The sequence below is a fragment of the Monodelphis domestica genome, chromosome 8 (assembly GCF_027887165.1).
Source record: "Monodelphis domestica isolate mMonDom1 chromosome 8, mMonDom1.pri, whole genome shotgun sequence".
Classification (NCBI taxonomy): Eukaryota; Metazoa; Chordata; class Mammalia; order Didelphimorphia; family Didelphidae; genus Monodelphis; species Monodelphis domestica.
This window is the reverse complement of record NC_077234.1, coordinates 236,179,788-236,397,337: the sequence shown is the minus strand read 5'-3', so window position 1 is coordinate 236,397,337 and position 217,550 is coordinate 236,179,788. Positions and strand designations below refer to the sequence as shown.

At 37.8% G+C, this 217,550-nt stretch overlaps 3 protein-coding genes across 5 annotated transcripts; all 3 read left to right on the top strand.

The window, feature by feature from the left end:
* The first annotated feature begins 1,511 nt into the window (after window positions 1-1,511).
* Window positions 1,512-102,686, top strand: PIR (pirin). The gene is made up of 10 exons (XM_001380933.4): window positions 1,512-2,245; window positions 4,238-4,379; window positions 6,925-7,017; window positions 41,055-41,138; window positions 42,586-42,792; window positions 72,628-72,712; window positions 84,669-84,713; window positions 91,567-91,649; window positions 95,169-95,235; window positions 102,360-102,686. Exons 2-10 carry the CDS (start codon window positions 4,284-4,286, stop codon window positions 102,473-102,475), a joined length of 876 nt encoding a protein of 291 aa, XP_001380970.1. The 5' UTR covers window positions 1,512-2,245; window positions 4,238-4,283; the 3' UTR covers window positions 102,476-102,686.
* Window positions 102,687-102,785: 99 nt separating this feature from the next.
* On the top strand, window positions 102,786-162,324 carry VEGFD (vascular endothelial growth factor D). The gene is made up of 7 exons (XM_007500885.3): window positions 102,786-103,633; window positions 136,382-136,589; window positions 139,826-140,016; window positions 142,466-142,614; window positions 158,174-158,274; window positions 160,461-160,656; window positions 161,683-162,324. The coding sequence occupies exons 1-7, from the start codon at window positions 103,544-103,546 to the stop codon at window positions 161,807-161,809; spliced, it is 1,062 nt and encodes a 353-aa protein (XP_007500947.2). The 5' UTR covers window positions 102,786-103,543; the 3' UTR covers window positions 161,810-162,324.
* A 17,495-nt stretch (window positions 162,325-179,819) lies between these two features.
* Window positions 179,820-216,887, top strand: PIGA (phosphatidylinositol glycan anchor biosynthesis class A). Of its 3 annotated transcripts, none has more exons than XM_007500887.3 (6): window positions 179,820-179,971; window positions 182,562-183,342; window positions 188,437-188,569; window positions 189,146-189,278; window positions 189,438-189,644; window positions 216,637-216,887. In XM_007500887.3, the coding sequence occupies exons 2-6, from the start codon at window positions 182,604-182,606 to the stop codon at window positions 216,655-216,657; spliced, it is 1,233 nt and encodes a 410-aa protein (XP_007500949.1). In that variant the 5' UTR covers window positions 179,820-179,971; window positions 182,562-182,603; the 3' UTR covers window positions 216,658-216,887. The 3 variants fall into 3 exon arrangements, with proteins under 3 accessions (XP_007500949.1, XP_007500948.1, XP_001380983.2); XM_007500886.3 differs by lacking the exon at window positions 216,637-216,887 and adding an exon at window positions 197,450-200,607; XM_001380946.4 differs by lacking the exon at window positions 216,637-216,887 and adding an exon at window positions 197,450-200,607 and having other exon boundaries at window positions 179,847-180,021.
* The last annotated feature ends 663 nt before the right edge of the window (window positions 216,888-217,550 follow it).

Here is a 217,550-nt window from a genome sequence, read left to right as displayed (position 1 = left end):
TCCATCACGAGCTAATAGTCTTACATTTCCTTGGAAACAGTTAATGAGACAGAAAGAGCCCTGGAATCCTAGAGCCAGAAAACCGGAGGTCTTTGTATACCCAGGCCTTGATTCAATGCCTGGCACATAGTAAATGCTTAATCAATACATGTTGACTGATTACAGAAAAATCTGAGCCTCAGTTTCCTCATCTGAAAAACAAGTATAATCATGCTCCACCAATCTCTATAGTGTTGTGAGAGATATTTGTTTTAGCTTTAAGATTTCATTTTAAACACCAAAATTTTCAAAGTGATTTTCAACTATGGGACCAGAAATATGTTATTGTTTAAGGACTCACCTAGTCAGTCAGCCTGTGTTGTTTATGGAGGCTGGGTCGTACAGTGGATAGAGTGCCTGGGCTGAAGTCAGGAAAGAGCCGAGTTCATATTTCACCCTCAGGTACTTACTAGCTGTGTGACCTGGAGCAAGCCACCTAATTTCTGCTTGCCTCAGTTTCCTCACCTATAAAATGGGGATAATAACAGTACTTACCTTGCAAGGTTGTTTTGAAGACAAAATCAGTTAATACTTGTAAAGCATTTGGCACATAGACAGTATATAAATGCTAACTCCCTTTCTGGTCCTTCCCCAATTAGGTGTGTGGCTCCTCCTTTCCTGATGGTTAGTTACCAAGCCCTGAATGTCAATCTTAAAAGATACACAAATGTGAGTGAATAACAGTGATGTTGCACTTTACAAAATTATTGCATTTAAATTTCACAAGGACCTGGTGAAGTCCTAAGATATCTCCATTTTTATATATTAGGAAACTGATTCCACCTTATCATTTTATAATACTAATGATAATGCAAGAGAATCCAGCAAGGCAGCTGTTTAGCAATCTTTACTAGGTAAAAGGAGTTTAACACCTATCATTATTATTATTATTCACATACTCCTCATTTTATTCTCCAAATCACCTGACATTGTAAATATTGCTCTGTCAAAAGATGGAAAGTCTTAGGCTCAAAGCTGGATTATCTGATGCTTATTAGCACAGTTCACTTAGTCAATCCATTTTTTAAAAGTGCCTACTATGTGCCAGATATTGTGCTAAACACGAGGGATACATAAGGAAACAAAAGACATTTCCTGCCATCATGGAGCTTATACTCTAATGGGGGAGACAACATACAAATAAATATATACAAAGCAAATTATATACAAGAAAATAGCAAATAATTACTAGAGGGAAAGTACTAGAATTAAGAAGGGCTGGAGGAGGTTTCCTGTAGAAGACTGGATTTTACTTGAGATTTATTTAAATTCTATGAAGCTCAGACAAGCTAATTCTCCCAGACTGATTTAGGTAGCAGGTTGCTTAAGTGGAGGGGGTTCCCATATAGGGAATCTCCGAGCTGATCAAATTACAGGACTTCTGAATCGCAATGAAGTTATGTGACATCATCCACAGAATTCTGCCCCGGAAAGGGGTCTTGATCCCTTTTATTTTACAGAAGCGTCAGTGGCAAACCCCCTGAAGTGATGCCCAGAGCATCTTCTCTGTGACCCGGAAGATCTCTAGCCTTCTCTACTCAATTGGCCTCAGTCTGCCTTAAACTGCGTAGGGCGGAGATTCTCTGCGGCACTTGAGTGAACCCAGAATCTCCGCCCATATCTGGCCACAGCCCAGTCCACAAGCTCAAAGGTCCCCAGAGACGTGCCCGGGCGCTCTCCTTCTCTAGGGCGCGGGAGAGGCTGGGCCGGGAGGCGGTTGAGAAGGAGTGCTGGGAGTGGCGGCACAGCCCGGAGCCTGGGGGAGCTCCCAATGGTGCCGGGGGTGGAGTCGCAGCCAGGAGCCTTCGTAAGCTTCTTAAATCGAAAAACAGTAGCGACAGGAGGAGGAATAACCGGAATAAAGTACAAAGCACAGAAACACGCAGCCTTCCTGCTCACGAACCCTTGGGCCACACCGAGGGGCCCTTCGAAACATGCCAGCTTTCCATCTTCCTTTTCCTAATCGCAGGCACCCCACCCCTCAGTTGTTTGCTGGGCCTCCAGATTGTAGGGCAGCCTAACTGCTGAGTCACAGTGAGCTAGGGAATCTGGGTTCCCCCGCTATATAGCCCCGAGAACAGCTCCCGATCTCCCGCAGTAAGCGTTTCTCAGGCGTGCGGGGAACTCCGCTGTGCACTCTGAACCCGACCCTCCAGGCACCTTCCTGCAGCGACCCCCTACAGGTCCCACATCCCAGCGGGCCCGCGTAAGTATACAGTCGCTGTCTAGGTATCAGGAACCAGAAGGAAGTCACTGAGCATCCCGACAGGCCGGCCTGGCTTTGGATGCTCCTTGGCCAAGAGGTTTCATCCTTTTCTCGATTCCTTTGAAAAGCCTTAGCGAGAGTATTGTGTCTACACAAGCGGGAGGGGGAGGACCGAAGGGAGGATTTGCCGTGGGAAGGCAGTGGTAATGTGTGGAAATACTTTCTAAACCCCCTGCACTTACAGAATTTGGAACTGAAACGGAGCCCCGGGATGATCTAGATATGCGTGTATACAGTTACCTTCTCTTATGGCCAAAGGCTCGGCTAGGAAACACATCTTGGGCTCAGCAGTACCACTTCTAAGTCTGTATCCCAAAGACATCAAAGGGAAAGCGAGGGAGAAAACCCCACATTTAAAGCAACTCCTTTTGTAGAAGGAAAGAATTGGCAGGTGAGGGGATGCCCATCCACTGGGGAAGGGCCGAACAAGTGGTGCCGGTGGGTTCTGAGGGGTATCAGAAAGAGCAAGCAGGGCGGTTTGAGGAAAACCTGGAAAACTTCCATGAACTGAAGCAAAGTGAAATGCGCAGAACCTGGAGAACACTGGACAGTGACAGCAATCTTGTGTGCGGAGCAGCTATAGATGATTTGGCTACTGGACACAAGACAAGCATCCACGGCAGTTCTGAAGGACTTGGGGTGAAAAGGGCCATCCACCCCCAGAGAAGGGAATGATAGTGTCCGGATGCAGCTCAAAGCACACTTTTAAAACGTTCTTCTTTTTCTTTTTGTTTGGTTTTGCTCTGTGTTTTCTTTCACAGCGTGACTAACATGGAAATATGCTTTGTATAGATTGCATTTGGGTGTATAACTTAGATCAAATGGCTTTCCATCTCCTACAGGGATGAGGGAAAGGAAGGAGGGAGAGAATTTGGAAATCAAAATTTTAACAAACAAATGGGCAAAATTGCTTGTGCATGCATTTGGGGGTAAACATTATAAAGAAAGGGGCGGCTAGGTAGCCCAGTGGATAGAGATCCAGGCTTGGAGATGGGAGGTCCTGGGTTCAAATGTGACTTCAGATACTTCCCAGCTGTGACCTGGGCAGATGACTTTACTCCCATTGCCTAATCCTTACCCTTCATCTGCCTTGGAATCAGTAGACAATATTGATTCTAAAACAGAAGGTAAGAGTTTTAAAATTTAATATGTACATATATATGTATGTATAATGGGGGGCAGCTAGATGACTCAGTGGATAGAGAACCAGGCTTTTTTTTTTTTAATGCTTCCTAGATGTGTGACCAGAGCAAGTCACTAAACCTCAGATGCCTCATCCTTATTGCTCTTCTGTCTTGGAACCAATACACAGTATCGATTCTAAGACAGAAGGTAAGGGTTTAAAAATTTATATTATATATATATATAATTTATATGTATTTTATATAATATATATTGTATATGTATTTCATATCATATATAATATGATATTATGTATTATATATATATATATATATATATATGGAGGTCAGCTAGATGGCTCAGTGGATAGAGAGCCAGGCCTGGAGCCTGGAGGTCCTGGGTTCAAATCTGGTTTCAGACACTTCCTGACTGTGTGACTCTGGGCAAGTCACAAGTTGCCTGGCCCTTACTGCTCTTCTGCCTTGGAACCAATACATAGTGGTGATTCTAAGATGGAAGGTGAGGGTTTAAATATGTGCGTGTGTGTGTGTAAGTGACCTTTCTAGTTTCCCAGGGGAGGACGAGCTCTTAGATGCCCTCGCAGAACGCAGTAGCATTTATTTTCACTTGCCCACAAGGGTTAAGGTTTTCTTCACCTTTAGGAAGGAGGTGGACAGACTGGTCCAAGTTCCTTCCAGCTCTAACTTTTTCTGGTTCTGACGAGTTTAGTTGGTTTTAAGAGGAATAGACACGCGCTCCCGGATGACGGCGTTTCTCCTTTTCTTTCTTCTTCCCCTCTTCCCATCAAAGGAGAAAAGGGGGAAAGGCTTGGCGTTAAAAGTCTCTTCAAACAACAATGGGAAAATCCAAAAAAGTCACGCTCACTGTTCTCAGCCAGGAGCAAGCAGAAGGTGTGGGTGCCCGAGTTCGAAGAAGCATCGGCAGACCCGAGGTACGGTGGATGGTTATTGCATTTTGATCCCTGAGCAATTGAGGAAGGATCAGTGTGGAAATGAAGTAAAGGTGGACCTTTGCTGTGTGCTGTGTGATTTGGAACGGCGGCAAGCCACTCCACACTTGGAAGAGGTGTACAATAATGCTTAGGGATGAAAGTCCGAACTTAGGTGGGGGAAAGAACCATTTTTAGATAGAAAAGCATAGAACAGAAAGTCTGTGTTAAGAAAAAGGTTAGTCAGTCAGTCAATAAACATTTATTATATATACCAATTACCTGCTAGACACTGTGCTAAGCATTTGGGATTAAAAGGCAAAAGACGGTCCCTGCTGTCAAAGGACTTACACATTCTAGCAGCTGTGTACAAACATAACACTGGGAATTAGATGCTGTAACTATCCCCATTTTACAGATGAGGAAACTGAAGCAAAAAAGGTGAAGTAACTTACCTACAGTCTCATAATTTATGAGTTTCTGAGGCCAGATTTTTGTGTAAAGATATTTTATTTTACCAATTATAATCTTTCACGTAAGTTTTCTGAAGGCATAATATCCAAATTGTCTCCCTCCCTCCCTAAATATTGGTTCCAAGGCAGTAAGGGCTAGGAAATTGGGGTTAAATGACTTGCCCAGAGTCACACAACTAGGACATGTATGTATTTTTTCATTTTTTTTTACCTTTACCTTCCATCTTAAAATCAATACTGTGTATTGGTTCTAAGGTAGAAGGGTGGTAAGGTCTAGGCAATAGGGGTTAAGTGACTTGACCAGGGTCACATAGCTAGGAAGTATCTGAGGCCCTAGACCTGGCACTCAATCCCCTGAGCCACCCAATTGCCCCAAGACTATTTCAAAAGTATTTGTTGCGTCCCTGCTATGTACAATAAGGAAGCAAGGTGGATAGAATACTAAACCCAGAGTCAGGAAGACTCATCTTCCTAAATTCAAATCTGGCCTCAGATACTTCCTAGCTGTGTGACCTTTGTCAAGTCACTTAACTCTGTTTGCCTCAGTTTCCTCATCTATAAAATGAGCTGGAGAAGGAATGGCAAACCGTTCCAGTATCTTTGTCTAGAAAACTCCAAATTGGGCCATGAAGACTTGAACATGACTAAAAAAAGACTCAACAATGACACAATGTGCAAACTCCATGTGAGGCACTCTGGGAGTACACATAAAGGGACATGACATGCCCTTTTTAGTTTACTTTCTCTTGGCTTGTTTCTTGATTTTAGCAAACTACCAAGCTATTGTTTCTTCATTCTGGAATGTCAGTGTCCTGAGGAAAAGTAGCTGTTGGCTAAATTGTGGTTCCCACCTTCCTCAGAGATCAGTTAACCAATCAATAAACATTTATTAAAACCCAATTTTGGGGCTCCGACATGTCTCAGTGGTTAGAGAGCCAAACCCAGAGATGGGAAGCCCTGGCTTCAAATATGGCCTTAGATACTTCCTATGATCCAGGGTGAGTCACTTCACCTCCATTGCCTCGTCCTTTCTGCTTATCTGCCTTGGAACTAATATTTAGTATTGATGGAAGGTAAGGGTTAAAAAAAAAGCCGTGGAAATGATGCTTTAGGGCAGAAAGCACTTGGGCATGGAATATGGATGCTGAGCCCCCTCACAAAGTCATCCCTCTTTTCCTTCCTCTCCCATCCAGGATGGGTTCTTTAGCCACCACAGAGTGGACTTGGTTTCCACTCTGATGACTGCCTTTGAGGGTATTGCCTGCAGTCCATGCACATGCAGATGTCATTGATTTCGTGGCCAATAGGAAGGATGTGCTGAATTTATGGTTAATGGAGGGGGAATGAATGAATGAATGACGTAGTTCTTTCCAAACAGAGAATTTGCTCTGATCTTGGGGGGAGTGAAGTAGGAAGTATTTCTAGTCTTTTCTGTTCCACTTAGTAATAATAATAATAAATAGCATTCGTATCTCACCTATCATGTGCCAAGGAATCTGATAAATATTTTACAAATATTTCATTTGGTCCTCAACGGCAACCCTAGAAGGTAAGCGCTACTATTATCCCCATTTTACAATTCAGGAAACTGAGGCAGACAGGAGAGTAAGAAAGTTGCCCAAAGTCACATAAGTAATCCAAGGTCAGATTTAAAGTCCAGACTCAGCACTCTAGCCACTGCAATGTCTTCCTTTCAATAAACGTCAGATCTTAATGGTAAATATAATTTATCTTTATTCAAATTTGGCTGTTTGGTAGCCTAACTACAGTCAGGGAATACTAATTCCCTCTCTATGTTTATCTCATCTTTCCAAGCATTTTATACATGCAATTAGGAGTGCAAGACTGATCCTTTGATCAGATAAGGGTAGTTTATTGGCCATAATGACCCAAGGAGAGCAAGGTACCAGACATAGAGATCCCCCCCGCTTTTTCAGTGATATACCTAAACCAAGTGTGAGAGACAGTGATGAATGGTTCTTTCTCTTTTACTGTATTTTGTGTATTTGGTCTTTACTGATCAGAATGAATGAAACCTTCTGAAGGTCTCTCTAACCAATTCATATTTTTTTTAGTTAAAAAATCTGGATCCATTTTTGCTCTTCGATGAATTTAGAGTGGCTAGACCAGCAGGATTTCCTGATCACCCACACCGAGGATTTGAAACAGTGAGTACAATGGCTCTTCAGTAGGAGGGCATGCCTTAAATCTGCCTGTTCAGATAAACTACAATGATCACTTCCATATAAAAAATACATTTTTTAAAGAAGAAGAAGAAGAGATCCCAAATTAGCCGGCACCTGACTGCTTTCAGACGAGTGTCTTTACGTAACACTAAATCAATTTGCAGTAAATAGTATTCAGATATAAGATATTTATGGTGTGCTGGGCACTTCTGAATTTGTATAACTGGAAATATTTGTGTTTGTATATTTACTTTAAAATAGGAATTACTTTCTTCAAAACAATGAAAATAACTTACTAGAATAAAATCAATCAACAAAAGGGAGAAAATGAGACATTAAAATGTGATTAAAATCACTTTACATGGAAGCACTTAAATAATTGTCTATATTATTATATTTAAAAGAATATTTTAAAATAAAAATTTCACATCTAAAACAACCTTCTATTCCTCAGAAAGAATGTGTGGGAGGATGAAGTAGCAAAATAGAATATATATTGTGCTCACCCGGATGAATTTTTTAATTCAGATACAGAATTTGGAAGTATTACTTAACAAAGAACTTTAAAATAAAATTAGACAATGAGAAAAAAATGGTTGGTCGATATGGCAGGGCCAACAACTCTTTAAATACTGTGTTTCATAAGGTCTAGTCTCTGTAGTTTCGTGGCCAAGATCTTCTTCTTTATGTGTGTACCAATATCATTTTACTTCTCAAAATCTTTTTAATTGCTAGGGCTCTCGTCCTCACTCGGAGGGATTGAAATGAATTTAAGATTGTTTGCAAACGACAACTAGAAACCCATTCATAGATATTTTTAGCAGTAAGGCTTTGTTTGGGTACTTGTGTATTGCTAGTGTTTGTGAGCATTTCACACGTAGAATCCCAAGAGTGAACGGTCATACGCACCTCTCTGACGCCTGACTTTGACTAACCCTCACTTAAGAGGCTGTTCTCTTGGCATATTTTATATAATATCGCTTATATTATAGACTTACTCTATATGCTTATATAATTTAAATATTGTATAAGTGTAGCATAATATGATGTAATATACCATAACAACATAAATTATATATGTGTCTTCATGTGTGTCTGTGTATATATGGATGTGTATGTGGAGAGAGAAAGAGAGGGAGAGAGTGGATGGAGGTGGCTCTGGATTTGCCCAGGTGGCATTTCTTTGTGCTTCTGTGATTTTGCTTTGCTCATAGAGTGCAGCGCCTCTGTTGATTGATATAGGTTTGCCATGGCTCAGAGTCAATAGGAAAGTTATTCAGAGACACCTTGAGAGTATCCTTACACTGACCACTTCCTTTGTGCTAATTCCTCTTAAAAGCGTCTCTTGGGTAAGTGTGCATTGGGCATTGAGGCTTGGCAGTTCAGGTCTAGAGAAAACCTGTGCCTGGTCCTGGATCTTGCCAGGTTATCTTCAGGAAGTTCCTGAGACAATTTAAATGAAAACCCTTTTATTTTACAAAGTCACTGAATCCCAAACACTTATTGTTCAATTCAATTATTTGATAATGTAATTTTCTTTTATATTAGATTTGTAAATTAGTTAATGACTTAGTATTAATAAAATAATTGAATTAATTAAAGCATTATGCCTATGCGAAATATAATATTTGCCTTACTACTAAATGGCAAAATCAAAATTAGAACCCAGGTCTACCAACTTTAAATCTAACAGTCTTTCTCTCCAGACCAGAGGAGCCAAAATAGTTCTAACCTTATTAAGGGTTCATGCAATCACCATCTCTATGATACTATGTAGAAATATATTCTCTCTGAGTTACTACAAAGAAGAGAGAACTAGTGAAAACTGTGCAAGCCTTGACTTGACATTTCAAACCATAATTACTTTTCTCTGAGGTAGATAAACTTCCAAAGCAACTTATTTGGGGACAATAAAGATTTCCCCCCAATATAATACCAGGAGGATTAAATGAGGAAAACCTCTGAATCATTTTGACTTTAGAATTATTCTTCTATGTGAATGATTATTATTTGGCTAGTGCACATTTCTTCTTCTTCTCTCTTAAACCATGAGCTGCTTCTGGATGGACTGTGCCAGTCTACTTCTAAATGCCCTCCTGCCCTATTATGTTCCAGAACAAATTGTCTCCCTCACCATCTCTTCCCCCAAGTTTTGCCCCCCCAGACACCCTGTTGAAACATAAGCAAGAAGCAATCTTTGTTTTTTGCATGGCTGTTCTCATCCCTTAGCTCAGTTAAGCATAAATACAAGAAGTGCTTAATTATTTTTTTTATTAATTAGCACACTGGTTTGGGTCCTTTTTTAAACAATTAAATAATGTATGTCTCTTTGGTATTGGCTATCCTTTGATTTGGAAATCCAAAATCTGAACCGTATATGGTGCCTATTAGTACACACAAATAAACATATACATATATGTGTCTAAATAAATATTTAAAGGGATACTTGTTATGAATAACACGTAGCTCAACACATTCACATTTTCCCTGTAGCATTTCATCATTAAGAAGCCTATTGGTCTAAAAGCATTTTTAAGCACTTACTATGTGCTAGGCTCTGTATTCATTGGTCACGTTTGGAAGGTGGAAAGTAATGGGAGTGGGAATAGGAAGGCGACCAAACTGAAAACACAGGTATAGAAAGATTAGGACCTCTTATTGTAGTGCCCAGTTGGGACATTTACATCTTGCTGAAACTTTAAACTTGAAATGGTGGTAATGTGTGTCTTCCTTGCGTGAGTCGGCATTGCATGCAAAGTTTGCTGGGATTAAATAAATAAATATGGTTGTCGTTTTCCTACCAGACGCACCCTGGGGAACAGACTAACTTTGTTCTGAACAAAATGGAAAACAAAACAAAACATGTTGAAGCTTGTACTAAGAAGCTGAAAAACAGTGCAGTAACAAGGAGGTAGAGAGTAAAGTCAGGAGTAATCTCATTTAAGACAGATCCTCGCTCGCTCCTTTCTCTATGATACCATTTTGAATAACACGAGAATTTTTACCTCAAAAGTGCCTTTCAGATGCAAACGTCTTTTTTCCCCATGTAAGGACCAACATTCATTTCTTTGTGGCTCTTGGAGCGTTGCTGCTTATGGACCCATCCCTTTCCTAAACTTCCATCTCTCTAAAATATCTATGGTCATTGGTAGAGCTTGGCCAAAAAAGGGAGAGAGCTGTCAGATTTTCAAAACTTTCTTTGTTCCTAAAACTTTTGTAATCTTGGTAAAGAGGTCCAGCTATTGGACAGGACCAGAAACAGCGTGAATTTATTCCATGCTTTATCACTTCTGCCTCTTGGAAACAGTTCTGCTCAGACGGAGAGCTCAACCAGTTACCAGAAATGCTGGATACATTTTTTTCTCTGTACATCCTGACATCCAGCTGTGCCAACTAAGTCAGGAAATGGCCAACTCCACAGGGATGCAGGCTGTGGAACTCTCCCTGGTGTCGTCTCTATTCTCAGACATTTATTTAATAATTAAAGTGAGTCAGCACTACTTTTCGAATCCAGCAGGTGAAGAATACAAGTTACTAGCCAATAGTTAATATCCAAGGAAAGAGGGTATGTTAAATGACTTCTCTTTTGTGATTGTGTCATGGCCAGTTTGGGGGAGGCAGAGGGTTTCTTTCCCCCTCAACCCCTCCAGGGTCTTCGCCTCTTCTCTATCCTTTTTAGTTTTGACTAGGGCTATTAGAATTTGTTAGCACAGTCATCCCTAACCAGCAATGTGAGTGCCCTGGCAAACAGCAGGAAACAGGTCCTCGAGTCAACACTAAAGACATATTTAGTTGAATAAAGGGATGAGAGGTCCCAAACCAGCAATACCCCCATTCTCTTTTTCCCACTAATTGTTTTGCTAACTTGTTGTGGAACTCAGTTGTTTCTTTTGAGCAGCTAAAGGAAGCCGGTGCTCTGTCACCTAATGGTGTAGGAAGTAGACATCGTGTGACAATGGCTTGTTCTTTCTTCATTCCCTCCATCTGAAATCCCAAGTCTGCTCTTTTCTGGCCCCCAACAAGTTCTCTCTACAGGAAGGAGTCTGCTTTATTGGGCCATACCTACATCCGTGTAGGGCAGCTGGGTGGCAGGCACAGTGGCTCTAGAGGGCTAGCTGGATTCAGCAGGACTTATCATCCTACTAGCTGTGTAACCTGTGGCAAATTCTTAACTCTGTTTGCCTCAGTTCCTCACCTATAAAACGAGCTGGAGAAGGAAATGGCAAACCAACCCAGTATCGTTGCCAAGAAGACCCCAAACGGGGTCACAAAGACTCAGACTCAGCTGAGAACCACTGAACAACAGCCACCCCCATCTGTTGTTCTAGCCTGGAGTTGACTTTTTAAATTCAGGTCCAAGAACCTACAAGTTTGTGGACAGATTTCAGGGGGATCCATCAACTTGAATGAGAAAAAACCCACAATATCCTACTTCTTAATAGACGAACTGAAATTTAGGAGTTCCTTCTATTGTGAATTAAAAAGAAGAGGTCCATCATTTCACCAGCCTGCCAACAGGGTCCATTATACAAGAAAAGCTAAGACTCCCTGCTTAAGGCATTTTGTACCCCAAATCTATTTCGATCCTTATATCCTACATAAGCAAGCCAACAAATCCATATTAATGGGGATGTTAAGATGTTAAGGCAGTAAGGAGAATAATTTTAAATAAAAGAAATTCTTCAAAGAAGAGTAGGGTGGTCCTAGAGAACTGAGAAGGCAGCTTAGCTTTAGGAAAAATGTACTTGATTTGGAGTCAAAATGTATTTGATTTGGAGCTGAGTTCAAGTTTGACATCTACTATTTATAACTTCTTGACCTTGAATACCTATCTCACTATTTCTGTATCTCAATTACCTTAGTTGTAAAATTAACTTGTTTGTTATGTTAGGCAGCAAGGTGTTGCCATTTTCCAAGTTCAAATTTGGCTTCAGATACTTACCTATATAACCCCCGGTAAGTCACATACTCTCTGTCTGTCTCAATTTCCTCCTTTGTAAATAAAGATAATAATAGCATCTACCTCATAGGGTTGTGAGGTTAGACCAGAGAAGGGTCCTGATCCAATAATCTGAAGTCCCTGAAATTGTTTTTGTTTTAAAATATTTTTATAACTGTATTTAAATATAGTTGGTTTCCTCTAGAATCCTATTTTTAAACCTCTGCATCTTGCTTAATGTCATAAAAATAGTTGCTAGGTTCTCTTGGGAAAATTAGTTACTGCTTGGAAAATTCAAAGAGACTCATTCTGACTCCTCAGGCCACTGAGAATGGATTTAGGGGTTTTATTAGTAAGGTGTTAATGATGGTCTGCTGGCCTCCACGTTATTATTTCTGGGAAATGTCAGCTCCCAACATTACATTTTTGCCTCTGGACAAACAAACAAATGAACACAAGAAGAAAACACACAGAGGCTTTGGAGACTTGGATTTTAATATTAGGACATTCAAAACATGCCATTTCCATGGGGTACCTGTTCCCTCAAAGGGAAAGCCAACAGACATGGGCCCCTGAAGTCTCTTAGCCCTGCTTTCACACAAAACAAGCACTCGTGCATGCCTTTAGGGGCTGTCAGGTGTCTCTGAATTATGTCTTGATCTAAAAAAAGAAGTGATGAATGTACTCTCTTACACCCAATCATGAGGGCCCATTTCAAAGGACAGCTGGGTTATAGTTCATTTGAATCAGCAGAGGGCACTGTAAAGCAGGGATAAATTCAAGAGTCAGTCAGGCAATAATTGATGCATAAAAAGAACATTTTACATTCAAGGTTCTGTCGAGTCAAAGAAGCTGAGCCAGCTTTACCTCCAACTACCCGCCATCTCCCATCTATCTAATATAACAATATAATATTGTAAACTAATGTGGGAGTTGATCCAGATAAATCAAGGCAGATACAAACAGTGGAAAGAACATTGACTTTGGAGACAGAACACTAAGGTTTGCATCCTGCCTCTTAGAGGTGGTTGAGTGAGTCTATGGAGAGAACACTAGGTCTGGACTCAGAAAACCGAGTTCAAATCCATCCTCAGACACTTAACTAGCTCTGTAATCCTGGGTAAATTGCTTCATCTATATCTGCCCCAGTTTTCTCATCTGTAAAATAATATTTATTTGTAAATAGTAATATCAATTTTTAAATAGGATTATTTGCATTTATCTGTAAAATAATATTTATATCACAGGGTTATTATGAAGATCAAATGAATTATCTATAAAAGAGCTTTGCAAAACTTAAAATGCTACAAAAATACCCACCATCATCATCATTATTATATTTACCTATAGGACCATGGGTAATTTACTTCATTTCCCTGTTCTCAGTTTACTCTTATGAAAGATGACTAGATGGCTCCTAGGACTATTATAACTGTTTTATAATTCTGGGATTCTAAATGGCTTCCTAACATTGGATCTGTGATCCTAACACTGTATACTCTCTCTCTCTCTCTCTCTCTCTCTCTCTCTCTCTCTCTCTCTCTCTCTCTCTCTCTCTCTCTCTGTGTCTCTCTCTGTCTCTCTCTCCATCTCTCTGTCTCTCTCTCCCTCCCTCCCCCTTTCTCTCCCTCTCTCTCTTCCTCCCCCCATACACACACACACACACACACACACACATATGTGTCTAAACACAACTGATGAAAAACTAATGACTTGTAAAACTTAATATTGGTTGGATGTAAATACTGAAATAATTTGTGGACCAGGAAGGAAAAAAATCCTGGTGTTTGTTGGGAAGTTTGAAGTGAGTGGGTCCAGATGGAAGTAATTTTGGAAAGCCCTACATAGGAAGAAAATCTGGAGAAGAGATTATAACCTCCAGGCTATTCCTAAGTATACCCATCATGGAAGTAACTTACGGTAAAGTTTAAGAGGGAGAAACAAGTTGGAAAGATAGAAATGAGGGTAGTTGGACAAAGAAGTCATTTAAATTGTAGACCCTTTAGCTCTTGGTCAAGGAGTTTATCTTGAAATGAGAGAAAATTAAGAGACAGTTAACACTTCAAACATGTAGGTGAGGCAGTGTGGTGAAACAACAAGAACACTTTGAGTATTGAATTAGAGAATGCGGATTTGAATCCCAATTCTACTACTTGTGTAATGTAAGATATTTGTTAATTAAGAGTTCAGTAGGAAATATAGTTAAGTAACATAACATTTTATAGATGCATAAGAGAGTTAAGTTGGGTTTCTTTAAATGGAATTTTAGAGATGGATTTTCCCAGAGTGCCTTGAGAGATAGTTGTTACCCAACTGATTTTGCACTCTTTGGGGCTGATCCTGTCATGATAGGAGGTTTCAAGAGCTACTTGGCTAGATTGGGAAATTCTCAGTTGCTTTTCTACATCAAAACTTCATCTAGCAGACCATAACAGCGAAGAAGATTATTTGGTGAAAATTCATTGCAAGCCCAGCTGGTTTGCTGTGAGTCTGGAGGAAGGCTGTGGAGATTTTGAGCTGTTTTTCCCAACTATACAGTTAAGAAGAGAAACCAATTTGCTCTTTTGTGTATAAGTTAAGACTTTAGATAGGATAAGGTAGATTTAAGTATTTGGGGATAAGATAGATAGGAAGAGAGTGTAGCCCCAACTCTGTTGAGGACTGAAGAGATCCTGTGGGTGAGACTGATTGAGTGGTTAGATAAGAATTTATTAGATTGGGGATCAACATATTATAAGAATTTCTTTTCTACTTATTTCTTTTTTCTATCATTTTCTTTCTTTGTTTGTTTTTTTACTTACAATAAATATATTTTTTATATAACTGGCCAAGCCAGAATCCTTAAGACTGCTCTGAGAGCCATTTTTCTCAAGTCACAAAATTCACAGCCTATCTACCTAGGACAAATTAATAGTGATACCACACTATATAAATAATCTAGTTAGTATTGGTAAATCAGTAACCTTGGATGAATCACCTTTTTCTAAAATAAGATTAGATTAGATGATTATCACATTGTACACAGAGAATGATACATTATGGCACAATCAAATGTAATAGACTTTTCTACTAGCAGCAATGCTAGTAGTATCATTATTTTTTTTAATAAAAATCCTTACCCTCTGTCTTGGAATCAATACTGTGTATTGGTTTCAAGGCAGAAGAGTGATAAGAGCTAGGCAATGGGGGTTAAATGACTTGCCCAGGGTCACACAGCTGGGAAGTGTCTGAGGTCAGATTTGAACCCAGGATCTCCCATCTCTAGGCTTCATTCTCAATCCACTGAGCTACCAAGCTATCCAGCTACCCCCTCTAGTGGAATTTATGAGAAAGAATGCTATCCACATTCAGAAAAAGAACTGTGGAAACAGAAATGCAGAAGAAAAACATATAATCAATCACGTGGTTCAATGTGAATATGATTGGGGTTTTGATGTTAAAAGATCACTCTACTACAAATATGAATAGCATGGAAATGGGTTTTGAACAATTGGTACATGTATAACCCAATGGAATTGCTTGTCAGTTCCATGAGGAGGTAGGAAAGGTAGAGGGGAAATCCTGAATCATGTAACCATGGAAAAATTTTCTAAATTAAAAAAAAGGAGAAAAAAAAGATTAGATGATCTCCAATGACCCTTCCAACTCTGACTCCTATAATCCTTTTGTTTTTTGTTTTTTGTTTTATTTTGGTCTGGACCTGTTTGCTTATTTCATTGGTGTAAGGAGAAACATATGAGTTATTCCCTCTATCAGAACTGGTTGGCATTGTCTCTACAACTTATGATTTTAAAGAGGACCATGGAACAACAACCTCAATGGTTATGTTGTTTTTCTCAGGGTCCCATAAATAGTGTGTCAGAGGAGAGACTTCAACCTGTGTCTCCTTAACTTGGGGGCCAGCTCTCTATCTCCCCACACTGCTTTTTAGTGATAGAACAATGCGGCTTAAGACTTTTCCAGCTTCTGGCTATTCTTACAGCTCCACAATGGAGCTGAAGGGACTAGGTCATGTGTGATGGCTAAAGGACAATATTATTGTTAAGAGCAGCTGCAACAACAGGATAATGATGGTACTCATGAAAGGACCTAAATTAGGTTTTACAGACATGCTACAATATTCATGCCAAGAGAGGATATTCTTCTCATTTCCATTTTTTGTTCCTTCCTATCAATCAATCTCTTTGTCCTCCTCACCTACAACATGTGAGGCCCATTTAGGTCCTTTCATGGGTACCACCATTATCCTGTTGTTGCAGCTGCTCTTAACAATAAGAGTAGCTGATATTTTTTTAATAGAGTTTTAAGGTTTGCAAAACACTTTCCATTCATTATCTCATTTATTCTTTTAGCCATTGCACTTGACCTATTCCTTTGTTTCCCTGGTGGGTTCCCACTTGGCAGATCGCAGTGGCTAATAGTCATTCAGCACCTGCAGCTAAAGCTGCTTCCATATCGAAGTATCTGTGCCAGCATTTGTAAATGTTTGTGAATGTTGCCCAGCTTGAGAATTGTCACTAGGAATGAGCAAGGCATACGGTCAGTTATAAAAAATATTTCTTTATATATATATGTATATATATATTTATATATATGTATGTGAATATATATATATGAGAGAGACAGACAGACAGACAGAGAGAGAGAGAGGGAGAGGGAGGGAGGGAGGGAGAGAGCGAGAAAGAAGGAGGGAGGGAGAGAGAAAGAGAGAGAGAGAGAGAGAGAGAGAGAGAGAGAGAGAGAGAGAGAGAGAGAGAGAGAGAGAGAGAGAGAGAGAGAGAGAGAGAACTTTAATATTTTTTAAATAAATGTACATATTGGTTTATACTGCCAAGGAACCCATTAATACACTTTACCACCCAAGCATATCCAACCTCAGCTCTCCAATCCCCATTTTTCTCAACATTGCCAGGCTTTGTACCCCATCTGCAAACACTTAGCTAGACTTACTGTGTATATTTTGGGAGATTTTGCAGTTAGAGGCTCTGAAGCTTCAGGAAAGAATGATGTGCTGTACAGTGCTAAGTAATGAATGAAGAGACCCTGAGAAGGTCAGGGGTGGTAGATATCCTGCTGGACATTTGCCATACAGAGAAAGGATGACAGGCAACAGACTCTCTCCAAGACGTAGAGACTGGAGCCCACAGCAATATTAATAGTTGACAAAGTGGCTAGATACTCAGCTAGATGAGCCAATGATCTGGTATTCTGGACAGAAAAAGAAATGATGTCACTTTTGATGACTGTTAGGTCTGGACTCTCAATCTATTGGGTGAGGAAGGATCTAGTAGACTAGAAAGGAGACAACCCCATATTTTAGCATTTTAGATGGTGAGAAGTGTATTTGACTCATTTTAGGACCCACATGGGGACGTGACAGTTTTGACTAACTGTCTCATTTCAGTAGTTCCTAACATTCCTAACAATTGACTCCCCCTAAATCTCTGTCAAGGAGTTAAACTTGGTTATAAACAGAAATTATTAATAACTGAGAAGCTATATTGTTGAAGTTCACAAAAGGAAAATCTAGGAAAATCAACTTGGACCAAGAATGGGAGTCAATCATTAAAGAATTCTTGGATGTTATTGAATATAAGAGAATATTTTCAATTCATCCTAAAATGAATCAAGAAAGAACAGCTTGAGATAGTGGATAGAGAGTGGGTCTTAGAGCTCTAAGCTCTTAGAGCTTAGAGTTCTGCTTTGGACATACATTGGCTTTGTCACCATGGACAAGTCATTTGATTTGTCAGCCCTCTGGGCTAATTCTGAAGTTACAGAAAAGGTATTGGATTTTCATTGGTGGAAGAATTTTCTAATATCAATGAGATCACAGATCTATTCCACCTTCTCCCATAACTTGAATCAAGACTTAATTAACAAATTATTATGTGATAAAAGCAGCTTCTCCCAAATATTAAGTAAAGGGAACCATCCCAGATGGCTATAGATGTGCTCTCTGAGGCAGTGATTCTCATATGGATATTTATTCCAGTGATACATATACCAACCATGTCTACCCATCCTACATCTGATGTTTATCCATATCCTCCCATAAATTCATCACACAGGATCCACCCATTGTGCAGGGTGGAGGCTCTCCACTTTCTTTTGATGTTGCAAGGTTGTCACTGGAACATGGGTCCTGCCCATCCATTATCTCTGATTCTCATGTTGTTGTAAGCCCATCTACTTTTTAGCTTATCCATTTCTTTGATGACAGGAATCCTTTACTCAAATTAGTGATTCACCCAGTGGAAATGAATCTTAATGGGATTAGGAAATTAAGAAATAGATTAGCTGTATTTTGTTAGAAGATGTAATTCTATTTAGTAAGAGATGAGGAATTTCAAGTCATACTTGCATGCAACTCTGGTTGTTTCTCCAGACTCTTCCTTGTCAGGTAACTTGACTAAACCCCAGTTCCATGCCCAAGAGGAATTAACTAGGGAGCAACTGAGATGAGTTGGTAGTCTTCATCCAAATTAGGGTTTAAGCCCTTAGGAAAAAATCTTTCCTGGGAAGTTTGGAAGGCTATCAGGACTCACATGAGATAATTGGGGACTTGAGGAAATCATGTATGTGACCTCGTTAGATTCAGGTCAAGTTAGATAGGATATCTCTCTCTCTCTCTCTCTCTCTCTCTCTCTCTCTCTCTCTCTCTCTCTCTCTCTCTCTCTCTCTCTCTCTTTCTCTCTCTCTCTCTCTCTCTCTCTCTCTCTCTCCACCCCCTCTCTCTTTCACTTTCTTTTGGGTGATTGTGACCTAAACATTTATATAATATGTAATAGCTGTTGAAGGCTAGAGACCATTTCTGATACTTTCAGAAAACACCTGTTTCTGATTCCATTTGTTCCTAATTGATCAGATATACTAGTTCTTGAGTTTAAGCATGGTGGTTCATTTTAAATTTCATTCAGCATTCCTCCAAATGTTTGCCATTATTCTCTAGGTCATCTGGATTCTGTCAAATCTCTGGAGCACTTAAAAGAAAAAATTTTAAAACATCTTTAGACCTTCAGATTTTTATTTATACGTCAAGGTTCAAAGTTGACGTATGAAGCAGTTTTATTAAAAACCAATTCATTTCCTTTGATATAGAAGTTAAAAAGATTTACTTGCCTTGTACTAGCTCTAAGGATTATCAGATTTTAAAAGTAATAGCAGGCTTCAGCCATCATCTAGGCCAGTTGCCTCCTTTCACAGGTGACGAAGAAATCAAGACCTAAAAAAGTCATATATCTTTCCCAAGATCACACAGCTGAGCAGAGCTAGAATTAGCTTCAATTCCCTGACCCAGGGACTTCCTGCTGTACCTTAATGTAAGCACAGTTCTTTCTATGTCACTTCTTCACTTTTAAATCTTCTCCATTACCAAGGAAACCAATTATGCTGAAGTATAATTATTATTCATTATATGAATGAAGAAAATGAAGTCCAGAAAGTATAAGTGACTTATTCAAGGTCATGAGTAGTAACAGATTTAGGATTGAAGTACAGGTTCTTGAAATCCTAATCCAAGGCTCTTTTTTTTTTTGTAAACTTTTTTTAAAATATTTTTTCCAATTTAGTGCCATACCCATTGAACTACCAAAATACTTCTTCACTGATTTAGAAAAAACCATAACAAAATTCATTTGGAACACAAAAGATCAAGGATATCCAGGGAAATAATGAAAAAAAAAACACATATGATGAGGGCCTTGCAGTCCCTGACCTTAAACTATATTACAAAGCAGCAGTCATCAAAACAATTTGGTACTGGCTAAGAAACAGAAAGGAGATCAGTGGAATAGACTGGGGGAAAGCGACCTCAGCAAGACAGTATACGATAAACCCACAGATCCCAGCTTTTGGGACAAAAATCCACTATTCGATAAAAACTGCTGGGAAAATTGGAAGACGGTGTGGAAGAGACTAGGAATAGATCAACACCTCACACCCTACACCAAGATAAATTCAAAATGGGTGAGTGACTTAAACATAAAGAAGGAAACCATAAGTAAATTGGGTAAACACAGAATAGTATACATGTCAGACCTTTGGGAGGGGAAAGGCTTTAAAACCAAGCAAGACATAGAAAGAATCACAAAATGTAAAATAAATAATTTTGACTACATCAAATTAAAAAGCTTTTGCACAAACAAAACCAATATAACTAAAATCAGAAGGGAAACAACAAACTGGGAAAAAATCTTCATAGAAACCTCTAACAAAGGTTTAATTACTCAAATTTATAAAGAGCTAAATCAATTGTACAAAAAATCAAGCCATTCTCCAATTGATAAATGGGCAAGGGACATGGATAGGCAGTTCAGATAAAGAAATCAAAACTATTAATAAGCACATGAAGAAGTGCTCTAAATCTCTTATAATCAGAGAGATGCAAATCAAAACAACTCTGAGGTATCACCTCACACCTAGAAGATTGGCTAACATAACAGCAAAGGAAAGTAATGAATGCTGGAGGGGATGTGGCAAAGTAGGGACATTAATTCATTGCTGGTGGAGTTGTGAACTGATCCAACCATTCTGGAGGGCAATTTGGAACTATGCCCAAATGGTGATAAAAGAATATCTACCCTTTGACCCAGCCATAGCACTGCTGGGTTTGTACCCCAAAGAGATAATGGACACAAAGACTTGTACAAGAATATTCGTAGCTGCGCTCTTTGTGGTGGCCCAAAACTGGAAAACGAGGGGATGCCCATCAATTGGGGAATGGCTGAACAAACTGTGGTATATGTTGGTGATGGAGTACTATTGTGCTAAAAGGAATAATAAAGTGGAGGAATTCCATGGAAACTGGAACAACCTCCAGGAAGTGATACAGAGCAAGAGGAGCAGAACCAGGAGAACATTGTACACGGAGACTAATACACTGTGGTATAATCGAACATAATGGACTTCTCCATTAGTGGCGGTGTAATGTCCCTGAACAATTTGCAGGGATCTAGGAGAAAAAATCACTATTCATAAGCAGAGGACAAACTGTGGGAGTAGAAACACTGAGGAAAAGCAACTGCCTGAATACAGAGGTTGAGGGGACATGACAGAGGAGAGACTCTAAATGAACACTCTAATGCAAATGTTATCAACATAGCAATGGGTTCAAATCAAGAAAACATGTAATGCCCAGTGGATTTACGCGTCGGCTATGGGGGGGTTAAGGGGGAGGAAAAGAAAATGATCTATGTCTTTAATGAATAATGCTTGGAAATAATCAAATAAAATATTTTAAAAAATATTTTTCCAGATTACATGTCAATACAATTTTAATAATTCTTTCCTGACATTTTTGAAATTCATGTTCTCTCCCTCATTCCTACCCATCCCTGAGACAGCAGGTAATAATATGGATTGTACACGTGTTAGCGTGCAATACATATTTCTAGGATTGTCATGTTGTGAAGAAGACATATATTGCCTATACTTGAGAAAAATTTGGTTATCCCCTGCCATAGAAGTAACTGGTGGAGGCTGAATGCATATTGAAGCAAAATTTTCTTCACTTTATTTCTTTCACAAATCCAGGGTTCTCGATCATCTCTCCTGACATTCATCCCATCCACACACTGGAACTTAAAATTAAATTTTCACACAAATGCTCTGTCTTCTCAGATTTGCCCAAAATGACACAGTGAACTTGAAGGTTTGTGAATTTGATAAAAAAAAAAAAGAATTACAATTAGAAAGACCACTGAGGGATAGCTAGGTGGCACAGGGAATTGAGAGCAAGTCTTAGAGACAGGAGGTCTGGTCTCAGATACCTCCTGGGTGACCCTGGGCAAGTCACTTCACCCCCATTGCCTAGCCTTTACCACTCTTCTGCCTTAGAACTAATGCACAGAATTGATTCTAAGACTGAAGGTAAGGGTTTAAAAAATAAAGATCATGAGTTATATGGAAAAGATCATAGGTTAAAATATATATATATTTTTATATATATACATGTGCAGGTGGAGGGAGGATAGGGTAAGAAGGAATGGGCAGCCTTAAACTATTACCTAAGGGTAAACAGTAAATTGCAATTTACTTTCAAGTTGAACTATAGGTCATATACCATTATAGCTCATTCATATTTTCAAAGCAAAAGTATCTGAAATAAAATAATCCAAACTAATGGACTATTATTTGAAGCAGGGTTCAGTTTTGGTAGTATTTTGTCATAACAAAAGAATTTGGGTTGTCTCTTAAAATAGCAAAAGATGGCTTTCGGTATCTGCTGTGTTCCCAGATTGAAAAAGGAGTTTGAGTAGAAAGATAATGGGAAGTGAGAGGAATAATTCATATTTTCCCTGTTCATTACCTCATGGTAGCTCTAATAATCTTAAAATTATTTTTAATGATGTTATATTTAAGATTGTTCCATTGAAATCCATTTTTTATGAACAAAAGAAGTTAGCCACTGCTGACTTGATTCATCTTTTCATTTTATTTATTTTATTTATTTAGTCAATTTAGAACATTATTCCTTGGTTATAAGAATCATAATCTTTCCCTCCCACCCCTTCCCCACTCTTCCCACAGCCGACACACAATTTCATTGGGTATTACATGTGTCCTTGATCAGAACCTATTAACATGTTGTTGATGTTTGCACTAGGATGTTCATTTAGAGTCTCCATCCCCAATCATATATCCCCTCGACCCATGTATTCAAGCAGTTGTTTTACTTCTGCTTTTTTACTCCCACAGTTTTTCCTCTGGATGTGGATTAGTATTCTTTCTCATAGATCCCTCCGGGTTGTTCAGGATCACTGCATTGCCACTAATGGAGAAGTCTATTACATTCAATTGTACCGCAATGTATCTGTCTCTGTGTACAATGTTTTCCTGGTTCTGCTCTTCTCGCTCTGCATCAGTTCCTGGAGGTTGTTCCACTCCCCATGGAATTCCTCCAGTTTATTATTTCTTTGAGCACAATAGTATTCCATCACCAACATATACCACAATTTGTTCAGCCATTCCCCAATCAAAGGGAATCCCCTCATTTTCCAGTTTTTTGCCACCACAAAGAGCTCAGCTATGGATATTCTTGTACATTTATTTTTCTTTATTATCTCTTTGGGGTACAAACCCAGCAGTGCTATGGCTAGATCAAAGGGCAGACAGTCATTTAGCGCCCTTTGGGCACAATTCCAAATTGCCCTCCAGAATGGTTGGATCAATTCACAACTCCACCAGCAATGAATTAATGTCCTGACTTTGCCACATCTCCTCCAACATTTATTACTTTCCTTTGCTGTCATGTTAGCCAATCTTCTAGGTGTGAGGTGATACCTCAGAGTTGTTCTGATTTACATTTCTCTGATTATAAGAGATGTAGAACACTTTTTCATGTGCTTATTAATAGTTTTGATTTCTTTATCTGAAAATTGCCTATTCATGTCCTTTGCCCATTTATCAATTGGGGAATGGCTTGATTTTTTGTACAATTGATTTAGCACTTTATAAATTTGAATAATTAGACCTTTGTCAGAGGTTTTTGTTATGAAGATTGTTTCCCAATTTGTTGCTTCCCTTCTAATTTTGGTTGCATTGGTTTTGTTTGTACAAAATCTTTTTAATTTGATGTAATCAAAATTATTTATTTTACATTTTGTGATTTTTTTCTAACTCTTGCTTGGTCTTAAAGTCTTTCCTTTCTCAAAGATCTGACATGTACACTATTCTGTGTTCACCTAATTTACTTATATTTCCTTCTTTATATTTAAGTCATTCATCCATTCTGAGTTTATCTTGGTATAGGATGTGAGATGTTGATTCAGACCTAATCTCTCGCATATTGTCTTCCAATTTTTCCAGCAGTTTTTTTTTTTTTATCAAATAATGGATTTTGGTCTCCAAAGCTGGGATCTTTGTGTTCATAGACTGTCTTGCTGAGGTCACTTACCCCAAGTCTATTCCACTGATCCTCCTTTCTGTCTCTTAGCCAGTACATGTTGTTTTGATGACCACTGTTTTATAGAATAGTTTGAGATCTGGGACTGCAAGGCCACCTTCCTTTGCATTTTTTTCATTATTTCCCTGGATATCCTGGATCTTTTGTTCTTCCAAATGAACTTAGTTATGGTTTTTTCTAATTCAGTAAAAAAGTTTTTTTGGTAGTTCAATGGGTATGGCACTAAATAAGTAAATTAATTTGGGTAGGATTGTCCTACCATTGTGCCACTTAGCTATTCTACTTTTCCTCATATGAATATAGCTTTTTCATATATTATACTAACTATAGTTATCTCTTCTACATCACAACTTTCTCCATCACAATTTCCATATATCATAGTTTGGCATAAACAATTAAATGGAAGTCTTGGGGGAGTTATACAGAAAACAGAGACAACAAAGGCCAGCAAGACAACACAGAAAAATTTTTTAGAAACTCAGAAATGCATACTTAACTGAAAACTTACAATAAGATACTATAAATACCCCATAAAGAAAAAGAAAAAAATTCAGACTGCTTCTCTACTACAAAGGGAAGGCCAAAAAATTTTATGTGGATTTTCCAGATTGCCAGAGCATTATGCCCTTAATTCCCCTGATGTATATAACTATATTATATTACTCACTGCTCCCAGTTGAGCTCCATTCATCTGTACAATTCTTTTGGAATAAAATCTGCCTGTACATATCCAGACTTATATTCTACTCATGAATCTAATTTGCCTTCCTTCAATAGGATTTAATTTCATCCTGTGATTTTGTGTGTAAATATCTAAAATAATGAGTTAATATTGTTAATTCCTTTCTGGGATTTTTTTCCCCATATTTCTGGATACTTTTGCTTACAGAGCTATTTTTAAGGGGCAAGTAGTAGTAAGAGTAATAAGAGCTAACACTTACACAGTGCTTTGATACTGGTAACTGCTTTACAATGAGAGAGATAAAGTGGATTAATCCAAGATCTAGCAAGTGTTCTAGAGAGGATCTGAGCCCAGATTTTCTTGAGCTCAGAGTTTAAGGGAAGGTAGGTGGTGCAGTGAACTCAAGCAGTAGACCTAGAGTCAGGAAGACTCCAGTATCCATCCTGCCTCAGATGACTGCTGGCTGTGTGCCCGTTCCAAGCCAATTAACTTCTATCTTTTCAGCTTCCTCATCTGTAAAATGGGGATTATAACAATAGCACCCAAATCTGAGAATTGTATGTATATAAAATGAGATAATATTTTAAAGTGTTGTATAAATGCTAGTTATTATTATTATGAGTCAACTAGGTGGCATAGTGGATAGAATATCAGACCTGAAGTCAGAAAGACTCCTCTTCCTGAATTCAAATCTGGCCTCAGATATTTACTAGCTGTGTGACCCTGGGCAAGTCACTTAACCCTGTTTGCTTCTGTTTCTTCATCAGTAAAATGAGTGGTGGAAGGAGATAAGTCTATTTGCTTCAGTTTCCTCATCTGTAAAATGAGCTGGTAAAGGAAATAGCAAATCACTCTTTGTATCTTTACCAAGAAAATCCCAAATGGAGTCATGAAAAGTTGGACACAACTTGAAACATTGAACAACAACAAATTATTATTCACAACTCCAAGTGTAGTACTCTTATCCATTACATCACCTTGCTGCCCCATAATAAGATGATAACATGAATCTACAATACAATCACTAAGCACTATGGATCTAAGTCCATAGGATCATAAATTTAGAGCTGTAAGGGATCTCCGAATCATCTAGTTCCAACCCCTCATTTCAGAGATGAGAAGACTAAAGCCTAAAAAAGTTTGAATGATTTGCCCAAGGTCACACAGGTCATGAGTGCCAGAGCAGGAATTTGAACCCAGAGCCTCTGACTCCATTCAACATTCTTTCCATTGTTTCACAAATGCTATTATTGTTGTTGTTCAGTTGTTTTTAGTAGTGTCCAAATCTAGAGTGATTTGCCATTTTCTTCTCCAGTTCATTTTATAGATGAGGAAACTGAGGCCAAAAGAGTTATGCAACTTTCTCAGGGTCACACAACTAATAAGTGTCTAAGGCTAGATTTGACTCAAGAAGAAAAGACTTTATGGCCCCAGGTCTGGCACTCTATCCATTGTGCCACCTAGCTGCCCATTGTTTTTATGGAACCTTTTAAATGTTTGTGGCTGATTTTTCTGGGTCCACAAATTGGTCTGGCGCTTTTTTATTAGGAAAATAATTAAGAATCTTTCTTGTGCCTTAAAGCACAAGAGAATTTAAAACCCACAATAATGACAATGCTATGGACATTAGATAACAGATGATGGGACTTCTCCATCACTTCAATCTTCTACTTCCAATCAAATTTCCACCCTTCTGTGTTTTTTCCATGTTTGAAAGGATAAGTAAATTCTCTCACAGGTTTTGCAGTGATTTGTTTTCTGAAAACAAGCGCAGTGTGTTTGTTTATGTGTGGGCATGTGCATACATGTGCTGACATTTTCTTTTCTTTGTTTTGAAAGATTTCTTATTTTGTGTGTTTTGTTCCATACCATGAACTGAAGCCAACATGTGCATTGCATTTTTTTCTTCCTGGACTAACACGAGACCACCATCATTGCTGGTGTCATGCCCTGTAGAAAAACACTTGGGGCTATCTTCAACCAACATTTAATAAACAGACCAAGAATTATTATCTTGCCCATTGTTTTTATGTTATGGAACATATCCATAAGTGTAAAAGCTCACATTCCCATAGCATTTTATAATTTAGAAAAGACTTTGCTTTTGTAACAGCCTTGTGAGGACAATAGTACTTGCATTTTTGTTTTCATTCGACAGACAGTTCATAGATTGTGCGGCTTTCTTGTGGCCACACTTGAGAAGCAAGGCATAATAAATCCAGTGGTCCTAACTTCAAGCCGAGTGCTTTTTATACTTTTGGCCTCTCAGTAGAACAAAAGAATCACCCCAAAGTTCTGTATCATATACTTGTTGAAAACAAACTAAATTTTGAGAAGGAGCCCCTTCTATCTTCTGCTTTCTAAATCCGTAATTCAACACAGGTCTCTTTCAAAACATTGACTTCTTGAAAAAACATTTTTGTGAATATTTGCGTTTAGGATGTAAGGGATTGAAAACAGAGATGATTAGAGGTAAGGGTTCCCCCCTTTCAGATTTTGATTGGCCAATGTAAAGGAAATATAAGAGGTACTTGTTATGTATCCTTTGTGAGGTGTGAAAAAGTTCCTCAGTCAACTTGAAATGATAGAGTGACTAATCATTGGAGTTAGAACCAACTGTGGAAGAACTCAAATTTTTTTAAGTTCATTTATTTAATTAATTAATTTTGAATGTTTTTCCATGGTTACATGATTCATGTTCTTTCCCTCCCCTCCTTCAGCCCCCCCTTCCATAGCCAACAAGCAGTTCCACTGGGTTTTACATTTGTTATTGATCAAGGCCTATTTCTATATTATTGATGTTTGCACTAGGTGATCATTTAGAGTCTACGTCCCCAATCATATCCCCATCAAATCATGTGATCAAGCAGTTGTTTTTCTTCTGTGTTTCTACTCCCACAGTTCTTCCTCTGGATGTGGATAGCATTCCTTCTCATAAGTCCCTCAGAATTGTCCTGGATCACTGCATTGCTGCTAGTAGAGAAGCCCATTAAGTTTGATTATGCCACAGTGTATCCGTCTCTGTGTATAATGTTCTCCTGGAATAACTCCTTTTGAAGGAAATTAGTCTTTGCCTCTTCCCTTGTACCTCTTCCAGAGTACAATCAGGTGGGGAGGGATTTCTTGTCTCTCCTACTAGCAACAGTATCTTATACTCTTATACTTTTATAATGATGTAACTTGTCTTGTTGGAAACACAGCCATCAGGAAAAAGTATACTCAGAGAGTCTTGCTGTGGAGTTGAGTTGAGCTTCAGTGATAGCAAAGTCAGTTACTCAATCAATAAACATGAAATGCCTACTATGTGCCAAGCAAGAACTTTGCTGGAGATATAATTGAAGCAGAACAACCTGCCAATCAGAGATTCTTTACCTGGAGGAGGGCAGGGAGTATTTCAAGGACACAAAGAGGAGAGAAAAGTTATTGGTACCCACCAGTGTGGAAGGTGTTAGTTGCCTTTTAGTTGACCATTTGCCCTCCCTTCTGGTGTGCCTCCTTACTCTTATGATTTGTATGTATTCCTTCTCTTGCCACTGATACTACATATATTTGTGGGAGAGTGTGCTTCAGGTTAATGGGGACGATATTTGCAGCCATCTTTTTTTACTGTCCTTATTTCAATAATGCCTTTGCTTTGAGCTAATTGCATCACTTGGCTATTAAAGGTAAAGGCAACAATGGGAGATTGCTAGCTATGGTGTGAGGAGTGGGAACCTATGGAATACCTTGAACCTGTTTACACTCAGAGAAAGCAACATAGGAATGTAAATTGAGGAAGTGGGATTCACTTGAGGCTGCTACACTACTTTTCCAAATGCTACAAGTAAAAAAAATTATAGGGGGGGAAAGGGTAGAGAGAATAATGGTGCAGAGAAGCCATTCTATAAAGGCTTTGACATGCTATTTTAGCCACTGTTATCAACTGGCCACTGAAGGATTTCTGCCCCACCATCTCTCTGTGCCACTGTCGGAGTGACTTCTCCTCGGAATAAAAAACAAACATATGTTAGAGCTGAGTCTTGAGGATATTCAACTTCATTTTACTACAAAATATAAGAAGAAAAGAGCTGAATTTCAATATGACACAAACTTCAATCTGGGATGAATCTTTGGGGTAGTGTCTATGTGGTAGGAGGGACATCTGACTGCACAAATTGTGCTAGAGCACCCTGTTCTAGAGTTAATGCTGTACCCAGTGTGTATTCCATGTTTTTTCACAGATGGCTCTTCCACACCTCTTCAATAATGGCCTTGATCATCACCTATTCCGGATACTTTAGAGAGGATTTCTACACTGAGTGGAAGATTAGAATAGCTGAAGGCTGAGGTTCTTTTCAACTTGACAGTTTTTAGAGTATACGTGGTCATTTCCCCTACCATTTTTTCTGTTATCTGCTGCGATACATGATTTTGGTGGCCTTCCCTCTTTGAAATTTACTGATGAGGTAGCTTGTAAAGAGCTTTCTGGAAACAAAGTTCTTAGTTCACTATTTTACCCATTATTATGTTCCAACTTGACCTCTTGTGCCTTTAAAAATGTAGAGAGAGAGAGAAGAATCATGGGTTCTCCTTTTTGTCTAATTTTGTTTGTTTCATTTGTCCATCTTTAATGCCTTTAAATAAGAGAGCAAGTAAATGACTTTGTGGTATCAGGTCATTAAAAAATTCATTAAGATAACATTAAAAAAACAAATTCTTTTGGAAGCCCATTTAAATCTTCCTCTTGAAGATTAAATGTCATATTTCAGTACTTTAAAAGATTCATGATTTCTTTATTTGGGGACTCTTTCCAGTAACTAGATTACATCCTGTCAGTGCATTATTAGATGGTCTTCATGAATTGCTATCATTTCAAATATTACAGTGCCATAATCATTCTATTTGAAATGTGCAGGAATCAAACAATATTTCCAAGTCTATGTTCTTCTTGAAGCAAATGAGGAAATCCAGGTTGGACTTTGGTCAAATGTGAAAACCATAAAGAGACCAGATTAGTTCTACTTCCCCCATTTCTTATGTTGCAGTTTATTAAGTCTGGAGGGTAATCTTGGAGACTCTCTGTCTGAAATAGGAAATCCTAAGTAAATAAATATGAGTTGTGGGATGTTTTGTCCTATTGAACATTCCACAGTTGCTGAGAGGGAAGAAGAGAATAATGTTGAACATATGAAATCAACAATTGCATTTTCATTAACTGAAGTTTAAAGTATACAAGTAGCCTAAATATATTTTTAATATTATTTTGGCTTCATTTCCCTGGTGACTTTTAATATGACTTTTTATCTCATTATCTTAAAATTGACTGTTTTTTTCAAAGTTTTGACTCATCCATTTGATGGAAAAGTCTGTATGACTAAATTTCTTGTCACTTAAGTGTTGCCTGCCTCAGTTTCCTCAACTATAAAATTGATATACCTATCTCACAGGGTTGTTAATAAGAGAAAATGATCATATCTGTAAAGTACTTAGCATGGGTGTTTTATAAATGCCACCTATCATCTTCATTGTGTCTCTGATAATCAATAGTTATTTAAATTTAAATGTCAAGTAAGATTGGTAATGCACACTTTGTCATGTTTTGTTAAACCTGAAAGATGACTCCTAGAGGATCCTCTCCCCTTCTGCCTACAGACCTTCATTAGTTCCTTCTTGGACTTTTACAATATCCTCTTAATTTGTCTCCTGGTTTCCAGGCTATCCTTGTTCCAGTCCACCCTCCACACAGTCTGTTGTTACATATTTGCTGTTATTTTACACAGGGTCATAAAAGATAATGGAGTTTTAAGCTACAATTTTTTCCCTAGATATGTGGGAGAACTGGATTCCTCTATGACAATGATGGCAAACCTATGCCACATGTGCCAAAGATGGCACTCAGAACGCCCTTCCTCCCAGAATTTGTTACTAGGAAGGTGGTAGAGCTGCTCTCCTCCCCCTCTCCACTGCCCCTAAGAACATTTTTTCACACCCCTGCCCCTCTGCCCAGCAGCCCAATGGGAGCACACAGGACCTAAGATGGGAGGCTCACAGGCAGCAGAGTGGAGGGAAACAGAGCCCTCGGGCCACTCCCCTCCCCCTCTCAGCATGCCTCACTGTACCTGTTCCTCCTTCCAGTATCCCAATGGGAATACTTTCTCTCTCCCCTGTATGGAGTAAGGGAGAGGTCTAACTGGCACTGGGGGGAGGGGGGATGCCACGTGTTCTCTGGGGGGCAGGAAGTGGGACATGGCATGAGGTCTCTAAAAGTTTCTCCATCACTGCTCTATGAGCTATCACACAACCATCTTAACTAGATAATTGTGATACTCATTCCTTTGTTTTTTAAAAACAAACCCTTACTTTCTCTCTTTAGACTCAGTACTATCAGTTCCAAGCAGAAGAGTGGTGAGGACTAGGCAATTGGGACTAAGTGATTTGCCCAGGGTCACACAGCTATGGAGTGTCTGAGGTCAGATCTGAACCCAGGACTTCCCATCCCCAGGTCTGGTTCTCTATCCCCTGAGTTGCCTCACTTCCCTGATATTCACTTCTTGCTACTTATTTAATTGTTCCTTATTTGACATAATTGGGCTTTGAGTGAAAAACATGTCTTATTTTAATGCTTCAAGTGATGTTTGCTTGGGGCCTACGAATTCCACCATACAGCTAAACTAGCTTGCCTATGAATGGGCAAACAGAATTTTTATGTGAAAAATCTGAGAAAAATAAGCCTAAAATATTGGGCTTAAAAATATATTAGGATAGCTATGGTGAGACAAACTGACTCCACATCTAAACTTCAGCAGAAGTTTCCATTATGACAGTGTCTTGGAGCTGCTTGTGGTTTCAAAACAGATGTTTAAAACAGTCTTTCAAACCTGCTTAGGCTGACGGGTGCCTTTTTGCTTCCTTGCAGACGAATTTTGTAAACTAGCACAAAATGAACAAAGTGGATTTGTCCAACCTGATTACAGTTGTACAAAGCAGACCTCCAGTGTTTTCAGCTTTCAGGTCAGACGTTTAGGGGGAATGACATTATACCAACCTCTTCGAGGTCAGTTGAAAATCAAGACTTCCAATAAGAACACAGAAGAATAGACTCAAAGCACTTGGTGATGTCATGGATTTGAAGGGTCTCTACAGCAGTACAAATGGTGACCCATTCTTATTGCCCATTCGGTGAGACTCTTTTATCCGTGTCCTCCCATGAGTTTGTCACAAGGGGTCTGCCCATGTGCTAGGAGTTTACTCGCTTTCTCTTGATATTATGAGAATACCTGTGGAACACATGGGTCCACCTTATCTTGCCTTTGTCCATATGACAAATCCATCTGCTGATACCATGTCCTGATTGCATCCATAGAATAACCACCTCAGCCTTCTCTCTGTTGTCAGGTATCTCATCCCCCCCAAAATGTCCAGTCCTTTCTCCATTTCTCCTTTTTCTCCCACTGTCACAAAATAACAAAAAGTAAACCCAACACGCAAACAAAAATTCCCTTTTGTTGTCCTTAGCTTCCTTTAGCAAGCCTCAGTTCCTGAGATTTATCACCCGAACACTATTTTATAGGACCATGCCATACTTTTATATTCACCCTCTCTTACCTGGCCTTGCTTTCATATTCTGTGCAAATTTTAAAAATCTTTGCTGGCTAATATATTTCCTGTGCATACCTTTAAGGAAAAAAAAATCCCCCTTTTTTCCTAATTGAAATTGTTGACTTTGAGTCTTCAGAATTTTATTGTAGGATTTTTTTAAACCCTTACCTTCAGAAGAGTGGTAAGGACTAGGCAATGGAGGTTAAGTGACTTTACCAGGATCACACAGGGGAAAGTGTCTGAGGCCAGATTTGAACCTAGGATCTCCTGTCTCTAGGCCTGACTCTCAATCCATTGAGCCACCCAGTTGCCTCCTGTAGGATATTTTTTGAACAAATGCTTCTATTGTATTTAGTGGATTGGGGTTTTGTTTTTACAAGTCTTCATAATTACTACCAGTACTTTTTAGTGTCTTTCTGGAAGTATCATTTGTGCCCACAGAGTCACCAGCAGTGGACAGTAGCCATCTTTTCTAAGTCTTGGGAAGCTCTCTGTTATATCTCAGATGCATGCCCTTGAAAGACAACAGGGTTTTTTGCTTGCTTGTTTGGTCACAAAATGGCTACTTCCCTACCTCTGAAGAGGGAGTCACCAGTGTAATAGATAGATACTTGAGGGTGTATATTGATTGTATATTAGATAACTAATGGATCATGGTTTGTCTACCCTCCTCCCTATTCCTCCTGTTTCCTCCCTCTTCAGAAGCCTTTCAGCTTCCCCTCCTCCTTCTTCTCCCTCAGATCACTCAGTGTGGGCTATGAGATTTCAGAGGAAATACTCTTTTCTCTTCTTTTCTCAAGTAAGGGTTTATTTGGGGAAGACAGGACAAGGATGGAGGATAAGGTAAGAGGGATAGGGTTTCCCTATTCTCTAAAATGAGGGTTAGGAGGATATTGAGGGTGTGGCAATTCTATAACAATTGTGACACAGAGTCAGTCAGAGAGATATGAGGACAACTGTCTTTCTTCTTCTTCCCCTGCCAATTAGCCAGACCAGTCCCAGAGATACAAAATAGCTTCTTCTCCACCTCTGTCAGAAGCCAAAAGCCCCCTTCAGCCCAGTTCAGCCATTGGCTTGACTCCAACTGTCTCCCAGTCACATTCCAATGAAATCTTCATTTTGACTGACAGCTTCTGTTCTCAACTTTCTGTCTTGCATGCATGCCTCCTCCACATCCCTCCCTTTTTTGTCTTCAAAATTGCAACTTGCAATTTTTAATGATACTTACCTTTTGGATGTTTCTAGCTATCTATTCTTAACTCTACTATCTTAAAATTCCTTTACCCTCCCAAAATAACAAATCCTAAACTTATCTTAGCTATTCTTGTCTACCTAGTTCTATGCTAAGTTTGGGTATAGGAAAATGGTTTAAGTAATAGGGATTGTACAAGAACATGGTTTTGACATAACAAAAATACATGTAACAATTTCAAACAATTTCAACACTTTCGATAACATTTTGAATATGCAACTGTCTTATCTCCTAATGTCTATAAATTCAACTAAGTAAAATTTCCTAGTACTAACAATTGCTAACCTACAATTATAATGCAAACTAAGGTCTATACTTAAATAGTTCTGTCTGTCTCTATTTCCCTAAGACTTGAAGAAAATCTCTAAAGTGTGTTTATAGTTAGTTATTAGAATATTAATAAATTACTCTAATATAGTTAGTTTATTAGTACATTAGTAATTACATGTGTACATAAGTTGTACCTATATAGATTTACATGTGTATATCCATATACATTGTTCTAGATTTCTGTGCAAACCATGCAGACAAGAAATATCTTTGTTTGAATTTTCCACAGAAATTTATATCAGTGTGACTTTTGTGTTGCAACTATGTTGTATATTTACCCATTCCATGAGATATCTTCCTATTCTATGTAGAATGTGTATGCATATATGTGATGTTAACATGTATGATGCATTCTTACATATTCTCATGATCACAAGTCCAAAAATTCAAAGTCCTTCCATGTTCTTTTATGTTGATTGTATAACTCTGTGTGTCCTTCGTCTCTTGTCCTGTGGTCAGTCATCTACTGCCACTCTTGATTGTAGTCCTGTGTTCTTCACTTCAGGAACAACTTAAACAATCAGGAACATGCATGCATGTAAGGTTTTTACATGTGTATGTATGTAAGATTGAAATTCTCATGTGCAGGGAAGTAAGCTGAGTTCTTCATGAATGCTTGTCAGAATTCATCAATTATTCTTCGTGTGTGGAAGTAAGCATTACATGTGTTTATCTTTATGAGCGGAAATAAGCATACATGTGTGAAGTAAACTTTACTTGTATTTATCTTCATGGGTGGGTATAAGCAGTATAGTATAGTGAATAAGTTCTTAGAATTTTGTTATGAATATTGATTTGAAGTTTGCTATCTATTTGATATTTGAATTTTTCACAAGGAGATTTATTATATGTTTACTTTAACTGCGTCTTGGAGATAGAATTTGGATTTAATGAATTTCATTAGGATATCTTTCTATTCTGTTACTATGGCTGGAAGATAATTTGTAGAGAATATGTAGAGATTTTTCTTTGGCTGCTAATCTTTTAAATGTATATTTCTTTTCTGTTTTACTGGCTTTTGCAGTGCATTCCTTTGTTTTCATTCAGGACTGTTATTGATTTCTTCTAGGGCTATTCATGTTGCTGCTCATGAATAGGACTTTTTTTTTTCTTCTTTTCATCAGATATCATTTGTATGTATCTTCATTGATGACATGATCATATTGTTGTGTCTAGTGAGGTATCTGAAACTATGAGGTAATATCTTCATGGTATACCCTCCCTCTCTTCCTTCCCCCGGTAGAGATTGTTTAAGGATGAAGTTTGAGAAATGTGGACAACCTGTTCAGTTCTCATCTATAAGTTGATGTTAAAGTCTATCTCTTTTATTAATCGCTGCCTTTCTCTTGATTATTGAATGTGCTATCACTCTCAAATTCATTTTCCTGCACCAATTTTTCATTGTTTCTCATCTTTTCCCTCCTAATTTTAATATCTTCTTTTTCACTATTTCTTCTATCTCCGTGTACCAAACAATATACATTAAAGGCCTGACTTCATAATTCTTTCCTAACCATGTCTACATATTTAGGTTTGGCTCCAGTTTTAATGGCGTTTTGCAGCTCTACTAAATCAGATGCTTGCTTTGTGGATTTTAGCTTACAATGAAAAAAGCAAGTTGGAATTCTGCTTTTTGTATCGATTTTGTGTGGGCTTGTTGTCATTGACTTCATATTTCTTCTTCAGAAAACAATCTTTTGTCAAGTGCCCTCTCTTGTGGCAGAAAAAGCATTGCCTAGTCTCTCTCTGCACTGGTTTTGGTTTATATACTGTAGGTTTTGTGTATGTCCTAACAGTGTTTAGTTTCTTTATTTCCTCTATCTCCTTTTCTCTTAGATTTTCTCTGTTATCTCTAATTTATCTTTTAAGTCTTGCATTTGTTTATGCTGTTCTGAATAATTATCATGGAGGTAACTAGCAGTTTCACATAGTTCTATCAGGCTTACAGTGTCATATTTAGGGAAATAGTGTTAATTTTTTTTTCAAGTGAGGTGTGCAACCCTTCAAAAACTGTCTTCTCACATGACTAGAAGACCCCTCACTATTAGCCTCTAGACCCAATATTGATTCTGCCATTTCTGAGAGATGGTCAATGAATGTGACTGGATGTTCCCCTTTGTTTTGCATGAGTTTATCAAATCTAGCCCATGCATTAGGCTTTGAGCAACATTGCTTAATAGCCTGGAGCAAATCTTCCTTACATTTCCTTAAGGAGGACATGCTAGTGGGGTTTGCAAAATCTAGATCTTCCCTTTGCTCCTCAGTTGGCCGACTAGTTAGGTTGTTATCAGTCCTGGTCTTCTCAAGGAATTGCTTTTGCTCATGGGGACTAAATAGTTCAGAGAGAAGAAACTCTACATGTTCAAAGTCTGGGTCAAAGATCCCAAAAGCACATTTTAGTTCTTTCTGCATCTTAAAAGGTTGTTCTATGAAATTTGGAAAATGTCTTTTCAGGGATTCAAGTTCTTGTGATGTAAACTGTCTGTGCACTTTAGATTGTAGTACACCAGCTATATTTGAAAGCTTGGTGACTTCCTTTAGTGGACAAATTTTTTCCAGTTCACTATCAGACTTGTTGTCCTTGTCACCTTCATTTCCCTTAGCACTGACCTTTGATTTCTTTGCCTTTCTTTCTTTTTCTTTGGGTATACTATCTGCCTGACTATTGTTCTTGTCTTTATACTTATCTAGCCCTTTTTCCTTGATCAATTTCTCAAATAAGTTCTTAATGATGTTTTCCAGGTTATTATCTAGTACTAGTATCTGTTCTGCCTTTTGGGGGATCACAAATCTAAAGATATTTTTCAAATAGGTAAGAGTCTGTAAAGCTGCCATAGAGATGATGTACACTTGAGTCAAAATCTGCCAGAGTATGGTTTCAGTTTGAAATGGTCACTGCAGTATAAAAATGGTTGTGTTGCCAATATAATCCAGAGAATCAAATATCATATGGGTCACTTTGCTATAGAGTATATTGTAGACCCAGAATCCAGTAATGGCTGCCAGTACCACAGCTCCACAGATAATTTGCTTAAACATTTTTTCAAAGGGATTGTGTAGTTCAGTCATTTTAGGGGTGCCGATCTGTAATAGATATTTAGGGGTATATTTGATGGATTCTCTAGATAACTAATGGATCAAGTTTGCATACAATCCCTATTCCTCCATTTTACTCCCTCTTCAGAAGCCTTTCAGCTTCCACTCCTCCTTCTCCATCAGATCACTCAGTATGAGCTATGAGATTTCAGAGGAAATACTCTTTCTTTTCTCAAGTAAGGGTTTATTTGGGGAAGACAGGACAAGGATGGAGAATAAGGCAAGAGGGGTAGGATTTCCCTATTCCCTATTCTCTACAGGGAGTCTTGCTTAGGAGGATATTGAAGGAAATGGCAATCAGTCACTATTGTGACACAGCGTCTGTCAGAGAGATATGAGGACCACTGTCTTTTCTTCTTCCTTCTGCCTTTCAAATCAGCCAGCCAGCCACCACCATCAGCCCGAAGCCAAAAGCCCAGAGCCCAGTTCAGCCATCGGCTTGACTCCAACTGTCTCCCAGTCACATTCCAATGGAATCTTCATTTTGACTGACAGCTTTTGTCCTCAACTTTCTATCTTGCATGCATGCCTCCTCCACACCAGCTACAACTACTCTTCTCTTCTTCCTTTGACCATTACTTTCATCTGATGATGGTCTCTCATCTGATGGCCTCTGTGGTTACATTATATTCTTTGAAGGATAAACAGTTTTTTTCCTTCTTGAGTGTGTGTGTGTATATATATATATATATATATATATATATATATATATATATATATATATAATATGCATATATATATAATTGCTTCCTCTTCAGAAAGAGCCCCCAATTTGCATTCAAATTTCAATTTTACATTTTCTTTTTCCTTCCTTTTCTCTACTGTTTACCTTTCTTCATTAAGATCACATCAAAGGTCCCAGCCTCTCCTACATTTCATCTCTTCGCATATTTTCCTCCATTAGAGCTTTGCACCTGTTTCCCTTATAGACTCATGATTTTTCCTATCATTCTGGCTATTGCAAAGACATTCTTCAGGTTCTTTCATTTCTTTTCTCCTTCAACAAGACTAGAATGCACTTGGTACACAAATAACAGTCATTCAGTTGTGGCAGAATTTCAAACATCTTTCATGTGAAGTAAGTCCTGCATAATTCTTCTTGCTCTCCATATTGGTTGAAGCATTTAGCCTTGTTTCTTTTGATTACTTCTGGGTGTTTGTGCCTTAACTCAGTTTAATTTAAAACTTTTGCATCCAGGGGGCAGCTGGGTGGCTCAGTGGATTGAGAGCCAGGCCCAGAGACAGGAGGTCCTGGGTTCAAATCTGTCTTCAGACACTTCCCAGCTGTGTGATCCTGGGCAAGTCACTTGATCCCCATTGCCTAGTCCTTACCACTCTTCTGCCTTGGAACCAACACCCAGTATTGATTCCAAGATGGAAGGTAAGGGTTAAAAAAATAAATAAATAAACCTTTTACATCAAATTTCCTCTCTCAATAACTTGGCAAATCCACTTACCTTTCTTCAGCCAATTAATCAATCATTAGGCATTTATTAAATGCATACTATATTCTAAGTACTATACTAAATGCTAGGTATACAGAGGAGGAAATTAATTTCTTTCCTCAGGAATTTACATCTCCACAGTCATAATCACTTTCCCAATAGCCTTTCACCAATCTCTAATCTGTTTCACTAATTTGCCACAGGTATCTATATCAATTAGTGTTTCCCATTCACAGTTCCTTTTCTGTTTCTTATTTACCTTGCTATGCCAGCTATCTTCTCTAGGGTCTTCCTTTGGATTCTATCCCCTAATTCACCTAGATTTTTCCATGATTTTTCTTAATCCTTTTATACGCTTCTTAAATATCCTCAATCCTGTTCTCTTCCCAACCAGGAATTAAATCTTGACCAGTATATAAGCCTATTGATAATATTCCTTCAAAATTTTCTCCATTTTCTTTCTAATTTTTCACAGATATATATTCAACTCTGCCTTACTTCACTTATGTAACCTCAATCTCTCCAAGTTACTCCCATGATTTCTTTCTTTTTCTATTCATCACAGTTCCTTCTCTCTTCTTGAGCTCTTTTTCACCTGACTTTCTCCCTCAAAAAGCCGGAAGTAGAAATTCTTTTCTCCTGTGCCTCTTTGAAGTACTTTATTTATTATGTGTAATGGCCTTCTTATAACAAAAATGCATTTCTCCATTTACCTTTGTGTGACACTCATTTTCACTTGTTTACAGACTTGTAGTGCAGGCCAGTTAATAATGTTAGAATATTTGTATTAAGAAGATGGCGTTTTTGTTTCTAGGAAAAGTTTGGGATCATTAATAAGATATGTAACGTTCTCAAGATAATCATCCCACTCTCTTCCTCCTCTTTAATTCTGATTTCAGATAATATGTTTATACGGTCTGTCTCAAACATGTATATGCTGATGGAGACGCTCTACAGCTGAGATGTCAAACATGTGCTCCATAGTGTTCCCAAATATAGTCCTGCCAGATTAAAATGTAAATGGGAAATGCTTAACAAATTAAAAAAAAATTATTCTTTATTTTTTAGTTCCAGATTCTCTCCCACTTCCCAGTTCCTTTTATTTAAATGGGAGCTGTGGGATGGCTTTTGGGAGAGAGGGAAGCTGGATTAATAGTGGGATAGATTTTTGCAATGGCAAAACAAAAATATCAATAAAATATTATTTTTAAAAAGGATGGCCTTATTGCATATAGTTAGCTAGTTTTGCTAATGATTTTATTTCAATGGGAAAGTAGCTATCTAGGTAAAATATTTTATTAATCAACTTTATCATTATATATATATATATTTGTTCTAATTTGGCTGCCTTTTCTTTTTTTATTCTCTATAAAGAGCCTTTGCTGGTTCAATATCATTCCTTTATAAATAAACCTCAAGCCATATATTTTCAAGCTGGTTTTATACACCACTGAGGTGATATTGCTCATAATCTTTCATCTTCCCTCTCTGGAAATTTTCAAAAATTCATTTATATTTGAAATGGGTGCCTTCGGTTTTCTTCTCTTTGCATTTAACCATATAAGTCAAGTTTTCCCTAACTAAACCATTTTAGGGTATTTTTGTTGCTTTTTTATGGCAGTTGACTTACGTAGGTTAAGGTTCTATATAAAAGTATTATTATTAGAGTTGATAGCCTTCCCACGGTCAGTTCTCGTTACAAATATTCAAATCTATGAATTTATCAGTTTGTGAAGTTTGTCTGATAATGCATATCAAATCCTGTCTATTCCATGCCACTCTAACTCCCACATGTTCTCTCATAAGTTTGCCACAGGGGGTCCACCCAACATGCTACGCGCCTTCTCAGTATTGGAAGGGTGTCAGTGGAGCCCTCTGCTTATCCATCTTTCCTCCCTCTTGCCACAAGACTAGCCCATTTTCTTCTCTTGACACACATTTCCTGATAACATTTCCTCCTGCTCTTCTTCAGTGTTTCTTGTTGATTATGTGTTTTAGACTGTTCACGCATGACTGGCCTCTCTGTTTCCCTTTTGTGTTTCCAAAGAACTTCTCCTTAATTTTTTTAGAGACAATACTGTTCTACAACTTCCTACCATAAAGCACCACTAGTAAAAAGTTATTATTAAAAAGTTGGACCTTTGCTAACCCTATTTGGGTTTTTCTTTGCAAAGATACTGGAGTGGCTTGCTGTTTCTTTCTCCAGCTCATTTTTACAGATAAGGAAACTGAGGATACCAGGGTTGGCCAAGGTCACGCAGCTTGTAAGTGTCTAAGGCTAGCTTAGAACTCAGAAAGTAGAGTCTCTGATTCCAGGCCCAACACTCTATCCATTGAGCCACCTAAGTGCCTCTTTAATATCATCCTTTCCTTCCTGTATTTACATTGTACTGTATGTCAGTCCTTCAGGGTGTTATAATTGTTAAGTTGCCTCTAGAATGACTCTCTTCTATGCTGCTTGGTCCAATTCATCTGCTTTCCCCATCGTTGTTCTCTTCAGTCTCATCTCTGTATCTTCTATAAGCATATCTAGGACTAATGGAAACCATTCTATCATCTATTTCATTGTGTTCTGAAGCATGGCGGTTACATGTTGCCACTCCGCTTTTTGTGTCTTTGGTGGTCAGTTCTGTCACATTTCCAGGGACCAACTTCTCCATTAGAAAGAAGTTTTAAAACTGCACATGTATTTAAACTGCTTAAACACCATCAGTGATGAGTAGAGTAAACCATAGTGCATGTTGTTGGCTGGTTCGGGCTGCTTCTCACAGGTCTTTTCCTCCCCTCCACAGGTGACTTACTTGCTAGAAGGAGGCAGTGCAGCCCATGAGGATTTCTGTGGAAACAGTGGCAAAATGGACCCTGGCGATTTGCAGGTATGGCAAAAGGAAAAGAATTCTTGCCAGTTTCATGCTGACCTGCTGAATAATCTGCAGCTTTAAGGGCTATATTCAATAAAACAAAGTTCTTAGTGCTGCTCAGGAAAATATTATATCTAGAAATTTCAACCACAACTGCATCGATGAAGTTGATATGGTACTACGTCCATACGGTGTTTTAGGGAATTCTTTGAATGCTTTATTTGAATGACATAAAGGTTTTGATTTTTTAAAAAACACCTGAAATTTTGAGTCAGCTAGGTGGCTCAGTGAATTGAGAGCCAGGAAATCCTGGGTTCAAATGTGGCCTCAGACATTTCTTATCTGTGTGACTCTGGGCAAATCACTTAAACCCGGTTGCATAACCCATACCACTCTCCTGCCTTAGAACCAGTATTTAGTGATGATTCTAAGATGGAAGGTATGGATTTTTTTAAAAGCGTGATATTTTAAAGATGAGCACATAGACCATTGCCTTCCATCTCACCACCACTACCCCTGCTCCTGTATCCCAAGAGAAAACATTATGGCCAAACTCTAGTACTTCTCCCAATGAGACAATTTTTATTCTAAAGTCTAGAGAAGAAACTATGATTGTAGAATACATCAATAGAAGTAATCTGTCCAGATCAAGAGATATAATAGTCCCAATAAACTCAGTATTGGTCAGCATACTCCTGGAATATTGTGTTTGGTTCTGGGCACTCCATTTTAATGGGGGCATGTCAGAGGATGTACAAAAGAAAGTGGCCAGGCTGGTTAAACTCATAGGACCATAGACTCATAGATTTGGAAATGGAAGGAGCTTTGCATGCCATCTAGTCTACTGCCTCCCCTTCATTTTATAACTGAAGAAATTGAGGTCCAAGCAAAATAAGTGACTTACCTAAGGCTCCATAGTTGAAAAGTAGCAGAGCCTGTATTTATATTCTGGTCTCTTCCAAGATGAGGTCCAGCACTCTTCCTACCACACCATGGGCACCATGTCACATGAAGAATAGTTGAAGTGCAGAAGAAGAAAAGGCTTAGGAAGGACATGATTGGCTTATTCAAAGAGTTGCAGGACTATCAGCTAAAAGGCAAAAAGATTAAATCTATTTTGTTTTGTCTCAGAAGGGGAACAAATGTTCAGGTAGAGAGTGGATGAATATCTATCAGATATAGACAGAATCCTGGCATTATGGAGGAGGCTGGATTTGATGACCTCCTAGAGCCCAAAAGTCATGAGTTTATGATTCTGTCGCCTAATGTGTTTCAATTCTTTGTGATTTTATTAATGTTATATATGAGATTTTTTGTCTGTTTCAACTAAAGCAATCAAATGATTTAATTTTTTTAATTGAATTTTAAATCCCTTTCTATTTTTTTCATTGTGTGATCAAGTGACATTCTAGGTGTTTTGGCCATTTTTTTCACACTGTTTCCTCTTTAATTTTGTTTATAGTGGATGACTGCTGGCCGTGGGATCCTGCATGCAGAAATGCCTTGCTCTGAGGAAATCGTTCATGGTCTACAACTCTGGGTCAATTTGAGGAGTTCAGAAAAGATGGTGGAACCCCACTATCAAAATCTGAAGGGTAAAGACATCCCCAAACCTCACAAGAATGGGGTGACAATAGCTGTTATCTCAGGAGAAGCCCTGGGAGTCAAGGTAAAGTGTATTTTTGAAATGTGAAGTAGATTTTGTGTTTTCAAGGCTATTTCTGCCGATACTCTGTTAATCATATGAGAGTTGCTTTAATTCAGTGGTGAAAACAGAAATAAAAAGATAACAATAGGACACGAGGAATGTTACATGAAATGCCAAAAGATTGAGAGCAAGCTTCACTGGGAAAACATCTGGTTATAGTCTGTTCATTATGAATAGACCTGAAGAAAAATCATATAGGATGAGAAAACATGAATGGGTTGTGATCTCCACTGGTGAGGAATATTAATATTGATGGGATCAAGAATTCACATAAGTAGATACACACACAGAGATCTTTAAATTACACTTCATCCATGCCCAGAAACAAATCTCATATTTATTCGTGGCAAATTGCTGTTTCCATGATAAAGGTTTTATTTATTAGAAATGTAAGAAACTGAGTCAAATTAGTAATAATAAAAGCTATTCTTTGGAGGAAGAATTCAAAACTATTAATAGCCACATTTAAAAATGCTTTAAGTCACTAATAACTAGAGAAATACAAATTAAAACAACTCTGAAATTCTCTCTTAATCCCATCAGATTGGCTAACTTGACAAATTAAGGGAAATGGAAAATGCTTGAGAGGCCTTGGGGAAACAAATACATTGCCACAGAGTTGATGGCGTTGTCTAACCATTCTGGAAAGCAATTTTAAACTATCAGAATTTTTGAGCTGAATTTTTTACTAGTTTAAAAGCTATTAAACTTTGTATTTCTTTGGCTTAATGACACTCCGACTAATACTATTCTCCAAAGACATCAAAGGAAAAAGGAAAAGGATGCATGTGTGCAAAAATATGTATAGCAGCATTTTTTTTGTGTGGTGGCAAAGAATTGGAAAGTGAGAGAACCCCCTTCAGTTGTAGAATGGCTAAACAAGTTCTGGCATATGAATGTGATGAATACTAGTGCTATAAAAATGAAGGATGATTCCAGAATAATCTGAGATGGCCTGTAGGAACTGATACAAAGTGGAATGAGAACAACTTTTGCAATAGCATTGATACTTTAAATATAATCAACTTTGAAAGACTTTGCAACTTTGGTCAGTACAGTGACCAACCACAATTACAAAAAACTCATCATAAAATTTTTTATCCACCTTCAGATAAGGAGCTGATGGACTCAGTGAAAATTGAATCATGTTTTCTTTTCTTAATTTTCTTTATTTCTTTTGGAGATGGTAAATGCAATAATTTTTAATTGACTTTAAATATTTGTAATAAACTTTTTTGCCTACTTAATGGGAAAGAGAGAATTTGTAATGAAAATAAAATGAAATTTCATTAAAAAAAACAAATTCAAGACATTGAGACAGTGGAATACCACTACCAATAAAGAAATAAAGATGAGATCCCTACAGAAGGCAGCTGGGGTGGGTGTCAGCAGGATGCAACATATAACCACTGAGGAACTCTGAAGAGTAATAGAAGTAAAGGAAGTCATCAGGGAATTGCCTGATGCCAAGAAGATGGGCTAAATCTCATGGCTAGTGAAAGGGATGCCAGGTGCCTAACCAGAGGGTTACATTGGTACTCTTGACTTGTTGGAAGAATCTGAGATAGGTCTCCAGCATGTTGAGGTGACTCCCCGTGCTAAATTTTGAGGAGGATATGGATGGGAATATATAGAATGAGAAGACATAGATTGGTTGATTGGGATTTGCATCCCTGGAGGGAATTCCTAAATTGATAAACTCATATATATTTGACTGGGATATTATTTAGTGACCATAATTCTAATGGCTAGAGATCTCCTAAAGCTTTTTTTTCCAACTTTAGGTGGCAGATCAAATAGTTTAAAGTTAATTCATTTACTGCATTCTATTCATGGTTGAGCAGTTAGATGGCTCAGTGGATAGAGTGCTGGGCCTTTAATCAGGAAGACCCGAGTTCAGATCTATCCTTGGGCACTTTTATTAGCTATGTGACTCTAGGAAAATCACTTAACCCTCTTTGCCTCAGTTTTTTTCATCTGGAAAATGAGCTGGAGAAGGAAATGGCAAACCCCTCCAGGATTTTTGTCCAAAAAAACCTGAGTGGAGTCATAAAGAGTAAGGAATGATGGAAATACCACTGAATAAAGTCATAGTTGACGCTGTCCCTAAATCTCCATTTCTATGTGACCCTTACAGTTGAGACTGAAGCCTACTATTGAGATCTATTCTTGTCCGTGTACTCTCTGTTGAAATAGTACCTAGCCCTACTGTCTCTTAGTAGATGGTTCTTATAATCTCCAGCAACCGAAAAAGTCAGTCACCTAGTGACCAACTTTCCACTATAGACTTGTTCAACCTATGTTCCATGAGCTTTAAAAATAATTAATAACTAGATTTCAGTATACTTGGTTTCCTTTGCAAGGCTGTATGTTTTAGTTTTCCGCACTTAAAGAGATTAATCCTATGAGATAGATTAGGCTTCAACAGATTGCAAGAGAGGTCTATGACTCTGAAAAAGTTAAGAATTCCTACTCTGCTGAAAATTCCCTGTGTACCAGTTAAGTTGATCTTTCAATAGCATTCAAAGGGCGGCAGGACTCATTAGATCTCACACTCTACTAAGAGAATCTTTGAGAACTCGGCGTTATTCCCTACGCTACCAGGAGGTACTGGAGTAAGACTTCGGTAGAACTTTGTAACTCAAATTTAGAGTGACGTGTTCTTCCTCTAAAGGGCGGTCTTCATCTCCAAAGGAGTTTAGCAAAGGACTCAAATACAAATTGCTTTAGATCCTGTAAAGCCTGTGTTCAGATTTATCTTGTAAGTTCATCGACTACCCTGTGTGGGTTTATGAAGCCAGACTCATTTTTAAATCACTGCAATGACATTTGCCTGCCATTCTGAGAGTAATGGCAGCCTTTAGAATGCCCATGAGCACCTTCTTACGGGCTTTTTCCTGTACAAAATGGCTGTGCTTAAATTTTCCAATGTTGCTCGCCATCCAAGAAACTTATGGGGAGACACATTTTGTTAAACAATGGCAAAGGATATTAATAGTATCCCTACTGCCTTTAGTCTGGCAAGTGCTGCGGGTTTATGACTCTTTTAGGGGAAATATCTTTAAAGGTTAACTATAATACAATCCTACAGCAATTGCAAAGGAGACTTACCCTGCAAATACGAGAAATTTGAGAATGAAGATCTCTTCACTTGGAGGGAATTAGGGAAGGCTTCCTAGACCTTGAAGAAATTTCAAGAGGGCAATAAGGAAGGAAAGAGCAAAGGCATGAATGGAAATGGCAGAGAACAGGGAGAGAATAAGGGTGTAGTCTACTTTGACTATATACAGCGTATGAGGTAAGACTGGACAGGTAGGCTGTACCCAAATTATGGAGAGCCCTTGGTGCCAAAACAAGGACTTTCTTGACAGGAAATAGATTTCTAAATGGTAATATGACCATTTTAATACATTAGGGAGATCGCAACTAAAAAGCTATGAAACATAGACTGGAAAGATGATTTACCAGAGGCAGGAAGATGAGTTAGGAGACATTTAGAGCAATCCATGTAAGAAGCAAAGAGAATCCAAATTAGGACAGCTGCCCTAGATTTGAGAGATGCAGATCAAGTCAATAAGCATCTTAATGAATGGAGGGCTGGAGAAACAAACACAAGCCCTTGAAGAGCTTGCTTTTTTATTCTTTACCTTCTGTAGATACAGGGTGTCAGTTCCAAAGCAGAAGAGCAGTAAGGGCTAGGCAACTGGAGTTAAGTAACTTGCCCAAGGTCACACAGCTAGGAAGTATCTGAGGCCAGGTTCAAACCTAGAACGTCTTCTCTCTGGATCTGGCACTCTCTCCACTGAACCACCCTAGCTTCCCCCAAAACCTTACATTCTAAGGGGGGAATATTGCATATAATGGGAAGAGGGAAAACTACCTACTTGAGATGTGTAGTAGAGAAATTCCAGAGAATCAAAGAGTAGAGTGAAAGGGTTCTGTGCCATGATAGACATGGCTTAGAGAGTCTGGAGTGCATCCTGGAGAGGAATGAATATGTGGCTGGCCTGTGTATGTTCCTTACAGTGGGGATTCTGGGAGGAACCAGACAATCAGAGGAGGAGGCCATAGGGACAAAGGGTATTTCCAGTGTGAAGAGTCCAGGGTGAATTCTTCCAGAGTGAAGAGGTTTCTGTTGCAAGGTGAGGGAAGTTGAGTCAGTCAGGAGTAGAACTGATTCCATGCATGAGGGTAATGGAGAAAGGAAGAGTAAAACCTTACTCTAAGGTGATGAACCTGTGACTCTCTCCGAGGACAGACTTGGGCAGGGGGTGGGTGGGGCAGAGCTGAAAGTTGCACTGGATGGGCAAGCACTGGTTATGATCTCGCACTGGGAAACTCCCAAATCAATGAGATCACAGATGGTTTGTTTAAGCATACTCTTGGTTAACTAGGAAATCAGTATAGATTAGGACCCCATCATAATCCTGATGACCAGATCTTCTCCAGAACCCATTTTAGCATCACTGGGAGGCTGGTGACATAGAAACCAAAGAAATATAGGTATGAAAGAACAGGTTTTGATGACATCAACATGTGACATGTTGAGTTTGGGGAACCAATCAAACCTCTGTGTGGAAATAGCTATCAAACATTTGAGTACTTAGAAGTGGAGGTCTGGGGAATTGTTGGGTCCTAATAATTTGATGGGCTACTTGCTGATTAGGACAACTTCTCTGATATAATGGGACTCAATTTCTAAGAAATCCTAAACTTTTCTAGCATAGAGTTTTATACATTGGAAATCAACACTCTTCTCTCCTCATTACAGTTCTCAATCTTGTCCCTATATGAATATAGGACTCAGGAAAGGTATGAGTCTTAAGAAATGAACTCATTCCTTTCCATTGGACTTGTTAAGAAGCATTTCTTAACTTAGGGGGAAGGGCAGAAGGGAATAAACATTTATTAAATGCCTTGAATGTATCAAGCATTGGGCTAAGGGTGTTATAAATATGATACCATTTGATACTCACAACTTGGAGAAATAGGTGCTATTATTATCCCATTTTACAGTTGAGGAAACAGGGGCAGGCAGAGGTTCATTGATTCGTCTAAGGTCCCATGATTAGTGTCTGAGGCCATATTTTAACTCAAGTTCTTCTGAGTCTAGACCTATTAAATTATTAATGTGTAATATATATATATATAATAAATTATAATTTATAAATTAAATTAAGCCACCTATGGTATTGGTCCAGATATGCCCAACAGGAACAGCAGTTTGTTGCCTCTGAGCTTTTTGTCTGCGAGCTCAGGAATGGGAAGTATTCTCCTGATAGCCGTGAATCGGAGTGTTGGTGCAGTTCTGACATGGGAAGCTGTATGCAGCAGACACCAGCTGTGATTGAAAACACGTCAATGCCAAACAGAGCTCGCCATCCAGAAATGGCTCTTATCTTTTGAAGCTCTATCTCTGTCGTTTCTTACTGGAAGGCAGGGATTTCTGAAGGGCTTGAACGTCCCTATCAGAAAGAGAAGATTGTCAGGTCTTTGAAATGTATGCTTTCACACTTAGACTTTCTTTTCTGCGGGCATCTTTGTGAATGGCAAATAGAACCCGGATGTCATCTTTAAGGAACTCAAGATGTTTGAACTATTAAGTGTTTTAATCTTGTGGGTCCTTCTGATAGCATCTCCCCCCACCCCATTCTCAGTTAGTTTCTGTGCAAACCTAAACTATGTAACAGATGCAACTAGCGCCATTTTACTGGTCCGAAATGTGGGATGTACAGCATCTTTGCAGAATGTTTAGAGCAAAAAGGAGGAGTGTGCTCTGCTGGCATCTTCACCAAGGAAAGTTACCCTGCTTCAAAGGAATTTCCACTGAATTTCACTTTTGAAGAGTTAACCGCCCGAGAGAACAGTGAAGCTTTATTCGGTCTCTTTAAGGACGTTTTAGTAGAGTCTGTTGTGGCTTTAAGTCACGCTGTCCCACTGACTCATTTGTCTGTAGTTTTTCAGGTGCACTCAGCACCTTGAAACAATTGCATCTGTCCCAGGAAACCCTTTAGGGAACTGACTAGCTGTATTTTTGGTCCACGCTTGACATCTCCGGATCATTACATGTAGGACTGATTTTATACATGTGGTGTTAACGGATGCCTGCGTGCTGATTGGATGGATGCCAAAAAGGGTTCACCTGCTTTCAAATATTTTCCCATTCTGGTATGTTGCTGTGCTGAAAATTCCAATCGTTAGTCACCTCTGTTCCTCATACAATATACCCTATCTCCTGAATTTGAACATTTTCATTAGTTAACCCTATGCCTAGAGCACTTTCCCTGCTCATCTGTGCTTTCTATTTTCTCTGGCTCGTAACCGTTTACTTCTCCAGCTCATTTGATAGATGAGGAAACCGAGACAAATGGGGTTAAGTAACTTGCCCAGGGTCACACAGCCAGGAAGTATCTGCAACCAGATTTGAACTCAGGTCTTTCTTACTCCAAATCCATAGTTCTATTGGCTATGCCACTCAGCTACCAAAATGCAATAGAACACAGATAATGTTAATATGTGGCATGGGGATACTTATATATGGTTTAGTGGCTCCCATTTCTATTTGAGTTTGCCACCACTGGGCTAGAGCATGTGACACTTGATAGCTTGTCTCTTTTTTATATTATCTATGTCTAATCCATCCTTAAAGGTCCAGTTTCAGTCTAAAATCCCTTTTACCACTGACTACCGCCACCTTTCTCCCACACTTCTCCTAACTACTGACAGGACACATTCTTTGTTGCTGTACCAAGTGCTACTTGATAATCTTCCTTCTTCCTTGATCTAGATTCTTGAAATCAGAAGTTGTGTTTTCTCTTTTTTATCCTTGGTGCCTCGCCCAGAACTTCACACTAAATCCCAACAAAGCAACAAATAAAACAGAGGCGCACAACACATCTGCACTTAGAGAGCACTCCGCAGTTTGCAAAGCACTTGCCTCAGACCTCATTCCAGCTTCACAACAACCCTGGGAAATAGGTTATTCAGGAGTTATAGCTCCCATCATATGGAGAAGTAAGTGGACCCAAGAAAGCGATTGCCCAGGGTGATACAGTTAACAAGTGGGCGAGTCGGGAGCTAAACTTAGTATTCTGACTGAGGTGGTTGGGAGTACTCTGTTAGCGGTGAAGTGGAATGGGAACTGGCTACATGGGATATGATTAAGGACACAATATCTAGGGGTGTTGGACACAAATGGAATGAAGAGGAACAATGATTAATAGAAGCACTCTGAGACCAAACGACCTCCTTAAGAAATTTACCAAGGGCTACTTCTGGATATGGGGTAACTAGAGGCACAGTAGATCAAATGCTAAACCTGGAGTCAGGAAAGTTTATCACGAGTTCAAATCTGACCTCAGATACTAGTTGTGTGATGCGGGGCAGGTCACTTTAACCTCTGATTGTCTGTATCCTCTGGAGAAGGCAGTGACAAAGCACTCCAGTATCTTTGCCAAGAAAACCCCAAATTGGATCACAAAGAGTTGGACATGCCTAGTGTTATGTTTGTAAAGGGGACGATAGGATGGATGAAGGAGCAGGGATGGAGGCAAGGATGAAGGGATGCTAGGGTTGATGTAATAAAGGAGACAGAACCATTGGGGTTGCGAGATGGTCTGTGTAATTCTCCCTTTCCCTCACACTTCAAACACACACGAGAGGTACCCCTGAGCTGATGTTGTGGCAAGGATGAACAGGGGCTGTCTCAGTAAGTAGGTTTCTGGGGGATAATGGAGTTCCCTTGTCCTCAGGACTTGGCTGGTGCCCGAGCCCCCAGAAGCCCCACTTGTCAGGCAGGCTGAACGTCCCCGTTTGTTCTTTTGCTGTTTAGCCAAGGCTAAATGGCCAGCTACCCCAACACCCTCTCTTTCCCCTTCTAACTCTCTTCCTCAACTTCTGTAACAATTTAGATCTGACTGCGGGTTTCTTCAGAACAAAAGTTGTTTAATCGTTCACGTAACAAGGCGGAGGGGAGTAGGTCAGTGGGAATAAGAAATCCTATAGGTGTCGCTTCCTTCTTCAGCCGAGCCAAATGGCTCAGGCTTCAGCATCTCTTTTTCTCCTTCCTCTCTAGTCATTACACTAGCCTACTCTAAACAGGTCACTAGTATCCTTCTTGGAAAGGTAATGGGATGGGATGGGTCTTCAGGGTGACCAGCACCCTTCAGCAGCAACTGTTCTTTTGCTTCCTTTAATTGATGATCTAAAGATGTCAGGGATCTTCTGTCTTCAGTCAAGGGAAAATGGAGGCAAGGCTCTAGCATCACAGGTGGGGGTCTCAAGCTCTGGTCCTTGGCTCCTATCTTTCAAGAGTTCACAGGGCAAAGACCCCTTCCCCAGCTCTCAATCCCACAAGTCCTTTCTGCTCCTCCAACTGCCACTCCCCCTCCTGCCAACATTCTAAAAATGGCTCCTCAGTCTTAGTTTTCCTTCCCACACTAGAAAACAACTGAACAACAAGTTCTAGATATGTCTTTGATAAAGTCCTATACTAATTGTAAAGAAATTGAGGTGAGGAAGATATTAGAGAGGATGTAGCATGAAGTGGGCTAGCCTCCCTGGTATGCTGGGAGTTATAAAGTAGTATAGTATCTTTCAGGGGTTGTGGTCACTTCCCTAGCCTCTTGATGCTATCTTCCCTCCCCCCTTAAATAACCCTTACCTTCTGATTTAGAATATATGCTAAGCATCTGTTCTGAGGCAAAAGAGTGAGAAGGGCTGGGCAATGGAAGTTAAGTGACTTACCCAGGGTCACACAGCTAGAACGTGCCCAAGGTCTCATTTCAACCCAGGACCTCCCATCCTCCAGGCTTGGCTCTCAATTCACTGAGCCCCCTAGCTGCCCCATCCTCAATGCTATCCTGATCTAAGTTTCATACACAGCAAGCTGATCCTCTGGAGACTGCCCATCAGGGACCACAGAAAGTGAGCTAGCAATCACTGTCGATTCACAATCCAAAATTTGTAAGGCATTTCTTAATTAGAAGTGTAAAAAAAAACTGCGTCCATGTGGATGTGACTCATTTTCTCCGTCTTGTTTATTTTAACTTGGAGCACCGAAGGGAAACTAACACGGCCACTTCAAATAACCTGGTTCAGAGCCGCGCTATTACCGGCACGCCTAGCTAACACTTCATTTAGAAGTAGGAATTTTCAAATAAACAGTCATGCGAGACCCGAGGAGCCCTGGTGTACAAGAAGTTGCTCTTGCCTGAGGCAACCCTCTCATCTCAGGAATGACATTCTCCTGCGCAGAGAAAAGGGTGCCAGATGTTTTTATGCCTTCAAGATGTAGCCAGTGACCTGTTCGCCTAGGAAGCACATTCCAACATCAAGCAGAGCCTCCTCTGCAAGAACACAAGATTTATGTGGAGGCAGCACCTTGTAGGTACACCCATATGTCAGAAGGCAGAGCCTGTGTCACTCGGAGCTTCGTGGCCCCAGGCATCCTGACTGCAGGTAAAGGAGACTTAGAGTGGGAGTGTAATTAAAATCATAGCTGGCAGCTGGGTGACTCAGTGGGTTAAGAGTTCAAATTCTGTCCCAGGTTCAGATCTGGCCTCAGACACTCCCTGGCTGTGTGACCCTGGGCAAGTCACTTAACTCACCCTACCCGGCTCTTACTGTCCTTCTGCCTGGGAACCAATACACAGTGCTGATTCTAAGACTGAAGGAAGTGTTTAAAATAGTAGTAGTAATACATGAAGTAGATATCACTGTTGGTGGACACATGATGGACTATTGGAGTGGCAGTTGGGTCTCTTATACTATGAAAATTCATGTCCTGCTTTATGTTTCTGTGTATTTATGTGTGTATATATGTGTGTGCTGATCAGACCTGTGATTTATTTAGTGTAAGAGTTCCCATCAACTTCCTTTACCAGAATTCTCCAACTACTTGAATCAATTACTTGTAACATACAGGTTCACATGCACACATATATAGGTGTGAGGATATACTTGCACTTACATGTGTGCATGTACACGTGTGCATGTTCACATATGTGCACACATGTGCAGTGTGTACATACATGTGTGTGCACACCCATCCACACGTGCATGCATGTGTGTGTGCTGTCCAGAAGTCATTTTCACTGTGGAGGGTAGCTGGGATGGCGAGCACTTCTCCTCCTCCTTCAGACCCCTGCAGGGAGAAGGTGGACTTGATTGTCCCTCGCCGCATTTGTCTCTGGACTTTTCAGTGTATGACCTTCCCTTGAGATCTGCACTTCTGCTCCTTCTTCCTTCTCTCCCCACGCAACAGAATGAGGAGAAGACGAGAGGCTCGTAGGGCAGAGCGGCTTATCTGCCTGGAGGAAACGCGGTTCACTCATGAGCGCTTAGACAAGGGCAAAGTTTCCAGTTTTCGGTAGTTTCCTTCCTCTGAGAAATTAGAAAGCTGGAAAATGCACATTCTCAGGAAGATTCCAAAGATGAGAGGCCCCCGGCAATCCGCTGATTTCCCAGCCAATCCAGCCCTCTCCCAGCCAGGCATCCGCTGCAGTTACTGCTCTGTCCCCCTTGTGGTAGTGCCTGCAACAAAGATGTTAATTGTGAACATAGTACAGATCATCTTGGCTCTAGTTAGAATCAGAGTTATAAACCACCAGCTAGCAAATGGCGATCAGTACTGACTCTTTATAGGCGACGAGAAAGCCAGAAGGGAAGACACAGGCCAATCCCCAGTGCTCCAGGGGCTTCTCCAGACACACGTGGTCCTGTTCTGGGCCGCTCCGTGATCCAAACAAGTCACAGGACGACCAAGACCAGAACTCTAGCAGTTGCAAGGCTGAGAGCTGAACCCCAGGAAAGCATTCTCCATCTGTTGCTGCAGCCAGGGCTAGTCTAGCAGTTCTGATCCTGCGCTAGATTTTATTCCGCTGAAGGAAAAAGAAATATAACTCCCAGGGTCATTAGTGAATTAAGATAGCCAGTCCAAGCTTTAACAGAATGATTATGATAAATGTATTTCTGTGTGTCTACCCACACATGTACATATATGTATATGTGTGTGTGTAAGAGTTTGTGTGTGTGAGAGAGAAGGAGGGAGAGAAAGAGAGGGGAAGAGGAAGGAAAAAAAGAGAGAGAGGGAGGGAGGGAGAGACAGACAGACAGACAGAGACAGAGAGAGAGAGAGGGAGAGAGATGGATGGATAGGGAGACAGACAGACAGATTTATAGATAGATAGATAGATAGATAGATAGATAGATAGATAGATAGATAGATAGATAGATAGATAGATGGATGGATGGATAGATGGATAGATAGATGGATAGATAGATAGATAGATAGATAGATAGATAGATAGATAGATAGATAGATAGATAGATAGATGGATAGATAGATGGATAGATGGATGGATGGATGGATGGATGGATGGATGGATGGATGGATGGATGGATGGATGGATAGATGGATGGACAGGCAGTCACACAGACAAGATAGATGATAGATAGATAGATAGATAGATAGATAGATAGATAGATAGATAGATAGATAGATAGATAGATAGATGGATGGATGTATAGACAGACAGACAGACAGACAGACAGATAGATATATAGATAGATAGATAGATAGATAGATAGATAGATAGATAGATAGACAGACAGACAGATATATCTTGATGGATCATGTGCCTTTGAGAAAAGCAGTTACTAACAACTATTAATAATAGTGACAATAACAATAACAACAGATGATCTTTAAGTAGCTAGAGTTTTCAAAACACTTCATATAGATCATCTCATTTAAGCCTCAGTGAGTACAGGTATTATTATCTTCAGTTTACAGGTGAAGTAGATATCAGAGTATAAGTGACTTGTCAAGGTGACACACATAGTCTGTGAACTCCTTGAAAATAGGGACTGTTGGGGCAGCTGGGTAGCTCAGTGGATTGAGAGCCAGACCTAAAGTCTGGAGGTCCTAGGTTCAAATTTGACTTCAGACACTTCATAGCTGTGTGACCCTGGCCAAGTCCCTTAATCACCATTGCCTAGCCCTTACCATTCTCTCTTAGAACCAATACACAGTGTTGATTCTAAGGTGGAAGGTAAGGGCTTTTTTAAAAGAAAGAAAGAAAATAGGGACTGTCTTTTGCCTTTCTTGGTATTACCAGAGCTTAGCACAGTGCCTGGCACATGTTGTTCAATTGTTCAGTAGTTTTTGACACATCGTGACTCTGAACCACAGTGTCCATGGGGTTATCCTGGAAAAGGTACTCGAGCGATTTTTTTTAATGCTTACCTTTTATCTGTTTTAATTCTAAGACAGAAAAACAACAAGGCTTAGACAATTAGGATTAAATGACTTGTCTAGGGTCATACAACTAGGAAGTGTCTGAATCGAGATTTGAACTGAAATCCTCCTGACAAGTCCCGGTGCTTTATCCACTGTGTTGTCGCAGATACTGGAGTGATTTGTCATTTCCTTCTCCCATGGATTAAAGCAAACAGAAGTTTGCTTTGACTTGCCCAGGGTCACACAGCTAGTAAATGTCTGAAGCCAATTTTGAATTTAGGCTTTCCTGAGTCCAACATCCTATCCACCAAGCCACATAATAGGTGCTTAATCAATGTTCCTGACTCACCGATGTGCACAGCTAATGCATTTAAGAGATGATACTTAAAACCCAATTTTCTCATGATTCTAGGTTTAAGGATTCTTTATAATACCACTCTGGGACTTTATCATTTTCCTGTTACCTTGTTTGAACCTTTTACATGGATTTGTGTCTCCTCTGTTGACTTCATTTGTAGCTTTGTTCACATAACATCCTCATTACCATATTCTTTGTCCAGATTCCCTGCACTCTAATATCACAGCTCAACAGAACCAATCTTTGTTTATCTCTCCTTGCCCTTCCCCTTCCCCCCAATCCCCACTTCCAAAAAGCATTTCTCTCTATATTTGCCATGAAATACTTTTAGTGCTTGGGCGTAACTATTCAGCGTTGGTTTATGAATTTTCCCAGAGTTCCCAGATACTAATTTAAGGCCATCTGTGTGCATATATATATATGAAATATATGTGTGCCTGCATATAAATATGCACCATATACATGAGCACAACATGTATGGATGTGTACACACACATTATATAATATACTATGTCACAAAAGAGAAGATTTCGGCTAGGATTCCTTGTGAATACCATTCAATATTTTCCCTGGGTAAATCAGACAAAGCCAAAACAAACAAATTAAATCAGGTTAAAAAACAGGTAGAAGTCAAATTCAGGGTTTTGAACCCACTGCCCTGTGATATCCAAGTGAGTTATTGAAGACCAGTGAAGAAGGAAATGGGTATTGGGGGGGGGGGAAATCCCAGGGAGTAAGAAGCAGAAAAAAATCCTTAAAAAATCAGCAACAGTTTTAAGTAACTGCCCTAGCACCTCACATATAACATTTACTGATTAAGGGCTTCTTCGGGGATGGAATGATAATTAGGTGGTATAAATGGATTGACTGCTTTTTTGTCTTTTATCATCAGCATGGTGGCCTCTTGGAGCCAAACTCCTTGCCTTATTTATCTTGGCCCCTTTAGCCTTTCCTCTATCGGTTTTTATCCTCTATCTCACATCTCTGCTTTTCCTTCTGTTTTGGTTTTGACCTCCATTTCTTCTTTTCCAAGAACAGCATAGCAGAGTGAATAGATCTTGTGGGCGTTATTTGTTTTCCAAGATCTGAGACCCCAAGATGTGGGTAGTAAATTGCATGATGTTAATGATTTCAAGTACATGAGTGTTCCTTATTCATGGAGAGCTAAAACAGAGTAAGGCTAAATGCCTTTTGGGGAATCCTAGATAAACGTTTATAAACAATGAATGGTAGCAAAGGGCCTTTATTTATTATCTCAAAACTCAGAACAGTTATATGCCAGGATCACTTAAAGCAACCATGATGATTTAGCTTGAAGAGGATATTAAAGGGGAACTTTATCATTTTTGTTGTTTTGTTGTTAAGTCATTTGTGACTATATTTGGCGTTTTCTTGGCAAAGATACTGGGGTGGTTTGGCATGTTCTTCTTCAGCTCATTTTTACAAGAGAGGAAACTGAGGCAAACAGGCTTAAGTGACTTGTGCTTACTAGCACACAGCTAGTAATTGGGACCATATTTGAACTCAGGAAGATGACTCTTCCTGACTCCAGGCCTGGGATTCTATTCATTGTGTCACTTAACTGCCCAGCTCTGCTATATGGAGAGAGATTTTCAAGTGTTGTTCCTTCCTGGAGAGCTAGAGGAAGGAAGAAACTATGGGTTCATCTGAACTACTTTCAGTTGAGGAAGGAAAGATAAGGAACCTCTGCTAAATCAGCATATGAATTCATTTCCATACCTTTAGGAGATTAAGATTTATTCTGTGAAGATAGAAATATCATTCAGGAAGAGTCATGGGTCTTATTGATAATTTTTACTTTAATTTTTATTATTTTTATGAGGTGAGAATCTTTGGGTGCTCTGAAGTTACAGGAAGGAGTACTTCCATGAACTGAGGGGGAGAAGCTTTGATTTCAGGTTGACAGTCTTGACATACATAGTTATAATTTTCTCCTTGATAATTTTTGATTCTTTATATCTTATCTGGAAGAAGCTAAGATATTTGAAAGTATCACCTTTATTCACTAGTTTAAGGTGATCTCAAGACCTTCCATCTCTGTCTGATCCAGATCTCATGGCCATTTCCTCAATCTTCATCCTTTTTGACATTTCTCTAGCTTTTGACATGATTGATCTCTCTTTTCTCCTAGATACATTTTCCCCTCTAGATTTTCATGATGCTGTTCTATCCTGGTTCTCTTCCTATGGGTCTGATTGGTCCTTCTCGGTATTCTTTGCTGAATCTTCCTCCAGGTGGTGACCACTCACTGTAGTTATATTCCAGGGTTCATCCTGGGGCCTCATCTCTTCCTTCTGTGCTATTTCAGTGATCTCATTAACTCGCATGGATTCCTTATCTCTTTGTAGATGATTCTCAGAACCACTTATCCACCCTGACCCTCTTCCTGGCCTCCAGTCTCACATCATCATCTGTCTATTGAGCATCTCAAAGTAGATGTCCTACAGAAATTCAAACTCAACATGGCCAAGATGGAAACCATTTTTTCCTCCCCAACATTTACAGTGTTTCTGTTAGAACACTGTAATCCTCTGAATCATCCAGAATGGTAACTTTAGTGTCATCCTCAGCTCCTTTCCCTCACAGTCACCCCAAATATCCAACATATTGCCAGATCTTGTTTTCACCTTCACATGTTCCCTTCTTTCCATTCACGTAGCCTGCTGTTGCAGGCCCTGGTACACCCAATGCCTGTTCTACCACAATAGCCTTCTAATTGATCTCCTTGCCTGAAATCTCTCCCCACTCCATCTGTCCTCCCCTTAGCTATCTAAGAGATCTTTCTAAAGCATCAGCTTAACCATGTCACCTTTTCCTAAACTTCAATGACTTCCTGTTTTCAAGAACAAATAGAAAAATCCTCTTTTTGCCTTTTAAAGTGCTTTATAACTTTACCCTTTTCTACTTTTCCAGTATTCTTACAGAAAGATCCAGCAACACTGGCCTTCTGCCTGTTTCTTGCACATGACCTTTCATTTCCTGACTCTGACTTTTTAAAATTAGTTAATTAATTAATTTGTTTATTACATTTTATTGGATACCTTCCATTCCTGGAATGAGCTCCCTTATTATTTTTTTTTTAAATACGCTTACCTTCTCTATTAGAATTGATACAAAGAATTAGTACCAAGGCAGAAGAGTGGTAAGGGTTAGATAATTGGGGTTAAGTGACTTGCTTAGGGTCACACAGATAGGAAGTGTCTGAGATAAGATTTAAATCCAGAACCTTCCATCTCCAGACCTGGTTTTCTATCTACTGAGCCACCTAACTACCCCTTCCTTAATCTGGTTTCCTTAGCTTCTTTCAAGTCTCTCTTCAAATCCTACCTTATACAACAGATTCTTCCCAATTCTACCCATCTGCTCTCTGAGGTTGTCTCCAATTTACGCTGAGTATATCTTGTGTGAACATAGTTGTTTCCATGTTGTCTCTTCCATGTCAGCTTCTTGAGGGAATGGGACATATTTGTTTCTTTCTGTGTATTCTCAGATCATAGCACAATGCCTAGCACATGATAAGTGCTTAATAAATTCTTGTTGACTGACAAAAACAATGACGTAAACAAGAGCCACATTGTAGAGGATTTCAAATACAAAATTGGGATGAGGAACTTATATTTTATTTAAAGGCAGAAGGAAGCCATTGAAGGCTTTTTAGCTGGGAAGATAACATGGGGTTTTTTTTTTTGTTGTTGTTGTTCTAGAAATATCAATTAGGTAGTTTATAGATGATATGTTAGACAAAGGACAGACTGGAAGTAATGAGACCAATGAAGACACCATTGGAGTAATCCAGGTGAGAAGTAATAAACTAGGATGGAGGAAAATGGATAGATGCAAGAAACGTTGTGAAGGTAGAGTTAATTTAGCAAAGAAAAGTCTAAGATCACTGTATTTAACCAAGAAAGGTCCAACATAAAAGACCAGAAGAATGGTGGTGCCATAGATAGAAATGGAAACATTTGGGAAAAGAATGAGTTTTCAGGGGAAATGAGAGCTAAATTTTGTACATGTTGACTTTGAGATGTACTTATAGGACATCCAGGTGGAGATGACCAATAGGCAGTTGATAATGCAAGAATTAATTTCAAGGAATACTAGATTGGGATTATGCTTCTTCAGGAATTAGCAACGGAGGGATGATAATTAGACCTGTTCAAACTGAGATCAACAAGGGAGAGAGAGTAAAGAAAGAATAGGGAAGTTAATATAGAGCCTTAGCAGATACCCTTACCCAGACAGGAGGAGGATTTGCAAAGGAGACTAAGAAGGAATTGTCAGACAGGTAGGAGGAGGACCAAGAGAGTCATGTCACAGAAGCCATCCAGGAAGAGGCAGAGGTTGACAATGTCGGAAGCTACAAAAAGGTCAAGAACGGTGAGGACTGAGAAATAACTTAGGGGTTCTGGGAATGCACCAAACTCCCATTATATCTTGATAGCATTTGATCTAGATCTATGTTTCTGTGAGCCTACTTGCCCCCAACATAACTACAAGTGTTCTGTGTATTTCCTTAGGTTTTAAAGCCTTAATTCCCGAACTCATAGGCTAATTTCTCCTGCTCTACAGGCGGTCCTGTAGTACACCCCCATAATGATTTTACTTTATCCTAAACTGAAATTCAGAGCTCAGATATAATCGTCAGGCTCCATCTTCTTAGCTGATTTTCTTTTATTCATTGTTAGAAGAGCTTTGAAAACTTAATAAAGAAGCATTGTATCAAACCAAATTTTATTTTATCTTGCATATGAAGATTAATATTTGTGCAGATGGTTTTTCCTGTGGGATTTTATCTTTACTAAATAATTTCCCCCACAATAACTACATTCATTTTCTCACAAGAATCTCTTTAAAGATTACAATAAATATGATCAGATGGAGCTAATGGAGATTTAAAATGATCCAGTTGGCAATTAGGTATATTTAAGGCAATAGAATAACAAATTAACTGATTTAGACTTAGACTAATTATGAAATTGTGAGTTAATGGATGGTCAGAAGGCTTAATGGCATGTTTTAGACCTTTCATGATTTATTATACAGCTGCTGCCCTTTGTGTGGTTGCAGACGTATTATTTTGTATAGAGGAGGGGCACTTGCCATTTCTTTGGCAGAAACATTCCCCAAACATATGTAGTCCATCTTCAGCAAAGACACTAACTCGGTGAGCGAAGTAATTAAATTAGTTCCACAATGAGCTTTTTTCTCATTCTGTTTGTGGGCTGGTAGTCCAGATTCACTTGTTTTCAATTCTCTCCCTGTTTCTTAATCCCTCTTAAAAATAACAGCAAACATTTATATAAAACTTCAGGGTTACAAAGTATTTTTTAAATATTGTTTCATTCAGTCCTGCCCCACATCTCAATGAATTGGACACTAGAGCTGTCGTTATTGGCATTTTATGGGAAAGAAAAGCGAGTTACACAAGTTAAATGACTCAGTCATGGAAGGAAGGAAATAAGCATTTATTAAACTCTTTCTCTATGCTAAATATTGTACTGAACAGTCTATAGATATTGTCATCTATGATACTCACAACTCCTGTGAAGTCAGTGTTATTATTATCCCTATTTTACAGTTGAGGAAACTGAGGCAGCAGAGGTTTCATAACTTGTCTAATAAGTGTCTGAGGCTGACTTTGAACTCAAAGTCTTCTTGACTCTAAGCCCAGCTCCTTAGCCACTGTACCACCTTGATGCCTGATAGTCAGATATCTGGTGAAATGTGAGTTAGGGTGATATTTGAGCCTATTTTTATTTTGTCACTAAAGCCATTCCCTTATGCTTACTGCTTAGCATATGCCCCACCCCCCTTCCTCTAATTGTTCTGCCCCCCCAAAAAAGTTTAAAAATAGAAATAATACATGATAAGTGGTTGGCTTGGTGGCATAATGAATAGAGTACCAAGTCTAAAGTAAGAAAGTCTTGTCTTCCTGAGTTCAAATCCAGCCTCAGATATTGACTAGCTTTGGGATCCTCAGCAAGTCACTTAACCCTGTTTGACTCAGTTTATTCAAATGTAAAAAGAACTGGAGAAGAAAATGGCAAATAGCTCCAGTCCTCTGCCAAGAAAATCCCAAATGGGGTCTCAAAGAGTCAGACACTGCTGAAACGACTGAACAAGCAAATGATAATTACTTAATAAACAGCCCTATGTGAAATGTATACCACAAAGATGGAGCAAACACAGTCTAAGATATCAGAAAGTCTGTAAGGTTTAACATTTCCAATTTTTACATGCTTTGTCAGGTTAAATAGACATTTAAAGTGTTGTCTGTCATTTTCTAGCTTTTCTCACATATTAAATCACTATCACTCTGCCAAAGAGTTGCCTGCCTTCTCTTCGAAACTGAAGTCTAAGATGTACCCTTCCCACACTATATTTGGCACCAAGGATGAAAACTAATCTCTTCTCCTTCTTATCATGTTTATTTTAAATATTCAAAGTTTTAGCAGTTCATGGGACATTATTAGAAAGGGGAAGGAACAGTGTCTGTCCATGGTAAAGGATACTTGACAATTTCATAAAGGGAAGTAGGAATAATCACTTAGAAAAATTTTTTAAATTTAAACTTTAAAATATCAATAAAGTTATGCAGTTGGGTGGCTAGGTGGATAGAGAGCCAGGCCTAGCAATTAGAGGTCCTAGGTTCAAATCTGGCCTAAGATACTTCCTGCCTCTGTGATCCTGGGCAAGTCACTTGACCCCCATTGCCTAGCCCTTACTCTATGTTGGAATCAATACAATATTAATTCTAAGACAGAAGATAAGAATTTTTTTAAATCAATAAAGTGGGGTAGTGGGGTAGCTAAGTGGTTTGAAAGCCAGGCCTGGAAATAGGAGGTCGAGGGTTCAAATCTGGCCTCAGACACTTTCTGGCTATGCGACTCTAGGCAAGACACTTGACCCTTATTGTCTAGCCCTTATTGTTCCTTGCCTTGTAACCAATACTTAGTATTTATTCTAAGACAGAAGGTAAGGGTTTAAAAAAATTAGTGAAGCAGGGCAGCTGTTTGGCTCAGTGGATAAAGAGCCAGGCCTAGATATGAGAGGTCCTGAGTTCAAATCTGGCCAGAGATACTTCCTGGCTATGTGACTCTGGGCAAATCATTTAACCCCAATTGTCTAGCTCTTACCACTCTTACCCTTGGGACCAATACTTACTATCACCTCTAAGATAGAAGATGAAGGTTTTTTTAATCAGTGAAGTATCTAGAATTGAGATTTATTCATTTTGGGGAAAAGGGACCTCTTTACTTCATTTCCCCCAAACTTTGTGATCATTAAAATGGACAATAGTGGCTGGTGTATGCCCCAAGACTCTGACAGTAAAGCCCTTGAGTAGAGCAGAGGAACATACTAGACAACCCTGCCTCCCCACAATAATTCTAGCAAACTGTGGAAAGGATGAAGCTGCAGATGATATCAGGGACTGGTGTGTAAGTGTGAGAGAGAAGACTTTAAGAGTAGCCGGTAGAACCGGATTTACTGTTTGAGAAACTCTGAGCTAAGAAAGAGCCAGAAAAAGCTAATCTGAGGGGCTAGAATCCATTCTAAAATAGTGTCTCCTGACCTTATAGGACTCTTGAGTCATCCTTGGGTGCTCTTTAGGACCTTTGCTTTTACTGAGGCTTTCAGAAAGGCAACTCCATATCAACTGTGTTGACGTCTTCTAAGAGATGTTAGAAAGACATCCTGGTTAGAGGTATTGGGGTCGGAGGATGAGATAGCTCTTGTTTTATCTCACGTGTGCCTGTTCTTTCTGTAATTTGCTCTAATCCATCTCGTCCATCTCTGGACTTCTTTAGCTTCCTTAAAATTCCACCTTCTCCAAGAAGGCTTTTCCAGCCCCCCTCGATGCTAACGCCTCCCCTCTTTTAATGATCTCCTTTTCATCCGATGTCTATCTTATTGTATGTCGTTTCACCTGTTATACTGTGAACGCCTTGAAAGGAGGGACTGTCTTTCGCCTTTCATTGTATCCCAACACTTAGCACTGTGCCTGCCTGACACATAGGAGGCTCTAAATACATGTTCATTGCTGCCTAAGGGAGATCGTTGGGGAATATACTCAGAAATGGAAAGGTATATCATAATGGAACCTGAGTAGAATTTATTTTTACTGAGATTTAGTTTTTCCTAAGAAGATGCTAAATATCACTTTTGTCTTAGAAAAAGAATCAAAAATTTCATAATGAGGCAGCTAGGTGGCTCAGAGGATAGATAGTCAGATCTAGAGCCAGGAGGTCCTGAGTTCAAATCTGGATCCAGACACTTCCTAGCCATGGGAAAACAGGGCAAATCACAACCTACAGTTGCCGAACTCTTAGCACTCTTCTGCCTTGGACAGATACTGAAAAGACATGAGGTAAGAATTTTTTTTTTAAATTATGTGCAACATCGTTTTTTTTTTGGTCCTTTTTTCATTGTTGTTGCATTACACCTTAGCTGAGTCACCCAATAATAAAAGTCATAAAGTTGACATTCTCAATGAATCCAAAGAACTAATTTCATATTTCTTATGGCTTACACAAGGAATTCTTTAATCTCTCCCCACCTGACCTCCACTTCCCAACCCCAAGGATCTAGGATCTGCTTCAGACATTATTTCCCAAATCTCACAGGACTTTCTTTGAGGTCTGGTATCTGACAGCATAGTTACCTACCATAAGTCACTAAGCAATGGGTCATGGCATTTGTGAATGCGAGGGTGGGTCCTAAAAAGGACAAAATCAAAATGGACCCATAACAATCCTGACAAGCTTTCTGAAAGCCTGTGAAGCTCTGCTGCAAGCTGCTCTTACAGTTTTGACATGCGAAGCTGGCTTCAAGTCGCTTAATGCCCAGGAAGTGTAGTTATTATTATAAGAACGCAAACATTCGGAATGTTAAGAAGGGGGTCCTTATCCATCGAAAGAGAAGAAGAAACAATGGCAAAGAGAAGGAATTTTCCTTTGCTGCGCTCATAACCAAGCTCCCTATTCCATTCCTCGGGGTCAGCCTCCAGGCTGCAGGGTTTCCATGTGGTAGTGATTTCTGTTCTTAATTAGGATCACATTTACAAATAAAACTGGAGGAAGGAAGCAAGCATGTCAAAGGTATCAAATGAAAGCCTGGGCAAGTAGGAAATCTTTTTTGGAGGAAATAAGGTGCAGGTAATTGTCAATTCAGAACTAATCCGTTTTACAGCCTCCATTGGATGTGGTCCTCATTTTGTCATAGAACACCACTGGGCCTGAGAGCCATTACAATTTGAATCTCAAGACTTGTAGAGAAAGTGATAAGGTTTTTCCCCCATCTGGAGGCACCCCTGTTGGCTAAAAGGCAGACAGAATTTCCTCTCAAACTCTTTTGTGAAGTAATTCATTGCTCTGCTACTAAAGGGCTCAACTTCATGAAACCTGAGACATCCTGAGAAGCTAGAAATGAGAGGAAGGGGATTGAATGAAATAGGAAGGTCAGGAAAGATGACTGATGTATTGAGGAAGCAGAAAGATGAGTTGGGGGGACAGGGCTGGAATAAATGGAAAGTCAAGGAGACTGCTTCTTTGCCCCTTGTGGTCCCAAATGCATCACTCTGTTCTTCTTGTTTCTGTACAACTCGAGCCTAAAAAGTCAAAGGGAAATTTTTAAAATCAAAGGCCATGAGAAGGGCTCTGACTTCGCCTTATCTCTAGCTTTCCTCCAAAATAATAGAATCCCCAGAGTGCCAGAAAGGGAAGAGACCTCAGAGGCCATTTCATCCAATCCATTCTCTTACACTATCCATATCCCGTTATACGGATCTAGTGACTGTCAGGGCTTTTTTTTTTTTCCGGAGGCTTCTAGTTAGAGGGACCCACTGCCTCCAAAGGCAACCCATTTCTGTTCTTGAATAAACATAATGTTAAAAAGTTTTCCCTTGCATTTACCCTAAATTCATCTCTGTGCAATCTCTACCTATTAGTTTTTCCCTTTGTAGACAGACAGAAACCATCTGACCCTCCTTCCTCATAATAACCTTTTAAATATTGGATGAGAGCCACCATATGCTTCCCAAAGCTTGCTCTTCTCCAATTTAAGCATTTCGGTCTCTGCTTGTTAATTCTCACCTGGCATAATCTTTTGGCCTTTTGCCATCCCGATAGCTTTTCTTTGAACTCTTTCCAGTTGATCGATGGCTACGCTACAGCACTGTACCTAGAATGCCTTTTTTCTTCTTCAGTTCAAGAACAGCAACTGACATTTACACAGTACATTAAGTTTGCAAGATTCTTTACCTAGGTAATCAGTCCTCCCAACAACCTTGTAAGGGAGATGCTATTATTATCACCATTTTACAGACAAAGAAAGTGAGATTTCAGAGGTTTGCCTGTCATCCCACAGGAAGGATCGGAGGCATGATTCTAATTCAAATCTTCTTGTCAGTGTTCTATTTATTATGTGCCTGTTATTTCTACCTATATGACCTGGTGAACATCATTTAACTTTTCTAGCCTCACTTTCTGCATATTTAAATTGAGAAAATTAGAAATGTGAATCTAATTATGATTCTAATTTCAAGATTTATGTACTAGCTAGGTTCTGGTAGAGCTGCAATGATGGAAAATTAGTTCTTTCCCTTCCTTCCCTTGCCTTGCTTTCCCTTCTCTTCCTTCCCCTTTTTTTCATTCTTTCTTCTCCCTATTTCTATCCCCTCTTATCTTATCATCAACCCCCCACTGGAAAAATTAATAAATAAAACAAAGTCCTTGTAGCAAATATGCATAATTAAGCAAAATATATTCCTCCCTTACATATGTCCACAGATATATATCTTATTCTTCATCTTGAGTACATCACCTCTCTGTTAGAAGATGAGTGCTCTGACATCATAGTTGGTCATTGCTTTGATCAGAGTTTCCTAAATCTTTCAAAGTTGTTTTCCTTTTATAATGTTGTTAATATTGTACAAATTATTCTCCAGATTCTGTTCATTTCACCCAGTGTCAGCTTAGGTACAGGTCTCCTCTGTTTTTTTTTTTTTGAAACTATTCATTTTATCATTTCTTACAATGCAATAATTTTCCACTTCACTTATGAATTTATATGTCATCATTTAGCTATTCCTCAATAGATGAGCACCTTCTTGGTTTTTAATTCTTTGCTACTGCAAAATTATAGTGCTCTATTATGCTATACCATGAGAATTAAATAGCACCATGTTAAAAATTGAACAAAAAAAGACTGGACTATTACAGTAGATTTCTGATTGGTTGTCCTCTACTCCAAGCTTTGCCCCCTCTTCAGTTCACCCTCCACTGTGAGAATTTATACTAACACTAGAACTTGCTGTTCTGTACCTACAAAGATTGTTATAAAGGCAGCATGTTTAAAATACTGTTTCATGGGTGCAATCAAATGTAATGGACTTCTCTACTAGCAGCAATGCAATGATCCAAGACATTTCTGAGGGACTTAAGAGAAAGAATGCTATTCACATCCAGAGAAAGAACTGTGGGAGCGGAAACACAGAAGAAAAACAATTCCTTGATCACATGGTTAGATGTAGACTCTAAATGATCACTCTATTGCAAATATTAATAATATGGAAATGAGTCTTGATCAATGACACATGTCAAATCTAGTTGAATTGCTCATTGGCTATGGGAGGGGGAGAGAGAAGGTGAGGGGAAAGAACATGAATCATGTAACCATGGAAAAATAAAAATTAATTAATTAAAAATAAAATAAAATATTGTTACATGTAAAATCTATATCAGATGGCTTGCCATCTTGGGGCATGGGTGAGGGCAGCAAGGTAGGAAGGGAGGGAAGGTCAGAAGAAGGAAAATAATTCAGAACTCAAAACTAAAAAATGAATGTTAAAAAATTTCTTTTTATATGTAGTAGAGGAAAAATAAAATATAATTTAAAAATAAATAAATGAAATACTGCTATAATAAAATGGATTTTCATAATCATTATCACTTTTGATACCACCCTGGAGGTAGTAATGTATAAAATCCATGGTCCTATATTTTGCAGGGGGAGAAAGGTTTCTTATACAAAGTAAATATCCAACATTTTAGTGAATAATACCTTTGATTTTCTGAAGATAATTTAAAATTTTTTCTTGGGCAAACTTAAGTGCTTCCTCAAACAATGTTTAGGATTCCTAGTGGAAAGAGGATCATCAGGAGAAAAGACAGAGAATTAAGTAAAAGTACATCTTACTTTCTTCGTGTGCTGACCTGATGGCCATTTGTGATTTGAGTTCTGCAGATTTATTGCTAATTTAAGCTCCACATGCGTTTGCCATCAGTGAGTTTTCTGGTTTCATTTATGCAGTCACACAGGGATATTCTTTTCTGTTCTTTGAAAGTTTATAGAGGGAACTTGAATGATTGTAAACCACGTAAAAGCCACCTACCAAGCAATTTCAAAGCCCACTGCTTTAACTCTTTCAATATTGAAAGAAAAGAGGAAATTATTTGACACACAGAATTATTTGTAGCCCTCTATGCTTAACCCTCATCATTCCCAGCGTACTCGAACACATGTACTCTTTAAAAACAATTCTTCTTATTTTGACCTTCACAAACATCGGTAAACATGAAACCATTTTTTTAAAAAATCTAGAAAATTATATATGAAATCAGATTTAGACCATTAGTTCCAAAACTGCCCTACTTGACTGTGACTCTCTCTGAATGTCATCTCTTATTTTCTGAGCAATTTTTAAATGTTTCACCCATGGCTCTTTTTTTGAGTATCACTGTGACAATCCTTCATCCCCACTCCTAATTGTCCTGACTCCCTAATAAAGCCCTACCTTGTAACACATAAGCATAGCCCCACTAGTCCCATTTACACTACAATCTCTTCTCTGGGGCCACTTCCTCCTTGTTGGATGTCAGTTGACCCCTTCTCCGGAGGCAGAATGAGTGCTTCCTTTAAGCACCAAATCCTTGTGGATTATACCCATCTACTTATCTACATTTATAAAATATTTCTCTTTCCCCATTAAAAAAAAACAGTTACCTTGTTTTGGAATTGATACTACAAATTGGTTCCAAAGCAGAAGAACAGTAAGGGCTAAGGCAACTGGGGTTAAGTAGCTTGCCTGGGGTCATAAAGCTAGGAAGTGTCTATGACCACATTTGAACTCAGGACATCCTGTCCCTAGGCCTGGTTCTCCATCCACTGAACCAGCTAGCTGCCCCCACTCCCTATGACCAGGTTCTTCAGTGGGATCCCCTCCCACTGATGAAATAAGATTTCTTCTTTTCTTTCTCCCTCTTTGTTTCCACACTCTTTCTGAGAGTCCATGGAATTTATTTTCCCTTCATTTCAACCTTTGACTTGATTAGGGTACATCATTTGTTTCTCTCCATCTTTTTCCTTCCTTTTCCCCTTTCTGCCCTCACATTCTACAATTTGATCCTACTACAAACACTACTGGGAAAAAGTGTGGTGGTGTGAGTTTTCGTCTATGATGCTTCAGGTTTGTTTCTCCAATGTCACACATATTTAACTTCCTCTTTCACACTTGTATTCTTGAGGACTTAGAAAGAGAAATCTCTTAATGGTCTCATAATTTTTGTCATCTTTTAATTGTTGTTCACCCCAGAGGTGACTTTCTTCTTTTAGTAGTGTCTTTTAACGTCTGACCCCACCACCCCTTAATTTATTTTGTTGTTTTTGCCTGCCTTGTATTTGCTTTGCTGCCTTTGTTTATCTTTCTTGTGTTTCTGTCAGGGGATTTTGCAAAGCAAACAATTTTCTTATGTCTACTTTTCTTCGAAGGGACGCTTCCAATACCTCCTTTTTATTCAACACACATATATTTTCAGTAATGGTTCGATTCAGTTTTCCAGAGAATGTCACCTTGGAGGGCATCTTTGAATGCCTTTGCTCTTCAGAACAGATTATTTCATTCCCTCCTGTGGTTTCTGTTGAGTGTATAATAGTCTTGTGTTATTCACATTTCCTTTCCTTTATATTTAAAGGATTATTCTTCTGGCTGCGTGCAAAATGTGTTGTTTGTCGTTAGAATTCATCTCATTTGTGATTGCTTAATTTTATTCTTGGTGGCACTTGCTTACTTATTTACTTAGAAGAACGTAGTAAAAAAGAAAGAATTTGGTGTAATACTAGTACTTTATAATCGAAGTGGTCTACTCTCACCCTTCTGGCCCTATGTTTGTTTTTTAACCCGATCCAGACTCCAGATATTGGTTCTTACGCTTTCTTTCCTTTTATAACTTGCATTAAGATTGACCCTTCAAAGTTGAAGTTTGATTTTCTTTTATCTACTCCCTCCCTGACCCATCCCCTGATGGAGTGGAATGTTTGCCTAGGCCAAAACGTGGGGCTGGATGTGTGCATTTGATCTTCTTTTGGTTCACATATGAATGAGAACATGAGGTAGCCTCTCCTTCTACAACATCCTCTAGTGTGTGGGCAAGATGAAGTACTGCATCTGGTGGGAATGAATGATGAGGCCACACCAGAGGCTCTCACCTTCAATGGAGGATCCCAGAGGAGCTCTCCAATGTCCACGCTCTGCCTTCTCCATTTAGAAGGAGGAAGGCGCCTCAAGGGCAAGGGGTACCGAGGAGGTGTGAGCTTCAGAGTTGATATGGTCTTGCAGGAAGATGAGTTTTCTGGGGACCCAAAAGACCTAGAGAGCAGCCAGCTGGGAAAAACAATGAGACAAGTTTGTCATATTTAATTCACAGCCAATCATTCTAGATAATAGTGTACTAGATAAGTCATTTTATTAAATCATTACTTGAATCCAAGCCACTGTTAACAAAAGAATAAAAACTGTACCCTAAAACAGGCAGAGTTCTCGCTTTTTGAACTCTACTTTATTGACACAGAGCTTCCCCGTTTTATACTGACAGAGACACACACACACAGGTTCTGGGTGACTTTTTGATGTATTTTTATTAGCTTTTGAACCCCAAAGACCCTTTCCACATTACTCCTTATGGCTTTCCAACTAAATGAACTGTTTAGGAGAATAATTATGGGAAGAAGCTGGGCCCCAGGATGATGAGGTAATAGGGCAGCCTAGAGGAAATTCAAAGGGGGGGGGGATTGGTAATGTCCAGATGTTAAAATGAACAGAAGATTAGGTCTACAGTTCAGACAAAGGAAGAGCAATTAAGCTCCCATTGGAATGGACTTTGTTTTGTGTCTCTCCCATTGTACTGTAGAGATTGAATCTTGTGTTTCATGTGCTTGTCATATTTCCTCAATTAGATTATAAACTGCTTGAAGGCAGGAACTACATTTTCTTCATCTTTACCATTCAGATAAAGCAATATCCAGTAGATAAATGCCCTGGATAACAGTGGCAAGGTGAAATGGCCTGTGTAGACCTCATTTGATAAATGAAGTTCACCTTACATTCTTTTGTCTTGTCTGTCAACAAGGCTATCTTGAACCCAACTCCCTCATCCTGCCCCTTACAGGCACACACACACACACAGAGGCTCATGTGGGCACACCTTGCCATCCCACCCCAAGTAGTGCCAAGCTTTCAGTGTAAGATATACTCTCTTTTTAAGACCCTTTTCAAAAGAGCAGGTAATGATGAAACGGGCAGGTAAATGTTTTCCTTTACATTTGTATTGTCAAAGGGTGTGAAGTGTTGCCATTACTCTAGATGAAGACTTCGATTCCTAATAGGAGTAGAAGAAGGAACTTTATTTTAAATAAACTGCTAAAATACGACGGGCAGATTTCAGATAGGCTTTGTACAGAATGGGAGAGAAAGGTGTTTGGAAGGGAGAAATGGCATCATGACTCTAAATGAAACATTCAAACTGTGCTTTTTGTGAAAAAGGCAGACACATAAATATATTATTATCCAATTATGGTCATGAAATGAATTTTATCACTGGTGTGATGGTAAATGTTCCACAAAATGAAATATTCCTCATGGAGCTGAGTAAAGATCAAGAAAGCGAATATTTGAAATGTAAGGATAATTAACCCAGTTGTGAATTGAGGTTCTCTTGATGTGTCTCTAATGACTAATGATCTTTTGTTAGCTTAACTAAGCTTGTATACCCTGAGAACAGGTGTCACCCTGTTAAAGTGTTGATTAACCGGCATTTGTGAAATTCAAATGTATTTGAAAAATACTTCTAAAAATTTCCTTTTCATAGCGCACAAATAAAGTCAGGGAAAGAATCACTTCAGTCAAACAAATGAATATACTATAAATGGAATTCTTGAAAGTCAGACTGAGAAGGTTTTCAGCATCTCCCAAACTGGCAGATGCCAAAAGAAAAACATCCACATATTTTAGATACATTGTTGTTCTGGACCGCTTGTAAAAGGGCAGTAATTAAGAAGAGTTACTTTGGGATTTTTGTTTTTAAATATTTTTCAGTTGGAATTCATTCAAAATTTTGGAGTTAAAAAAGAGCAAATGGCACAAATAGAATTTTAGTTTGGGTAGATTTATTTTCCATCTAACACACACACACACACACACACATTCTTATTACATTGTTCTGTTGACATACACTTTTAAGAAGATGATACATGACTATTTTAATCAAAGCTTTTTGGAAATTTGTTATGTTTTTTAAAAACAAATTAATACTTTTGAAAAATAAATTTAATTTATTAATATTTACATCCTCTTAGAAGGAGCCAAAAAGATTTCTCTACCACAATAAATTAAATTCAGGACATTTTTAGGGTTCTATATTCAAAACTAGGAGGGAACTTAGGGGTCATCTAACTTATTCATTTTAGAAACATAGAGCTGATACCCAGAGACTTGCCTAAATGACTTATCCAAGATCACACAAGTAGAGCCAATTAAAAAATAAATGTCAAATTCCTTTTATGTTGAAGCCGCTATGCTGAGTCCTGAGGATATAAAAAATCAAAATGAAACAGCCTTAATGAGATTGAAGGCAATAAAGTTGTGATTTTTTAGCTTATTTTAAAAATCTATTATAGAATTACCGTGGCTACTAATTTGATGCATTTAGACAATATTCCTAGGATGTTAGAAAAAGTCTGTTCATAGAACCAATGTCTAAGTTACCTGATATATGTAAGTTAGACATTGGTTATGTAAATATATATGTTGCAAATGTATTCAGTTTTATGCCTATCCTAGTTGATTAATTTTTTATGAAAACTATACTATCATAAAAATACTAACTCTTATACCTTTCTCCAGTCTAGGATTTATACTCGCACACCTACCTTATATTTGGACTTCAAATTGGACCAAGGAGCCAAGCATTCCCAGCCTATTCCTGAAGGTAAGTAGTATCATCATTGTCATATCATAATAGACTCATAGATCTAGAGATGGAAGAGACTTGAGAAATTATATAGTCCGAATCTCTTATTTTACAGACAAGGAACCTGAAACCTAGAGAGGATTAGTAATTTGTAAATTTGTAAATTGCCATTTGTAAATGGCAAAACTGGGATTTGAACTCAAGTCTTATGATTCAAAGTTCAACACTCCTTCCATTGTACCTTTGCTTCAAAGTTGGCTATTTCTGAGTCTGGAAAAGTTCATCAGGCATTTTGCTGCTCTATGTATAAACATGTGTAAGACCTTTGAAATTAAGAACAACCATGATAGGATCTGTAAATCGCAGAAACTAAGCTTGGTACTACTTCATAAATGTTCCTGTAACCAGAAGTCCCATTCAAGAAATTTAGGGAAGAACTGGTCTTCTCATTCTAAAGAATGAATAAAAAGCCTCCCATTGCCATGTAAAACTGTTACTAAAAAGTGGGAGCAACACTTTTTGTGGTAGTAAAGAATTAAAAATTCAGGAGTTACCCATTAGTTGGGGAATAGCTGAATAAGAGGTATTATATGATTGTGATGGGATACTGTTATGCTATAAGAAATGACAAGCAAAATGATTTTGGAAAAATCTGGGAAGATTTACATGAACTGATACAAAGTGAAGAAAGAAGAACCAGAACTTTGTATACAATAGCAATATTTTTTGATGAACAACTGTGAATGACCTTGTTATTTTCAGCAATGCAATGATCCAAGAAAATGTCAGAGATTCATTTTGAAAAATGCCATCTGCCCTCAGAGAAAGAATTGATGAATACAGCCTGAAACATACTAAATTTCAATTTCTTCTTTTTTTTGTTTGAAATCATTTCCACAAAATAATTAGTATAGAAAACAGCAAGGGGGAAGGGGAGGCAGGAAGGAAGGAAGAATATGGAACTCAACCTTTAAAAATGAATGTCAAAAAATTGTCTTTACATGCAACTGGGGGGAAATAAAAATATAAAAATAAAATTTTCTAAAAGTTGTAATAACAGAGATTATTACTGACATCCAAATAATTCAACCTAAGGAAAATTATTTCTCTTTTCCTATGTGGCTTATGTGTATTTTAAAATGCTGTCAGCCTGTCAATAAACATCTATTAGTCAGCAGGTAGCACAGTGGATAGAGTGCCAGGCCTGGAGTTGGGAAGACTCAACTTTGTGTGTTCAAATCTTGCCTCAGACACTTACTAGCGATGTGATGCTAGGCAAATCATTTAGTCTTGTTTTCTTATCTGTAAAAACGAGCTGGAGAAGTCCAGTATCTTTGCCAAGAAAACCCTAAATGGGACCACATAGAGTTGGACATTACAGAACAACAACAACTATTGTACCAGGTTCTGTGCCAATCTTTAGGGATAGAATGAAAGGTGCTCACAACCTAATGGCAGAGGCAATGGGTAAACAACTATGCACGAATAAGCTACATACAGAATAAAATGGAAATAATCTACAAAGGAAAGGCACTAGAATTAAGGGAGATTAGGAAATGGGATTTTAGCTAAGACTTTCCACCTGTGGCTTAGTAACATAGCCTAAAGGACACTTCCACTCCTAGATGACTGATGTCTCTTCATATAAGATACATCATTTTTAAAAATTTTTTATCATTATTGATAGAATTTATCTACAAGTGTCCCATCCCTCTCCACCCTCCTCACATCAAAAAAGCATCATCTGGGAGGTGGGTGTGTTCATATATTTTACATATTTTCACCACATATTACATATTTTCTTACATATTTTCACCTTTCAGTTCATTCTCTGGAGGTAAAACTCAAAATTTATTCTTCAAGAATTAAATTAAATCTGTAGTTGTGTAAGATGTTCTCTTGGTCCTCTTCATTTTGATGTTTGTTTACCCAGGTAGTTCTTTCCAGGTTTTATTAAAATTATTCTGCTCAGCATTTTTATGCCATAGTAGTGTTTTATCACAAGCATATACCACGATTTGTTTGGCCATTTCCAAATGGATGGGCATCCCCTCAGTTTCCAATTCTTTGCCACCACAAAGAGAGCTGCTAGAAATATTTTGGAACATACAGGTTCTTTTTCTTTTTCTCCTTGGGTGCCATCATCGTTTAGAGGTCCCAAAAGATGATTTTTTTTACTACCAAGATTAAAGCCAGGAAGAGCATTGGAATGGAGATCTAATTATTCTTAGAGCTGGTTCTTAACCTGGGCTCAATGAATTTTTTAATTTTAGTACTTTGATAACTGTATTCCATGATAATTGATTTCTTTTGCAATTGTATGAATTTTATTTCATGCACTTAAAACATTTTTCTGCTATAGGCTAATCTATCTACCACACTGCCAGAGGGGGAATGACAAAAAAAGGTTAAAGCCCTTGTTCTAAAGTCTTATAAGATAGGTGAGGAAACTACTATATCTGTCTATATCAGTTGGAAAAATGTCATTCCCTTTTTCATCCAATTCTTAAGATTCGTATGTACCAGAGAAAGCTGGGTGGCTCAGCAGATAGAGAACCAGATGTAGAGATGGGAGATTTGGGTTCACATGTGGCCTTATACTCTTCCAAGCTGTGTGACCCTGGGCGGGTAACTTACTCCCAGGTGCTTACCTCTTACTTCTCTAGTCTTGGAAATGATAGCAAATATCGATTCTAATACAGAAGGTAAGAGTTTAAAAAAAATTCTTAGGTACCTGCATCTCAGATGTCAGATTGTCTACAGTGTCTCTTCTTTCTGTTAACTCTCTTTCAGTAATCCAATAGATGACAACAAACCTGTGACTTAAGCAAGCGTCCACATTTTTTTGGATAATAAATTGCAGTTTATAAATGTTCAAGTAGAGTTTTGACAGCTGTAATCAACCCTCTATGACTTTAAAAAAAATAGAGTCAAATCCCATTGAACTATGGATAAGGGAAGAATTTATGATAAAACAAGAGATGGAAAACAGTATGGGAAGTCAAATGGATAATTTTGATTGCCTTAAATTAAAAAAGGTTTTGCATAAGCAAATCCCATTACAACAGACTCCGTGGATTTCCCACATTTTGTTGTGTCAGATGATTCTTGGGACAAATGGTCCCTAAAGCTTGGAAAGGTTATAGGGGTATTCTGATGAGTGCATCTCTGAGCTGTGGCTAACTTTGTGTGCCAGCTTACTTAACACAAGGCATGCTTATGTGGCGACCTAAATAATAGACTGGAATGCTTCCAGTGCATTCCATGCTAGTCGTGAAAAGACATTCTTTTAAAGGCCCAATAGATGAAGCATCTTCCCTTGGGAGATTTTCCTATAAATTCTTTACCTTTTTGTGTCAGGAAACGACCTTCATGATTCAGCCTCAATTTTATCTAAATTCTTTCCCATAAATAGTATTGGAATCAGTTTTTGCCATCTCCCTGTTTCCTTCAGGCAAGGCACATTTTTGTTCAGTTGTGCTAATCTTGCAAAAAACAGGTTTTGTACAAAGATCTTTGGAATGTGGTAGATTTTAGGCATTGAATCTTACTGTGCATCATTTATGAAGAATCCCATTCGTACAATCTCTGACATTTAACAGATTCCTTCCCATTTGCCACACGTTTTTCATTTGTTCGTTGTTAGCTTAAAAAAAAGGTAGGTAGCTGGTGTTTCCTTTGACTCTTTTCATTACTTGGACAACAGTCTTCTTTTTCTTATGAAAACTGGTAAATTTGCTAATTGCCAGTCATCAAGAAGGAAATAATCTCTGTTTCTAGGAAAGTCTGATTTGCTAAGCTGGGCTTTCCTAGAAATACTTGTTCCCTCTAGTTCTAAGACTTCTCCTCAAGTATCAATCACTCCATCGACTGTCTGATTGGTGGAAAGTTTGTCTGCGCCGCAGCCGTTCAGACTTTGGAAAAGGTCTTAGTCACCAAAGCTGATAATATATTAAAGTGATTTCAACTCTGTATTTCCATGTGAATGAATAACAAATACTCAAAAACTCTCCCAGAGTTTGGAGGAAGACTGTTTTTATGGCGATCTGAAACTAGTAAAATAAGGAGAGAGTCTGAATGAACTCGCCATGTTCAACTCTTCATGCCCTGATGAAGCATGCTGGCCATGGAGTTTTCTTTGTGAATATCCTGGAGTGGTTTGCCATGTCCTTTTCCAGGCCCAACACTATCTCCTGAGCCCTCGAGTTGCCTCTTGAATCTACTGTACATAATGCATAAACAAACTCTTCTCAAAGCTCTCCCAAGTGCACTTCAATCTGTGACTTGTTTTTCTTTGGAGATTTTATTTCGCTCTCACCTTGAATAAAAAACCCATCTTAAATACAAGTGCTACAGACCAAATGGTGGAGTGGTTTTCTGAAGAATACTTAAGAAGCATGGAGAGAGACAGGCAGAGAAAGGGAAAGAAAATCTAAAGTCAAACTCAATTCATTGGACTAAACTTGTTTAAACTTTGAATATTAAATTGCAGATCCTTTCTTGAACAGGACGTGTGTTTATATACATATATATGTCTGTGTGTGCATACATATGTGTGTATATATCAATTTGTCTTCAGAATGGTGGCAAAACCAACTTGAGAGGTGACATAATCCAGAGAGACATTCTGTAGAATAAATATAAACATTCCTGGTTTCAGCTTTGGGGCTGTAGATGCATGTTAAGACAATTAAGGCTTTCCTTAGCATGCCAAAATGTAATTGTTTTCAAACAGCACATAATCAGGATACATGAATTTCATCTGTGACCTGAACAGCAGAACTTAAACCTCAGGGATTTCGCATTCTAGTCCTCACTAGGAAAAACAAAATAAAGACCAACTCCCTAATTTCAGTACAAAAAGCCCACAAGGCTACTGAAAATAGTTTGGAGGTGACATGGCTTTAAAAATGCCCAAGTAACCTTTGCTGGTTGAGAAGCGGAATGAATCAGAATCCTAGATTAAATCTTCATAACCAACAGGGTTTTAAAAGTAAGAGGAGGATGTATTTGGTACAAAATGTATTTGGTAAAATCTGTGATTTATTAAAGCACATCTTTTCTGTCAATATGAAAAAGTGAAATGTTTAGTGAACCACTAAGAATTCTTGTACTAAAGCTTATCACATACATACATGAATGTATATTTCTTTTTATAATTTTAAATTTTTTAAATATTTTTCCATGTTTACATATTTCATCTTCTTTCCCTCCACTCCCCACTCCTGGATCCAATAAGCATTTCCATTGGGTTATACAACTATTATCACTCATGCCTATTTCCATATTATTTTACAATAGAGCAATTATTTAAAAGCCAAACCCCAAATCACATACCCATATAAACAGGTGATAAGTCATTTGTTTTTCTTCTGTGTTTCTACTCCCACAGCTCTTTCTTGCAATGTGGATAGCATTCTTTCTCATAAATCTCTTGGGATTGTCTTGTATTAGCAAAGTAGATTACTTTGTATTGTCCCACAATGTTTCACTTTCAGTATACAATGTTCTCCTGGTTCTGCTCCTCTCACTCTGCATCACTTCCTGGAGGTTGTTCCAGTCTCCATGGAACTCCTCCACTTTATTATTCCTTTCAGCACAATAGTATTCCATCACCAACACATACCATAATTTCTTTAGCCATTTCCCAATCAAGGAACACTCCCCCATTTTCCAATTTTTTTTTGCTACCACAAAGTTATGATTATTTTTGTACAAACATCTTTTCTTATCTTTTCAAGGTACAAACCCTGTGGTTGTAGGACTGGATCCAAGGGCAGGCAGTTTTTTAAAGCCCTTTGTGCATAGTTCCAAATTGCCCTCCAGAATGGTTGGATCAGTTCACAACTCCACCAGCAATGCATTAGTGTCCCAATTTTGCCACATCCCCTCCAGCATTCATTATTTTTCTTTACTGTCATATTGGTCAATCTGCTAGGTGTGAGGTGAAACCTCAGCATTGTTTTGATGTGTATTCCTCTAATTATGCTAGATTTAGAGCCCTTTTTCAAGTGTTTATGTGAATGTATATTTCTGATTACACATTCCTTTCTCTTTCATATCCAAATAGTTTCCATCTCAAGTTGATTATACCTCTGCTGCATCTCTCAAACTATCCTCTCATTCTATTCCTATTGCCTTCACCACAGCCTAGGGCCAAAATACCAAAAGAACCATGTAGATTATTCCTATAACCTCCTAATAGGTCTCTCTGCCTTCTCCTTCTCCCTTTTTAAAATTCATCCTCATACTATAACCAAAATTCTCTTTCTGCCTGTGAGTTTCATATGCCCAGAGACACGCATGCCATTTATGACTCTCTTCAGGCCATGTTTTTCCTTTGTGAAGAATTTAGGGAGTTCCAGTTTTTGAAATCCATGTAAGTTGTGCTGTACAGAAATCTGACTAGATTGGTCAGATATGGACAATATAATGGCAGATTGGGACTGTGTAATCATCCAAAAAACTCCCTTTAAAACCACCCTTTATAGAACCGTGGAGGTCAGTGTTGGTATTGTTGCATGGTAGGGAACAGGGGCTTTAGAATAGTCATCACCCCCCCCCCCAGCTGTGCCAGATCCCCTATTAATGTCTAGAGTTGTAAACTTAATTCTTTAAATTTGCATGTGTGTGTGTATACACATATGTGCATATGTACATATACATATATTTGTATTGAATGGGTTTCAGTAATGCCCTTTGTTATTACCTCTGAAGCAGCTGATTCAGGGGAAGAAACCAAAACCTCATTCCTTTCTCCAAACTGAACCTCTTTTTCCGCAGGGCTATATTGCTAAATAGTTAAGAACTGACTCTGAAAATGCAAAACTCACTTTTAAAATAAATTTGTATCTTTAACATTTTCTCCATTCATTCATATCTAGACAATCAACCAAAAAAATCAAGCCTCAATCTGAAATCACTGAAATCTTCACGATTGGTTCTTGGGAGCCCATTCAAGGTGGTTCTCACCCATTCCCTGCTTGTGCCAAAGAAAAACAATTAAGCTGAAACCTCTATTGCACCTGCTACATCGAATAATGTATAAAGGAGTTAAAAGAAATTCTTCCCTCTCTAATATGAAGTAGCACAAAACTAGAATCCCAGAAAGTGCCCTCTAGAAGCTGACATTCTGCTGAGGGATGTGATCTGTTCACAGACACAACAGTACAAGGAGGAAAATGGAAAAAGGCAGAGGAGAAAGCCAAGGGCTCTAGGGATGCTCTAGTGGAAAAGGGAGGATATTGACCAAAAGCTCCGAGAAAGCAGAGGGTAGAGCTTGCCCCTGAGCTGAGAGGAGCTGGCCAATCAAAAGATGGGGCAGCAGGAGCAGAGTGAACTTGCAGGGTGGGGAGAGCAGCTGGACAAAGTCTTGAATGTAGCCCCAGTCCAGACAGTTAAGACTGTAGCCCCGAGAGGAAACAGTGTAACAGAAAGGTCCATTAAGGATTCGCTGTATGTAAGGCATTATGCTAGGTGCTGGGCTACAAAGAACAAATGAAATCATTTCTGCCTTCAGGGTGTTTAGTGATGAGTTGCAGAGCCTCAATGTTGGCTCCATACATTACAAACACAGAATTTCCAGAGCCAACAATCTACTCCTTCTTCCTCAGTTTCCCTTCTAGACCTCTTCATCATGATCTCGTCTCCTGGGGATAGCATACGAGGCTCCTGGGTAAACATTTAGAAGACGTGCTCCTTGGGTTCTCTAAGCTGACATTTCAAGCAGCGGACACTGTGTGATTTAGAAGCACAGTTTATATACATACAGCAGTGGTTTTCTGGTGCCCTTCAGTAACATGTAGGTTTAGGATTACCTACGAAGACTGAACCGCACACAGCTCAGGGTGCTTACACCGATTGCAAGTCTTTGTTGTAGCTGTTTCCAACATGGGCTGAAAGAGCTGGAGCCAGCATGCTGAGGTTGCATCCTCATGGTTCACAAATGGACTGCACTATATGGATTCATTCTGTGCACTGTTGTTCTATAAAGCTTAGTTTGAAAGGGAGGTTTTTAGACCTACTAATATTGCACAGTTCTAATCTACCATTTTATTATTAGTGTCTGACCAAATTCCATAAAATGTGAACTCTCCCACTTAGAAACTTTTGACAAATGGGTGATTTCTTTCAGAGGTCCTAGAGATGCACAGCAATTGACATCTCTGTTGCAACTCAGTTTTTTTGTTTTTTTCTAATTCCCCATTCAGGACAGAAGGCAGGCATTATCTCACTGTTCTTAACAAGTCTGTATAGCTTTTGGTGTATGGGCAAATCATGTTTTGTTTTACTTTGTATTTTAATTTGGAATCTTTCCCTATAATTTCCCTGAAAGATGTGGGATGTTGTTGTTCATTGATCAGCTGAATCTGACTCTTCATGTCCCAATGGACCATACCATCCATGAGGCTTTCTTGGCAAAGATACTGAAGTAGTTTGCTATTTCCTTTTCCAGTGGATTAAAGTAAATAGGGATTAAGTGACTTGCCCAGGGTCACATAGCTATTAAGTGTCTGAGCATGAATTTGAACTCAGATCTTCCTGACTCCTAATCCAGAGCTCTTGTACTTATTTACTTGTACCACCTAGCTGCCCCTAAAATACAACATAGATGATACGCAGCCTTCAGAGATCTGTTTCTGTTGGAATGGGACACTACTGCCTAAGAGGGTGTATTAACTCTATTATTGATTTGTATAGCTGCCATGTGGACATACTCTGGTCTGAGACCCTTGGAGGTTTTTTCCTATATATTTTTGAGATTTTTTTCAATGCTAAGTTAATAAGAATGTATTTGCTGTAGGATCATAGATTTTCAGAGCTGGAAAGAACTGTAGAGGTTTGGCCCATGAGTCAGACCTAATTGAAAAACACCCAAATGGTCTAAGTGCTTATTATGTGCTCGGTCAGGGGTCCCCAGACTTTTTACACAGGGGGCCAGTTCACTGTCCCTCAGACTGCTGGAGGGCCGGACTGTAAAAGCCTAACCCTAACCCTAACCGGGCAGCAGTATAGACAGTGCAGCATCCCCTCCCCCAGATCACGGCTCACCATGCTGACCTCTTCCATTGTGCAGCCACATAATCCTTGGCTCGGTACCTCTTTCTAAGGCACCATGCAAAGAATTAAGTCACCAGAAGTAGTGCTGTATGTGAGCAATGCAGCAGCCACATACAGTGTCGCTCTCACTGACCACCAATGAAAGAGGGGCCCCTTCCAGAAGTGTGGTGGGGGCCGGATACATGGCCTCAGGGGGCTGCATGTGGCCCGTGGGTCATGGTTGGGGGAGCCCTGTGCTAGGCACTGATCTAGGTTCTGAGGATACAGACCAAAAAAAGATTTTGTTCTTTGTAAAGACTACGTGTACTTTAATAAAGATCAACAATCTACATACAAGATATTAGGGCAGGAGAGAGGTAGAAGGAGGTAGCAAATGGCCTTAAGAGTGAATTAGAGGGGACAGCTATGTGGCTCAGTGGATTGAGAGCCAGGCCAGAGATGGGAGGTCTGGGGTTCAAATCTAGCCTTAGACACTTCCTAGCTATGTGATCATGGGCAAGTCACTTGACCCTATTGCATAGCCCTTACCATTCTTCTGCCTTGGAACCAATACATAGTGTTGATTCTAAGACAGAAGGTAAGGGTTAAATTTTTTTTAAGGGTGAATGTGAGAGGAAAAGAAATTGAAGGTATTAGAATGGGCAAAGAGGTAATAATCTCTGTTTGCTGACATGATAGTATAGGTGTAAAATCCTAGATAGTCAACTAAAAACTTAGTTGAAACTATCAATAATTTTAGCAAGGCATTAGGATGTAAAATAAACCCACAGAAATTATCATCATTTTCATATATTACTAACAAAGCCTGCAAGAAGAGATAGAAAGAGACATTCCATTAAAAATAACCACAGATAGAATAAAACACCTGGGGGCATACCTGCCAAAACAAACCCCAGAACTACATGAACATAATTGTAAAACATTTTTTACACAAAAAAGTCAGATCTGAGAAATATTCATTGTTCATGGATGGGTAGAGTTAATATAATTAAAATGAGAATCCTACCTAAACTTATCTTCTTATTCAATGCCATCCCAAATAAATTACAAAAAAAAAAAAAAGATTGAGCTAGAAAAAAATAACAAGATTCATTTGGAACAACAAAATATCAGGGATATTGAAAGAATGTTAATAGGAAAAGTACAAAGGAAGGGAAGTCTAGCAGTATCAGATTTTAAGTTGCATTATAAAATAGTAATTATCAAAAATATCTGGAACTAGTGAAGGGATGGAAAGGTAGATCAATGAAACAGAACAGTCATATAACAAACAGCAGTGAAAGATTAACATAACTTTGTATTTAACAAAAGCATAGATTCAGTTTTTATGGATAACAAATCATTATTTGATAAAAATTATTGGGACAACTGGAAAGTAGTTTGGCAGAAATTAGGTATAGTCCAATATCTTACACCATTAGCTAAGATAAGGTCAAAATGGATATATGTTCTAGAAATAAACAGAGATCATAAGTAAATCAGAGGAACAGAGAATATCAGAATATCAGCCCATCAGATTTATGAATAGGAGAGGAATTTATGAGTCAACAAGAGATAAAGAGCATTGTGAAATGTAAAATATTGCCAAGATTAGAAGGAAAGCAGAAAATCACAGGGGAAATTTTTGAATAGAAAGAAGTCTCATATCTAAATTTTTTGAAATTTGAACTTTGTCAAATTTATAAGAATGACAGCCATCCCCTAACTGATAAATGGGCAAAAGATATGAAATGACAGTTTTCAGATGAAGAAATAAAAACTATATATAGGTATATGAAAAAATGTCCTAAATCATTACTGATTAGAGAAATGCAAGCCAAAACAGTCCTGAGTTATCATCTCACACCCATCAGATTGGCTAAAATGACAAAAGGGCAAAATGACAAATGTTGAAGGGCATGTGAAAAAATGGGGACACTATGAACTAAGCCAACCATTTTTATAGCAATTTGGAATTACACTTAGAAAGTAATAAAACTATGTAGATAGACCCTTAGACCCAGAAAGGTCATTGCAGTGTCTGTTTACCAAGGAGACCAGGGAAAAGGGAAAAGAACATATATATGCCAAAATATTTATAGCAGTAATCTATGTGGTGGCAAAGAACTGGAAATTGAGTGGATGCCCATCAATCAGGGAATAGATAAACAAACTGCAGTATATGAATGTGATAAAATAATATTGTGGCATAAGAAACGATAAGCAGGATAATTTTTTAAAAACTTGAAAAGAACTGCATGTCGTAATGAACAGTGAGATGAGTAGAACCAAGAGAATATTATATACAGCTCCAAAATTAATGCTGGAAGAATAAATTGTGAATGTTACCTCCTGAGACTGAACTGAAAGGTGAAAACATGAAAGGCTTTATTTGTAGGAATATGTCTGTCTCCTGGCAGATACCTTCTGTGATGCTTTGTAAATAAATTCTATTAATTAAAAATGTAAATGAGAAATAATCCATGATTCCAGCATGAACACTTGAAAACTCTAAGTAATTTAAGACATTTGTAAAAAAATTTCTCATTTCTAGCATCATTATCACTTTAGGAGTTTAAGTATTAACTGTTTTAAGAGACTTAAAGATCAAAGCTAGAATAAAAGAATGTAATCGGTATGCTAGAACTACTGAGAAAGAAGCTAATTATTGTTTATAGTTCAAATTTTCATGTGCAAATATATGGGCCAACTACATTTTAACAGGAGAGGTGGGTGTCTATTTTCTTGTTTTGCTCAAAATTAAGTTTTTAGTGTTTTAAAAAATATTATTATTTTGAACTTAAAGTATCTGCCCTTTGAATTAGATACCTAAGAGGAAATGAAAACATCTTATCCGAGTGTTTTTTCTTCATTTTTAATTTATTTCTTTCAGAATTATGTAACTAACCTTTCAGGTCTGTTGGTTCCATTTCAGGATGGACAGCCTTCATTTACACTTTGTCTGGCAACGTGCATATTGGTGAGTATGCTTTTGTTCATTTCACAGTTTCTTCTTAACTACTATATTGGAAAGGTGAATTCAATTTCCTGAAATTGCTTGTTTGGAATATAAGACAAGCTAAAACCCTGGGGTTTTCGAGTTTGTTCTCAGTGCAACTGGAAATGGCCTTATGGAGCAACTTTATTATTAGGTATCCACAACAAAATTCATTTATTACAGCAATCTGGAAAAAAAAGACAAGTTTGGAAATTGTATTATCATGTGCACACATTAAAGTAGCATACCTCTATATGAGAGAAGCAAAATGCAATTTGTTTTTCCAAAGCACTTTTGATTCCCAGAATCATATAATACTTCTTAGAGACAGAAAGAGAAAACATTTTATAGAGCTATTTCCACAGACTCATCACTTCAACAGAAACAACTAATATCCTCAAATGGAAGGGAATAAGAAAAAAACACATGAATTTTAGCAATAAGGATATAAACCCTCACACAGAATGTAAAAATAAGCCAGGGAGAATATAGGCAATTTAGGATTAAATGAGGTGATGGGAGATGGAGAATAAAATCAACAAATGAAACCTAAACTCGTTTTACTTGATAGTTTCAGACTTGTTTCCTGCTAGACTTTTTTTTAATCAGAGCAGCTAATAAAAAAAGTGCTATTCAATAAATAGGTGACACATACTTTGAGCTATTTTTCCAGAGATGTAGGATTTCCCTGTCATCCTCACTCTTCTGTCTTTCCTTCCCTATGATCAAGAGTACATACGTGTAAAAACTCTGACAATGTAATGATCATTGTATTTGCCCAGACTATTTCCTTCCCCCCCTTTCATCCTGTCTGTTCCAATCTGTACAATAATATAGGTCAGATCCCTTTTTTCTCTGCAAGTCAGCTGACCTGTAAGGAGATCAAACTCAAAACCAGCCTCATAGAGTCTGTGTTGTCTCTATCCCAGCTGCCCAGTCAGTGAAGGAAGATAGAACTTTAGTTATTTTCTTTTTCCTTGCTTCCCCTATCTTGAATGGTCCAATGAGCAGCAAAATGGCAAACAACAGACAACTGGAGTGAAAATGAGAGGCACGAGGAGGACCTTGTATTCTGAAAAAGAGGTAGAGGGGGCAAAAGCGTATTACATTTTTATTCTTCTTAAACTTTATAATAAGCCTGCTGATTGGAATAATTTAAAGGGCATCAGTAAGTAAACATTTATTAAGTGCCTACTGTGTACCAGATGCTACACTAAGTGCTGGTGTCACAAGAAAAGCAAAAGACAATCTTTGCCCTCCAAGAGCTCACAGTCTAAGCGGAGAGGCAAATGCAAACAACTGTTTGTAAACAAGATATGTGCAAGATAAATGAGAGACCAAAATTATAATACCAAAGAGAATGAAAGAATTACCAGAAAAGGAGTATGAAGAAAATAGTATGAATTTTAGAAGACAAGGAGATCATTTTGGCAAAGAAGTTCAACTTCGTAGAATTAATGGTATCATGAGGTAGTGTGTTTTGCTGGATATTGAATTTGGAGACAAGAAGGTGTATTCAAATTCTATTTCTAATACATAACTGCTATGTAACTGGGAAATTCATATCATTCTCCAAACTTGAACTCTCTAAAAGCATAGAATTATCAACTGAGAGCTCAAATGGACCTGGGGCTGTCTAGTCTTACCTACTAAGTCATAGATAATTGTCAAAATCTGCATTGGTGTTGAAATTATTGCAATGGCTGAATCTTGAATCCTTCATGTATTGATCTAAAATGTGATATTGCCTGCTTCCCATGGCTATTAAGAGAAATGAAAATGTAAAAAAATCAAAAGAAGTTAACGAAAGAAATGAAATTAAAACTTGAGTAATTATTGTTGGGTTTGTTTGTTTTTTTAAACTAACTCTCTAATTTGTTCAGGCTGGAAAGGTAGGTCTGACCTTAGAGGCCAGGTCCTACTGTGATCATGAGGGGGATTTGGCCTCTTCTATTTCCTACATGGGCTGGTTCCTACCCTGAGAGGTAGTAAGTGTTTCAATAAGTGGAAGCACCAGGGTGAGAAGAAGAGGGTTACCGAGAAGGAGTATATTGTAGGCAATGGCTCATAGACTGGGAAGCATAGTATGTATTCAAGGAGATTTAATAGTTCATTATGTGAAGGACAAAAGATTATGGAAAAACACTGGAGCCAGGTAAAAAGATGCTAAGACATCCTAAAGAATATTTAGTAGTTTATAGTTCACCCACTAGAAGAACCCAGATTTCCCCTGTTCTTAATAGCATCGTTTATTGTTTGGTTCTTTAAAAATATTAAAATGACTATAACAGATATTGGAAAGGCTTTAAAATTCCAACTAGCTTTCAATGGTTGTATAACAAAAAACTAATAGTATCACCCAAGTAGGATCAAAAAATGTATTTGATTCATTTATAATAATATATATTGAGCATCTATAGATTCAGTGCTATTTTCCATAGAACAAAGCACAAGAGGCCTCTACCTTCTAGAAGTTTGCAGTCCAGTTTGCCAGACAAATATACACACAAGAAGCTGATAACATCTGACTATGTATTAACATGTATTATGTGGAGAGAGTACTATATGAGTGCCAAGAAGATAAGGAAAAAAATAATAAATTAGAAATTAAGCACTGAGAAAGAGACACACAATAGTGAATTACACCCTACAAGTACAGTATTCAATTAGAAACAGGATTTTAGATTGCTTTGCCCTTTTACAAATGCCTAGACAGCCAAATCCAAAAATATTTGCAATTAAATTGTTTTCAGTTGGATTTTTTTTCCCTAACTGTAGAGTAAGATTTAACATTCTTGGCAAAGGCTAGCAATGGAAACTATTTATTATCTGATCTGGCTCTGTTGGTAATTGAAAGTTGTCAGAAAAAATAAAATATCCTTTTTTTCTGACTTATTTTAGACTTAGGAGGTTACTAGATGGATGAAAAATTAAGTGACCTGTTAATGAAGATTTTATCAGCTTTGCAGCTGAAGTATGACTTTGCCTTAAATATTTCATTTTAAAATATGAAAACCAGAAGTATTTTTCAAAATAAGGCGGTGGGGGGGAAGAATGGCATTAATTCTCATAGTTTCTATGTAAAAATCTCTATTAATGTCCATTTCATATGGCCTTTCTAGTAACAATTGTAGAAAGCCCATTGTGGTGAGGCAAAGAGGGGAGATGGAAGAAGCTACTCCATATAAAGACTGGATTAGGGTTATTTGGCCAATTTGAATGCTCAAAAGGCAGTCAAAAACAAGCAAGGTGGTTTGATAAAGATCATATTTTTCACAGTTAGCCTTTAGAGCTGTCTTCCTACCAGACACTTCGTCATTTCTTCAGTTGTTTTGCAGTCACGTCTGACTCTGTGGCTGCGTTTGGAGTTTTCTTGGTAAAGGTGCTAGAATGGTCTGTCATTTTATAGATGAGGAAACTAAGGGCAAAAGGGATAAGTCATTTGCCCAGGTTATACAACTAGTAATTATCTGAGGCTGAATTTGCACTCCAGTCTTCGTCGATACCAGGCTTGATTCTCTGTCCGCTGCACCACTTAGCTGCCTTCATCCTAAACGTAATCAAGATGTTTTTCCAAACTGTTTTGGCCTCTATACTTTCCTAAGTCACATAGTGGATAGTTGGGCCTGACTTGAAGTCAGGAAGATCAGAATTCAGATTCTGTCTCAGCTACCAGTTAGCTGTGTGACCACTAGCAAGCCCTTTAACCGCTCTTGGAGCCAGTTTCCTTCTTTGTGAAAGGGAGATGATAACCGTAAGATCTGCTTCAAATGAGATAATGAAGTACTTAGCCTGACACATAGTAAGTAAGTGCTATACAAACACGAACCATTATTATTAACCTTACAGCGTTGATCTGAGAATCAAAAGAGATAATATAATGATATAATATAATAATATAATAAGATAATAAAATCAAAAGAGATAACATAAATGACAGTTATTATTGCTTCTGTTATATCAATATATATTGTCTATTATCCTATATACTTTGTACTATACTATATTCTAGGATATCCTATATAGAAATATTATAATTGTATCTAGTTATTTATAATATGGACATGTGTGGAAATTATATAATAAGTATCATAAAATAGATTGTTATGATATATATAATATTATAGGAACAATTCCGGGATCATAAGCCATTCTACAGGTTATCCACAATACATTACCTATAGTAGAAATTCATAACATGATCATAGAATTTAGAGTGGGGAGGAACTGTAGAAACCATTTGATACGATACCCTCATTTCACGAGAATATTCTACTTCAGCCAAATAAATATCTTTACTTTCCTCCAATATGGCATGCTTGGTCTTATCTGTGCATTTATGTCCAGAACACAGCATCTACCCCTGCACCAAGTTAGCCTGTGTGCCTGAGGCTCCCCAAGAAGCCCAAAGCCAACGTTCAGAGCCATAGCACAGAGGTAAACCTTGGCAAAGCCTCAGAAAGAGGGAGGGACAGCATGTCCTGGGAAGCCCATTAGGAGAGAGGGCCAGCTCCTTTCCCATGGAGCACCAGTACTGAAACCAGTACTCTTGTCAGAGCCAGTGGTAAAGAGAGCATCAGGCAGCTAGAGTGATTTCATTGGAAGCCCAGAGCAAGTTATTATTTGGGGTGAGAACCTGTCAGGAGATGAAGGCAACATCTGGTTGGGGTTTGTGCAAAGAAGAAGCCAAGAAGGACTGAGGCTAAACCCAGATGCTAGGGAATCTGGCAGAGTATGGGGTCTAGTTCTAGTCACCCAATCCAGAAGAAAGCCCATCAGCAACATCTAGATTGTAGAGGGAAGAAGACCAAGGAGTGTCTGCTCAAGGTATCCATGAGTATAAATGGGAAGAACATCCAGCCATAGTTCAAAGTCTCAGTTGAGAAACTAAAGAGGGAAAAGGAGTAAACGGAATGACATAATCAGTACAATAAAGAAATGATAAGGATCAAAAGAAGCCTATGAGATGAACCCAGAAGAAGGAAATACTTCCATATTAAGTACAGAGAAAAAGCCTTGCTAAAGAACCTAGGAGTTACTAGAAGACATAGAGCAAGAGGATTTTTTTAAAAAGGTAAAGTTAATTTACAAGTGAAATTAGAGCTCTTGAGGAAAAACTAAATGGAAGAACAAATAACTTGGCATGCAAGGTGAAGATTTTTACTCCAAATATGCTCAGTAGATAGAGAGAGCCAGTCTTGGAGTAGGGAGGACCCAGATTCAAATATAGCCTCAGACACTTCCTGGCTTTTTGATCCTTGGAAAGTCCTTTAACCCCAATTGCTTGTTCCTTACAGAAATTCCGCATTAGAACAGATACTTAGCATCAATTCTAAGATGGAAGGTAAGGATTTAGACACACACACACATACACACACACACACACACACACACACACACACACACACAGAATGGCATAAATAGCACTCAGTGATTCCATAAGAACAAAATAACATTGGAACTAAGTAAAAATATTGGGGGAAATGAAGAAAATTTAAGATTTCTCTTATGTAAATAATACATCAAAAATAAGTTAGGAAGGAATAGTTTAAAAATCATCAACTCCCTGACAATGATGGCTGGATAAAAAATAATCTGAAATTTTTGAGAATTATAAAAGAAGACTTCCTAGATCAATTAGAATCAAAAGGCAAAGTGAAAAATATGAATCATACAATGTTCACCAGTTGAAAAAAGCCTCAAGTTAAAAACACCTCTGACTGTCAAAATCAAAATCTACATTTTCCAAGTAATAGGAATAATATTCAACATAGCCAGAAAGAAAAAGTTCATGTACCAGAGAACCATAGTCAGAATCACTCAACACTATGATGCAATTAATTTAAATAAGAGAAATTCTCAGTATATTATATTCCAAAAGGAAAAAAGAAATGTTACCCTGGAAAACAGTATATCATTTGAAAAAATACAGTGATTTATGGGGGGGGGGTTAAGTCCACTAAAATGTATAGGAATAAGTGGACCTTTCAAGTATCTATATAAAAGTAAAAGGTTGCATAATTTGGAATAGAGAAATATAAGAGGCCGTTTCAATTAGATCATGGTATTCAAATAGTCCAGCATCACCATTATTATTTGTTATGGTTCTGGGAATAACAGCTTTAGCAATTAAAAAAAAGAAAAAGAAATTGAGTAAATAAGCCCAGGCAAAGAAGAAATAAAATCTGGTTTAACATGTGGCTTCTCTTCCCAATAAGGTTCTAAGTTCCAGGACAGAAGAGACTTAACTAATTGTGTGTGTGTGTGTGTGTGTGTGTGTGTTTTCTATAGTGCTGAACACATAGCAAGATGCTTAATAAATAGTTGAATTTTATTGCCTGTGGCTTTCAAGACATCTTTGCATTTCCCTACGTGTGTTTGATGTTTTACATGTTGCATTTCACATAGAGTAACTGCAGGGAGGACCTGGGTTCACATATAGCTTCAAACTATGTAGTAACTGGACTCCCAGTGGCTTTTAGAGAAAAAGTTATAACTAGAATATGGGAATTACCAAGTCATGAATAAAAGAAGCAGTCAAATATAACACATAACCTTGCCATTTGTTTTTGTTTTTTTGCTTTGGATATCAGCCAACCAAAACTTAAAAGCAAAAATTAAAAGTCACACAAAGATGCTCAAGTGAATAAATAGGAAAAGATCCTTAATCTCTTTTGAAAATAAAATGATAAATTTAAATCATTATTATTATGGTATTACCTGTAATATAATAATTTTAATAAATTACATACTTAGTGTATAGAATTAAGATAATATACAATCAAAAAATTAATTTTACATAATTGTCATTAAATTTATCATTCATTTCCTTAAGGACCTGATGGTGAACAACAAAAAGTTGAACCTCATCATTCTGCAGTGTTGGGGGATGGTGACAGTGTCCAGGTAGAAAACAAGGTAACTTCATAATAATCATCTTGATTTTTTAAACAATATTCCTCTTGGCTACTTCCCAGAAATTGGCCTATATTCTTAACTAAATCTGCTCTATTATATGAATTTTTAAGTTCTTCCCTGGAGAAAAAAAAAGATTGTATCATAATCAAATGAATCAGTTCTCATTCAGTTTTGAAATTTTCAGTGCTTTACTTCTGTCTCTTATCCATAAGAACCTGAATTTTCTAGTTTTTTTCTAAGATAAGCCAATTACTACTCTTGGCTCAGAAAATTGAAAACTGCAGTACTCTATTACCATTTTCCATAATGTTAAATTTGTTTTTAACTTAAATGTAGCAAAGGTTTCATTTTATTCTTTTTCTGCTATTGCATTGAGAGCTAAAAGCTAAAAAAAAAAAAACCCTAGAAGTAGCTGAGCTCCTGTTGTTATTATTTATTACTTTTCATTCTCATGGGGAGTTCTTTGAAGGCATCATGAATTCAAAATAAGAGCCTGGAGTCAGGAAGACTCATCTTTGTGAGTTCAAATCTAGCATAAGACACTAGCTCTGTGACTCTGAGTAAGTCACTTAACCCTATTTGCCTCAGTTTCCTCATCTGTAAAATGAGCTGGAGAAGGAAATGTCAAACTGCTTCAGTATCTTTGCCAAGAAAACTCCAAATGGGTTCATGAAGAGTTGGACAGGACTGAAATGATTGAATGAGCAACTTCTTAGCCTCCTAAACAACACTGACTATGAGACAGGTAACTACCAGAACAAAATGGCTTGCAAAACTAAAATCTCAGATCGCTTGATAAGATTAATGTTGTAGGGAAAGAATGAAGTCTACAAACTTTTATGTTTCAAATAAAGAAATTTGTTAGGAGGAGATCTGACTTAAATCAGTTGCCTAGATCCTTGGAGTATAAATTTCAAGCTAAGCAGCATTTTTATGGTCATTTATCTTAGCTATGATTCATATCTTTGCTATGATAATATCTTGGTATATATAAGTTCTAACTTCAGCCATCCAGCCACAAGCCTGGAAGTAAGCAAAGATGCCTCTGATTAACAAAGAAAATTATTTCCCTAAATCCTATACACTTTACTCTGTGAGAGAGGCAAGAACAACACTGACCGGAGATTCTATGTAAAATTAAGATTACTGGTTTAATGAGCTTGACCAGTTTTCTGGAGACCTTCCATTCTTTTTAAGTCTTCCTAACTCCAAATTCAAGTGTTCTGTCTATTGTAAAACTGTGAAAAGGGCATAGAAGATACTGCAAAACACACAGTTTTTAGACTGCCTATAAGCATTCACTTAACTATTGATAATCTAAATATGTGATTCCTATCCACTATATACATATATACCTATAAATATCTATAATATTTATGTGTTATATTCATATATTAAATATTTGTATAAATATATATATTCACTCTTGAAATTCTTGCTATAAATAAGCTAGATGTAAAAAAAGAAGTTACAGCTAAATAGAAGGGTGGCTCAAATTATTTTTTGAGAGAGACAAATACTATAATGGATTTGGAAAAAAATAGTTTTATAATGCATCCAGAGTAGCAGGATGCTGTATGATCTCATTATGCTGTTTTTATGTCAAGTATTTGTAGTAAGACCATAATTTTATTTATTCATTACCATTGATTAATAAGGATAAAATAATTCTACAAATAAGCCAATAAGACCTCAGATTTAACCAAAGAACTTTTAACACTCAATGACTTCATTGCAAATGTGGGTACAGGCATAGAAAAGGACAGAAAGATCTAAGTTGGAAATGTAATTAAGGAATAAGAAATGAGAGGCTGTGGAACCTAACCTAGATACTTAATGAACTGAGATACACACAGATCTCAGAACCTAAGAGGTTCTGGGTTAAAATGTAACTTCGCATACTTCCTAAATGTGTGACTCTGGGCAAGTCACTTAACCCCCGTAGCCCAGCCCTTACCACTCTTCTGCCTTGGAACCAAAATGCACTATTGATTCTAAGGTGGAAGGTGAGGGTTTAAAAAGAGAGAAAAGAAATGAGAGGCTGATGCTAATGGAATATACAGACGTATTTTCATGCCTTTCTTTTTTAAGTGAGAGTCAGAAAGAAGTTGGACATGGCAAACATGAAATGGATTTTATTTTGCCAGAAAGTGACTGGTTACTACTATGAGAGGTCATTTCTCCTTCAGGAATTTGTGTATTGTCAGGCCACCTACTGTTAGAACAAAGTTTAAAATCAATACCAAATTGCACCAATTGGGACCTAGTTCTATACATGGAAGTAAACTATATAAAATGACAAACTGTTTATTATTTTATTGAAACCAAAGTATAGAAACCTGAGAAAAGACCCCAAATAAACATACGAATAAAGATTGATCAAAAAGATGTTTCTAAATTTATTCCATTGTCTTCTCTGCTGGTAATTTGTTTTCTTAGTTAGTCTGAGCTCTGAATCTATACATTCATTAAATGGAAATAGAGCAGTTACCCAATAAAATGTTTGCTTCTTCTTAAATACATTGATTTAAAAGCTTATTGCTAAATTACCAACAAGCATGGCCCCTAGAAAAAAGATATGAGAAGACATTTCCACCCACTCTTTGTAGAAGGTTGAAATCAACAATACTGTATATATTTTCAGTGTATTAATTAGTTTGCAGACTTTTCCCCCTTCTTCTTCTTATTCTATTTTTTAAAAGAAATATTCTTTGTTGTATGAGGTGGTTCTCAGTGAGAGGATGGAGGAGAGGAATGTAGAGGGAAATTTAGGCAATATTTTTAATTACAAAAGATAGTGATCATTCATATTAAAAAATACATAATTTAAAAACTTATCAGTCTAGCTCTAGATAAATAGTATAACTGTTATATTCCAAGTAAAGAAAATATTTTGATAAATAGTTTTCAGATAATTAAATGGGAATCTGATGACTGATGAACAAGAAATGCCCTTTTCTAAATAATAAATTCCACACTTGTAAATTATGCAGTGTTTTTGGAGGCATGTGATAAATGAAGCTAGTTTTAAATTATAGTATAAAAAAGGTAAGGTAATTTGTCTGAGCTCCTGTTGTGCAAAATAACCTATTTTCATTAAGCTTCAATTAAGTCCCCTCTTTTGGGATTCATTATAATTAACAGTGGTCAATACAAAGTCTGCAAAAATGACTAGCCTTTTAGAAAATGGTAGTTGTGTAATATTAATTTTCAAATGTTTGTATACAGAGTTCTTGACCAAGATTGATTTAATTTCCATTTTCTCTTTTTTTGTATCATTTGGAAATGCTAAAATTTTGCTCTGACTCAGTCTTGCAATTTGGTTTCCACCACATAACTGAATGACTTCTCTACCACCAGCATTGCACAGAAAAATATTTCAGAATATTTCTGGTTAAATCCTAAACTTGGAACATAGCTTTATCAAAGCATTACACATTTTAGTTGTTCTCTATTTGGTAGCCAAAAAATTCCAGACATAAACCTGATTATAATTTAATCCTTATATTATTGAATTAGGATCCTGAAAGATGCCACTTCGTCTTAATAGCTGGGGAGCCAATTAAGGAACCAATTGTCCAACATGGTAAGCCAACACTGATGTTGTTTTTCTTGATTGGTTTTCTTTTTTCCTTTGGACTGTAGTGAGCATATTTTATTACTGCAAAGAATGACAGGATTACATCCTATCCCCCCTAAAGTTCTGAGGACCTTGTTCTACTTCTTAACACTGAAAGGAAAGATTACGGCTTTGGCTCCTGCTGTTCATTCATTATTCACTCAGCAAGTATTATTGATAATCGACTATGTTGAGGGCATTGTGCTAGGAAATAAAGAAGATATGGTTCTTATGAGAAGCTTACAAGCTCGCATACATTTAAAGACCATTTTCTTCTCCTTGTGGCTTAAAATGGAAAAAGTGACTATTCCTAAACTGTAGGACGTTATATTTCCCAGTGAAAACCAGCTATTGGGAGTGAGGGAGTTTCCTAAAAAGCTTCTAACATCCTTAAGTTAAAAAATCATTTCCTCTTTCTCTGACCCCATAAATAACTTCAGGAAGAGCATTTGACTATATTCCCCTTTGTTCTGTAGCATTTTGTCCATTTGCCCTACAAGGGCAAGAGCTCATTAGTTCTGTTTACTGAATAAAAATCACTAAATCACTTCCATCTTTTGGATTAAGTTTTATTATGATTAATAAAATAAAAATCCACGTGCAACAGTAAACTCATAGTAGGTTATATCACTATGTGGTTTTGCAGTCATCTAATTCTAGTCATGCAACTATTATTAGGTGGAATGGGCTGAAGAGTAATCATTAATTAGGAAGAGATAGGATGAATATTAGAGAGAGGGCTAAAAGGGAATGGGAGGACATTGGGGATTAAAACTTCTCAAACAGGTTAATCACATCTGTCCCAGATGAGCTTAAGTGACAAGTAGCCCCAGCTGTAAAAGGATTTTTCACCTACCACTTCATAGGTCTTGTGAAACCTACGCATCTATTCTCAGAGTAATGTTTTTAAATAAATAAAATAAAATGCATCGAATTATGAGAAACAAATTACATTGAAATACAATTCTAAAAAATTTTAAGCAAGTTCACAGACCTCATAATAAGAATCCTCGTTCTAAAATGATCTGTGCTTACGCACTTGAAATTAAGCATTGAGACAACTGGATCAATTAGATATTTCATTTAAAACTTCTAGATAAATGAAATAAAGAATTATTTTCTGATTTTTAAATTTATAATACAAATTTTTACCAATAACATACCAATACAATTTTTAAAATATTTGTTTTTTGATATTTTGTGATTCGTGTTCTCTCCCTCCCACACTTTCCCCCTCCCCCAAAAGGCAGGTAACACAATATTGGTTGTACATATGTTATCATATACTATATATTTCCATGTTCATCCTATTGTGAGAGAAGGATGACAATTTTCTTTGAACAGTTACTCATATTTAACTGTCCTGATCCTTCATTTAAATTTACGCGGAGGAAGATGGTCACACACTTTCAATTTGGGGGGAACTGCTTGTACAGTTCATGAATTAGACTTTGAGCTTTTGGGGAGCTTTGTATCCCCCATGCTTAGCACAATGCCTGACACATGGTAGGTGTTTAATCAGCGTTTATTGGCTAATTGGATAAATTATCCAACTCTTTTGTTTTTCTATCAGCTGGATTCTTTCTGAGTACAAGAGAGGGAGAAGAGAAAATTATAGAATAACAAAACTGGAAGGGCTAGTATATACTAGGACTTGAGTAATAGAACTATATTTTTCACTGAGAAATGAAACCCTGAAGCAAGAATAATGGGTGAAAGGTTTACTGCAAATTATATTAATTCTCCAAGTTGGATGTTCACTGGGTCGAGCCCATGGTTTGGGTTTGGGGACAGAGATTGTAACGATGAGCATAAAATAAGTTTTCAATTTGGCTAATCCACACCCCTGTCTCATCAAATGATGATGGATACAAATGAATAAAAACTCAGTGGTTTTACTATTTTTACAGCTCAAATGTTTAATGGGAGAAAAGGTTGAAATTATTGGCTATTAAGTAAGATTTGAGGCTCATGTGAGCTTTTAATTAACCTTATAAATGTAGTGGTATCTTGGTTTGTCCAATAAAATCAGCATGTTAGAGATGAATGCCCACTGGCCAGGAAGAAATTCCCCCAGTGTACCCTCCTTCATCCGCTGGGGAGTTTTTCCTGACTGTGGGAGAGTCATACCAATGGACTCTGACCACCTAAGTAGCTCCTACCATCTTAAGGTGTTGTAGGAAGAGGAAGGATATAGCCTGCAAGAGTAGAAAAGAAATGAGAGAAAAGAAAGCAAGGAAAAGAGAGGGAAGGGGGAGTCAGCTTCCAAAAGTTCATCAACTCTGGACTTCAGAAGCCAAGATGGCATGTTCAAATCATACACAGGGGAAAGGACCAGTTAGCATTCCTGACACTTCTCCTTCTCCCTTTAATCCCTCTTTCTTCTGAGAGCTCCCCAGCAGATGACTTGCAGGGTAGCTTACCTCTTTTTCCTAAAAATATGTTGACCTTCCCATCTGCTTTGTCTTCTAAGAAAATTTGTGGAAGGATGGTGGGTGTCTATTAACTATTTCGTTGCTAATCTATGTGTCATTGTTCAAATGCATCAAATGAAATTGGGGAACATGGGAAGGGAAGAAAGAGACTAGTATTTTTACCTGCAATCTGATAGCTGGATGCTTGGCACTGCAGAAACACAATTCTCTTTTCTCCTTTCTTCTTCATTCCTTCCTTTCTTCTTTCCTTTCTTTATTTTATTCCTTCCTTTCTTTCTTTCTCTTCAGTTTTCCAAGGGAGAGAGAGACAGAGAGAGAGAGAGCATGCATTAATTTATATTGGATCCCTCTAAGTAATGAGTTAGAAACTAATCAGTGTAATCTGACTCGAGACTGGTATGGGGAAAGGACCGATGGCATTTTTTCTCCTAGGCTTGATTAAAGAGAAAAGCTACTCTTGGAGATAAGGAGCTTAGGAAGTAGCTGGAGAGATATGCCATGCCCAAAGGGAGCTTGTCCATCCAAGAAGGCATAGGTAGTAAAAGTAACTAAGAAGCCCTGCTCACTATCATAGTACCAGTTCACCAAACTACTTTTAAACTACCCTTACTTATGGGTAGCACATGATGATGTAGGAGATAGAGTTATCTTGCGAATCTAGAAGACTTGAATTCAAGTCTCACCTCTGCCACGCACTGATTTTGTGGCCTGAAGAAGGTCAAATAAGCGCTCAATGCCTATAAGTTGTTTTTTGTGTTTTTTAAAAATCTTTACCTTTTATCTTAGAATCAATACTGTTTTAGTTCCAAGGCTGAAGAGCAGTAAGGGTTAGGCAATTTGAAGTTAAGTGACTTGCCCAGAGTCACATAGCAAGAAAGAGTCTGAGGCAAGATTTGAATATAGGACCTTCTGTCTCTAGGTCTAGCTCTCTATTCAGTGAGCCACCCAGCTGCCCCCAGAGCTATAAGTTGCAGAACAGTTGCCAAATTATACTGGTAAAGGGAGTTTCCTAATTGGGAATTCTCTATACTAGTAAAATTAATGCCCCCTCCACACAAAAATAAAAATCCCTGAGCCATACTACAAGATGTAAAAATTAAAATTAGATTTCAGTAATAAAAATATTATATTTTAAAGATTTATTAGTGATCATTGGAAATAAAAGAATAAAAGGGATACAAAATAAAAACCTTGTGCCCTAGCTAATCAGTCAGTTTAAACCCTCACTTACCACCTCCATGCTTGCTGTCATCAAGCCAAGAGAGTGCCCACTCACTAATATCATCTGTCTACAGGAAGTACATAATGACAGGAAGTCAGTGGGCTCCCAAGAAATGTATTTCTTTTTTAGGGTAACAGATTTTCAGTTACACATTCCCCCCCAAGATCTGGTGGAAGACTGGTCACTCTAATGGATCTTGTAAACATAACCAACTTTTAAATAAAAGGGAAAAGAACAAACCCATGATTGCTAGGCGCATTGACAAAAAGCCAGTTAGGGGGCAGTCCCCTTCGGCATAAGAGTATACATAAAAAACAAATGCTGTCAACCCCACACAGTTCAGATCCTCACATCCCAGAATTCACTCTGGATCTTCTGGTGCAGTGTGTGGTCTGTGGAGGCATCTTCATGGTGTTTTCTCCAACAAGTTCGCTTTCTAGATTCGGAGAGGTAGCATGTTTCTTAACCTAAAATTACTCTCAAAAGAATTTAAACTTTGCATTTTAGAATAATTATACAAAGGCAATAGAGCTATAGATAGTAAGCTTACTTAAAATCTACCAGTAAGCCCCAGACCATACTCCATCCAAGAGTTTCACACTTTTCTCACATTAAACAGTTTACTTTCCATACCAAGAATGGATTCATCTCATTTGTACCCCTCTATCTCAATGTCAAGTAAACTTCTTGAGGAAAGGAACACTAAGAAAATAAAGTTGGAGAGAATAATAAAGAAAATAATAAAGAAAACCTGAACAAATAAGAACTCTATGTTAAAGGGGACACAATTCATTTCTTAGCAAATCTCACAAGCATCCACTGAGCAGAATGCCTCGATCTGAAATTTTCTCACGCCTCTCACAGTCATCGGCATTTATCTGTCTTACACTTCATTCACCCAGAAATCAGCTTTCTACTTTTCATGTCCGCCTGACAAATTTATCAATAATTGTTTCAGTGGGTGGGAGTCAAAGAATAGCAAGGTATGTGTGTTCCTCTGAGATCTCATAGATATAGATATAATATTATTATTATATATTTATTTGTGTAAATATATATATATATATATATATTTAACTGACAGTTAATGTTTGAAATGCCAGGATCCCTAGTAAAGGATATGTAGGAACAAGGATGCCTTTCATTGCCTCTCAAATTATACCATAGAGGTGACTGCCTACTCCACCTAGGACCATCCTTATCAATTAGTCATTAACATTTATTAAACACCTACTCTATGTCAGGCACTGCACTAAGCTCTAGGGATACAAAAAGAAAGACAGAAGTCAGTCCCTGCTCTCAAGGAGGTCAAAGTCTGAAGGAGGAGAAAACAACTATGTACAAGCAAGCCATGTCCAAGACAAACTGGAGATAATCAGCAGAGGGAAGTCACTAGAATCAAGCAGGGAATGGGAAAGACTTCCTGTGGAAGGTGATTTGTAGAGGTAGCACTGGAGCTAGAGTGATAAGCTTGGAGTCAGTAAGGCCTGAGTTCAGATTTGTCCTGAGATGCTAGCTATACAACTTGGACAAGTCATTTAACCTCTCTCTTCCTCAGTTTCTGAACTATAAAATGGCATAATAGCACCTGCCTCACAGGGTCATTGTAAGGATTAAATGAGATATTTGTACAGCACAAAGCCTGGTGCCTGGCATGTATTAAGAGGTTAATAAGTTATTTTCCTGCCTTCATTTCCTCCTTGTATCCAGCTAAACATGAGATACATTTTATAGTGATACTTCACTGCTTACTAAATGTTTCAAGGTAAAGGAAGGAAGGAAGGAAGGAAGGAAGGAAGGAAGGAAGGAAGGAAGGAAGGAAGGAAGGAAGGAAGGAAGGAAGGAAGGAAGGAAGGAAGGAAGGAAGGAAGGAAGGAAGGGAGGGAGGGAGGGAGGGAGGGAGGGAGGGAGGGAGGGAGGGAGGGAGGGAGGGAGGGAGGGAGGGAGAGAGGGAGGAAGGAAGGAAGGAAGGAAGGAAGGAAGGAAGGAAGGAAGGAAGGAAGGAAGGAAGGAAGGAAGGAAGGAAGGAAGGAAGGAAGGAAGGAAGGAAGGAAGGAAGGAAGGAAGGAAGGAAGGAAGGAAGGAAGGAGAGAGACAAATACCCAGCCTCCTGAGGACAGTTCTGAGAGACTTCTTTCTGAAGGGTTAGATAACCTCAATTGCTGACATGAATTAGAAAATTAGTGGAAACTTTTAAGGAAATATTAGCCTAGAAGTATTCAGTCAGTGAAATACTGCTAGTTTGTTAAAATGCCTTGAAATATGTATTGAGATTTTGTTGTAATTCTAAGCAAGAAAACATCTCACTGAGAAGGAATGAGTCATTACTTAGGTACCAAAGCTGTGACTTGAAAACCAATTTAGTGTAGCCAGTAATCTATCAATGTATAATTTGAGTCTCACACCATCGTGAGCAGAGATAATTCAGGCATTACCACCGCCATTTTGTAGATGAAGAACCTGGAACTGTTTATTGGTTATTTTTACAATATTAACCTCTTATCAAAAATGTGTCTTCACAAAAGTAAAGCTAAGAAACATTAAGACAAATAGATGGGGCTGTTAGCTCTTCCGGCGGTCATCCTGAATAACAAACAGATGGAGTGCAGGACTTAGAGTTGGGAAGATCCAAAGCTTAACTAACTATGAGACCATAGGCAAGTCATTTAACATATCTGAGCCACTGTTTCCTCAACTGTAAAATGTGGATAATATTTGAAAGTGCTAAGCATAGTACCTGGCACATAGTAGGTGCTTACTTATATCATAACTATCATAAGTACTTGTTGGTTGATTAATATAATGTGACAAGACTATGAAATCCAGATTTTAATCAAAATATAGCATGTGGAAAAATAGCTACAAAGGAAAGGGAAAAAAAGATAAATGTGTGTGTGTGTGTGTGTGTGTGTGTGTGTGTGTGTGTGTACACACACACATACACCCTCATTCCTTTCCATTCTACTTGTAGTGCCAATCTCAAAAGACTGTTTTAAGACTCAAATAGAGCTGGACTTGGAGTCAGGAAGACTTGAATTCAAGTCCGAACTCAGATAATATAATAATAGCAACTACTTCACAGGGTTGTTGTCAGGATTAAATGAGAGAACATGTAAAGCGATTTGAAAATCTTAAACATCTATAAAAGGGTTATTATTATTAATGTGTATAAATTATTATCAATCTGTTATTCTATTATGAGTGTATGTAAAGCACTATATAGATGTCAGTTATTCTTTTTATTGATATGATTGTGCCCTATCTATTGGTTCGAGGAGCTTTTATTGTGCTCACTAGGAGCTAAAGGCTGTTAAACTAGATCCCCCACTTTTCTGTCATAAAAGAATGACAGAAGTTCCATTCACAGTTCACAGAGCCCTGGGAAGAATGCAGTTCTCTGTAGTCCTTCACCTCATGCCATCTTTTTGTTATAGGTCCATTCGTGATGAATACGGCAGCAGAGATTTCTCAAACTATCATTGATTTCAGAAGTGGCAGGAATGGATTCGAAAGAGCCAGAACTTGGAGATCCAAGATAGGAAATGAATAAAAAGTAAAAAGTTCCAAGAGTAGGTCGAGCTACTTAACAGATTGCTTCCATTTGTGTCACACACTTAATGAGCTTTAAAAAAAAATGTACTAGTACCTTTTTAAGATTACACACTGAAGTATGATAAATGTTCTTGGTTTTACGTGTGGAAATAAATTTCTGATATGTACAAATAGAGATTGCTTCTATTAAAATAAAAGAAAGAAAGAAAGAGGAATGTATCTTATTTTGACCTAAGATCCCTAGACTTCTGTTGGAGGGAGGGCAGGATGAAGGAGTAAATGACAGAACAAGCAGGCTCAAGTTCTTTCTTTTAAAGAGCTGTTAAGTCAATCCTGTGTCCCGGGAAGTAAACGGGTGTCCTTGGTGCCATTTGGAACAATGTTAACTTATTTGGCCATGGAACTCAACCAAGCCTAGGCTGAAGTTTCATGTTACAGGTTATCTGCTTTAAAATAAGAGTCAACCAGAGTGTTTCAGGGAGTTTTAAAACTGCCACGCTATTGGTAGAATGATAATAGGATTACAGCCAAGACTTTGCTGCATTTTCTACCGAAGTCTGTATCAGATTGAAGACACATGCTTCTTCTGCAGGCTTCCATGAAGGCTGTGAAAAAAGTTTTCATACCAAGTTGGAGAGCTGCATTGAGCAGCTCAAAATATTGGCTGCTGGAATCCCTTCTCTAAAAGGCGCTGTGATGTGCAGTGTGGAACATGCCTGATTTTAAAATCTTCTGGACATGAAATGGATCGGGGCGACTTTGCATTTTCAACTTGGGAGCGTTTTTTAACTTCAGGAACTTCACAGTTAGTTTTGAAAGAATAAGGATATTTTAAAAATTCACTCCTCACAACAACATCACGTTATCCAAAACTGAGTAGTTAAAGCAGTTACATTGGACTTGCTCACCATTGAGTGCTTGCTCTTTTTTTGTGGAAAATTTGAGGGTCTAAAGAAAACAACATTTCCAAAGTCTCCTTTTCATAAGAGAAATGCATCTTGAAACAGATTCCTCTGGCTGTGAGTTACCAACTTCTTAATAATCTGTGGACGGTTTAAAAATCAGAATGTACACACAGTGGGCAATTGTGAATATTTTCATGGTCTCCCATCTGCACCTCCTGGGGGGATCTAATTATCAGCATGGACCTGTGAAGGTAGGTGAGCTATATTTGTGAAGTGGACAAGAGAAAAAATAATTTTCAAGGTAAAAGAATGTGCTTTCCTGGATCATCTTAATGGCATTTTTCCTATGCGCCTCCTTCTCTGCATTTATTTTGGGTTAACTTGTTACTCAACATACATAAATTTAGAGTAAGGCTTGTTTGTGTTTATTATAGCGATTCTTCTTATGTGAAAAAAAAAACCTTTTGCAGTGATCTCCTTAAGAACCAAATATTAATCTCAAAAAGGATAATAAATCTATGAAAAGACTTATCTAGAAGTACTGTGGTCAACTATCAGCTTTTAAAAATCTTTTCCCAGGGCATCTGCTTCCCTTCATTGTGCTGTTGTTCTGGGGATGGTATAGTAGGCTACATGAATCATTTGTTTACTTTTATGCTGCAAATAACTGCTGGTGTGATAGGCAGCCACTTTCCAAAGAGCAAAAATGGCTTTTTTGATCCGTGCTAATATTGTTTGTTTTTTAAAAAAGAAATTCAAGATTATTCTGTTAAAGACAAAAGGATGTGGTTAATTGTTGGGTTTTTTAAAAATCAACATGTTTATTTTTATTATTGCAATTGCCAAGGAAGCATCCAATTCTTAGACATTTTTGCAGATCATATTTTACTTTTTCAAGTTAGAAATAAAGGGCACAAAAGTCCAAGAAAAAAATCAAGAACAGTCTCTTGGTTTGGAAACATGATATTAATTATGATGATCAAGCAAGAGAGGAGCTAAGAAACATGCAGCTTTACTTCCTCCTCCTCCTCTCTACTCTTTACAGATGTTGCAGCGGTTTTGAGAAGGGGAGGGTTTGAGTGTGAAATACAGAATATACTGTCAGATAGGGTTCATGTGTTGGTTTTGATGGACTGCTTTTTCCCCCTTTTTCTTTTTCTAAGCCTTTGTTTATGAGAGTTGTTAACAAGAATGATTCACTGCATAGGGGAGGAAATGGGATGTATTTCTGGAATGGAGGAGTCGTAAAGACAAAAGATATCAATACAGATGACAATTATAAACTTATTATGACTATTATAACTATAATTATATATAATATCTATTATAAATTATAAAAATAAAGTGGCATCATGTAGTAGAAAGAACATTGAAGGTGGTGCTAGGTGGTTCAGTGAATAGAGAGCCAGGCTTGGAGACAAGAGGTCCAGGGTTCAAATGTGACTTCAAATACTTCTCAGCTGTGTGACTGTGGGCAAATCATTTAATGTCAATTGTCTACCCTTACTGCTCTTTTGCCTTGAAACAAATTTTAAGATGGAAGGCAAATGGGGGCAAATGGGGGGCAGGAAAGAAAAAAGAGCATTGCATTTGGACTCAGAAGCCATGTTTGAATTTCTGGAGAAAGTTGGTGTGATTTGTTTTTAGATTGCAACAATTTGAAGTCATACCATCTCAGGGCATCTGTCCATGAGTACTAAGAATATTATTGGACTTTATTTTAAAAATAAATTGGTTGTGTGACCCTGGGCAAGTCACTTGACCTCAATTGCCTAGCTCTTTCTATTCTTCTGCCTTGGAACCAATACACAGAATTGAATCCAAGACAGAAGATAAGGGTTTTTTAAAGTAAACAAATAAATTGGATAAATCACTGTGGGGCAATTAGGTGTGCACAAAATAAAGTGTTAGACCTGGAGTTAGGAAGACTCATCTTCATGAGTTCAAATTCAGCATCAGACATTTAATGGCTGTGTGACCCTGAGCAAGTCACTTAATGCTGTTTGCCTCATTTTCTTCATCTATAAAATGAGATGGAGTAGGAAATGGCAAACTATTCCAGTATCTTTGCCAAGAAAATCTTAAATGAAGTCCTGAGGAGTCAGAGACAGCTGAACAACAAGCAACAATACACTACAAGTGGGATATATAGCAGCACTCACTGTTTTCTCAACTATTTAAAAGCCGAAAGTAAACTGGATAACAAATCGCATTGTAATTCAGTTTTGCCATCATCCAGATTCTGTCCCTATCACCTTCGGTGTCTGATATGAGTGTGTAGAGGAGAAGCTAGATGAAAGTCTTTTGAAACATTCGACAGACTCTGAAGTGGGGAATCAACGATGTCCTTTGTTTCTTGGCTCTTCTCAAGGGAATCGGAAATCAGTGTTGTTTTCCCTCACTTTTTAGAATGTCGGTTTGTGGAGTGGCAGTCTAGGAGCCGATCTGAGATGGTGGGAGTCCCCCTGTTATAAGCACGTACTGCGGCTTTCATTAGGTCACCTGGGATTTTTGAAACCACTAACTGGCCATGTCAAGAACAGAATTGAAATGTTCAGCGTACACATAGTGTCTTTCTAGTAGAAAGGAAATGAGGACATACATTTGAGAATTGGGTCATGGAACACTTAGTATTGTGCTTGGTACACAGTAGGCATTCAATAAATGGTTTTTCATGATGTTTTAATTATGGAATGCTTTCGAGCAATTTGGAATTGTCCTTCATATTCCAGGAAGGAGATAGTGCTTACATATTTCCATTTATTAACCTATTTTTTTCCAAAGATGCCTTAATTTTATTTTTAATTTTTGGAAGAGAAAATTCAGCCTAAGGAATGGAAATGTACTAAAAAAAATGAGTAATTTGAAATAATGTCTATGTGATTCATGCATTGCAAATTTGGTCTGATTTTGTTATGCAAAGTGGAAAATTCTTTAATACAATTTTTAAGATGCTCATCAACAGTAGAACTATAATAATGACTTCTCAAGGGCAGCAGGGTGTTTCAGTGGATAGAGAGCCCCTCCTGGAGTTGGGAAGTCCTGAGTTCAAATCTGGCCTCAGATACTTTCTAGCCATGTGACCCTGGGCAAGTCATTTAACCCCCATTGCCTAGCTCTTTCTACTCTTCTGCCTTGAAACCAATATATAATACTGAGTCTAATATAGAAAGCAAGAGTTAAAAAAAGTTATAGGGGATTCAGCAGTCCCAGAACAGAGTATCTTTATTCCTATCAGTTTACTTTATCTGTAATTTTGTTTCCACATATCTTAAAAAAAGTCAGGAAGCACATATCACTAAAGTACATGTGAAATAGAGGATTTTTTAAAATAAGTTGAACAAAGAAACAATTGCTGAGGATCTGGATGAGTGAATTGCTAGTCTAATTGCAAGGACAATTGATTTGTATCCATCTCCCATTCTCCTCTGCTACTGGTGTGACCCTAGTACTGGCCCGCATTACCTTCTGTTTGAATTCTTGTAGTAACTTCCTAACAGATTTACCTCTTTCCACTCTTCCGACTCTAATGTATCTTTCTCTTGCTATTCTAATCTTCTATGTTGCTCTTCCTCTATCCCTCCTCAACCAAAAAGCCTTAAATGGTTTTCAGTTCTTTATAGAGTTACACTCAAACCTCCTAGCCTGGGGCAGCGAAGTGGCTCTGTGGATAGAGAGAGCCAGGCTAGACATGGGAGATCCTCAGTTCCAATTTGAACTCAGATAGTTCCTAGCTGTGTGACCCTGGGCAAGTCACTTAACCCCAATTGTCTAGCCCCAACAGCTATTCAACCGTGGAAGTAATACTTCCTATTTCTCCTAAGACAGAAGGTATGGTTTGTTTGGTTTTTTATGACCTCTCAGTCTTTTCCCATGTAACCTCAGTTAGGTGGCCAGTGGATAGAGTACTGAGCCTAAAGTCTAAACTGAATTCAAGTTCAGACTCAGATACTTATTAGCTAGCTGTATGGCCCTGGGCAAGCCTTTGTTTGCCTCAGTTTCCTTAACCATAAAATGGAGATAAAATATCACCTACCTCCCAAGGTTGTCATAAAGATCAAATGAGATATTTATAAGCACTGAACACAGTGCCTGGAACATAGTAAGTGCTATGTAACTGTAACTGTTAGCTATAACCAGCAGGAGTGTTTTGGTACCTTAGTAGTGTGGCAGAATAGAAAAGAACCTGGATTTGGAATCAGAACATACAAGTTCATATCCTGACTCTGCTGTTTACTATCTGTAAAATGACGGAGCTAGACTTGATTGATCCCTTGACTCTGGACAAGTCATTTGGTTTATCTAGGTTGCTTTCCCCATTTGTTCTTTTTTTACTTTAAAACCCTTACCTTCCATTTTATAATTAATACTCTGAATTGGTTCCAAGGCAGAAGAGTGGTAAGAGCTAGACAATGGGGGTTAAGTGACTTGCCCAGGGTCACACAGCTCAGAAGTGTCTGAAGCCAGATTTTGCTTCCTTATTTGTAAAGTAAAAGGGTTAAATATATATACATATTGTATACGTTCATATATAAAATGCATTTATATTATATTTACATGTTAGATATATATTTTATAATATATTAATTGATAAATTTATAGATACATAGATTATATTACTATATATAATAATATGGTATAGATATATGTAATTATATGTCTTTAGGACGTCCGGTTCAAACTTCATTTTCTTTTAAGTCTTCTACTTCATCAGCTTTGTCTTCCAAAGCAATGAAGAATTCTCCTTCTTCTTTATCCTGGAGCCATATAAAAAGTTACCAGCTCCTTTGCCCAGGACTACACAGCTGTTTCTTTGAGAGCATGGATCATCTTTGACTTTCTTTTATCCTCAGCATTAACACGGTGCTTTGTAGGTAGGCAGATACTAAATACTGTTTGGCTGACATTGGTGAGAGATGTCAAAAGATTCCACAAGGTAACAAACATTTATTAAGCACCTACTGTGTACCAGGCACTGTGCTAAGTACTTGGAATACAAATACAAGCAAGATAGTAAAAGACAGTGTTTTATTGTTGTTTAGTCATGTCTGACTCTTCATGATCCCATTTGGGGTTTTCTTAGCAAAGACACTGGAGTGGTTTGCCATTTCCCTCTCCAGCCCATTTTATAGATGGGGAAGCTGAGGCGGAGTTGTGACTTACCCAGGGTTACACAGATAACACATGTCTGAGGCTAGATTTGAATTCAGATCCAGTGCTCTCTTCACTGTACCAGATAACTACTCTTAAAGAGCTGACATCCTAATGGAGGAAGACAATATACAAAACAGAATTGCAAAAATGTGTGTAGGGTGGTGAAGGGCAAAAGAGGCACCTACACCGAAGTCTTCAAAGTCCGTAGCAGAGCTGGGAAGAGAAGGTTGACCAACCCAGAAACCCCCACAAAATAGAGGCCCAAGGAGGAACTCACCTATGGGAGAAAAAGGCGGGCAAGGCAGAGAGATGTTCCAAGGTGAGAAGACCACAAGAAAAGATGAGTGGTCCAGGCTTACGAGACCTCAGGCAGTGAAGGCAATTCCAGAATAAGACAGCAACTGAAACTCGGTCACAAGTCAGAAGAAAACTTGGGAAAGGAATAAAGATTGGAAAACTGAAACCAAAACTTTGGATCCAAATTATTTGCTATCCCTACCAAGTCCTAGAAGACAAGATCCTAGAAGCATGTTCAAATTGAAATTTCTGAGCAGATGCGTTCGGTTTTTCAAAAAGAATCCATTTACAAAGTAGAATGGAGGAGAGGAAGGGATCCTGAACCTGTCATTTCATTAATAAAAGGAACCACCTTCTACCTCTACAGGCAAAGCACTTGCATGGTCAGAATGTGTCTTCCAGGTTTGGGGACTGACCCTACCTCCACTGCTACAGCTACCGCTGGGGAAGACATCATCTAACTAATCAGGTGCATATGTAGTGTATATAGTAAGTGGAGGGAAATCTCAAAAGAGGAGGATCTAGCAGGCAAGGACATTCGAAACACCTTCTAGGAGGTATATATGGAAAGAGTGACAGCAGGTGTAGCATGTAGAGCTAACCTCAGTCAGAAAGACCTGGGTTCCAATCCAACCTCTAATACATTCTAGCTATGATCTAGATCAAGCCTTTCAACCTCTCAGTGTCTCCAAGGCAACCCTCTACGATTTTAATTTGGAAATCAAGTGCTCTTCTCTTTGGCTAAAGGAGTCTCCTCCCTGAGAATTTCCTATAACAGTGAAATCATTGGTTCAGCTCCAAAATTAACTCACAGAGCCATGATGCCTGATGGCATGGCCCCATCTCTCCCTTTAAGTACCACTGAGTGTTTAACATTGTGTTTATTCAGTTTTGTGCCACTCTCCCCGACTCCATTTGGGGTTTCTTGGTAAAGATACTAGAGTGGCTTATCATTTCCTTCTCCAGCTCATTTTACAAATGAGGAACCTGATCAGGGCCAATAAGGTTAAGTGACTTGCCCAGGGTCATACAGCTACTAAGTGTCTGAGGCCAGATCTCAGCTCAGGAAGATGGCCTCTACCTGACTCCAGACACTCTATTCACACTATCCACTAGCTGCTGTACCAAAATAATAAACCTTCACAAAACAAGGGCACTGCAGCATCAAGGGTTCCTGACTCTCATTTGACACTTCCTGGCATTTTTCAAATTGGAAAATGTCTTGCTGCTTTTTAGCTCATGCTGCACCTGACCTTTATCCTCTAGTAATTGGTCAAAAGCCAAACTTAGTCAAGATCAGTGACCGTAACCTGTCACTAGACTGAACTCTCATAAGAAATAATAGAATGAGCCTCTCGCTGGCATTCTTCACGGACCTCATAATGTTAGTAGGAAATGGAATATCTGATTACAAAAGAACTATTTAAGCAAGTTCACCCTCTTATACCAAGTATGAGGGACAGCCAAGATGTTACAACAGCCACTTGTTTGAAAGGAAGCCAAAAGCTAAATTTAATAATAGCTCACACATTTTAACTTCTAAAATACTGTTTTGTGTTTGAATACTTGACCAATGCTGAAAGCTATGTCCTCAGAGTTTCCTAGTTCAACACTCCATTTTCTTTCTTGTTTTTACTTTAGATAAGTTTTTGATTTCTTCTATTTTTTTAATATCACAAAATTGTCCCCTCTTCCCCCTCAGAGAGTCATTCCATATATCAAATGGTATTTTATTTTATTTTTTAAGTTAAGTTTATTTATTAAATTAATTCATTCAGGATATTTTTCCATGGTTACATGATTCATTTTTTTCCCTCCCTTCCTCCCACCCCCCCTCCCATAGCCAATGAACAATTCCACTGGTTTTACATTGTGTACAGTGTCAATCATCTAGGGAGGGATCAGTGCTTTGTATCATTTGGATCTTCGAAACCCGATCCTTTTCTCGTTGTAACATAAGGTTGGCATGTATTGTCATTGTGTACAGTGTCATTGATCAAGACCTATTTCCTATTAAATGATACTTTAAAGGAGAATAAAGGGAGAAAATCTGCATAACTGATCAACACATTGATGAAAATACTCTCAATAAACAATACTTTGGACCTCTCACCTGTACCAAGGGATGGGGGGGGTGGAGAAGGAGTGATTTCTCATATCTCTTATTTGTTATCATTTTGCATCATTCACTTTGGGGATTTTTGTGATTGTTCTTTCTGTTTTCATTGTTATAGTTATTGTATACATGATTTTCTTGGTTCTGCTTATTTCACTCTACATCAATCAACATAAATCTTTCACTGCTTCTCTATGTCCATCAGATTCATCATTTCCTGCACTATGGTAATATTCCAGAGCATTCTTTTACCCGTTTGCTTTGCCATTCCCCAATCGATGGCATTTGCTTTTGTTTACATTCTTTGCCATCATAAAAAGCACTGTGATAAATATTTTGGGGTATATGGGGAGTTTCTTCTTAATAGCCTTGTTGGAGTGTAAAAATCTGGGTTGTCATATTACCAGGCTTCCTTAATATAAAATATACTGCGATCTCTTGCCTCTGAATATTTGAAACTCCTCTAGGATATGTCCAGCCCCCTAATTGCAGGTCCCTTCCCCAGTGAAATTGCCTTCTATCTCCACTGTACGTTCCTTTTGTGTGCCTAATTATTTGTTATTTCCCTTGTTTGAATGCCATACAGCCAAGGCATGATTATTTTGAGGCAAACTCTTAATCTATTATAGTAAGAATCCTCAGATGCTTCAACCAGCCTAGGTATGCATTAGGAACTAAGAATGGTTTTATGTCTTTAAATACAACATAAAAACCATTCTTATTTCATGGGCCATGCAGCAGCCTGAGAGTTTTCATTTTCTAAACTCTCATTGTACCACGCTGCTTTTCACAATTTAATTAGCTATCTAATATCTTTTAAAAAAAAAACACCTTTATGTCTATCTTAGAAACAATACTAAGTATTGGTTCCAAGGCAGAAGGGCAGTAAGAGCTAGGCAATAGGGGTTAAGTGACTTGTCCAGGGTGACATATCTAGGGAGTTTCTGAGGCTGGATTTGAACCCAGAATCTCCTGTCCTAGCTCCCTATCCACTAAGCCACCTAGCTGCCCCTGTGTAATCTCTTTTAACAATGATTTAAAATATTTTAAATATGTGTGGCTCCCAGACCTCCAATATCCTACTTCAGTTCCTTTTCATACTATAAAGATAACATTAGATCCTTGATAGTGAGACCAGGAAAGAGAAAGGCTTAGAATGTGATCCTGGCAATAGATTGTGTTAAGTAAACATCAGGAGGCTTAACAAATCCAGGAGATTGTCCTATAGGTGATGACAATTTTTGGTCATGTCCTTCTAATGTATAGAAGTGTTGAGTTCTCTAGTGGAGTGAGTACCCACGCCAATGGAATCCTGGGTCCTTAAAACAGAAATCTAGCATTATTTATTATTATATTTATAAATGCTTATAAAAAGCATCAAACAGTTATACTGATTTGGGGCAATATAAGCAAAATATATGTAGCCTTGTGCCTTTCTACTATATTTCCATGCCAATCTGCCAGCTCTTCCTTCAAATCATAGTGATGATATTTCATTCCAGGTAAGGAAAATCAGAACCAACTCTTTTAATTCCATCAGGTTGACTGGATCTGTTTATTCATTATACACATGCCACATTGAGGTATTCACGATGGAGGATTTGGGGTATTCTTAAGAAGACCATCTTTTGCCATCTGGAATTTGGCATTCGCTATAGCCAGCTGAGATGTGGAAGGCTGATATTCTTAGAATCATTTGCCGTGGGGGCAGATAGAGAGCAAAGAAAAACATCCACGTCTCACTGAAAGATTATTTTAAAGCTGAAGCATGATTGATGAGACTTTTCCTCTGACATTAGATCCAGAAGAAGTTCAAGGAAACATTATGCAAGAGAAATCACAATTCTAGGAAGGTGACTGCAAAAGACGTTAGTAGAAGTTCAGCGGCTTTGGCTGAGAGAATTACAAATTCCTTATTCCCCAATGACCTTGGCATTTGTGTCTTTCAGAGAAGACCCAGCCATTTGGTTGAAGGACCATGGTTCAGACTAAGGGTTCTTAACCCCAGGCCCCAAAATTTGTCTTTTTAAAGAAATATTTGGATAAACATTTTAATCTATTTGTTTTCCTTTATAATCCTATGTATTTTATTTTATACATTTAAAAAAATTCATTAGAGAAGGGGGTCCATAGGTTTACCAGTCTGCCAAAAGGGTCCATGAAAGGAGGTAAATTTAGGCTTTGTGTGAGGAAAACCTTCCTAACAATTAGAACTATCCAAAATGGAAATGGGCTGCCATGGAGGCAGTGTTTTTTCCCTCCATGGATGTCTTTGCATTGAATGACCACTTGGGGGACCACTGGTTGGAATAAGACGGTGTTGGAAGTCCCATCCAACTCTATGGTTCTATGAATGAGCCCAATACACTTGGAGAGAAGAATGGCCCTAGTCACCTCTCCCAGAGAGCCTTTTGCATTTAGCATCTCCTTTCCTTACCCTGCTTTTAGCAGCACCATTGCCCCTACTTAAAAGCTAAACCTACATCTGCTGAACTGTCCCAGAGAGTGAAACATGAACAAAGGTTACAAGCCACTGGATTAGATGGTCTCCTCCAACCCCTCCAGATCTAGAACTGTGATCTATGATTCATGATCTTGCAGCAAAACGAATAGTTGGGAGATAGAAATTTCTGTTGTAATTGGCCATCTTATCCCCCTTCATTTTACAAATGAGGAAACTGAGGCTGGTTTGGATTTGCTTAAAGTCATTTGGGGAAGTAAGCATCAGAGGAAGGGATAATCACAACTATTAGTTTATGTAAGTTAAAATATGCTACACCCACAGTAATCTGACAAAAGTCAGTGACTTTTAAGAATTGGAGACACTCATTTTATGACTCTGGGACTTGGAATCCTTGTAGGTGATGTTCAATCTCTGAATTCAATGATTAACCATTAAACCATTGGTTTTTTTGAGCCAAAAGCAGATAGATGATGCTATGGATAGAGTGCTGGACCTGGAGTCAGAAAGACCTGGGTTCAAATCAAATGGCCTTATATACTTAGTAGCTGTGTGATCCTGAACAAGTCAGTTAATCCTGTGGGCCTCAGTTTCCTCATCTGTAAAAGAAGTTGGAGAAGGAAATAGCAAACCACTAGAGTATTTCTGCCAAGAAAACCCCAAAAAGGGATCATAGAGAATCAGACATAACTGAACAGCAACAAATTTTGTACCACGTTGGGATCACTGAGGGAGGAAGGGAACCGAATGACTATAAGATATAGGAAGTTTCCGATACAAATGCTTGAGGTATTTTCTCCCCTAAGGCTAAAACTGATTCAAATCAATCAACAAACACTTATTAGCTAGATGACTCAGTAGACAGAGAGCTAGGGTTCCAGACAGGGGTCTTCCTAGCTGTGTGACCCACTTGCCTAGCCCTGACCATTCTTCTGCCTTGGAACTGATATTCACGATTGATTCTAAGACTCCGTGTTTGTTTGTTTGTTTCTAAGAGGTTATATGTCAGGCACCAGCAACATACAAAGAGACAAAAGAAAGCCCCTGCCCGCAAGGAGCTTACAGTCTAACAGGAGCTGTAGTCTTCATATTTCTATAGCACACTAAGCAATTTATAGAGCACTCACAAAGCAATTTAGTGACAACAGCGTATGAAACAGAGAAGTTTGTTTTCCAGATGAAAATTCTTGAGTTCAGGGATTTTAAATGATTTGCCCAAGGTCACACAGCAAAATAACTATTCCTACTTTGTTGGCCATCTCAGAAAATTGGAATAGAAAGCCTTAGGAAATAAGAAAATCAGGCTTACTTGTTCAGCATGTGGAACTTCAGACTCCCCTTCATCAGGAAAGAGTCGAAAAGAAACATTTCATTAAAATGCCACATTATTGGAAAGGCTATTTTTATAAAGAAAAGGAAATTGACTCTTGGGGCATTCATGTTTTTCTGACATTGTCCAAACAGTTCAATTTGGTTTATGAGAACAATTTTTTATCTTAATGGCTAACACTTTAGGCAATCATTTGGGCTTTACGAAAGGATTCTCTTCCTTCCATTGGCTGATTGGGGTCTTAATAACTGCATCACATCTCTGAGAAAAATCACGAGCACATTGAAACCAAAAATTGCTTTCAATCACTGTTTAGGCCTGATTTCCCATGGAGGGAGGGAGAAAAAGGTCTTTGTGTACTTTTAAAAGCTTTATTGTTGCCCTTGCTCCATCCTGTGGTGAGCCCAGGCAATAGTGATTATAAGAAGGAAGAAGAATTCTCACTCGCCCTAACCTTTCTCATTAAACTCAAAAACTACCATAAAGGAGGCAGCTAGGTGGCTCAGTATATAGAGAGCTAGACCTGGAGATGGGAGGTCATGGGTTCAAATCAGACCTTAGAAACTTCCTAGCAATGTGACCCTGGGCAAGTCACTTAAACTCCTATTGCCTAGCCCTTACCACTCCTGCCTTGAAACTACTATATAATATTGATTCTAAAATGACAGGTAAGGTTTTTTAAAAATAAAAATATAATAAAAAACTATCAGAGACCTAGAACTGCAAGAAACTTCAGACATCATTAAGACTGCCACTCCCATTTAGAGAAGGAGAATTTGAGACCATGGTAAGAAAGGGATTTGGGACAGTGAGGTGACTCAGTAGATTGCTATTCAAATTTGGCCTCAGACACTTCCTAGGGGAGTGACCCTAGGCAAGTCACTTTGCCTAGCCCTTGCCACTCTTCTACCTTGGAACTAATACACAGTATTAATTCTAAAACAAGATAAGGGTTTAAAATAATCAAGAATAATTTAAGAAAAGAAAAAAGTGACTCAAGCAAGATCACAGAAGCAGTAAAAATCACAGGTGAATTAGAACCCAAATCCTTTGACACCAGAGCCAATCCCCTTTCTACTGAACACCAAGAAAACAAGACACCTGGAAGAGCTCCTTACCTCACCATCATTTCATTTGTTTTGTTAGTTTGATTAATCTCAGGAGTAAAGTTTACCATTATAGATGATATAGGCCAATATAAAATCAATGGTAATGAAAAATTTCATGGTGATTACCTCTGATATATATTGGTCATAATCAAAGGTCTTAACCTGCCTAGTTTACACATATGGGGTGGGGAGGGAGGGTCCTAGGAATGTGACAGCAATGGCTTTGGGTGGCGGTGCTGCTTAAACTGCTTCTTGAGAGAAGGGAGAGGATCTCTGAGCAGAAGTGAGGAAGACGTGAATTAGACATGGATTATGTCCACTGCAAGAGTATGAGAGATGTGGTCCCATGTGTGAGAAATAAGGGGGATCCTGGGTTCAGCCAAGAGGCCCATGTATTAGGAAAGACAATGATAAACTGGAGAGAATCCAGAGGAGGGCAAACAGTACGGTGAAGGGTCTCACTTTCATGGCACCTTGGCATCACCTGAAAAGAACTGATGTGAAGTCTGAAGATGAGAAGACTTCAAGGGCAAATTATAGCAGTCTTCAGGTATTAGAAGGACTGCCAGATGAATGAATGAATGAATGAATGAATGAATGAACGAATGAATGAATGAAAAAGCATTTATTTAATATTTATATAACAGTGATTACAGTGGCACTCACCACCTAATTTAGATTGGACTGATTTTGTCTTCTTAAATGTTGGGGGAGATGAAGACAGCCATGGGGAACATTTCAATGTGACTTAAATGGCTTTTACCCCAAAGTAGGAAAAACCAGACTGTCCCACTCATTGTAAAACCCTGTGAGAAGGCTGAAATGTGAAATATCATGATGAAATTGGAAAAGAACACTAGAGGGCTGAAGATGGAGACGTTTATATTAAAGGGTGGTCTATTTCCCCAAGGCCACTGCAGAAGTGGATGGTTACCTTTTGTGTGACTGGAGAATAGGCACAAAAAGAAACTTATGCCCCCCACAAACTTTTACCAGACCTTTACACTAATCAAGAGAAATGGGGGAAAGGGAGTATAACTACCATGGCTTACCCAGGTGGTCAGTGGCCAGCTTTGGATTGTCGTGAATTACTCCCCCTACCACGTCTCCTCCCTGGACTTCCTTCCTCCCCCTAAATGAACACGTGCTGAAAAATGAGTTACCCATATTCCACAGCTTTGAAGAAGGCAGTATTCAGCCCTAGTACACAAAACATTAAACAGGTTATCAAACAATTAAGTAACAGTCTAAGAATAAGAAGCTTCTAATCTTATCACAGCCTTTAACAGTTCCTGGGAGTATTTCAACTCCCTTGTACATAAGGGGAAAATGTTTTGTTTGTTTAAAAAAAAAAACAAAAAACCTCACCTTCCATCTTGTAATCAATACTGTATATTGGTTCCAAGGCAGAAGAGTGGTCAGGGCTAGGCAATGGGGGTCAAGTGACTTGCCCAGGGTCACACAGCTGGGAAGTGTCTGAGGCCAGATTTGAATCTAGGACCTCCCATCTCTAGGCCTGGCTCTCCATCCACTGAGCTACCCAGCTGCCCCTGAAAATGTATTTTTGTTAATGGTTTGAGATCAAAGGCAAGATCCTTCCTCACATGTCTTCCAAGGGGCACCAGAAATAAAAGGTTTCAGACCACAAAAGGTGCCACATGAAGATATACATTCCTCTAGCTAAGGTCTCCAAGATCTCCCACCTGGGAAAGTGTTCAAAGAGGAAAGCTATTAGCAGATCTCTCTGTGTTGTTAGTTAGATAGTTGGAAAATGTGCCCGAAAAGTGACCTTTTAACATTTCAACAGGCAGTTTACATAAACTCATTTTCTCAGAAGGATGAGGTGACTTGGCCTTTATCTCTTCCATCTTATTTCACTCAGGGCATTCCTATTGCCCCTTCCTGCAAAGGAAGAACTTTATAGAGTTCCAATGTAAACAGCAAGCAGAGAGAAGTATATACAAAGAGAGAATTCATTCAAGAACTAGATAGAAAAAACCCCACCCACAGGTCCATAGAGATCCTGTCTCTAACTGATCAGGAATTGGTCATTTGCTAAATATTTATTCATTGCCCTTCATTATATGTGAGGAAACGTGGGAAAATCATTAACAACAGCCAACATGTATATAACACTTTAAGATTTGCAAAGTACGCCTCATGTGTTATTTTATTTGGGCTCACAACAACTCTGCAAGAGAGCTGCTGTTATTATCTCCAGTTCACAGATGAGCAAACTAGGGCTGAGTGAGTTTAAGTGACTTGCCTAGGGTTGTATTGATGTCTAGAGATGGATTTGCTATTTCTAGTAGCTTTCTTAGTGGTGGCAAAGAATTGGAAAATGAGGGGCTGCCCTTCCATTGGGGAATGGCTGAACAAATTGTGGTACACGTTGGTGATGGAAGGCTATTGTGCTCAAAGGAATGATAAGCAAGATGATTTCAGAAAAGGCTGAAAAGATCTGCAGGAAGCGATGCAGAGAGAAACCAGCAGAACCAGAACATTGTACAACAATAACAGCAATATTGTGTGATGATCAACTGTGAAAATTTGGCTACTCTCAGCAATAAAAATGATCTGGGACAATCTCTGAAGAGCTTATGATGGGGAATGCTATCCACCTCCAGAGAGAGTCAGCTGGATGCAGAGCAAAGCACGCTATCTTTCCCATCAGTGTATTTGTGGTTTTATTTGGGCATTTCGGTTTTGTCTGAGCGTGCTCTTACAGCAATGGCCAATATGGAAGGGTGTTTTGCATGAGAATACATTTCTGACCCAGATCAAATTGCTCACCATCTCCAAGTGGGGGGAGGAGAAACAAAAGAGGGGGAGACAGTTTGGATCTCATAATTTTGGAAAATGGATGATGAAAATCAGTATCACATGTAATTGGGAAAATACAATATATTTGAATTAAAAAATAACAATGGATTTGAACTGGGCCTTTTCTCAAATAATGCTGTTACTACCTGGGTGATCTTGGACAAGCCATTCTACATCTCAAGTACAGTTTCCTTTTCTATGAAATGGAAGGGGTTGGATGAAATGATCTCGAAGGTCCCTTCCGTCTCCAGATCTATGATCTCATGACAATAGGTCACAATTCGAACAGATTTCCAGGAGCTCAGGCACCAGAAAGTGATAGGTTATCTATGGATGGGCTTCTTCACAACCTAGGGATTAATGAAAAGGTAGTCATTTTTCACAAGGAGATTAAACCGCCTGTTTTCCTCCTTCCTTCCTTCCTGCTGCTTGCCTTTTGGCCATTTCAGTATTTATGAACATCTCCCCACCAGTAAATGAGAAGGAAAAAGAGAAGAAAATGAAAAACAAATCAATTCAGTTAATTCTGTATTAACTGTTCTGCTAAAAGATTTGTAGGACAAATTTCCAAAGGTACTGGCTAAAGCGAGTACCTAGGATTGTCTATGCACCATGTTTATTATTCCCTTGCCTTATTATACCCCCCATAAACACAGGTAATCTGGCATGGACTGGGCATAAATCATTCTCATCTGCTGACAAATTAGTGGTTGCTGAAAAGCCACATACCAGTGCCAGTTCCTAGATCAGATCTAAATGCAACCAGCTTTTTTTACTCTTAATTTCAATTTAATATTTCCTTCTTTTGTGCCTTGGCATTGCAGAGAAAAGACATTTCTCTGAGAAAAGCAACTTGAAACAGTTCTGAGAACTTCAGATAAATGTAAAAAGAAAACCTATTTGGAATCAGGTAAAGGTCCAAGCACTGATGCAGCTCGATGGCTCAGTGGATAGAGTGCTGAAGACAGGAATTCCCGAATTCACATCCAGCCTCAGACACCTGTGATCCTGGGCGAGTCACTTGGCCTCTGTCTGCCTTGATCCACTGGAGTAGGAAATGGCTAACCACTCCAGTATCTTTGCCAAAAAACAAACAAACAAACCCCCAAACTCAAAAAGTCACTAAGTTGGACACAACTGAACAACAATAACTGGCTGAACATAGGAATGGATGCAGGGCATTGTGGTCCGTTCCCTCATTTACGCATGACTTTCCAGTTTTAAATGCTATTGCTGAGAGACTAAGACTCAATTTCTGCAGGAAAGTTGCATGTTGTCTTTTTGCACTACACTTGGTTGATTGGTGGACTTGAGGTGTTTCAAGCTGAGTTAGATTTGGGGCCCTACTCATGAGAAGGTTACATATGGGGGATCACTCATGAGAAAGCCCTGATGTGAAGCACTGATGGCTATAGAGAAAGAGAGGAAAGGAGAAGTTGAGAAGCCAGTCACCAGAGGAAAGGCGAGACACAGCAGACACGTAGCTAGAGAAGCTGACAACGGAGATTATTCTCTGATGTTTGAAAGAAATAGAGCAGAGGAGAGTCTAAAAAGCAGTTAGGTTGAATCACAGAGAGAACTGTGTGGAACCCAGCAGGCTCTGTAGCTGCTGAGAAATCATTTAAGGAAGCCAAACCTTCCTACTGAGCTAAGAGTTGATTTGGCTTTTATTGCCTTTTATCATCATCTGCACTGTGAGAGAAGAGAAGTCCCAGAGGGGGCTGACTCTGTTGCCCTCTGCTCTATGCTCTGGCTTGAGAGGGAAGAACTTCTCAGAGCTGAAATAGCTGATTCGTAGGGAAATGTTTTTTATTGAAAAGGCATAATGTTGCTTCTGCATTTTGCTAAAGGAACAGAACAGGAAAGCTACAGAACTGAGGCTTAAGGCTACTTTTTCCCTGCTGCCTTCTGAAAAGAATTTAATATAGTTCTTCTTCAGCAGCCTAAGAGTAACAGAGATGTGTTGGGGGTGGGGGGAGGCAGGGAAGAGGGCAAAGATGCTAAAAGGGAAAAATGTAACACATAAGTGCAGTTTTTGTTGTTCAGTAGTTTGAGCCGTGTCTGATTCTTTTTTTATCCGATTTGGAGTTTTCTTGGAAAAGATACTGGAATAATTTGCCATTTCCTTCCCCAGCACATATTACAGATGAGGAAATGGAAGCATTATCCACTACGCCACCTAGCTGCCCAACACACATAGTGTAGACCAGTGATGATAAACCTTTTAGAGACTGAGTGCCCAAACTATAACCCTCATGCCACATGTGAGCCCCCCACCTCACCTCAGACAGGAAAGGGAGGAAGCTGTCCCATTAGGCTGGTGGACAGAGGGCAGGTCATGTGACATACTAACATCCATAATTCTGAGTTGCTTTGGGCTCATGGGTTTTTCTACTCATGTCCCTCATTGCTAAGACTCTGGATGTGCGCACTCACTCATGCCTATTGACTATAATACAAACACATAGTATATATAATATGTGTATTGGTGAAAGAAGGTGGCTCGGGTTTATAGGACCAATATGTTTTCATTATTCTGTATTTTGTCTTTTACTTGAGTAACTATTTTGTTATGCCTATTATTGCATTTGGCTTCTTAAGTATTTCATGTTTTAAGAGTTAATGTGTCATGACTATATTGGTTTTTGTTTGGGGTTTGGTTTTTGTTTATGTTTTTTGGTGAAAAAGCAATTTTCAAGTTCATTCTTTCTTCTCATTGACATGTAAAATTTTTGTTAACATTTCTTTTTTTTTTAATTGTGAGTTTCTGGGGCAGCTAGGTGGCTCAGTGGTCTGAGAGTCAGACCTAGAGATGGGAGGCTCTAGGTTAAAATCTGGCCTCAGATACTTCCTAGCTATTTGTCCCTGGACAAGTCACTTAACCCTCATTGCTTAGCCCTTACCACTCTTCTGCCTTGGAGCCAATATTGATTCTAAGACAGAAGATAAGGTTTTAAGATAAAATAAAAATGTGACTTCCAAATTCTCTTCCTCTACTCCCCGCTTCTTGAGAAGGCAAACAATTTGATAGAGCTTATACTAGTGCAGTCACACAAAACATTTCCATATTAGCCATGTTGCAAAAGAAATCTCAGGAAAAAAATACATAAAATAAAGTTTGAAAAGCATGTTTTGATCTGCATTCATTGGAGGTGGGTAGCACCTTTCATCATTATAACTGCATTGTATATATACATGGAAAACACATAGGTAGGGACTCAGGAGCTACAATGGTGAGTAGAAGAAATGTATCCCCTAATACTAAGATTATCACCACACGAACATAAAAATAAATTGTAGTCACATGATCATGGGAACCATCCCAACCTAACAAGTGAGTATATGTGGGGTGAGTGAAACAGCCTTTCCACAAACATAGGGAGAAGCTAAAGAGAGTTGAAGTTGGGGCCATCCCAGACTTCATTAAAATTCTAATTTTTAAGTGCTTTGATTTGATGTCTACATTATTGAAAGCCAGTTTTCTAAGTTATGAGTTATAAAATTGGCTTAAAATGACTTCCTGATTATTTCAGTTTTCTATAGCATTTTTTACAATATACTATAATGGATTGTCATTAATCAGGAATTATTTACTAGAGATCTTTGAAAAACATTTCTTAATAAGAGAGAGGAAGAAGGAAGAAGAAGAAGGAAGGAAGGAAGGAAGGAAGAAGGAAGAAAGAAAGAGAAGAAAGAAAGAAAGAAAGAAGAAAGAAAGAAAGAAAGAAAGAAAGAAAGAAAGAAAGAAAGAAAGAAAGAAAGAAAGAAAGAAAGAAAGAAAGAAAGAAGAAAGAAAGAAAGAAAGAAAGAAAGAAAGAAAGAAAGAAAGAAAGAAAGAAAGAAGAAAGAAAGAAAAGAAAGAAAGAAAGAAAGAAAGAAGAAGAAAGAAAGGAAGAAAGAAAGAAAAGAACGAAAGAAAGGAAGGGAAGAAAGAAAGAAGAAAGCAAGGAAGGAAGGAAGAAAGGAAGGAAGGAAGGAAGGAAGGAAGGAGAAGGAAGGAAGGAAGGAAGTCAGAAGAAAAGAAAGAAAGAAAGAAAGAAAGAAAAGAAAGAAAGAAAGAAAGAAAGAAAGAAAGAAAGAAAGAAAGAAAGAAAGAAAGAAAGAAAAGAAAGAAAAGAAAGAAAAGAAAGAAAGAAAGAAAAGAAAGAAAGAAAGAAAGAAAGAAAGAAAGAAGGAAGAAAGAAAGAAAGAAAGAAAGACAAGAAAGAAAGAAAGAAAGAAAGAAAGAAACGAAGGAAGAAAGAAAGGAAGGAAGAAAGAAAGAAAGAAACGAAGAAGAAGAAAGGAAGGAAGAAAGAAAAGAAAGAAAGAAAGAAAGAAAGAAAGAAGAAAGAAAGAAAGAAAGAAAGAAAGAAAGAAAGAAAGAAAGAAAGAAAGAAAGAAAGAAAGAAGAAGAAAGAAGAGAAGAAAGAAAGAAAGAAAGAAGAAAAGAAAGAAAGAAAGAAAGAAAGAAAGAAAGAAAGGAAGGAAGAAAGAAAGAAAGAAAGAAGAAGAAAGAAAGAAAGAAAGAAAAGAAAAAGACAGAAGAAAGAAAGAAAGAAAGGAAGGAAGGAAGGAAGGAAGGAAGGAAGGAAGAAGAGAGAGAAAGAAGAGGAAGTGAGAGAGAAAAGAAGGAAGGAAGAGAAAAGAGAAGGAAGGAAAGGAAGGGAGGAAAAGAAGATAGGAAAAAATAGAGAAGATACTGTCTAATAGATTATGTTGCATTTCCATGGTTAGATTATTTTATAAGAATTATAGGATTTAATTGCACCCTTAAAGTCTATGAAGTCTTGCATTGTCCCATGTTTATGTATGAGAACAGGACTCAGGGAGACTTGGATTCAAATCCTGCCTCTGACACATCCTGGTTGTATGAACAAATCAACCTCTTGGTTCCCCTAGGCCACTCTCTGAAGGCTGTGAATTGAAAAAGCAATTGCTGATCTTAATGGCAAGAGAATATTTCCTCATTAAGAGTTTCCTATACCAATAAAATCACAGGTGAAGTCCAAAACCATATATAAGCCTCACTGGATCATAGATTTAAAGTTGGAAGAGATCTTAGAGATCATTTAGAAAATCCTTCAGTTCATAAATGAGGAACTGGAAGCCCAGGAGGTGAAGTAGCTTACCCCTGAGGACTCCTAGATAGTATGTAAGTGATTGAACCAGGACTTGTGCTCAGATTTCTCTTAGAAAAAGGTCCAACACATTCCACTCCATTCGACTGATGCTTATTTTTACATATGAGAAGAGTGATGTCCAGCAAATTGATATCATCGAAGTATGAGCTAATGACAGAAACAGAGCCGAAGTTCCATTTTCTTGGCTCCCTGTAAAATGTCATTTTTCACTGTCTTCCCTTCTAATCTTCCCAAATGAAATAAAGGAATTTCACTATGTTCTTTTCTCTTTTCTCAGTTTTACCATTGATTAAAGAAGTATGATTTAGACTTTGATAGCCACAACAATCAAGATGATTTTGCTCAATGACCCCTTATTATCAATACTAAGTTGAGAGCAAAACAGGTCTTTGTCCGGGGAGGAGATTCTGCCCAAAGTCCAAATGGAAGAATAGATAGATAAATGGTCCACTTTTCTTTGGAGCCTCTAGGTGGAGTAATGAATAAAGTGCCTGTCCTGGAGTCAGGAAGACAGGCTCAGATACTCCCTGGCTCTGTGACCATGAACAACTCATTTAACCCTGTTTGCCTCAGCTTCCTTATCTGTAAAAAGTGACCCAGAAGAGGAAACAGCAAACCACTCCAGTATCTTTTCCAAGAAAACCCCAAATGGGGTCACAAAAAACTCAGATACTGAACGAACCACAACAGCTTTGCTTGGAGCTTTTGTTCGAGAATGACTTGTTATTTAAGGTGAATCCTGGAAGACTATAAGAACTTCTTTATGAGTTGCATGGACATTCAGCGATCCGGCTAACTACATCTATAGGGAGGGAGGAGTTAAAAATGGATTGATGAAGAATCTATATTTGAGTATATATTCATGGTATGGATATCTTGAACAGGCCATGAAAAATGACCAAGAGATGACTAGGAGGAGGAAAGGAGAGTGTCCTGGATTACATTTGGGAACTGTGGTATTGTCAATGATCAGAAATTGCTTCTTGGCTCACAATTCCATATTATTAACATCGGTATTCTACTGCAGCCACTGGATGACTATGAATCATGGAACACCATGATCTCAAAGGGATCCAAAGGACAGATGACCCGAATGTCAATAGGGAAATGTGTGGTTGGTTTAAGTAGGCTACACATATTACCAGCAATGATGTATAAGCAGGAAACAGCCTGAAAATAAAATAGCCCTTGTTCTCAAGGATATTTATGACCAGAAAAGAGGATAGGTCATGCACATAACATACAATAGAAAATGCCCTGGATTTCAAATCAGAGGATTTGGATTCAGAACCCACATTTTCCCCAATTCCTAGTCACATGACCTAGAGTAGGTCAGTTAACTTCTCTGGGTGAAGGTTTTGGATTAGATGACCCATTCAGCTCAGTTAGATGGCACAGTAGATAGCCTGGAGTCAGGAAGACTCATCTTCCTGAGTTCAAATCTGGCTGACTAGCTATTGACTTCAGGCAAGTCACTTAACCCCATTTGTTTCAGTTTTCTCATCTGTAAAATGAACTGGAGAAGGAAATGGCAAATCTCTCCTGGGTCTTTGTCAAGAAAACCCCAAAAGCAGTGATGAAGAGTTGGAAATGACTGAACAAAAACAAAGGTTTCTTTAAATTTTAAATCTATAATCCTATGTAATAAGATCAAGGAATAATAGATGGGATGAGTTGTTTCATAACCATGCTATATTGACATAGAAGGAGTTCTTAACCTGGAGTCTATGAACTTTATTATTATTTTGATAGCTGTATTCAATATAATTAGTTTTTTGAGGTCATATATTTTCATTTTATGCATTTAAAAACATTATTATGAAAAGGGTTCCATAGGTTTCCCAGATTGCCAAAGCTGCTCATAATCAAACTCTGATCTAGGAAGAGTTCACTGACATCAAATCCTGCCTGGATGAGGCATTTACACTCTCTATGCCTCAGTTTCTTTATCTGTAAAATGAAGGTTATACTGATTTCACACTGTTGACAATGGTAATTAAAAATTCTAATGGTGAAGAATATTCCTTGAGGGAATGACAACAACATGCTCTATGCCATAATCTGAAAGGATAACTAGAATGATGAGTTCAAGTCAAAGAAGTCACCAAAGTAAATAGATCTGAAAACCTGAGGCTGGAGTATGAAATTAAGGTTGGAACAGTGGCCCTAAACTCTGTATGTGCATGTGTTCATCATGAAGGAGGCCATGTATCACTGTAGGAGAAACAGCAGGGAGATAAAAAAAAATGTTTTGTGAGAGAACTGTGTCACACAAAGGCTCAGAATGAGATAGTCTTAATCATCTGCCTCCAATCTGTGAGAAAGAACACCATCCACATTCAGAGGAAGAACTGTGGGAGCAGAAACACTGAAGAAAAACAACTGCTAGATCACATGGGCCAATGGGGATATGATTGGGGATGTAGACTCTAAGCGATCACCCTAGTGCAAATATCAATAATATAGAAATAGGTCTTGATCAATGACACATGTAAAACCCAGTGGAATTGCATGTTGGCTAGGGGGTGGGAGGAGGGGATGGAAAGAACACGAATCTTGTAACCATGGAAAAATATTCTAAATTGACTAAATAAAATTTTCAAAAAATAAATCAAAGAACCATAGGAGATAAAAAAAATCATCTCCCTCCATTTCAATACAATGAACTATCTCCGTCTCACAAGATGCTAGAGAAATGCAGAAGAGTATTTGGGGGAGGTGGGTAGATTAGATCAGAGAACTGCATTCCTTCATCCTAGCCGCCCCCCCCCCTACTTTAAATGATGATTTGAATAACCACCAATTTGGTGGTTACCTTCTCATTACACAGAGTGACTGAGATCTTTTCATCAAAAGAAATTAATATGAGGTTTCAATTTGTAACTTTTTTCCATCAACTGCATCTCCCTCTCATTTATACAATCACCAAAGTCTTGGAAAGAAATCTTAACATATCCCCAAGTAGTAATACTGTTATCCTGATTTTACATCATACCTTCCTTCTAAGGAACATAAAAGGCTTCATGGATCATGACTCACTGATCTTTATAGCAACCTCTTAAATTTGGGAAGGGATGTTATGGAACAGGTTGCTAAAGGAAAGAGAAATGAGATACTTGATATAGGATCACGTGTTGACTCAGAGAATGTGTTGTCTCTCAGACCTACAGAACAACTATGATTTGTGGGGTCAGAGAAAAGTTCTTGTTTAACAATCTACTTTCTGTCAATAATGCCTGAAATGCCAGTCCATCATTCAATATGCATTTATTAAGTACCTACTATATGCAGGCAGGTAGCTGACGCAGTGTATATAGTATCAGGTCTTAAGTCAGGAAGACTCATTTTCTTGAGTTCAGATCCAGCCTCAGACACATAGTAGCTGTGGAGCCTTGGGCCAGCCACTTAATCCTATTTTTCTCAGTTTCCTCATCTGTAAAACGAGCTTGAGAAGAAAATGGCAAATATTTCTGTACCTTTGGCAAGAAAACCCCAAATGAGTTCATGAAGAGTCAGAGAGACAACTGAAAACAACTGAACAACAACAAAGAAGTTATATTTCAGATAAATAAGAAATAACGAACAGAGGGAAGGTACTAGAATTAAGAGGGGTTGGGACAGGCTTCCTATAGAAGACAGGATTTTAATTAGGACTTGGAAAAAAACTAGGCAAGCCGAGAAGAGGAGAAGAGGAAGAAGACTATTCCAAGCATTGGGAACAAAAAAAATGCCTAGATCCAAGAGATGGACTATCTTATTCATGGGACAGCCAGGAGGCCAGTGTCATTGGAGAGAAGAAAATGTGGAGAAATCTAAGAGTACTGGAGAGGTGGAGAAGGAGCAGACAGCTACGTCTTTGAGTAATAAGAAATTAGCCATTATTAAATGTCAGCAATTCCGAGAGGCACCCCAGATTAAGGCTTAATCACTATTAACGCCTTAGCACAGTAAGTTTATTAGACAGAAACTTTTCCATAAAAAAAAGAGTACTTAAAGGTCCAATTTTCCTAGGAGTAGCCCTCTTTGGTGCATGGGTATATTCGTTTGATTCAAAATCATCTGTAAACCAAATTCTAAATAATTGACAACAATCTTCTTAACATGTGTAATTCTTATTTGGTGTACATTCCAACAGCCTTTTATCACTCGCCTTTCCTTTTCACATTTTCACTGCCCTCATTCTTTCTCTTGTTTTGTTGTCCTCACTCAACAAGATACTCTTATCTCCTAACTCTAGGCGTGTGATGGCGAACCTATGACACGCATGTCAGCACTGACAAGCACAGCCATTTTCGATGACACATGGCCGCAGGTGGCCGCATACAGAGAAGAACATTTTTGTTTTTGTTTTTTTTCTTCTCGAAGTGACACACCACCCGAGTAATGCTCAGTTTTTTGGTGAATTTTGACACACCAGACTTGAAAGGTTGCCCATCAGTGCTCTAGGCATTGTCATTGACTGTCTCCCATGCCTGAAATGTTCTTCCTTCTCCCCTCAGCTCACTGACTTCCCTAGCTTCCTTCAAGTCCCAGCTAAAATCCCACTATTTCCCAACCCTCTTAATTCTAGGGTTTACCATCTGATGACTATTTCTTTTTTGTCTTTGTCATCTTATAGATTAGGAAATTGAGGCAGAGTAAAATGACTTGCTTAGTCCAGTGCATAGTAGGTGTTTAATAGATGTTTATTGACTGGCTGACTCCTCCCTCTCACATCCTCCATACTTCCATACATTAACCTAACTTCTCTGGATGGTGACTTGTCCTTGGAATATTTTTCCCCTCTATTCTAGACACACAACTTTCTTATGTTCTATCTTTTCGTGACCCTAGTCCCTGCTTTCCAAGATGTCACCTAGTGAGCCCCACATATCTCTATGAATGTTAATGGTGTAATGGGTTAACAGGTGTCAGTAGTCCCTTCCTTTACCACTTAGTAAGGTACACTTTGATAGCAGTCTTTGGAAGGCCATATCCTAATTCCAAAATAACTGCTCCAATGGTAAGGACTTCAGGCTTGTGGAGGAGATATTTCGTGTAGTCCTCAATTCATTGCTGTCTGTGGTGTCTACCCATTCGGTTAGTAGATTTAAAGGTGGCAGTGGGGGGCAGTTGGGTGGCTCAGTGGATTTAGAGTCAAACCTAGAGATGGGAGGTCCTAGGTTCAAATCTGACCTCAGACACTTTCCAGCTGTGTGACCCTGGGCAAGTCACTTAACCCCAGTTGCCTAGCCCTTACCACTCTTCTGCCTTGGAGCCAATACACAGTATTACAGAAGGTAAGGATTTTTAAAAAATAAAAATAAAATAAAATAAAGGTGGCAGTGGCCCCAGAGAACATCAAGCCCAACCTTCTCATTTTATAGATAAGGAAGCTAAGACACAGAACAGTATAAATGGCTTATTGAAGGTCATAGCTAGTATGTGGCAGGGCTAAGATTCCAACCCAAGTCCTTCAACCCCAAATTGGATTCTTTTCCCACTCTGCCACCTTTCCTTCTATTAGTCCTGACTCAACAGATGACAAATAAAGCCACGTTCCCTTACTGAAAGCATAGCACTTATACCCCGCACACCTAGCGGTCTTACCACAATCTGTTTCTATTGCAAAGAGTTTCTCCTTCTATCATGTTTTCAAAGAAAATGGATTGTGGAAACCAAGGTTCTCAGTGTAAACTGAGATAGAAATCCAGGCACAGATGGAGAGGGAGACTTCAGTGTAAGCTGTGAATTTAATTGGTGGATTGCTTTCAGTTTCACAACCTTTCCATCTTAAAAGCTTTCTCTATTTTTATAGGATCTCAAAGTATGAACAGTCACACCAGAAACGAAAACAGTTGGGACTCTGGGAAGTCTGAGGAATGTATTTTAGCACAGCGTACTTGACAAGTACAGGACAACTAAGCTGTTTAGAAGAACTTTTTCAAAAATAAACATTTCAGCTCTTTTGGTTTTCATCAGCATAGCTGATAGTGTTTTCCTCAGAAATCTCATCCAGCTTCTTAGCTGTCTAAATCCCTGCATTTTAGATGATTCCCTGACTATTCTATGGCATCCATCTTTTGTGAATTCTCGTCTATTGTCTGTCTGCCTTGACGTAATGATTAACTACTGTAGCCTCCTGCAGTTCCATATTAATATTTTGGGGGGTGGACACCTGAGAAGGAGATTGGAAACTGAGGGAAAATGGATAGAGGAGAGAAACAAATATTGAGAGAGAGACAGACAGAGAGAAGAGAGAGAGAGAGAGAGAGAGAGAGAGAGAGAGAGAGAGAGAGAGAGAGAGAGAGAGAGAGTGCGTGACAAAGGAATAAAGACTTAGAGACAAGGAGTTAAAAATATGGGCTCCCTCTGATGGCACTGAGAGGGAGGGCTCTGCACGTGTCCCCAAACTTTTATTGGAGAATTTACAAATGTGGAGTGGGAGGTAGCTAATGAAAATGTGACATGACCTAGGTTTTAACATTGGCTCAATTGGCAATTACATAATCAAAGAGGAGAAGGTTAATCAAACATGTGACTTTGTAAGGAATGTGGTCATGGCAAATAATGTCCTGCTCAGGAATTCTTTTGTCCTTTGGACCGAAGCTTAGGAAATTCAATAATCAAAAGTAACATGACCATGAGTCTGGTATATGAACACATAAGATACAATATCAATACACCAATCATACTTTCAAGATGCTAATATACGTGGTGTGCTACAACTACAATTTCAATAATTTTTCAGTCATGTCCAACTCTTTATGATCTCGTTTGGAGTTTTCTTGGAAAAGATATTGGAGTTGTTTGCCATTTCCTTCTCTATCTCATTGTACAGATGAGGAACTGAGGCAAACAGGGCTGAGTGATTTGCCCAGAATCACACAACAAGTAAATTACTGAGGCAGGAGATCAGTCTTACTGACTCGAAGCAAGGCACTCTATCCACTAAGTTACCTAGCTGCCCCAAACTAACAATAGCTGGCATTTTATAGTGCTTTAAGGTTTGTACATACTGCTTTGTACATTTTTTTTCTCATTTGGAGTTTCACAACCACCTTGTGTGGTTGGTACCATGATTAACCCCCTTTTAGAGTGAAAAAGAAGGAGCTTGAGAAAGATGAAGTAAGTTGCCCAGGGTCACGCAGCAGGTGAATATCTGTGAGAATGTTTAACATGAAGCTTCTTTCACCTTATGATAGCCAGAATGGGCACCAATGATCCAGAAGACAATAATCACTGAGAGGATATTCCTTCCAAAATCACCCCCACCTTCCAAGGAGATACTCAAAAGTCTTTGAAAGGGAACAGGATTACCTGGGACAAAGTAGTTCTGCCTTCCCCAAAAATCTATATTTTGTCCATTTTCAAAAGAATCAGCATGGAGTGGCCTTAAATTGTGCATGCATTGGATTCAAGTGAAGCAGACAAAGTCGTCGGCCTCACTCTCCCTTCCAGATGCATTCAAATCCAGATGGAGACAAAAGTCAAGACAACTGGAGATGGCCTGGGATGCAATGGATGACCTTGGCATCTTTGATAGGTGGCCAAGCTCTAAGTACTCTACAGTGCCTGCTTCAGCCTCCTTAATGTTTGAACAAACCGTTCTCATTCACCCATTGTGCCATGTGAAGTTTTCACACCCAATTCACTTATGGGTCTGTTACCCTCCACCTGGTTTCGAGCATCTGCCAAGGGTGCGAATTGCATGCCAGGTGGACAACAGGTAGATAATGAACCCTGAAAAAGGCTCAGCAAATCTTCACACTGTTCTCCTTAAATATCTATAACACCCCATCTTGATGGGGCCTCTTAAAAACCTCCTTTAAACAAGAACCCCAGCAATTATCACTAGGGCATAAGTAGCCCACTGGACGTTTTTCCCGAGTCACGATTACATGCATGAAGTCTCATTAGAATGTGACGACACTATAAAGTAACTGATTTGAACTACATTTTCTTCTCTTGAGAGCACTAAAAAGCCTTACCCTGTCCTTTTTCATCTGTAAAGAATGAAAGCGGAGGGGCCTGTAGAACGCTCTTTTTGGTCATTTTGGTGGAGGTAAGTCATAACGACGGTGCATTTGAATAAGCATACTTCTTTTAATAGTGCCATTCCCCCCACAGTGCCTTGCATTCCTTTGACTGTTTCTTTGCCTTAACTATAGGTTAATAGCACCACATAAGGCTGGTTTTATTCCTCATTCACTAAGTCATTTACTCTCTTAGTGATTTGCCAAGACTTGGCCAGAGAGTGAATTTTCTAGTCCCCTTCGTTGATCTGACCAACATACTGATTATCTTCTCCAGCATTTTCTTCCAATATCTATGGTGTTGTGCTTTCAGATTTAGGAATTAGTACACAATAAGCATTGATTTCCTCTCAAGTCAAGGCAAAAGAGTTTGGGTCACAGAAAGGCTTTGGGAAGGTCATTGAGCAATTCTTTCTACTTCCCAGAATGAGGCCCAAAGATATCGTAGAAAGGGGACGTTGTGAAGTCATCCTCTAATGCCTCCAATAACTAGGTGGCTGGCATCCCCAAAGAGGTTGTGCACAACCTGCGATGGAAAGAAATTCACATCAATATTTACGCTGGCCTCTAGATCCTCAAGGCCAGTTCTAAGTTCTACATGTAGGAAAGCAGGCAGCCAACTCTTGTGATTTGAGACATGCTGAAAAAGCACCCAACCAAAAAGATTCTATATCACCAACTCTGTCACAGTTCCTAAAATTCCTACTAACCCTTCTTTCGGATTAAGGCACTAAAAGCGGTTCTTCTCTGAGAAGAGTAGTCTGTCTCCTGCCGTGAACAATTTAAGTCAAATTCACTTATAAGATTTATCTAACAAGAATAAGGGGCAACTAGGTGGTGCATTGGAGAGTGCCAAGCCTAGAGTCACAAAGACTTATCTTCACGAGTTCAAATCTGGCCTCAAACATTTAATAGCTGTGTGACTCTCAGCAACTCACTTAACCTTGTTTGCCTCATTTTCTCCATCTATAAAATGAGTTGTTGCAGAAGGAAATGGCAAACCAATCCAGTATCTTTGCCAAGAAAGCCCTAAATGAGGTCACAAAGAGCCAGACATGACTGAAAAATAATGGAAAACAAAAATAGGCACTCCAGATAAATGATGTCCTAGATAATCAAGTCCATTGGAGCTGAGATGTAGGAGATGGATAGCAAATAGGACTAGGGTAGCCAAGGAGAAGATGACAACAGTATGCCAGAAATAAACCTGAAAGATTCTTTATTTCACACCTGTGCCTAGAGCCAGTCCTATTGGTATGCTCATTATATTCCTTTGAAGTGAATTTATTGCTAATTAAAAAATGCAAGCAGTTGTGAATGGAAGCATTTGCAAAAGTAAAAATTGTTCTAGTCTGGTCATTTGAAAAAACAAACCTCAAAGTTTATTTTCTTGACTAGTCTATAATTTGAATCCCTTTTTCTATAGGAAGGAAGGAAAGGAAAGGAGCATTTATCAAACACCTAATCATACGCCAGGCACAATGCCACGTACTTCTTATTAGTTTCTCATTTGACCCTCCCAATAATCCTGGGAGCTAGGTATGATTATGATCCCGATTTTGCAGATGGGAAAACTAAAGCAGACTGAGGTTAAGTTGATTTGTCCAGATAACACAGCCAATAAGTGTCTGATTCTGGATTCGAACTCAGATCTTCCTCACTGTAGGCCCAGTGCACTACTTCATCTAATCCACCTGGCCGTCTCTACAGCTTTCCAATATTCCTAAAACCAAGATTCTAAATGGAGAATTGGCAAAAGACATGGACTTCCTAATAGATATACAATGTTTCTGGAGGTAGTAAAGATAAGTAACTGAGTTTCTAATCCATTTTTTTTACTCAAAAGTAAAAAAAATTTAAAAAGTCAAGACAGCAAGTAGACTTGCACTTCTCAGAGGAAAGGCCTCAGGGCCATAATTAGGATCATATAGAAACTTAAATTTTATGCTTTTAAAAATTGTGTACATGGCAGTCACGGGAGGAGGGAGGATACAAATGAAAATGTATGTTCATATAGTATTGGAGATGAGGAAGGGTCATGATTTATCTCATAATCAAAGCTCTATATAATATAAAGACTATATCTTAAAACTACACCCACCCTACTCCATGCCCAAATTCCTGAATTTAAAACACTTGAAGTCCAATTACTCTCTGAATGTTCATAAGAATTAAAGGTAGAGAATTTTATGTTTTATGATACAAGCAAGGGGGAGCCACTGATGGCTTGAGAGCAGAGGAGTGACCTGTGCATTGAGAAGTTTATTCTAGGAGCTGGCTGAAGAAGGATCAGGGAAGGTCTAGTGGCAAGGACATAAGGCAATTACAATAGTCCTTGTCAGAGGTAATGAGATATTTGGACTAGGATGAAAGAGGCAGATTCAATGGGATTTGACACAAATGATCAGATGTAGGGCAGAGAAAAGGAAGAAGTCAAAAGTAAATCTGGTATATATTAAGTGCTTAATAAATATTTGTTGACTGACTGATCTGGATGTCTGCTGGAAGAAGAAGTTTTTGAGGAAAAGATGGTAAATTTTACCTTAGAGGGTCATAGATTTCAATCTGGAAAAGACTTCAGAACCCATCAAGCCTTTCTTATTACAGATGAGGAAACTGAGGCTCAAAGAGACTATATACCATGCACAGAGTCTACTGAGGCAAGATTTGGATCCTCCAAGTCCAATGCTCTGTACACTAATTTCATGCTGGATGGGTTGAGTCTGAAGTTCCTCGGGACCACCCAAAAATGTTCAGCAATTGGAGTTTCTAGATTGGAGATCAAAGAAAAGCTTGTGATATATAATATATAGATTGGAAATTACCTGTATAGACAGGTAAAAATAAGTTAAGGAAATCGATAAGATGAGACAAGTATACACTGCAAATGGATACTAACTTCCACAGAGACCTTGCTTTAGCAGTCATCACTCCTTTGTCTTTCATTATCAATATCTACCTTTCTGTTGGGTTGTTGTTGTTTCAGACGTGTTCAGCCCTCAGGACTCCATTTGGGGTTTTCTTGGCAACCACTGTAATGGTTTGCTATTTAATTTTCCAGATTATTTTACAGATGAGGAAATTGAGCCAAAGAGCATTGATTAAATGACTTGCCCAAGATCATACAGCTAGGAAGTGTCTGAAGTTGAATATGAACTCAAGATGAGTCTTCCTAACTTCAGGTTCAGCACTCTATTATGCCACCTAACTGTCTTTCTATGTGGTATTGTCTGCCAATGCCACAGATATTGCTGCCTCCCATTCAGGAAGGGGGTTGAAACATGCTCCATAATGGGTACCTATTGAAGACATTAGGTGGGTTGGGCTAGCTTTTCCCAGGGTGGCTTAACTGTTCCCAGGACTTTCAGCTTGCTATGAATGGAAGATTGGCCCAGACTGTTCTTTCTCAACCTACTTGCCAACTAGCAATCTTTCTCTTATATGAACAAACTCATTTGACTCTTATGAAGGGAAGAAGGAGGGAGGGAAGGAAGGAAGGAAGGAAGGAAGGCAGGAAGGAAGGAAGGAAGGAAGGAAGGAAGGAAGGAAGGAAGGAAGGAAGGAAGGCAGGCAGGCAGGAAGGAAGGAAGGAAGGAAGGCAGGAAGGAAGGAAGGAAGGAAGGAAGGAAGGAAGGAAGGAAGGAAGGAAGGAAGGAAGGAAGGAAGGAAGGAAGAAAGGAAGGAAGGAAGGAAGGAAGGAAGGAAGGAAGAAAGGAGGGAAGGCAGGAAGGAAGGGAGAAACTTTTTTTGTCCTTCTATTACCTTAAACCATTCTATCCTCTCTTCCTGTTTCATTGCCAGTCTTCTAGAACTGTTGCCTCTGAGGCCCCTACTTCTTTGCAATGCTCTCTTTTCAGCCCCACGTAATCTGACTTCCAATCTGAATACCATAATGAAAGAAGTCTCTAAAAGTTACCTCCAAATTGCCAAAATTAAGTATTGTCTTAATTTTTATCCTCTTTGACTTTCTGGATTCCATGATGCTGTTGACTACTCCTTGGCAACTGGTTTCTGTAATAATACTCTTTTCTTCTCTGACTATGTAGACCCTATCAGCTTGCTCAGCTGATGCAATTTCCCAATGTGGAAAAGTTTGAAAGAATGTTTCTAGAATAACAGTGATGATATTAAACGGAATTTACATCAGCCAAACAAGCTGATGGGTCTACACAAAGGGAAAACACTTCTAAATGCTTTAAGCAGTCCAGAAAAAAGATTAAAAATATAAGATTGTGCTAATAACTGAAAAGCAAAAGATTACCAGAAACAGTACTTCACACAGGTATATGTTATTCAGTTATTCTTTCCTGGACACTTTTCTAACTCTTTTTACTTGTAAAGTAATAACAGTTGCTTGAAGTTTTTAAGCAAAAATGAAAATTGAGTAACATTTTTAAAATTAAATGTAAATGTTTACATTTTTCAATTAAAATTTTTATTAAATTTTATTCATTAGAATTTTTTAAATTAAATTAATTTAGCTAAATAATAAATTAAATTAAAATTTTGTTTATTTTAATCAAAATTTTGTTTTAAATTTAAAAATATTAATTCTACCTTTCTTGTGGCAGGCATCTCAGTCATTGTTAGAACGCTCAGAGCAGCAGATCAGAGCTGCCTCTAGTTTGGAGGAGCTGCTCAAGATCACTCACTCTGAAGACTGGAAGTTGTGGAAATGTCGACTGAAACTCAAAAGCCTAGCTAGTATGGATTCCCGCTCAGCATCCCACCGCTCCACCAGATTTGCAGCAACATTTTATGACATTGAAACACTTAAAGGTATGTATGTGGTTGTGGCTCTGTCTTGTCCCTTTTTGGGGGCATGAATCAACTATATCATCTGTTTTATTATGTTTAAGTAAAATAGGCACACATGTATTCGAATTTTTTTTTTAAATAAGGGTCTCTTGTCATTCTCTGGTTAAGTATTGAAATTGAATCATGATTCCCAGTTTATGCCAAATGGAAATATGTGAAAGTGATTTTGTGATTCAACAGCAAAAAAACCCCAAGAAAATAAGATGGTTGAATACAGAAATCTACTTAACATGACAATATTTAGGCAAAATAAAACTAAAAAGAATAAATAAATAGAAAAACAGAACTGAAATATTTATGCTTAGAAGTGAGGAGTATTTTACTATCAGGTCTATATGGAAGCTAATGAGTTAGTAGAGTCTTGTGATTTTCTTCAGAGTCTGTGACCTCCACTAAGAATAAGTAGATACAAAAAGGATTATAATGGATTTTGCCTTTTCCTAATAAATGATGGCAAAGATGAACTCATGACAGGCAAAAGATAAAAAATTCCAGCCTAGTAAAAAAGATCATTTGAATAATAAGCTAAATTTTACAGTACACATAAATGTGCATATATATTTTGTACTATATGTAACAACTTTGCAAAATGATTTGTGTGTATATGTGATATAAACATTTATGCATATGTATACATACAAGTCTTAGCGATTAATAGCCTAAAACTACTCTAAGACTTTGGGGGATGCACTGTATGTTATCTCATTTGATATTCACACCATGTTTGTGAGACAGGCAGAATTTATTATTTATATCCATGTAGAAACTCAGATTCAGAAAGGGTAAGAGACTTGCTACCGTGACACAAATAGTGAATGGCAGAGCCGAAACCTGAAACTTTTCGATGTGATACGAGCAGGAAGAATCTCTCTAAAATGGCAGCCTCCACTGAAATGATGGTTTTGTGTTTCCATAACAAGAGATAGGAATCCTTTGGACTAGAACTATCATAGGTAATGTCTCAAGACAGAAGAACTGCGGACCTGGGAAAGCTGTATGTTCTCCAGTCAAGCACTTTCTCCTTTCTCTGAAGCCATGTGAATGTGTTATTAAATAGAAACTTCAGTCATATAAATAACTGATTGTTAGTCAGATGATCTTTTGATCTGAACAATTATTCTAGCTTCTGGTTCTGGTTTCCTTCCTGATAGAAGGGAGTGAATCTAAGAGGTGATTCTGGACCAAGCTTCTCAACTTGGGGTCCATAGACCCCCAAAATAACCAAGGACAGGTTTCAGGGGATCTATACTTGTGGAGAGGGAAAAAACTACATACAAATTTTAGCATTTCTTCCAGTTATGAACAGTGATACCAAAGTTTTCATCAGCTACAATAATGATAATAATGGTAACACCAACTAACATTTGTATAGGGCTTACTTTGTGCCAGGCATCCTGCCAAGTACTTTATATATGTTAGTTCATTTAATATCCACAGCAACCCTGTAACTTAAGTGGTATTATCATTATTATTACTAAGTTGCAGTTGAGAAAACTGAGGCAAACAAAGGTTAAATGACTTGCCCAGGCTCACACATCTAGTCAGTACCTGAGGTTGAATCTACACTCAGGTCTTCCTGACTCAAGGCCAGGCACTCTATCTATATACAATATTTTTGGTAATAGAGTAATATGAATTAATGAAGATATAAAGAATGGGTTAAAATCTAAGTCCGGAAGTTAGACTGATCATAAAAATGAAATCTTTTCTAAGAAAATATTCAAATCCAAATACTCAACATTTAAATATCTAAATGTCAAAAACTAACAAAGACTAGCAAAATGGATTTGGATAATTTCCTTTTGATTCCCAGCAGTGTTTTCCTTTTCCTTCCCTTTCTGCTCAACTCTGGTTAGCATAGTTAGAATATGGTTTTGTCTGTAGGTTTTCATTTGGTCATCGTTTAGCATTGTGATTCTAGGGTACTTCATTAGGAAGTAGCCTTCACAGATTTTTGAAGAAATTAGTCTGCTGAATTTTCCATTCATTGTCACTGAGCATAATATGATCTTCCTGTGATTTATTATCATTAGAAATGCATGTCTAAAGAATATCTACCCTTTGACCCAGCCATAGCACTGCTGGGTCTGTACCCCAAAGAGATAATGGACACAAAGACTTGTACAAAAATATTCATAGCTGCGCTCTTTGTGGTGGCCCAAAACTGGAAAACGAGGGGATGCCCATCAATTGGGGAATGGCTGAACAAACTGTGGTATATGTTGGTGATGGAATACTATTGTGCTAAAAGGAATAATAAAGTGGAGGAATTCCCTGGAGACTGGAACAACCTCCAGGAAGTGATGCAGAGCGAGAGGAGCAGAACCAGGAGAACATTGTACACAGAGACTAATACACTGTGGTATAATCGAACGTAATGGACTTCTCCATTAGTGGCGGTGTAATGTCCCTGAACAACTTGCAGGGATCCAGGAGAAAAAAACACCATTCATAAGCAAAGGATAAACTATGGGAGTGGAAACACCGAGAAAAAGCAACTGCCTGAATACAGAGGTTGAGGGGACATGACAGAGGATAGACTCTAAATGAACACTCTAATGCAAATACTATCAACAAAGCAATGGGTTCAAATCAAGAAAACATCTAATGCCCAGTGGACTTACGCGTCGGCTATGGGGGGTGGGGGGGAGGAAAAGAAAATGATTTATGTCTTTAACGAATAATGCTTGGAAATGATCAAATAAAATATATTTAAAAAATTTAGTAGCTAAATATTAATTTAGATAAATATGAATTTATCTCCATTAAAAAAAAAAGAAATGCATGTCTACATAGGCCCCAAAACAGGTGCCATGATGGACGCTAAAGGAAAGCAGTTGTCTCTGGCTGGACTCTTATAAAGTTGGTAATAAATGCCATTCAGCTCAATGTGCTTGTATTTATCTTCACACTAATCAACTTTTCTCGACTGACACTGTGTAGTTATAAAATGGATTGGATGTTTCTCATCAAAGGAAAATAATTATCATTGTCTGGGCCAACCCTTGCTCCCTTCCAATGGATGGAGGTAGAAAGAAGGATCTTTCCCCTCCTCTTCCCCCTTAAAGGATTGTTATTTGTTTATATGGACTGATTTCTGAAAGAACTGAACATTGGAACCATGAAAATTAAATCATGAATATGGCTCCTGCTCACACACTGTAGTACTAAAAATGTTCCTTTTTCTCTTTCTGCAGTCATCGATGAAGAATGGCAGAGAACTCAATGTACCCCAAGAGAGACCTGTGTGGAAGTAGCCAAAGAGCTGGGGAAAAGCACTAACACTTTCTTTAAGCCCCCCTGTGTGAATGTGTTCCGCTGCGGAGGCTGCTGCAATGAAGAGAGCCTCCTCTGTACAAACACAAGTACCTCCTACGTTTCAAAACAGGTAATACAAATGTTTGAGATCCATAAAAGGTGGATAAAGCACTGAGCATAGAGTCGGGAGAACTCATCTTCCCGAGTTCAAACCTGCCCTCAGATACTTAAGAGCCACATGGCCCTGTGTAAGTCACTTCACCCTGTTTGCCTCAGTCTCCTCATCTGTAAAATGAGCTGGAGAAGGAAACGGCAAATCATTCCAGGATCTTTGCCAAGAAAACCCCAAATGGGGTCACAAAGAATCAGAAACAAAAAATGACAGAACAACAACATAAAGAGACACATTAGTGCCCCAAATCAGAGAACAATGCTTAACATCTCTAAAGCATGATGGTAAAGGATTCATGATAAATAATATCTAGCATTGTCTGGTCAACAAATAAAAGATACTTATCAGCCCGAGGAAAGAAATCATCTCTTTCTAAAGCTACCCTGTGAAGTTATCCAATGGAACAAATGTTGCAAATGTGAGTGGTACAAAATAACAGGCATGTGGAAGAGTCACTTGGGATACATAGTGGATAGAACACCAGGCCTGGATTCAGGAAGATCTGAGCTCAAATTAGACATCAGATATTTATTACTTGTGGGACTCTGGGCAAAGCACTTCACCCCTACTTTTCTCGGTTCCTCATCTATAAAATGGGGGCACACTGGAGAAGGAAATGGCACTCCAGTATCTTTGCCAAGAAAACCCCACTGGCAATGTCCATAGATTCATGTAGAGCTGGACATAACAAAATGACTGGCTAGCGTTTCTGTGGATTTGTAAGGCTACATAATGCTGAAAGGCTGATAAATTAAATTAGAACCTTTTATTATTATTATAATGTATTTGTTTCAAATGCATAATCATGCCTTAGCTTATTCTCATATTCTTAGAGATTCCTTTCTCTTAATCTGTTTTCTTGATTCCTCTGTGAACGTTGATATTCTGATGAAATTCTCTATAAATTGAGTGCATCTGTTATTTAAGTACATTTACCAAAATGCAACAGAACTCTGGCTTTCTAGGATAGCAATGAGGCAAATTTCTCATCATTGTGTTTAGGCGGAATGGGGGGATTTGGTAACTAAAAGGCAAAAAGACAATCCAATATTGTATAATAAGAGATACTTGTGAAAATTCTGACCTCTACTGTTCGACACGTAGAGCAATGTCCTCAGCATCATGTCAGTTAGAAACAAAGCTTACATGACATGACAGTAATTAGTTTATATGAGTTAAAAATTTTTTTAAAAAATAAAAGCAGAATGGAATAAGTAAAACTGTTTTATAAATTAGCATAAAAATGTCCCATCCATTGGCCCAGAACTGGTTTTCCTTAATAAATAGCTGGATACTTAGCACAGTCATGCTCACAAAATATTTTTTTTAATAACCCAGCAACATAAAGACCTTAAATTTGCTTTACAAGTATGCATAATTTTTGCATTTTTATTCAGTTTTGATTCAGTTCGAACAACAACTTTTACTCCAAAGTTGCATTTGATGAATTAATAAAATTAGAGAGGTAACGTTAATAAAATATGTAAATCAGAGCTCTTTCCTCACCATCACTCCATGAGGTAGGTAGTACAAGTATTATTTACGTCATTGGAGAGAAGAGGAAACTGAGGCTCCCTGAGGATAAGGGAAATAATGTCAGAAGCAACATTTGAACCCAAGAAACATCTGAAATGGAAACTAAAAGCACATAAAGTGGAAGTTCCAACTTCCTTATACATTTTCTACACCTGCTCTAGAAAAATTCATGATCTGTTCTTTGATGGATCCATTTGCCAGAATTCTGAGGTTTTTCTCTTACTCCCATTAAGAAGACAACAAAGTTCCATTTTATCTTTCTTCTTTAATGGCCTTAAAGCATGATTGGATCTAGTATCTGATTTTTTTCCTTTATAAACCCCTCTCTGTGAAGCAGTATCAGTTACTAGCACTCCAATTTTCTCAGGAAAAATGGGCATCAAATGTGTAAGTAAGTCAACAAAGCTCACATCATAAGAGATCTGGGAAAAGAATTCCATGTTTCCCGCTCTTTCCAACAATCTATTCTTGTGTCCAGGTGGCATAGTAGATAGACTGCTAGGCCTTGAGTCAGTAAGACTCATCTTTCTGAGTTCCAATCTAGCTTCAGATTCTTACTAGAAATGTGACCCTGTTTGCCTCTGTTTGTTTCCTCAACTGTAAAATGAGCTAGAAAAGAAAATGTTAAATCACTCCAGTATCTTTTCCAAGCAAAACCCCCAATGAGGTTACTCTGACTTGAAAATGACTGAAACGACAACATTTTTGTGTCATTATCACCTTGATTCTAGTTTTGTCTTCAATTGGCAATTTTGCTAAAGCTACTACCGTTAAGAATATAGGAGTACAATGGGAAATGCAGAAGTAGCAGTCGTTAAAAGGACTTCTCTGCAATCCAGCTTGCCTTCTAATTATCTTTCTTCTCCTACAGCTTTTTGAAATAACAGTGCCTTTAACAACTGTGCCTGAATTAGTACCAGTTAAAATTGCTAATCATACAGGGTGTAAGTGCTTATCGACTACTCACCACCACCCCTATTCCATCATAAGAAGATCCATCCAAATGCCTGAAGTGGATCGGTAAGTAGAGTAGTTGCTCTCCTTCATTCTGCTTGATTTGTCTTTTTTCCAAAGCTTTATGCATATAGCATGATTCTGCCAACACTCAACAAACATACATTGATGCTGGTCTTTTTTCCTTCAAGTGCTGCCATTGTTCTTTCATCACCGTATTGTTCTGCATTAAATCTTTTCTTTATTAGGTGTTAGATGCAAACTGCAGCCAGACTCAAAAGCCTTATTAGGAACAGCCTTTACATGTCTAACACTGGGTAAATCTTTGGGGTTTTGCAGGTTTTTTATATGCATAGTTTTATGGAGTTGTAAAATACTGCTCCAGCCTCCCATATGGCAACCATCCATTGAGTCCCCAAATAAATAGATCAAGTAAAACAAGGTTATTTCTATTTTAGGAGTCCAAAAGTGCCAAGAAAAGGATGCCTCCAATTGCTCTTGGTTATCTCAAAATTTAAAACCATAATGATCTACTTCTGATTGTGGCTCTCATTTCTTACATTGGTTAGGATAATCTGTGGCTTCTTTTCATTAAATAAACCATTCTGTATCGTAAGTTTGACTGCAAGTTCAAGAAGTCAGTGAATTCATCAACTTTGGATATGTTTTTCCTTTCTTCCTTTTAACCACAGTGATATAAAATTGAGAGGGACCAAACAAGTGGATACATGAACTAGGAAAAAAAAAGGATTATATATGTCAGTTTTTTACTTATATCAATTAAGAAAAACAAAGTGTACTGCTTGGTCAGAATGCCTGTACTTTTCAGTTGCATTCTTTTTCAGGTATAATTTCTTTTAAAAAATATATTTTATTGATATCTTTATTTTTAGATTTCCTACATTTCCCCCTCTACTACTCCTCCCAAAGAGCTAATCCTTATCACCAAAAGTTTTATTAAAGAAAAAAAGGAGAGAAAAATCAGTTTAACTGATAAATACATTTTAAAAACCTAGCAGTGTCTACAGTGTTGTAAACCTTAAAATTCCTTAGACTTATAAATGTTGGAAATTTCACCATTGGGAAATTTCATACTTGGAAAATTTCTTACTGATAGTCTATTGGAATGTGAACCCCATTGGCATGGGAGGTTCCTCCTCCTCCCTTCTTAAGATTACTTTAGGACAGAAACCTTTTGCTGAACAATGGAAAGGACTTTGACCTATGCTTAAGCATAGAACTGGAATTTCTTTGAGTCATGATTGATTTTAGAATTGATACAATGGAGATACTTGGAATCAATCTCCACCCTACTCAGTCCTAACAGGATTGAGGAAGGGCTGCAGCATAGATCAAAATTTAATTATTCCAATCTCTACCCTACTCAGGTTAACAGGATTTAGGAAGGGCTGTAGCAAAGGATCAAAGATTTAATTATTTGAAAATATGACCTTCAACAGACATGTGCAAAGCCAGAGACCTCTGGGCAGTCCTGGGTTAAGCTAGAGCCTCCATTGGCACAGGGAAATTGATGGACAGTGATTGGTAGATGTGAGAACTGAGGGGAGGGAACTTGGATGGTTTTCTTAAAGAGAGAGGGGTCTGAAGACTCAGGGGTGGTGGTTGAGGAGTTTGTCTGAGTGATTGGAGTGTGCTCTGAGAAGCTTGCTCTGAAGGAAGCTGAAGGTGGGGGCCTCTGAGACTGTTTCTCCATTTTGGTCACGTGAGTAATAGGGACTGATCTCTTTTCTTTGCCCCAGCTATCTAAGGGCTTGGGCCTTTTGGCCCAGCCTAAACAGAAGGGGTATTTAAGCCCTATTCCCTTCTCTCCCCTTTCTCTCTCCCTTTCTCTCTCTATCTCTAATTCCTTTCTTCCTCCTGTTTGTAATTAAACTCCATAAAAGGTTGACTGCTGACTTGAGTTTTCATTTAGGAATTACATAGCTGAATTCTTTGGCGACCTTAAATTAATATATATCAGTCTTTTAAAGTGATTTCCTTGTCACAGTGTTCCATGCCTGTAGTTCCCTCCCCTCCTCACCAGTGCCAAGTGGTGAGGGGACTTGTCTCCTCTTAGCTCTTCTTTGTTCTTTATAAATTTGCAAAAATATAAATAAATAAATGCATTCTTTTGCAATTGTTTTGTGGTAGTAGTTCTCGCCAAACCCAGTCTTTGCACAGCCTAGTTTCTTGGCTCTGTTTACTTAACTTTTCATCAGTTCATAAAAGTCTTTTCATACATCTCTGCATTCATCATGTTCATCATTTCTTGCAGATCAGTAATATTCTATTGTATTAGTGTGCCACAATTGATTTAGCTACTTCCCAATCAACAGGCATCTACTAAATTTTCCAATTGTTTGTTACCACAAAAAGTCCTGCTTAAAATAGTTTGGTATAGAGCCCACATGTAATTTCTTGAATCAAAAAGAGACCTCAGCTAGCCTCCTCTCCAGCTCTCTACTATTTAGATTCGAATCACAAAATAAAGTATAAGAACAGCTTATTTGGTCAGGGTTTTGTTTTCTTTTGTTCTGTTCTCTTGCTGAGCTGGGATGCAACCATGATTGGTTGGCTGTCACATTCCTAGGAAAATGCTTAAATGTGCAAATTTATTGCTTCTTAACCATTTATGCTCCTAATGCTATTATTGGTCTTTTTTTTTTTAATTTTAATATTATTTTATTTGGTCGTTTTCATACATTATTAACTGGAAACAAAGATCGTTTTCTTTTCCTCCCCTCCCCTCCCCCCCCCCCCACCTTTCCCTCTCCCATAGCCGACGCATGATTCCACTGGTTATCACATGTGTTCTTGACTCGAACCCATTTCCCTGTTGTTGGAGTCTGCATTATAGTGTTCATTTAGAGTCTCTCCTCAGTCTTATCTCCTCCAACCCTGTAGTCAAGCAGTTGCTTTTCAGCGGTGTTTTTACTCCCACAGTTTATCCTCTGCTTGTGGGTAGTATTTTTTTTTAGATCCCTGCAGATTGTTCAGGGATTGCATTGATACTAATGGAGAAGTCCATCACCTTGGATTGTACCACAAAGTATCAGTCTCTGTGTACAATGTTTTCCTGGTTCTGCTCCTCTCGCTCTGCATTACTTCCTGGAGGTTGTTCCAGTCTCCATGGAACTTCTCCACTTTATTATTCCTTTTAGCACAAGAGTATTCCATCACCAACATATACCACAATTTGTTCAGCCATTCCCCAATTGAGGGGCATCCCCTCATTTTCCAATTTTTGGCCACCACAAAGAGCGCAGCTATGAATATTTTTGTACAAGTCTTTTTGTCCATTATCTCTTTGGGGTACAAGCCCAGCAGTGCTATGGCTGGATCAAAGGGCAGACAGTCTTTTATCGCCCTTTGGACATAGTTCCATATTGCCCTCCAGAATGGTTGGATCAATTCACAACTCCACCAGCAATGAATTAATGTCCCCACTTTGCCACATCCCCTCCAGCATTCATCACTTTGCATAGCTGTCATGTTAGCCAATCTGCTAGGTGTGAGATGATACCTCAGAGTTGTTTTGATTTGCATCTCTCTGATTATAAGAGATGTAGAGCACTTTTTCATGTGCTTATTAATAGTTTTGATTTCTTTGGCTGAGAATTGCCTGTTCATGTCCCTTGCCCATTTGTCAATTGGAGAATGGCTTGATTTTTTGTACAATTGATTTAGTTCTTTATAAATTTTAGTAATTAAACCTTTGTCAGAGGTTTTTATGAAGATTGTTTCCCAATTTGTTGCTACCCTTCTGATTTTGGTTACATTGGTTTTGTTTGTACAAAAACTTTTTAATTTGATGTAATCCAGATTATTTATTTTGCATTTTGTAATTCTTTCTAATTCTTGCTTGGTTTTGAAGTATTTCCCTTCCCAAAGGTCTGACATGTATACTATTCTGTGTTCGCCTAATTTTCTTATAGTTTCCTTCTTTATGTTCAAGTCATTCATCCATTTTGAATTTATCTTGGTGTAGGGTGTGAGGTGTTGATCTAAGCCTAATCTTTCCCACACTGTCCTCCAATTTTCCCAACAGTTTTTATGAAATAGTGGATTTTTGTCCCAAAAGCTGGGATCTTTGGGTTTGTCATATACTGTCTTGCTGAGGTTGCTTGCCCCCAGTCTATTCCACTGATCCTCCTTTCTGTCTCTTAGCCAGTACCAAATTGTTTTGATGACCGCTGCTTTATAATATAGTCTGAGATCTGGGACTGCAAGACCCCCTTCCTTTGTATTTTTTTTCATTAATTCCCTGGATATCCTTGATCTTTTGTTCTTCCAAATGAACTTTGTTATGTTTTTTTCTAAATCAGTAAAAAAAATTTTTGGAAGTTCCATGGGTATGGCACTAAATAGATAGATGAGTTTGGGTAGGATGGTCATTTTTATTATATTGGCTCGTCCTACCCATGAGCAGTTAATGTTCTTCCAATTGTTCAAGTCTAGTTTTAGTTGTGTGGAAAGTGTTTTGTAGTTGTGTTCATATAGATCCTGTGTTTGTCTCGGGAGATAGATTCCTAAGTATTTTATTTTGTCTTGGGTAATTTTGAATGGGATTTCTCTTTCTAGTTCTTGCTGCTGAGCTGTGTTGGAATTATATAGAAATGCTGATGACTTATGTGGGTTTATTTTGTATCCTGCAACTTTGCTAAAGTTGTTGATTATTTCAATTAGCTTTTTGGTTGAGTCTCTAGGATTCTTTAAGTAGACCATCATGTCATCTGCAAAGAGTGATAATTTGGTCTCCTCCTTGCCTATTTTGATGCCTTCAATTTCTTTTTCTTCTCTAATTGCTACTGCTAGTGTTTCTAATACAATGTCAAATAATAGAGGTGATAATTGGCATCCTTGTTTCACTCCTGATCTTAATGGGAATGGATTTAGTTTATCCCCATTGCAGATGATATTAGCTGATGGTTTTAGATATATACTGTTTATTATTTTTAGGAATGACCCTTCTATTCCTATGCTTTCTAGTGTTTTTAGTAGGAATGGGTGTTGTATTTTATCAAAAGCTTTTTCTGCATCTATTGAGATAATCATGTGATTCTTGTTGGTTTGCTTGTTGATGTGGTCAATTATGTGGATAGTTTTCCTAATGTTGAACCAGCCCTGCATCCCTGGTATGAATCCTACTTGATCATGGTGGATGACCCTTCTAATCACTTGCTGGAGTCTTTTTGCTAGTATCCTATTTAAGATTTTTGCATCTATATTCATTAGGGAGATTGGCCTATAGTTTTCTTTCTCTGTTTTTGGCCTGCCTGGCTTTGGAATTAGTACCATGCTTGTGTCATAAAAGGAGTTTGGTAGGACTCCCTCTTTGCTTATTATGTCAAATAGTTTGTATAATATTGGGGTTAACTGTTCTCTGAATGTTTGATAGAATTCACTGGTGAATCCATCAGGCCCTGGGGATTTTTTCTTAGGCAGTTCTTTGATGGCTTGATGGATTTCAATTTCTGATATGGGATTATTTAAGAAAACTATTTCTTCTTCTGTTAGTCTAGGCAATTTATATTTTTGTAAATATTCATCCATATCACCTAGGTTGGTATATTTATTTCCATATAGTTGGGCAAAGTAGTTTTTAATGATTGCCTTAATTTCCTCTTCATTTGAGGTGAGATCCCCCTTTTCATCCTTGATGCTATTAATTTGCCTTTCTTCTTTCCTTTTTTTAATTAAATTAACCAGTACTTTGTCTATTTTGTCTGTTTTTTCAAAGTACCAGCTTCTAGTCTTGTTTATTCGCTCAATAGTTCTGTCACTTTCTATTTTATTAATTTCTCCCTTAATTTTTAGGATCTCTAGTATGGTTTTCTTCTGGGGGTTTTTAATTTGTTCATTCTCAAGTTTTTTGATTTGCATTTCCAATTCCTTGGTCTCTGTCCTCCCTAATTTGTTAATATATGCACTCAGGGATATGAATTTTCCTCTAAGTACTGCCTTGGCTGCATCCCATAAGGTTTGAAAGGATGTTTCGCCGTTGTCATTTTCTTCAACGAAATTGTTAATTGTTTCTATGATTTCTTCTCTAACTATCCGATTTTGGAGTATCATGTTATTTAATTTCCAATTAATTTTTGATTTGGGTCTCCATGTACCCTTGCCGATCAATATTTTAATTGCCTTGTGATCTGAAAAGGCTGCAGTTAATATTTCTGCTTTTCTGCATTTAAGTGCCATGTTTCTATGACCTAGTGTATGATCTATTTTTGTGAATGTGCCATGTGGTGCTGAAAAGAAGGTGTATTCTTTTTTGTCCCTATTTATTTTTCTCCATATGTCTATTAATTCTAATTTTTCTAAGATTTCATTCACCTCTTTTACCTCTTTCTTATTTATTTTTTGATTTGATTTATCTAAATTTGATAGTGGTTGGTTCAAGTCTCCCACTAATATGGTTTTACTGTCTAATTCCTCCTTCAATTCTCCTAGTTTCTCTATTAAAAATTTGGATGCTATACCATTTGGTGCATACATGTTGATTAGTGATATTTCCTCATTGTCTATACTTCCTTTTAGCAGAATATATTTACCTTCCCTGTCCCTTTTGATCAGGTCTATTTGTACTTTGGCTTTGTCAGATATCATGATTGCAACTCCTGCCTTCTTTCTATCGGTTGAGGCCCAAAAGGTCTTACTCCAGCCTTTATTTCTAACCTTGTGAGTGTCAACCCGTCTCATATGTGTTTCTTGAAGACAACATATGGTAGGGTTTTGTGTTCTAATCCAATCTGCTATTTGTCTGCGTTTTATGGGTGAGTTCATCCCATTCACGTTCAAAGTTATGATTGTTATTTGTGGATTCGCTGGCATTTTGATGTCTTCCCCTAGTTCTGACCTTTCTTCTTTAGCTTTCTCCTTTTGAACCAGTGATTTACTTTAGGTCAGTCCCCCTAGTCCCCTCCCTTGAGATGCTTCCCTTTCTAGCCCCTCACTTTTTATGCTCCCTTCCCCTCCCCCCTCTCCTTCCCTCCCTTTTTGTACTCCCTCCCCCCTCCCCCTCCTTAATTTTCCTTTCTTTCTTGCCCTAATGGATAAGATAGAATTCAGGATCCCACTGGATCTAGATGTTCTTCCCTCTCAGATTTAATTTCACTGAGAGTAAGGTTTAAGTAATTCCACTTCACGCTCTCTTCCTCTCCTTCTCATATGAGAGTTCTTCCCCTCCCCTTCCCATGTGTATCTTTATATGGGAAAGTTTATTCTATTGATTCCCCCCCTATTTCTTGAAGTTAATCTTAGTATTATCACGGTTCCCCCCTCCCTTTTCCTTTTTTTGCCCCAACTTTCCCCAAATCTTCTTAATTCCCCAATCTTTCCCTATGCATGTTTCTTCTAACTACTCTTATGATGATACAATTTATGAGAGTTACACAAAACATTTTCCCCACATATTAATATATATAATTAGATGTAAATGTAGTCCTTATAGAAGAGAGTTTGACTTAAAGAGAAAGATAAGATTTATCTCCTTTTCCCTTTCTTTCATATTTACCTTTTCATGTTTCTTTTGCTTTCTGTGCTTGGATATCGAACTTTCCACAGAGCTCTGGTCTTTTCTTAGCAAATGCTTGGAAATCTTCTATTTTGTTGAATGCCCATACTTTCCCCTGGAAGTATATAGTCAGTTTTGCTGGGTAGTTGATTCTTGGTTGGAGACCCAGCTCTCTTGCCTTTCTAAATATCGTATTCCATGCTTTGCGGTCTCTTAGTGTGTTAGCCGCTAAGTCATGTGTGATCCTTATGGGAGCCCCCTTATATCTGAAGCTCTTTTTCTTGGCTTCTTGTAGGATTTTCTCCTTTACTTGGAAGCTCTTGAATTTGGCAATTACATTCCTAGGCGTTGTCTTTTGGGGATTTAGTATAGAAGGTGTTCTATGAATCCTTTCTATTTCTATTTTGCCCCCTTGCTCCAGAACGTGGGGGCAATTTTCTTTTATAATCTCCTCTAGAATAATATCCAATTTGTTGTTTACCTCTGGTTTTTCTGGGAGACCGATGATACGGAGATTTTCTCGTCTTCCTCTGTTCTCCAGGTCCGTGACCTTCTCAGTGAGATATTTTATGTTTTCTTCCAATTCATTAATTATTTGGGTTTGCTTTATTGATTCTTGCTGTTTTATCATCTCACTTTCTTCGAGGTGCTTGATTCTGGTCATTAGGGACTGGATTTGCTTTTCAGCCTTGTCTGCCCTTGTATTGGATGCTTCGAGTTCTTTTTCCAATTGAGCAGTCTTATCTGTCAGACAGCTGATCTCTTTCTCCCATTTTTCTTTCCAGAAGGTTTCCATCTTTTGGATAAGTTCCAGTTTGAGATCTTCCAGAGCTTGTTGATAGTTTCCATTTTGGGAGGCGTGTTCTGAATTTTTTTGGATTTCCTCCTCATTCTCCTCTTTTCCTTGGGTACTTCCACCATAAAAGTTTTCAATAGTCACTTTTTTCCCTTTCTTCCTGGAGGCTTGATTTTGGGCCATGTGAGCCATCCCTTTGGTGGTTTTATTTCCCTTTCCTTTTTGGTCTGGGGTCTGGGTTATAAGAGCGGTTTTTCTGTGAATTTAGGTTGCTTCAGACTAGTTCTTCCCAGCCTCCGAGCCCAGGTATTCAGCTCCGCCCAGATAATCAGCGCGCGTTGTTCAGCGCAGCCCGCCCCAAGTCCAGGTCCGCTGGATTCTCCAGTGAAAGTGCCCTGAGACGTTTTTTCCTGGCAGTCCCCAGATCCCAAGGACCCTGGAGTGCCCCCCCAGACAGAGACGCTCCCCACTCACTCGCTGTCCCGGTGAGCGCTCAGGTAGCTCACTCTGGTTTAGTGGGGGAGGTGGGGTGGGGGAAGGGCGGCTCAGTTCACTTTTCTGTGCAAGCTTTTCCTTCTTATTTTAGTGTGGAAATGTTCAAGCCCCACGTACCTTTGCCTCTGTGGGGTACTGGGGAGTCCTTCTGTTCCTCCAAAGGTGATTTTATGCTCCTTTGATGTAGTCTATTTCGTTCAGTGCTGGGGAGAGGAAGCGTGTGGCGTCTAGATTGCAGCCATGATTACCCGGAAGTTCTATTATTGGTCTTTTTTAACCCTCCCCTTCCATCTTAGAATCAATACTGTGCATTGGTTTCAAGACAGAAGAGTGGTAAGAGGTAAGCAGTGGGGGCTAAGTCACTTGCCCAGGGTCACACAGCTGGGAAGTAAGTGTCTGAGGCCAGATTTAAACCCAGTACCTCTTGTCTCCAGGCCTGGCTCATTATCCATTGAACCACCTAACTGCCTCCTAATAAAAGTAGAGGTTAGATTAGCTTGATTTTCCTCCTTACCAACATTTTAGGAATACTAGATTTTCTCAAATAGAAATGCCACACTTTTTTCTCCATCCCTAATTTGGATTGTATGTTTACAGCACTTTCGAAATTGATTTCAAATGATCCACGTAGGAGGCATGGTTAAGATTAACTCATATTTATTTAGCATTACAGAGTTTACAAAGCATTTTGCCAAAATAACACAATCAGGTAGGCAATGTAATTATTAACATCTCCATGTTAAAGATTAGAAAACTGAGGCTTAAAGATATTAAATAATTTGTTCATGATGGTCACAGAACTAGCAAGCTTCAAAGATGGGATTAGAACACAGTAACTAACTGATTCCAAGCTTAACATTTTCTTCACTGTGCTATACTAGGCCATTCTACCTCCCTGTCTTGAGTGATTTGTCGAATTTCAGAAGATGGCTATTGGTGGGGAGCAAGTTTGTTATCTGTTACCTCTGCTTTCTATCTTCCTTTCAACTTTTTGGAGGGCCACAACTGGTTATGACGAATAAAAGCATGAAATTAGAATGTTTCCCAATTTACTCAAGAATAACTGAGAAGGGAGATGTGACAAGTCTTCTCTATAATATCAAGTGATATGGACCATATACATGTAAAAGAGGATGAAGGCAAGGTTCTTAACTTATTTTAAAGGTGAAAGCAAAAGAGACAATTAAACCTTAAAAGAATCAAGAGAGAAATAGTTAACACACTAGACAATAGAATCAGTATCTAAAAAGATCTTCACAAACTTAGAGCCTCACTATCAAAACATGCACCCATTAGTCACATGCCTGCCTACAACATGCCCTATGACAACCAGAACCAGATTAAAATGGGAGGGAAAGAACATGAGTCTTGTAGCCATGGAAAAATATTCTAAATCATCTACTTAAATAAAATTTTCAAAAAACTGTAATTGGGAAATGTTTAACATTGTGTTACTTTAAAAGTCTGCCTTCTAGGAACAAGGAGGTGATCATCCATCTGATCCCATCTGGAATATGAGTTCAATTCAGGGTGCCATGGTTTAAGAAGAACATTGATAAGTTGAAAAGGTGCTTCTGAAGGGCCTTGAGTCAATGTCCTATGAGCACTGGTTGAAGGAATAGAACATGTTTAATGTGAAGAAAGAGGTGAACATGAATCTGCTTTCAAAAATCTGAAGGCATGTCATGTAGAGGAGGCTTTCGTTATATTTGGCCCCTGTGAATAAAACCAGAGAAACAGGTAGAAATAACAAAAAGGAAAATCTGGCCTTTCTGTCCAAAAAAGCTTCCTAAAAACAGAGCTGTCCAACAGAGGACTGGACTGTCTGTAGAGGTGCTCACTTCCCCCTCTTTGATGTTCTTCAAACAGATGTTGGATGGCCACTTGTCAGGGATGCTACAATGGGAACACCTTTTGCGTATTGGTTGGACTAGAAAGCTACTGAGGTTCTTGCTTCCTCTTGAATTCTGTGACTATAGCTCATTTACATTCCCCAGAAGGAATGCACTTGCAGTTATATAATTCTAAAAAGCACACTTATCTATATCCATATAATAAGAATGATAGAGGTCACAGGCCAAACTCTGAGAAATGAATCATGGTTCTCAGAGTAACAGGTTCTTAAACAAGGCTGAGGGGTTAGTATTTTATATTAGAGGTAAATAAATAACAATTAAAATTGTGAATTGGATCTTCCCAGGCTCATATCCAGCTCTTAGGAACATCCACTTAGAAGCTTTGTGGAGGACGAATGGGAAAAAAGAAATGAAAGGAAGCAGAGAAGGTGATTTGGAAGCTATTGAAATAGTTCTGAGAAAGGTCAAGAGGACCTGAAAGGGGGCAGAAGCTTTATGAGTGAAAAGAATGGAAAAGATTCAGTAGATATTGTGGTCAAAATGATTAAACTGTAGAATAAATGGGGGAGGGGGGAGTACAAGGAGGAGGATTCCAAAGCTGTGAATTTGGGTGATTGGATGAGTCGTATGCTTATAGAATGAAAGCTGGAAAAAGACTTTAGAGATCATTAAGCCAGTCATCTCATTTTATAGATGAGGAAACTGAAAACTTCAGGAGCTTAAGGATCTTGCCCAAACTCACATAGGTAGCCAAGCTAGGAAGGGGAGCATCAACAGAAAGGGAGTTTGGATGAAGAATAGATTGGTGGGGATAGGGGTTCCATTTTAGATAAGTTGCCATGGGCATCTATGTGACGCTATCCAGCAGGCAGCTAGGACTTGGATTCAAGAAAGAGATTAGAATTAGATATAGAGATCTGGGAACATTCTACATAAAAATGATTATGGAGCTAAGGACAATGGATGAGAGGGTGTTAGTGAGGTCTCCTATGCAAAATTTGTACAGAAAAGAGGGCACAGGACAAACTTTGGGGTATGCTCACATGTAGTGGGCTTCCATCATGAAAGAAGACTGAGAAGAACCAATAGAGTAAGGATTTCAAAAAAGCTTGATATTATATTAGCATAATACCAAAATGAACAATTAATTTCTGTCAAATTATTTAATTCTTCCTTTAGTTCCATGAGGAGTATATTGTAATTGCATCTATAATTTCTGGGAGTTAGTAAGTAGACCCTCAAAAGTTTCATATATTCTATTTAGAGAGAGAGACATTTTTTCTTCCTCTGTTGGATTTTTGTTGGAAATATACAGAAAGGATAATGATTTTGTGGCTTTGATTTATAAACTTGGTTGAAGTTATTTATGTTTATAGTAATTTTAGTAAAATTTCTAGGATTTTCTAACTGAATCTTAATGTCACCTGTAAAAATTGATCATTTTATTTCTTCTTTGCCTATGCTTATTCCTTCAACTGCTTTTTCTTTGCCTTAGGGATATATATATATATATATATATATATATATATATATATATATTTCCAGAAGTAAAATAAATAATAGTAGTCTTGACAATGGACATGTTTGCTTTATCTATGACTTATTGGAAAAAAATTCTGGCATTTTCTCTATTATCAATAATGCTTGCTCTTGGCTTCATAAAGATAACAATATCAAAGAAGTATATATTTAATGTCTATATTTTATGGAATTAGAAAATACAAATAAGTATAGTATTGGGTTAAAGCCTTTTTCTGTCTTTAGTGATATAATTATGTGATTTTCATTGTTTTTATTATTAATATGGTCTATTATGTTTATAATTTTCCTAATACTGACCTGAATCTATATTCTTACAATAAAGCATCTTGCATTTTATCGTTGTTCACTCTGTTATGTTTTCAGAATTTTGCTAGTGTTTGTAAGTGAACTGGCCTCCTCTGGGATCTTTCACATCATCCTCTTAACCAGGAGCCTGTCTCCTCCCTTGTAAACCTCAGTATAGCAATTATTTATTTCTTAAACAACAGTAAATAAAATTGTATTATACTGAGTTCTTTAAAGAATTAAGATTAAAGAATTTAGATTCTTTTAAGAAATATGATATAATAGGAGAGTTTCAGGAATTATTTTTAAAAATCACTGATTTGTTATATAGGCATTAGATTACATGAAAGATTAAAGATAAAAACGTTAAGCAATTGAATAAATACATGTCATTTATTCATATTTTATAAACTATTCTATTAAACTATAAAATATAAAAAATTCTATTAAACTATTCTAAACTGTCTACCTAAAACCCAATCCTATCTATCTAAATTTATTCTAATATGTAAACTTTAAATATTATTAGCCTCCTCGAATTATATATCAAAAGTCACGAGTTGTCTTCTCTAACTGTTTAGATCTGACAGTGGCTTCCTCTAACTCTTCCCAGCCGGGAGTCAGACCTCACATTGTTCCAGGGAAAGCCAAGCAGCACCCCTACTGACAGCTGCTTCTCCCTTCAGGAGAACATCTCTCACACCAAACAAAAACTCTTCCCACCTTCACAGATGTTCTTTTAAGGTTTAGAAGTCAAGTTTAACCAAAATTACTGATAGTATCTAGAGAAAACCACCTCTCAAGATAGTGAATTCAAGAGTAGCCAAGAGTTCTCTAACAATCTTCCCAGCATGCCAATCTTCCTTGAAGTGATGACTGTGGTTTTTCCCTGGCCATGTCTTACAGGGACAAGGAAAGAATCCTTTCTCTGGTATTTATCTCTCTGCTTCTAATTATGCTAGATATAGTAATAACAATAACTAATTAAACTTGACATTTCCCTCCTGTGATTTGTTGAAAAGACTATTATTTCTCAATAAAGCAATGCACCTAACTAATCTTATTCTAAAATTAAAAGAGAAAGAGTTAAAGAAAGAAAATAAGAAAAAATCTTACAAAATGTAAATCACATATTACAGTTACAGATATTTCAATTATGTACATTTCCAGTTACAAAAATAACTCACTTTTAACGATACTATTATAGAAATAAAAACCTACCTAAAGATAAAAATTCAAAATCAACTTACAATACTATGAAAAAGAAAAGACCTTGCAAGAAAATTATCATTCAAAAGATACATAATAGATGGGACTTTCTTTCTCAGTATTTGAATCCCCAGCAACCTAGCATGGAGTCTTAATGAAATTTTGCTGAACTGAATGGAAAGAAATAGAATGAGTCACAAGTAAAAAGGACAATTACTTAATATTTTTTACCAAATATTTAAATGTGGTATAAAAAAGGAGACATCACTTCTATCATTTGGTAAAGGAAAACTTCACAAAATTAGCATTAATTATGTTTTTTAATTGCCATTATCACTATTTCCATTATTCCACTTCTTGTAAATGAGCTCTTTTATGAATTGTAATGATGATGGACTCTGAAGGCAAAGGAACAGATTTTTTAAAAAATGAATAACAGTGTAGTTCAAGGCTCACATGTCACCTTTTGTGACACCTATTTGCGACTCACTCTTTGTGCTTCTTTTTCCATGAACCTGATAAACAATTTCTCTTCTTTACCACCTTCCACATAGCAGTGAAAATGCAAATACATTAAATTTGCAAAATATGTTCCATTGTTTAAAATTAGTCTCATGGTATTTAAGACCCTGATGATGGGGACCTAGCATTTTTACACATAATCCAAATGAAAATGTACCTGTTGTGGGCAGCTGGGTGGCTCAGTGCCTTGAGAGCCAGGCCTAGAGACAAGAAATCCTGGGATCAAATCTGGTCTCAGGCACTTCTTATCTGTGTGACCCTGGGCAAGTCCTGTTGCCTAGCTGTTACCACTCTTCTGTATTGGAATCAATATATAGTATTGAGTCTAAGATGGAAGGTAAGGGCTTAAAAAAAAACACACCTGTGATCACAGCTTGCAAACACTCAAATGGAAGCCCAGTTGAAGAGCAGGACAAAAATGATTGATATAAGCAGAGCATTTTTAGTTCAGAATCAGAAGAAAAATCTCCATCTACCTATTTTTACATGTCTGTAATTTTAAAAATAGTAGAAAATGTTAAAAGTTAAATATTTTTCAAAAGTATTTAATTTTATTTGTAAAGAGTAAATAGATAGGAATGCATTGTTTTTGTTTGCTTTTATATATATATATATATTGTTAATGGAGAAAATCTGATTACTTTTTTTTAAACATTATTTATGCATATTAAAGTTCCCAATTTTCTTCTCCTACCTGATAGGGATTCTTTGTAACAATTTTTGGCCTTCTGACAAAAAAAAAAGATTCTTCTACAGTGCAGCTTATTCTCTATTTCTATGTGAACCACTTCTAAATCTAGAATTGTTCTTTAATAGAACATGGTGGTGCATACCAATAATCCCTTCTACTGAAGAAGCTGAGGCTAGTCAATAGTTTGAGCTCAGGAGTTCTGAGCTACAGTAGGGCTAAAGCCCACTGTATCTACTTTAAGTCTGGTATCATGGTAAGCCTTGGGGAATGGGGAGCCATGAAGCAGCCAAAGGAAGAGCAAACCAACCCTGGCTGAAAATGGAACAAGTCAAAATGCTACGCTGATCAGCAATGGAAGTGGGCTCTAAGTGTACCCCCAGGCTAAGTGAAATGAGGAGACCCAATATAAAATATTTTTGAACCGTATGAAATTCATTCATTCATTCAGCCATTTTCCAAGTGCCCACGTAATCCCAGAAATTATACTAGACATTAGGACACAAAGGGAGATACAAACACACATATATAATAGTTTCTGTGTTCAAGTGCTATATTTTCTATTGTTCATATGGTGCAATAAAGATTCTTTTTCTCTAATTGTAAATTATTGACTAAAGGTAAATTTTTTAAATGTGTAAAATGTTTTCTATATGCTTGAATGATTTTTATTGTCAACATCTAAAATTAATTCATTGTTGATTTTTTTCCCACAGCTGTCCCCAAACAAAGAAAGTCTGTCCTGGTGAATTAACATGGGATAGCAATAAATGTAAGTGTACCACACAGGAAGAGAATCCTCTCAATGGGATGGAAGGTAATGATGGCATCAGTAACCATACAAACTTCTTTCTCTTTGCTTCTTCAACTTACAGATAGTTTAGAGGGCCTTAAAAAAGTTCCCGATTTTGGAAAGTATTTTCCATGAAGAACATTACAAAATCTAATACTCAACCGGTGAACTTACCTTTCAAGAGGCATATAGAACATTCTTTGTCTTCCTGGTTTCTCTCAACTATATCATATTCTACAACTTGCCAATAATTTATAAAAACAGAAAATTAAAAAAGATAGCAATTTTGTAGAAAGTTAAATATTGATACTGAATTAAGGGGAATTGGGAATGATATGACATGACCATTCTTGTGGCTCAGAAACCATGATTCGAAGATTTTTTTAGCTTAAAACATTTGGCTATAAAATTCATAGTGCTTTTGGGTTTGGCGTAGTGCTTCATACACAGTTAGTGCTTCATAAATATTTGTCAGTTCATTAATGCCAAATTCATGTGATTGGAGTCTGAATCCCGAAAGAAATATGATATACTATAGAAGAAAGAAATGGTTATATGGTTTGAACATGTATTTTGTCAATAATAATTGACCTCCATAAGAATAGCAAAGGCTCAGCTTAAAGATATTTTCCTTGCAAACTCTAAATAATCAGCAAATTGTTTAGGGTTTTTGTTTTTTTGCCTTCATAACAGTGATGATAAAAAATACTACTTCCTGTGTTGGTCTCTTGTCCTCCTGTTCCTAAAGAGTGGGGGGAGTGTCTTTGATACACTTTCTAATTCTTTCCAAACTTGACATAGTGCTCTGTACACAACTTATGCTTCATAAATATTTATTGTTTAATTAATATCAAATTGATGAAACAAGTTGCCTCTAATGTTTTAAATATTAATATTTATCATACTAATGGAAAAGAAAAAATGAACTGAAAAGACTTGAAGATAGATAGGTCCACTTAATACTCTACTCTCTCCTTGCCTTTACAGTCTGAATCATGTCTGGGTTGTACTCCCTCTGCTTCTTAAACTGTCAGGACTGACCTTGTCTGCCATTTCCACAAAGAGCCTTCCCTGATCTCTCTCTTAGCTTTTAGTGTTTACTTCTTTCCTCTCCGATTATCTTTTATATATTTATCTACAAGTAAATATTTGTATATTTTCACCTATTTTATATACTAATTTTCAACATGATATAGTCTCTCAGTACAAAAATGCTCTTTTGTTTGTCAAAATGTCCCAAGAACCTAGAGGTATATGGAGGATTCTGGGAATATTAGCAGCTCTAGTGGGAGGAAAGTGTTCTGTGCACTAGGGCACCACCTAGCAGCTCAAGATGGACTAGCACCTCTAAGGGATCAATGTTCTGTGCTCTAGGGCACCACCTAGCTGCTCAAGATGGACTAGCACCTCTAAGGGATCAATGTTCTGTGCACTAGGGCACCACCTAGCAGCTCAAGGTGGACTAGCACCTCTAAGGGATCAATGTTCTGTGCACTAGGGTGCCGCCTAGCTGCTCAAGGTGGATTAGCACCTCTAAGGGATCAATGTTCTGTGCACTAGGGTGCCGCCTAGCTGCTCAAGGTGGACTAGCACCTCTAAGAGGTCAGTGTTCTGTGCACTAGGGTGCCACCTAGCTGCTCAAGGTGGATTAGCACCTCTAAGGGGTCAGTGTTCTGTGCACTAGGGTGCCGCCTAGCTGCTCAAGGTGGATTAGCACCTCTAAGGGGTCAGTGTTCTGTGCAATAGGATGCCACCTAGCTGCTCAGGTAGGACTAGCACCTCTGGTGGGAGGGCTTGCCAAGCCCTTTGCAGTGCAGCTCATCCACCTTTGCTGTCCATATTTCCCCCACCTTTTGCATGTGGCTCCAAGAAGCTGTAGCATGCACAGCTACCAAGCCCTGGAAGAACCATGTCAGCAGGCAGGCTGAGCCAAGTGGAGCCTGCCCCAAGCCTGTGAAGGTCTCTTGAGCAGTGGGATGACAGGGTCAAATCTTCACTTTTAGAAAATCATTTTGGCTGCTGAGTGAAGGCAAGGTTGGAAGGAAGAGTAAGTATTGGCAAGAAGTAAGGACTAATGCCACTATCTGAATTCAGGTTTTTTATTTCAAGACTAGAACTCTTTCCAGTAGTTATTCTAAGAGATTTAAGAGATGATAACCAAGGAACTCATACTGCAAATACTCTATCAACATCTTTCTCTTCCTATTTAGAACATGCTCATCTTCAGGAACTGGCTATTTGTGGGCCTCATAGGAAGTTTGATGAGGACCACTGTGAATGTGTCTGTAAAATGCCTTGTCCTAATGATCTCATTCAGAACCCAGAAAACTGCAGTTGCTTTGAATGCCGAGAAAGTCTGGAGAGCTGTTGTCAGAAGCAAAAAATATTTCATCCCAACACTTGCAGGTAAATACTTTCTATGACTGCTATGCTTCTTTTTTAACCCTTACCTTTTGTCTTAGAATCAATAGCTGGCATTGGGTTCCAAGGCAGAAGAGGAACAAGGGTGTCATATAGCTAGGAAGTGTCTGAGGTGAGATTTGAACCCAGGGCCTCTCATCTCTAGACCTGGCTCTTGATTCACTGAGCCATATAACTGCCCCCTGATGCTTTTACTAAATAATCTTTGAATTTACTTTTTTTTAATTAAGCAGTAATTTTTGAGTCCATTTTTTCTTGTAGTTGAGAAGTAGTCATTACATAGTGGGTAGAAATCTAGCCTTGGAACCAAAAAGACATGGGTTCAAATTATGCCTATATGGTTATATGTCCTGACAACCCCAGGGAAATCATCTAATCTTGGAGAGCATTAGCTAATTCTCTAAGACTATAAGTTGCAGAGAAGGTTCATCATATGACATACTATCATTAGTTTTTAAAGTAATAGCTCTTTTGATTAACTCATACTGACTGAGCCAAATTTTACTTGGACTCTATGCCACTATATAGAGATTTGTCTAGGTTTAGAGCATCAGTTATTGCATACAATAATCAGGATCTTAGCGTTTGACAGGAACGAATTCCATTAAATTGAAAAATCAAGAAAGCTTTATCCAGTGTTTTTTCATTCTGATTATGCAGCACAAATCAATGGCTCATATACAAGTATCCAAGTAAGTGCCTTGGCTCTTCTAAATGTTTTTTAAAGGAAGGAAAATGAATTGATCGATATTGTGAAGCAATAAATGATAAAATGAGCAGACTAAATTTTTTAGTTAGAATGATTGCTTCTGAACTGGATAGGTCTGACTATCCAGAGTTTAGATAGTAATATTTTAGACTAAAACTTGGCAAATACATAATGAAAAATGAAGTTAGAAAAAGCTAGTCAGAATTATGCAGTAAAAAGATTCAACTAGTTGGAATTTAATTTCCTTGAATGCAGACTTCGATCCTGACTTCTCATGGACTCCTTTTATTTTTTATTAACAGCTGTGAGGACAAATGCCCTTTTCACACCAGGACATGTATAAATGGAAAACCAGTGTGTGCAAGACATTGCCGCTTTCTAAGGGATAAAAAAGCCCCCCATGGGCATCATGGCAGAGAGAAGCCTTGAATCGATTTCTATCTTTCTCCCAACCTGTACCTTTTGGGTATTTGTAAACATTGTGCTGAATTGCCAAGTTGCTGTCACTTTCCAAGTGCTAGTAAAAATGAGTCAACATCACTTCACTTAGCAAGAGTGAATCTAGTCCCCATTTATTTGTTCCATTACATAAGCTGCCAGGAATGGATTCACTGGGACACTAGTAATTGCAGAGGATGCTTATGGGGATGACGGACTAGAGAAGGCGTGTCTACTCGAAGCTTTCTTACAAGGAATAAAGTAGATCATTTGTTATGGAACAACAGTTACTTTCCAGTCGTTAAAGAAATGCACTAAACCTTTGCTAACTGCAACTCTTGTGAAATACTCTGATTCTTTCTTGTACAGAATTTGATTCGTAAGATGTTCAGCACTGACTTTTTGATCTACTGTTCAGCTTTTGATTATTAAGTTTATTGAACTACTGTCTGATGTATCATATTTAAATATATTTAAGTAAATAAATGCATGTTATTCAAACTACATATTCTTGGGTATTGTGGTCATTTTCCCAGTTCTAAAATAAGGCAATTGAACTAGATCTGATGTTCTTTGTCTTTTCCAAGCCATGAACCTCTTTGGCATTCTGGTGAAATCTAGGGACTCCTCAATGTTTTGTAAATGTATAAAATATATAGGATTGTGAAGGAAATCAATTCTATTAAAATGAAATTTTTAAAAATTCTTTTTTTTATAAGTTCATAAACCCCAGGCTAAGAATGCCTGGGTTAGGTTACTTCTAAGGACTATGACTCTGCCATGTAATACCATTCTCCCCCATGTGTTACAACAAGGCTAATCATGTGTTCAGTTCTAAACTCTCAGTTTTAGTATTGGTACTTAATTTCCTCCTGGGCCTCATAACATTTTTTGCTCCTCTATTTTTCCCTGTGTTGTAGCAAGCACTTAAAGCTTCCCTATACCAATTGTGGAATGAGGGAAGAAATAGATGAAATAGTGAACTCATTGAATCTGAGATAAAAGTGGTGAAATCACAGAAAAAAGGTATAAATCTGAGGATTTGTGATTATAAAAATATGCATGAATCAGAAAAGTCAAAAGTATGACTAGGAAAGGAAGATGATGTCTTAGAAAGAACACTGTAAAAAAATCAGAAAATGTGGACCTGTCACTAATAAGTTGTATGAATTTAATTTTCCTCACATATAAAATGAAATTGATACCTTCTCTACATATAGCACTGGGTTGTTTTGAAAATCAAATTAATCAGCAAATATTTACTGAGTACCTACTATGTGCAAGATCCTTTGGTAAGTACTGGCACATGAAATTATATTGAAAAGTTTTTTTTTTTTAAACCCTTACCTTCCGCCTTGGAGCCAATACTGTGTATTGGCTCCAAGGCAGAAGAGTGGTAAGGGCTAGGCAATGGGGGTCAAGTGACTTGCCCAGGGTCACACAGCTGGGAAGTGTCTGAGGTCAGATTTGAACCTAGGACCTCTCATCTCTAGGACTGGCTCTCAATCCACTGAGCTACCCAGCTGCCCCGTCTTGAAAAGTTTTAAATGATATATAAATGGAAAGTGGTATTACTTGAGAGAATCCATATGGGTCAGAAAGAGTAGCGAGGTAGATCTTTTTGCCATGAGGAGACAATGAAATGTCATAGAGAATTTGGTTCTGCAGGCATAGTATTTATAATATATGAAATATAAAGTAGTATATACATTAAATCTAAATAGTTATGTTATATTTTGCTATAATAAGCAAAAGTTCAGCTAGCTTGACAGTCTGTCCTTTATGGAACAACCCCAATGAAGGCAGAGTATGCTTAGAGGAAGCAATGGGCACAAGACTTGCAGGGAATCTCAGGGATGGAAATTTCTATCCCAAGAGCCTAGATGGCATTGACTTGATATAAGCAAGTCTAGGACCTAAATTATAGCTAACTTCTTTTCCAGACAGAGATTTCTAGCTAGACTTATTCTAGAGCAAACCTGGTCAAAAAAGCACAGAAAAGGCAGCAATCCTACTTTTTCTATCAGATAGAGAGGGAGGATTATATAAAGGATTTATTGTAATTCTGAGATAGTTGACCTAAAGGGACAAGTTTCTGGGTTTTTCCCTCACTTCTTTTTAACTTCCTAAATTGTCTCTTTCTATAAAGAGAGCTCAATAAATGTTGATGTAGGTAATTTATTCCAATAAATAAGATGAAGATGTATAAAGAGTATGACTGATATAGTCATAAAGGTTGTTTGAATTTTTCAAAATCATATCAGCTGGTAGGACATAGTGGTGCACGCCTATAATAATTCCTGCTACTGGGGAAAGATGAGAATGGTAGATCACTTGAATTTGGGAGTGAGCTTTAGTATGGCTAAAGCTGATTAATGGCTACATTAAGTCTGGTGCTCATATGGTAAGACCCTGAGAATAGAGGGGCAACAGGATGCCTAAGGAGGAGTGAATGGGCACTGGGAGAAAAAAAAAAGGTCAGTTTAAGCTTGAAGCCAAGCAATATTGGGAACAGATCTATGAGTGATCATTGAACTTCCATCTAGGCAAGATGAGGAAATATTGACTCAAAAAATTAAACAAAAAGTACATAAAACACGTACATGTATATATAAAATGTTTATATCTATTATATAGTTTATATCTATCTATTGATTGATCCATTGATCTTTAACTAAGTCCTGATAGTTTCTCTATTTTAGAACCTTAGATTATGTGTCTATTCTGTCTGTTTCATTTTTAATGATAGGAAACAGTGAAAGATGGTTATATGCCTTTATATATACCTTATACTGTTATATACCTTAGATACCTTTTCTACTCTTTTGCAGACTGGTTCTGAAGGACTTCACTGCAAAATGTATAGTCAGGAAATTCCCAAACTTTTTTAGTTTATGATGCTCTTGATATCTCAGTAATTTTTTCACTGTGCCCAAAAGAAATACCCACTAGTTTGTGTATTATGTAGTTAGACCACAATAACTTAATAAGTGTTTATGTCCTAGCATCTTAGTAACTGTTTGAAAAAACAATACTCATAAATTGAAAGAAAAAATAATATTTTTATTTCATTCTTTGATAACCACAATTGCTTACTAATAAGATGCATTCATCTGTTTGGCACTGGACAACTTCTTAGAATCTTATAGGACAATACACCCTCATTTCCTATTTGCTTTTTTTAAAAAATCACAGCAACTGTCAAAAACTAAGCTTCCCCCAAATAAGAACATTTTAAGTTACTTGCATGCTTGAGAAGTCAAGTAAACAAAAACCTATCTCAAACATCTGAAAATGTCATTGAAAGGAATGTAGCAGGATCTAAAATTGAAATGGTGAAATACCTTAAGCTCATAATTAGAGCAGTATCTGATATGCCCAGGATCACTAGGTTTCCCTTGAAAATTTAAAATATCTCATAGTACCCCTGTGAGTTCACTTCAGTACCTTGGAATGAGGGCAACCCATTTTGGGATCTATGGGCATACTGACATTAAAGAGAGAAAATAACTTTTAAATATTTATTGACTCTAAAACAGAAACTTTTCTTTTTTTGCTTATCCTTTTTTTAGCCAGGGTATGACTGCAGCAATGAAGAGAATTGGGAAAAAGAAGAAAACTGTAAAGGCTCAAGTATGGACTAGGAAACAACTAGGAAAAAAAGATACTGCAGGATAAACTTAGCACACTGGCTATGTTGAGCTCTATTTAACATTGCTAGCCTATAAGAACAAAAGAAGTAATACTAGGAAAGCTAATTATGTCTGGCCCCGAATGAAATTCAGCTAAAGGTTCTCCTTTCCAAAAGTTCTGCCTGCCCTGTGGCAACCCTAAGAACACAAGTTTTTAACAGGATATATGTATTATGGAGATGATATGTGACTTAAAACTAAAATTTGGGCTCTCTCAGGTATTTGGGGGGTCGTTAACAAAATTATGGCCCTGGTTCTATACCATGGATTCCGTTTAGCCTGTATAGTAACATATGTTCCTGAGGTCATTCAGATGGGAAATAATGTAATTCTATTCCAGGGGGAGGCCAGATTTATACTGGTCTGCTTTGGATCAAATATAACTCACACCAGCACATTCAGATCTGGATCTTAACCCTTGAAGCCAACTAGGATACAAATGATTAAGCCTTCAGGGGCAAAAGTGAAGGAAACAGACTTCATTCTCTTTGTTGTCTTCCTTGAGGAGAAAAACATACCCAAAGTCTTGAAATGTATGCTGCAATTCCTGAGTTCCAAAGGAGAACATATAGAAAAGCCCTTGAGCTTGGACTAACACTGCTGGCACTGAAGTACCCGGTGAATCGATCCCAAGGATGAAATGATGACCAACAATGTAAAACGCAACAGGGAGTTTATTCAACAAACTGCAGCTTGGGATGGGCACTCTCAAATGTCTCGAGCCCTGATTCTGGGGCTCGAACTGGAGTGAACAGGAACTTCTGCGGTAGGGGGAGTGCACAGGAATTGCTGGGGTGGGGGGAGCGGACAGGGACTTGACACGAACATACAACCCAGAGGGGCTGGGGTCATTATCAGTTCCTGGCATATGTTAGGATGTGATAACTTGCCTACAGGGTTTCTATGGGTGAGGGGGACTGGGAGGGGAGAAAGTAGGTTTGGGAGCTGGTTCTTCTTCCCCCACTTCTTCTGCTGAACATGAGGAATCTTCCTCATGGGACCCTATCCTCATAAGGGGATTAGGTAGGAGTCAGGACTGGCGAAGGACCATTAGCTGGACAATATTAATGTGATCCTTGACAAAGGCTATTAGGCAATTGAGAATGTATGGATCAAAGGTTAAAAGGAGAAGGAGGAGGATCAGGGGACCTAGTAACGTAGATATGAGGGTTGTCAGCCAGGGAGAGCGTTGAAAAACTTGTTTATACCACATTTCTTGTGACTCCTGCTCCTTTCGGCACTTGGCAAGGCCCTCTCAGAGTTTGGACATAGAGTCCTTAATTAGCCCCGTATGATCAGCATAAAAGCAACATTCCACCTTGCTGCAGAAATAAGAGGTCCAGGCCTCTCCCATTTTGGAGTGCCACCTCTGATAGGGAGGTTAAGAATTCCTCCAAATGGGTAATGGATGCCTCTATGTGAGCCAAATCCTCATCTACCACTGCCCTAAAGGCTGACAGACCCTGGTAGTGTAGGGTGAGGGAAGGTATCCCTGTCCCAACCCCAGCCAGGCCAAAGATAGCAGCCAATGTTATAGCTGTAATGGGTTCTCTTTTCATTCAGTCAGGGGTTATCTGACTGCGGTCTGCCTGGAGACATAGGGAATGACCCTCATAAAAGATTCTTTGGTTTTAGGGAACAGACAGATGTCTAAGATATAGCCTGATAGAATCGAGGTGTAGCCTAGAGGTGCATCTCTCTGTTCATCTTAAATCTAAAGGAGGCACTAGATGTTTTAGGCTAGGAGTCACGAGGATGTAAGGGAGCAAAGGAATTTCCCTGATAATAGTTTGCCTGAGTTTCTGAGGTATAATGCCCATATCATCTCCCCCCTCTCCAAATATATATATATATTAAGGGAAAGGGGCAATGGTCTCAGTCTTCTCTAGCTTCTTCAGAGCTGAGAATGGTTGTAGAACTGTCCCTGTCTATTGTCAGGAGATAGTGAGGTATTGACTATAGGCAATGTCCAGGGCTTTAGGCTGGGATGGTTGCCAAGGTTACAGTGGCATCTGGGTGGCTCCTATGAGTGCTTTTACCCCAGAAGCAACTAGAGAAGTGACAAGGTTACAAATGCAAGGTCCACATATCCCACAGGAGAGTAGACAAAACTTGAGCAGATGAGAATCTCCTTGAAATCTTAGGTTTGGGGTAAGCCTTCGAGGCACTGAGACCAGAGGCTAGAGGCCTCAGGTTCTCTCTGCTCTGGGGGAGCTTCATACACATCCAACAGTCAGAGGGACCTGCTTTGGCTACTGTTTCCCCAAGCTGAATCAGAGAATCATCTGTCCAGCCGGATGGGCATGCATGATGTAAAACATAGAAGACCCAGAATGTAAGGAAAGGAATAGTTATGGGTCAGGTAGTTAAAAGCTAAAGTAAAAGGGGTTAAGATAACAGGGAGGGAAAGGCTGTAGGCACAGGGTCTTTAGGGGTGTGTCCTCAGTGAATACCTGAGTCCTAGGTAGGTGGGGACCTGCTTGGAGATCTGAAGGATGTCCAGCAACTCCTTCCCCCATTGGCAGACAGGTCACAAGGGGGAGAGTCAGCCCCTAAGATAGAAGTGTAGAAACCAGGACTGGGGCAAAAACTAGAGCAACAGATATAAACAGAGAAAATTAGTACAATAGAAATTGATATTAAATATTTGCATTTGGGTATCTTGGCCAACAGATTTCTTCAGAAATCATCTTCTGACAGGAATAGATCCCTTTAGGAAATTGGATTCCTGAGTTGTTTGCAGAGTTGGTATGTGATATTTCTGTTAAAGAATATATTTTTGCAAAGTACATATTAACTATAAACACTTGAGTAACAATATTTTACAGATGAATTTCTTTTACCCCAGATTCTAGGGAAAATTCAGAAGGCTTTGGGTCATACTTCCAAGCTTAAGATCTAAACTTTAATTTTGATAAATTAAGGCTGCAAATACAAGCCATCTATTAACAAACCTCACCTACTTCTCTCAAAGTATGTTCCCTAACAATTTAAGAATTTTCAATTATTAACCTAATAGGTTGTTTGGGGGGAATGGAAACTTTAATTTTACAATTTGCATTATGTGCTGATTATGGGAAATTGTCACAAAGAAAAAGGCAGACTGGGAAAATATTTCCTCATGTCCCAAAGGACACAGTGAGTGGTTTCATGTACAAGCCAAGGCTGTCATTGGCTCATGTCATTATTGTATCACTCAAGGATTAGCAGCCTAGATGGTCAGGAAAGTCCATTCCAAGTTGAGCCTTGGGTTGCTTTCTCCAACCATATTAGGACTTTTTCTCTCCTTAGAGTATTTCATTGCCATTGGATCCCAGAAACCTTTTTTTGCCTTAGAAGATGTCTTACCCATTACAGCTGAAAGAAGTTCTGCTTATCAGCAGAAAAAATCTCTAAATACCTTAAACAAGCTTTTGTGATCACTTGCCCTCTCTAAGTATTCCTTAAAGCCTATGAGTCTCCATGATAGCGGTTATTCTTACATATTTTGGCAATAATTAATTTATCACATTTTAGTCACAAAACCTGAACAGGAGTGTTGAACTCATCAGCTCTATAGTAAATACAAATCAGTGCTAGATCATATGCTGGCCTTAGGCCATCTGAAGGAACTAAAACAAGATCAGTCAGGAATCTCTCTTGGGAATTTTCAGAGAAATTCCAGAATTATTTGTGATTTTCCAAAACCACATACATCAATCCTAGAAATTATCCCTAAATTCTCTTTCACCTTCTCTCTCTCTCTCTTCCTTCAAAATCCTCTGCTTAAAAAGCAGAACAAGACTTCCATTCTTCCTTCACAAATCTGCATACTCAAGTTTTATGGACTTTAGATCAAAGTCCCTTTCTTCTGAATTCAAATCCAACCTACCTTCCCACCTTCTCTGACTTGCTTAAGTCAACAAACATTCCATTGGTATCACTTCATTTGCTAATTGGTAACCCAAAAGAATTCTGATTTAAAGGATTACATCATTGAAACACTGTATCTTTAGCATAGTACTCATCAGTTATAAATTTCAGTTCATAGTACAAGTTGGTAAACTGAGGTAAAGATGGAATATTGAACAAAATCTATGGTACAGTCAGGTTTACAATGAGCTTATGTTTACATCCAAATAATACTTAAAACACATGTTTCAGCAGCAACTCACATAACATATTTCAAAAAATTTCATAAAGCATTTAGTATTACAGGATCTATTTTAAATTTAGAGATTTGAAACCTTTTAAGGACTGTAAACCTTAAAGCAAGCCTTTTGACAAGCAGGCTGATTATCTATTTTTGAGAACAAGAAGTTAAATGTAATAATAAATTTAGTTCAACTTTAATATACTGGGATGAAAATCATTGAGATGAAAACCACTTGATAATTTTAAACAAAAAAACCATTTTTTGGTAAGTTTAAACACTTAAACCCATTTTTTCCTTAAACCTCTTATGATAGAAAGATAGATAAGGATAGAATGCAGTATTCTTGAGGCTATATTGCTAAAAAACCTGTTTTACAAAACTTACCCATGACTTTTCTATACAGACTGAAATTTCGCTGTCCAACAAAATTAAAATTAAGATGTTATTTTTTAAACTCACATAAACACATGATCACAATTTTGAAATAAAATACCAATAAAAAACTCTAATACAGCAATTTAAGCATTACTTCCTTCTGGCTAGCATACAGGGAATGGAGATATATCAGAGCTTCTTATCTATCCCTGTTTATCCCAAAACAGAGGATAATTAATAAGTTGTTCTACAAGTTGAAAAAAATCTTAGTTTTAAAAGTGTAAGCCATTTAAAAATCCCAAAAGTAGGGGTGTCTCACCAGTTGTTTTTCTATTTAGCATCAACCTCTTCCTCCCTGCAGCAGAGGAGGAAGGCAGATATGATCAGTGAACTGATAGTTCCAGGTTTCCCTTTTTTTTTTTAATCATCTCTGCCTGGATTTCTTGGTGGGCCCTTGTCTTGAAGAGAGAGAAATGGGTAGTCATGAGGGAGAGCAAAGTGGACTCTCCCTGTCCCATAATGTCCTGTAGAATGAAAGGAGTTAGTAGGCTATACACAAAGGCAGTGAACACAAAGGCAGACAGGGCAATACGTGATAGACTGGACAACCAAGACAGACACAACAAATATGAATGTTGGGTTGGATGTGCTCCTCTACTCTCCCCAAGGGGAAAGGGGCAAGTGGTTCCCAAAACAGGGCGGTGTGGCCAGGCTTCCCTCGGAGCCACACCCTCTTCCTCCAGTGCATCCACTGGCTTTTCTAATACCAATGGGGGGAGGGGGGGACTCCTAACCACCCCAAACTGGGGACTCGAACCCCGGGCAAGAGCCTCTAACCCCTGCAGTGGGGACTCTAACCCCAAAAATAAAGTCGACTAAAATCAACTGGCCAAAATACCCTGCTTGAGGGAGTCAAGTCAGACAGGTCCTTCACATGGCTCATCCAAGGAGGAGGGAGTCAGGGATCCTTAGGTGAAAATAGCCAAGAAGGGTATCACAGTCTTCACCAACACACTTCCCAGGATTTCCGACCTATCCCCTTGCAGGAAATAGGAACTGTGTACTTTCCCAGTCTACACTCAGAAATAGGTGGCAGATTCTCCCAAATGAGTTCAGCTTGGCAATAGGCTGCCCCATACAACCCCTGGAGCCAGTGACCAGTGGTCAGCCACTTAGCCATATGTCAATGACTCAGGAGACCTTACCTCCTCAGTCTCATACAATATTCTCCACACACTCATTCAACACCTCCAGAGGCTACTCACCGGATCCTACCGTCTTCCACCGAGATGTGACATGTTCCAAACCCCATCATCTCAAGTTGCCCCAGCAACACAAACTCCGCTTCTTTCATGGGATACCAGACAAAACGATGACCAACAATGTAAAACGCAAGAGGGAGTTTATTAAACAAACTGCATCTTGGGCTCAACACTCTAAAAATGGCTCAAGCCCTGATTCTGGGGCTTGAAGGTCTTTTTATACACTGGAGTGAACAGGAATTTCTGTGGTAGGGGGAGTGCACAGGAATTGCTGGGGTGGGGGGAGTGAACAGGAACTTGACAGGAACTTCTGGGGCTGGAGTCATCATCAGTTCCTGGCAGATGTCAGGATATGATAACTTGCCTGCAGGGTTTCTATAGATGAGCAGGACAGGGAGGGGAGAAAGTAGGTTTGGGCACTGGTTCTTTAGCACCTCATGATTTTTTTTCTAACTAAAAGATCAGATCTTTTATTAATATTGTTGACTTTGAAAAACACAGAACTATTAAATAGTCAGAAAAAATCACTCTTTAATCAAGGAAAAAGGGTTCAGTGTGACAGTAGGCCTCTACACAGAGCTGCACGTTAATAACTATGTAGAGTCCAAGGATTGAGCTCTGGATACTCTGGACACTGACCCCTGGGAAAGCCAACTGTGCTAGATTGGACAATTCCAAGAAAAAAAAGAATTTGGGAAACCTATATACCATTTGGGGGAAATCCAGGGGCAGGAAAGATGATTGACATCACTATAGCTACAAAGAAAATGGGAATGTTCAAACTATACTGATAGAATACAATCAAGCTTGGGGAAAGAATAATAGTAAGTGTAAGGGAAGGGGCTGCTTACAATGGATACTAAAAAGGTGGTTCCTACCCAAGTGTGGGTCTTCTTGGGAAAGGGTCTCTAATACAATAGGGTCCATTATTCAGTCTGAAACTGATAGCCTGAGATTCCCTTCAGGTTGGATTCTCAAAGAAACAAGGAACAAGTACAAGCTTTGGGGTCTCCAATTTATAATCTAGTCCTAAAACTTGGGGTTCATCAGATCTTACTAGGCTACATGTTTGGGTTTTCTAGATTCCATGTTGACAACATGACAGCACAAACTATAAATCTTTTAAGCAGAAAAGCAATGCCTCTCAGCAGAAAGAAATACAAACAGTTCAGATAGCTATGATGGTTACAATTGGATGAAGAATAAAATACCTTTTGAATTACTTAATAAAGGAAATAAGGAGAATGATGCATTTTGAAGACTTTTAACAAAAAAAAACCTAATTCTTTGTGTTAGCACATGAGGTTGATGAAGCTCTATATAATGATATCACTTATATAGGAATAAATGATTCACTCAATGAAAAAAAAAATCTCCAATAGGAATTCTGCAAGAACATGTGCAAGCCTTTTATTACTTATGGGTTTTAGCTTGGCATATTTCATGAACATTTGGGAATATGTAGACTTCATAACATAATAAAATTGGCATTCTCTTTAATATTTTTTAGAATGGGTGACAAATTCTCCCATTTTCTTTTTATCCATCTGCAGTCTATCTTTTAGATATTTATACCCTACTTCTTCCCCCCAAAAAGCAAAACACCTTCTATGGTCTTATCATTGATTTTCATCAAAGATAAAAACATCATCAGCATTGCCAGCTATGAAACCAAAACACATATAGCTAGAAGGAATGAGCTTAACACTATCTGAACCTCTGTGGTAATGAGTTTCCTGCCTTACAATGGGGAAGGAGATGGAATTTTATGGTTTCCATGGTTTGTTGATTTCATTTCCAAAAAATATATATGAAGGGTCTGTTGTGTCCTACACTATGCCTTAGGGGAGAAACTCAAATACTCAATATTCAGATGAATTTGTGATCTCATAAAAGTGTACTTTCCTACAAAGATTGGGATAAACCATCGTAGCAGGTAGGCTGAACTAGGTTGAGAGTAACCAACAGGTCTCAAACCTGTTGATGGGTTAGGGGGATATCTAATCCTGGTATATGAAGACTTCCCTTGGCAGAAGAGGGAATGAGAACAATTCCCCTTCCCCACCCCCACCCCCAGTGGGCATAAAGGAGGCTGAAGCAAGTGCTGTGGAACACTGAAAGTTTGTTAGACATCAAAGAAGCCAAGGTCATCCACTGCAACCTATCACCAGTTGTCTTGACTTTTATCTTGCCACTGGACTTCAGGAACTCTGGAAGACAGAATTGGTACAACTCTGCCTCACAAATCCAATTTATGTGTGAGTCAAAAGATATCACTAGTGATGTCCTTCAGGTATGAAGGACAACAACCAACCCTACAAAGATTTAAATAGGAATTAATTCATGTCTGGGCAACCTTGTGTTTATGGTGTCCCACAAGCTCATCACAAGTGTCAACATGGAATCTAGAAACCCCAAACTTATAGCCTAGTAAGATCTGATGAACCCCAAGTTTTAGGACTTGATTATAAGTTGAAGACCCCGAAGTTTGTACTTGTTCCCTGTTCCTGTGAGAATCTACCCTGAATGGAATCTCAGGCTAGCAGTTTTAGACTGAATAATGGACCCTATTATTTCAGAGACCCTTTCCCAAGAAGACCCACACCTGGGCAGAGACCACCCTTTTAGTATTCATTGTAAGCAGTCCCTTCCCTTACACCCTAGCCTCTATTATTCTTTCCCTAAGCTTAATTGTATTCTGTCAGTGTAGTTTGAACATTCTCATTTGTTTGTAACCATTGTAATGTCAATCAATCATATTTCCTTGGCCCTGAATTTCCCCCAAATGGTATATAGGTTCCCCAAATTCTTTTGTTCCTTGGAGTTCTCAATCTAACGTGGTTGGTTCTCCCAAGGGTCAGTGTCCACAGCATCCAGAGTTCAATCCTCAGACTCTGTACGGGTGTTAGCACAGACTCTGTGTGTTGCACGCAGTTCTGTTTGGAGGCCTACTATTACACTGATTAAAGAGTGGTTTTTCTGACTATTAGTTCTATCTTTTTTCCAAGTCAACAAATAGAGGTCCCACTGAGATTCCAAAGTGCCAGCTGAGCTGCCCTGCTAATGAGGATCCCAAGATGTGAGGTACCACACAACCTGTTTGGGGTTGAGTCAGGAGTCCAGTTAGCAGAGGGGCCAGGTAGGTACTTCTTGGGAAAAAAAAGGACTCAGTCTTGTATATTTGGGAGTGACTCTCTCTTTAATTAAAGGGGCATTAAGCGGTGGTCTGTGGATTGCACAGAGAGCTGCAGAATCCAGAGCTACCCAAGAGCTGCTGGAATGGGGAACAGCATGTCTGTGGTCCCCAGGAGGAGATGGGGCAGCTGGCAGCCTGAGGAACCACCTAATGATACAGCTGCAAGTTATATGTTTTCAAAGTTTGGGGTTTCTGGATTCCATGTTGACATAAGAGTTATACTCAGATTTCAGAAGGGTATTCTTTATTTTCTCCTGACCTCAGAAGTATTCCAGTGAAGCATTCAGGCTGTTTACCTGTTATCCCTGGTTCTTGCTATGTGATCAATTCAATTTTTTTTTCAATAACATATTCTCTGATGACCTCCTTATGCTGGTTCTTTGTAGGTCCTTATTTGCTGTATGTAGCAGCCTGTTCTCATCTACTGTATTTCTCTACATAGCCCTCCAGATGATGCAAATTTTTAATCTTTGGTGGATATAGTGTTCTATTACTTGCAGCTACACACTAGCACATAGATAATGTTAATTTGTGGTTTTCAAAGTCAATATTTAGCCTTTAGGGATCTATTTTTATTTGAATTTGAAAGGAAACACTACATTACTTTTTCTGAAATCCCTAGTTGGGATTCATTCAATAGAATTTAGGTATAGAAACTCAAAATGAAGACTGGAACAAAAGAAAAGCTTTGTAGAAATCTGATAGTTAATAAAATTAAGTTTATTTAGTCATAGCAGAGGAAGGATATTCAAAAAAGTAAATGGCTATTCAGCAAATATAGAGCATTGATTCAGTTATATCTTTATCTATATCTATATCTATATCTATATACCCTGGACTTGCCATGGCTTGAATCCTTATTTCAGTATGTAGTTAGGCCACAAGAAAGCCACACCAGTACCTAGGACTTTATCTCCCTAAACTAAGTCTTAAGGATTGTTTCAATACCTTTTATGCAAGTAGCTTGCATATGCCTAGGAGGCTCCACAGGGTACTTCTCCCATCCAGCAAGTAACAGATTCCATTAAAATTAAATGGGCCAACTTAAAATCACTTACTGTAAGAAATCAAGAAGTACTAGAACAAAATAAACAATTGAAAAGATATAAGAAGATGCATACAAGTGTAAATGGGATAGCAAAAGTAGGTCTCAAAACTGGTCAAGTAGAGTTATTTCGAGAATCATCAAACTTCCTAAAATCAGTCTCTTCCACACCTATCTTTGCCCTCCCTCCCTCCCCCAAAGAGGTTTGTAGACTGTAAGGATAATTTTAGGGTTGTGACTTAATCTAAATTAATTTTGGTCACTAGGGAATATCCCAAATAAAATACCCAAGTCAGCTTGGAAATTTATGGTGGTTTAGTTAATATAGAGGGAAAGAATTAAGGAGAAGAGAGAAGGAAAAGTATAGGATTTCTCTTGCCTGGCCTGTGACAAGAGGAGTTCAAAGTCCTCTGCCGTCTTTGAAGATTAGAGGCTTTTTCTAAAAGGATGGTGTTTGGAAGGTAAAGGAGGAAAGAATCAGCCTTAACTCGGAGAGAGCTCAGAGAAGACACCTCAGCTGAACTAGGTTACTAGGCTTCTTCCAGTATGGTATCAAGGAAAACTCACTGCTAACCCAGACAATAGCTTTCGCCACTCCAAGATGCCAAAAGGCTCAGCACCCTGCCACCAGCCACCTCTCTGCCACCAAAGAGGCTGGAGAGAGGAAGTGACATGAAATATATAGACAGTTTTTACATCACTTTCCTGCATCTCACATGTACCAATGATAGCTTAAGCTTGACTTAGGGCAGCTCAGGGGTCTGTCAGTTGTTTCTGATTTGTCATTTGCTAGCACATGTCTGTCATAGGACATCCTCCTAAATACTTAGTCCTTAAGTATGGGTGTAGACATTCCTGTTTTTGTTAGACTAAGTAGGGTGGAGTAATCTAAAGTTCACAATACCAAGAAGTAATGAAAACTGCTAGATCTTTTAGAATCACAGAGTAAATAAATCCCCAAAATGAAAACTCCCAAAATGTGATAGTCAAAATTCAAAGCTTCCAGGTCAAAGAAGAAATTTAATAGAAAGAAAGAATTCAAGTATTAAGGAATCAGGATCATATGAATCTATACTGAAATTGCTATAAAGAAAAGTAAAAGATAAAAAGGGAAACTACATTATGTTTAAAGGCACTGTAGGCAATGAAATAGCCAGTACTTATTTTCTATGTCAAGTAGGAAAAACCCAGAATGAGTACATTACTCATAAAAACCAAATCTTTAATCAGGATAAGAGATAAATTCTTAATATTCAGCAGCGGTTCAGTCAATCACTAAACACCACAGAGTCAAAGCTCTGGGGTTCTGGGAATAGTGTTTCTGGGGAAATGCACTGCTAAAGATGATTCTCCAAAGAATAATGGAACTTGGGGGTCTTATATACCTTTTGGGTTTGGGGGGAACAAAGGGCCAGGAAATGTGGTTGGTTAGATCTACAAATGAGGAGCGCTGGGCTTGACTGAGAGGAAGAAGATGATGCTTTACACTAACTAGCTACAAAAAGATGTTTCTAGCCAGGGGCGGGACTACCAGGGAAGAGTCTGCTTACTAATCTTATCTAAACTGGGATCATTAAGTATTTCAGTCTATTGTTCAGTCCAGAGGTAAGGTCTGTCAGGTCAGTTCAGGCTTCCCTCAAGGCAAGTTCCTAAAGAACAAGGGGCAAACTTAGGGTTTCAAAACAAACAAACAAACAAACAAACAAACAAAAAAACCCCAACAAACACATTTAACATATATAATAAAGGGCATAGCATCTAAGTACTTAAAAGAAAAGTAACAGGAAGAAAAAACCAGCAAAATAATAGTTGGGGTTCAGGCCTTAACACAACAAAAAACTAACTTTTTTAAAAGGTTAGGACTTAGATATTATTTTATTAAGAATGAGCTATATGATAGGCCTCTAGAAATTACTAAATGGCATTAAAAAGAAATATACATCTTTCTCAACTAAAAAAATTAAAAAAAATTTAATCATATTATCAGCATAGATTCATAAATGCAGAAAAAAACAAAAATATTGCACACATCCTTTATTGTCTACAATGAAATAAAAATTATAATCAATAGGAGGTCTTTACAAAAGGATTAAAGCTCAACTAGAGACTAAATAATTTATGCCTAAAGAACTAGTGGGTTAAAGAAAATGATTCAAAGAAATAATTGGCATTTTCATCAAAAGAGTGATAACACTGAGAAAACATATTAAAACTTTTGGAATGCAGCCAAACTAGTCCTTAAAGGAAAATGAGACTATTATCAACAACAAAAAAGCAAGCTATATATAATCGAAATTATAGGCTTAAAATACAATCCTATTTTTCTGTTCTACTTTATTTATAGAAATGCTCTCTTTTTGTTGATGTGTGCCAAGTAATACAAAAAGTAAAATTTTACTGGGGGGGGGGTTCTTTTTAGAAGTTTTTAGTTTTCCTGTCAATAAGTGCATGAAAAAGTGTTCTAAATCCCACCTGATTAGAGAAATGCAGATTAAAACAACTCTTAGGTACCACCTTACACCTGGTCAATATGACAGCAAAGGAAAGTGATAAATGTCATAGGGGATGTAGCAAAATTGGGACACTAATACACTGCTGGTGGGGTTGTGAATTGATCCAACCATTCTGAAGGGCAATTTGGAACTATACACAAAGGGCTTTAAAAGAACCTTTACCCTTCGACCCAATCATACCACTGTTGGGTTTGTACCCCAAAGAAATAATAAGGAAAAAGACTTGTACAAGAATATTCATAGTCACACTGTTAGTGATGGCAAAAAATTAGAAAATGAGGGGATGTCTTCCAATTGGGGATTGGCTGAACAAATCATGGTATATGTTGGTGATGGAATACTATTGTGCTCAAAGGAATAATAAACTGGAGGAATTCCATGTGAACTAGAACGACCTTCAGGAATTGATGCAGAGTAAAAGGAGAACATTATACACATTGGCATAATCAAATGTAACAACAATAACTTATGACAAAGAATGCTCTCCACATCCAGATAAAGAACTGTGGAAACAAATGCAGAAGAAAAACATATCACCCATCATGTAGTTTGAAAGGGATATGATTAGGGTTTTGATGTTAAAAGATCACTCTACTGCAAATATGAATACCACGGAAATAGGTATGAACAATGATATATGTATAATCCAGTGAAATTGCTTGTCAGCTTCGGGAGGGGGGAGGAAAGATGGGGGCAGGGTCATGAATCATGTATCCATGGAAAAGTATTCTAAATTTAATAAATTTTTAAAAAAGGTTTTGGTTTTCAGTGGTAGTCACGCACTACTACTCTGTAAATATTTCAAGTGGTTTTGTAAAAGGAGGAAACATTTATAGCAATTAAAAAGACCCTGACAGGACTTGTTCCAAAGTTGTTGTGGCATATTGTTCTCTCATCCCTTGGGGACAGCAATTATTTCACTAGCTCCAGAATCATCTTTTGTAATGACAGCATTGTGGAGTCCATCAATAAAGAGAAATGAAGACAGATACTAATCTTTGTGTTACTTGGAAAAACAACTTACTCTGCTTGGTCCATCATCTTCAAGGAGCCTGATTTTAGGTTCCCCGTCCTGAATTGTATTCTGTGAATCGTAGTAAATTCTTATGACTAAATAGGATGTCATTATTACCTAATTAATTATTTAGAGAAGGATATGGACCAATTTTATGACTCTCGATGACATTCTGAATTTACTCATCTTCAATATTCCTCTGTGGCCTGGCACTTCTCAAATTCCCCCTTTTTTAAAAAGGGAGAGGTGTTAGGAGTGTGTTTGTGGGTACTTAATAAAAAAAAAAAAAGCTTTGTAACTAGGCAACGCTCCAGGGAAGCCGCCTCAGGTCCAAAGCCCTTAGGAGAGGGACTTCGGTGCTCAAGGCACACTGGGAGTAGTAGTTTTCTATAGGCCTAAACCAAAAGTTGTAGAGCCAGGTGAATTCCTGGACTACAGTTCCCAGAGGAACAAAAGGAGACCTGCAAGGCACTCCGGGATTGTAGTCTCGCTCTCGCCCGGAAGTGTCCCTAGAATAAGTGTTAGGAGAAATTGAGGATGGTTGCTGGGATGCTCAAGACGTTTCCGAGCCATGGTCTCAATGCAGCTTTAGTTTAATAAAGATGAATTCGCCTCTGCTGGTTTAGTAGCTACAATTAAAGGGAGTGGTCATGGCGCAAGCGCGGCATTGCTTTATCATCCAACCCTGTACTCTTCCGGGGGACGCGTAGTGTGGTTCGAGGTGGGTGGGGAACGGGTTCTCCCGCCGTGGCCCCATGAGTCACATGATCCGAAAACCGCGTGACGATTGGTGTCCGTTGCTGCGGGGCGCGGGCGCTTGGGCCTCAGAAGCCGAAGATACCCGCCTCCTAGGGAGGTAGGCGGAGCCATGGCTGTGGCCGTGGGAGGGTCGGAAGTCTCTCTGCGGTGGGACTCGCGGAGTAAGTGTCTTTCGGCTACCGTCCTCTCCCTCCTATCCTTCTGCCTTGAGGTACTTGGCAGCTTCCGGCCGGGCTTCGCCTTTGCCCCCGGATCAGGGCTTTGGGGGAGGGAGACTGGGCAGCACCAGTGGGGAGACTACTGCCCGAACCGAGTGCGGCCCGGAAATGGGGGACGGGAGGGTCTTGAGCTTTTTCGCTAGCCTCTTCCCAGAGCCCGGGCAAGCGGGCAGCCTGTAGGGCTTAGTGATACTACTTATTTGCACTACTGGAGAGCTTTTAATGAGGAGAGTGTAGTCGGTGCTTGTGGTCAGGGATTTCTGAGCCTGTGAGAAGATTCGATTTCTTTACACCTTTCTCAACCCTAGCTTGTCCCTCCAGCAGGGGCTTACCTGGAATCGGTGGAAGTAACTTTTTCCCATGCTAAGCCCCTTTCCGACCCCGTGGTTGGAAAGCAGTCTTAATGGGAAGTCTTCTCCAAAGAAAGTTAAGGAATTTCAGGTCATTACAGTTATCCTCATCCTGCCCTGAAATTTGTTAGATGGAGTATTGCTCGTTGCAGAATAGTTTAGCCTCCTTCAACATAAATGCTTTTTTTTGTTGTCGGTTTATTTTCGGGTGGTAACAAAGTATACTGAAAGAGAAATGAAATATATTTACCTGTGCCACTTGGAGAGGCATTTAACAGACCATAATAGTGGGTTTGGAATTAGGAAATCATACTTTAAAGAATTTATTACCGCTGGAATTCTGACCAAGCCATCTAATTTAAGAACCTCAGTTTCTTGGACTGTGAAATGAAAATAATGATGCTATGATAATGACCTACCGTAGCCATCTGGGAGGATAGCGCTTCGCAAACCTTTAGTGTTCGATAAACTTGTTACCTGAAACATGAACTTTGAGAGGGCTAGTGTAATTATGAAAATTGGAAACCATAGGAGGACAAACAAAAAATGTCTCTTGAAATTTTGTCTCTTTTGCAGTACCTAGCAGAAGTATGGTCAGATGAATTGGCTCATATAGTTAGAAATGTGTTTGAAAATGTAGATGGAATTGAAAGGAAAAAGGCACAGGAGATACTTTGATTAAAAGAAATACAGTCTAAAGTTAGCTTTCCATACTGCCTTCTAGGTCTTTGGACTTCTCTCTAATCATCACTCAATCTAGACTGCTTTGTTTAATTAGTCCATTACCAAATTTACAGTCCTGCAAGTTAGTGTGTCTGATTGTAGTGACTGTGTAGAAGCCCTTCTATAGAGCCATGAATGGCCATTACAGTTGAAAATACAACCTCATACCTATCATGAAATGACATGATGGAGAGGTCATGGGGAAAATAAGCACACTAGTGAACTATTGGTAGAGTAGTGAACTGGTCCAGTGGTTCTAGAGAGCAATTTGGGAATAGGCCCAAAGAGCTGTAAAATGATGCATATCCTTTGCCCCAGCAATACTACTACTCGGTCTTTATCCCAAAGAGATCAAAAAAGGAAAAGGATCTATATGTACAAAAATAATAATAGCGGCTCTTTTTGTGGTGACAAAGAGTTGGAAACCAGGGGTTGCTCATCAGCTGGGTAATATGAACAAGTTGTGACATGATTGTGATTGAGCACTGTTGCACTGTGACTATGAGGGGAGTGATTTCAGAAAAAACATGACAAGACATGATGAACTAATGCAGAGTGAAGTCAGAAGAAGCAGGAGATCATTGTGCACAGTACGAGTGATACTGTATGGATGATCAACTGTAAAAGACTTGGCTACTTTGATCCAAGACAATTTCAAAGGACCCATGATGAAAAAAATGTTATCCAAGGGGCAGTGAGGTAGAGAGCCAGGTCTAAAGGTGGGAAGTCCTACCTTCAAATTTTGCCCCAGACATTGCCTAGTTGTATGACCCTGAGAAAGTCATTTAACCCCGGTTGCTTAGCCCTTACCACTCCTCTTGATTCTAAGACAGAAGGTAAGGGTTTAAAAACAAAAATACTATGCACCTCCAGAGAGAACACTGAGAAACTCTTGAGTGCACAAAGAAGGATAACTTTATTTTTCTTGCTTTTTATTGAAATGTGGCTCATATGGAAATGGAAATGTTTTGCATGATTTTACATTTATAATTGATATCATTGCTTGCCTTCTTAATGGGAGTGAGAGGGGAGGGGAGAATTTGAAACTGAAAAATTAAAGAAAAGAATGAAAAATAAAAATTTAAAAATATTTTTCAAGAAGTTGAATATAAAAATAAAAATATAGACAAATGGATTTTAAAAATTATACTAATGAATTTTGAGTTGTCAAGAATTGGAATTGGCTATATTGTACTATATCTTGGCAAGTAAACTTTTCATGTTTTTACTTTTATAACTTTTATATCTAATAGTATTATGTTGAGCTATTAGATGAAATAGTCATACCTGCTATTATTTAGTATATATTTCTTCATATATATGCTTATTTAGGCTTTTTCATTCCTAGGAAGAAGGTAAAGAAATAATAAATATAGCATCATTTAATGTATATACTTAAATTAGAAGTGACAATTGGAACATATTTTGCTGAGATTTTTTTTTTTAATTTTCTTTACCAGGGAACAAATGGCATCTCTCACAGTGGACTACTATGAGGACTAATGACTAAATCTCATCTTAATATGGCATATAGAAGAGTAAATGGGCCTGGACAGTCTCTCACATCTATACTCTCCCACAATAACTGTGGAATCCATCAGCCATGTAGAACTGGGACACATAATATATGCATGGTGTCTGATTTTTTTTATCCAAATATGGGAGGAGTGGAAAGCCACATTTACCAGCTATCTCAGTGTCTTATTGAAAGAGGACACAAAGTTATAATTGTCACCCATGCTTATGGAAATAGAAAAGGTATCCGATACCTTACCAGTGGCCTCAAAGTATATTATTTACCACTAAAAGTCATGTACAATCAGTCTACAGCAACAACCCTCTTTCACAGTCTGCCTCTACTCAGGTACATATTTGTTCGGGAGAGAGTCACCATAATCCATTCACATAGCTCTTTTTCTGCCATGGCCCATGATGCACTCTTCCACGCCAAGACAATGGGTCTACAGACAGTCTTCACAGACCATTCTCTTTTTGGATTTGCTGATGTCAGCTCGGTGCTTACAAACAAACTTCTAACTGTATCGCTTTGTGATACAAATCATATCATTTGTGTCTCTTACACTAGCAAGGAAAACACTGTTCTAAGAGCAGCACTGAATCCTGAGATAGTATCCGTCATCCCCAATGCCGTAGATCCTACTGACTTCACTCCAGACCCATTTAGAAGGGATGATAATGTAATAACTATTGTTGTTATCAGCAGGCTTGTTTACAGAAAAGGTAATGAATGAAGAAGAAAACTAAAACTGCAATTCATATAGAAGTCTCTGTTATAGGTGGTTTAATATCAGTTTATTATTTTGTTTTTTAATTGCTTTCATATGTGCTTACATATTTTTGTACTTGAGTATATGTACAATATCATAAATTGAACATCTCCTTAATTGGGACAGAGCATAACCCTTCTATGCCTTATTTGTGCTGTTCAGTTCTTAACCATATCCATAAATCCTCCATAGACCTGGTAGTTGATTAAATAGTATGGAATACTTAATGATTTAGAAATCCAATAGGTGAAGTTACATATTTATTTGAAATTGAGGGTGAATTTTATGTAAAAAAAAAAAAAACTTGTTTTGAAAAGATTTTTTAAAAATACCATTTACATATATTAACTCTGAATTTGATAATTGCAGGTAGTATTTGGATAACATTTAAGACTTAACTTGTTATTTCACTGTTTATTTTGTGAGGTTAAATAATTCCAGAAATATGAGACTCAACCCTTCCTGTTAGTGAAAATTGATGTTATTATTACCATATTTTAAAGTTATATGTGTTGTGAAATTGCAGATTCTAAGAAACCCACTCCTTGACATGAGTCATTCAGAAGATTATCTATGCAGAGGAATGTAGCAGTGTTCTTTGACCTCACTCAGGTCATCTTTCTTGTCTTTAGTCTGCAAAGATTTGAAAACTAAAATTTGGCCAGGGCATAGGAAAAGGAAGTCTGTGGTTTCTGATAAATGTTAGGAGATGGTTCTTTCCAAGGCCTTTTCATGGGCACTGTCCTGTATTGTTAAGAAGGTGAAGTTCACTGCATGCAAACAATTGAAAGATATAGAAATAGGTCATGGGTGAAAACAGACCTGTGAGAGCAACTGTAGAAAGCACTAAAGCAAGGTCAGTGCAGGATTACTTGAAAATCTAAGAAACAATTGGGGGTAGATGGTAAAGACTTTTCTTCAATCAGATTTTTTTTTACGGTTTCTTTCAATTTTTTGATTGTAGGTATGACTAAGAATAAGAATAAATATTTCTTTCTCTCTTTTTTTTAAACCCCTATCTTTTGTCTTAGAACAAATGCTAACTATCCATCACAAGGTAGAGAAACAGTCAGGGCTAGGCAATTGGGGTTAAGTGACTTGCCCATGGTCACACATCTAGGAACTATCTGAAGTCACATTTGAACCCAGGACTTCTAATCTCTATATCTGGCTCTATTATTTACTGTGCCACTTAGCTGCCACAAGAATGAAGATTTCTACATACTGTAAAATTATCAGGTATATAATGTTGCCCACTTCTAAACTTTTAGTTACTTAATAAATTGCTCTGAAGAATCTTAACTTTTTACTCAGTTGAAATAAGGCAAGAGGGGAACAGTTTCTCCTAGCCCTAGAGGAGTAGGATATGCAAAATGTTCCTTAGAAGCCAAGTTTTGGTGGTAGCAGTAATATTGAAATAGCTTAGATTTGATATGTGGCTTTGAAGCTCTTACAGCAAGGTTAAAAGATTAGATAGGGTGGTCAGAGGATCATCAGTGAAAAGTGTTCTTTACTTGCCTCATGCATCCCCTCGCAAGTTTTTGCTTTTTTAGTTCTTGTTTTTTCCCCAGTCTTACAAAAAGCTTTATTCTGATTTATTTATACTCTTTGTCAATTCTCTTTTGGAACAATAGCATGCTTATGTGAGATGACTAGATAGAATTAAAAGTGTAGTGAGCAGATGATTGTAGAACAAAGAACAGCCAACTAGCCTACATGGGGGCATAGTTGATCATCATCACCCTGATCATCATTTAAAAATTTTAACCAAATTTTAACAGGATGTGAAGGCAAACATTTATTAAGTGCTTACTATGTACTGAGAATACAAAGAAAGGCAAAAGATAGATATCTACTCTCAAGGAGCCTTCAGTCTAATGGGTACAACAGCATGCAAATAACTGTACAAATGATATAGTCGATAGATTGAAGATAATCCAACAGTGGTCAGTGATGGCTTCCTGTAGAAAGTGGAGCAGTCTCAATCCTAAATTTACCCTTTACAGGCTATATGGTGAAAATGCCCATAATCAGGTGATGGAGTGTCTCCTGCCAAGAATAGCAGGTGTCTGAATTGTAGAACATGTGGAAGGGTATATAATAAGGTATATAATAAAACTGAGAGAATGGGGGAGGAGAGCAAACCATGAAGGACTTTGAAAGCCAAACAAAGGACCTTATATTTGATCCAGGAGAAAATAGGACAGTAATGGTGAATCTTTTAGAGATCAGGTGCTCAAACTGCAACCCTCATGCCACATGTGAGCTCTACCACCTTACCCCAGATAGGGGAGTGAAGAAATGTGCCCATTGGGCTGCTGGGCAGAGGGGCAGGTGATGTTAGAAATACCCTCAGGCATGTGTGGAGAGGAGGGGAGCAGCCCCTTTTGGCATGTGTGCCATAGGTTCATCAACATGGTAATAGGAAATCATTAGTTTACTGAATAGATATTTAACATGGTTAGACCTGTGCTTTATTAGGAACATAAGATTGATAGTTGAATGAAGGTAATAGTCCACAATCTAGTTTAAATTGTCTTTTTTATTATAAGCAACCTGCTGAGAATTAATAACCATATCTTCACCAAAGAAATTTATTTAGTAAATGACTGACTGAATGAAGAGTAGTATCAATAGGTAAGACAATCCCTGTCCTCCAGGAATTTATATTCAAAGGAGGTAGAGAACAGGCATTTGGATTTGGAAGTTAAGGGCCCAATTGATTTTTCCCTATTGACTTTTTAGGAAAAATTGCCTCAGTGTAATAAGAAGAGTAATCCTTGAAGGCAAATTTTCTGTAGCATATGAAACCATGTAAGCCAGGTCAAAGATAGATTATTTGACCTTCACATCACAAATCTGCCTTTATATTAATCAGAATCTCATAGCACTTCTCGAAGTAGGAAACCACAGATTTTTGGATACATATCCTCTGCTGGGCAGCTTCTTGACCTAATTATAGTTTTGATTTGAAGAAGAAAATTGAGTCATGTACTTTAAAATGAATTTGTATCTGTACATTTTTCTATGTCCTGTTTTGTATGAGTATGGCCATTGGAAATCTGGCACACCTAAAGAAAGATACAATTTTAAAAAGTGTATATTTAATCTTTAGTTAGATTGCTGAATATGTTTTTATGAGTAGAATAAAATCAACTTTTACTTATAAACTATGCTGTTCCTTCCCTTCTCACAAATCATATAAGTCTTCATAATTGTACAGTTTTTGTGCATGTTTTTTCATATATCTATAGAGAATAACTTGATGGAGCATTTTATTTTTTTTTATACTAACAGACTCCTCATCTGTAATTTTTTGTTTTTGCTACATGGCTGGTTGATCTACTTTATGATTCAAGCATTTTTTTATATCATTATGGCTTTTTGAATACTATTTAAGGCAAATCAACATTGATTGTTGGTAGTATCATATTACATTGTTGTATCATATTACAATCTACTTAAATCCACCACATGCCTTTTCTCCTGACTTTTAAGTTACCTGCCAACTTGTGATTGTCCCAAAAATGATTTCTAGGGTAATAGTTTAACAGATATATTTAATTTATAATAGCTAATCAAATCAGTAAGCATTTATTAAAGGCCTGGTATGTGCCATGCATTGTACTGAGGGCTAGAGTAACAAAGACGAATGAAGTGCCTTCAGGGAACTTACAATTATTAGATGTGAATTTTTGCTTCAAAGTAGGTTCTTTTAGTGTTTATATTGGAAATAGAGGATTAAAAAATTTATTTTAAGGCAAAAAATGATAAAAATTATCTCAACCTATGGAGTACTTAAGTAACTTTGTTATAAAGTTTGAAACAAATGGGACTAATATTATATGCTTTAACCCCAAAAAAGAACAAACTTACAAAGGGAACCAATCTGATCAAGGACACATGTAAATACCCAGTGGAATTGCACGTTGGCTACAGGAAAGGTGGGATTAGGGGAGGGAGGGATAGAATATCTTTCTTGTAACCAAGGAATAATATTCTAAATTGACTAAATATAATTAAAAAAATAAAATAAATTTTAAAAAAAGGGAACCAAGACTGAATTGGTCTGGTCAACAGTTTCCTGTAGGACATTATACTGATTCTGACTTCAGAGTAAAACTTGGTTATCGTGTTTAATCTTACTGTCAAATGAATCTGATCAGGGATACTTTATAGAATGTGCCCATATTTGTGTTAAAAACTATCATATAGCTGTTCTTAGTTGGTGGCAATCAGATGAATTCCTTGTTCTTCTCATGACATGTCAGTATATTAATTTGATGGAGTAGAACCTTCACTTGAGAAAAATCTGACTTGAGGAGTAATAAGTTCATGTGTAGCAGAAAAGAATTCATTTGGACTTGCAAAGATAAGTAAACAGAATAAGGATAGGATAGGGACTCCTATCTTATGATTTCATTGATGTAGGGAACTCTCAATGAAGAAATTCCTTCTACTACTGCAGACAGTTGCCATGTGCTCTACAACTTAAAATCTTTAACAATTGTATAGAGAAGTGGTGTCAAATTCCCAATAGAAATGGAGGCCACCCTAGTGGGCCATATATTGACTTAGAAAACCATGTATTAAACTTATTTATTTTTTATTTTGTTAGATATTTCTCAGTTACATTTTAATTTGGTCCACTTCACATTGTTTGATACCTCTTCCCTAGAGTACTAAGATGATAAGTGACTTGTCCAGGGTAACAACATGTTTCAGAAGGGAAATTAGAACTGAGGTCTTCCTTTTTATTCACTTCATATTGCTGCTTCCTAACAATAACTTAATACTTTAAACATCTTTGTAATAGTTTTCAGAATTGAAAGACTTGTTATCATTTGTGAGCCAGTGGTAACTGGTGAGCAATATTACTTTTCTAGGGGATGGTCAAAAAGTGTGCTTTCTCCTTTTTTTCTGGAGGGTCTAATCAACACCCTATATGTAAGGGTTTGAATGATTCATTTTGAATAAGAAGCATAAAAAAGTTTTTCCTCCTAAAATTAACCTTTCATAACTTTTTTTAAAAATTTCATGTTCTTAGGGATTGATTTGCTTAGTGGGATAATACCTGAACTCTGTCAGAAATATCCAGATTTAAATTTCATAGTTGGAGGAGAAGGGCCAAAGAGAATCATTTTGGAAGAAGTACGGGAAAGATACCAACTACATGACAGGTACTGAGTAGTTCTTTATTCCACTGTGTAATAGTAAAATATTATGTAAAGAAGTTTAGCTAGTGAGCAGTATATTAGTTTTGCTTCCTTTCCCAATGGTAGATAGTTTCAAGACATCCTTGGAATCACATTTATCTTGAATTAAATTAATCTGTAAGAAGAAAAAAATATTTAAAGGATTACCTTTTTTTTTTTCTCACTGCCAACATAATTTTACATTTGGGAAAAGTAAGAATGAAATAATTGATTAGAAAAGTTTGCATTAATATTTAGAATGCCATTACCAAGTTAGCCCTAACATTTTAATTCGAAATAAGCAGTTAAAACATTATTTATATTTTCCCTCTTACTTTACAATGGTTGAAACTGTATGGTTAGCATAATAAACAGGGTAGGCTTTGCAAAGATTTTTTTTTTTTTTAGGTAAGATTTTTGATAGTCATTTTTTAACATTTAAAAAATCAAAATGAGGAAGAACTTGAGTAGAACTTGTGAAATAGTTTGTAAGTTAGAAACTGTACTTCCTTATTATTGCATATTGTTATCTTTCCTTCTCTATCCTTTTCTTAAATTCAGGGTGCGTCTTTTGGGAGCCTTGGAACACCAGGATGTTAGAGATGTCTTGGTTCAGGGACACATCTTTCTAAATACTTCTCTTACTGAGGCTTTCTGCATGGCAATTGTGGAAGCTGCAAGTTGTGGTTTACAGGTAAGAAAAGTTTGGGATCATTTGTTTTGCTTTGTTTTTCCTTTTTTGTATGTGGGTGAGAATCTGCTGTGTTGTATAGTACTTGGTTTTCTTTGCAATGTATCTGTTTCTGGAAGATGTGTATTATATTTTGACACATGTTGTTTTCTTGCCTTAAAGGTTGTAAGTACCAGGGTTGGTGGAATTCCTGAAGTATTGCCTGATAATCTTATCATTTTATGTGAACCATCAGTAAAATCTTTGTGCGATGGCTTAGAAAGAGCTATTTCACAGCAGAAGTCAGGAACATTGCCAGATCCAGAAAAAATTCATAACAAAGTAAAGACATTCTATACCTGGAGGAATGTTGCAGAGAGAACTGAAAAGGTAGGTAAATATCCTAAAATTACTAAGAATTGTCTGAGACATCAGCGAATGACTAAACTTGGGTTGTGGTGGATCTTTACTTGCTTTAACTTAATATAGAAATTTAAAATCTCTAGCTGCTTACATGACATCTAGCAATGGTTGTTTCATATTTTATAAAATGCAGTCAATATGAAATAAAAGACTTTGTAGGTTATTGGATTGTGCATTGAGAAAAACTTCTAGTTGAATCATGGAGTGTTAGAATCGGAACAGTTTTTGGAGATTAAATGGCTCATTAAGATCACAATACAATGCTATATCTTAAAATTTAAGTTAAAGTTTATAAAACACTGCTTCACAGAAATCTTTTCAGGTAGTTAATCCAAATATAATTATTCTCATTTTGCAAATGAGAAAACTGAGACTGGCTGATGATTTCCCCATAGTTATAGCTATAACTAGTAAACTCTGGAGTCAGCATTTGTCTCTGTGTCTCCTGAATCCAAGTCTGGCACTCTTCCTGACACAGTGAGGAAACCCAAACTGAGAGGAGGCCAGATATAAAAGTTGTATGATTTGTCAACTGGTTCTTTTCCCACTGATTACCATTATTTGAAGACTATAGTTTTGATTCATATAGGCATAATGGATTTATAATGCAACTTAATATAACTATTATAATTTGTGTATTTCATGTAGAAAATACCTTGCAAAAATGAAATTTGGGTAAAATGCACATTTTTAAGCTAGGTGCTTTGGATATAAAGATAAATACTAAAAATCTCTCCTTAAAGAATTAATGTTCTACTTGGAATTCATAACATGTTTACAAAAAAGTATACTACAGAGTAATTTGAGGAGGAAGATAGCACTGGGGATCAGGAAAGACTTCACAGAGCAAGTATGAACTATGAAGGAAAACAAAGATTCTTTTTTTTTTTTAAAACCCTTACCTTCCATCTTAGAATCAATAATGTGTATTGGTTATAAGGCAGAAGAGTGGTAAGAGCTAGGCAATGGGGGTCAAGTGACTTGCCCAGGGTCACACAGCTAGGAAATGTCGGAGGCTAAATTTGAACCTCCCATCTCTAGGCCTGGCTCTCAATCCACTGAGCCACCGAACTGCCCCCCAAAACAAGGATTCTTAAAGTCATGGATGAGGAAGGAGCACATTTCAGGCACGAAATATATTAATTTATGGAAACAGGAGAGAGAATCTCAACTTTCATGAGAAATTCTAATTTGGTTAGAATATAGAATTTGTGAAGGAAAGTGTATTAAATAAGTTAAAGCCAAGTTGTGGATTGTTTTAAAAGCTATACATTTTATCCTAGAGGAAATAAGAATCTGTTGATGAATTTTGAGCAAGAAAGTATACGTATTCATATCTGTACCTTAGGATTCAACATTTTAAACATTTTATCAAGCACCTACTTTGTACCAGACACTGTATTAAGTATTGGGAGATACAAAAAGGGGCAAAAGACAGTCTTTGCCCTCAAGGAGTTTGCAGTTTAATTGAGGAGACAAAATGCAAACATAAGTAGAAAGCAAGCTATACATAGAATAAAAGGAAATAATTAATAGAGGAGTTAGGGAAGACTTCCAGTAAAAGATGGAATTTTAGTTGGGACTTAAGGGAAGACAGGGAACTCAGCAGTCAGAGTGGAGGAGAGAGAACATTTCAGGTAGGAGAGACAGTCAGAAAGCATGCCAAAACTGAGAACTGAAGTGTCTTGTTGCTGAAATAGTTAACCTGTGTCACTTGATCAAAGGCTAGGTGGAAAGGAGTAAAGTCTAAGAAGATTGGAGAGGTTGGAGGGGACTGGATTATGAAGAGCTCTGACTCTCAAAGCATTTTGTAGTTGCTCCTGGAGGCAGTGGGAACCCCTGGATTTTGTTGGAGCATTGGGGAAGGCACTGGGCAGTGGCATGATCAAACTTATACTTTAGGAAAATCAGTTAGTGACTGAATGGAGCTTGGAGTGGAATGAAGTGAGAGAGAATTGAGACAGGTAGACCCACTATCAGGTTATTGCAATAATTCAAGAGTGAGTTAATAAGGGCATTAGAATGGTGGCAGTATCAGGGGAGACAAGGGGAACACATTCAGGAGATGTTGCAAACATGAAATCAAAACCTCACATCCAAAAAGCAGAAAAGTAGAAATAGTAAATACATCCTTTTTAGACCATGATGCAATAAAAATTACATTCACTAAAGGGAAAACATGTGGAAATATTGATTGGAAATTAAATTATCTAATTGTAAAGAATGAGTGGAATGAAGAACAAATCACAGAAGCAATCAATAGTTTCATCAAAGGGAATGGGACAATATACCAAAACTTATGGGATGAAGTCAGAGCAATAGTGTATATCTCTTAAGTGCTTACATCAATAAAATAGAGAAAGCAGATCAATGAATTGGGTATGCAACTAAAAAAATATAAAAAGAACAAATTAAAAAGCCCCAGTTAAATGCCAAATTGGAAATCCTGAAAATCAAAGGAGAGATTTAATGAAACAAAGTAAGAAAACCATTGAACTAATAATAAGACTAGGAGCTGATTTTATGGGAGGAAGAAACAATAAACTAAATAAATCATTGGTTAATTTCATTAAAAAAATCAAATTATCATTATCAAAAAAGAATAGGGTAAATTCACCATAAGTGAAGAGAAAGTTAAAACAATTACCAGGAGTGTTTTTAATAATTATGTGCCAGTAAATCTAATAATCTCAGTGAAATTTACAAATACAAATGGCCCAGATTAACAGAAGAAGAAATAGTATACTTTAATAATTTTATCTTAGAAAAAGAAATTGAATGTAACCAGGAATGAACTCCCTAAGAAAAATCCCCAGGACCAGATAGATTCACAAATTAATTCTACTAAACATGTGAAGAACAATAAATTCCAGTATTATATAAACTACATGTCAAAATAGGCAAAGAAAGAATACTACCAAATTCCTTTTATGACAAAATCATGCTGTTACTTAAGCCAGGAGGAGCAAAAACAGAGAAAAAATACTGTAGACTAATTTCCCTAATGCATATAAAATGCATAAATTTTAAACATTTACTAATATTTATTTGCAAGATTACAGCAGTATATATTTGTGATATAACAAAGATCAAAGATTATAACCAGGTAGAATTTATACCAGAAATGCTGGGCTTGTTCAATCTTAGAAAAACTATCAGCATAGTTGACCATATCAATAATAAAAACCACAGTTATAGAATTATTTCAATAGATGCAGAAAATGCTTTTGACAAAATATAGCACTAGAAAGAATAATAAAAGCTTTCCTTAAAATGAAAAGTAGTACCTTTGTAAAACCATATGCAAATATTATATTTAAAGGGGATAAGGCAGTGATGGTGAACCTTTTAGAGACTGAGTGCCCAAACTGTAACCCTCATGCTGAATGTGAGCCTTACCTTAGACAGGGGAGGGAGGAAGCACTCCCATTGGGCTGCTGGACAAAGGAGCAGGTGAAGTGAGAAATGTCCTCAAGTTTGTGTGGTGAGGGGGAGGAGAGCAGCCTCCTCTGGCATGTGTCCCTTAGGTTTGCCAATATGGGGATAAAGTAATAGCCTTCCAGATATAATAGAATACTTAGAGAATAAACTAAAAATCTAGTTGAAATAATTAAAAGCTTTAGCAGTGTTGCAGGATATAAAATAAGGTCACATAAATCATCAACATTTGCATATATTACTAACAGAATCTAGCAGGAAGAGATATAAAGAGAAATTCCATTTAAAATAATTGTAGGCAATATAAAAAATTTAAGAGTCCTTCTGCCAAGACAAACCTATGAACTATCTAATCACAATTATAAAACACTTCACACAAAGTTCTATTTAAACAGTTGTGAAGAAATGTTAATTGTTTATGGGTAGACTGAGCCAGTATAAAAAAAAATGATAATTCTACCTAAATAAATTTACTTTGTGATATACCAATCAAATTATTTCATAGAATTAGAAAAAATAAAACATTCATCTGGAAGAACACAACTACTAAGAGAATCAATGAAAAAAAAATGTAAAGGAAGGTGACCAGATAGATCTCAAAGTATTACAAAGCAATAATCATCAAAACAATCTGGTACTGCTTAAGAAATAGAATAGTGGATCACAGGAATAGATTAGATATATAATATAAGTAGTAAATTACAATAGTAATCTAATGTTTGATAAACACAAAAAATCTAAACTTGGGACAAGAACTCATTATTTGATGAAAGTTGCTGGGAAAGCTAGAAAGCAGTTTTGCAGAAACTAGGGAAAACCAGCATCTTAACCCTTATGTCATAGTATGGTCTAAATAGTTAAATGATTTAGAAATAAAGAGTGATATCATAAGCATATTAGCAACGAATGGAACATTTTACCTTTCAGATCTGTAAATAAGGGAAGAATTTGTGACCAAACAAGATAGAGAGCATTATGGGATATAAAATGGTTAATGTTGATTACACTAAAATAAAAAGATTTTGCCCAAACAAAAGCAATGGAGCCAAAATTAGAAGGAAAGCAGGAAACTAGAAGAAAAATTTTAGTAAGTTTCTCTAATAATGACCTCATTTGTCAAAGAGAGAACTGAGTCAGATTTATAAAAATATGAGTCATTCCTCAATTGATAAATGGACAAAAGATATGAACAGGCAACTTTTATAAGAATTCAAAACCAATTTGTAGTTGGATTTAAAAATGCTCTAAATCACAATTGATTAGAGAAGTATAAATTAAAAGAACTCTGAGGTACGACCTATCAGATTGGCTAATGACAGAAAAGAAAAATGACAAATGTTGAAGGGGATTTGGAAAAATTGGGACATTAATGCATTATTGGTAGGGTTGTGAACTAGTTGAGCCATTCTGGAGAACAATTTGGAACTATACACAAATATAAAACTGAACATAGCCTTTGACCCAGTAGTAAGTCTCTATTTCAAAGATAAAGAAAAAGGGAAAGAACCTATTTGTACAAAAATATTTGTAGCAGCTCTCTTTTTTTGATGACAAAGAATTGGAAACTGAGGAAGTGTTCATCAGTTGGGGAATACGCTAAATAAATTGTGGTATATGATTGTAATAGTATACTATTATGCTATAAGAAATGACAAGCAGGATGGTTTGAGAAACACCTGGAGAAACTGATATAAACTGATACAAAGTGAAGTGAACAGAACCGGGAGAACATTATACATAGTAAAAGCAATATTGTTTAGTGATCAATTGTGAATTACTCAGTTATTCTGAACAATAGAGTGATCCAAGACAATTCCAAAAAACTTAAGATGAAAAAGTGCTATCCATCTCTGGAGAACTAATGGAATCTGAATGCAGATCAAAGCATACTTTTTAAACTTTATTTTTGTTTTTTGGTCTGCATTTTCTTTTGCAACATGACTAATATGGAAATATGTTTTGTATGATTTCACATACATAATCTATATCAAATTACTTGCCTTCTCATGGAGGGGAGAGGTGAAGGAGAAAGAGAATTTGGATCTCAAAATTTTAAGCAATTAATATATTAAAATATTCTTACAGATAATTGAGAAAAAATAAAATAAGAGAGATTTAAAAAAATTTTTAAAGGTGAAATCAACAGTTCTTTCCCCATATTGAATATGGGAGGGTGGTGAGAGATCGTGAAGAATATAGGATGCTTCCTTGGTTGTGAGCCTGTGGGAATGGCAGGATCATGTTGCCCTCTACAGTAATAGAGAAAGGATAAAAGGGTGGGGGAAGGGTAATGAATTCTGTTTTGGACATACAGAGTTTAAGATGTCAATTGGGACATCCAGTTCAGAATGTCTGAAAGGCAGGTGGAGATGGGAGCTTAGAAATCACCTGAGAGATCGGGGCAAGATAAGTAGATTTGAGAATCGTCATCATAGAAATGATCCTTACACCCATCGGAAATGATGAGATCACCAGGAGAAGTAATAGAGAGGAAGAAGAGAGGAGGACCCAGTTGATAATCCTGAAAGATACCTAATTAGAGGGCATGTTCTGGAGGAGGAACCAGTAAATGAGACACAAGGAGTAGTCATATAGGGAGGAGGAATACCAGGAGAGAGTAGTGTCTCAAAAACCTAAAGATCAAGGAGGAGAGAGATTATTTTGACAGCTATGTGGAAGATTGATTGAAGAATGATTGAATTGATTGAGAAATTGATTGAAGAATGGAGAGTTGAAGAAGAGGGTCAATTAGATTATTATAATAATTCAACAAATATTTAAGAAGTTATTTGATACAGAGCACTTAAAGAAAAAAGAAAGAAACCATTCCTGCTTTCAAGAGCTTTCAAGGAGCTTTCCAGTCAATTGGCCCCAAGGAAGGAGTAGAGAGAGAACACAATCATATACATAGATAGATAGATAGATAGATAGATAGATAGATAGATAGATAGATAGATAGATAGATAGATAGATAGATAGATAGATATGGTACTTAACAATTAGTTTTAAGAGGGAAGGGATATTAACTTATGGGGAAATTAGGAAAGGCTTCTACTAGGACATGGCCTCCTTGGCCTCAGCTGTGCTTTGAAGGAAGCTAGGGAGTCTCTAAAGTTAGAAGTCTTTAGGGCAGAGTATTCCATATGTAACAAACCCATTTGGGCAAAGTTCTGTGGTTGAAGATGAAACACAGCTTATATGGAACAATTAGTAGGCCATTTTGACTGGTATAGAGAATTGAACTAAGACTGGAAATTTAGGTGTGAAACATTGTGGACAATTATAAATGCCAGACTGAACATTTTGTATCTTATTCTTAGAGGCAAAATCAAAAACTGGATTTTCGTGGAGAGAAAAGGAATGACATGGTCATATCTCTGTTTTAGAAGTATCATTTTGGCAGCAAAGTAGAGGATGGCTTGGAGAGGGAAGGAAGAGACCAATTAGGAGCCTTTTGCAGTAGTCTAGCTAAGCAGAGATGAGGGCCTGAACCAGGGTCAACAGAAATAGAGTCATTTGGAGGAAAATGTAACCATATCAACTGAAGTATAAAACACTTCTGTGCTTTCTTGCACTTAAATGCTAAATTTTTTTTTTGTTATTTACATTTTCTTCATAAGAATTTTAATTATGTAATCATTAAAATCACTATTTTTGCTTATTTATATTTAGAATGAATCTGTTTCTGCTCGAAAAATATTATAGACTATCTTATAATTGCAAAAAGTTCAAAGTTGTATATACTCATTTTTTTATACTACCAAAAAATAAATGTTCAGTTTTTTGTCTAGTTATAGCTTACTTACATTTGCCATACTTTTTCTGTAGTTAAGGTGAGAAATCTTTTTTTTTCCCTCACTTTGTTACTCAAAACTACACTAGAAAGCTGGCCCCAGTCAGATACTGGTGATGTTCAGTTTATCTGCCACCTACCACTGCTTTCTTATACTTGTCTTGTGTCCTTCTGCTCCATCTGTGCCTTGAAGAACATGCTGTATGTCTGTCCTGTCACCACAGATGATACAAGGAAGTGGTGTCTTAGCAGAGACCTTTTATCTGGTCAGGGACAACCCAATGTGTGCAGAAAGCATGGGTGCACCATGATGGGCGTCTAGCCCTTCCGCCCCTGCCTGATGAAGGCACTGTAACCTTCTTTCTGTATTCTTAGTTGCCAGCAGCTGGTGACCCAGTCTTCTCCAGTCAGAGCAATGAGCCCCATCAGAGCAAACAAACATTAAGCATCTGTGTATCTTCATGTACTGAGTTTATGGGAAGATAAGTGCCCACTGACTTGGAGGCTTCCACACCATAATTTACTCTTCTTACTCTTCTAGGTGTACGACAGAGTGTCTAGGGAAGTCGTTTTACCAATGGACAAGCGACTGAACAGGCTGATCTCTCACTGTGGCCCAGTGACTGGCTGCACCTTTGCTTTGTTGGCCGTGTTAAACTTCCTCTTCCTCATTTTCCTGAGGTGGCTAACTCCTGATTCTATCATTGATATTGCAGTTGATGCCACAGGACCAAATGGGGCCTGGACCCAGCAGTATTCTTATAGTAAAAAGGGGGAAGAAAATAAAGAGATTTCAGAATCAAGGTAGAAAGAAGCCTACTTTTCAAGATTTTAAATATTTCAACAATTCTTCCAAAATAGTTTAAAATAACCTTCCTTTTTTATATTAGTTTAGAAATTTATGCTACCTCCAATTCACACTATGTTTGATTTTGAGTGTCAAGATCCTGAACTTATGCAATTTCCTGGAATGAAAAACTTTTTGCACTTGCTTAAAATTCAGAAGGGAAATTTTTGAGCTACTCAGGTGTAAAACTTTCAAGACTATGGAATTCACTGTAGCAGTGGTATTTTAAGATTATACTTTGGGGGCTTATGGGCACTGATGGGCCATGTTCATTATTATCTGGAGTTTCTTTGCCAATTTTTATTTTTGTTCTTTTTAATATGAATTTGAAATTCATAAAACACTTACAGAATTTGCTTGATGTAAGTATTTAAAATGCAGTACTTACAGCATATGTACTGAATATATTCAGTAAGCATTAACTCTTTAACCATTGAGTAAAATGGGCACTTTGATTGGTAAAGCAATATTTGTTGAGCACAGGTTGTGTGCTGAGCACTGTACTAGATACTTCCCATAAGGACCACTGGGATCATTTACTAGCATAGTAGTAATTTACTAATGGTACTGAAAAATAGCATGCCTCCAAATGTTTATCATGTCCCAGAATAGCCATCTTGATCTCAGTAAATTGCTAACAAGATGAATAATTTCTTTATATTGTTAGGCACTCATTTAGGCAGTGCCTATGTCTTTTGTTTGTGTTTTTATAAATTTTATTTAAAGTTGGCCATGAGTTTCAAATGAAATTTGAAAAGCTAGTATATGGATTTTTGTCTTTCTGGAAATGCTAAATCAAAAATGAAGAGTAAGATGCTACTTTTGCTTTTAAATGTTTATTAAATATTTATTTAATATTTAAATGTAAATATTAAATAAATATTTTTAGGGACCGATATCACTGTTTCACATAGGGCAGAGGCATACTCCACTAGCTTTCATGTATAACTTAGTCCTTTTTCTACAGATGACTCAATTTTAATGTCTTCTGCAGAATTTAGAGGTTATTCCAAAGATGGTGATAATTATGACCATCTGCAGTGCTACACATTTAATTGTAGTCATTTAGACTTCTCTTCCTTTATGATCTTGTTTACATTTGAATAAATACTTTGAATGGTAGTAGTTCAATAGTTTTTTTCCTCTGGAATTTTTGGTTCTCAACAAATACAAACCGAAAATTGTCAGGAGATAGTCACTGTGTTGATGGATGTGGCCCATTATAATAGAAGCCTCAGAGCCATGGGTTTCTTAACCCCAACCATCCCTCTAATCTATATTGTTAATTTAGTGAACATTCCTTTGAAAACTTGAGAAGTTTGACATTAAAGAGGTGATGCACTTGTGTTGACTTTGACTCAGCATTCTGGCTGTGTACCAGATATTTTCAGAACTTTTCTTAATGATAGAACTCAAAAGTTCTGATGGTTTTTGTGTCAGTATCTTATGCTGTGAATATTTTGACTTCTAGTCCATTGTAGTATAAAAGGAATATACTGTATTTTGTTTTTACCAGAATGGGTTTGATGAAAAGACTATTATGAAATCTTGAAATTAGGTGTGTTTTTTTTTCTTTTGTTGAAGAAAAGTATTGATCTTGGTTTTAAGAAACTATCTAAAAGTCTTGACATTGAAATTTCCTTTTATAGAACATGTTGGATGGCATGAATATGAAATGTGTGTCAGTATATTGGGGAGAATTGTTGAGAAAATGTTGAATTTTAGTTTATTGATCCCACTAAACAACTTAGAAAAATCTTTCCCCTACCATTTCCTTTTGAATCACTCTTTAAAATTGCTAAGCATTCATGCCTTAAATTAATGTAGAGAAAACTTAAATTCACAGTTTCTTAACATGCTAAACATTGGAAATTAAAATAATTTTTCTTGGGTTTCTTCTTTTAAAGACTTATGAAAGAAATGAAACTTTTCTTCTCTTTTTAATTTGCATTTCTTGAGCTTCCCAAATAGACTTTTTTAACCTTGTTAAGATTGCACTGATCAGTACCTAGAAACAATATTATATTGCTCCTCTACTTATTTTGGCAGTGTAAAAAAAATAGTTGTCTTGTATATTGGAGAAGTTAATCTAAAATTTGCTCAATGAAAAAAATATACTATATTTAAAAGTTTTTTAACCAAAAGCAACTCCTTGTTTTGCCAAAAACTAAGTAGTTCAAAATGAGAAATCTCTTTTCTAATATTGTTAGATGTTCATTTGTTAGTTAGGAAAGCTCCTTAAATGAGTTATGCAACACATTTCTTCTAGTCATGTTGAGTAGCAGGTTCTAACTTGTATCTGCATTCCCTGCCTCAAACAAGTGCTAATGTTCTTTTACAACAGAAATTTATTCCATGGGATGGAAAATATTTTCTTGGGTTTTTTAAGTACATTATTGCTCTATCATGTGAGATATTTTAAGAGGAATTTGTATTTAAGCTTAGTTCACATAAGTTGAGCTTTTTTATACTTTTTTTTTCCTGAAGAAGATGCTATAGGTAGGACTGAGTGAGAACCTGACTTATTACAAATGAATTAGATTTAGATTTGTAAAATTTTTCTAATTATAGAAAGGATGCTTTGGAGCAAAAATTAAAATAAAAAAATAACAGAGCCAGTTTAGGCATTAAAACACCATACTGTACATAATTATGCACGCTTATTTTCCACCAAAATATTTGTTTGCCATTGTACAGATTTGTGCTTACTTTTACAAAGTATTTTTAAAAGCCTCCACAGTATTCATTTATTTCTCTATCCGTTCTCAAGAAAATTTAGATGGACTAACATTAAACTATATTGTGTCTAGGTTTTCCAATGAAATTATGAAAATTAAAGTTTTTATAAAGAATGTGTGTTAGTGTTTATTTTTTCTTCAGAATTTGTGTTAACATTTTATTTGTTTTAGCATTAATTCAGTTTGTACTCCATTACCTATTTTCCTTATGTTTGTAGGCTATTTAATTTTTAAAAATTTAATATTTTTTCTATGAAAATTGGATACTTTTAAAACCTACTTTATTTTAACATGTTCTCCCACAGAAATATATTCTTTCTGTTATGACAAAGAAGATCCCTTAGAAATATGATAACCAGGGACTGTTTAATCCCCAATATTCCATCATTTTAGCATAATATAGATTAAGATTTTTAACCCTTCCTAGTATGTGAAATGTAGAACATTATGACTGTGAATGCATATAAAGACCCAAACAAAAAACTAACATCATCATTCATTTTTAACATTGAAAGGTTTTAGTTTGATTCCCCTCCCCCCCCAATGGACGGCATTGTTCACCCGAAAGCAATCTTTTAAAAAGATTTTAGAGAGGCAAGATACACATGAAAAGACAATTCAAATCAGTGTTCATATTGTTGTTCAGTGGTTTTGGTTGTGTTCAACTCTTTGTGACTCCCATTTGTGGTCTTCTTGGCAGAGATATTGGAGTGGTTTGCCATTTCCTTCTCCAACTCATTTTACAGATGAAAAACTCACAAGAACCTATGTTAAGTGACTTGCCCAGAGTCACACAGTGTCTAAATCCAGATTTGAACTTGGATCTTAATGACTTCAGGTGTGGTCCAGGCTTCAAAAACATAACTGGGTACAATGGAAACTTCAAAGGATTGTGAGGAAAGTTACATATGAACTCATGATAAATGGTGAATTACTATTATAACTAGTAAAGAATTGTTACAAGGGAATCACTTTAAAAGACTGATATATATTAATTTAAGGTCGCCAAGGAATCAGCTATGTAATTCCTAAATGAAAAACTCAAGTCAGCCGTCAGCCCTTTTTGGAGTTTAATTACAATAGGAGCAAGAAAGGAATTAGAGATATATATAGAGAGAGAGAAAAGGGGAGAGAAGGGAATAGGGCTTAAATACCCCTTCTGTTTAGGCTGGGCCAAAAGGCCCAAGCCCTTAGATAGCTGGGGCAAAGAAAAGAAATCAGTCCCTATTACTCACGTGTCCAAAATGGAGAAACAGTCTCAGAGGCCCCCACCTTCAGCTTCCTTCAGAGCAAGCTTCCTCAGAGCCCAGGAACCACACCGACCAAACTCAATCCCCCCTCCCGAGTCTCCAGACCCTCCTATCTTTAAGGACACCATCCAAGTTGCCTCCCCTCAGTCCTCACATCTACCAATCACTCTTCATCAATTTCCCTGTCAATGGAGGCTCTCGCTTAACCCAGGACCGCCCAGAGGTTTCTGGCTTTTGCACATGTCTGTTGAAGGTCATATTTTTCAAATGATTAAATCTATACTCCTTTGCTACAGCCCTTTCTAAATCCTGTTAACTTGAGTATGGTAGAGATTGGAATAATTAAATTTTGATCTAGGCTGCAGCCCTTACTCAATCCTATTAGGACTGAATAGGGTGGAGTATCTCCATTGTATCAATTCTAAAATCAATCAAGACTCAAAGAAATTCCTGTTCTATGCTTAAGCATAGGTCAAAGTCCTTTCCATTGTTCAGCAAAGGGTTTCTGTCCTAAAGTAATCTTAAGAAGGGAAGAGAAGGAACCTCCCATGCCAATGGAGTTCCCATTCCAATAGACTATCAGTAAGAAATTTTCCAAGTATGAAATATCCCAATGGTGAAATTTTCAACAATTATAAGTCTAAGGAAATTTGAGGTTTACAATCCCCCCTGATGATCATTGGGAGAATAGTCTCCCCATTGATCATTTAACATAATCATTTTGTAGTTCTAAATTCACTTCTAACTAAAGATATACACAATATTCAATTTTCTAAGAGAAATTAGAATAGTGAGAGAGGAAATAGAAAAGAAAAGAAAGCAAAACCAATGTTTGCTAGGCGCATTGACAGAAAGCCAAATTAGGGGCAGTCCCTTTTGGCATAAATGTTACAATAAATGTTCAATCAAAAGTTCAGTCCAATCAATCACATCCAAAGTTCATTCTTGATCTTCTTGATGAAGTGTAGGTTTTTGGCATCTTTCTGCAACAGTTCATTCTCTGGATATAAAAGTTTCAAGCTTCTTTCTTGAAGATCTTTTCTCGAACAAAATCAAAATCTTTGAAAATTTTTTATAACAGTAAAATCTTAAACAAAAGTCTTGGATTTTTATAAAAATAAAATCTCAAACAAAAAAAATTCAAAAATTCTTAAGATTTTAAATTAAAATACAATCCCCCCTGAAGTAAGTATTAAAAAAAAATATCAAGTTTAGCTCAGAATGCAATGTTCAGTTATGGGGTTGTATGTGTCAATTATCAAAAGAATAGAAAAAATAATCAAAAACATAAGAAAAACTCAAAATAGACCTTGTATAGGTCCAATTTAAAGTAATTTCTATCCCACAAGTATGTAGGACAGAATGCAGTAATATTTCACTTAGCCATTTGTAGCCAAGACTACAGGAAGTTGCCATAATATAAGAAGAAAAGAATTAGAATTCTATTTTGATGGGGAAATGTCATTCCCTTGTCTGATTTTTTTTTTTTCAGAGATATAGGGAGCCAGCATGATAGTCAAGCTTTGTACTTGTTTGAGTACTTCAAAAGGAGTGTAGATACAAGGAAGTCCTACGACTTAAACATAAGTTAAGCGTCGCAACCTTGAGTCTCACTTTAATATTTCATGTGTGCTCTATTGGCACTATTCAGGTTTAGTCTGTGCTCCTTGTTTTTATCCCTTTTCCTGGAATCAGACACAAACATTAATCACAGTCCTATAATATTTTATCAATAAATGGCAGGTTCCCATAGTTTAAAGCTTTTAGGCATATATTGATATTATAGCAAGAGTATATATATTAACTTGTATTACTGCAGGGAAAAAATATTAATATTAATTATGTGTACCTTCAGTACAAAAATGAGAAAAAATCAAATATTCTGATCAAAAAATAAAAGAAAAGAAATAAGAAAAAATAAGAAAAAAATCAGTAATTCAATATATTCTTGAAAAAAAACCAGCATCCATTTGTCTATGGATTATTATCTCCAATTCATATGATAAGATAGAGTCACAATTCATATGATAGGATAGAGTCAATCAGTCTCAGCAGAAGATGCTTTCTTCACATGTGAGCAGTGAATCCAAGAGTCTCTTTCTCCAATCTTTATAGATGTTGGAGTAGTTAATAATATTTGGAATGGTCCTTCCCAGGAAGGTTCAGTTGCTCCAGTTCGCTTGAAATTCTTGATATAAACTTTATCTCCTGGGTTCAGGTCATGCAGAGAAAAGTCTAATGGTCCAGCTTGTACTGCAGTTCCGGATTCATGAAGTTCACGTAGTTTGTGCTGTAACTCCTGTATATAGGAAGCAATAGTAATATCTCCCCCTAATAGCGATGTATAAGCCGGGGAGAAAGGCTTAGCCTGTATAGGCGGATGTCCAAAAAGCATCTCAAAGGGTGAAATATGTAAGTCTCCTCTAGGCCTGCTTCTAAGATAAAATAGGGCCAGAGGGAGAATTTCAGGCCATTTTAAATGGGTCTCAGTGCATAATTTGCCAATCATAGTCTTAAGTTCTTTATTCATCTTTCCTACTATTTGGAGAGGAGAAAAAAAACTGAAAAAGGTTAATTAATATCAACAAAATCAATACAATCTAAGAATCATCTTTATTATACTGGGAAGTTCCCTGGGCACCCTCCTGAAGGGCACCTCTCTGAGGATCATTAGCACCTCGAGTAATTTTTGGACGAGCGCCATTTCTCATATATTGTTGAGTATTATCATTAAAATTTTCTTCAATTTGAGCATTGTCATTAATTTCCCAATTCCTATTTCTATAATTCTGGTTTCTAAAGTTCTTATTTCTATATTCATTATAGTTATTTCCATAGTCATTATTATAATTTCTAGAATTCTGGTTTCTATAACCATTATCATAATTTCTATAGTTATTATTTCTAAAACCATTATTAAACTGTGTATTCCTTCCAAACATCTTAAGAAAGGTTCTACATTCCATCATTTTGTGGCCCTTCTTCTCACAGAAGTGGCAAGTAATGGATTGATAATTGGATTTCTGGAGAGGGGCAATTGTCGTTGGTTCATTATCATGCCCACTTTCTAATTTAGTTATCCTATCTATTACACATCTCATTTTTTTCTTCATTTCCTCCATGTCATCATTATTCTCTTTCTCCTTTTCTTCGTTTCCCTTAAAAACATATATAGCTGTTTTTCGCAATTCTTCAAGGTCCATATCTGACCATCTTGGGCATTGTGTTTTAAAATAATTTTTAATTACTTTGCAAGAATTATTTACAAAGATTCTTCTAACTTGTCTTAAACTATTCTCTTTATTTAAGTCCCAATCTAAGTATCTGTCCCCAAACTCGATAATTCTGTCCATAAATCTGGAGGGTGTTTCGTTTTCCTTTTGCTTAATTTTTTCCAGTTCCATCCACTTATCTGTACTGTCCGCACATTCCTTCATGGCCGTGAGGATGGCCTCTCTACAACGGTATAGTTGTAGATAGTCCTCAGGATTATTATAGTCCCATTCGGGATCCTGAGATGGCCAATGTGCTGCATTACGCCCCCGGGTTTTGTTGACATGAGCAATTATTTTATTTTTTTCACGTTCACTTAAAAAAGCCTGTAGTAAGCTCTCAACGTCCTTGTAAGACGGATTATATTGAAAAAATATGTCTCCCATCTTTTTTGTTACTAGAAAAGGATCTTGTTCATATGTGGGGATATTTCGTGTAAATTCATTTATTTCTTGGGGAGTAAACGGTATCCTATGTCTTAAAGTCACCACATCCCCATTTCGTCCTATTTCAGGTACTTCTCTTAGAGGAAACAGGCCTCTAGTTGAATTTTGCACCTGTGGGTCAGTTTGACAAGGACAGGTTTCTCTAGGAGGACAAGATCTCCCTTGCATTGGAATTTGGTTTTCTGTAGGAGAAGGAACATGAGAAGCTGGGATTGCAGGGGAAGGGTTTTGGGGATTAAATTCAGACAAGATTTGCACTACACGAGAGAAGCAGTCTGTTAACTGGGCTATAGGGAAGGTGTTTTCCATCTCTATTTCAGGGAAGGAAATTTCCTCATTCAAAGGTTCAGAAACAGGTCTGTTTCTGGTAGAGTGGGTGTTTGCCCATTGATCCTGTAAGAAACATTTTAGATCTTCTAATTGGGCTTGCATTTTTTCCTCAATTTTTCCTATTTTATCTTCCATATCTCCCATTTTATCCTCAATATTTCCTATTTTATTCTCAATATTTCCTATTTTATCCTCAAGTTTTTCTATTTTATTCTCAATATTTCCTATTTTATCCTCAATTTTTTCTATTGTATCCTCAATTTTTTCTATTGTATCCTCAATTTTTTCTATTTTATCCTCAATATTTTCTATTTTATCCTCAATATTTTCTATTTTATCCTCATTTTTTTCTATTTTATCCTCAACATTTTCTATTTTATCCTCAATATTTTCTATTTTATCCTCATTTTGTTTTATTTTATCCTCATTTTGTTTTATTTTATCCTCATTTTGTTTTATTTTATTTTCAATATTTTTTATTTTTTCATCTCTAAATATAGTATTGAGGAGTACAAAAATGACAGTACCTATTAATATAAAAATTTGGAGGTATCCTTCATTCCTCAATGCCCCTACTTCTTCAGCTGCCATATAATTGTCAAAGAATGTAGTACTCATTTTTATATGTATATTTTGTAATTTCACAAAACACGTGGGGAGCAGGGCAAAGCAACAAACTTTCCACAGGGTTTTTTTTTTTTTAATCCAGGAAGTTGTTCCTTAAGGGAAAGGATATTTAGAAACAGTTCTTCCAGCCAGGACTTTAGAGTCCTGTTGCTGAGATTTAAAAACAGCTGTTTTCTGTCTATCAGAGTCACACAGCTGGGAAGTATCTGAGGTCCGATTTGAACCCAGGACCTTCTGCCTCTAGGGCTGGCTCTCAATCCACTGAGCTACCCAGCTGTCCCTTAAGATTAAAGGGAAGAAAAAGAAAAAACTGCTGATTCCAATTTAACTTAAGGAGAAAAGAGAAAAAGTTTTTTATACTCACGTGTTCTAGCAGCTGTGTCTTTAAGCCAAGTTTTTTTTTTTTTTAAAAAAAAAAAGGACTAAGTGGTGAAACAGTATAGTAAAAAGGCAAGGAAAAAGTTTTATTGAGAGGATTCTTTAGACTCCCGTGTGGTCAGCCACAATGTTACAAGGGAATCACTTTAAAAGACTGATATATATTAATTTAAGGTCGCCAAGGAATCAGCTATGTAATTCCTAAATGAAAAACTCAAGTCAGCCGTCAGCCCTTTTTGGAGTTTAATTACAATAGGAGCAAGAAAGGAATTAGAGATATATATAGAGAGAGAGAAAAGGGGAGAGAAGGGAATAGGGCTTAAATACCCCTTCTGTTTAGGCTGGGCCAAAAGGCCCAAGCCCTTAGATAGCTGGGGCAAAGAAAAGAAATCAGTCCCTATTACTCACGTGTCCAAAATGGAGAAACAGTCTCAGAGGCCCCCACCTTCAGCTTCCTTCAGAGCAAGCTTCCTCAGAGCCCAGGAACCACACCGACCAAACTCAATCCCCCCTCCCGAGTCTCCAGACCCTCCTATCTTTAAGGACACCATCCAAGTTGCCTCCCCTCAGTCCTCACATCTACCAATCACTCTTCATCAATTTCCCTGTCAATGGAGGCTCTCGCTTAACCCAGGACCGCCCAGAGGTTTCTGGCTTTTGCACATGTCTGTTGAAGGTCATATTTTTCAAATGATTAAATCTATACTCCTTTGCTACAGCCCTTTCTAAATCCTGTTAACTTGAGTATGGTAGAGATTGGAATAATTAAATTTTGATCTAGGCTGCAGCCCTTACTCAATCCTATTAGGACTGAATAGGGTGGAGTATCTCCATTGTATCAATTCTAAAATCAATCAAGACTCAAAGAAATTCCTGTTCTATGCTTAAGCATAGGTCAAAGTCCTTTCCATTGTTCAGCAAAGGGTTTCTGTCCTAAAGTAATCTTAAGAAGGGAAGAGAAGGAACCTCCCATGCCAATGGAGTTCCCATTCCAATAGACTATCAGTAAGAAATTTTCCAAGTATGAAATATCCCAATGGTGAAATTTTCAACAATTATAAGTCTAAGGAAATTTGAGGTTTACAGAATTCAACATTTATGAGTAAAATCAATTTTAAAAATATTTAATATCTTGAGGGGCCTGGAGCCAAAGATGCTATATTAATTCATTGTGTTAATATTCATTAGTTAATTCTAATAAGTATTAGCCTTTCTACCACAAAAAAAGTCCATTTTGATGCTGTGTTTAGAATGTATCAAGGAGTTACTCTTCAGTATGGCAGCAAAAGACTCCAACTTAAGCAAAAAAACCTATCTATTCAGTAAGTATATGTAGCCCATTTACCTATTTACCAAGTTAGCCTACTCTTTAAACTGAGTTAAAACAGAAAACCATCAGTCCTAAAGGGAACTCTGGTTGAAAGACCAGAGGTGGTAGAGGAGGAAAAATAACCCGAACAACAGCCCAATGGGAAGGTAAGCAGGTCCTCCCAGTCATATGATTTAGCACAATGAAAAAATGTGCAGAATTTTAGGAGGCAGCATGGTATAGTAGGAAACACTGAACTGAAATCAGAAAACGTTGATGCATATCCTGGCCAACTACTCATTCCTTGTGAGACCTAGGACTAATCATTTAAGTGTTCTCGTGAAAAATGTAGGTCTCAGATCTCTTGACTTGATCCTGTGATTTGGAATCACTTCCTTGTCTTTAAAATGAGGGGGTCAGACTACATGCTACCAGCCACTTCCAGCTCTAAATCTCTGATCTTAGAAATTATGCATTTGCCAAATTGGTTTAAAGGTCAGAGTATGCTAGACTCCAGAACTAGTATCCACCATCATTGTTACCCCAGACACCAAGTGCTGCTATCTGTTAAGGCAGTTATGTCTCCAATGTCTACCATTTGAGAAGGAATTAGAAGGCCTCAAAGCTCCCAAGTACTGAGAAGTTCCAGGTCTTTCAGGGAGTAATTCAATATCATCGGAAGGGTTGTGGAGGGGAGGCCCTATGTCTCATAAACCTAGACTAAGAAAAAATGGCATTCGTTTAGAACAAAAGGCAGGGTCTATCCATAGATTGCTGCCGGATTGTTTTCTCTCCATTCCTACAGCACTATTTGTATCTTTATAACATATGAATGAAAGCCTGAGACAGTGATTACAAGATTTCTTCTCCCTAAACAATTCCCACCCTGTCATTGTCTCAATGGTCTTTCTTTTTCTTTTCCTTTTCTTTGCTGTTCAAAAGGACATTGATCAAATGGCATATAATTAACAAAGAACTATGAATTTATTAGAATTCCTTGGCTTTCTTCCTGCTAATGGGCTAGTGAAAGAACAAGACCTAATGCCCACTTTTTTTTACCCCAGTGAGTTCCTGATTCCCCCCACTCCCATATTTGGAGGTTTCATATGCTATTATTATATCCTACCCGGGAAAGAACATTTTCTTTTTCAGATGATTGCATTGATACTTTTCCTTTTAAAATTGCTCTCTCTATAGAGGGTCTTTTGCATGCATGTGTGGTAATGTTGGGAAATGTTCCCAACATTTAGAGCTGAATCTGGCCTTAGAGGGCAGCTAGGCAGTTGGGTGGCTCAGCAGACAGAACTTGTGCTGACCCTGTGTTCAGGAATATCCTAATTCAAATCCTATCTCAGACACAAGTCACTTAATTTCTGCCTCAATTTCCATATGTATAAAATGGAAGTGAGAGGGGTTGTGAGATTAAAAATGAGATATTTGTAAAGTGCTTCCTAACTTTAAAACCCTATATAAAAGGCTAGCTGTTGTCTAGATCAGCCCTTATTTTACAAAGGGAAAGAACCCCTAGTGACTTGCTGAACATCACATAAGTAGGAAAGTAAAAAAAAAAAAGCTGGAAGTTAAAATGAGATCCTCTAAGTCAAAATCTAGCATGTTTCATACTATACCACATTGCTACTCCTTGAATATAAAAGAAACATTAAAAAAATAAAATTGATCTGTGCCTAAGAGGATATATTAATGCATGTAACTTAGATACAGGATCATTTGTGCATATTTCTTATCTACATAGATGATCATATCTAAAAGATTTTTTAATGAATTAATATAGAGCCTTCAATATTTCTGACCAAGAAAAATTCCTTTAGAGGTAATATCTAAAAGGGGAGGCATTTTGTTATTTAATGGAATTAGGGACTGACTAATGGAGTCCAACCCTTCAAGCATTTATAGGATTCTCTGCTGCTTTTCCACACAGAGGGTTGAGGACCTGCTTGATTCAGATTATATGTGGACATTGAGTGATTTGTTTTCTCTCAGTTTACTAAATGATGGCACAAAGCTTTTGAACAGCCTGCTAGGCCCACACTGAGAATCCTTAAGAAGAGCATGCCTTGATCTTCCGGTTAAGATGGCGGCTTAGAGAAAGCTGAAGCTCAGATCTCCGGAAAACCCTTCCCGACCGATCTCAAACTAGAAGCTCCTAAGGCGCCGAAATTCAAAACGATCAACAGCACAGACCCTGGGAACCCTCCTCCTGGACCTGGACCCGGTTCAAAAGGTACGGCTCCCCTTAAAAGCCAGAACCCGAGATCCCTCGGACCTCAGGGGTAGGAGCGCAGAGTCCAAGGCTCCCGGAAGCGGCAGCCGTGCCGGACTCAGAGAGCAGGGTCTGAGGAACAACAACCCTCAGGGTCTTCTACCCAAGTCCCAGTCCGGGTGAAAGTTACTGCCTGGGGCTTCCGCTGCAGAGAGCCGGTCGGTCCGGGTGAAAGTTACTGCCTGGGGCCTCCGCTGCAAAGAGCTGGTCAAAACAACAGCAACCCTCAGGGCGGGCAAGACAGCCTCACGGGCTGGATCCTGCTATCCAAGTCTCAGTGAAAGTCTGTGCTCTCAGAGCTTGGGGAAGCGGCAGCCCATCCCCCCGCAGGCCGACGAAACAGCCTCACGGCCAGGGATTCTGAAGGCAACTTCCGGAAATCGAGCCGGGGGAGAGTGTGGCCTCGTGGTCCGACCCTTCCATTCCAGTTCCAGTGAGGCATATTCAGTTTAACCCAGGGAACGCTCATAGAACCAACATCTGCCCAGGACTAAAGCCTCTGATCACCAGACAAAGACAAGAAAAGCCAATCCTCCACGTTCAGAGATGACAAACTCCACAGAAGCACAGAAGCCCCAGAATACCAAGAAAAATAAGAAGAAAGGGGCGACTCTGGACACATTCTATGGAGCCAAAATACAAAATACAGAGCAGATAGAAGAAGATATACAAGAAAATTCTCCAAAATCTTCCAAAGGAAATAGAAACTCTCCACAAACACATGAAGAATTTGAATCAGAAAGGACCAAAAAGATGGAAGCCCTCTGGGAGGAAAAGTGGGAAATGATGCAAAAGAAATTCACGCATCTACAAAACCAGTTTGACCAAACTGTAAAAGAAAACCAGGCTTTAAAGCAAGAACTAATAAAGCAAAGCCAAAACACCAAGAAATTAGAAGAGAACATAAAATATCTCACCGACAAGGTGATAGATCTGGAAAACAGGGGGAGAAGAGAAAATTTAAGAATAATTGGACTCCCAGAAAAGCCAGAAATAAACACCAAACTGGACATGGTGATACAAGATATAATCAAAGAAAATTGCCCAGAGATTCTAGAACAAGGGGGCAATACAGCCACTGACAGAGCTCACAGAACACCTTCTACACTAAACCCCCAAAAGACAACTCCCAGGAATGTAATTGCCAAATTCCAAAGCTATCAAACAAAAGAAAAAATCCTACAGGAAGCCAGAAAAAGACAATTTAGATATAAAGGAATGCCAATCAGGGTCACACAAGACCTTGCAAGTTCTACGCTGAATGATCGTAAGGCATGGAACATGATCTTCAGAAAGGCAAGAGAGCTGGGTCTCCAACCAAGAATCAGCTACCCAGCAAAACTGACTATATACTTCCAAGGGAAAGTATGGGCATTCAACAAAATAGAAGACTTCCAACTTTTTGCAAAGAAAAGACCAGAGCTCTGTGGAAAGTTTGATACCGAAAATCAAAGAGCAAGGAATACCTGAAAAGGTAAATATTAAGGAAAGGGGAAAAATGTTATCTTCTTTTACTCAAACTCTCTTCTATAAGGACTACATTTATATCAACCTATGTATACTAATATGTGGGGAAAATGTAATGTATAAATAGGGGGTAAAGAAAGACCAAATAGAATAATGGTTCTCACACAAAGATTCACAGGGGAAGGGGAGGGGAAGAAAACTCCTATAAGAAGGAGAGGAAGGGGGGGGGGGGTTTACTTAAACCTCAATCTCAGGGAAATCAACTCTGAGAGGGAAAAACATCCAGATCCATTGGGATCTTGAATTCTATCTTACCCAACAAGGGTAAGGAGAAGGGAAAACCAAGGGGGGGAGGGGGAGAGGGAGAACAAAAAGGGAGGGAAAGAGAGGGGGGAGGGGGAGGGAACAAAAAGGGAGGGACTAAAAAGGGAAACATCAAGGGAGGGGACAAGGGGGACTGATTCAAAGTAAATCACTGGACTAAAAGGTAGAGCCGAAGAAGAAAAGGTTAGAATTAGGGAAGGCAATCAAAATGCCAGGGAGTCCACAAATGACAATCATAACTTTGAACGTGAATGGGATGAACTCACCCATAAAACGTAGACGAATAGCTGAATGGATTAGAATCCAAAACCCTACCATATGTTGTCTTCAAGAAACACACATGAGGCGGGTTGACACCCACAAGGTCAGAATTAAAGGATGGAGTAAGACCTTCTGGGCCTGAACTGATAGAAAGAAGGCAGGAGTGGTAATCATGATATCTGATAAAGCCAATGCAAAAATAGACCTGATCAAAAGGGATAGGGAAGGTAATTATATTTTGTTAAAAGGGACTCTAGACAATGAGGAAATATCATTAATCAACATGTATGCACCAAATAATATAGCACCCAAATTTCTAATGGAGAAACTAGGAGAATTGAAGGAAGAAATAGACAATAAAACCATACTAGTGGGAGACCTAAACCAACCATTATCAAATTTAGATAAATCAAATCAAAAAATAAATAAGAAAGAGGTAAAAGAAGTGAATGAAATCTTAGAAAAATTAGAATTAATAGACATATGGAGAAAAATAAATAGGGATAAAAAGGAATACACCTTCTTCTCAGCACCACATGGCACATTCACAAAAATTGACCATACATTAGGTCACAGAAACATAGCACACAAATGCAAAAAAGCAGAAATAATGAATGCAGCCTTCTCAGATCACAAGGCAATAAAAATAATGATTAGTAATGGTACATGGAAAACCAAATCTAAAACCAATTGGAAATTAAACAATATGATACTCCAAAACCGTTTAGCTAAAGAAGAAATCATAGAAACAATTAATAATTTCATCAAGGAAAATGACAATGGCGAAACATCCTTTCAAACCTTTTGGGATGCAGCCAAAGCGGTAATCAGAGGCAAATTCATATCCCTGAAAGCTCATATTAACAAACAAGGGAGAGCAGAGATCAATCAATTGGAAATGCAATTGAAAAAACTCGAAAGCGATCAAATTAAAAACCCCCAGCAGAAAACCAAATTAGAAATCCTAAAAATTAAGGGAGAAATTAATAAAATCGAAAGTGATAGAACTATTGATTTAATAAATAAGACAAGAAGCTGGTACTTTGAAAAAACAAACAAAATAGACAAAGTACTGGTCAATCTAATTAAAAAAAGGAAGGAAGAAAAGCAAATTCACAGCATTAAAGATGAAAAGGGGGACAGCACCTCCAATGAGGAGGAAATTAAGGCAATCATTAGAAATTACTTTGCCCAATTATATGGCAATAAATACACCAATTTAGGAGAAATGGATGAATATATACAAAAATACAAACTGCCTAGACTAACAGAAGAGGAAATAGAATTCTTAAATAATCCCATATCAGAAATTGAAATCCATCAAGCCATCAAAGAACTTCCTAAGAAAAAATCCCCAGGGCCTGATGGATTCACCTGTGAATTCTATCAAACATTCAGAGAACAGTTAACCCCAATACTATACAAACTATTTGACATAATAAGCAAAGAGGGAGTTCTACCAAACTCCTTTTACGACACAAACATGGTACTGATTCCAAAACCAGGCAGGTCAAAAACAGAGAAAGAAAACTATAGGCCAATCTCCCTAATGAATATAGATGCAAAAATCTTAAATAGGATACTAGCAAAAAGACTCCAGCAAGTGATCAGAAGGATCATTCACCATGATCAAGTAGGATTCATACCAGGGATGCAGGGCTGGTTCAACATTAGGAAAACCATCCACATAATTGACCACATCAACAAGCAAACTAGCAAGAACCACATGATTATCTCAATAGATGCAGAAAAAGCCTTTGATAAAATACAACACCCATTCCTATTAAAAACACTAGAAAGCATAGGAATAGAAGGGTCATTCCTAAAAATAATAAACAGTATATATCTAAAACCAACAGCTAATATCATCTGCAATGGGGATAAACTAGATGCATTCCCAATAAGATCAGGAGTGAAACAAGGATGCCCATTATCACCTCTACTATTTGACATTGTACTAGAAACACTAGCAGTAGCAATTAGAGAAGATAAAGAAATTGAAGGCATCAGAATAGGCAAGGAGGAGACCAAGTTATCACTCTTTGCGGATGACATGATGGTCTACTTAAAGAATCCTAGAGATTCAACCAAAAAGCTAATTGAAATAATCAACAACTTTAGCAAAGTTGCAGGATACAAAATAAACCCACATAAATCATCAGCTTTTCTATATATCTCCAACACAGCTCAGCAGCAAGAACTAGAAAGAGAAATCCCATTCAAAATCACCTTAGACAAAATAAAATACCTAGGAATCTATCTCCCAAGACAAACACAGGAACTATATGAACACAACTACAAAACACTCGCCACACAACTAAAACTAGACTTGAACAATTGGAAAAACATTAACTGCTCATGGATAGGACGAGCCAATATAATAAAAATGACCATCCTACCCAAACTTATTTATCTATTTAGTGCCATACCCATTGAACTACCAAAATACTTCTTCACTGATTTAGAAAAAACCATAACAAAGTTCATTTGGAAGAACAAAAGATCAAGGATATCCAGGGAAATAATGAAAAAAAACACATATGATGGGGGCCTTGCAGTCCCAGACCTCAAACTATATTACAAAGCAGCAGTCATCAAAACAATTTGGTACTGGCTAAGAAACAGAAAGGAAGATCAGTGGAATAGACTGGGGGAAAACGACCTCAGCAAGACAGTATACGATAAACCCAAAGATCCCAGCTTTTGGGACAAAAATCCACTATTCGATAAAAACTGCTGGGAAAATTGGAAGACAGTGTGGGAGAGACTAGGAATAGATCAACACCTCACACCCTACACCAAGATAAATTCAAAATGGGTGAGTGACTTAAACATAAAGAAGGAAACCATAAGTAAATTGGGTAAACACAGAATAGTATACATGTCAGACCTTTGGGAGGGGAAAGGCTTTAAAACCAAGCAAGATATAGAAAGAATCACAAAATGTAAAATAAATAATTTTGACTACATCAAACTAAAAAGCTTTTGTACAAACAAAACCAATATAACTAAAATCAGAAGGGAAACAACAAATTGGGAAAAAATCTTCATAGAAACCTCTGACAAAGGTTTAATTACTCATATTTATAATGAGCTAAATCAATTGTACAAAAAATCAAGCCATTCTCCAATTGATAAATGGGCAAGGGAAATGGATAGGCAGTTCTCAGATAAAGAAATCAAAACTATTAACAAGCACATGAAGAAGTGTTCTACATCTCTTATAATCAGAGAGATGCAAATCAAAACAACTCTGAGGTATCACCTCACACCTAGCAGATTGGCTAACATAACAGCAAAGGAAAGTAATGAATGCTGGAGGGGATGTGGCAAAGTAGGGACATTAATTCATTGCTGGTGGAGTTGTGAACTGATCCAACCATTCTGGAGGGCAATTTGGAACTATGCACAAAGGGCGACAAAAGAATATCTACCCTTTGACCCAGCCATAGCACTGCTGGGTCTGTACCCCAAAGAGATAATGGACACAAAGACTTGTACAAAAATATTCATAGCTGCGCTCTTTGTGGTGGCCCAAAACTGGAAAACGAGGGGATGCCCATCAATTGGGGAATGGCTGAACAAACTGTGGTATATGTTGGTGATGGAATACTATTGTGCTCAAAGGAATAATAAAGTGGAGAAGTTCCATGGAGACTGGAACAACCTCCAGGAAGTGATGCAGAGTGAGAGGAGCAGAACCAGGAGAACATTGTACACAGAGACTAATACACTGTGGTATAATCGAACGTAATGGACTTCTCCATTAGTGGCGGTGTAATGTCCCTGAACAACTTTCAGGGATCCAGGAGAAAAAAAAAACACCATTCATAAGCAAAGGATAAACTATGGGAGTGGAAACACCGAGAAAAAGCAACTGCCTGAATACAGAGGTTGAGGGGACATGACAGAGGATAGACTTTAAATGAACACTCTAATGCAAATACTATCAACAAAGCAATGGGTTCAAATCAAGAAAACATCTAATACCCAGTGGACTTACGCGTCGGCTATGGGGGGTGGGGGGGAGGAAAAGAAAATGATCTATGTCTTTAACGAATAATGCTTGGAAATGATCAAATAAAATATATTTAAAAAAAAAAAAAAAGAAGAGCATGCCTTTTCTCCCACCTGGGTTGTCATGAACACTCCATGCTACTGCTGCTTTTGTCTGTGTTTGTTCTTTTCTGATCTTAGATGAATGAATATTGGAAATAGAAAGCCCTGGATAATGGCTTTGTGATCTTCAAAAAGTCAGCATAATCATCAGAGATCCAGCACCTAGAATCCATTGCAGAGTCTGCCGCATCAGCCAAGCTTGGTACAAAGCCATCCTTAAAGAGAGACCTGGCCCAGCAATCAACTGACACAATAGCTAAGATATCATGTACTGCAAACAGCTAGACTGATCTGTCCCATCAACTATACTACTGGGAGGAGTTTTTGTTGTAAGTTTAAATTTGATCCACTTTCCCAAGGACCGTAGTGGCAGAGCAGAGTATGTTCTTGGTTTCAAAGGTTTATGAACTTGCTGTACCTTCTCAGTAAATATCACTTTGTAAAAACTAAATGATATTAAAAACGATCAGTGATATTACAGGACTAATAATAATAACTAGCACTTCTATAGCACTTTTAAGGGTGTGCAAGCCACTTTATAAATATCTCATTTTGTTCCCCGTGACAATCTTATTACTACATGAGTAGATGCTGTTATCTCATAGAGGAGAAAATGTAGTGTAAAGATTAAAATTTATGGAATATGGGGAGACTGAGGCAGGTAGAAATTAGTTTCTCTCTGCAAAGAGTATTATATTTTTTAGAGGTTTATTAAAGGTTAAAGATTAAGAATATACAAGTAAGAAACATGTGCCTAGGCCAGAGGCCTAGACAAAATAACCTCACATCATGGAAGAGACGCCTCTGCTCCAAAACGGAAGTCCAAAAAAAAGCCAAGCCCCCTTCAAAAGCCTTTGAATCCGCTTAAATACCTTCTCCATCTCGGCCCAGGTGAGATTACAAGGCATTCTGGGGAAGTGGAGCAAAGGCTCATGGGGATTGTAGTCCTGTATTTGAGTCTATTTTTTACATTCCCCCGTGTGATCATTTTG

Bases quoted from the DNA above. Each gene is read 5' to 3' on its own strand.
- PIR (XM_001380933.4), top strand. From the start codon at position 4,284: ATGGGAAAATCCAAAAAAGTCACGCTCACTGTTCTCAGCCAGGAGCAA. The intron at 4,380-6,924 runs GTACGGTGGATG...TATTTTTTTTAG, and splicing joins GAAGCATCGGCAGACCCGAG to TTAAAAAATCTGGATCCATT. The intron at 84,714-91,566 runs GTGAGTATGCTT...CATTTCCTTAAG, and splicing joins GTCTGGCAACGTGCATATTG to GACCTGATGGTGAACAACAA.
- VEGFD (XM_007500885.3), top strand. From the start codon at position 103,544: ATGTACACACAGTGGGCAATTGTGAATATTTTCATGGTCTCCCATCTG. The intron at 142,615-158,173 runs GTAAGTAGAGTA...TTTTTCCCACAG, and splicing joins CAAATGCCTGAAGTGGATCG to CTGTCCCCAAACAAAGAAAG. The intron at 160,657-161,682 runs GTAAATACTTTC...TTTTATTAACAG, and splicing joins TTTCATCCCAACACTTGCAG to CTGTGAGGACAAATGCCCTT.
- PIGA (XM_007500886.3), top strand. From the start codon at position 182,604: ATGACTAAATCTCATCTTAATATGGCATATAGAAGAGTAAATGGGCCT. The intron at 183,343-188,436 runs GTAATGAATGAA...TCATGTTCTTAG, and splicing joins CAGGCTTGTTTACAGAAAAG to GGATTGATTTGCTTAGTGGG. The intron at 188,570-189,145 runs GTACTGAGTAGT...TCTTAAATTCAG, and splicing joins AGATACCAACTACATGACAG to GGTGCGTCTTTTGGGAGCCT.